Here is a 288,358-nt window from a genome sequence, read left to right as displayed (position 1 = left end):
ACACTCATGGAGACAAACACTATTCAAAGTTTCTGACCTTGCTTTTGCTGTCCCTGTTGTCAAGAATTTTACCTTTATTTTTCTTCTGAGGCTTGCTCCGCTGAACTAGAAGACACTGGAAGTGGTTTGGCCAACACAATGCAAAACATACAACGTCCCCAAGGTCCCCCACATGTTGCTGTAAGGAATTCAGGAATAACTACACTGAGGTTTTTAAAAGTCATTACAGTAGACCATGTTTGTCCCTGGGCATATATGCCATTCATACAAAATATTTCTAATTTAGTGAAAAGGCTTCCTTAAATGTGAAGAGGGCGCCATATTTCAATAATCTGAACCATGATGTCATGGTGCTGCAGTTCTCCTCTCTGGCCACTAGGGTGTCATTTTCTGCTCCAAAGGGGAATTGGCTAGATGAGGCCTCTAGCCTATAATACCTCCCTCCAAGTGTGAATTTATTCTTTCCCGCCTCGCAAGTAATTTTTACTTTTCCAGCTTGGCACATAGAATCTTGCAAGTCTCCCTGGAAGGTGACTCATATTTAAATATGAATGGGGCAGCTGGCTTCTGTTATCTTAAAGGGTTACATTATGTCACTGCACATTTTCAACTGGGGTAAAAACAAACTGTGCTCTTTCCACACATCAATTCCAGTAATATATATATATATTTGTATAAGATCACAGGGACTTATAAAATGTCTGAAATTTTTCCAGCTCCAAAAATTAAGACCAATATACTAGGTTTCTTAAGAATTCAGCAACTACTAAAAATATCCCTTTGTTACCTGCCTTGCAGTTTAGGATTATATCTCTAAAAAAGGATTAATCTCCAAAATATATAAGCAGCTCATGCAACTCAATACCAGAAAAACAAACAACGCAGTCAAAAAGTGGGCAGAAGACCTTAACAGACTGTCTAATAAACACATGAAAAGATGCTTAACATTACTCATTATTAGAGAAATGCAAATCAAAACCACAATGAGGTATTATCTCACTCTGATCAGAATGGCCATCATCAAAAAGTCTACAAACAATAAATGCTGGAGAGCATATGAAGAAAAGGCAACCCTCTTACACTGTTGGTAGAAATATACATTGACATGACAACTATGGACGACAGTATGGAAATTCCTTAAAAATCAGGGAATAAAATTGCCAAATGACCCAACAAACCCACTACTGGGCATATACCCTGAGAAAACCATAATTCAAAGACACATGTACCCAAGTTCACTGCAGCACTATTCACAATAGCTAGGGCATGGAAGCAACCTAGATGTCTACTGGAAGATGAATGAATAAGAAAGTTGTGGTACATAACATACAATGGAATATTACTCAGCTATAGAAAGGAATGCATTTGAGACAGCTCTAATGACGTGGATGAACCTGAAGCCTATTATACAGAGTGAAGTAAGTCAGAAAGAGAAAAACAAATACTGTATATTAATGTGTATATATGGAATCTAATAATATGGTACTTATTTGTACTGCAGCAAAGGACACACAGGCATAAAGAACAAACTTTTGGACATGGGGGCAAGAAGAGGGTAGGACAAATGGAGAGAGTAGCATGGAAACATATACACTACCATATAAAAGAGATAGCCAGTGGGAATTTGCTGAATGACTCAGGGAACTCAAACTGGTGCTCTGAGACAACCTAGAGTGGTGGGATGGGGTGGAAGGTGGGAGGGAGGTTCAAGAAGAAGGGAACATATGTATACCTCTCACTGATTCATGATGATGTATGGCAGAAACCAACACAATATTCTAAAGCAATTATCCTTCAGTTTAAAAATAAATAATTTTTAAAAAATTAAAATGATGATGACAATGATGATATTGACAAGAAGAAAGACAATAAAGGTTAAATTGTGTTGACATTCACCAACCGCTGAGTACTGTGCCAACAGTTTTCCCTATAGTCTTCACTATACTCCAAAGAAAGAGATACTCAAGTGGTTCCCAACTTTCAGATAACAACTTACTGGGAAAAGGTCAGAGCTAGAAAATGGAAGAGGCAGCATTTGAAAATAGCCAGTTTTAACTTCAAAGCGCACACTCTTAACCATTATGATACACATTCAACCTCATGTCTTAGTAAATAATTTTCTAAGGATCTGGTAAGCAAATCTTAAATTTTCCTCAGGATGTATTTCCTCTGTGAACCCTTCCCTTGCCACCCAAGGCTAGGTGAGATGCCCTGAGCTTTCCTAAGTAGCACGTAGCCAAGGCCTTGTAAGACCAGGCAGCACATTCCATTTAAACCACCTGTCACTCCTGTCTCCACAGTGGAGTGAGAGGGTCCTTGTGAACACAAATTTAACCTCTTTTAAGGGCACCCAATACCTGGTAGGCACTAGGTAGGCATCTGACCAAATAATGAACATAGATGCGAAAGATTTCTATCTCCTTTATTATAGAGCAGTCAAGTGGAATTTCAGTCCTTCAGCCCTACATTCCTTTTCTATTTTTCAGATCATCCTCCATGAAACTGACCTCACTGGAAAGTTATCCCCAAACTTGCCTCCTTCTGAAAAATGGTGTCGGAGTGGCATTGGAGTCGGAATACCTAGTTCGAATTCTGGGCCAGTACTCCCCTGATGTAGATACAAGGTTTAACCCCCTTGTGTCTGTTTCCTTAGCTGTGAAAGGGTTCTGTAACAGCACCTAATCCACACTATAGACCTGAGGAGTGGAATAAACATAATACTGCAGTAACTGTGATTAGAATAGTGACTGATACAGAACAAAAACTTAGTAAAAGTGAAGTACAGTAGTAATCACAATAGTATGAGTAATTGTAGGTTAATAGAAGTAGTACATTTTGATTACGTGTGGACTCTAGATTTATTCATCCATTGATTCATTCTTTTTTTCCCCACACATTCCAAAACTCCCTATTAATAGAATTAATAGAAGTAGTATTAGCAGTAGAAGTATTCCCTGAAAAATTGAGCATGAGGAATGAAGGATGAAAGATGAGGACATAACCTCAATTTTTAAAAGCTTATATGTTACTTGGTGCTATCTTTGTAAAGGACATAACTACTGCATCAAAAATAGTACATATATTCTTTAAACATTCCTTCAAACAAGTTACAAAATAACAATGCCTCTGTGCCAACGACTATGCTAAACATTTATGTGTGTTGTGTAACGTAATCTCCATAACAACCTTTCAAGGTAAATTCTGTTAACTTCAGTTACTGATGAGGAAGTAAAGATTCAGAGAGGCACAGTCATCTGCCCAGAGTCACATAGCACCAGGAATATGAGCCTGATTTTTTTCATTTACTTGATGACCTGTCCCTTCCACTAGCGTGCAAGAGCCATGATACAACAGATCACAACTACTCTGTCCCTTATTGTCTTCATAATAGGAATAGGGAATTTTGGAATGGTGGAAAAAAAAAAAAGAATGAATAAATGGATGAATAAATCTAGAGTCTACACTCTTAACCAAAATGCACCTCTTAATTATCTGAGATGAATGACACTTTTGTACAACAAAACATCACCGGCAATGTTAGAAGCTGGCTGAGAAATTCTGTAATAATAATAATAAAACTTACTGAGTACCTACTATATTCGTTGTTCCTATGCTAGGCCTGATAAAAATCTCGCTAATGCTTCCATCAATCAACAAGGTAGATGTTACCTCTGTTTTAGAGATACTTTGTTACCCAGTTATGCAGGACTTGAAGGCAGGTCTTTTCCTGAAGCCTTTTTGCACTTTAGGGTCTCAAATCTGCAATAGGAACAAAGGTAGGTGTGTGTTCTATTCACTCTCAAAGAGTCACATGAGGTTGATGCCAACCAAACCTCAACAATTAACAGAAGCTTCATAACTCCACTGACCACACCCAAGAAGAATCTTCCAGAACACCAGATTACTCTAAGTGACCCATGTGAACTTGGTTCTGTCCTCTCCTGGTATATTTCACTCAGAGTTGAAGGGTTGAAACACTCAAGAGTTATGGACCTTCTGCTGTCTGCTTCCTTCAGGGAACAGGTGTACAGTTTTCAATTCTGACTTCTAAGCACGAGCAGTGACTTTATTCCAACACCTGATGATTAGTTTTAAGTTACTGTAGCTTCATGGCTCTGGCAAATATTACACCAAGCCATGGATTTGTTTATAAATATCAATAAATTCCTGTAAGACCTCTCCATTTCTCTGCTAGTAACCAGTGCTGAAGTGCCTTCCCACTTATGCTAAATGCTCCAAATAATGCCATCTGATGAATACAGATAAGAATCAATAAATCCATTCATTTTCTCAACAAATACTCACTGAGTGTCGACTATACATCATAGGTGGTCATTTCTGTAAAAGCCACAAAAGTGAAAAAGTGAAAGTGAAGTCGCTCAGTCATGTCTGACTCTTTGAGACCCCATGGACTGTAGCCCACCAGGCTCCTCTGTCCATGGGATTCTCCAGGCAAGAATACTGGAGTGGGGTGCCACTTCCTTCTCCAAAAGGCACAAAGGAGGCAACAAAGAAAACTGATGGCAGTAATTGCTATTGCTGTGGGGCTCTCTGTATCTTTCCATGCACAAAGGCAGAATAATGGTCCCCTCAAAATGTCTACTTCCAAATCCTCAGAACCTGTGAATATGTTACCTAACCTGAAAAAGGAAATTCGCAGATGTTAAGGACTCTGATATGGTGGTTGAGCTTGAATTACCTGAATGAGCCCAACCTGGTCACATGAGTCCTTAACAAAGCCCTTTCCTGCTAATGTGACAGGCAGAGGAAGATGTGACCATGGAGGAAGAGTCAGACGGGTGCAACGTGGCTGACTCTGATGAGGGAAGAAGAGGCCATGAACCAAGGAATCCAGGTGGCCTTTAGAAGCTGGAAAGTGAAAGTGAAGTCGCTCAGTCATGTCCGACTCTTTGTTACCCTGTGGACTGTAGCCTACCAGGCTCCTCCATCCATGGGATTCTCCAGGCAAGGATACTGGAGCGGGTTGCCATAGAAGCTGGAAAAGAAGGATACAAATGACCAGCCTCCAGGAAGGAGTACAGCCCTGCCAGAACCTTCATTTTAGCTCAGTGAGACCCAGAAGGGTAATATACTAAATATATATTGTTTGTATGTGGTACTTTGTTACAACAGCAATAGGAAAACAGTACACACAGCTTTCAAAAAGAAACCGTTCTCCCAGGCTTCCAAGTAGTAGGGAAACCAAATTTTTGTTCATGTTTTTCCATAACATCTCACAGAAAAACCCAAATGAATTTTTTGGCCAACCCAATATATCAAGGGTAAATATCAACTTTTACACCTAAAAACTGGAAAGTACAAGAATATAATTAATAATAAAATAAATATTAGTACTGGATACACTTGGTACCAGCTGCAAAAATACCTACTGCACATATCACCCCGCAAATCTGCCAAAATCAATACACAACATTAGTGGATTAAAATGTGCTCCCTCATCAATTGGGGCAGATGGTCATTCCTGATACAACATCAGCAGAACTCCCAACTGCTCACTAAAAAGATCTACAACAATCATTTGATTTTCATTTTTTCACTTCAAATATTTTCATTGGTCACATTCACCTGTAAATCTGTTCTTTCAAAAAAATGTATTTTTCACTAAGATCATTTCATCCACTGGGAGGGGAAAGGAAAAAAGGACTGGAGTTGTGCCAAACAAGAAAAAAAAAATTACTTTTCTTGCCATGGAGTATCATGTTAAAAAGAAACATCTTTTCCCATGAAATGGATGCTAACACAACACAACAGAATGCTAATAAAGCCTTTTCATAATATTTTTCCTAAAGATTACTTTCATTTTAAAAACTGCCTTTTCTATTGCCCCCAAGTGATTCTTAAAAAGATACATCACTTCTGAAAAAGTGTTATTTTTTTCTTTGCATTTCTGGTTAACTTACATATGCTTTTGTGAAGTTATCCTCAATCAAGTGGGAAAAAAAAAAAAAAAAACCAACACTTACCAAAAGAAAAGATCCTTTATAGCTAAAAGGAATACTTAGTATGATTTAAAGAAGCATAATAAAGCCCCACATTTTCTCAAGATAACACACATGCATGGCAGGCCCATATTTGTGCTTAACAACTAGGAAAAAAAGGACTTGTGTTTAATATTTCACCAACAATATATTCATTTTATGTGCATTTAATACATGCAATTTTAAACGCAGGCTTCTAAATATTCACTAGTCACTTCATAATGAAAATTGAGTGCCTCATGCTTTGGGATCTTGGGGGTGGGGTGATGTATAAATTTTTAAGGAAATATGTATCTGCTTTTTCCTCCCTCAAGAAAAAGGAGGGTGGATAAAGAAAGCGTTGATGGTGTCAGGGTGTTGAACGGCTGGTGAGCAGGTGCGTGCTCTTGAAGGGGCCTCTGGTGAATTGGAAGCTTTTAAAAGAGATTGATTCTCTTGCTTAACTAGTTATTTCAAACATGCTTTTAAAGGTATTAATTACTTTGCGGAAAAGAGTCTCCATTTGCTTCTAAATTGTTTCTTTGGGTGATTCTTTGCTGGCAAAAATGTCTGGGGTAGAAGTTAACAATCTGTCACCATAATTTTAAGCATAACATTTATATAATATATTTAAATGTTATGCTTAAAATTATATAAAATATACTTGTGTCATTCAAGTAATATTTAAAATATATTTATAATACATTCAAAACATTTAAAATTTTATAAAATATTTGAAATTATTTGCTTTATATGTACAATTAAGGACTATAAAACAACTACCTGCATTATTCTATACATACATAAATATGTGTAAATATTAGATGTAACATCTTTTAAAAGAACTTCAGTGTTTGTTTTATTCGTGCATGGATGTGTATGTTACAGAATTGTATGAAAACTTCTTAATCTTGTAGAATTTTGTAAATTGTGATCAGACACTAATGAGTGTCTTTACTCCCTTTAATACTGGTCCCCAGTGCTACAAAACTGTTTATTCAGGGATTTTTTTCAGCTTGATCTGCTAAAGGTATTTGAATCTGCATCAAAAAAAGCATCTTTATTTGGCCCCAAATATTTTAAAATACGTTGAAAGTAGCACCACAAGGGTAGATAGTTCTATAATTAGGTCTTTGGGACATTAAGCATAATTCTATACTGCCTCAGGTTTTAGCAGCCTGGGGCATCCAGGTCTGCAAGAAAAATATTTTTGCAGCCCCTCAGGTACATTATATTCTCCAAGTGCAAAAGGAATACTTTCCAGTGACAAGAGGCCATTTTGCCAATTTGCTGTTCAGAACACAGACTAATGAGTCACAGACAGCAGAATAAAGAAATTCAACATTCCTGGCATTAATGAGTTGGGCAAGGATTAGTCATTTTCAATGATCCTTAGTAATACCATAAAGGAAGAAAATAACTCTTAAAAAAAAAAAAAAACCATAGGCTCCTTGATGTTTGAGCAACTTTGACCCAGAATCTGCCAAAATATGTAAAAATATATCCCCTATGCCAAGATGTCTATACCTTTTTCCACATAAACATTTTGAAACCAAAAAAGAAGAGTTAAAAAAAAAAAGTAATCCTATCATTTATGTTCACTCCTCTTAGATTTTTAATAATACTACAGCAAATCACCATCACTCATCCAGAGTTTGAAAAGCTTCACTGCTAATGTGAAATATAGATAAGTGAAATACCGAAGGAAAAAAAAAAACCTACATCAAAAATGCATTTTTCGTTCGCCCAAAATACATTTTAAGACACTGAATGAATATCTAATTGTTAAAACTAACACAAAAGACTGAAGCCTTTCTCTCAATGTTCCCAACAGGATAATGTAGTCTAACAGTTTATAAACACAAGTCGGGAATTAAAATTTACAACTACCCCAGGTCAGAAATGAGACCACTTTATAATTAGAGGAAAAAAAACTACTGGTCCCCAGTGGAGATTAAGAAGGAGATGGTTTCTGAAAATGTACATAAGAGGGACAAAAATAAACAACTTCCACAGTCTGGTGGCACAATTCTGTTCCCTTGTGATGGAAACACAAAAAGGAGTCTCTAACAAGCTCCAAAAATATGTGGATGTGTATTTTAAGGAAAATTTAGCTTTCCAGACAACTAACGTGCTTCTGCTGGAAATAATGAACTAACATAAAAATGATATAAGAGTGTGTGTTAAAAGGACATTTAAGTGAAACAGGTTGAAGAGCTTCATAAATTTACCAAAGATTAAATTAAAGCTGGATGTGTAAGATATAGTGATAAAACAATGTGGGGTGGTTCCTTCTTGAAGCAAGGATGGTTTGGGCTTTCAGGAAGCAGGCTTGCATAATTAATCAGTGGTAGGACCAGCCCAGGCTCCAAAATAGGAGTCCCAGGCAGCCCCTTGCAATACAGATATGCTAAAACTCATTATGTTGGATACGCCTTGTTCTTGACCTAAATGCAATAGAAATTCTTCCTTGGGGTGCATGATATACATGAAAAAGTACAACTTCTTTTTAAAACACCATTAGAATATTTTATTGTGTGTGGACATACACTCCTGTTACTCCTAAATGCTATTCTATCGAGTAGAGTTTATATTCACTGGCAAAGCGAAATCTCCAGGGAAGCCAGAGAGGGGAATGCAATTTCTAGTAATAACAGCTCACAACAGTGAATACTATCCACTTATCCCCACAATTTCCAGCTATTTTGGACTCCTTTCTGAATTAACCTTTCATATCAAAAGGAGCAATTCTGCACACAAGAGACTCCGGTACAATTTCATGCATAATTTATTCACTCAGTTCAACATTAAACGCACAGTCCTTGACTTTGTCAAGGTGGATTCTGTTGGCAGACTTCACAAGCAGCAAAACAGGAGAAATGAGATCTACAACTCAACCTCTTCACCTATTCTGTCTGGTGAGAGATTGGGGGTGGGGGCAGAGGAAAGAGAAAAAGAAGGCAAGATTGCGATACATGTGTTGTCATTCACAGAATCACTTGCAAGCACACTGTATTTTCACATCAGTCATCTCTCAAAGGTATTTCTTTTCTAAAGTCCAGAAAAACTGAAACAAGTTTGAATTCTCTTTCACCGACAAAAGTCTATGGCAATTTGTTATCTTCCTGATGATTCCACCATTCACGGGAAACAATATTTTTATCCTGAGTTGCTTAGTAGGTGCTGTTGGAAGAAATGACTCAAAGCTGTTCTTCAAACAGATCCACACATGCGCTTGAGGTCATATTAAAACGGCTCGTTTTAGAAATTTAAATAACACGACTTTCTGATGAGATCCCAAATCCCCGATTTGCACTCCCAAATTGGTCTTCAAGAACGCAGACATTCATTTTCTCTCTTAAACTACCCATTTGAACCCTCAAATGAGGGATGTGTGCAACCAGTTGTAAAAACCGAACCTTGTCCGGATTAAAACCCACAGACTGCTCTATTTCCCACTCTCACGAATGACAAGCTACAGCTTTTGTTCAAGGTGTAACAGAGGGTTTTCCTCTGTCAATGATTACAGTATTAGGACTTAATACATGCCAGCAACTTCGCTGTCCTTATAGAATTTATTCCAAGGAACATCACCACAGAGATGGTGTTATTAAAATCCACGAGTCACAGATACAGAAACTGAGGCTCAGAGATTTCTGAACAACTAGGCAAACCACCCCCCTTGCAGGCCTCACTTTGACTCGAAAGGCAACTCTGAAACTAAAGGAATAATTCAATTTCACTGATTTCCCCAAATACACTAAGCAAAGTGAACTGCTCCCTAACTTTAGCACTTGCCCTTTAAAACCTGACCTCCCAGCAACCACGGCCCACTTTCCAAACTTGTGGATAATACAAGGCCTAGGAGTATACATGAAGACGCCTTTGGAAATGCCAGAAAATGCTGGAAATTTTCATGCAGGACACTTGGCAAAAGTCTTAAATTCAACTTTCTTAGCCAGCTGCCCCTACAGGCTACTTAGAAGAAGCCCAAAGCATATAAATTGGAGCCTTACCAAAACTGAGCCTTACTTTTATAATTTGCCTTTAAGTTTATTGCGAGACCATGAAAATTAAATACCTCTGGTACCGTCAAAGTAGCTCGCTGAGAGTTTTAGCCGTCTTTCTCGGTTACCATTCAGCAGGCTTTTTTTTAGTGTCTCGAGATAGTTTCTGGATTGGGACCAAATCATTGAAATCTGTGAAAAATCGGAGATGCAGCAGGTTCTCTGTTTATGACCTTTTGCACCCCCCGAGATGTTTCAGGATTTGCAGCCCACGGAAGACGCACCAAAGTGGAGCTGAGAAGGGCCATTTTGCTGTGCATCATTGCCCCGCCTCCCCGCGTCACGAGTGCCATTTGAGATGATTGGCAGGTGGGTGGGACTAGGCGGAGCCACGCCCAGCGTGTTCCGTTTGATTCTAGAGGCCACCAAGCGACAGAGTGAGTAGCTGAGTCCCAGAGATTCCCACGGCTCGTCACCCTTGCTGTGCATCCGCAAGGGAAGGTAATTTCCTTGTACTCAGATCCCTGGAACAGGATCTCAAGCTTCCACGACGACCAAGCCGCAAAGCTTCTAGAATTCGATTTATCAGAAGCCACACAGAGCTTTGTTTCCTGTAGACACTCGGAAGAATGTCTGCTCCTTTGCCCTCCAGCCTGGTGACCTGCGGCTCGTATCTTAATCTTTCTGCACCTCGGTTTCCACATTAGGAAACCAGGGCAATAATACCTACTTTAGAGCATTTGTTGTGAGAATTTAACCTAAAAATGATGTTAAGTTGCTTAGCCCACTGCCTGGCACAAGAGTTCAGTATTCACGGGTGACTTTTAGGTGCTCTGCATGCATGATTTCACTTTTAATTTTAACCTTCACGACACATCTGGGAAGTAGTTATTGTAATATTTGTCATACGGATATTGACTCAGAAGCCAGAAGTTACATGTGTCAATGTTGCTTAGCAGGTAAGTTGGCAGCTGGAACTTGACCATGTGTTAGGTTGGCCAAAAAGGCCATTCAGGTTTTTCATATTGTCTGCCTGGAAAAACCCGTAAGACCTTTTTGGCCAACCCAATATATCTCTTTGATTTCAAGCCCCCAAAAGTTGAAATCACCATACTATGGTGCCATGTTAATAAATATTGCCAAAAGGAGCTTTGCAAGAACTGACAAAGTACTGTGGAAAGATTTATAAAGGGCCATAAATTTAACTAGCAACTAAATAAATGTTATTCACTACTCTTTATTCTTGCATCATTTTTCCAAGCACCCCATAAAAGGGATGTCCAAAAACAGGCTCTCTGAAGGAGACTGGTGCTTCTCCATGATCCTGTTTCTCAACTGGTGCATGTAGCCACCAGCTGCTGAGAAGACCACTGCAAAGGGCTATTTTGTGATCTCTGTAAAAAGAATTACCCTTGGCAGATGAAAGCTACCTCTCTCTCGAGAAAGAGACTTCCAGAAGGTGTTTCAGTCAGGATTCTGCAGAGAAACAGAACATACAGAATGTGTATATGGAAGAAATTCGGGCTTCCCTGGTGGCTCAGACATTTAAGAATCTGCCTGCAATGTGGAAGACCTGAGTTCGATCCCTGGGTTGGGAAGATCCCCTGGAGGAGGACATGGCAACCCACTCCAGGATTCTTGCCTGGAGAATCCTCATAGACAGAGGAGCCTAGCAACATAAAGTCCATGGGGTCGCAAAGAGTCGGACATGACTGACAACTAAGCACACACAGCATGGAAGAAATTCATTATAAGGCATTGACTCATGCTATTATAGAGTTGGCAAGTCCAAATCTGGAGTGTGAGCTGGGAGGCTGGAGACCCTGGAGAGCTGATGGTGCACGTAAAGTCCAAAGGTGGTCTGCAGGAGAATTCGTCTCACTTGAGAGGCCAGTCTTTCCATTGTATTCAAGCCCTCAGCTGACTGAACAAGGACCACGCACTGTGTTATGGATGGCAATCTGCTTTACTCAGAATTCAGGGATTTAAGTATTAGTCTCATCCAAAAACATTCTTGACTGTACAATTAACCATTGCAGGAGGTTATCCAGGCCCTCCACTTTCAGATGGCCAGTGACTGATACAGGATTCAAAGGGTCCAAGCAGGACATTTTATGGACCAGATTGAGGCTTGATTTTACATAAGATTATATTGTTGCTTGGATTTTCCCTTTCTCTATTTAGTTTCCATCTCTCTCTCACAGGCTTGTCATAAGAAGCTGGCCCTCAATAATCAATCACACACAACATAACCAAATCCTTGTCTCAGGCTTTGCTTTTGGGGGAACCATCACAAGACAATCGCTATTAGCCCCTGACTCTCTTCCGAATCACTCCACGCTTTTTTGATTTTACTCGACTCCTCTATTTGTATTTGTCTCACCCATATGTTCTCCTATTATGAATTGTGCTATTCTGACTCCAGCTTTACCTGTCTGACAGATTGCCCCAAACTCACTCTGCTCCTTCACAAAATTTTCATCTGAGTGTCAGGCTCCATGAGTCCAAACTGAAAACCAGTTCTCTAAGGAAATTTAACTTACTTATAAATTTCCATCACAGGTTTTTGGTATTTACTGGAACTGCATTCATAATGAACAGTAGTTACCTGGGCCCTCCTTCTACGGCTGTATTTGAGGTCCAAGATTCCAGAAAGCTTTTTGGCATAAGCTACCTTATGCTAAGGTCTCTAAAAAGTTTTTACACTCCTCTTGTTTGAGGTTAATAGGAAATTACCACAAATAAGAAGCCTACCATATATCCATGATATATTGCCAGTCCATAGAAAATTGTATTCATATTTTAAACTGGCTAACTCATATCCACTGACCTTTTTTTCTCAACTGTAGTAACTCTCAAAACAGAGTGTCAGGTTAATATTATCAAACATCTTAATATGATATTCCAATCCCTCCACAAGTTATTAACTTCACCTGACAAACCATCCTTCCACATCAAGATAGACTCATCTGGGCTGCTACAACAAAAATAACATAGGTTGAATGGCTTAAATATCATTTATTTCTCTTATTTCTTGAGCTGAGAAGTCTAAGATCAAGGCACCAGCAGATTCAGTGTCTGGTGAGGACCAGTTTCTGGTTCACAAGCAGGTATTTTATTATGTTCTTACATGGCAGAAGAGCTAGACAGTTTTCCGGGGTCTCTTTTATAAGGGCACTAATACTATTCACAAGAGCTCCACCCACAGGACCTGATCATCTCCCAAAGACCCTACTTTTAAGCACCATCACATTGGGGCTTTAGTTTTCAACATATTAAGGCATCATCACTACCTGATATAGCAAGCTAAAAAGCTGGATGACAACTTCAGCTTCATCCTCTTTCTGCCTCCCATGGAGTCACCAACTCCCTTGAGCCAAGTGCTCCAACATCCTTCCAATCTGTCCCCTCTTCCTCATTCACTTCTGAGTCTCCCTTGTTCATCCTGTCTCACCTGAACAATTATAAGCATCTCCTGGCTAGTCTCCCTGCCTCCTGCCTCTCACCTCTGATCACTGCAGCCCTGGAGATGATGTTCTCTGAGGTCACTTACAAGACAGTGTTGAATCCCTCTTATGCATCAGAAGGCTTTTGACAAGTGATGCCAACATACCTCTCTAGCCTCTGCCCCTTATCAGATTCGTTAGCTTTCACACTCTGACATTCCACCATTCCCCACACATCCTGTCATCTTCAGGGCCTTCAAGAAACACTCTATGTCCTTGGTGCTTTTAAACCAGATGCTCAAGTTACCAGGAAGGTAACTTGCTTCTCAACCCACACACACCCTCGAACTTCTAACTCACATCCTTCAATTCCCAGGTTAAATGTCATATTATGTTTCATGTGGATTCTTCTAAAGGCAGAGCCTGAATTGAGGACCTGTGTGCAGGTAGTATAGTTGGAAACTAATCACAGAAAGCAGGAGAGCAAAAAGGAAAGAGGAAAGATAGAAGAAACAAAGGAAGGAAAGTAAATAAAGTTGCTTATCAAGGTGGTTGCTAAAGGAAATGTTAGGACCTATTGAAAACCACAATGAAAGCTTCTTAGAATTGTTGCTTCTTCTTAGAATGGGGCATTGATATACTCGCCTTTAGGGGCATTAACTACCTGGGCAGTTCTGCACTCTACTTCCAAGTCCTAAGGCTTCAGGTAGCAAAGCTGAGTGGCACAGCCCACACTTTCAGTATGTGGGAACTCTCCACTGCCTGAGCAGTGGAGTCAGAGGTGGAAAGAAGGTGATGAAAGGCCCTCAGGGAATCTGCTACATTTTTCTTTTTTTTTGGTAAAGCTTTCCCCCACTCCCCCAGATTCAGTTCAGTTCAGTTCAGTCTCTCAGTCATGTCCGACTCTTTGCGACCCATGGACTGCAGCACGCCAGGCTTCCCTGTCCCATCACCTACTACTCTCAGAGCTTACTCAAACTCGTGTCCATTGAGTCAGTGATGCCATCCAACTATCTCATCCTCTGTAGCCACCTTCTCCTCCTGCCCTCAATTTTTCCCAGAATCAGAGTTTACAATGAGTTGACTCTTTGCAGCAGGTAGCCAAAGTATTGGAACTTCAGCTTCAGCATCAGTCCCTCCAATGAATATTCAGGACTGATTGCTTTTAGGATTGACTGGTTTGATCTCCTGGCAGTCCAAAGGACTCTCAAGAGTCTTCTCCAACACCACAGTTCAAAAGCGTCAATTCTTCGGCGCTCAGCTTTCTTTATGGTCCAACACTCACATCCATACATGACTCTTGGAAAAGCCATAGCTTTGACTAGATGGACCTTTGTCAGCAAAGAAATGTCTCTGCTTTTTAATATGCTGTCTAGATTTGTCATAGCTTGATGGGACCACATGACATGATCTTAGCTTTTTGAATGCTGACTTTTAAGCCAGCTTTTTCACTCTCCTCCTTCACTTTCATCAAGAGGCTCTTTAGTTCCTCTTCACTTTCTGCCATAACGGTGGTGTCATCTGCATATCTGAGGTTATTGATATTTCTCCCGGCAATCTTGATTCTAGCTTGTGCTTCATCCAGCCCAGCATTTTATATGATGTACGCTGCATTACTTTGTCAACAAAAGTCTGTCTAGTCAAGGCTATGGTTTTTCCAGCAGTCATATATGGATATGAGAGTTGGACTATAAAGAAGGCTGAGCACCGAAGAATTGATGCTTTTGAACTGTGGTATTGGAGAAGACTCTTGAGAGTCCCTTGGACTGTAAGGAGATCCAACCAGTCCATCCTAAAGGAGATCAGTCCTGGGTGTTCATTGGAAGGACTGATGTTGAAGCTGAAACAACAATACTTTGGCCACCTGACGTGAAGAACTGACTCATTTGAAAAGACCCTGATTCTGGGAAAGATTGAGGGCAGGAGGAGAAGGGGACAACAGAGGATGAGATGGTTGGATGGCATCACCGACTCAACGGACATGGGTTTGGGTAGACTCCGGCAGTTGGTGAAGGACAGGGAGGCCTGGTGTGCTGTGGTTCGTGGGGTCGCAAAGAGTCAGACACGACTGAGTGACTGAACTCTGCATATAAGTTAAATAAGCAGGGTGACAATATACAGCCTTGACATACTCCTTTCCCAATCTGGAACCAGTCCATTGTTCCATGTCTGGTTCTAACTGTTGCTTCTTGACCTGCATACAGATTTCTCAGGAGGCAAGTTAGGTGGTCTGGCATTCCCATTTCTTTAAGACAAAGAGTTATTCCAAAATCCTCTGTGCTTAGTCCTGACTGCAGCGTCTCCAGTTTATTGTGACTGATTACTGCTCACTCTCTTCACTACAGTTACACTGTGGGCTCCCAGATGTTATGTTCTCCTAGTAGAGAAGTTGGTTGGCCCATTCTAGAATTCCTCAAACATTTGTTAAATCAATCAATCACTAAAGCCTCTCCTAAGTCATTCCAGGATCCTAAATGTGTAATTCTGCATATGCTGGACCCAGATAAAAAGATAAGATACCAATTCATTAACAGGAAGTTTAAGATCTATAGCCCTGCTGTCAAAATATAACCAAATACTTTAGACTCAATTAAAAAATGTTATAGAAAAGTTGTTTTCTTCCTGGCTATTGTTATTTTAAAAGAAAGAAGTAAAAGAGACAGAGAGCAAACTCCTCTAGGCTGAAGGAATTTTAAATTTATATATATATATATATATATGCACACACTCTTTAAGTCACCGGTCAATACATCTTTATTATATTTTTAAAATGTTGTTGTTATAAACTCAATCAATAAAAAGTTACCTTTAAAATAATTTTAAGCAAGTGGCTGTATTTTTTCCATTCCAGGCCCATTCAACTTAATTCGAATGATTTTTTTTTTTTTCTGTACACTTCTCCTCCTGTTTGCTTGATGTGCCCTGACATAAATTCAATACAAATATGGGTGGTTGTTCAGAGAGGCAGCCTAGAAATGTTAATTGGCTGATCACAATAACAGTCTCATCCTAATTCTGGGCAGTTCTCATCCCTGAAAGAATCATGCTCCCAAATTCCTATAAATTCAAAATAATATTACAGTGCCTTTGATTGAGTGTGCCAGTTTGCATTATTTTTCCATTTTATAAAACATATGGCTGGGGAAAATGTGCATTGCACCCAAAAATGTGCAACACACAGCTCATAAATAATCTTTTAAGTTGAATTATGATGTTGCTGTTGGCTTTGGGTAAAGTGAGGCTTGCCATTCAATCCCTACTTGCTCAGCACATCCCATGTGCTGGCACTGTGCTGCTGGTTGTATTTATAATTAGGGACACAGAGCCATTCTGCCATGTCAGGCTCCAAAAGTCCACAATGTTTTAATGGTTCATCATCAAGCTCTTTTGGAAAGTCAAGTTGTTTCCACTTAGCAAAGCTAACTGATATCCCACGAATTATGCACACACCTAAAATAAAGAAGTTTTTCTCCCTTCAAAAGTGTTTACCATCTGTTAAACCTGATAGTCACTACAATTTTAACCAAACTCTATACTTAGATTTACATTTCGGTTCTCACCTAGTCTTTTTTTTTTTCTTTTTTGCCCAGAAGTGTTTTACCCTTTCTGCATATATATATATATATATATATGCATTATATATAATATATATATGTATATAGAATACACATACAAAATATATATGTATGTATAAAATATGCATAACATAAAAGGTATAATGTTGGCAATTTTAAGTGTACACTTCAGTGGAATTACATAAATTCCCAGGTTGTGCTAGTGGTAAAGAATCGATTTGTCAATGCAGGAGATGTAAGAGATGTGGGTTCAATCCCTGGGTCAGAAAGATACCCTGGAGAAGGGCATGGCTACCCACTCCAGTATTCATGCCTGGAGAATACCATGGACAGAGGACCCTGGCAGGCTACAGTCCATAGGGTCACAAAGAACTGGATATGACTGAAGCAACTTAGCATACATAAAGTGTCGGGCAGTCATAACCTCTATTTCCAGAACTTTTTCATCATCCCAAACAGAAACTCTGTACCCGTTAAACAATAACTATGCATTCCCCTCTGCCCCGGTCCCTGCTAACCTCTGTTCTACTTTCTGCGTCTCTTGGTTTGCCTATTCCAGGTAACTCAGATAAATGGACTCGTATAGTATTTGTGCTTTTGTGTCTGGCTTATTTTACCGAGCATACTGTTTTCAAGGTTTATCTCTATTACAGCATGTGTCAGAATTTCATTGCTTTTTGTGGCTGAATAATATTGCATGATCCAGCCTATGACTTGATCCTATCTTACATTGTGATGTGGGTAAGGAGACATAAGATTAACTTTAGGACACACCAGCCTCTGGGACTTCCCTGGTGATCCAGTGGCTAACACTCCATGCTCCCAGTAAAGAGGGCCCAGGTTTGATCCCTGGTCAAAGAATTAGATCCCACATGCCGCAATGAAGACCCAGCACCACCAAGTAAATAAATAAATACTTTTAAATTAAAAAATAAAACACACCCAGTTTCAATATCGCTTAATGGTTTGGCTCATAGCCTCAAGAGCCAGATGGTACAAATGCAGGATCTATTATGTTACTTTGAGCAAGCAACTTATATTCTTGAAGGCCAGACTGCCCACCTGTCCAATGGGCTTAAAAATTGTGCCCACCTCAATCCAGTGGGATGAATATGGAAGTGCTCAGACTAGTGGGTGATGATGCCTAATACATTTTAGAGATGATTACTATTACTATTCAAGAAGGCAACTCTCTTCTGTGGGTATTTAGACTTGCATTTCTTTCCCTGGAAAAATATTATATAATCTTATTTTGGCTATGCCTAAAGAATGGAATGATATTAATACTATCTGGAGAGGTTTCATTTCCAAGTACTGAGAAATGATTTGGTCACAATTTTTGCTGTCTTTTGTACAAACAAGTAACACCACATTGACCAAAGGAATGACTTCTACCAAAATATTCCATTAAAAGTTTCATTTTGCCTCCTCAAATTTAGGGTTGCTCCTTTCCCATCTAATGAATAACCAGACAATTTCTGGGCATGGATGTGACACAACTCTGTGGCACACACAGGAATTTGTCACTCACCCACATATCTTTGGCCAGAACAAGAATCTGCCAGCCACAAATTCTGCCAGTTAGTCCCTCCCTCTGGCTGTAATCATGGGAATAACAGTCTTGGGAACATACCCCCTGCTCAAAGTAAACACTGCCCATTCAAAAAGTACAAGACACATCATATCCACAAAGAGAGACAACTTCAGGTGAGGGATACTTCTTTAAAAATTTACTTGAAAAAAAAAAACTTAACTCCCATCAGGGAAAGCATTAAATGGGTTTTAACTAAAAATGCAAAGCCATTTACATTTGCTTTAATATTGCCTAAGTGTCTGCTGCAAAGGCCTTGAAATACCATCTATTTCAATATTACCTCCATGTGAAAATGATTTTTAGATGTCTTCTGTATTCTTTGCTGGGGACTGAAAAGAAATCACTGCATTACCTTGCATTTGCTCTGAGAGTCATTAGCCTTAGACAGCACCATCATTTAAGAAATTTATCATCAGTGCTGTCCTTCGCACGATGTATTAGTGCAATACATTATAAAAGCACCTTACTCTGATGATGTATGGCTCCAAAGATGGCAACATCTGGAGACGAATGGGTCTAAGAATAGATTTGGTCTAAGAGAATAAATGTATAGGTCCACCTTGGTCCTGTTATTCTGAAATAAACCAGTATTTGTTGTTCTCCACCAACCCCTCAAACACTCGTAACAATCTTTACAACTTCCCTGATTTAACAAAGAAACAATTATTAGTGACATTAAATTGATTTTCACGACAAAGAAGGAAGGTTTCTAAATTAGTGGGCTGATACATTGAGGGATAACCTAGCCCACGCGTGATGATAAATTTCAATCATGGCTTTCAGGAAAACTCTAATTTAGTCCACCTCTCGCTCACTTAAATTTTTCAGTAGATTCTCCAAAGGAGAGAGCGGAGATTAACGTCTGATGTCCTCAAGGGTATTAGAGCAAAATTGAGTCACAATTAATTCGTCTATACCAAATTCTGGCTTTCTACATAGCTGATGATACATTTTTTTCCAAAGCTCAATTGTCCCATTTCCATTCTTCAAAGTCCTGAATGCTGTCCTCTCCATTAGTTTGCTTAAATAGGACACAAATATTTTAGCTAACTACTGAAATAAATCATTATGAACGTTCAACCTCAGAGAAAATGATGGCAAATGAAAAGAATTCAATGGCTCAATCCATACCTGCTAGAGTAACATGCAGGGCCACAGACTTCTTTTTTTAAATGGATTCAGAGTTTCCAAAGTGCCCAAAGAAACTTTCCAGCAGTCTGGAAATTGGTCCTATTTGCTCATTTTAAGCACTGTGCCTCCAGGAATCAGTGTTAAAAAGTGATACTTGCATTCATCAATGACTCCTGTCATTCAGCGATACTTCCTTAAATGGAGTTCATCGATCCTCCCTGTGCTAAGAGAAGACAAGACAGAGAGGATAAAGTTCCTTGTATGCACAGTCCCTCCATCATGTCCAATTAGTGTATTTCCTGCAACTATGATGACATGCCAACCAGTTCAGAATATCGGTGTGATGAACTTGGAAGACTCCAGTTTCTTTGACTCCATGATCAGCAACTTGTATCTTAAAAGAGACTTGGAAAAAAAAAAAAAAAAGAGAGACTTGGGGCTCTCCGTGTCTTTCACCCTACCATAAGACTGTTTCATTACCCAACCTTAAAAAGCAAACTATTTCCCTCCCACAGGAAGTTAGGGAGAGAGAAAAAAAACCATAGTCTAGACCTCTTGTCTGTGGTGACCAGGGACTTGATATGTTTTCAATGCTCCCGCAGTCTGTCATCTTTTGTTTCTGCCAAGGCAATACCCTATGTTATTTCTTACAGATTCACCAAACCACCAGGAAATCTTGATTGTGATGGGAAAGAAACAGAGGCAAAAAGAAATACAGACAAGGCAGAGAGACGAGAGAGAGAGTGGCAGAAGGGAAGAAGAAATGAAAAAGAAATGGATAAAAGAAATAAATTGCTGTGCTTCAAATTGGTTTATATTTAATGAGCTAACAACTATCTTAAATCAGAAATCCTATTCTTAGAAGTTAAAAGAGAATCTATTCAATGCCTGGAGAGCAGCACTGAATATCATCTTCCAAAGACATTATTTCCTTTCATGAAAGAGAGAACCTTGGCAAAATAAAATATTTAATTAAGGAACATATCATTATGTCATTGAATAATTTTCCAAGACTATTATATTTCCTCCTTTTTTACTTTGATGAATAACTAAACTTCCACTGTTTGTCATTTGCATTATATTAGTTTGTTCTCCTTTCTGTTTCCTGTTTTCTAAGTTCTTTCTGAGAATATGATTCAAGGTGGCTTTTAGCTTATTAAATACAAAAAAAGAAAGAGAGGGAGAAGGTTCAATATTATCATAAAACTCTGTATTTATTCCAAGATCCTGTTTCTCCAGACTCTTTGAAGCAAGTGTGCCCCAAAACCTTACCACTCCCCCAATCCACAAGTGCTATGAAGTTTAGCTGATTTCATTTAAAATTAACACATCCTCTGAACCTAAATATAGATATTGGTCCATGGTGCCCTCTGTGGGAAGCTCAAGACCTTTATCAGCCCCTTCTTTATCCCTTTCACCAGGAAAGGGACAAGCTCATGACCACAACAAACTTTAGGCCATCTTTCTCACATCCCTTCCCACAACTGATTAAGCAAATCTGAATTGTCAAATACTCTCCAATTTACTGCCTCTCTCACTCCTTTTCCTCTGTATCTTTCTTTCTTTGTCATCAACGTTAACATCCAAGATCTGCATGACATACGGCAAAGCACATGATGTGATTTAATCTCTCATCTCTGGAAAACAAAACACCATGCCACTGGGACCAGCCTAAATGGCAAAGTCCTACATTGAAGTTTGGAGTCAAAGTCCCAGTCAATAAAAGAGCATTCTGACAGTTTTCGATGCCTCTTTGTGTATGTGTGTGTGGGTGTGTGTGGTCAGTCATGTCTGACTGTTTGTAGCCCCATGGACTGTAGCCCACCAGGCTCCTCTGTCCATGGGATTTTCCAGGCAAGAATACTAAGGGGGTTGCCATTTCCTTCTCCAGGGGCTCTTCCCAACCCAGGGATCAAACCCACATCTCCTGTGTCTCCTGCATTGGCAAACAGATTCTTTACCACTGTGCCACCTGGGAAGCCCACATATATATATGTAACATATATCTTCTTAATATATATCATATATCTCTTGGGGACCTTGTGGAGAACAAGAGATTAGGATGAAGTAAAATTCAGCTGGGGGGCAGCAGAGTATAATGACTGAGTGGTCCTCCGGCATCTGAGGCTATACTGCTTTCTGGCTCTGAGCCTTTGGACAAATACCCTATTTTTTTCATTTTACATTTTATTTGGTGGCACATGATAACTTGTGGATAAATATCTATTAATTTTACCATTATTCTTGGGATGCTGGTTTAGTATCATTTTCCAGCGTCTATTCTAATCAGAAGGGATATGTCTGCCTCTTTTTTAATTTAAGGCAAATAGAAGAGGCGGCCTTGAAAAACCAAGAGGATAAATCATGAAAAAATTACAGCAAACTATTGTGCTTTGACCATGGTGTATCAGTGAAAGCTAGGAAGTCATGCACTGGTTCCATTAATCAGATACTTGTTTAATATTAAGCACCTAATACATTTCTTAACTGTGCCAGTCACTGTCAGAATACAAAAGAGGTATGGGACCTGGATTTTTGAGTCAAAGAGCTACAAATCTGGTGGAGGAACCAAGACGGACATAGAATAATGGGATCTGGTATTTTTAGGGACTGAGGCACATATGAGACAAGGGACAGACGTGGGTGACAATAATCAGGAAGCTGACAGAAAAAAGGAATTTGAACCAAGCCTGACTGGGAAGGTCAGACTAACAGAGCCAAAAGGAAAAAGTGTGGGTATCCTAGGAGGAGGCCTCAGTGTGAGTAGAGAAATAGAAACAGACCTGACCACAGTGACAGCTAGAAATGGGGAACAGATCTTGCTTCAAGATTATTGGAAATTACTTGGTAGCTTCCACTGAAATTAATAATGTTCAAGGAGCCAGTTTCAGAAGAGAGATTATGAAATGAGCTGAGATTTTGTAATTCTGATGTCACATAAGATGTTTCAGAGTCTAGTGGAATTTAAGAAGGGTTTGGATTCAATTTCTCCGCCCATTTTCTTAATCCAAGGCAGTCATGGGAAGGTATCAACCCAGTTTTTTCTTCACAAGAGATGTATGCATGCAATCTTTCCTCCATCTCCAGAATAAAAAATAAATAAATAGAAGCCATTTGAAACTGATGGTATCATTATGTTTCAAGATGAGAACGTTAAACCAAATTGAACTTTAATAGTCTTACAAGCCTTTTAGTTGTGCACCAGATCAATCAGCATCTATGAATTCTTTTATGATATTCTTGAGAAACACCCTGGGAAGATGAAATGAAATGGTGAGATGCTCACATCCAAAGGGTCCTTACTTCATCTGGCCAATTAGAATTGCCTTTGGAATTTATGACGCAAGCCAGAGTACTACATAGATTTTGCAATAAGAAATGAAATTAGTCTCATAAATGTTCCCAACTGAAAGGCCAAAAGAACCAGAGGGGGAAAAAAAAAAAGACTATTAGAAATAAACCAGTCGTCTCTCTCTCTTCTAAACTGGTGGTCACAATACAATTCCTTAACAAAATCAAATTATATGTATTTGGGGGTCAGTGGAGGACATCATGGTGTCATTTGAGTCCTCTGAGTCTCTGTAGAGAACCAATTTTGCAGAAACTTTTGTATATTCCAGCCCCAACTCAAGGACAACAGATGATTGGAGGAACAAAATCTTTAAGGTTGGCAAAGACAAAAGGCTCTTCTTGTTAATATATTGCCTCCCAGCAAGCACTACTTCCCAGCAGGTGACATAAGACTCTGTCACTTACCATGATGGCTAAACAGGTTTAGATCTCAAAGTCTTTCTTCTCCTTGATACAGACTTCTTCTTTAAAACTGTTGATGAAGATTTCACAGGTTTCTTTGAAAATAATTATTAAAAAAGAAATGGCTCCCAGGCTTTACCCACGCATAGCAATAAGCCTCAGCTACAAGCAAGTTTTTTAAGTCGAGAATTTTCATTCCAAAACACAGCTTTGTAGAAATACATTAAAAAAAAAAAAACCTTATTAATTGAAGCAGGCAACAGGCCAATTATTCCAATGGCTTAAAAACAATTCTAAAATAATAAAATGTACAATAGTGCTTATTTTTTCCTGTTAATATCACCCCAATCTTATAAAATCTTTGAGGCATTGCACCAGAAGTAACTTGGATCTTTAATAACATTTTTTTTTTTTTGGTTGTGCCACACGGTGTGTGGGATCTTAGTTCCCCAACCAGGGATCAAAGCCAGGACCCCTGCAATGCGAGCACAGAGCCTCCACCACTGGACTGCCAGTGAAGTACCTCTACTGACAATTAATTACAAAAAATCAACGGGGGAGGTTTGAAGAATAAAGAAAATGTCACCAGGTATAGTGTGCATTCATCTGCATTATTTAAATAAGCTATGTTTTCCTTAAAGCTCACTTAGTATTTTGCCACAGATGTTTTCTTCTGTAAGTGGATAAATTTTAGCATTTTCACAGACTAAAATTTTTAAATGTAAGACAGGCAAAAAGGTTACCTACTGAATGGGAGGAGATATTTGTAAATTATATATCAGAGAAGGGGTTAATATAAAAATATCCAAAGAATTCACACAATTCAACATAAAAAAAAAAATACAGGCAGTGGATCTGAATAGATATTTTTCCAAAATACAGATGGCCAACAGGCACATGAAAAGATGCTCAGCACCACTAATCATCAAGGAAGTATAAATCAAACCCACAATGAGATACCACCTCACACCTGCCAGAATGGCAATTACCAAAAAGACAACAAATAAGCAATGTTGATGTGGAGGAAAGGACACCCCTGTGCATAGTTGGTGGGGATATAAGTTGGTGCAGCCACCATCTTTTAAAACAGTATGGAAATTCCTTAAAAAACTGAAAATAGAACTACCATAAGATCCTGCAATTCCCTTCCTGGTTATTTATCTGAAGAAAACAAAAACAGTAATTTGAAAACAGAAACTTGCCTCTATTTCATTGCAGCAGCCTTTACAATAGCCAAGATTTGGACACCACCCAAGTGCCCTCAAAAGATGAATGGATAAAAAGATGTACTATATCTACATTATATATATGTACATATATGAAAGTGAAAGTGTTAGTCACTCAGCTATGTCCAACTTTCTTAGACTCTATAGACTGTAGCCCACCAGGCTCCTCTGTCCATGGAATTCTCCAGGAAAGAATACTCGAGTGGGCAGCCATTCCCTTCTCCAGGGGATCTTCCCAATCTAGGGACTGAACCCCAGTCTCCTTCATTGCATGCAGATTCTTTACAGTCTGAGACACCAGGGAAGCCCGTGTGTGTGTGTGTGTGTGTGTGTGTGTGTGTGTGTGTGTGCGCGCGCATGCATGTTAAGCTGCTTCAGTCTTGTCCAACTCTTTGCAACCCAATGGACCCCATGGACTGTAGCCCACCAGGCTCCTCTGTCCATGGGATCCTCCAGGCAAGGACACTGGAGTGGATTGCCATGCCCTCCTCCAAGGGATCTTCCCAACCCAGGAATCGAACCTGTGACTCCTGTGGCTTTTGCACTGCGGGCAGATTTTTTATCTCTGAGCCACTGGGGAAGCCCCGTATATATGTGTATATTTATATAAGTATACATGTATACAGACATATATAGACACACATACATATGTATACTGGAATATCACTTAACCATAGGCAAAAAGAAATCTTGCCATTTGCAACAACATGGATGCACCTGGAGGATATTATATGCTAAGTGGACTAAGTGAAACATAGGAAGACAAATACTGTATAATTTCAGTTATATGTGGAATCTAAAAAACAAAAGAAATGAATAAACATAACAAGACAGAAACATAGTTATAGATACATAGAATAAACAGGTGGGTGCCAGAGGGAAAGAGAGAGAAAGGAAGAAATAGGTGAAGGAGACCAAGAGGTACAAACTTCCAATTGCAAAATAAATTACTCATGGTATGAAATGTGCAGTGTAGGGATGATAGTCAATAACTACATAATATTTTTTTATGGTGGCATATCGCAACTAGGTTTATCATGGGGATTGTTTTGAAGCGTGTAGAAATTCCAAGTCACTATGTTGTGAAACAGCAATTAACATAGTATTGTAAATCAATTATACCTCAAAAAACAAACGCATAGAAAAACAAATCAGATATGTGGTTATCAGAGGTGGGGGTTGCATGCGGGAAGAACAGAATGAAGGCAGTCAAAAAGTATAGATAATCCAGTTTTAAGGTCAATAAGTACTAGTGATGTAATGTACAACATGATAAATGTAATTAACACTTCTGTATTTTACATATGAAAATTAAGAGTAAATCCTACATTTTGTTGTTTTCACTACAAAATGCTTTTTCCATTTCTTCTATTTTGTGCCTGTATGAGATGATGACGTTCACTCAGCTTATTGAGTCAATCATTCATGATGTAAATCGAATCTTTATGCTGTACACTTTAAACTTAAAACAGTACGGTATATCAATTATACCTCAATAAAACTGAAAGAAAAAACTGAGGTAAATAATTACAAAAAGGCCAAACAGTTCACAAGGCTAAAACACAGACCATATACTAGTTTCTTTCTTGAAAAGCAAACATATTTACCAGAAATAAATGAATATCTAATACCAAAAAATGCACATTCTTAATTGAAAACAAAAACTCATTATACTACTGTAAAAGCAGGAGATGTGCTTTAAGCTGCCTCTCACTGAATAAGATCCCTCATATCCTTCCTTTCCTTTCCACCCTCTCCCCAAACACACACACACCACACATACACACCACATAATTACAAGAAATACTTTCCATGAACCAATGATGTGGTGAAGAAAAAGCTCTCTATAGTCATTTCCCATGAAAAACAAAATGTCCACTTTTAGCTACCTCCTTGAAGCTAAGGCATCAGAACGCCCATGCTGAAATAACAACTATTACATCTCAGAGGGTAGAACACTGCACTCACCATTAACAACTCATTCGTAACTTGGTTCTGCCTCTATGGAACTCAGAAATCTGCATAAGTGTTCTAAATCCCTTCATGGGTAAACAACTATAGGTGTTTACACAACAATGCAAGTTCATATAGTTGCTGGGGAGGTGTTATGAAATGATGTCTGTCAAGAGCTTATGCTGCTTCATGCCTCATGAACTGCAGAAGGGGTTCAATCAGCAGAAAATGCTGCTCTCTGGTGATTGTGATTACTCCCATCAGCTAACGGGAAGGGGCAGGACCCAAGCTGGCTCAGTCAGATACGTAGTTGGAAGGTATGAAGAAATGCATAGATGAAAGTAGTGGAAGATGGGCAGTATGAAAGATCTGGGTCCCTCACTGCAGCGGGGAGGGGAAACCTCTAAGATAAAACCATCTCCTGGTCAAGCTGGTCTGTAGCTAGGCCTGACTGGTGACTCACCTGCCACCCCCACAGATGCCACCATCTCCAGACTGGTGGGCAGGTGTCTTAGTCCATGTGGGCTGCTACAACAGAAATAGCATAGACTGGGCAGCTTATTAGCAGCTGAAATTTATTTGCCACAGTCCTGGGGGTTGTAGAATCCAAGATCAAGGTGCTAGAAGATTCAGTGATGATGAAAACCCACTTACTGGTTCATAGACATCCTTTTAATGGTGTCATCAAATGGCGGAAGGGGCAAGGGTGCTCTCTGAGGTCTCTTTTGTAAAGGCACCAACACCACTCATGAGGGCTCTACCCTTACGATCCAAACACTTCCCAAAGGCCCTGCCTCTTATACCACCATCCTGAGAGTTAGGTTTAAACATAGGCATTTGTGGGACACGAAAACATCAGACTAAGGCAGTGAAGTTAGTAAAAGCAGACCCGTGCAAGTACAGAGCATTTGGATAATTTATTTCTACTCCTTAGACCATTTCCTGGGAAACGTTAGAAGTTGTACTCTTTCACCCAGGGTGCTCACGGGAATAGAAACTCCCCAGACGGATACTTCCTTGATCTTTCAATACATCTTACACAGAGCATTTCATGGAATTAGCAGTCTCCTAAACACTTGGGGAAATGCTTGGCAAAATCCCCAGATGGTTTTACATCTTGGTTTGCTCTTTTTACCTTAGATTATTTAGATTTGGTAATCCAAGTTCATATTATCTACTTAAGAAAGAAATTTAGAAACCCTAGAATCATCCTTAGTCATGCTGGCATGACGTTTAGGATGCAGGGCTCAGGATCTTTAACAAAAGCCACAAGTCCTTGAGAGATACAGAGACATAGACAACTCATACAGAATCACACATTTCTGTGAAAAAGCCTTTTTCTTACACTCCACTGTTGACTCTTGAAGATTAAGGCCATTCGTTACAGTGGGTGTTAGAGAAGATCAGCGGGACTGATTCTGTGTGTAAACGTATGCTCACTGGCACCCTAACTGGCACCATTCCATACCTTGTGGAGAAGGTGGTCACAGGTGGATGCCACCTTGGTATGTTCATTCACCTCAACTCCACAGAACAGAACCGATGTATCCGGATTTGGCTGGAAGGTATGCACTCAGAGAAAGGTCGTGGTTTTGCCCAGACTACAGACTATTATATCAAAGAACAATAAATGTTACATCCTGAGAAATGAGGGAGCATGGTCCTCAGACACAAGCAGTTTCTGCAAAGTCTCCTCATGGTGGACAAAGGTTGACTTTGCCTGCAGAATAAGGATGTGTTTTATCTTCCTTTTAGATCCCTCTGTATCTTGAGGAAGAAGATACTCTAAGACTATAGGAAAGCAGGTTACTGTAGCCTATATAGATTCCCTTTGTACTGTAGATAAAATCCTGGTGCCAGACCCACACAAGGCCCTAAGAGTGGGAAGCCCCCTCTCCCCTTTGGAAATAGGAGATGCTATGGGTCTTAAGAGGGCTTCCCTGGCGGATCCGTTGGTGAAGAATCTGCCTGCAATGCAGAAGACCCATGTTTGATCCCTGGGTGGGGAAGATCCCCTGGAGAAGAAATGGCAACCCACTCCAATACTTCTGCCTGGGAAATCCCATGGACAGAGAAGCCTGAAAGGCTAAAGTCCATAACTGAGCAACTAAACCACCACCACCATGGGTCATAAGCCTGGAGCAAAGCCCGTTTCATTGCCATCAGGGCAGAGATGCCCTTCTTGCAATTAAAGCCAACACAGGGGAAAACAGACTTGCAAGATGTAAAAGTAACATTTCCAGATGATCATGTCAGGATACCTCTGAAATACAGCCCTCTAAAGTTTCAGACTATAGCAACAGTAATGTCTCTTCTGCTTAAGCTAGTTTGAGTTGAATTTCTAAAGCTTCAATAAGAAAGTGACTGAATAATCCACTCCTATTCTTAAAAATTCATGCAAAATTTGCATTCTCCTTCATAATACATCCATGTTTATTTTAAAAGAAAAATATGTTAAATTATTTACCTTTGAGTAGAGCCGACTTTCTCAGAAGATATGCCATGTTTATACAGTGTCTTCTAACCCCCTTGACTCATTGCTGAGGATCCCAGTTTTGGGGTTGCCTGGTTGTGGAACAAGAGTGCAATAGTGCCTTTTTAGTTCTTTCAATCTTAACTATCCTGAAGGCAAAGAAAGGACACGTCAAAGAAGATGAAGAAGAATTACATTCTAGGGAGGCTTAAGCATCGGCTCCTGGCCCTCTCTGCCTGGAATCCCATTGACTTCAATATGGCTAAAGTTTACTGAGCCCTTATTATGTGCCCTATGCTTATATGTATTATCTAAGTTCTCATAAAACTTCAGGCAGTTACCATTATTATCTCTACTTTATGGATGAAAGGGCATTGAGATTCACTCAGATTTAAAAACAATGTACATGATCACAAACTTAACAATAGCGCCATAATCAAAATCGAACAAATCATCACCACCATTATCACCATATATATTATGTTCTAGGCACTGCTCAAATATTTGACGTAAATAACGCATCATTTAGAGACTATTGTCCTTTCATTAAAAATGGAGAGACTAAAGTTAACTGACTGGCTTAAAATGTCATAGTGAGTATATTCCAAAACCAGACAGTCTGCTGCAGTGCCTACAAATTTGTCTAATGTACTACCTTCTTTACTAAGCCTAGATGAAAAGGAGAAACAGGGCTTCTTCCAAAGTAAAATAGTCCCCAGCATCCTCATGCCATCCCACCCACCCATGTAAAAAGCTAGAACTTCTAAGAAGCCAAAGCAATCATGACTTTCCATTGAAAACTAAGAGTGAGAAGCATAAAACTTGCCATTCAAAACCTCACCTGTCCCTAGATGAAACTCAAAGTTACACTTTCTAAACTGTGAGCTGATACCTGTCCTCTGGATGGACTGAGGCACAGTGAGCTCCTCTTGTAGGTAGAGTGGAAAAGTGGCACTTCTTTTCAACTGCAGCTGTAACAAATACCACAAACTCAGTGGCTTTAAAAAAAAAAAACACCTCACATTTATTATCTTATGGTTCTGGAAGTCAGACATTGAAAACGGGTCAGTAGGGACTTCCCTGACAGTCCAGTGGTTAAGACTCTGCCCTTCCACTGCTGGGGCCACAGATTCAATTCCTGGTCAGGGAAGTAAGATCTCTCAAGCCACAAGGCATGGCCAAAAAATAAAAAACTAACTAAAGTTTAAAAATAAAGGGATTTCTCCGATGGTCTGGTGGCTGGGAGTCCGCCTTCCAGTGCAGGAGACGCAGGTTTGATCCTTGGTGGGGGAAGTGGGCCCAGGGGCCACAACTACTGAGCCTGCGCGCTCCGCAGCCCACAGGCCACGAATAGAGAAAAGCATGCAGGCTGCGATGAAAGATGATATATGCCGCAGCTGGGACCTGATGTGGCCAAATAAATAAATATTTTAAAAAACAAAATAAAATGGGTTAGCAGGGTTGTGTTCCTCCTGGAGATGCTAGGGGAGAATCTGTTTCCTTGCTTGGGGCTGCCTGGAGTCCCTAACTCGCCATCCCGTCCTCCATTTTCAGTCAGTGGTGTAGAATCTTCTCATCTCTCCCGCCTCTCTCTTTCACTTATAATGACCCCAGTAACTACAGTGGACCCCTCTGGACAATCCAGGATACCGTCTCAAGGTTCCTAACTTCATCACATTGCAAAGGCCCTTTTGCCACGTCAGGTATCCTCTCCACAGGTTCCAGGGATGCAGAGGCCCACAAATACCGCCTCTAGAAAATAATTCCGACTTCAGGACTTCAGCGTTCAATCTCTCTACTCCAACCCTGGATCTTGGGGTGGAACTAGCCAGCCCTGTTTGCTCAGTCTGGGAGGAATCTAAGACAAAGGGGTGGAGACAGTTCCCACAAAGATCCTTGTCTCTTCTAGGTCAAAGGTCACACTGCCTTTTAACCCAGAGCACTCCCATTTATGGTTGCCAGGATGCAATCACCTGCGGGAATTAATTTCATCTACTTCTTTCAGAATAAGTTTCCACAGGCCTCTCTTCGATAATTGTGTTTAAAAACACAGTACGAACAGTGATTATTTCCTTGTTTAGCTCTGAGATCACTGTGCTTTCCACGCTTCATAATAGTAAGTGATTTATCTGTTCTATAGCTTGCTTTCTTGGATTCCCTCCCAGGTCATGTTGAAATGGGCATTATCAGATTTTCCCAGGCTCTGTTTTCTTTGCTGTTAGAGAAATGGAACTGAAATACCCACAGTTTTCTTTTCAGATACGTCTCAACCAATTGACTTCATTCCTATCATAAAAAAATTAATAAATAAATCTATATTCTTTCAGCTTTGAATACAACTCTGAGATCTTTTCCCTCCCTTGAATTTTGGAGTAAATGAAAGCAGATAGAGGCCAACACAGGCTTTTGTTAAGATTACAGACAAATTATGTACATTATGAATGACCAACAGAAAAATAAAGAATAAAAATTCCCCCTACAAATACATTGGACTGGGGAGAAGAAAAGCCCTAAATTTAAGAATTCCATTGGTCAGACTCTTAACTACAGGTACTTTTAAAACTTTTGGCCAAATGCTTAGGTATTCAAAGGAGATCTAGAATGGAGTCTGCAGGGAGAGCAAAGGAAAAGTGGATTGCTTTTCCCGTAAGAGAATGAGACACTTGTTTGTTTTAATTTTACTTTTTTTAATTCTAGAAAGCAGCTGTACATAAATGAAAATAATGGTCTTTCAACAAACTTTAGAAAAACATGTAATGAGCCAGATTTGGCCTATGGGTCATAGTTTACTAGCCTTGGATCTAGTTCTTGAAGCCAATAAATCCTCCCCCATTCTTGATATGTTTTTTTCATTTTTGCTTGAGCTAAATCAAGTCAGGGTACTGAGTGAAACTCTATTTCAGTAGAACTGGTTTCCTTTGTATTGCAATTAGAAATATTAATGTGAGGTGTCCTCATCATACTGCCAAGGGATCTGAAATACAAAAAAGGTTAAGAACCTCTGAGTAACACTCCAAAGTGTAAAAATGAGTGCTCTGTATATACATTTCTCAGGAACCAACTATTCCTGAGAGAGTATATGTGATGAAATTACAAACAGGTTATTAAAAGTTGGGGAGCTTTAACAGAAAGCATAAGACATGAAAACGAGATCAGTGAGAGTAGCATCCATCCTCTCCTTGGTGCTATGGTGAGATCAGTAGAACAGGATGGGCCCAGGGCCAAGCCCAAGTGGCATTTCTCGTGGTAAAGCATGATTTTATTCTGACCTGAGAGTCAGCTTGGGAGCAGGAGCTCATATGGATTCTGTCAAGCACTGAGTCCTGGGCTTGAATCCCATGCTCCTCTCTAGGTAGCTGGGGGTCCTTGCACTACCTACTTGATCTCTGTGAGTCTCAGTTTCCATCTCTGTCAAACGTCACACAGCTCGTAAGGATAACAAAGGACAAAAATGCAGTGAAAGAAGGGCAGGGACTTCTCTTGCTCTCCTTTTCGCTGTGGGTATTGGTTTCCTAGTGACTACTGAAAACAAGAGGCGGGAGCATTCCACGAATGTGTAGAAGCACACAGCTTCTCATTTCACAATTCAGGTTTTTATTAAGCAAACTGATAAGACTTATATTCTGTAATTGGTATGTGTTCTTCCTTTTGCCTAATGACACTAATCTGTTTTTATCTGAGTCATTTAACCACGTTTCATGATCAGCACAGGCAAGGTTTTAGGGATTTAAATCATTTGTTTGATGTTTTCGCTTTTAGGCATGTTTGATTATTTATTAAAATCGATAAAATCAGCTGTGTCAACTAGTTATTAAAACTATAATTCTTTTATTGGCTAATACCAGGAGGGCTGAAGCAAATGAAAAACTAAAACATTACATGAATTCTTGATTACAAAGCCAAGCTTCTATAGGGGTGGCCTACATACTTTGCATTAACTGCAGCCTGTTTAGAACAAGTCTGTTCTATCTTTAGTCCATAAGGAAAGGACCAAGTGGGTAAGCATATGCGCGACTCATGTTCTAATTTATGCTTTAAAATAAATACAAGTTTGAAAGAAGCAATGTGTTCTGGTCTTTAGAAAAGAAATATGAAATACTTGCCAAGGGAGACTGGTGAATAGTATCCAAAGATGGCTTCCATCAATTCCTGCTCCCCACTTACAGGCACATCATTCCACCCATCAAGAGGTGGATTCTATTTCCCCTCCCCTGAACCTGCACCCTCCCTGTGATCTATTAGACCAGTGGAATATGGTGGAAGTGGCACTTGACCAGCTTTGTTCAAGGTCTTCAAGAGACCTTTAAGAGCCTCCACTTTCAGTGTAGGGAGCCAGATGCCAAGCTCTGAAGATGCTTAGGCCAGAATACTAAATGACGAGACACCACATGGAGAGAGAAAGGACACATGGAGAAACAGAGAGGCAATGCCAGACACGGAAGCAACATCTTCTTGTACCTTTTGGCCCAGCCCACCCCATATGGAACAGAAGAACTGCTCAGATGAGCTCTACCAGAATTCCTGATGCAAATACTGCAAAAGATAATTAATTATGATTGTTTTAAGCCACTAAGTTCTGGGTTGCTCGGTTACCCAAAAATAGATAACTTAAATGAAGGCAGAAGGGAGAAGAGAATGAACACAACTTTTGATCTAAGTGCTCAAAATAAAATATCTAGTTGAATGAGAATCCCAGGAGTTTTTACTTACCTGGGATTATCTCAACCCTTCAAAATTACCTCAAAAGAAAACTCCTCTTATGAAACACTGCTAGGAAGAGAGAGAAATGCCCAAAGTGTCAATACAGTTGAGGAAAAGATGTTGGTCCAGGAGTTGGTCCAGGTCCAGTGGAGTCCAGGTTCACTCCAGATCAGAGTGACTAGCAAGAATGATTAGTAGCATTAATAATGTGCTTGTTCATATAAAGAGTTAATTTATTAGCCATAGGCAGCATTTAGATGAGTTTGTTTCTTTGTGTGTGAAGAAGCAGATAAGTTACCAAAAGCATACCTCATACTTTAACCTCAGTTACGTGAATAATGTAGGCTCTCCTCATGTCAGAGTAGGGAAAAATGCACTTAACCTTGTAAGAAATTAAGTACCTAAGAAAAGAAAGGTAGTAAATATATACAACATATGCAAATTAAAACAGTATAATACCACTATCACCTGTCAAATTGGCAAATTAAAAAAACTTAATTCCCAATGAAGGCAAAATAAAGGCATTTTTATTCTAAAAGACTAAAAGAATTTGTCACAAGCAGATACTCACTAAATAATATATTAAAGAGGGTTCTTTAAGTAGAAGAAAGATCATCCCAGATGAAACAACAAGATGCAGAAAACAGTAAAAAGCAACAAAAACAGTAAATATGTGGAGGTGTCAAAATGGATATTAAAGTCACAAAACAATAACACTCATGTTTCATTTGCTTTTGCAGTATATAAAATTTAAGTGCATGATGTCATATTAGTCAGGAGAGGGTAAATAGCAAAGTGGTTAACATTAAAGTCCTCAGAATATCCATAAAGAGGTTTAAAACCTTTGATAAGTCAAGGATGGGTATAGTAATCATAAAAATAATGAAAGAATATGAGTAAAACTCAAACTCCTGGAGAAAAATAAGAGACATTTAAGAACTCTTTAGTTTAATTCATCCAATATAACACCAAAAAATAAAGGGAAAAGAAGAAAGAACAGGTTGAACAAAATTATAGAAAACATTCTGCAATACATCAACAACTATATTAAATATATACGTACTAAATGCTCCATTTAAATGACAAAGACCACTAAACTGGATAAAAAAAAAAAAACCACACTAAATCCAAGCTGTTTAAAATGTATAAATAAAAAGGGTTGAAAGCAAAGGATTTTAAGGGAAAGAAAATGTTAGGCCATACAAACTAAAACAAAGAAAGTTGTGAAGTAACATAAAATGGATTTTAAGTCAAAAACACTACTAGAGTTGAAGAGGGACAATTTAAATTGTAAATATTTAACTCATTGGGAAAATACAAAAATTTTAAATCTCTGCAACTGATGGGGCTCAGGGCAAGTTGCCTCAAAATATACAAAGGTTGCATACTGATTACTTTGAATTAAATTTACTTAAGAAACAGTTGATACAAGAAGAACCCCCTGACCCTCCTTTGTTCCCCTGAAAGCAAGAAATTCAACTTTCACGGGAAGGTATTGTCCCTATGCTGGGAAGATGGAGGGCATCCTCATTCTCCCGCTGAGATGGAGAATACCAAACCAAGAAAGTGTATAAGCTGATGTTGTTCCTTCATTATTTTGCTATGCCAACCAAAACCCCTTCGTCTTCACAAATACTCGTAAATAGTAAACATGATTCTTGGTCTAAAAAGGGATACAGACAGACTACTTCGGTTTTAGGACCTATACCTATCAGACCATCTCCACTTACAATATTAATTTTTTTTTCTCCTGTTAATATCTCTTAAATAAATTTGCAAACTCCAGGAGATAATGAAGGACAGGGAAGCCTGGTGTGCTGTAGGCCATGGAGTCACAATGAGTCGGACATGACTGAGTGACTGAACAATAACATATAAACTTGATTATTATACCAGCTAAAAGAATCTAGAAGGGTAGGGGAATATTTTTGCTCTCTTTACATATCTAATAACTGAACTTCAAAATATATGAAGCAAAAACTGACAGAATAAGAAGAAGAAATAAATAAACCCATAATTATAGTAGGAAATTTTAACATATTAATATATTTCTCTATTACTCACAGATCAAGTCAACAAAATCAATAAACATGTAGAAGGTTTGAACAGCACAATTACCTAACTCAATTTAAAGAGAGTACAAAAAATACATCCCCGAAACAGAGAAGACATTCTTCTAAGATACACATAAATGTAACCACAATCAATCACGTAATGGTCCTTGAGGCAAGTCCCAGCAAATTTCAAAGGGTTGAAACTATGCAGAATATGTTCTCACACCACTAGCAATTAAATTAGAAATCACAGAAACAAAAAGTTAAGTAGAAAATCTCATATGTTGGGAATTTAAGAAATATATTTAGTGGCCTCCATTTCCAGCTATGATGGAATTACTTGTTGATAACAATTCTCTTTAAAAACACCCCTAATGGGGAGGGAGGTGGGAGGGGGCTTCAGGATGGGGAACACATGTAAATCCACGACTGATTCATGTTAATGTATGGCAAAAACCACTACAATATTGTAAATTAATTAGCCTCCAACTAATAAAAATAGATGAAAAAAATTTAAAAAAAAATAAAAAGCACTGCAGGTGACAGTGATACACACTCAAGTTTGAAACCTACAGGTATTCAATAAAGCAGTAATTCAGAATTCTAAAAAAAAATAAAAATAAAAACAACCTAAAATCTAGGCAAAAAAAAAAAAAAAAAGATGAGTAAATGTAATTCTACCACCATGGGTGAGAAAATTGTAAGTGATTTGGCAGCTGGCTTTTCGTTGTGTTTATATTTATTTTCCAAGTTTCATAAACTCAGCAAGAATAACTTTTTCTATATTCATTAAGAATAACCTTTTCACTTAGCAACCACAGAGAGTTACTACAAATAAAGTATAACTACATTTTTTCCATTATTTATGTTCTCTGTCAGTAGTTACAACAGAACAATTATTTTCACGTAAGGGCCTTAGTTACCATTTTATGCTATTAAAATTGTATATATCCTTTGAACCAACAGTTTCATTTATGGAAATTTACCTTCTAAAGTATATTCATACATCTGTCTAAACACAGGTAAACAAGAACATATATTGTGTATAGATGTATATTCTAAAGTATTTGTTGTTGGGATACTAGAAACAAGGTCCATTAGGGGATTGTCAAATAGTGGTAATAGATGGATATAAACATGGATATGTACATCTTTCAGAAATTAAAGGATGATCTGTATATGCTGATGGACTGTATGCCTTTGATTAAACATCTTTGATTCAAGCAGCAGAAATCAAATCTGGAGTACCCGAGCAAAAACGAAATGAACCAGAACATTATGAGTTGGTCCACAGAATGGCCCAGAGGCTGGAGAGCAGAAGAGGAACTGGCAACCCCAGACCACTCAGCACCTCAGGTATCACTCCATCATCCTCTCTGGGTGCTGGCAGTGGCCTTCAAATGCTTTAATCCTTAAGTCACTCTGGTTGAGATTCACTTTAAAGAGGGAGAGAGCCAGCTTAGGTTGCATACCTCACCCTTGGCTACCAGAAGACAAAGGACTTCATTTACACTCCCACGAGGAGTGTGCAAAAGGAGAAACAGGTGATCCCACAAAATAAGATTAGGAGCTATTTGGAAAGGAGAAAGAATATTGTACACTAAAAAAAATGTGTCTTCTACATAATGTGACAGGTACATGCGTAGTAAGTCACCATTTGTATTTTTTTTTTAATGAGAGTATATATATTACAGATGCATGTATCGAAGGTATTCTTAAAAACAAGCAAACGAACAAAACTAAAACCCCACTAGAAACAGCACAGCATCTGTATCTCCCATTAGGGCCCTCAGTTCCATAAGAATAAAACTGTCTGTCCTCGGCTGTATTTTCAACCACACACCACAAGGCTCACAATAAAAAGTTTCAGAGCAAATACAAGAATGTAGTTCAAAGGAAGAGAAGAGGGGATCTGGGGGGAAGGGGGAGAGAAAGAGAGAGACTGACTTTTCACACATTAATTTTTAAAAATCAAGTGTCTGTAGTCCTCTCACAGAAAAGAGGGTAAAGAGAATTAGTAATTACAATACACACATCTTTTTATTTGAAAATTCCTTACTCTAGGAAGCTTGGGAATTGCTGGAATAGATGGTCAGCCTCACCCACGCTCCCCTGCACCAGCTCACTGTGGACGTGCCCAGTGAGAAAGTCAAGCAGAAAAGGCTGCATTGTCCAATGGAAGCAACCAGCTCCAGCAGGGGAAGCACCCCGCCCCTGCGCCGCACACACTGCAACCCAGTCACTCCCGGGCCTCAGGACAGAAGGACCGTGGAAAGATAAATAGTCAAGGGTTATTTGGTCATCACACTGGGGCTCCAGGTCTCTGGAAGTCTGCACTGATAGCAAAAACATTGCTGAGTGTCTAAATAATTTGAATGATATTAGGAAAGAGACTCTGAAAAGAGGAAAACAATGGCTTGATGACAGCAAGCTGACAGTGGAACAGAATTTTGTGGGCTGAGATGATTGTAGAAGCAAACAATGGTGATATTGTCCTTCTGGTGTTATTGTTGTGCGATGCCGTAATTTATGGATGAAGTGGGATCTCAAACAAAATAAACAGACGTGAATTTGTTAACTAATACAGTAAGCATAGAACATTCTGCTATGTGAGAAGAGAAATGAGAGTGTTTTCTATACCTCTGCTATCTGCTAAACAGAAAACTGTTTATATTTGGCATAAAGTCTTGCTTTCCATTGTTTTTGCTAGCTTTTCAAGAATATCCTTTTTCATTTAATCTTGAAAACAGATATAAAATGTGGGTGAAAAAGGAATACTGTCAATATGTATCACTATACAATTATTTTATAGTTCAACTACTTAAAAAAACAAGTGCATTTTACCAACCAGAGAAAAATCTTCTGTAAAAATGTCAACTAATTTACTCTCTTCTTTGAAAGTGTAATGCCTCTTTAATCACAGATACTAAGGTAGTGTGATAGCAATAACAACAATAACTATTTCTCTGTCACAAGTAGTTTATAATGTTCTGTTGAACAATTTAGTTCAATTACACATAGAAAAGAGGAACCATGTCTCGCTGAACTATAAAAAGTAAGTTTATAGCTCAGTAAGCACTGTTAGTGAAAAATTACTATTATTATTAAAAATTTTTATTATTATTATTATCCATTGTTATTCATGGAATTCTTAGATTAACCTTTAATAAACTGGGCAGGAGACAAATTATGTACCTTACATATCAATGCTGGGAATACTGCCTGACATATGGTAAGGAGCAGATATTTGTTGAATGAGTAAATATTTGATTTTTCTATGAGCAAAGGTATTGTTCTAAGTTGGGGATACATTTGTCAAAGACAAAACTAAGTCTGAGACAAAATTCACAAAGAGTATTTATTCACAAACTTGAAAGGGAACTTACAGGCTGTCACTTTCATTTCAGCAGGGATTCAAGGGTGCTAGAAAGGAGAGGAAGTTACGTTGCACAAGAAAGGAAAATCTAAGACAGCCTCTGATGGACAATGGTTCTATTAATACTAAGATGGGGTTTTCAAAGCCCTGGGTTGGCCACCATTGGGCAAGTAAGCAACATAGGGACACTTGTTAAATAGATGCTAGGAGCAGAGAATTTTCCATGCCAGTAATTTTCTGGTACATAGGTATTCAAAGCAGAATGCTGTTAACAGTCAAAATGATCATGGTGGTCTTGTATGAGAAGCTGCCTACAACCTGGGTCCCCTTTCTCTCACACACACAGAAAAATTTTGTCTCTACATAGGCAAAGCAAAAAACATAAAACTCCTAAAAAATATCTAAAAATAAAATAAGACATCAACTTCAAAATGGAAAATATCACTATCACCCCCAAGTCCTAAATGCAATAAAAGTAACAATAATATCTCTTCAATTGTTCCTGAGAACTCACCTGATAGAAGCAAACTTGCTTTTTTATTCAAACCTTATTCAATCACAGATGCGGCCTCAAAACAAAGATAAACAAATTCTATTTTTTCCTGAAATTTACATCATGTCAGTTAAACATTTTCCTGAAGACAGTAGAGCCTGCTTTCCATAGATGTAATCATGTTTACTGTGCAAAATAACCACCTTAAAAAAAAAAAAAAAAAAAAGCTTGCAAACATTATTTAGAAGTTAACCGCAAGGATTCTCAACCTTTCAATGCCTATGTCTTTATTTATTAATTTATGAAAATGCCATGGGGAGGGCAGTATTAGTGACCATGGGAAATTTTAAGAAATTAAATAGACCTCTGGCTTGGTTCCCAGAAAAAAACAGTCAGTCCCTGCACAGAAAACCAGGCGAAAGATAAAAAAGATCCCATTATATCTATAATACAATCTTCTTATGGCTTTAGTACAAGTTTCTTCTCTGCTAACAGAAGTCCCTGCAGAAGGTTTAAACAATCCCAACAATTTCATTATGTGAGCGTAGCTAAATCCAATAAAGTAAAAAGGCCTACAGAGCCTTCCCATATGCTCAATTCCAGACCTTTTCCTTCTCCGGGAGTCAGAGAACTCACTGGCTGGAAACTGATTCTCTCCCGATTGCCCGGAGCACAAATCTTGCTTTGTTGACATCAACGCGAGCTCTCCTGAGGACACACAAAGAAAAGAAGAAGCTATTAGAATTTCTCGTGACCCTGCTCCGAGCCAAATCCAGCTTGGCTTAAATGAATGAAAATGCTTGTTACGTGGCCCAAGAAGCTACTTTGTCCATTTGAAAATTAATTAGACCGTAGCTAGATGAACAACCGTAAGATGCTTTCACAATGTTCGTAGATGGATGACCTTGGCAGAGTTCCCGATTTTAACAAGTTTACCCTAAAGCAAAAACATGGCCTTTTGGCTGAGCTAGTGCCTACAATTATAATGCTTTCCTGAGTGGTAGCCAAGCGCTCAGCACAATCCCATCAGAAAAGGAAGTTAAGAAGAAAGCAGTTAAAACTTTCACATGCAGTTGTAATAGAAGATGTTCTTGAAGGAAAGTTTTTGTCTCTACGAGCCAATTTAGTTACCCATTTCACAGCTGGACTGGGAGAAACTGTTAAAATCTTGTACAGACCATGATCCACTCTCGATTAAGACTCCTCGAGGGTAGAGGTTCTGTTGCTCCTTGTGGTGCTTTAAGTATAGAGGGACCACAGGGTTGGTAGATGGACTGAAAGAATAGAATACACACCTACAGGTTAATCTGATTTTCAAATGTCGAGTTGAGTGTGTTCCTGAATGGTTATGGATCAGCACTGGGTGTAAGATTCTGAGCCACTCCACTCACAAAGATAGTAACAGTTACTTTATAAAGTAATCTACATTGAGGAAGGTCTTTAATAAATATAAGGTATGACAATATAGAATAGCAAGGAGAGATAAGAAAGCCTTCCTCAGCGATCAATGCAAAAAAATAGAGGAAAACAATAGAAGGGGAAAGACTAGAGATCTCTTCAAGAAAATTAGAGATACCAAGGAAACATTTCATGCAAAGATGGGCACAATAAAGGACAGAAACCGTATGGACCTAACAAAAGCAGAAGATATTAAGAAGGGGTGGCAAGAATACACAGAAGAACTGTACAAAAAAGATCTTCATGACCCAGATAATCACGATGGTGTGATCACTCACCTAGAGCCAGACATCCTGGAATGGGAAGTCAAGTGGGCCTTAGGAAGCATCACTATGAACAAAGCTAGTGGATGTGATGGAATTCCAACTGAGCTATTTCAAATCTTGAAAGATGATGCTGTGAAAGTGCTGTACTCAATATATCAGTAAATTTGGAAAACTCAGCAGTGGCCACAGGACTGGAAAAGGTCAGTTTTCATTCCAATCCCTAAAAAAGGCAATGCCAAAGAATGCTCAAACTACCACACAATTGCACTCATCTCACACACTAGTAAAGTAATGCTTAAAATTCTCCAAGCCAGGCTTCAGCAATACGTGAACCGTGAACTTCCAGATGATCAAGCTGGTTTTAGAAAAGGCAGAAAAACCAGAGATCAAATTGCCAATATCCGCTGGATCATTGAAAAAGCAAGAGATTCCAGAAAAACATCTATTTTTGCTTTATTGATTATGCCAAAGCCTTTGACTGTGTGGATCACAATAAACTGTGGAAAATTCTGAAGGAGATGGGAATACCAGACCACCTGACCTGCCTCTTGAGAAACCTGTATGCAGGTCAGGAAGCAACAGTTAGAACTGGACATGGAACAACAGACTGGTTCCAAATAGGAAGAGGAGTACGTCAAGGCTGTATATTGTCACCCTGCTTATTTAACTTACATGCAGAGTACATCATGAGAAACACTGGGCTGGAAGAAATACAAGCTGGAATCAAGATTGCTGGGAGAAATATCAATAACCTCAGATATGCAGATGACACCACCCTTATGGCAGAAAGTGAAGAAGAACTAAAGAGCCTCTTGATGAAAGTGAAGGAAGAGAGTGAAAAACTTGGCTTAAAACTCAACATTCAGAAAACTAAGATCGTGGCATCTGGTCCCATCACTTCATGGCAAATAGATGGAGAAACAGTGGAAACAGTGGCTGACTTTATTCTTCTGGGCTTCAAAATCACTGCAGATGGTGACTGCAGCCATGAAATTAAAAGACACTTAACCTTGGAAGGAAAGTTATGACCAACCTAGATAGCATATTAAAATGCAGAGACATTACTTTGCCAACAAAGGTCCGTCTCGTCAAGGCTATGGTTTTTCCAGCTGTCATGTATGGATATAAGAGTTGGACTATAAAGAAAGCTGAGCACTGAAGAATTGATGCTTTTGAACTGTGGTGTTGGAGAAGACTTTTGAGAGTCCCTTGGACTGCAAGGAGATCCAACAAGTCCATCCTAAAGGAGATCAGTCCTGGGTGTTCACTGGAAGGACTGATGCTGAAGCTGAAACTCCAATACTTTGGCTACCTGATACAAAGAGCTGACTCATTTGAAAAGACCCTGATACTGGAAAAGATTGAAGGCAGGAGGAGAAAGGGATGACAGAGGATGAGATGGTTGGATGGCATCACTGACTCGATGGACATGAGTTTGGGTAAACTCTAGGAGTTGGTGATGGACAGGGAGGCCTGGCGTGCTGTAGTTCATGGGGTCTCAAAGAGTCGGACACGACTGAGTGACTGAACTGATGAGAATGTAACTGATACTGAACTATCTGCAACGTGGATTTGAGGACAGAGATTATAGGAGGTGGACAAATTGTGTGGAAATAAAATTTCCAACTCTTCACAGGAGGACTATTTACAACAGTCCTGACATGGAAGCAACCTAAATGTCCATCAACAAGATTAGATTAAGAAGATATGATGTATATATACAATGGAATGTTACTTTTCCAATAAAAAGAGTATAATACTGCCAAAACTCTCACAGAATATCCAACAAGTATCTAAAACTGTGGATGGCTTTGAGACTCTATGTTCTGTCTCTTTCTCTTCCATTTAGAGAGCAAGTGACCTACAGGATGACCTTCAAAAGGTTGACTGACCAACAAAGAACCCAGAGAAGACAACACAGAGCCCCCCCAGGATGGCTAAAATGGGTCCTGTAACAAGCACGGAAGAATAAGCAGAAAACCTGATCTGACAAATATGCAAACAGGCCCATCATAGGCAAATCAAAATGTTGAATATAAAAGCACAGATCAGTAGTAATACAAAGAGCAATTTCTATTTGTCCACGATGCTTCATAGTTCTCAAAGCACTGTGAATACCTTATCACAGGTAAATAGGCAGTTTGCTGTTATCATACCCAGACTCCAGACGAACAAACCAATCCTCCAAGAGGTCAGTCAACTTTGCCAGAAGCACAAGGTATAATTATGAATAAGAGCGCATGCTGTGGAGGCGAAGAGACTTGAGCTGGAACCTTGGTTCCCCCTGGTTATTAAGCGTCCTAGAGAACACTAGGACAAGTTGTTAAATCTCACCATACCTCAATTTATTTATTTGTAAAATTGAACCAGCTTACAACAACTAAGCACTGTTCTAACAGTTACATTACAGATACAATAAATATTCTCCGCAAACTCCTGTAAGATAGAAACCCCATTTTACAGTTAAGAAAACTGAGGCAAGTAAAAATTAAGTCACTTGCTTATGATTACACAGCTAGCAAGCTGCAGAAGTGGGAATCACGCCCAGGCACAGCTTCTCATGATGATACACTACTTCTGTATGTCTTCCAAATCTCTCTCATTAGCTGGGTGAAGAGTTAATGGCCTCACGAGACTGCTATGTATGGTGTAGCAAGAGTTCAAAACATGGCAACCATTACTTGCTTTTTTAAAAAGAGCTTCTCTTATATACTGACTGTCTGCCACTATAGAATGGAGGCTGTCTAAGGGCAGAAGTGTCCATTTTGTCCACCATGATGGCCCTAGAATATAGAACAGTGCTTGGCACAAGAGGGGCCTAGAAATTACTTGTCGAGTGAATGAAGAATTGAAGGAATAAGGATCATATTCAGAGGTCTTTGGGGGAGCTGAATACAGAAGGAGTCAGAATAGAACATGAGTTATTTTCTCTGAGCATATTTTCAAAAGTGGGTGCATTGTCAACATCTTTAAAGAAATACCATTAATATAAAAGCTAAGACTGATGAAAAGGCATCTTAGGAAGCAGAGTGCAATACACAATTGAAACTTCAGAGGTCAGATCTTGAGACAGGCAGACAGGAAGGAGAGGGTTGTTTGGGGTACATGCGCACTTGTCACCTGCTGGTGCTGCAAACCCTACTGCCCTCTGCCTCCCCCCAAAAGCCTTGCTGTACCTTCTAGTTCAGCCACCACTCCCCAGAGTTTTGAATCTGGCTGCATCCCTGGACCCACTGAACCAACTGGGGAGCTGAAAGGAACCTAAGCCTCCTGACTCCTATCTCAGTTTTCTATCACCCCTCATGACCTTAAACACCCCCAAAGGATTCCATAAATGGACGAGGATCCAAATGAAAGAACTAGATTGAACTTAGGCAGGAAAGTGAGAGTGTCCTTTAAATGCCAATAGGCACTGCCTTTGGCATAACAAAGGAGTTAAAACATAATTAAGATCTGAAGACCGATTGCAGGAATGTGTATGATTATTTTTATTATTTTTCCTCTTTCTATCTTCGTGATAGGATGTGATCAACCTTGGCCATGCTCCGTTGCTTAGTAGCAGACAGTTAAGAGTTTTAATTATATACTAAAATAAGCTAAAGAACAGAAAACTGCTTTATGTCTAATACGTATATATCAAGAAAGGCATGTGACAGCATCTAAATTGCTTTAGTGCCTGATAAAGAGGGCCTCCGGTAGGGTTGTCATCAAAAGATCACAGACGGAGTAGGAAAGTATTATTAATAAAGCTGCTACTCTATTTATATGTCCTCCATTGTTTGTGATTCCTTGTTAGAAGCTAGAAATGAATTTTTATCTACCACTAATTTCATCAGAGTTTTTTTTTTTTCTTAGTCAGAGGAAAAAAAAAAAAAAACTTTTATCAATTGCACTGCCAACCGTAGTCCTCCAAATAGAATTCTTTTCACTCCTCCGGATCTTCAATTCCCAAAATATTATATCTCACAATAAAAAACTAAAGAATTAGTCCATTCATTCTTTCAATGTTCAACAAAGTTATGTTCCAGCAGCAAACCCCAGAGGCGTTCTTGGCCCTCACAGAGATTTAAGGGAAGGGAAAGATGATAAATAAGTAAAACAATGAAAAGATAATCACAGATTCTAACAAGGGCTATAAAAGAAATAAAGTATATTACTTAGGATTATGTTTAGCTGCAAGTGACAGAAGATTCCAAATCATTTGGCTTTAACCAAGGCTGTGATTCAGCCCAGTATGTATTTAGGTAGTTACAACAATTTTTTAACGTTGGCATCTATTCAGACTGATCAGTGCCTGACTCTCTTTGGTTGGTTCAGATTCATATGCTGGACAAGTAGTATATTTGTTGACTATTGATTATGGTTTAAAGAGTTTTTTCTCTCTCTCATATTAATCAAGGTTCTTCATAATGGGTATGGCAGCTTCATGAATTCAGCAAGGACCCAGATTTTGTTGTTCACTATTGTCAGCACATGGTTTCCAACTCATGGTCTAAGATGACTGCTTGGGTTCCAGCCATTACATCTACATGAAGAACAAAGGTGAAGAGAGAGCCATAACTCCACCACTTGAGGATAACTTAGTGTTTATCCCAATAACCAGAATACAGTTCATGGCTACAAGGGAAGCTGGAATAGGTAGACTTCATTTAGATAGGCAAATGCTCACCTGGAAATTAGGCAGCAATTCTACTGCTAAGAAAACAGGGAGGACTTCCCTGATGGGCTGGCTAGTGGTTAAGAATCCACTTGCCAGTGCTGGGGATGTGGATTTGATCCCCGCTCCTGGAAGATTCTGCAGGCCCTGGGGCAACTAAGCCCATATGCTGAAACTCCCGAGCCTGTGCTCCCTAGACCCCAGGCTCCACCACAAGGGAAGCCACTACAACAAGAGAAGCCTGCGTATTTCACCTAGAGCATAGCCCCCACTTGCTGCAACTAGAGAAAGTCGACAGGCAGCAATGAAGACTCAGTGCAGTCAAAAATAAATTAATTGCAAAAAAGAAAACAGGGAGCACAGATAAAGACAGGTAAGTAGACATCGCGGCGCAGAGTGATGTAACACAGAGTGACTGATACATAGAGTACTGCTTTCAATAGTGAATCAGACAGGGTGGTCAGGAGGCAAGAGCTGAGCTGAAGCCTAGTGCATGCAAGTGACCCTGCCGAGTGCATCAGAGGCAAAGGACTTCAGGCAATGAGAATATCTTATTTCAAAACAGATCAACAGATTTTTACCTCATTTTATAAGTAATATTATGCAAGTATTACGTTTTCCTGAGCTACCTGATAATCCGTTTTCTTCCCTAATTCTTAGGTGTCCAAATCTCAAAGCACGTTACATGACATTTGAGGTTATTGCAACAGACGACTACTGTCAGCTGTAATTCTGAACCTGGGAGGAAGATAGCTGAGAAAATATTTAGCGGCAAAATACTACTTGATACACTATTTAGGGGTGCTTCTACCAGGGTGGGGGTGCGGTAGCCAAGCCAAACAAAATGTGCATCTAGTATGTCTTAGAAACCACCATGAGTGGTGTAAATATCATGTTAGATTCAGACAAAGCCGCTTACAAATTAGGGTATTAAATCACAACTCACATTACAATAACATGATTTGGTTTGGTGTTCACTGGAATAGAACTGATCGTATGGAACTAATGTGATGTTTTGTGCAACTGTCACATTCGTTATGCATTTGTTACGTGATTTTCGTGGGTGCCAGAATGTAATTCATTGGAATAAACAGAAAAGCCTCATGGCATGAAAGCCTAAAGCTATAAAGGGGAATCTGCCTTCCCACCCTATAATTAAGGTGATATCACACCCAGTGCATTTTCTTAATGAATATCTTACACTGACACCAGAGAAAAAAGGAATTGGTGATAACTGTTTATTTCTGTAGATTTCATGTGAACAAAGATCATTATAAAGCCAATGAATTTCATCTAAATTTATCTTCCAATGGCACTTCCCAGGTGGCTCAGTGGTAATGAATTCACCTGCCAACGCAGGAGATGTGGGTTTGATCCCTGGGTTGGGAAGATCCCCTGGAGGAGGAAATGGCAACCCACTCCAGTATTCTTGCCTGGGAAAACCCCATGGACAGAGGAGCCTGGAGGGCCACAGTCCATGGGGTCGCAAAGAGTCAGGCATGACTAAGCGACTAAACAACATCTTCCAATGGCAGGACACCCTACTACAGAAAACAGAGATAGCGTGTATGGAGATGGATATACACGGATATGCGTATTTTAAGACTTCTTCTGGAGTCTGCTGACCCATCCACGGAAGAGGGGAATTGCCACTATTACATGTTTGGAGGAAGAAGCTCTAAGAAAATACTTTTTTCTAAATTGACCAGATTCCCTACACATCTTTATGTATCTATGAACGTTAAGACCTAGTTTATGGGACCAAGAAATCAGCCTGTTCCAAAGCTGTGAGGACGTGAGGCTCATTTTCAAGGGCAAAGACTATGTCCTTTTTTACCTCTGTAACTTCAACACCTGACACAATGTTTGACATAGAGTGATTGCTCAGTAAGGTTTAAATGAATGAACGGTAACTCTCCTTCACAACAATTTTCACATACTCTATAGCTCTTTTAAGCCCTTGCCAACATATCTGACAAAAATCCAATATATAATAAAATTCCAAGACCATGGAAGTTAGAATTGATCATTGAGAAACCAATACCATATGGTATTCCACTGTATACATTCCCCTCCCTCTGGAAACCTATCTCAATTCAAAACAGTAAATGCATACAGTGACCACACAGTACTGCAGTATACACATTTAGGTGTGTGTGTGGGGGGGGAGGGGAAACTTGTTTTTTTTCCCCCCTAAAATTAGACTTCATTGCTAACTGGAGTTTCCCAGCTCTTATTAAGGAGGTGGAAGGATAATCTTTGAAATTGGGGGTTCCATTCCTTTTCTCAAAAGGTTTTGCCTCAGATTCGAGGGACCCTTTAAAAAAAGAGGCATTAGGGTAAGCAAAGCTTCAGGTCCCCCATGCCACTGTCTCTGATCCTTGGCAATGGGCCCAGGTAGGTTACTGACGAGTCTTCCCTCACAGCCTTCTCTGTAAGGTCCTTCCCAACCAGTTGTTTTCTTCATTAATGCCAGGTGTTCCGAGCAGGTGATAATGCTGCCTAAAGGCCCTACTCTACCTAAATGCTCCAGGAGTCCTTCTGTCCTCTACAGAATGGCTTCATCTTTAGGAACTTAGCTGGGAAGACCTTCCTGCCCTCTCTGCTCTCAGATCCCACCAAACTACCTGAGGTTTTTGCCATCTCCCCAGGCTGTCTAAGTTACACTGCACAAGACCTGTTTCTCTGGTGTCCACCAACACCTCTGCCTCCTGACTTTTTCTTTCCCCCTAACTCGGGAATCTTTTGGAGTCCGTTAAAAGAAATTTTTGTCTCCAAGTGTTGTTCCTGTGCTGTGAAGTCTTTCCTATCTCACTATGAAGAGCCTCCTCTGTTTTTTCAATCTTCTGAAGTCACATCCCTCTTCAGGATCCATGAACACAGAATAATCAAGCTTCGTGAAATTGTGGAGACATCAAGGAGGAGGTTATAATACAGAGGCAAAGCTTGGGTTAGTATGACATGAAAACATGATTCTACCCAGTAAGTTCTTTGTGGGGATGTGGAACTGGAGCAAAGGAAGGAAGTGAGAGCCAGGGGATGGGGATGGGCAATAACAGGCAACGCTGTCAGGGCTGTGGAAGCAGCAAGCGAAGGTTAACAAAGATGCCTCAGGGTCCAAATTAAAGGGGTTTAGGACTAGTTAAATCCTAATCCACGAAGACCCAGCAATCGAGGAAGACCTAGAAACCTGTAGCCAGCAGAACTCTGGGAACAAGTGCTTAACGATGAAACAGAGCCAAATTTATAAGAGGAAAGTTTTTTAAAAAAAAGAAAAAAAGACTTTAAATCTTTGACACTTCTCCCATCCATAGGGGGATCCATGTCCCTGCCTCCTCCGAAATCAGAGAGGGCCAGTGATTGCTCTGATCAGTAGAGAAGTGGAAGTAATGCCTTCGGACCTGTGAAGCCAGGTCTTAAAGCCATGCAGCTAGCCGTCTGGGTTTTGTGAAACACCGGCTCTTGGCTTCCTCCCTCTCAGACACCAGCCACCAAGCTAAGTGAAACCCAAGCCACATGGAAAGGCCACGTGTGGGCACTGTGGTCAACAGCCTCAGCCGAGCCAAGGCTTTGAGTCACCCCGGCTTGGGCGCCAAGAAGCCTCTGGAGGAGTCTAGCCCTCAGCTGCTGAGTCACGGCCAGCTGTCGACATCCTCCCAGCTGTGGCCCCAGACATCATGGAGCAGAGATAACACCAACCATGCCAGCTAGGTCCTGTCCAAGTTCCTGACCCGCAGAAGCCATGAGCAAAATAGGATGTCTTTTGTCTTATGCCATGATTTCAAGTGGGTTTCTTATGCAACAAGAGATAAGTAGAAGAGCTGGGAAGCAAACAAGAAAAGCAAGGCAGTGGGGTAGAGCTGCTCATTGCTAGACTGGAAGGTTGGTCCAAGAAAAAAATTAGCCTCTAGTGCACAGTAAGAGCTGACATCTGAATATTAGCCTGTGATAAGTGTCTCTGACATGTATTCATTAATTTAGCCTCACAACTGTCCGAGGTAAGAAATATTATTTATGGACATTTACAGTCAAAGAAAGACAGGTAGAGACATGTTAGATTTCTAGCCCAAGGTTATACGATTGTAAGTGGAGGGCACTGAAATCAAATCCACTGGTGTGGCTTGTGTGGAACTTGTGTGGTCATGCAGAAAACTGCAAACCTATTTGAGAAGATTCTGTTAGCCTTTTTAACAAAAGAAAAAGAACAACTGGTCTTTTCCCTCAAGGAATTATACTTGAAAGATAACAAGAGAAACGAAGTTGGATGTTTTTATATTATTTCAGCTCCAATACTTTGGCCACTTAATGCAAAGGGATAACCCATTGGAAAAGGCCCTGATGCTGGGAAAGATTGAAGGCAAAAAGAGAAGAGGGTAGCAAAGAATGAGATGGTGAGATGGTATCACCAACTCAGACATGAATCCGAGCAAACTCCAGGCGATAGTGAAGAACAGGGAAGCTTGGTGTGCTGCCAGCCCATGGGGTCACCAAGAGTCAGACACAACTTAGTGACTGAACAACAACAACCATTTCAAACACTATTTATGGCTAAATGCAGTTTGGGCTTTATAGATACTAAGATATATTGGCTAATAATAAAATTATTTTATATGGAGAAAAGACAACTATTGTTTAAAAGAAAACACTAGTATAGACACAACTGGAGAGAAAATAACAATAACCATCAAGTGTTGTTAAATGTGGAAATAACTGTTTTTTTTATATTTTCTCTTATTAATCTTCACTCCAGCCCTCTGAGATGGTCTAAAATTATTTGCCTGAGAAGCTATTACATATCCCACACCCTTAAAAAATGATGAGGAAAATGGCATTTTAGGCTTCTTTCCCCACAGTGCATAGCATTTATAGTTTCACTGTATAATTTTCGATTTTTGGCAATGTGTATATAGATAAGTTGTTCTCTTTTCAGGGATTCTTCATCTCAAACTAGATATGATTAAATAAAAAGTTCAGGGGACAACAGAAGAAATAAATACCCAAGGCTGTTACCGAGTCTTGTATAATAATCCCAATGAAGAGATTAAATCTGCCACTAGTTTTCACTAACCAAAGTAAGATACGCCTCCCATGTTTTGGTTTACTTTTCTTTTTTCTTCCTAGTGTTACAAAAGAATAACTAAATCTCATAAGCCTTGTTTAGGAAACACACAAAAATCCTTAGATGGCTTTTAAATTCTAATTCAACTATCCTCATCCAAGCTACAAAGAGAAATTTAAATCTGTTTTTGCTTAGGTAGGGGAAAAAATGCACTGATTTACATTATTTGAGTAGTAGGCCAGTAAAACATAGTGAAAATCCTCAAGTAACGTCGTTAAAGAAAAGGATGAAGAGGAAGAGCAGGGGAAAAAAGGAGAAGGAAGAGGAGAAAACATTGCTTCCTTTCAATAAGCATATAGTATGTTTTCGAGCACAGCCAAGTGATAACACAAGATTTCAGACTACAGACTTTAGAGGAGTCCCTTTCTTTTTCACATACAGTCTGGATATGAGAGGTGCGGGGCTGGAGGACAGCTGTGCTACAGTCGTCGGGCAGCTGTCTCCCCGTTCCAAGCAGCTGTTTCAGCTCTCCCTCTTTTCCAGCCCATAGGAAGTAACACATAGAGGGCTGCTCACATCCTATTATCCAGAATTCAAGGACATGGTCTCACCTAGTTGCAAGGGAGGCTGGAAAGAAAAGGAAGTGAGCAACGTGGCTATAAGCTGAGCTAAAATTCAGAGCATTCTATCATTAAAAGGAAGAAGAGAAAATAGGGACAATTATCTGTCTAAGTCAGAGACCAGAGACTGGAAATTATGGCCCGAATCTGACTTACCACCTGCTTCTGAACAGCCTGTGAGGTGACTGGCCTTTACAAATGAAGATTTACAATCAATTTGATCAACATTTACAATCAATTTAGTCAGTGTTAGGAAACACTAACTCCAAACTCCAACTAAGCCAAAAGTTGTTCCCCTCAAAAGAGAACTCCTTTCTTTTCATGAGTAGATCTGAGCTACAAACACAGTACTCAATTGTTACTATTATACCTTGAGGCTCACCAATGAAACATTTGTGGTAATTCATTTTCTCTCTTTTTATACAAGTAGTGACATTCCTTGATTTTGCCTCTTGACTTGCAAAGTCCACAGTATTAAATATCAAGCCCTTTAAAAAAAAAAATCTTTGTTGACCCCGGTCACCGTCTGAGCTGGACTAAATTTGTGGAATTCCTGCAAAGCACAGGAAGAATGGCTTACCAGCGGCTGAGCAAAACAGAACCCCATGACCCCAAGGAGTCTGGCCTGTGTTTCTAATCATAGCAAAACCTCTTTAACCAGGTCACCAATCCAGGAACTTTTCTATAAGCCAAAGTCCAACGGTGGAGGGGAGGAAAAAAGTTTCTGTAGAGCCCAAATGAAAGCAATGAAGTTCATGCACTGCACACGCAGAGAACACCCAGATCTTCGTATTTCACGTGTGTCTTCCTCATGCAAGACACACATCTGTAAACTGATAATGACTCAAGTGGATTAGCAGCTCACCTGAACCCACTGCGGAGTTTTAGCAGTAAATTTGAAGGGTTGGGGAAGAAAGAAGACAAGGTAAGAACGCTGCTCTCTCAAGGCTTTTCATTTAAAGACTGCAAGCTCCATTCCATCTCTGAAGCCCCAAAGGACACCACTGTATCCCAGCTCAAGGAAGGAATGACCTTAAAGATGGCCTGTGCCATCAAACACAGGTTAACATTACATTCCTTATATTCTGTTTCAAGAGATAGAGATTAATACACTAGAGAAAGTCTACCATCAAAAATGATGAAGATGAACTTTCCTAGTGGTCCAATAGTTAAGAATCTGTCTGCCAATGCAGGAGACAGGGGTTCTATCCCTGGTCCGGGAAGATCCTATGAGATGAAGAGCAACTAAAGCCTGGTGTGCCACAACTACCGAACCTGCACCCTAGGGATGAAACGAAGCCGTGGAGTCCTCGAGCGGCAGCAAAGAGAAGCATGTACACTGAAAGGCAGAGAAGCCCCACCCTTGCCAGGACTAGACAAAGCCCGCACAGCCACCAAGACCTAATGCAACAAAATAATAAATAAATAAAACACTGAAGAGAAATTTTGGCCAATTAGAGAGATTGGTTATCTAGAATCAATTCATAGGGGGCTTTTCTTCTTCCAAGAACTCATGTAAATAAAACATGGTAATGTACTTGTAAGGGCTTCCCAGGTAGCTCAGTTGATAAGGAATCCACCTGCAATGTGGGTGACCTGGGTTCAATCCCTGGATTGGGAGGGCCCCCCTGGAGACGGGAATGACAACCCACTCCAGTATTCTTGCCTGGAGAATTCCATGAACAGAGGAGCCCGGCAGGCTACAGTCCACGGGGTCACAGAGTTGGACACGACGAAGCGATTTAGCACAGCACAGTACCATGTACTTATAAACAGGTATTTCCATAATCCTAGCAAACAGTTGATTTTAACCTATAACTTTTTCCCAACGTTACATTTTTCATTTTAAATAGGCTGTATTTTTATTGACAGTATTATGGCAAGACTTGCCAGTCCTGGCCTACTAGTCACAAATATGATTATTTTATACCTAAGTGACAGGAAACAAGTTCAAATTGATTTAAGGAAGGAAAAAGGAAGGTGACGAGAGGGAGCAGAGAGGAAGGGGGTGAAGGGGAAGAAGGAGAAGAAGAGGGAGAAGAAATGGAAGGAAATGGGTGTTAAGAAAACACAAGCAGAGCTTGCTTTATGTCAAGTGGTCAATACTCTCTTCTCTGAGGAGGTAAATTTTAATCTGAAATGTAAATGATAAGGAGCCAATTGTCGGAAAAGCAAACATTAGATGGTCACAGGCAGAAAGGACATCTGAACAAGGGCCACAGGAGGACCACCTTCCAGCTTGCAGGGCTGCCTGTTTCCACTCGAGAGGGGCCGAGTCCACCTGGCTCAAGGCGGGAAGTATGTGGCCTGCCTATGCCCCACTCCTGCCAACAGTCATTGGTCCAGGAAGATGCCTACTGGCCAAATCAGGCCAAGGAGACTCTGGAAGGACAGAAATGCCTTTTCTAGGCTGGCTGATAAACAAGCAAGGGTGGTTTGGGGCCACTGGTCATTTTGCGATCTCACAGGGAAAGTCTAGTTAAGAATGAAGGCCAGAGAAAAGAGAGCAAAAACAAGAAAGACAGAGAGCCGCTGACTCGGAGGTTTCGTTTGGGCATCTGAAGTCACTACTGCAAGTTTCACTCCTGGAGTTTTTATCAGTAAAACCTCCCTTTCAGTTTAACTCAGTGGAGTTTGGCTTCTGTCGCTTTATGTCAAGTTGTTATGACAACACAATGGGCTTTGGAAATGACAGAAGTAAGAGTCCCTGTGTATTTAGAGGACTGTATACTTCATGAGTCCCCTGGGCATCTTACTGAAAAGCTTGGGTCTTAGGATATCCATCTGGCAGAGGATTATGTGGTGGTGGTTGTTGGGGGTGGGGGCTGGAAAATAATTTATGAAAACCTAGCCATGAATGATGAAGAGGAGGGAGATGCAGATATAGGAATTTAACACCTTCCTTCTCTCCCTTCCCCTCATACTGTGGTTAAGGTAGAAGGAAGAAAAATCCTAAACTGGTACATCTGGGAGTACCAGTAAACAAGAGTTTAGAAAAGGGAGAGCTTGCCCAATCCCCTCCAAAGGTACAGTGATGAGTATCTGTTGTTCTGCCTGCCTAAAGTCCTCTCTGCCGTATTTTTAGAGGAGCATCACCATCTGGAATCTGGGTGAATCTCACCTCCCTTTCTCTTGGTTCACATAGTTTAGGCGCTGACCACTGAATCTACTGGAGTGGACCCAGATGACCCAGAGCTGGCCATCTGGCACGTTCCATCCTTGAGCCATGGCGGTCACGCTCAAGTAGGCCTCTTCAGACCTAATATGGGGACTTGGCCTTAGCAACAGGGAAGAGGTGCTGGCTTTCAACTGGACCTTGGAACTCCCAGAGGAGTGCTCATGGAGAAGATTCACCTGCAGAGAGGAGGGCAGAGTCAAGAAAACTATAGAGGGCCTTCTCTAGCAGTTAAGACACTGTGCTCTCACTGCAGAGGCATGAATTCGATACCTGGTCAGGGCACGAAGATCCTTCACGCCATACTGCACAGCCAAAACACAGAGAACAAAACCAACAAGCACAGAAAACTACAGAGAGGCAGAGAGAGTGCCTTGTTTAAGCCCTTGAACTCTGGCACACAGGAAATTACAATCACCATTTAGACATCTTGGTGATGTGAGCCAATAAATTCCTTTCTCATTGGATAGGAATTCCTCTGTTCATCATTTATCATCAAGCAAAGAATGGAAACTGAACAATATGAGTGAAATAAATTTCCAATCTCATTTGTAAGGAGTGGAAAAGATGTGTTAATGTGTTTTCCTCAGACTTTGTAATACTGGGTATTTCCATTCTAGAACAGTCTTAATAAGTTAACGTAATATACTTCAGGTACTTGATGATTAGCATAGATTTTCTGGGTTAGCCTACAAGCAATTAGTAACTGACATTTTGAAATCTAACCTACAAGATTTGGGGCTTCCCAGGTGGCCCCAGTGGTAAAGAACCTGCCTGCCAATGCAGGAGATGAGATGCAGGTTTGATCCCTGGTTCAGGAAGATCCCCTGGTGGAGGGCATGGCAACCCACTCCAGTATTCTTGTCTGTAGAATCCGTATACAGAGAAGCCTGGTGGGCTATGGTCTACTGGGTCTCAAAGGTCAAACACGACTGAAGTGACTTAGCACACACACACAGGATTTGCCTACATTAAAAAAAGAAATCATTGACAAGACTGGAAATTCTGAATTCTTCCTAACTTCCTTCCACCAAAAAACCAATGAGCAGGACCTAAAGTTATAAACCAATTGCCCTGTGACCAAGACCTCCACCCTCCTTCCCAAATTATCAGGTGTCTCTGTTTAAAGGAGTGAGAAACATGTATTATAAAGGCCTTTAAAAAAAAAAAAAAACACTCATAGAAAGGGTACACTGAATATGAGCATAACCAGAATTTATATATTCACTAAAAATCAAAACACAAATTACTTTTTGAATCCAGGAATAATGATATCTGAATGGCAATAGATTCCTTAACCAGAATTTTATATTTTCATTGGAAATGAAAACCTAAGATAAAATGCTTACTCATGAATAACAATGTTTTAATGACAGCATTTTCATCCTACAGAACAATTAACAAGTGTAAACACACTTACCTTAGGAAAACAGAAGAAATTTACCTTATCAACTCCATAAAATTTCTGCAAAATCTCCAGAATTTTCCAAATGACATTCTTTGGAACTATTAACAAGCATTTTATACACATACACATACACACACACACACAGTCAAAAAGATTAGGAGATGTTACATACTATTTCCAGTCCTGAAAACCCTCATGCACATTTTCATATTTCAGAATGTGAAAAGTCTTGCAGTAGATGACTATTATAATTGGATTAACACGGTATTGCCCAAAGTGAACTTTCAGAAAATTAACTAAAGCATTTTCTTTCCTACCCCCACCTCCAAACCCCTATTCCCCAAAGCAACTTTTGGAACAGCTTGTGGAATGAGTTCCATAAAGCAAAGTTTGGGAAACACTAGTTTACTGGCTTCTATCTACACAGATTTTGCTGTCTGAATAATATGTAAGGAACTTTGAGTGACAATTGCACCCATTTGGTTATAACTTTAGCTGACTCCATAATTAGAAATTTAAAATGCAAATTTTTCAAAAGCAAACTGCCTTTACCATTTAGACATGTTGCTGAGATTTATTTGGATTTGGGTACAGTCATATTACTTTCCAGTGTATCTGGTAGAGGTAATAGGCTCCAAAGATCTATAAATATTGAACACAAATAAGATTAGCCATGTCTAAATTTCATATATAAACAAGTCTGACAATTTTAATATGGTAAATGTACTCTGTATTTGGTGGGAAGGGGGAGGTACGTGGTTCTTGGGAAAACTGGGAATGGAATGGAAGCTTTTTCATTTATATTCTGCACAAGCTGTATATGACAGAGATTCATGTTAGCATGGGTGAGGACATGAAACCATGGCTATTGGGCTTCAGAGGTGGCAGCAGAGAATTAAGACATCATTGCCATCTCTCTCTAAATGTAATGAAAAATCTAACTTTACAACACTCCTCTTAAATGAGCTTTTCTCATGCTACTTGGCTATGCATTAAATCTTGGCATACACAAAAAAATAAAAACACAGTGGTTCTAAAGGTTCATTTATGTTGGCTGGATTAGGAAGATTAACTCCTCAGATGGTGTTCTAAAGAAGTCATCAAATGTAAGTATAATTGAAAATAAAAACCTGAAAAACATTTACATACTGATAGACAAGTGAACAGATAGGATATATACAAGATACCTCTCCTTAGATACATGACACCTGTGTGTATCATAAAGGATTAAAAAAATAATTCTCTAAGGAATACAATAGAGATTCCAGTTTCAGCAAGGTAGAGTTTCTGGAAACAGCATTTCTCACAGCAGAGGCATATGTGCAGAGCAGAAAGGTTTAAGACAAGTTAAATTTTAGGTCATTTGTGCTGAAGATGTTGTTACAATGTAGTAAATTGGATTTATTGCTAGTGCTCTAAAATATTTTAATCCTGGATCCTAGAGACAATAATGTCCTCTTCTCTAAAGTAGCCTGTGGGTTCCGTCACCTTGCCAATTCACACAAACATCAGCCATATACTAAAATACAGCATTTCTCAAAATGTGCATGCTTCTGTTGACACATATGATGATTTTAGGTGACCCGGGAGTATTCTTCTATTTTAATAATGAAAGTGGTTACGATGATAAAATACAAATAGCTATACATATTGAATATTTACCATGTGCTGCCAAGCAAAAATTCTAGCTCAATGATTTGAATACTCTTCACAAGACCACTTTGTGGTAGCTGCTTTTATTATTTCCAATGAACAGAAAGAAAATGGAGGCACAGAGAAGCTAAGTAAATTGCTCAAAATCACACAGCTGGAAACAGGCAAAGATTCAAAATGAGTAAATTTAGCTGAAGTCTATGCTTTGCCATTTCATGGATCAATCTGTTTGCTTTTTAAGTGGGTTTGCTTAATAAAGATTTAAGAAAGGTAAGTCTCTGGGTATGAAGTACAATCATACAAGCTGTAGGCAAATGTCTGATGTTAAGATAACAATTTGGGATGGGGAGGGGCGCGCAGAGCTAGAGACTGAGGATCCTTATAGATTGTGAACTGAGTGTGTACGAACAGGTCAGAAATTTGGGTTAAAGTCTGGGTACAGACTCTCTGAGGTGAAAAGCCCCAACTTTCAACTTACCTGCTCTCATTGTGGTCCAGGAAATTCTCTTGTTCAGATAGGAAATCTTCCTACTTTACGCATTTTTAAAGACATCACACAATCACATGTCTATGGAAAATATAAATGATTCAACTAACTCTGAAAAAGAAAAGGCTCGATTATTGTATATTACAATTTAAGGGGGAAAAAAATTCAAGCTTAAGAAAAAGCTGACAATCAAATTAGAAACATTACGGGAAGTTTCTTGCTCATTTTCTCCAGAGGTTAAACCAGATGATTTTTTTAAAAGGGCAGAAGTTTAAGGTGTAGCTAGGGAATAGAGACATGTTTTGTCTGACACTTTTCAATTCAAATTCAACATTTATCAAGTGATTATTAAGTACTTAAAAAAAAAAAAAAAAAGCCAGCCAGGAGCTGACAACCTGGGTATACTAAGCTTTCATTATCACAAATTTGTATTTTAAAAACCCAATACCTTTTTTGTAAATATGCAAGAGTTTCTCTGACAATTTCTCTCTTTGTAAAGCCACCTTTCACTGAAACATTTAAAATAAGCTCCTATATCTAAATGAATTCATGGCATTTGGAACTTTAAAAACTCCCCAAATTCAGAGTGGGGAAAAAACTGGATAATTACAGTTCATCTGACTGCAAGTCATAAAGTAATCAAAAAGTAGTATCTTAGAGAGTGGTATTTAAAATTAAAAAAAAAGTACTTACCGGCATTTTAAAATTTTTCATGCAATTTGTTATTCATTAAGTCAGAAGAAATTGTGCACTATTTTTTTGATAAGGCAGACAATATTCAAAATTGGCATTAACCAAACACAACTGGCCACCACTATGTGAAAAACCAAATGCTTTAATGAGGCTATCAAGAACAACAGTTCAATTATTTCACTGGATACATTAATATTGATCCATAATATACAGTGCTATGGACCATACAGAAATTATTGCTGCATCCAAGAGCAGGTGACTAGTATTAACATTACAGTACCAAGCGTCCGCAAGAGACAGTCATTTGTCGTTTATTTTTTCAAGAAATAGGGTTTTTTTTTTTTTAATATACTGTTATCAACATCAACTTTCCCCAGTGCATTTTTCAAAAATATTAATAAGTGCATTCCTTTGTGCTTTATTTTATATCTTTTAACTTCCCTATGTATTTTATTTGTTCTTATTGCTTTAATATTTTAAAACAACCAGAAAGAACTCTGTCATCCTATGTATGACCAGGTTGGTTGTATGGTTTTTTGGCAACGTCAGAAGGTTTGGTATTTCCATTGCCATACTCAGAGGCAGGTGTACAAGTTTGGCATTTTGGTTACTCCATACGGAGGCCCAACCCCGAGTCACAACTGTGCACTCAGGGGTGGGGGGAGTGGTGTGGACCGTTCTCCTTGTCACAAACAGTGAGCCCAAACCACCACCTCTTGGCTTAGCTAGTCCCTAAAACATATGCGCACTCTATTTGGCAAAAAAGAAATAAATAAAACCACCCCCGAGGTTGCAGCATTCCCCTGAGCTTGCTCACCTGTTCCCTCCCAGAAACTGTCTGTTAAGAAGGGGATGGAGAAGCAGGCGATGGTGAGCTCGGGAGCTGCGAGTGTCAGGGCAGTGGTGCAACATGCCATGCTGTCTTTCAACAAAGCTTTCTATAAGTTGGCTTAACCCTGGCCAAATTCCCTGGGCCATGGGTGAGTCAACCTTGTTCTATTTTTAAGAACTCTCACGATCAGCTAAGGAAAACTAGCATCATACCATTGCAATCTTTGACTTTTGCACCCAGCTCCCCTCCCCCCATATAAATATGAAGAGAAAAAACAGACAATGCTATGATTGTATCAACGAACACTATGGTACAATTAGCTGTTCATGCAGATTTACATCACTATTCTAGGAAAAGAGCTATACAATTAAGAGGGGTTGAAAGAATGGGAACTAATTTTCCCTACCCCCTTAAGTCATAAAGCTATAAAACTGATAGCATCATCAATGTTTCCAAGGATTCTCATTGCCCAACGTGCATGGGAACTATGCAGTTGATTATTTTCATGTAAGCCATCCATTCACATATCTGACAATCACTCCTTCCCCCTGAACCCTCCAATACCCATCACCAATTCACATTTGACATTTAAACTGTTTTTCTTAAAACAAAAACAGAAACAAAAAAACCCTCCTGAATAAGGTTTCCTGATGAAAGAAGTTGGCACTCTGTCACTAAAATATATTTCATATTAAAAATATCTGAAGGAAAACTGGAAGCTCTTCTATTGTCTACATAGGCACCATGCTACACGTCCCTCTTGATTATAGATACCGTCTTGAAACTTTCTCCTACATTACAGTTCAGTCAGTGCTAGAGACTACTGCTATATTTAAGGCACTTCATTCTGAATGGATATGCTTTATGCCACTTGCTATTCAATCGTAGGCTGCTACTGAGAAATTCCATTCAACAGCCTGCCTCTTAACACCATATGTCATCTGTATAAAACATCTAGGCCTGATAGAATATATGTGACACTACCGTTATTGCATAGGACTATACAAGTAGATAATGCACTGAAACTAACTTTACAACATTGCTGTTTGTTAAAACATTGTTATCAAGTAACAGTAATTGGCCAATACAGTATTTCTCTCTTTAAAAAACATTCAGGTTTGCTGAAATAAACCCCAATTTAAATGACCATAACAGGCATATTAACGCTATGGTTATCATTCTCCAAGAATATTGCTAGTTTTATATCACTAAAAATAAATATGTAAGTTGTTTCTCTTTTGAAAGCCAGTTTTAGCCTATTTATACTACACCTTAAATGTGTGGAAAAACAGTTCTGAGTGAGACTGTAATATACAAAATATTCACAAAGCTCTCTTTAAATGCAAGACCTTGCATAAAAGTTTTCTTTCGTGTGTGTACAAAGAATGCGGAAAACCACTAGTGAGTTGTAAAAATATTGAAAACTTGCCATTTTAAGATGCATTTTCTTACAAATTAATACAAACATAATGAAAATAACAATGATAATAAAGAATCTGTACAAATCAAATGAACAGTAAAACATAATTTAAAAAGAGTAAAGCCAATTAGAAATGTGCCCAGTTTGGTTTTCTTATCAAAAGTGAAATTGAGAAAACAAAACAACTTTCAGTGCTCCTCAATATTTTGCTTTGAGAGGACATTAATGTCCATTTCAAAAGAAAATATATCTCATGAAAAACTGAATCACATTCATTGATGAGCAAAACTGTAACAGAGCACAGAGTGAAGAGGAAGATGAGACTCCATGTTTCAGAGCCTTGGTCTATATCTCCTTTCAATTCAGTTGTACCTAAGGTATTGGTTGTTTTCTAACCAGACAATCCACATGAAAATGGGTGCATTTTTTTTTTCTTTTACAGAATACAGTATTTCTTTAAAGAATTTGCAGTATAAAGACTAAATGATGCTAAAAGGGTACTGTATCTTTAAGGCAGTACCAATGAATCAATACATTTACAAAATGGAAAAAGGTTAGTACCGATTCCTTTTTTCTTCTTTTTTTTCCCCACCCCTCTCCTCTCTGTCTCTCTCTCTCTCTCTCCCTTTTTCTCTCTCTCTTTTTTGGTTGCTTTACATTCTTTCAATCAAACTTTACACTTCATTTCCAAGGAAGCTGCGGGCATACAGATAACAAACCAAGTTTCCCCTGAATAAAAACGGACAGAAATTTTTCTGACGCAAAAATCCTCTTGCTCTGAAAGCTAAAGTCTGGGTGTAGTCAGTTCACAGATACTGTACACTACCGTACAATACTTTGGAGGCATTTGTAGTTGTAAAATAGAATATACAAGTCTGTTTCACAAAATTCTAAAAATAAAATATATCCTGGGCTATTGATAAAGCATGAAAAAAAATTTTTTTTTTCATATTAAAAGAAAATGATCAAGAAAAACCCCTTTCAGGTAAATTATTAAATCTGCTGATCAAGAAAGGAAGCAGTTTGTGAGAAAGCGGAGCGGGGAGAATCTGCTAGCAAGCGTGCTCGGTTTCCTCCATGCTCATACTGCTCCTTCGGCTGCTGGTTTTGGATGCTCCGGGGGACACCGAGGAAAGAAGTGGATCAGTTATGCCAACAGGAGAAAGGGTATCGTCCATGAGGATGTCTTCCAGTTTGGACCCCATTTTCGTGGGGACGCTGTAGGCTTGGCTGCTCTCAGTCCCAGCCCCGAGGCTGTTGTTGAAGCTGATGGTGCCGTCCGTGAGATCCAGGGTGGTTGTGCACGTGAGGTCTGCGTGATGCTGGAGGAGGTCTTGGTTGCAGTTCTCAAGAGCGGGTTCCTGCTTGATGATCCGACTCACCAGATCTGGAGAGCAGAGACCCGTGGATGGGATAAGGGAAAGTCCGTGAGCTCGAGCCTGCATTTCAAGTTCCTAAAAGGAAAACAGAAATCAGACACTTAACAAGGTGAGCACGGGGGATTTTAGAACAGTGACTATTGAACATGATATTGCAAAGATGGTTAGCGGTCACTATGCAGTTGTCCAAACTCAAAGGATATGCATTGCTAACAGTCAACCCTTAGGTCAAGTAGTGATAATGCTATGTCAGTGTAGATTCATCCACTGTTAGAATGTCTCACTCTGGTGGGGGGGTATTAATATCAGGGGAAGCTATATACATGCAGGAGTAGGAGGTATATAGGAACTCTCTACAACTTCAGGTCCATTTTGCTCTGAACCTAAAATTGCCATAAAAAGTAAAGTGTTTTTTAAAAAAATCATATACTTGGAAGACAATAAATTGTTAAACATTTTTTTGCTATTTCAAATTAAGAAGTGTCATATTCTTTTAAAGTACAGAGTATCACTAGTAATATATGAAATGATTTTTAAGGTGGTATATGGATTTTATTATATATTAGGAAGAGACAGTCTCTCATACACGTTAATGGTCACAATGAAGATAAGTCAAAAAATATAAAAACAAAATGTGAGCTGATTAAAGGAAAATATTCAGTAAATAATATAGTCCCACGGTCCCTAAACCGTACAGAGATATCCGTGGGTACTACAATAAACTCCCAGGATATTGAGACTATTTTAAAGTTTCAAGGGAAATGCACCTTGCGGTGAGAATGATCAAACTCAATATAGTTTTATAGGTCCAGTATCAGATTGTGTTACATTATTTCCCTCATGTCATATCAACACAGAGCCAGGTCTCAGATGGTTACCATGACTAAAAAGGAAAACAAGCAAACAGAAAAACCAAGTCCTGCATGAAAAGTCATGTGGGATGGGAAAGGGGGTGACACTGTCCAAAATGACTCCCAGGCTGGAGAAGCCGTGCCCCAACAGCCACACATGTCTCACCGGCAGTAACGTGGTTATTTAAAAATAAAATGAAAATATGATTTTCCTTTCAATTTATACATTTTATCTTCTCAAATGGCTACTAAATTGTTAAGACCTAACAATGGTAGGTCTTTCTTTGGCTTAAGGTGCAATGAAAAGGTTACTCTGATACTAAGGGCACTGGGAACAAATAAAGATTGGATAATAATAGCAAAAGGTATGACAGTTTCATAGGAGTAACTAAAGTCACATCATTTAACCCATCTCATCAAGGCAAAGGGAGTTATTTTGTTTTAACTCCACAAGAAAGCTCTTATGTGTAAGAGGAACAATGTCTTCCTACAACTTTTTCACATCCTTCCTATTACAGACTGAATTGTGTCCCCTCCCAAAAATGACTGGAGAAGAAAATGGCAACCCACTGCAGTATTCCTGCCTGGAAAATCCAATGGACAGAGGAGTCTGGTGGGCTCAGGGGGTCATAGTCCATGAAGTTGAAAAAGAGTCGGACATGACTCAGTGACTAAAAAACAACCCTCAAGTCATACGCTGAAATCCTAACCTCCACTAACTCAGATGTGACAGTATGTGGAAATAGTGTCTTTAAAGAGGTGATTAAGTTAAAATGAGATCTTTAGGGTGGGTCCTCATCTAATATGCATGAGGAGCTGCAAGGACACAGAGACACAAATAGGAAAAGCCTGTCAAACAAGCTCCTTCCTGTCTCCCTTTCTGAGTATCCTTAAGTGAAAGTTGCTCAGTCTGACTCTTTGCGACCAGAATGCTGGAGTGAGTAGCCTTTCCCTTCTCCAGGGGATCTTCCCAACCCAGGAATTGAATCCAGGTCTCCCACATGGCAGGCTGATTCTTTACCAGCTGAGCCACAAGGGAAGCCCAAGATGCAAGAGTATCCTTAGATCCCCCATAAAATGAGCCATATAGACAACAATTGACCCCAAAGAGCATTTTGCTCCTATGTGCCAATGCTATCTTCCTATGTTTCATGATGCAATAAATAGAATATATATCTGAAGCAAGTCACCTTGCATCAGGAGAGAAGGCAAAGGACACAACAAGTCAAACCTCTTAACCTTTGCCCATAAGCCTAGAAACACATGACATGTTCAGCCTATATGAAAGGCTGTCTGATCTGCAAGGGCATCCTCTAGATTCAGTACAAGTGAGAGACAGGAGTCTGAGATGTCACAACAGTATCTGTGTGTTCCTCCACGTGATTTCCAGACACACAAGTGTCCCTGGGCATCATTCTAAAACCATGGGCTGTTTAATAATAAAATTCCAGTCCCAGTGATATTAAGGATTCATGGTCTTTCTTCTATGAACATTTTTGCATGCATCACTTAGGGTGAAAATGAAAGGAATCCCTTAGGCTCAAGCTGAACACATGCACTACTGTAAATCTACACCCACGTGATAAAAGCAGTGCCCCCACACTTGTAGTATGTCTTTAAAAAAAAACGTTGAATGAATAGAGGCACACATCTTATTCTAATCTTTTGTTATTTAATTTAAAATGTTTACCAGCCAATTAAACTTTTACTTAGATTGTTAAATAGTGTGACAAGTCTCATCTAGAAAATTCAGGTTCACTGCATGACAGAGCTTTCCTAATTAATAATGCTTTCCATGATACACAAAAGTCCTAAAGGCTGCTTCACTGGCACTGGAAGAAACCCAAGACATAGACACCATGCAATTTCCAATTCATACTTTTCACAGTATTTGTATTTCACATGAATGGATATATTTGGAACCTAAGTGACTAAACAACCACAATAAAGCATCTGGGCACAACATTTCACCAACCAATCAACATGTAACTTTGTTTTATATGTGTTTCTGTTTAAAGACACCTTGTTTACAATAAAATCATTGATTTGTTAAACCTAGCCTCTTTTTCAGAATAGTTATTATATGCTAATATTTGTATTGAGATGCAGATGGTGACTGCAGCCATGAAATTAAAAGACAAAAAGTAAGAAAAGTAATGATCTTAGAAGAAAAGTAATGACCAACCTAGACAGCATATTGAAAAGCAGAGACATTACTTTGCCAACAATGGTCTGTCTAGTCAAAGCTATGGTTTTTCCAGTAGTCATGTATGAATGTGAGAGTTGGACTATAAAGAAAGATGAGCGCCGAAGAATTGATGCTCTTGAACTGTGGTGTTGGAGAAGACTCTTGAGAGTCCCTTGGACTGCAAGCAGATCCAACCAGTTCATCCCAAAGGAAATCAGTCTTGAATATTCATTGGAAGGACTGATGTTGAAGTTGAAACTCCAGTACTTTGGCCACCTGATGCAAAGAACTGACTCATTGGAAAAGACCCTGATGCTGGGAAAGACTGAAGGCAGAAGGAGAAGGGGATGACAGAGGATGAGATGGTTGGACGGCATCACCGACTCGATGGACATGAGTTTGAGTAAACTCCAGGAATTGGTGATGGACAGGGAGGCCTGGCATGCTGCAGTCCATGGGATCACAAAGAGTCGGACATGACTGAGTAACTGAACTGAAGTGGATGCGTGTATAAAGAAATAACACATTAGTATGAGTTGCTTTTAAAAATGGGTATATATACAAAGTGTAAGAGACTAAAGACCTGTGGCTAATTACTGAAGAGATGGAACATAAAGCAAGCAGCAAAAGTCAAAAAAGGAAAGAGGGTAAGGGGGATTTCCAAATGACACATAACCTCTGTTTCACTACCAAGATTCTAAAATGCTTTCCCGAGAAGAAAACCATCTTTTGCCTCTCTAATCCGGGACTGAGGATCACTGCAGTGAAACGAGAGATGTGACATCTAGAAATGTTGATAGTGTTGTGGGGTATTAACGAGATCAGAGATCATAAGTAATCTGCTGTTAAGTAAATTTAATGTTGGGGTATAAACACCACTAGATAGCATTTAAAGTGCCATATTCTGCATTGCTATTCCACAATTATTTGCACTGGAAACATGAAAAAAAAAAAAGAAAGAAACCATTGATATATGGCAAAACTGGTTACAAGTAGGTCCATCTAGTCAAGAAGAAGATAAAATGTCATTCACCCTTATTGGTTGGTTGTGTTCAAAGTAAGCAAGTAAAGTAAAATCACTCTTGCCAACTCCTTTAATCATAAGCAAAAAGTAAGTTTTTCTTTCTCCCAGACAGTTTGAAAGGAAGTTGCATCTTTATATTTAGCATGAAAAGCCAAGCAACAAAGAACCACCAGGAGCTGATATGAAAGGGGTCCCTCATCTCATGCTTACACTGGTATGTACACTCCCTCAATGGAATGACATAAGAAGCCCATGTATTTTGAAAATCACTTTTCTCCCTTTAAGAGTAAGTTAAAGATACATATGGGAAACTTCATTATCTGGAACAATTTCTGAAATTTATATCCTGATGATAAGATTTTCAAGGTGTCCCGAGGTTCCCTATAAACATGAGCTTTGACCACAGATTGCACCTCCTTCAATACAAAGACACCTTTGTACTTAATAACTACTGTGAGTTGTCATGATTTGCGGTAGTTATAGCTATGGACTAAAATCTGTGCCTCCCCTGCCAAATTCATACGGTGAAACAATTCCCAGTAGGATGGTATTTGGAGATAGGGTTCTGGGAGGTGATTAGGTCACAAGCAGGGGACCTTCACGAATGGGATGAGGCCCTTATAAGAGAGACCCCAGAGAGACCCTGCAACCCTTTGTAGTGTGAAGTTATACCAAGAAGGCAGCTATCTATGAACTAAGAAGCAGGACCTCAATCCCACAATGAAACGGCCAGCATCAGATTTCCCAGCCTCTAGAACTGTGAAAAATAAATGTTTGATGTGTAAACCTCTCTGTCTATGGTGCTTTTTATCACATGAGCATGACTGGTCAAAGACAGTTATGTGCTCCAGAGTTGCTATGAACACTGAATTAGTGAATGCTGAACCACTGCTCCTGGTGAAAACAGAGGATTACTTTCCTGCAAGCATCTGAACATGAGCTCCCCCAGTGGTTCAGCGGTAAAGAATCCGCTTGCCAAAGTTTGATTCCTGGATCCGGAAGATCTGCTGGTGTCGGAAATGGCAACCTACCCCAGTATTGTTGCCTGGGAAATCCCTTAGACAGAGGAGCCTGACAGGCTACAGTCCATAGGGTCGCAAAAAGAGTCAGACGCGACATATCGACTAAACAACTATGATAAAGCATCCAGGCACAACATTCCACCAACTAATCAACATGTAACTTTGTTTTATGTGTCTCTGTTTAAAGACAACTTGTTTACAACACATCACTGACTCATTAATATTAAACCCAAGGCCAACAGGACCACAACTCATGCCTGAATGAAACATATCTCCCTAAAGCACATCACAGCCTTGCTATGCTCAGAGAGTCGAGAAAGGACTTCAGGCCCATGCTCACAGGCCACCTTAAAGAGCGAATCAGCCCAAAACCCCACAAAATGTGAACACCATGACACTGAAAACACAGCAAAAAGGACGCCTGTTTATCGTATGAGCTTAAAGAAGAAGACAGAGCACTGTTCAACCTTAACTCGGAATAAACACAACAGCCAAGTCACATTTGCCACTCTGCCCATCTGTGAATGAGCACGTAAGTGCCACAAGAGTTGATTCTGGGGTTTCAAATAACTTTTTTGCACGGAAGCAAATACACAAATTAGAATCCACAAATAATGAGTACAGACTGTTTGAGGATCACGTTAAGTCAAGTCCCTTACGGCTCATTCTACCCCATCTTCGCCATCTTCAAGTCACCTTCACCCTGCACACTCCTGGTACCTGTATTCTGAGTAACAAGTGCCGGTTGGCGTGTTCCAGCTTCTTCTGTCTGTTTTCAAGCTCTTTGGCACGTTGCTGTTCCCGTTGCAACTTTCGGATATAGTCCACGGATGCTTTTAAAATGGTTCCCTTGTTCCAGCGCATGTCTCTGGAAAGAAAATGGAAGGAAACAGAGAGTTTCAGTGTTGGATGCTCCATGAAAATTCAATATTCAGAGCATTCAGTTTCTCAAGATGAAATAACAATTAGAAGTTGAGAATCACTATCAAGGACTGAGTGCTAGTCATGTGCTGGACACAGTCTACTCCCATCGTCTACCTTATCTTACTTCAACCAGACAGGCGCCTGGCGAAGGAGGACCACTGTGCGTGTGCTCAATCAGAGACGATTCAAATAGCCTTCCGTCCCAGAGCTACGTGAAGGCAGGGTCAGGACTTAAACTTAGGTCTGCTGATGACAAAGTCAATATTCTTAAACACTATATTCAATAGTTATAGCTTTCTAGGATTATAAACAGAGTAATATACAGTTAAAAAAATTCTGTGAGATCCCACTACTTAATTGTATGCATCATAAAAGTGGCATCCTCGGGTTTTATCACGAATATTCATAGGCCGGTTATAAATTCTCTCAGTCTCCATGTCCTCATCAATAAAATGGTGATGCTTTGGTGAGCAGCCCCATAGGCATGTTGCTAGAATCAAAGGAGACGCTGTATGTGAGCATGCTGAGAAAAGTCTAGAATACAGTTCCAACAGTGGAGCAGGCGCTGTGCTAGGATTCAACATCGTAATTACCACAGCTACCTTTAAATAACATTTACTGCCTGACAGGTACTTTTTAAAGTGGTTTTCTGCTCATTTAATCATGACAACCTTAATTGGTAGACACTAATATTATCCCCATTTTATAGACTGGAAAACAAAGGCACAAACAGGTGAAGTAATTTGTTCTAAGTATACAGCTAGGAAATGGTCGAGCCAGGAAGCCTGGAGCATCTGGCGCCAGACTCCATGCCCTAAACCACCTTCCTCTCAAGAGACTGAGTCCTCAAAACAACTAGACTAGACAGAAATAGAATACTTGGGGAGAATTTCCTCCCCAAGTCACACATCTAACAGGTTTTCTAATTCAAACGCAGGCAGCCTGAGCTTGCTGCCTTTTGGTTTTTAAACACTATAGCTCTAATGCATTCCTATATGAGAAAAATGCCATTAAGGTGTAGGTAAGGTGGTGGTTTAGTAGCTAAATCATGTCTGACTTTCACGACCCCTTGGACTGTAGCCTGCCAGGTTCCTCTGTCCATGGAATTTTCTAGGCAAGAATACTAGAGTAGCTTGCCATTTCCTTCTCCAGGTGATATTCCCGACCCAGGGATAGAACCCATCTCCTGCACTATAGGCGGATTCTTACCAACTGAGCTACCCGGGAAGATGTAGGTAAAAGTGAGTTAAAAAACTTACAGCACCTCAGAAAAATCACTAAAATTATAACTACATAGTAATATTTCTATAGTGCTTTAAATTAACCTGAGCTCTTTTATAGAAAATATCCATGATAATAATGACAATGGTAAAACCAAAAATAATTTTATGTATGGAAAACCTCCTATGCCATAAGCTACAGCTGCTAAAAGCAGATTGGAAGTATCAGCTGGGACATGTGAATGGTGGTGGTTTAGTTGCTAAATCATGTCTGACTCTTGCAATCCCATGGACTGTAGCCTGCCAGGCTCTTTGTCCATGCGATTCTCCAGGTGAGAATACTGGAGTGGGTTGCCATTTCCTTCTCCAGAGGATCTTCCCGACCCAGCAATTGAAGCCAGGTATCCTGCATTGCAGGCAGAATCTTTATTGACTGAGCTGTGAGGGACACCCCGTAATCTATAGCTGCTAAAAGATCAGAAGCATCAGCTGGGATATGTGAATGGAGGAACATTAAAACAAGCCACCAAGTAATTGATCCTCACATGGGTTAGATGGAGAACAAAACAGAAGCTCTCCCAAGAGATGCTGAGTTACAGCCCCTGGAGAACCCCCTGGGGTTGATCCCTGGGGTCTGGGCACCAAAAATGGCAACCCAGGGAGGTACCCTGAGATGCTAAGAGTGAGCACAGAGCCAAGCTGCTCAGGGCTACAAGGAAAACAACAGATCTGCCTCAGCAGCCAGAGAGAAATCAAATCATGATGAAAGATGCCTTCACTAGGCCAACAAGGTGAGAAACCCGTAATTAAACATGAAAGCAGATACTCTGGGTTTAAGAGGTGATGATTCTAATCACTTGGGCTTCCCTGGGGGCTCAGATGGTAAAGAATCCGCCTGCAATGCAGGAGATGTGGGTTCGATCCCTGGGTTGGGAAGATCTCCTGGAGGAGGGCATGGCAACCTAATCCAGTATTCTCGCCTGGAGAATCCCTATGGACAGAGGAGCCTGGCGGGCTACAGTCCATGGGGTCACAGAGTCGGAACAACTGAGTGACTAAGCACAGCATTAAAATCACTTACCTTGGGTTTCACTTCCTTGTGAGACCCAATTAATTAATTACGCTTTGGGGTTTTCAATGTTTTTTTTTTTTTTGCAATGAGAGCAATCTTTTTTTTTTTTTTCCACACAGAAGTGTAAACAGATCCCCAATACATAAGTCACTAAAGGCAGAGCTAGTCTAGGGTAGGAGAGGGTGTGGGGCTGAGACTGTGATCAGCTTGACTATGTCTCTGTAGCAGCCCCAAGGTCTGTGCCAGAAAGCTGGCATAGGACAGAACAGATGCAGTCCGCTGTATCTTAAAACAATGCCTACAATTAAAGATTGTTATCAGTTCAGATTATAAACACATAAGTATTCTAATACAATAAAGAAGATATGCAAATAGAGGCTTTCACTGCAGCCCCATAATTTCATAATATGTTGCTAAAGAGATCCATGTGCTGCAGTTTAAAAGAATATGCTAAAAAGTGAAAGCTGATAAAGAACAGGAAAATGGGAATTCAATTTCAACTATCATGCAAGACTGACTATAGGAAATGAAGGTCACAGCCCCTTCGTGGGATGCATTTGTGCTGCAGAACTGAGAATTTGAATGTTTTGAGTTTCAAAACGGCTTTCCTTGAAACCTGGGAAAGCGAAATGTTGATGACGGAGACTTTGCTTGAACATTCATCAAAACCACCTTAGAATGGGCAATGGTTTTATTTTGTCACAAATTCTCTGACAATAATGTGAATAGCAAATTTAATAAGCCTTGCATGAATAATGCTTGATTTCATCTTTACATTTTATTAGGTAGCTAAAAGGTCATATTCAGAGGCTAATTTCATAGAATGCCTGTGGGAGCCATTAAAATGTATACATCTTCAAGCCCTTTACTTCAAATGGGCCAATTTCTAATGGATAAAAATTGTGTATTTGTTGTCCTATTTGCTGACATTGCTGGTAGGAAAATTATCTTTACAACCGTTATCTCTGAAAGAGCGCATTAGAGACTGGAAGCTGAAATCCAAATTAGCTGACTGGTGCTTATAAGATGATTAAAAATTTCTTTTTTTCCCCTTGATTGGTAAAACAAACAAAGGGCATATAATTTGGGGGGAAAAAAAACTGACCTTTTATCTACTGAAGATTGTTAAACTTGAAATCTCCAATATCAGCTCTCAGTGCCTATATTGTATGAGTTTAAAAGCAAATAAATAGCCAACAAATCTTGCTTTATCACCTACTGAAATCTCTGTCCAGTATGAACTGATAAAATAATTTTTTTAGTAGTTCAGTGTTTGTCAGAGATTCTCAGATTTCACGAAGTCACCTTCCCACCTCCAAAGCTGAACAGCTCACGTCCAATAATCTTTTTAAACAACTCAGTTCACTTCTCTTGAGATTTTAGTTTGATGAACCAACCAAAAGAAAGGGGCAAGTGGTATGCATAAATGAAACCAAAGGAAGAAGGGATACTTCTTTAGTTTTATCTGCACACTTTTTGCAACATATGAAAAAACATTAAGGTACGAAAAAATATATGATGCAATTGTACTCACGGATCATTTGACTTGGGAATCAAAGTACCTAGTTCCTTAATGCGGTCATTTATGTTAAATCTTCTTCTTCGTTCAACTTCAAGAAAAGAGCACAGGAAAGGGCTATTAGTAACGGTGCCATATACGCATTTAGCACATCTCATTAAAGGCATGTGTGTATTATCTCTGCTTGGTTGGGACAATGGAAACCTGAATCTGTATTTCCCAGTTACTTTCCTGTTTTTGGTACTGAGGTTAAAGCCTTTTAAAAGATATGCTACCTTGGTACAGAACTGTATCATTTATGAAGCCCTGAGATTATAATTTCTCATTTGACCCTAGTAACCTCTGAAATTGGAGCTACCATCCTCAGTTACAAGTGACAAAACTACCTAGGTGATATCAGAGAGCTGACGAGGACACGGTAAGTGGAGGACAGCCTGACACAGTAAGTGGAGAATAGCCATTACTCGACCCTGATCCTCCAGATCGGGGGCAGCAAGTTTTCTGCAAAGGGCCAGAGAGTGAGCTCTCTGTGGGCCAAACAGCAAAAATAAGCACATAATTAAGTACCTACACAGCAAAAGACAAAACAGATTTCCATAAATTTTGTGTTGACAAAATTCAAAATGTACCAATATTAACTGAATACGATTTTCGACGATGCAAGTTTACTAACAAGAATCACTGGATATTGAAACTTGGATTTTATATAATTTTCACATATCATAAAATAATATTCTTTGGACATTTTAAACCATTTAAAAATGTAAAAAAACATTCTCAGTCTACAGGCCATACAAAAACCCTTCCTCCAGCCCAGGAATACCCAACAGAAACATAATGCAAGTTTCACATGTAGTTTTTAGTTTTCTAGCAGTCTCATTAAATGAGTAAAAAGAAAGAAGTGAAATCTACTTTAATATTTTTATTAAACTCAATATATCAACAACATTATAATATTAACATGTAGACTATATAAAACTTTACAAATTAAATATTTAACATCCTTTTATTTGTACTAACTTTTCAAAATCCAGTGTGCATTTTATACTTGCAGCAAATCACAATTTGAATTAGGCACATTTCAAATGCTCAACAGGCAGACATGTCCACTGGCTACAATAATGAATAAAATAATCCTAGAAATCAAGCATCTTCAACTATACTATGTATCTTAACAGCATTCTTCTTTTATAAACCTAGTTGTATGTTCAAATGAATAATCATCTTCTTGGGGGAAGGGGGGTGAAATAGTAGGCATATGACTTAATAAATGTTTTAAATTTACCTAGTCTGAAAATAAATTCCAAATAACTTAAAGTCTAATAAATTGGGTTAAAGGTATTAATATTTTACTTTGCATATACAAAATCTAATATATATTTATATTTGACTCACTAACATTCTGCATGCTTAATAAATAGTATTGAATAAAAAGTATTCACTACTTTCTCAATACATATTATATTTTTTTTTAGCTGAGTGATTATTTCTATGATTAAATCAGTTATGCATAACACAGTCTTATCATCAGACTTTTATAAAGTAGAAATAGCAAGGGATAATCACTGGCTCTGAAGAAGAAATTTTTGGACCTCTGATCTAGCTAACTTCTTTCAAAACTCTGAAGCATGACATGTTTTCTTTTTCCAAGCATATAATATTCATAAAAAATCAAACATTACTGAAATACATTAAATGAAATAAAAGTCTCTAATCAGCCAGATACCACCACTGTAAAATTTGTTACATATCCTTGGTGATTATTTTTATGTTCTAAGAATAAGCACACATGTGGCCTAGGGGTGCACCCAGGAAACAGATCTTGAGGCTCTCCTTGATCTATATCCACTTCCTGGTAACCTCATTTAGGATTATGGTTTTGAATACCACATACACAATGATGACTATCGTATTTGCAGCCCAAACATCTCCCTGGAACTCTAGACTCATAAGTCTACTAGTAGAGACTTATGAAGGTCATATGGAAGTCCTCCATAGAAAGGTCCAGTGGGCAGCCCTGACACTCCAAACCTCAGCCCCTGATCTTCCTTTTTTCAATAAGCTTCACCCACGGGCTTCCTCACCTCACTGTAACTCCATCTTTCCAGTTGCTTAGGGCAGAAACTTAGAATCAATTCTGTAGCTCTATTTCTCTCACATCCTATATTCAATCCATCATCAAAATCTGCTGGCTCTCTCTCTGAAATACTTTCAGAAGTCATCCACTTCAAATCCCTGCTGCTGCCTGATAGAAACCATCAGTATCTCTCGCCTGGATTATTGCAGTCCTCCCAAGTGGTACCTCTGCTTCACCCAGGCCCTTCATACCCTGCCCCCATCAGTCTATCTACAGTGCATAAGCTGTGAAAACATGAGTCAAAGTTTGTTAATCTCTTGCTGAAAACCCTTCAATTGCTTGCCCTTGACGTGTCCTACAGGATCTGGGAGTTCCCATCCCTCTGAGCTCATTTCTCTTCCTCTCCTCCTCTGATCATGTTTTATTGTGACTCATCTGTGTTCCTCCTATCCTCAGCTTCATGAGCTTCTTGGTCTTCCTCAACCAAATCAGACACACTCCCCACTTTTAGGGCCTCACATTGCTGTTCCCCCTGCCTGGAACACTCTTGCCCCAGATAACTGAATGGCTCTGCCCTCACCCTCTTCCAGTAGTGACTCAAATTTACCTATGAGCCCTCCCTGACTGCCTATTTAGAAGGGACCCACCTCCTCCCGTGCCCATCCCAACACTCCACTCCCCTATCTGCACTCTGCCTCCTCATAGGACTTTCTGACATCTAACATCTACATATTTCATTCATTCATTCATTTAATCATAGAGCTCTCTACCATCTAACATTTGCATGTTTCTATTTATTTATATATGCTTAGTCATTGATGCCTTCCAAGTACCCATAGGAGCCTAGCACACACTAGGCCTCCAACAACTATGAAGCGAATAAAGTATGACATCACTAAAATAGAATTACACGAAAACCCATTCTGCATCTATCTTTTCACACGTACCAGTGCATTGTTGACACCTATTATCATCAACATTTGTATGTACTACATTTTATTTTTAATTCAGTGCCTCCCTCCCAACTATGTTTTTACTATAAGTGATATCAGCTTGAAAAAAATGGCAAAATATGTGAAACTGTGTAAAGAAAAAGTAAGAAATAACTCTTCACACCATCCAACATCTATATGCCTGAGGAAATTGCCAATGATAAGGCTGACTCCTAGATTTTCTTCTACACACACACACACACACACACACACACACACACACACGCATACACAGTGTGTTCCTTCTACATAACGGGATCCTACACACATTACTGTGCTGTTTGCTCTCCTCCCTCAGTAATCCATTGTAGATAGATGAAACAGACCAACACCATTCTTCTTAAGAGCCACAGAGTATCCTTTAATAAGGATGTACCGTAATTTATTTTTTACAAATCCGCTACTGGTAAATATGTAGACTATTTCCAATGTCTCCCTTCTTTTTCAAAGGTCTAACGACTATTTTTGCTAGTGGTCACATGTACTTTTTATTCCCCTCACAGTACTTAGCCTATGCTGAAAACACCATCTGCATGAATCTGTTTGCTCATCCATTCTGTTTGCCTCTGACTCACATGTAAGCTTCTCAGGGTAGGAGACAAATCTGTCTGCCTGGTTCACCTCTGTAGAAAAGTGCCTTATACATAATGGGGCTCAAAAAGTAGCTACGCATGAATAAATGAATGTAATCTTTAGCCCATTTTGGCAGGAACTCTTACAAGACAAATTCCTAGAAGAGGAAAAGCCAATGGGCAAGTGAACCTTGAGTATTAATTTCTAATGGTTCAATGACATCTTAAGACTGCTTTATTGCCCTCAGAGTTGGAGCTGATAATGTTTGCACTTTACAGACAACCCTGAACTTGAGAGTTCAGGTGACGAAGTAAAAGCAGATACTGTTTTTGCCAACATCCAGCTTAGTTTCCCACATTTCAGTTTAGGAGACACTTTAGAGACTGCCTCATTATCTCATTTCTAATGTATTTGAAAATAAGAAATATCTTAGAGTAAAGTTACTTGGAAACCAGAGGAGACTTTAGAAATATTAGTCAAAATCTCTTGGTTAATAGGTGAGGGACGTTTCTTCTAAGTGAAAGGGTACCTGGGAAGAGCAGGATCTATTCAAAGAAAACACACAGACATAACCACCTAAGGACTCAGCAATTCCATTTCCTAGCATTCACCCTGGAAAACTAACTCCGCTGTACACAGAGAGGCATGTCTGCAAATGTTCACTGTGGCATTGTTTATAATAGGGAGAAACTGGAAACAGAACTAACACTTAGCAGTAGGAGGATTACTAAATATCACAAGTCACTTGTGGAACACCATGCAACAATTTTTTTTTAAAGTAGATAGATCTAGATGAGTAATAGCAAAAGGTCTTTAGGACACACTGCTGAGTAAAAAACCAGGCATCAATATGAGGCTGTTTGTGTTAAATCACAAACAAAATCATTCTATTACAATCTCTGCGTGCATAAGGGTGTGTATTCTTAAATACACAGGAAAAGGTTGCAAAAACAAATAACAAATTGAAAAAAAAACCAACAATGATTATTTTTAGGGCTCAGAGAAGAACTGTGAGCTTATCCTATCATTTTTACATGGACAAAGTGTTTATACATAACTTCATCCTTAAAAATCAATTTAGGAAAAAGAGGACAGGGGATCTTAAGATGAGAAATTCACACAGACACAATTTTCTACTTCCAAGTTCAACCCTTTTTTTTTTTTTTTTTTTGCAGCCTCTTGAACTTGTTTATGTAACAAAAATCTTGAATTTTCATAGGTAAAAGCATAAAGATATGATCAAGAGTAAAGTAAGCATGTAAGAAAGTAATTTTAAACATTAGGAGACTTCTATTTTTTCTGTTTTAATGCTTAATTATTAAAAAAGCATTTTTAAATTTTTATTTTACAGTACTGTTAGACTTTTAAAAATCACTTCCTCATAGAAAGTTATACAACAAATGGCAATTCTTCTACAGATAGAAGACCTTTTTTTATTGTTTTTTATTTTTCCCATTTATTTTTATTAGTTGGAGGCTAATTACTTTACAATATTGTAGTGGTTTTGCCATACATTGACATAAATCAGCCATGGATTTAAGAAGACCTTTTTTTAAATAACAATTAAAGTCAGAAATGTGGGAGGCTACCACACCTCACTCAATGACTCTCCTCCAGATGTTTCATTTTTTTCTTTTAAATCTCACTGGAGAAGATGATTCCATAATCCCTTCTCTTAGTTAAGTGCCAGAGTGAGCAACTTATAATTGGGTAGTCGGGGATCAAGATTCCCTCTTACAAAAAAAAGAAAAAAAATCAGTCCTCAGGATACTGAAAACAAGTGTGTGTATGTGTGTGTATATAATTCACTTTAATCTGAGATTAAAATAGGAGGCAAATTATATACTTGGGTCTCTTCAAAAAACAATTTTCTTCCATAAAATATACCTTTAACAGGCAAAATCAATTTCTCTTCAAAATGCCTGGAAACCTTCTGATAGAAGGAGGAACACCAACTCCAATTTAATGAACATAAAACCAACTTACTCAAGTTGTGATTGTCCTTTTTTTGTCTCTCTTTGGCCAATGCTCTCGCTTCAGACTCTGTGGGGAAAATACATGCTGTGCATATGAATGAAGTTATTAGAATTCAGAACCCTTCAAGGAACACAGTGGTGTAAACTAAAAAAACACTTCATTGTCTAAACAAATGGATGTTTATCTGACTTAACTATAAATAAAAACAGAGTTTAAAAATTTTTAACTTTGAATCAAAGACTTCATTTTTTTTTCCAAAAGCAATATATACCCAACAAATGCAAAAACTTAGCTTCTACAAAATGGTAGAAGACCAGTTACAAAGATGTCTGACAGGCTGGAAAGACAGGTATGAACAACAAAAAAATAAATAACCAGAGATTATGAGAAGTTGCTGTCAATAGAGGATTGTCAGCAGTCAAATTTTTTTTTCAGGCAACAGCACTTTTCGGTCTTTCTTTGATCTGTTAACACTGAGACAGAAACTGAGGCAAGAAGCTCCTAAACTGGATCTCTAACTGGTTCACGGAAATGAACTCATTATTTAAGAACTTTGAGCCAGGTTCCATCAGAACCTGTTAGAATGAAATGATTCAATGACTTCTAGGGCAACTATTTACTAGTCTGAGTTTATAAAAACAAAAATAGGCATTTGGGACAGAGGCATTGGGTGACAACTCCATTTGATCTGTTTGCATAGCAACTCTGGTGCGATCTCTGTGATAAGGGATCATTTGCTGCCTTACAGTAAAACGAAACAAAGAAAAACAAATCAAGTTGCTTGACTAATCCTGGGGATTCGGGACTCCTCTGTTACTTTCCTTTCAGAAGTGATATAAAAACATGACACTATCATAATTCAGAATTGTATTTAAAAATAGATATCTTTTTGGCATAATTTATAGCATATTTATTATATTATTATAATGTATAACAGATTATGAGGTCAGATTTGCTGACTCGTAAGCCTATTCTATTTTGTGTATAGCATGCTGCTTCCCGAGCTATCAGTGTTCAGAACCTCATTTCTTTTCCCTTTACTCCTTTTCCTGCCATTTTACCCTTGTCCAGACTGGATCGGTCATTTTATAAGATACCAGTGACTCTAGAGGTACTGTCTGTTATACCTGCTTTTTAAAAAATTTAATAAATGTACACCCTCTTCACCCATTTCTTATATCCTCTTTCCCCCTGCTGCTGTGGTTTCTTTCTGAAGAAATAATCATATACATAATTCAAAACTCCATTTTACACTCAAAAATTTTATGCATGTCACTCTAACCATATTTTATCATTATTTAATACAAGTTTCATTTAGCTATGTTTTCTAAAACTTCATTGTATTATTACTTCCTGGTACGATATCTATGTGTTTGTTGGCTTTTGATGGTTTTTATGTATTTATTACTCATCTTTTTAAAAACCAAATCAATGTCTCTTTTTTTTTAATGTCTTTCTCCTGCCACAATTTTCTGAACTTTTGTTTTTGTTCTTTCAAAGACACGCTTGAATAGAACAGGAATTTTTTTGCACCAAATCTATATTCCATAGTCTCAGTCCATTCACCAAATCCTGTAGGATGCAAGGATCAAATAATAAAAAGGGCTCAGATGAGCTGAAGGCCATAAAATCCAGCAGGGTAGAATGCTAGTTCTAATGCAGTTTCATCGTGTTTTAATGGCCAAATGCCTTCCCTAAAGCGTTGAACAAAAATGGCGAAACAGGTAATTTCACACTTGCCTCAAGAGCAAACGATACCCACTGCTCCATTTGATAAATTATTTCTTCAATCTGAGTGAATCTTTTGCATGTGATAGAGCAAAAGTAACAGGAAGCATCTTAAGAGGTAAGAAATATGGCCTTAGTCTGTCCCAACTGTGGGTCTGAACGTGTGTCAAAGGAAAATTCAGACCAGAGTTCTCAAACTCAAATGCTACTAAGGGCCAGGAAAAATCCAGACTGGGAGCCTGCTGCTGTCACCCCAAAGGGGACAGCGGCCACAGACACAATGACGGTAGTCATGGAGGAAAGGGGGGGGTGGTGCGATTCCCAGCATCTCACGTAATACTGGAAACCAGGATTTCCAAGTATAAATACTCCACACTAAAACACAGCTCAAAGTCTTAGCCAGACCTAAAAACATATGTGTGTGAGTTGGAAATAGTTCTGGAGGTCACGACTTGGATAACTTTGCTGAACAGAATGCGAACCGAAAACCTCCAGTGAGAGGCACGTTTGCTGAGTATTTACCTGTGAGCTCCCTTTTTATGTTGGGAAGGTTGGCTGGGCAGGAGTTACTGATGGTGAGGCCTGGGGGTGGCAGGCCTTGATTTCCATAAAGGTCAATCAAGTTTCCAGAGACAGGTAACTGGAAAGAGAAAAAAAAAACAGTAACGGAAATGAATCATTGAACGATTCCTAAATTAGTCAGCTAAAACCCATATCTTATTCCAGACTGTATTGACATATATACACCATTGATACTAGGTATAAAACAGAAAACTAATGAGAACATCATGCTGACTAGCACACGGAACTCTACTCCACACACTGCGGTGACCTGAACCGAAAGGAAGTCCAAAAGGGAGCGGACAGATGTACATGTGCAGCTGGGTCACTGTGCTCATCACCGGAAACTAACACGGCAGTGTAAAGCAACCACACTCCAAGAAAAACTAATTTTAAAAAAAGAAATGATTTCATTTAAAAAATATTCGTTAATACAGGAAATGAGATGTTTACCATTCCATTCATTCACAGATATATGGTCTCCTTAGGGGTTCCCTTAGAGTCAGGAAAGGAGGCAGAATCTCACACACATCACATCACTATACAACCCATTGGACAGGTTTATCTTGAGCATCGAGACAAAGGATAATGTGGTGAACTCATTATTTATAGCATCAAGTAGCTTATGGTAGATGTTGAGTAAATACTGGCTATTATTATTATAAGTTGTGTTCTATGTGGCATAGCTTTGTAGCCAAGTCCGGTTTTGCATCAAAGTCAACTTTCTTCCTTCCTTTTCTTCCTCTCTCTCTCTACAAAGCAAAGTAGTGAAAAGTGTTTTCTTATTGGAAAAGAAATGGTATCCTTACCATTATACTAAAAAGGTATTTTCCCTGAAACTGAAATCTTTCACAAAGCCACAAGAGGGAGCCCATTGACTTTCATAAAAGAACAAAATGATAACACTTAAAAAAAAAAAAAAAGAAATATTGATTCTTTCCAAACGAGCTTAAGAGTGTTTGTCTCTTGTTCAGAATTTAATATTTTTCAAGCAGTGAATCTGTTTTATCCCAACAATGACTTCCCTTTGTCACGTATGCATTTCCCTGTGACTAGTTCTCTGCTATGAGTTTGATGTACCCAGTTTTATAAACATGAGATCCAAGACACTTCCTTTTCCCACTCCCTGAAATAAAGGTCTAAGTATTAATTGTTGGGAAACAGTTAAGTGATCTCACTACTTCCATGGCAGAAACTTCCCATTTCCAGCTTAACTCGAATAACTTCTGAAACTATTATTACCAGATGAGAGTTTATGTCTTTCAGCTCTTCCTTTACTCAATTATACACTCTGAATTTTTTACTGAGAAAAGTAAATGTAGATAGCATTTAAGTATGATTAAAATACTCAGTAACACAGATGTACCTGGTAGAGGCTATATCACAATATAGCATGTGTCATTCTTTCGAATAACCACTAACATACAGATTAAAAGATACCATGAAATAAAGATGGAATCAAATGTGCTTCCTCCATTGGCACCCACCAGGTATCGTATTCCTGTCATGACTTCTAAAGAAACACTCTATAAGCTAAACCCCTAGCTAGAGAGATGGGGGAAGACTGCAGAGAAGAAGATGTTTTCCAACAGGTTAACGTGACACTTGCTCTAGTATGATTGGGGTTGGGGGCTGTTCCAACAGACAGATCAGCAGAACACATCTCTCTTCTCCACTCAGTCTTCTGTTCCTTTGTGAAGACAGCATCTAAATTATGCGTATGAAATGGATTACACATATCTCACTATACGTACATATGAAAATGTGATAATGTAAAATGCCCTTGAACTGTATTTCAAGGGCCTCGAGTTAAGGAACTGATAAAAAAGTGACCATGATTACTAGCTGTCTTTTCACTTAGTGGTTTTATATGAAACAGGTCATCTTCTCAGGTCAGCCTTGCCTGTGAGTGTTTAGTTTTATTCTTGTCCAACTTAATACAGCAAAGTGAAAGAGGCTCAAATGTCTCAATACAGCACTGCAGAGTCAGAGAGTCAAAAGTTACAAAGCTGGTATGACATCTGGTAAGACTTCGAGATTCCAAAGCTTTAACCTCCTCCTCCTTTGTTGTTGCTCAGTCATGTCTGATTCTTTGAGACCCCATGGACTGCAGCACTTCAGGCTTCCCTGTCTTCCACTGTCTCCTGGAGTTTGCTCAAGTTATCTTCCTATCCTTCTGGAATTTCAGATTTGGGAAGAACTATCGGGTATTAATAAACCAATAATGTGACTTGAGATTCAACGGCACAAGCTAAAAACAATTATTTCCATGGCTTGAAAAATAAAGATCACATGTGCAGACTGTGTGCAAAGCATGCAACTGTGTTGTTAGGATAATTTGTTAGGAATAAATAATAGGCAAGTGATAAATACAACTAACTTTAAAAAAACCTCTAAGTTAGCACTGGATCGATACTGAACAGATATGTTCTATTATAAACTTCTCCAGGATAAGAATATATTTTCTAACCACAATCTAAAGGAAGATATTATGTGTACATATACTTAATAAATGCAGACTCACAAAAAGAGAAAGAGAGGGTGAAAGAATTGAAAACTGGGATGAGACAAAGAAAGACGCAAGGGGACAGGTGGAAACAGGAAGACAGAGACACAAACACAAGACTGGGGGAGAGAGAGAGATGGATGGACAAGTCGGGTGCAAGTGGGGAGAACTCAGAAAGAAATGGATTGAGCAGGGGTTAAAAACTACAGAGAAGACTGTGTGGACGGACAGCAGGGCTGACCAAAAAGAGAGATGAATTAAAATCTCTGGAACAAGACGCCTTATCAGGCAACTCCAGTGAGGTCAAACATCATTACATCCAGTTGAAAAGGCAGCTTATAACCCTCTGGAGAGTTCTTGAAAAGATTTCTCGCTTAGGCAGCTTTTCCAATCTTGCTGGTTAGGAGTGGGCATCATAGAGCCTGCTGGGATATTTTGCTGAGGAAAACTTAATTTTGTGGGTGCCTACTCTGAGCCAGGCACAGAGGTTAAAAGGCACTCTGTGTAACTTATCATGCTGACTTTACAAAAAGGAACATCAAGGTATTACTCTGAGTGCAGGTTTTTGATAGGAGGTTCACATCGCATGTTAATTGTATTATTGGGAGGAGGGCAGGCTCAACCTGCTGATAATAATCAATTAAAAACTGCAATTTTCAATTAATCTCCAAATGAACCTGAGCAAATAAAAACCCTAACTGTGGGTACTCAAATTTGAGTAACTGTGGGTACTCAAATTTACAAATGAACAGTGCAGTCATTTACATCCTGGGCTAAGAAGCCAGTGACTCAGGTTAGAAGCGGCCTGTCTCTGACCCGCCAAATGATATTAAACGCTGTGAGGTGAGATGTCCCTCTCTGAAAAGTAGCAGTCATATCATCCATCTCACAGGGGTTTGTAAAAAGTAAACAAGATAAAGTGGGTGAAACAGGTGGTGCAGTGATCAAGAATATGCCTGTCAATGCAGGAGATGTGAGTTCGATTTCTGGGTCGGGAAGATCCCCTGGAGAAGGGAAAGGCAACCCAATCCAGTATTCTTGCCTGGAGAATTCCATGGACAGGGGAGCCTGGCGGGCTACAGTCCACAGGGGTCACAAAGAGTCGAACATAACTGAAGACGCATGCACAGTGAAACAGAGTACCTGCTTTTAAAGTGACTGATAAACTGTTTCGTTGTTCAGTCACTCAGTTGTATCCAACCCTGTCCACAGGGATTCTCCAGGCAAGAATACTGGAGTGGATTGCCATTCCTTTCTCCAGGGGAACTTTCCGACCCAGGGATCAAACCAGGGTCTCCTGCATTGCTGGCAGCCTCTTTACTCTCTGAGCTACCAGGGAAGTCACAGTTTTTGGGCAGTCAAACTAATTTTCACTTTGATTAACAGAACTATCTGCCATATGAATTGCCAAGCATCTCGTGGATTGCAGTGCAGATCTAAGCACAGAAATGAGGGGATGTGTGCGGCTAAAGTGACCACTCCATATTCCAAATATTTTTCGTTGGGGGTGATTTTGCCCCTTTTTCCCAGGGGACATTTGTCACTGTTTCGAAACATTCTGAGTTGTCACTGTGGGATGGCAAGGTATGAATGGCCTCCAGCAGGGAGAAGCCAGGGATCCTGCTAAACATGCTATAACAGACAAGACAGTCTCCATAACAAAGGATTATCCATCCCAAAAGTCAACAGTACCAAGGTTGAAAGACTGTTCTAAATGATGACTTAGGCTCTTTATGTTAACAGCCGTTACTTATGAAAGCTACTCAAAGGGAGGCTGATTAAAATAATATGGATTTCTAACTAAAAATCAGTCTCCTAGCCATGCAAATTTACGAAAAGACACAGTGGTTCCCTTTATCATTTTGAAAAATTCCCCCATAAACACAGTTAACTTGATTACTAGGTCAAAATAACACTTTTAAAGCTAAGGAAGAAGAAGCTCACCTTCTGTTAACATGAATACATTGTGTCTTTGCGGGGTTTTTATCCAGCACATTAACCTGATGGACAAGATTTCACTTCCAGTGCCCGAGCTATACAATGGACAGATAAAAGACACAGTCCAACTAGGACAAATAAAGAGACGGTAGACACACGTGCGTATGTTCCCTAAACTTTGTCTGAATCAAGTTCTTCAATGTTCTGCTCCACCAAAATGAATATTTTTCCAAGTAAATGATAACTGCAAAATGTTATTATTTTTTTTCTCCCTGGATGGTCCCCTTCTCTGAATATCAATTAAGTACTGTAAGCACAAGTAAACTGGGACTTTTATTCTTTGTTTGCGATGGTACAAGAGGGCCCTTGTGATCTCAGAATAGTTATTTCTAGACTCTAATTCCCTTAGGATAGTTCCCTCTCTAGGATAGTTTCCTCTCAAAGTGTTCCTTCCACTTTATTTTTCAAAGCAGTTAACTTGAAATAGACCATTTCAAAGAATCAACTAAAAGGAAAAAATGCCCAACATAAAGAATATTAAGTTTAAACTCCACTGTGGGGAAAAAATTAAAATGTTAGTAAGTTGCAGTGGTTCTATTATTTAATTCTAACAACTAAAACCCAATTTTATCAAGAATAAGAGCTAGTAACTAACATTTAGTGACGGCATAGGTTCTGTTGTTTTAGATGCTATTATGATCCCCATTTTCCAGCGAAGGAAAGTGAGGCAAAGACAAACAACTCACTCGAGTATGTATTGAATTCAGATGTCTGGCTGAGAGTTTGTGTTCCTAATTTCTGTGTTACAGTGTCTTTCTGCCAGTTGTAAGATGCCGAAATAGTTCATTGTGGGAAAGTTCTGATATGGAGACCACAGAAGAGAAATGGGACTAGGACAAAGTCAGTGACCCCTGAGGGTGCTGCAGGTTATTCTTCTCTTGACTGGGAATTCATTAAAGTCTGCCCTGGGGATTCCTTCTTGTCTGGGAACTCCCCTGAGGCAGTCTCTCTGCTTCTGAATTCTCCTTCTCCATTCACAGTCTGAAGTGGTCTCCTTTTCTAAGCTTGTAAGCCCAGTGAGACCAGGAAGGAGACCTGAGTCATCCGCATCCACAGCACCTCACCCAGCGCTGGTCACGTAGGAGGCATCTAATAAAGGCTACATCAATCTTAAAGCGAGTTCAGGAGCAATCGGACTAGGATATCTATTCCAGGGTAGACTGACCAAGGAGACACGGGTATTCAATCTAAAGGTCATGTCTTCAGAGGGTTGTCACAAGGACAGGTTCTCCACGATGCAAACCGGGATCCACATCCACAGAGAGACTCACTATGAGAAATATTTCCATTATTGAGCATGATATTATTCTAACATAGAACAACTCTAGTTGGCATATTACAGGTGCTGAGTGAATATCACCCAGATAAAATACTATCAAAATTATTTAAACTATAATAAATTATATAGAATAATTTAGACATTGTTGAGTACAAGTTATGTTTCCAATGCTAAATGCTGTACATACTTAAGGGTTTCCCGGGGGGCTAGTGGTAAAGAGTCTGCCTGCCAATGCAAGAGACAGGGGTTCGATCCCTGGATCAGGAAGATCCCCTGGAGAAGGAAACGGCAACCCAATCCTGTATTCTTGCCTGGGAAATCCCATGGACAGAGAAGCCTGGTGGGCTACAGTCTGTGTGGTCACAAAAGAGTTGGAAAGGACTCAATGACTAAACAACAATTCATAATTTAGGAGATGACCATGTCAAGGAGAAACAATGATCAGTTCCATTTTACAAATAGGGAAATGGAGGACTTCAAGAAACTAAGTAATGTGCAAGGTCAGGCTGTAAATGGCAGACTTAGGATTTGAATCCAGGTCTGATAGTAAATCTTCAACTCCCAACCACTGTGTTACATTGCTTCACTTATGAATGTGGATTTGGAAGCTTTCAAGAAACTGAAAGCCTGATATTTTGGAGGGGAATATGAAGGATATACAAGAGAAAATTAAGGCAGTGAGTACTAGGTTAGATCAGATGACATCCGAGGTCCTCATCACTGGGGAAAATTTTTTAAAAAAGAATAATTTAAAAGAATCATGTCAACCTTATAGTTCTCCTGAGTATGCGCAGGTATCCATTTGATGCCACTGGAAAATTATCACCCTTGTCAGCAAAGTTCTTCTGAAATTTGCAATGACTTGGCCATTGCTAATTAGTGCTACAAGGGGACTGCTGAGGCTGCTAAGTCACTTCAGTCGTGTCCGACTCTGTGCGATCCCATGGATGGCAGCCCACCAGGCTCCCCTGTCCCTGGGATTCTCCAGGCAAGAACACTGGAGTGGGTTGCCATTTCCTTCTCTGATGCATGAAAGTGAAAAGTGAAAGTGAAGTTGCTCAGTCATGTCCGACTCCTAGCGACCCCATGGGTATATTTAAAAATTATAAATTCCTGAACGCAAGCTCCTCCAAGGTTTTTGCTCATGTTCATCCTAGGATTCTGACTACTGACAAGCACAGTCTGCCTCACAGGATGCATAAAGCTGAAAGCAAGAAGGATCCACAGAAGCTGACCCAGGGCTCAAAGAGGGTGGGATGAGTTTGGCCTGGAAACATTTGCTAAAAAAAAATTTAGTTCTTTCAAAATGGTGGGGGGGAGTTTAAACGGGTAGTAAATTGACAAAACTAAGCAATCTAGTAAAAACTCAGAGGTTTTGAGGAGAGTCCTTACTCCTCAAGACTTCAAGAAGGTGACTTAAAGGACTGGATCAAGATAGAAAAGAAAACGTAACTATAAAAAAGTGGTTTTCTAGGGATTTTGGTAAAAATAAGTAAAAGCTACCACATTCCCTCGCCAAGGAAATTTATCATTGGAATTTAGTCTTTAAAAAAAATTCTGTGGTTAAAAAAAATATGATCTAAAATTCACCATTTTTAATTATTTTTAAGTGTACAGTTCAATTGTGTTAAGTATATCCACATTGTTGGGCAGTACATCTCTGGAACTTTTTCATCTTGCAAATCTGAATTTCTATAACCACTAACAACTCCCTTTCACCCTCTTACCACCATGGAAGTTAATCTTTTAAAAACCAATTACTACCCTGTTTGGGAAAAGCATCTTAGGAACTTGTGTAGAAATTAGTAATTTTTACAAGATGACTGCTCTCATCTACTGATCCTGGACTTCAACTGCAACATTTCCATCCTCCAACCAATCTTGCTTGCTTCAGACTGGCTCCCACAATCCAAACCAGCTCTGGCCAATCTATCCTGTAACTGTCCTGAACTCACTGGTTTGTATATACTGATAGATTTGGTCGGTTTGTGTCAAGTCTGAAGTCAAGGGGAGATTCTGTCAGCAACCAGAGTCCTCTGCCTAGTCCTGAATGGTAGGTTCTTCCTCAATTCCAGGTCTTGTCTCCTAAGTGTGTAGTTACACCACCCCCTACATTGTCCAACTGGTGAATATATTATGCAGTGTTAAATATATTGCATCCTTAAAGCTGTTTGTCCATTTTATTTTCATTTCAAAAATCTGAACAGAAGGCTAGCATATTCTTGAACTCTTGGTAAAATTTAAATGTTAATAAAAATAGTATACCCCCCCAAAACATACTAATTACTAAAGAATACGACAGTCTCATGGCACTGCTTGTATAGAAAACAGAAAAGGATGAGACTAAGCATTCAAAGATATACCGTGTCCCAGCTCTGACACATCTAAGCTGTCTAACCTAGGGCAACACAAGCTAACCTCTCTTAACCCTAAAACGGAGGGCAATGATAGCATCCCAATATGACTCAAGGAATTCCTGCAAGAACCGAGTAAGACACAAATGGAAGGAGTGAAAGAAAATAAACTCTACAGGCAAGGCTCCAACTGCAGACAGGAATACTTAACAGAGAAGGGCAAATATGACCCCTGCTTAATGAACTAAAATTGGAATAAATTTGCCATTGAAAAGGGGCAAACTGAACGTCACTTAATCACCTGTCAATAGTAAGGGATCTCCTTTAAAAAGTGCATTATGTTTTCAGGCCGACCAGAAAACCACTGTAAATAAAACAGCACACGATATTTCCCCTGGCAGCAGTGTACCAAGTTGGGCATCAGATGTCGAGGGGAGTTAGAAAACCTAGCATGTTATTGAAAGTGAACTTGGACTCTAGGGAATGTAGAGCTTTATTATGGGGTTACTGATAAACTCACGAGAAATTCTGAATTTCTAATGTCTGAGTCATTTATCTGTGATCTTGAGATATTTCTCTGCCTCATGAATTAACTTCTCAATGAATCACTTACAAAGAGAAACTGAAAATTCAGGAACAGGGAAAAAGCACTGGAAATAATATCTCAAGCTTTTCTTTTAGAAAAATAAAAAGATCACCAATACCGTATTTGCCATTTGCAAGGCGGGATCCATCAAGCCCAGGATTTCTTCATTATAACTTGACTCTAGGCTAATGATGTCATCAATTACATCATCCATCTGAGGGAAAAAGGCAATGGAAGAGAGACAGATATAAGCAAAAACTGTGCAAAGCAATTCAAAGAGAGATCCACAGTCTTTCCTAATCTAAAGAAGTAACACTCTTTAGTTAGAGTCTAAGAGATAACTGTCCTCTTCCTCTCCAAAGGAGTACATTATCGAAGACCATTAATGCTAACAGGCAGAGAGGAGGATGATATATGCAACCAGCACATACTGAGTGATTACTAGGTACCAGCCACTGCGCTCGGGGCTTTTTACGGACTAACTCATCTATCCTGACAATAACCCTACCAGAGGAGGTGCTGTTATTACAGCAACTTTTCAGGTGAGATACATGAGAAACAGCTTGCCCAAAGTCACACATCGAAGAAGGGTTAGAGCCACAGTTTGAACTATGCTTTCAACTGTTGTATAAAACTGCCTGCCCTAAACAGGAAAGAGGAACCAGGAAACTTCATCTTGAATGATAGCTGCCTTTTCCTTTTCTCATCTAAATTTATATCCGGTACATTTCCCACACCTTCCTTGGAGTAAAAAAAACCCACGGATGGCTATTCAACCTTTTGTTCCCATAGTGGTGTGCAGGGCACTGTGGCTCCCAGGCCACTGGTTAGCCCTGCACTAATCTTACAATGACTTGTAAACTAAGTCTCTCTTTGTATGCCTGCTAGTGAGCTTGGCACTCCCGGAGGAGAGCACCAGGACGAGGTTATCATTACAGTCGTGGAGCTGACGTTCCCTCTAGATCAATTTTATTTCTGAAGTACCAAAACATCAGTCACGATAATAAACAACAGTGATTACATGTGCATTGCAGCAGTTGCAAAGACAAGTCTGTGAAAACATTTCTTCGTAAACATCTTATGTATTTGATCTACTTGGTGTGTGTGTATTGTGTGTGTATGTGTGTGTGCACACGTGTGTGTGCATGCAAACATCTGCTTGGGTCTTAGTGCTTCACAAGTACACAGTGAAATCTCAGAACTCAGAGGGATGCTCCTGTGTGCCTTTTCGCCATAGTTAAAGAAGACAGGCTTCAACATCATGGGGCTTCTCAGAACCCTGGCTCTCCCGCTTTCTGGTTTGGATCACTGCTCCTAATCTCTAAGAGTCACAGTGTGCCAATCTGTAAAATGGGGTTAATAATACTCATGCCCCTTAATGGATTCTTGTGAGATTTCAGGACAAACCATATGAAGTGCTCACAGTGCCAAGAATACAGCATACATTCAAAAAATGAGTGTCACTGAGCGACTCCAGAGGAGAATAAATGGAGGTCAGTTTTGAGTAGCTGCCAGTACTGTTTCCTTTCCAGGTACACCAACTATACCTTTAAGAGATGACTTTCCAAGTGAACTGGTAAACTGGAAAATGGGCCAGAAGACTTATGAGCAACCTTTCTTTGTAAATGTTTAATCTTTTTTTTTTTTTTTCAGGGAAAGGAAATTAGTGGCTTTGGTGTGAGAGAATTTTTTAAATAATTTGTTCTCTTATGAAAAGAGTCATACATGTTGATAAAAAGCAAAAAAAAAAAAATTCTTCCTCTTATATATCCATGCACACATTTAAAATATACAAATATAATTAATATATGGATGTAAAGAATTTTTTAAATAATTTGTTCTCTTATGAAAAGAGTCATACATGTTGATAAAAAGCAAAAAAAAAAATTCTTCCTCTTATATATCCAACACACATTTAAAATATACAAATATAATTAATATATGGATGCAACATAATTTATATATCCATTAAACAGGATGTCACAGAAGAACTTTTCATTGCTTGGTAAAATATTCATGAATTATCATTAAATGAATAAATAAAGTTTCCAAATATATTTTCCATGAGATTTCATTTTGTAAAACTATATAGATCTCAAAAACATACACACATCTTGGTTTTACAGATATTCTGGCCAAGCTGCTAACCCATAAATTTGTATAACATACTTTGATGATGGTATCTAAATGAAGTACAGCAGTTTACATTTTATTTATTAAAATGTATGTATTTTAAGCACTGTTTAACACCTTACGGCAACTCAGGGGAATATACATTTTAGTATCATTTCCCTAGTAGTTTTCAAATCATGAGACATAATGAAGAAAACAGCACCGCTCATAGCTTTCTCAATTGAAAAAAAAAAAAAAAGATCAATGGGGGGGGGTTGCAAAAATCCAAAGTCATTAGGAAGGTGTGATGAGCCACAAATATAGATCCTCATTACAAAGTGTTATATCCTTGGGCTGCCGAGTCATTCAGTACCTGCATGCACGATGCTCGTGAGTGTGTGTTCATACTTGGGCATTCGCTCTCCGCCCTGTTTTGCTCTTCGAACTTATAAAATCCCTGCAAAAACACAAGCAAAATCAGCCCATGACTTGGATTTGCAAATGACTGTTCAGTGACATATTCACACGAGGTTGATGGCGTAGCAACAAGATGAACTAAGCTCTCCAGTAAAGTGGAATGTGACCAAGAAATGAAATAAGGAAGGAAGAACTTCCATCAAATCAGTTTGACAGATGACAAGCATGGACAGAGAAAAATAAGATGGTTGGTTTGGGCAAAAGGGAGAAGACTTAGTCCCTCTAGAAATTAAAATCAACCAAACTTTAGAAGGGTTACCTCTGAAGTCACGTGAACATTTCAGAGGACAGTCAAACTCCATTAAAATGATGCTCATCATCTCATAATTTGGAAATAACAGGCACTAAGTCACAACTTGCCTTTTAGGTACGCTTCAAATTTTGGTGCCACAATTAGCTTTGAGGTATGTTTGAGTCTTGTCTCCAACCCAGCCTTTATAAAAAAAGTAGCTTTCACCAGCAGCAGCAATTTATTAAGGAAACTGAATTCACCCAGCAAGGAAATCTTTGCTTCTCTGGTAGATTCTCATGTACTATGTTCTTCCAATCCAGCCATGCACACTCTGTGCTTTTTTTTGTTTTTCCTTTCCAGCTCAGGGAGAAATAAAAATAATATTCCAGACATTCACAGCAAGCGGAACTTCTAAACTGCCTGTCCGACACCTTTTCTATTTTTACTGCCCCTTTTCCACCTTCCCTTCTCTCCCTGCATTTTCAATGCTTTGTAAATGGAAAGGCATGGAAGAGAACACTCAGCTAACAAGCGGAAACGGGATAGGAGGCAAAGAGTCCTCGCCTCCGGGTTCTGCTCCGAGGGGGCCAAGTCCCCTGCCCGGAGCCATAACCCAGTAAGCCAGTGACGGGGAGGAGAGGCTGGAGGGTGACAGCTAGCATGGGGAGTCTGGGACAAAGGCCGGTGAAGGTGGCCACGCGGACAGGCTAGAGTCCACAGTCAAGTGCAGGAGGGAGATCCAACAGACAGTCATTCAGTGTAAGAAAAAGGAGAGGGGAGGAGACATGAATTACCTCTTTTTCACAGTTGGAGTTAAGTGTAAGCATGGCCATGGGGCTGTTGGGTGCGCTGCTCCCCGGCACTGGTGGCATGACATGGTCGCCAGGCTGGTTTGGACATGGCAAGCTCAGGACTTGGTTGGCATGTTTATTTGCTAAAGTGGTAGAAAGGTACTGCTTTACCTGCTGCCTTTGGGCTTGCTGTATGTGGTACTTGGTGGGGTTTTCGAGGTGGGTCTGCACCTGAACATAGCCATGGAGGGAAGAGAAGAAAGTGTTGTTATTGGTGAGTTTTGGACAGCTCTTCTTTTCAGGCACAAACATGAGACAGGCCAGTCCACCAACAGAATAGATTATTAAGCCCCTATTAGGTACCAGGCACTGTGCTGGTGGATTTTGCTATTACTGAAGTTTAAAGGCTAACTCTTCGGATTTGGGTTAATACCCTGCCTGGTTTCATTTCCCTGCTAATTAACGGTCCATCTCTTTAAAATCTTGTGCCCTTCTTCTCATGCGTAATAGCTAAAAATCTGCAACTATCTGTAGGGCAATAATTTTCTCAAACACACCTGAAAGAGTTTATTAAGATCAAAACAATAATCCAGAAGAAGGTGTATAACTTATTTCAGTTTTCTTTGGAAAATATAACAGCTTTCTGTTTTGTTTAAAAAAAAAAAAACAAACCTCCTTTAGAAACAACTATAAAACGGTTGTAGAACATAAACAGAAACATTCTGATGATTAAATCAACCAGTTGCTGATTAATTCCTCCCACTTTCATTTGGACATGAGTATTCAACATTTTAATTAAGACCTTAAACTCAACATAAAAAGCAGTTCCACATGAAGTAGTTTCTTTCAAATACAGAAAACACTTCTATAGATGTGTTTGTTTGTTTTTCTTTTTTTTTTTTCCCTTTGGACGTGTTTTTAAAGGCATGCTTATTAAGCCACCCAAATATTTTCACCTTGTTTCTTATAAGACATTAATAGAGAATATGAAGCTTTTAAACAAAATCAATGATACTCAATATAGTCACTTTTTCCCTGAGAAACACAATTTAATCTTACGAGCTATGAATAGGAGTCATGGGGAGAACACAGCCACGCACAAGGGGGAAAAAATCCTACTAATATTTACCCTGTTCACAACTACATTGGATCACTGCTTATGGCATCAAACAATAAACAACATTAAATGGGAAGACACGTACCAACTGAAAACTGTGTGTCTGCAACAGTAACACGAAAAGGTGAAACACTCGATTTATTAAGTACATTTCAGAGGCTGAATATAAGAATAAAGCTCACCTGATAGTGATTATATTCTAGCATTTCCAGCATAACCACGTTTTAGGTGGCCCCAATCCAACGAGAAACAGTAGACTATTCGTTCCCTCTACTCTCTGTAATTCCGATTCGTAGACTGGCATAGAGAAAGCACTACAAACAAGGTGTCCCAAGACACCACCGGAAACTTCATCACAGCAGCCCTGCTTATAATAACCTAAGCTAATTAGTTATGCATGTAAAAAAAAAAGTTCACACAAAGGGCTTTTTTTTTGGAAGCCCTATGAGTTTGCTCTTAAATATTGATATCAACCCCCCCATCCCACCCAGCTTGACGTCATGCTTTTTTTTTCATAAATATAAAAGAACCTTTTTTAAGGGATGAGCTATCAAAGTCAAACTCACTGTCAGATCAAGGCCAATTCACTATTCATCTTTAGTTCCAGTAGTATTAATAGACAATGCTATTTCTCTTTCAGCAATAGGTTAAGAGCTAGATGCCCTCTTTGGAGAACACTGCCTAAAAGCTACACAGAGACTTTTCTAATGGTTGAGTAATTCGGTCCCTTCCAAACACAGAAAGACTGGCATTTATTATGCGGGAGTCCCTGATGAACTTTCGAGTTCAGCAGTCTCACCTTGCATCCAGGTCTCAAGGTGCATCTTATTCTTAGCTGGATAGATAAATAAATTTCCTCCTGATCTTGCATCAGGAAAAGAGGGAGCTATTCTAAATAGAAAAGGAAAAATACATATATCCACAGAGGCACTTTCGGATATATATTTACGTGGAAAATAAGAAATACACATCTCCCCAATTTAGTCCTCAAATTAGGGAGCATAACAATTTTCACTGAAAATCTTTTAATGTAATTCTTGGTGCTAGAGAAGAATAACATTTATCATATACACAACTGGTGTATTTGTATATTGGCTCATTTATTCATTCCATTATTTAATGTTATTATGTGCTAATCCTGTTCCAGGCAAAGAATGAACATTGTGAGCAAGTAGATATAATTGTCAGCTTTATGACACTGGGAGTCTGGGGTGAAGCAAAGGACGAAAAACACAAACAGATATATATTTACAATTGTGATAATGACTGATGGGCACTTGCTGAAATAGTGAGATGCTTTTAAGTACAAGAATTTGAAATTCAATAATTTTGTCCAAATGCCTGGGCTAATAAAGTCCTTTAGTTGACAATCTCAAGTTGTTTCAAATGACTGATCTAACGTGCACAGAAACATTTTAAGTTTCATAAAGGGTCCAGACATGATAATGATGAGGACAATAGACATTACTAAAATAAACATAAAATGAGGGCAATGGGTGTAATGTGCCTATTTCACTATTACACTTAAAAAAGAAACGGCTGCACATTTAAAAATAAATGTTAATTCACTGGCAGATCCTTATTCTTTAAATGAATCAGAATTTCAGGCTTTAGTAAGGAAAAAAGCAACTTGTCGTCTATTCAGCACTGTCAGTAAGGTCTTTACTATAACCAGATTGGGGTGCTCAGAGTGGGTGCTCAGTATTGTTTCCCTTTTACCGTCAGTGTCTTTTTAAGTTAAGAACAGACTGGCTATAAACATTATGGAGAAGACAGAACATCCCCAGACATCACCAATCCAACACCTAAACAGGTAACATAAAGAGGTCATGATCTGTGGGGTTATATACAGACCTCACAAGACTGGTGAGGTCTGTAGCAAATTAGAGCACATGTGCTTCATGTTAAAAAAAAAAAAAAAAAACAGCTGACATAATCTGTAACTGACTGTGGCCCTGTGGGAATACCATTCCAGTTGAGTTACACTTTTTTTTCCATTTTTCAGTTTAGCCTGCAACCTGAACTTGTTTTTTCAATGAAAACTCCCAGATTATGAAAATGACATCTAATTGTTTGATTTTTCATACTGTACAAGACAAATCAAACACACTTGTTGGTTGGACTCAACAGAAATGTGGTCTCTGCTCTATGCTGTCCACAAGGAGACTCCTTCTTTCTATATTCTGGGGCCCAAGAATCCAGGAGCACCGAGGTTCTCAAAAGTTAGTTCTTCTTCTGAAAAATCAGTATCAAATATAGGCCATTTCATTCCTGGTGTTTCTCTGAGAGGCACATCATGCGTGGTGGCACAGTCAGCAGAAGAATTAAGTATTAGAAACCTGGGATCACATTCAGACTTCACACCTTACTACTTATGTGACCTTCTGCACGATATTAACCTTTCCAGGCCTTTGTTACTTCATATGCTCAATAAGGGTGATAACAGAACCTGCCTGCTAGAGGTGTTCTTGGCATTAAATGAAACCACACTTCTACTAGGCTTAGCAATCCATCTCAAACAACAGTTTTCAAATTTTCTTTTTTGCCTTAGGACACTTTTAAACTCTTGAATTTCTTGTGTTTATGTGGGTTATATCTATCTGTATATATCATCTTAGGAATTAAAACAGAAATTTTTAAAACACAAGATAGCTCACTAGCATATAGTCCGCTGGACATGAGAACATTGATACTGTAATACATTATGTAGCCTCTGTTAAACTCTTCTGTATAGAGTTATCCTCGGAATCCACAGGGATGGGTTTTAAGACCTCTGCAGATAGCAAAATCCAAGGATGCTCAAGTCTCTAATATAAAATGGCATAGTATTCTCTTTGAGAGATGAGCATTAAAAAAAAGGAAAATAACATTTTGTTATTATTATAAAAGTAGGTTTGACCTGGTGGAATGGCAGGAGTCTTGGACACCCCCAGGGTTCTCGGATGACACTTTGAGAAGCTCTGATCTACCTATAGCGTTGTAGCCACCCCATCCTAGCCATGCTACTGCCCACTGTTGGTGGTATATAACAAAGCCACTGTGTGTTTTGCTTGCCTCAATTTAAAAACACTAATTACCCTAATTTCTCATAGCATTGCTTTTGTTGTTGTTCAGTCGCTAAGTCATGTCCAACTCTTTGCGACCCCAATGACTACAGCACGCCAGGCCTCCCTGTCCCTCACTATCTCTGAATTTTCCCAAGTTCATGTCCATTGAATCAGTGATGATATCCAACCATCTCATCCTCTGCCACCCTCTTCTCCTTTTGCCTTCCATCTTTGCCAGCATCAGGGTCTTTTCCTATGAGTCGGCTGTTCACACCAGATGGCCAAAGTACTAGAGTTTCAACTTCCATAACATTATTATGAGGCTCTATACTATAGTCTTTTGACTGCTTTATATGGCTACACTGTACATGTGGGATCTTCGTTCCCTGCCCAGGGATCAAATCCTCGACCCCTATTAGAAGCGCAGAGTCTTAACCACTGGACCATCAGGGAAGTCTTTCCTTTCTCTATGTTAAAAGCCATATAAATGTAATGTTCTGTCTTCAACTGTCCTAAACCATAGATTTTTAGTTAGTGATTTTCCTCTCATTCATTTTTAAACAACCAAACAGGGATGCAAATGAAAATACATGTGGCATTAAACATCGGTATGATTTCCTGGTAATTTTTGTAGGTTTTTGTCCTTCAAACCAACTGTATTATGGAATTCAGATGCCAAAACTTGGGTATTGTTGAGAAGTTGAAGTGCAGACCACAAAATAAAGCTGGATTACTCCTCACTCTATGAAAACACCATATTTTATTGACATAACTTATATTTCACATAAGTAAGTATGTGAGCTATCTGGGTCAAGGGCAAAAATCCAATGGCTTTGAAACTTAACTTTTCTGTTATTTCTACTGTCTTTTTCCCTTTTTCCTTCCTTCATTCAGATCCTGAACTGATAGCAAAAGAATGGGAATGAATCACTTTCTAGCTGTCACAGTTCAGTTTCACCACTTCCCAGGTGCCACTGACAGGCTATTTCCCATCGGTTTCATTCTAAAGACACCCTGGAGCACATCAGTGTAAGATGGTGCCTGCAGATACCATCAAATTGGCTGACAAAAGAATTCACCGAAGGAAACAAAAATCCCCATCTGATTGATATCCACTGCCCTTCTATTACCTCTACTATTTGTAGATCAGAATAAAAATAGAATTGAGTGAATATTCCCATAATTCTTTACTTTATAATGGATTTTACTTTTTGAACAAGTCAACAAAGCTTTTAGATTTCTCACTTTGTGCTTAGACAGAGAATGTGTTCTTTTGTTCAGTAAGTAAAAGAAATATTAAAATGGATTGTAATTCAATCAGATGCTATCCACTACCAACCCCAAGGGCTTCCTTGGTTGCTCAGCTGGTAAAGAATCTACCTGCAATGCAGGAAACCCTGGTTCCATTCCTGGGTTGGGAAGATCCCCTGAAGAAGGGATAGGCTACCCACTCCAGTATTCTTGGGCTTCCATGGCAGCTCAGATAGGAAAGAATCCATCTGCAATGAGGGAGACCTGGGTTATATGCCTAGATCGGGAAGATCCCCTGGAGGAGGGCATGGCAACCCACTCTAGTATTCTTGCCCGGAGAATTCCCATGGACAGAGGAGCCTGGCAGGCTACAGTCTAGGGAGTCGTGAAGAGTTGGATACGAGTGAGTGACGAAGCACACGCAACACAGTACCCCCAAAACTGCTATTCTCTTCACACTATTTTTAAAGGACAACGTACAGAGATGGTCACTAATGTAACCATCATCCCTTAGAACACGATGAAACAGAGAACATTCTGAAACAGCTAGCATTCTGAAATGACTCACCCAAAGTCTTGCCCAGGGTCATGTATGAGAGGTGACAAGATTCTTTTCAGTCCCACAATTATAATATTACCATGAATGAAAACAACAGCCCAGAATGCAAGATCTCATTCAACAATGTTTTCACTGCAACCTGGACAAAGTTCTTAACAAAAAAGAAAGACAACAAGCATACAAATCCTGACCTAAGAGAGAAGAATCAAAACCACATGCAGACAAATGCAAATACTAGAAGAGGGTATGGAGAAAAGGAACTCTCCTACACTGTTGGTGGAAATGTAAACTGGTATACACACCACAAAGAACAGCATGGAGGTTTCTCCAACAACAACAACAACAACAAAACCCCTAACAACAGGGTGGCCATAAGATCCAGCAAAATCACTCCTGGGCATATATCCAGGAAAAATGAAAATTCTAATTTAAAGAGATACATGCACCCCAATGTTCATAGTAGCACTGTTTACAATAGTCAAGACACGGAAGCAACCTAAATGTCCATCAACAGATGAAGGGATAAAGAAGATGTTGTATACAGACTCAATGTAATATTACTCAGGCATTCAGTTCAGTTAGTCGCTCAGTTGTGTCCGACTCTTTGCGACCCCATGGACTGCAGCACACCAGGCCTCCCTGTCCATCACCAACTCCCAGAGTTTACCCAAACTCATGTCCATCGAGTCAGTGATGCCATCCAACCATTTCATCCTCTGTCATCTCCTTCTCCTCCTGCCTTCAATCTTTCCCTGCATCAGGGTCTTTTCAAATGAGTCCATTCTTTGCATCAGGTGGCCAAAGTATTGGACTTTCAGCTTCAACATCAGTCCTTCCAATGAACACTCAGAACTGATCTCCTTTAGGATGGACTGGTTGGATCTCCTTGAAGTCCCAGGGACTCTCAAGAGTCTTCTCCAACACCACAGTTCAAAAGCATCAATTCTTCGGCACTCAGTTTTCCTTATAGTCCAACTCTCACATCCATACGTGTCCACTGGAAAAACCACAGCCTTGACTAGACGGACCTTTGTTGACAAAGTAATGTCTCTGCTTTCCATATGCTGTCTAGGTTTGTCATAACTGTCCTACCAAGCAGTAAGCATATTTAATTTCATGGTTGCAGTCACCATCTGCAGTGATTTTGGAGCCCAAAAAATAAAGTCTGCAACTGTTGCCACTGTTTCCCCATCTATTTGCCATGAAGTGATGGGACCAGATGCCATGATCTTAGTTTTTTGAATGCTGAGTTTTAAGCCAATTTTTTCACTCTCTTCTTTCACTTTCATCAAGAGGCTATTTAGTTCTTCTTCACTTTCTGCCATAAGGGTGGTGTCATCTGCATATCTGAGGTTATTGATATTTCTCCCAGCAATCTTGATTCTAGCTTGTGCTTCATCCAGCCCAATGTTTTTCATGATGTACTCTACATATAAGCTAAATAAGCAGGGTGACAATATACAGCCTTAATGTACTCCTTTTCCTATTTCAAACCAGTCTGTTGTTCCATGTCCAGTTCTAACTTTTGCTTCCTGACCTGCATATACAGATTTCTCAAGAGGCAGGTCAGGTGGTCTAGTATTCCCATCTCCTTCAGAATTTTCCACAGTTTGTTGTGATCCACACAGTCAAAGGTTTTTGCATAGTCAATAAAGCAGAAATAGATGTTTTTCTGGAATTCCCTTGCTTTTTCCATGATCCAACGGATGTTGGCAATTTGATCTCTGGTTCCTCTGCCTTTTCTAAATCCAGCTTAAAGATCTGGAAGTTCACGATTCACATATTGCTGAAGCCTGGCTTGGAGAATTTTGAGCATGACTTTACTACCGTGTGAGATGAGTGCAACTGTGCAGTAGTTTGAGCATTCTTTGGCTTTGCCTTTCTTTGGGATTGGAATGAAAACTGACCTTTTCCAGTCCTGTGGCCACTGCTGAGTTTTCCAAATTTGCTGACATGTGAAAGTGCAGCACTTTCACAGCATTAGCTTTCAAGATTTGAAAGAGCTCAACTGGAATTCCATCACCTCCACTCGCTTTGTTCGTAGTGATGCTTCCTAGGGCCCACTTGGCTTCACATTCCAGGATGTTTAGCTCTAGGTGAGTGATCACACCATCATGATTATCTGGGTCATGAAGATCTTTTTTGTACAGTTCTCTGTGTATTCTTGCCACCTCTTCTTAATATCTTCTGCTTCTGTTAGGTCCATACCATTTCTGTCCTTTATTGTGCCCATCTTTGCATGAAATGTTCCCTTAGATTCTCTAATTTTCTTGAAGAGATCTCTAGTCTTTCCCATTCTATTTTTTCCTCTATTTCTTTGCACTGATCACTGAGCCACTCAGGCATTAAAAAGAATAATATAATGCCACAGGCAGCAATAAGGATGGACCTAGAGTTTATCATACTAAGTAAGTTGAGAAAGACAAACACCATATAGTATCAGTTGTATGTGCTAAGTCACTTCAGTCATGCCTGACTCTGTGTGACCCCATGGACTATAGCCTGCTAGGCTCCTCTGTCCACAGGATTCTCCAGGCAAGAACACTGGAGTAGGTTGCCATTTCCTCCTCCAGGGGATCTTCCCAAACCATGGACTGAACCCATGTCTCTTACATTTCTTGCATTGGCAGGTGGGCTCTTTACCACTAGGACCATCTGGGAAGCCCTTATCATTTATATAAGGAATCTTAAAAAAAAAAATGATACAAACGAGCATATTTAAAAGACAGAAAACAGATTCTCAGACATGGGATACAAACTTATGGTCTTCCAAAAAGAAAAGCAAGGGTCGAGGGGATAAATCAGGAGTCTGGGATTACCAGAAACACACAACTATACATGAAATAGATAAACAACAAAGTCCTACTGTATAGCACAGGGAACTATATTCAATACCTTGTAATAACTGGTAATGGAACAGAATTTGAAGAATTTTCAGGTTTTCAGATTTTTCTTTCTTGTATAGCTGAAACTAATACAGCACTGTAAATCAACTACGCTTCAATTTTTTAAAATCATAAGCAAAAAAAAAAAAAAAAGATCAGTACTTAAATAAGTGACTACAGTTGATACAGCCAGGTCCTCTTCCCTATCACAGAGATCTGCCCACCAGCCCAATTAGGCCTGCTCTCTGCTTTAGCATGGCCTAAACACTAAGAATAGATTTTTACAGTTTTAACTGGCTGAAAATCATGAAAAGAAGAATGATATTTCATGATACATGAGAATTTTATGAAATCCAAATTTCAATGTCCATAAATAAAGTTTCCTTGGCACACAGCCCCGTCCATTCGTTGACATGTTGTCCATGGCTGCTCCCACACTATAGCAGCGGACCCACGTGGCTCCTAGCCTAAAATATCTACTATCTGGATTTTTAGAGAAAATGTCAATCCTTGCTCTGTAAGAAAGTTTTACCAATCTAGAATTCAGTTTTCCTACTATGGTGAAGTTTCAGCAAGATTTGAAGAATGAGGTGATTTTTTTCAAAAGAGAAATACAATTTGCATAAATAATTTTATAGTTGTTTTTCCAAATAACTGGACAAAGGAACAGAGGATATGCTTAATTATCCCTATTTTAAAGGCTATAAAACAAAAACAAACTCTAAAAGGAAAAGTGAAAAGGCTCGCCAGGTTTAGAAAACAAACTAAGGGCCCTGTCTCCTGTGCCCAGTAACAAATGACGGAACTCCTTCACTGCTGATCAATTTCCATCAAGGACTTTAAATGAGTAAAGAGACAAACATAAAACTACATCCAGGAGTGTACTCCCATATCCTATGCATGCTAAAATATGCATGCATTTATATTGCATTGTTTTTGGTCTGCACAGTTTAACACCATTTCCTGCCTTACTACTTTGTAGGCTCTCTGAATTCAGACAGATGCGTAGGAAATGTGCACATGAGGAAAGGACAGCAAATCTATTTTTCTAAAACTGATGTTATAATAGAATAAAGTAGACGGTGCTACCAAAAGTTCCTAGCAAGCTTCTTATCCTAAACTAATGACCTATAAAATAGAAGACTTACTATAAACTGCAAAGTGGGCATGCTTGGTATTTAGGACAAACAATATTCAGCAGTCTTTAAAAAAGGTTGGGGGGGAAGTATTACTGTAAGAAAACTCATAGTATATATATTATTTGTTCTCTCTTAAACTAAAATAAACCCAAGGTCTGAGTATTAAAAGAACATCAAGTGTTTATCTCAGCCAAATAGAAATATGAGAGATTAAAGGGTGGCAGCCATTTGCCTGCAGAGTATGAATAATCCCAGGTTAAAAACACCACTTACAGAATCAAATTCCTATAAGAGAAGCAGCAAGACCCAATAAACTTAATCCATTACTCACTTTAAGAGAAAACCATGCATTTACAGGTCCTGCATTCTGAGGACCATATAAATCATTATGCACGGTTATATCATATTAAATATAGCAGGATTTTTTTTTAACACAGAAAACAGAATTAGCATTCATTCAATCAAAACATGTACCTGATGCTGTGCATTTTATATTCACTCCTAGCTCAGGTCAATTTAAAATAAAGCTAAGAAATCACTTGGATGGCTTATAAAGTATTCTTGAAAGCCTCTTCTCACAATTTTTTAAAATCATATGATGACGACTGATTAAATACAGAAGGAACTCTAGACTCTTCAGATGTTCATGGGTTTAACCTCTTATATTGAATTGCTACTATTCAGAGTATACCCAATTGTCCTCTTGCCAAACACAAAAAGAACTAAATATAGGGTTAGGTGTAAGTCTTCATGTCTAAATAAATTATTTAGGATCTTGTTAAGTGCTGTGTGATTCTGTAGGTCTGGGGTAGGGCTCAGGATCCTGCATTTCTAATAAGCTCCCAGGGGAAGTCTCCCCTGCTGGTCCATAAACCACACTACATCCTGAAGGCAAGGCTTTAATACATTTTCCCCTCAGCTTCTGCTCCTATCAAAAGTTATATCCTCACCATTCACTCACCAAATACTGTCTACCAGCCAGACGCCAGGCAACTGTCTTCATCAGACACAGGCTGTCCAGAGGCAAGCCTCACCCAGGAGGTGACATTTAAGTACAGGTCTATAGTTGGGGAAAGAGAATGAGCTAGGAGATGGGTGGAAAGAGCAACCCAGCAAAGTACAAAAGCCCTCAGGTATGAACAAGCCTCTCGTGTTCAGGGAAGAGTAAAGAGGCTCTTTACACACACTTTCCTTGGCTGCTTCTCGACAGGGTTTGACACGTGCCTGGGTTTTCTCCTGCTGCCTCTTCCATCATTTCTTCCCAGTGGCCTCTTCTAGTTTTCTCCTTTTCTGTCCTTCTTACATGTCAGAGCACCCTAAGGTTCAGAGCTTGACTTCCTCTCTCTGCAAGCACAGCCCTGGTGATGAGCCAGGCTCCTGGATTTCAATGCCTGGTTTAGATGCCCTGAACTCCACAGTCACCTCCACCGGCCTACTCCACTGGGAGGACTGCAGACACCCTCCCCTCCCAATCAGCTCCGGCCATGCTCTTCTCCATCTTAGCAGATGGCAAGCCCATTCTTCCATTATGTTGAAATGTACAAAATTAAAATAAATAGAAACCTTCATCTGGGTCAGCCTAGATGCTCATTTCCAAAACTGTGCTCATCTTTATCATCTTCAATTCATTTCTTTCCTTCACACCCTACATCCAATCCATCTAGAGGCACTGTTTTCTTTTCAGGATATATCCCGAATGTAACTAATTTTCATCATCTTTACTGTTACCACTTGATCCAGGCCATCATCATTTCACATTTGGGTGACTGAAAAGCCTCTTGACTCTTCCACCTATTATGTGCTCTCTTGAAGCCTATGTTCAATATACTGTGTGATCCTTGTAAAACATGTCAGATCATACCACTCCTGGGCTCAAAAAACCCCTCTCCAATGACTCCCTATTTACCTCTGAAGGAAAACAAACTCCTTACAATGGCCTACAAGTCCCTAAACCAGAGCTGTCCAGGGGCTTGTTAGACATGCTCATTCTTGGGCTCCACACCAGAACTGATGCATTAGAATCTCTGAGTGAGGATCAGAAATTGATGTTTTAACAAGCTCTCCAGGTAGATTCTTATCCACAACAAAGTTTGAAGACTCCAGCCCACTGTGCCCACCTCCCCCTCCGTCATGGGGTCATCTCTGTCTGATCTTATCTCCCATAACCATCCTAAGAACTTAGAAACTCCAAACCCCTCCCTGCCAGTGATCTCCACCCACGGCTATCCTGTTCTCTGTGTCTAGAACATGGCCCAGCACATAGTAGGACCTCAGCAAATATGTAGAGAATCGATGATTGAGTGGAGGCAGTGGGGCTGAAATGCATGAAAGAGGGGAGAGACTAGAAAACTAAGGACAAGGGCATCAGACTTTACGGCCTTAGAGAGGTTGGAAGTTAGGGTCCTGACAGATTCTGGAAATGTCCTGAGGGAATGGAGAAGTGGTAGACTGACTCTCTTCTTGACTAATTCAGAAAACCCTGGAGGAAATATCTCCAAGCCAGGCAGATGATTCACAGTGCACCTCCCTAATCTGAGTTACAAAACTTCCTTTTCTCTGAGGGCAGACCCAAAGACTGCCAACTCTTCTAGCTCTTATTCATGATGCTTAGGGCCCTGAGGGTCTAACACACATGGCCAGCAGCCTGGACACTTGTCTCTATCTCTAGCTTCCCTCATAGCTCAGTCAGTAAAGAACCTGCCTGCAATGCAGGAGACCCCAGTTCAATTCCTGGGTCAGGAAGATCCACTGAAGTAGGGATAGGTTACCCACTCCAGTATTCTTGGGCTTCCCTTGTGGCTCAGCTGGTGAAGAATCTGTCTGCAATGCGGGAGACCTGGGTTCAATCCCTGGGTTGGGAAGATCCCTTGCAGAAGGGAAAGGTTACCCACTGCAGTATTCTGGCCTGGAGAATTGCATGGACGGTATAGTCCATGGGGTCGGAAAGAGTCGGACACAACTGAGCGACTTTCACTCCACTGTAGACCTCTTGATAAGCCACAGTTAAAGCAGAAGTCCTCAAGCTGGTGGCGCATAGGCACAGTCCACAGGTATGGCTTAATGGCCTATAGAGTATTTAATTAAAAATTGGGAGTTTTCATAGTAAAATTTGGATGTCTGGTTTCTCTGAATACAAAGCAAGACCGAGCAACCATGAACAACCACACAGTGGGCCAGCAGGGGGCAGAGTTGAGAAGCAGGTGCCTTCCTTTGATGTGACTCTGGCTCTTCATTTTGCACATTCTTCTTGTTGTTCAGTCACTAAGTTGTGTCCACCTCTTTGTGGCCTCATGGACTGCAGCACACCAGGCTTCCCTGTCCTTCACTATCTCCCAGAGCTTGTTCAAACGCATGTCCACTGAGTCGACAATGCCACCCCACTATTTCATTCTCTGTCACCCCCTTCTCCTGCCTTCAATCCTATGCCCAGCATCAGGGTCTTTTTAATGAGTCAGCTCTTCACATCAAGTGGACCAAGTATTGGAGCTTCAGCATCAGTCCTTCCAGTGAACATTCAGGGTTGATTTCCTTTAGGATGGACTGGTTTGATCTCCTTGCTGTCTAAGGGACTCTCAAGTGTCTTCTCCAGTACCACAGTTCGAAGGCATCAATTCTTCAGCACTCAGCCTTTTTTATGGTCCAACTCTCACATCCCATACATGACTACTGGAAAAACCACAGGTCTGCCTATACGTACATTTGTCAGCAAAGTGATGTCTCTGCTTTTTAATATGCTATCTAGGTTTGTAATAGCTTTTTTTCCAAGGAGCAAGCGTCTTTTAATTCTGTGGTTGCAGTCACTGTCTGCAGTGATTTTGGAGTTCAAGAAAATAAAATCTGCCACTGCTTCCACTTTCTTCTCATCTATTTTCCATGAAGTGATGGGACCAGATGCCAAGATCTTCGTTTTTTGAATGTTGAGTTTTAAGCCAGATTTTTCACTCTCCTCTTTCATTTTCATGAAGAGACTCTTTAGTTCTTCCTTGTTTTCTGCCATTATAACCTCTGCATATCTGAGGTTTCTGGTATTTCTCCCGGCAATGTTGATTCCAGTTTGTGATTCATCCAACCCAGCATTTTGCATGATGTACTCTGCATATAAGTTAAATAAGTAGGGTGACAATATACAGCCTTTACATGCTCTTTTCCCAATTTGGAACCAGTCTGTTGTTCTATGTCCAGCTCTAACTGTTGCTTCTTGACCTGCATACAGGTTTCTCAGGAGGCAGGTAAGGCGGTCTGGTATTCCCACATCTTTAACAATTTTCCACAGTTTGCTGTGATCCATTCAGTCAAAGGCTTTCAACTATTCAGTGACACACAAGTAGATGTTTTTCTGGAATTCCATTGCTTTTTCTATAGTCCAACATATGTTGGCAATTTTATCTCCGGTTATCACTCATTCTGATACTTAAAATGGCTCTGATTTACTCATTAATCTGCTTGACTCCTGAAGGCATTTAAATTGGCAAACTGCCTTAGCCTTTCACATTCCATATTCCAGGAGGTAGTTCCAAATCCGATGAAACGATGGTAGCATAAGTGGGACTAGAATACACTAAATGAACAATCTCATATGACACAGGTGAGAAAATAAATTGATACTAAGTTTTAAAAAGTACACAATCATCTAGCAATTCACACTTCACACAACTTCTCTAAGGTAATCATCAGATATAAGGGCAAAGATTTAAGAATACAGAGGTCCAGCAGAGCATTACCTAAAAAAGAAGAGGGCAAATTACTACCTTAGGACCCAGTGCCTATTTTTGTAAATAAAGTTTTAGTGGGACATAGTCACACTCATTAATTTACATATAGTCTACAACTGTTTTCAAGCTATCACAATACTAGACTGGAGTTGGGTAATAGACCTTACATCCTCCAAAGCATACGGTATTTACTACCCGGCCCTTTATAGAAAGTATGCCAACCACTAATCTCTAATAACAAAATATTGGAAATTAATATCAATACAAAGCAATGCATTCAAGTAATTATGAGGGAGCTACATGAGTTCAAGGTTCCTCAACCTCAGCACTATTGACCCTACGGCCAAGTATTTCTTTGTTGTGGGGCTGTGTGTGTATTGCAGGATATTTAGCAACATCCTTGGCCTCTGCCCAGTGTATGCCAATGGAACCATTTCCTCAACACTGGTTGTAACATCCAAAAATGTCTCCAGACATTGTAAATGTCCTTAGGGTGAGGCAGGGAATTGCCCTCAAACAGATGGACACAATATAGACAGTGAAATGTGTATTTTATAAAACTATTTAATGAGAGGAGAAGTTTATAAGTAGGAACACAAAACAAGTTAGAATCACTACATACTCTGTGACCCTAAATTGAATTTAAAATGCTTTTCACACATATGCGCACACACACACACAAACCAGTTAAAATCATTCAGCAAAAATCTTCATCATGACTATCTCAGGATGATTAAAGTATAGATGACTGTTATCTTATTGGTTCTTTTAAATATTTTCTCTAATGTCACAAAGAGTCAGACATGACTTTGCAACTGAACAACAACAATAATGTATATGATACTAATTTTGTAATTAAGAAAAAAAAATCTATAAATTCCACAAAAATTAAAGCCTGTGGATCTGGACAAATAAAAATATATTCAGGCAGAATTTCTCTACTAAAAATTTTGAAAACCAGTAATAAACTCATGAAGGCATTATATAATGATGAAATCTGCCTCACTTCAATTTTTTTTCTTTAAATACTAGATTAGACTAAAAAGACCCTGCTACTTTTGAACTTTATGGTCTAACAATCAAGCCCAGACTGTTTGAGTTTGTACAATGTCTGACACATTTTTACGGTTTTGTAAAGGGCTGCAATTACGTGATTCCGTGGTGTTCTTACAATAAGAGCTCATTGTAAGGACTGGCCAGCTGCCCCCACCCCAATGGGAGTTGTGAGTGCAACATTCCACGTGCTATAACTTTTTTTTATGCCCCAGTTTAGCACTGCCTCCAAATCGCAGACGCCTTTTTGTTTCAGCATTTCTCCCCCCAAATGCCCCTATTGTTTGCCGTTTATCGGGTATTAGAGATCATTATGGCACAAGCAGCAAAACTTTTTCAGAAGGACAGACACTCTTTAAGAAACTGGCAGTGGTCAAGTTTGACAGAGATGAAAACATTGCCCTGGGCCTAAGCAAAAGGTCAGTCAGAAATGAGGGCTGAATGCTGCTGGTTTGAAGGTCAAGTCCACACGAGCTGAAAGCTGGCAAAAAGCAGCCGCCTCATAATAACACGGACTTTAGGGCCTAGATCATGAGACCAAGGAGGTCCTCCTGGTTTTTGAGGAAATGCACTGTCTCGGGCAATTCCCAAGACTCCTTGTACACATTATGTGATAAGCGAATTCCAGCCTGGAATGAACAACTTCAACAATTAATAGCAGCAGCTCACAAGTACTTTCTGACTGAGGGTTTTATGTGCAGGTGCATTGTAACTACCCCACCGAACAACCTAGCCATTTGTTCAACCAGCATTTACGGAGGCTCAGAGGATAAAGCAGCCACTAAGGCAGAACTCCTGACCCCACAAAAGCCATACTGAAGCTGGGGAAGCAGAAACAGACACGCTGGCATCAACAAAGAAAGAAGAACTTCATACAGCAACACAAGTGCAAAGCAGAAAAGATAAAGTAAGCCCCTGGGAGAAGAGAAGGCTACTCTGCAGTGGGCACATCCCAGCTGAAACGCAAATGATGGGAAGGAGCCAGGTATGTTGAGAATCAGAGGCGCTTAAACCCTGAGCCGGAAGCAGCTTGGCATCTTGGAAGAATGAGAATAACATCAATAAACAAGACCGAAGGCAGTGGCCAGGTCAGCGCATGAACTGAGAGAGGTGGTCGGGGCCATATATTATAGAGCTTTGTAGGCCTCAGAAAGGAATTTGATTATTTTTCTCTGCTGCTTATAAGAAGGTTTGGGCAGATTTCAAGCACAGAAGTGACAAGACTTGATGAATATTTGTAAAATATCACCCATCCGGTTACATGGATATAAAGGAACAGTGAACACAGGAGGAATATTTAGGGGGCTCCTATACCTACAGAGCCTCTTGATGAAAGTGAAAGAGGAGAGTGAAAAAGTTGGCTTAAAACTCAACATTCAGAAAACTAAGATCATGGCATCTGGTCCCATCACTTCATGGGAAATAGATGGGGAAACAATGGAAACAGTAAGAGACTTTATTTTCCTGGGCTCCAAAATCACTGCAGATGGTAACTGCAGCCATGAAATTAAAAGAAGCTTGTTCCTTGAAGGAAAGTTATGACCAACCTAGACAGCATATTAAAAAGCTAAGACATTACTTTGCCAACAAAGGTCTGTCTAGTCAAAGCTATGGTTTTTCTAGTAGTCATGTATGGATGTGAGAGCTGGACTATAAAGGAAGCTGAGTGCCAAAGAATTGATGCTTTTGAACTGTGGTGTTGGAGAAGACTCTTGAGAGTCCCTTGGACTGCAAAGAGATCCAACCAGTCCATCCTAAAGAAAATCAGTCCTGAATATTCATTGGAAGGACTAATGCTGAAGCTGAAACTCCAGTATTTTGGCCACCTGATGCGAAGAACAGACTCACTTGAAAAGACCCTGATACTGGGAAAGATTGAAGGCAGGAGGAGTAGGGGATGACAGAGGATGAGATGGTTGGATGGCATCACCGACTCAATGGACATGAGTTTGAGTAAGCTCCGGGAGTTGGTGATGGACAGGGAAGCCTGGTGCACTGCAGTCCATGGGGTCGCAAAGAATCGGATACAATTGAGCAACTGAACTGAATACCTACAACAATAAATAGCCACATGTCGGGCTTCCCAGGTGCCTCAGTGGTAAAGAATCTGCCTGCCAATGCAGCAGACATAGGTTCAATCCCTGGGTTGGGAAGAGCCCCTGGAGAAGGAAATGGCAACCCACTCCAGTATTCTTGTGTGGGAAATCCAACAGATGGAGGAGTCTGGCAGGCTACCGTCCATGGGGTCGCAAAAGAGGTGGACGCGACTTAATGAATTAACTACAACAGTAGCTACCTGTATGAAAGTTGATGATGCCTTGGATTCACTTACTAGGATATAGTTGGATATGAGATATATGAGCTACTAGCTCTTGTCTCAAGCTGCTTTTTGGCTTCTATCAAATCTAAGAATAAAGAACTTTCTTACACAATGCTAAGAAAGGTCTCATACCAACACCAAAAGTAATTATACATGGTGTACATGGTTGCAGAATACCCCATGTACATGTTTGGAACACACAAGCTAATGTATGGCCAACTGTCAGAGTGCAATGGAGAAAGGCAGCCTTGTCTTCTATCTGGCTACAATCTCAGAGAGATTCAACCTCAAATCCTAAGCAAGTTGCTTAAATGCTGTGAACCTCAGTTTTTCTATCTATAAAATGGGTTCACAAATACTACCTATCTAGTAGTTGATCATTTTGTTGATTAGTTGAAGTGGTAAAATGCATGAAAAGTGCTTAGCATGAAGTAAATGCTCAATAAATTAATAACACCCTCCATTATTATCAGTTCTGGATTTTTTGTCTTCACATTCAAGTAAATCAGTGTTAGATCATTTAACTCATCTGTCTCAAAAAAAAGAAAGAAAGAAAGAAAAAGCCATCCTGAAGGAGAAGTGAAGTGTTCGTCACTCAGTTATGTCCAACTTTCTGCGACCCCATGGACTGTAGCCCACCAGGCTCCTCTGTCCGTGGGATTCTCCAGGCAAGAATACTGGAGAGGGTTGCCATTCCCTTCTCCAGCTGGAGAGGGAAAAAGGAGACAGCAGCTCAGCCTCTTTCACATAGCCTTTTATCATTTTCTGACTCAAATATCACTGATGGATGCCAAAGGTAAGATTAAAAGAGAAGAAACAAGAATCTGGGGGCATTGGACATTTGCTGACTGGTGTATCATACAGGAGGCTCTGTGAAATCTTTTTTCCTCTCCCACTTCCAAATGAGTTAGCTCAAGTACTCATTCTTAATTGGGGCCTCAGGGAAAGTGGAAACCCCTAAACATTGTATGAAAACTTTTGGCTATGATTTTTCTAGAAGAGGTCTAACAATAAAACATATAAAGATGAAATTACATATATAATTTGCAGGTAAGAAGGAGATATATACAGAAAACAAGATGACCCATTAGTTGCAAAACTGTTGAAGCTAAGTGATGAGTAATACAAGGGGTTCATTATATTAGTCTCTGCTTTTATTCAAGTTTGAATCAATCTATCTGCATTCATACAGCACAAAGAAATTGACATACTTGATATATCATTTGTATTCATTTTCTATAAAAAGAAAAGTCCTATGGTAGCCTATTTACTAAGCAAGCACTTGGTCAATGTATTGATCAATCTGGTATACCACAAGCTTAAATGTCTACGTTTTTGCTTGCCAGTCTTGATCTCTGCCTGAAGCTTTCTTCGAAGGGAGCTGACTCCACATTCAATGACCAGGTCACGGATACAGCACTAACCACGTCATTCCTCTGTAGTGTTGTTATCCTGAGCACCTCTGAGAGAAACATTTTGTTAACAGAACAAGCTGGATCTGCCTGGGTAGTATTCTCACTGATAAAATCAGGAGTATGTATTTCAGCCAAAAATGAAATATTTTAAAATCAACTTGCATGTGTGCTCAGTTGTGTCTGCCTCTTTCTGACCCTGTGGACTGCAGTCTGCCAGGTTCCTCTGTCCATGAGATTTTCCAGGCCAGAATACTGGAATGGGTTGCCATTTCCTCCTCCAGGGGATCTTCTCTTAACTTGTGCAGAGGGAACAAAGCTCAAACCAGACCCTTTTTAGTCAAACTTAGGACTACTTCTTTCAAACCAAATGGCCAATGGTCTACATTTATGTCATAGAAAAAATAAAAATAAAAATAAAAAAGTCAACTGAAACTTGGGCTATAAAGATATTTAGGAGGAGCTGTATTTTCCTCATTTAGAAAAAGTTCATTTGCTAAAAGAAAAGATTTATCACACTCTACAATGCAAACTCTCAGAGGGATTTAAAATTTACTGCAAAACCATAAAAATGTATAAAGATAGGACATATCTATACAAAACCAATAATGTAACCGAGATAGCCCAATGTAAATTTCTTTGGGTGACAAAATAATGGATAAAATGTATAAGGAGGAAAGGGACAAAATACTTCTTTCAAGAACAGAAATGGGAATTTTGAAAAGAGGAAAGGAATATGAGAATACACTGGGGTTTCTCAGAACAAAGAAAAACTATTAAAAAGTGAAAATGAAGTAATTATTGAGCACTCATACGTGGTGGTTTGGTCACTAAGTTGTATCTGAATCTTGCGGCCCCAAGGACCTTGTCCATGGGATTTCCCAGGCAAGAATACCGGAGTGGGTTGCCATTTCCTTCTCCAGGGGATCTTTCTGACCCAAGGATCGAACCTACGTCTCCTACATTGCAGGTGGAACTGAGCCACCAAGGAAGCCCTATATATCACATATATACCAGGGAGCAGTCATATACCAGATAATTTTCCTAAATTTTTTCAACAGATTTTCTTATTTAATCTTCACTACAACCCTAGGTGATAAGGCTGTTATTATTCCCGTTTTAGGGATAACAGCTACCCACTCCAGTATTCTGGCCTGGAGAATTCCATGGACTGTATAGTCCATGGGGTCACAAAGAGTCGGACACAACTGAGTAACTTTCAGTTCACTTAGAGTTGAGAAATCTGAGGCTGACTCCTGACCACTACACTAAATACTACTATGTGATGAGGTATCTGCAGAATCTATATTTCAGCATAGTAGCACTGATTATGAAACTGTAGTATGTGAAACTGTGGCTTTGTAGTATGCTTTTCTCTTGGAAACTTGATTTCACACTTTCATTATAAATAAGCCTCTCTTTAACATACGATGATTGTCTGTGTGGACACTAGGATTCCTAAGTGAACAGAATGAAGACTGAATTTTACAACATAGAGTCAAAGGGAAAATTTCTTATGGGAAAGCTGCCTCGGTACTTGGAATAATTTAAGGGTTGATGCTTCTTCCTTTCTTTCTTCCTTTTCTGGTGGGAGGTGGGGGGATGTGTGTGGGAACGGGGGAAGGAGGGGTTGGCAGGCAAACAGAATCTTTCAGACTCAAAAGGAATTTTTGTTAATCCAAAGCATCTGTATCATGGGATTTTTAAAGGAAAGGTTAAAACAGTGTACTGTATAGTGACTGATGTCTTTTATAAGAAAGAAAATGAGCCACTGTTAACACTGAAATGCCAGTTGCCATATACCTAATTATAAACCAGTATCAGGAAAAAAAAAAAAAAAAGTTTGGCAAGAGAAGTGTACAGATTACTCTTTGGTTAAATGGCCCAATGCACTATCTGGTTTGGGGGAAAAAAAAAAAGTCAAAGGCAATGGGTTAGTCAGTTCCCCAAAGTCTGTGTCTTACATGTAGTAGAGAGAAAGAGGAATCTACCCCAATGTGAAAGCAGCCCCCTCTTCCCTCTCCTCAGCTTACAAACGGAGCGTTAGGGTGGGGACAGAGGAAAAGGAAACTCACACAAATGTACACATTTTTAGATGGTCCAACCCTTTATAACAGTGGTTTTCAACCAGAGGCGATTTTTCCTTTCGAGGAACATTTGGGAATGTCTGGAGACATTCTCAGCTGTCACAGCTGGACAGGGGGGTGGCTGCTACTGGCATCTAACAGGTAGAGACCAGGGATGATGCTAACATGCCGCAGCGCACACAACAGCCCTTCACAACAGAGAATGACCCGGCCCCAACCCCGACATTGGAGAAGCCCTATGCTAACAGATGCTGTGTCGATTCACCACCCCAAACCTCTTTGAGGGTAGATTTCAGGGGAAAAAAAGGCAATAAAACCAGTCAAGCCAAAGGAATAGCATAGATATGGCATAAGCAACTGATGTGCTTTCTTCTTTTATCTGAATTTCAAGCATGCATGGGTATTAAGTCGCTTTAGTTGTGTGCAACTCTGTGATCCTATAGACTATACCCCGCCAGGCTTCTCTGTCCATGGGGATTCTCCAGGCAAGAATACTGGAGTGGGTTGCCATGCCCTTCTCCAGGGGATCTTCCCAACCCAGGGATCAAACCCGTTTCCTATGTCTCCTGACTTGGCAGGCAGGTTCTTTACCACTGTGCCATCTGGGAAGTCCATCTGAGTTTCACAGTCAACAGTTATTTTCTGTCTGGTCATAACATGTAAAGGACACTTTTCAGTTAAATGGAAGGAGGAAGAAATGTTATCATCTCTGTGAAGACCTTAGTTCAAAATTCGAGACTTGAGCTCTAGACAGTAACGGAGTGGGGTGGGGAGGGAGAGGTAAAATGAGAACTATCAATATCACACAGTAATGATCAACTATGCCCAAAAACTACACAGAATGAAGATAAACATTTGTAATGATTCAAAAAGCATACCAGGACCTTGCTTAGGCATCTCTGAGTGCACTGGCAACTGTGAGTGCCTTGGCAATATCACTTAAAAGTCTTTTCCAGACAGCCGTCAGATTGGGAGAAAATAATAGCAAATGAAGAAACAGACAAAGGATTAATCTCAAAAATATACAAGCAACTCCTGCAGCTCAATTCCAGAAAAATAAATGACCCAATCAAAAAATGGGCCAAAGAACTAAACAGACATTTCTCCAAAGAAGACATACAGATGGCTAACAAACACATGAAAAGATGCTCAACATCACTCATTATATTAGAGAAATGCAAAATCAAAACCACAATGAGGTACCGTTACACACCAGTCAGGATGGCTGCTATCCAAAAGTCTACAAGCAATAAATGCTGGAGAGGGTGTGGAGAAAAGGGAACCCTCTTACACTGTTGGTGGGAATGCAAACTAGTACAGCCGCTATGGAAACAGTGTGGAGATTCCTTAAAAACTGGAAATAGAACTGCCATATGACCCAGCAATCCCACTTCTGGGCATACACACTGAAGAAACCAGATCTGAAAGAGACACGTGCACCCCAATGTTCATCGCAGCACTGTTTATAATAGCCAGGACATGGAAGCAACCTAGATGCCCATCAGCAGATGAATGGATAAGGAAGCTGTGGTACATATACACCATGGAATATTACTCAGCCATTAAAAAGAATTCATTTGAATCAGTCCTAATGAGATGGATGAAACTGGAGCCCCTTATACAGAGTGAAGTAAGCCAGAAAGATAAAGAACATTACAGCATACTAACACATATATATGGAATTTAGAAAGGTGATAACGATAACCCTATATGCAAAACAGAAAAAGAGACACAGAAATACAGAACAGACTTTTGAACTCTGTGGGAGAAGGTGAGGGTGGGATGTTTCAAAAGAACAGCATGTATACTATCTATGGTGAAACAGATCACCAGCCCAGGTGGGATGCATGAGACAAGTGCTCGGGCCTGGTGCACTGGGAAGACCCAGAGGAATCGGGTGGAGAGGGAGGTGGGAGGGGGGATCGGGATGGGGAATAAGTGTAAATCTATGGCTGATTCATATCAATGTATGACAAAACCCACTGAAATGTTGTGAAGTAATTAGCCTCCAACTAATAAAAAAATTAAAAAAAAAAAAAAAGTCTTTTCCATCTGATAAATGCTAAAGGAACACTACTGCACTTGCAAACAAAGCCAGAGTCCATCAGTTGTTAGTTTTTACAATGTTTCACACAAGCCCTCCTTACCCTCCTAAACAACAATAACGAGGAAAAATAGTTTTCGTTTATTCACTTCCTATATACTTAAAAAGGAATTATTTTTCAATGTATTTTTAACAACCTCTGGGGATTCCCTGAAGTCCAGTAGTTAGGATGCCATGTTTTTACTGCCAAGGACCCAGGTTTGATGTCTGGTCAGGGCACTAAGATCCCACAAGCTGCATGGTGTGGCCAAAAAACAATATGTGTGTATATAAATAAAATAACTTTAAAATATATTAATTTATAATTTTTATATGACACATAGATTTTTATTTTCTAAATGCTTTTAAAAGGTCAAAATAGAAGTGACACAAACACTGGTATCTTTCAGAGCTAAATAATATGAGAGAATGAGGCTGAATATGCTATTCCTACTTTGATGTATCTTAGACATTTTCCTTCAAAAAGAGTCATAAAAAGAGAAAAAAGTTTAAACAGCTTTTAGACATTTAAACACACACACAAATGCTGCCCTGGGTGTTTATTAGAAAAATTAATTCTAATGATTTTCAATTTCGGTCTTAAAGATTTCAGCTCTAGTTTTATTTTGCTATCTGCCTCCTCATCCTCTACATTTAAAGGAAAAAAAAAATTCTGTAAAATACTCAGAAGGATAAACAAACAAAAGGCTAAACTGGAAGAAATTGCACTCATTAAACTATCATCTCCAAAATCTTTTGTCTCAAATGATGCCTGCAACACATAAATGTGGCTCTAAATGACCATAAATGGACTCTTAGCAAAATAAGTGATCTCAACTGCCAAACTGAAGATGCCTTATATTGTCTGTTTTATCTAATTAGCACTCTAGAAAATTCTTGCATTGTGATGCCTGCATTTGGGTGTTGTCTCCTCTCCCTTTAGCACTGAAATGTGTAATGATGCAGTTATATTAATAACTTTACCAATGAATATGTTTGCAGAGTTATCATTCGATATACAATGATGAGAGAGAGAGAGAAGGAAGGAGGGAGGGGAGGACAGAGGGAAGGAAGAGGGACATGTTTTCTCGAAAAAATAGAAATGATTAAGGAAAAGCATGTCACGAAAGGCCAGATAGTGCAATATTTTTTATTGGGTTTCCTTTAGATCTGTGTGTGTTTGTAACTGTGTGTGCTTAGTCGCTCAGTCATGTCCAACTCTTTCGTGACACCACAGGCTGGGGCCCGCCAGGCTCCTCTGCCTATAGGATTTCCCAGGCAAAAGTCCTGGAGTGGGTTGCCATTGCCTCCCCTAGGGCATCTTCCTGACCCAGGGATCGAACCAGCGTCTCCTGCAGCTCCTGCAATGACCCGTGGATTCTTCACCACTGAGCTACCTTGGAAGCCTTTACAATACGATTCTTTACTTAACAACAAGCCATGCAGTGTTTCACATTCAAAATGGGAGAGGGTAGGAGACTGAGTTTTAACACAATTTTTACCCTCTCGGCTTCAAGAAAATTACAGAAGAAAATTTACTTCTGTGAAGCATCTCTTCTATATAAGGAATAGGCTCAGGACTTCATAGACGAGAACCTCATTTGATGCTCACAGCAACGTAAGTGCTTTCACTGGGCTGGTCTGCAGATGAGGGAATGGAGAAGAAAGGTGAAATAACTAGTCTAATATCACTCACCTGCTCTCACACAGCCAGAGATCTAAACCCAAGTTTGCTGGGTTCCAAACCAACCAAAATAAGCAGGATATATCAAGGGTTCACTTCTCAGGAGTCATCAGTGCCCTGCTACAAGTGACATGGAAAATACACTTGTTTAAAGACCTCCAAGACTGTCACCACAAGAAGGGATGTATCAGAGAAAAACCACTGAGGGGACTGTATTGAATTTACTACTGCCCTCAAGACTAGGGAGGAAACAAATATTTTATCACTTTTATTATTAAAAAATGTAACGTACATGTTTTGAGAAAATTTAAAACATAAAGATGAGAAAAGGGAAGCAGAAAAAAAACCCCACAGAAGTAATTCCATACAGAGAGATAAATCCTGACAGCATTATAACATTTATCTTCCTACTGATCAAAGTAGAATTTTAATGTGGTCACAGTCAATGTCAGTAGGACTGGAACAAATGCTATCTTGGTCAAAAAGACCAAGGCTCCATCTTCCCTAAAGATTTCTCCCTGGGCTCTTAACCCCTAAATCCAATATCCAGATGTAAAAGCTTTAGATATGAACATATTCACCTTATTATTTTTCACAATAATGAAAATGTATCAGTGATCTCCAACATGAGAAGAACACAAAGTATATTCATTTTTATTATTATGCAATTATTTAAAGTGATACATAAGGGATGTATACAGCAACACAAAAACACACAATATTAAAAACAAAATGCATATGTAAAAGTATAAAACCTATAATTGTACTGACACAAAACCTTGATTTCTTTAAAAAACTAAGAAAATTACATTTCACAATACTTACTATATATGAATAATGGAACATGATATTTTCATCTTCTCTACCTTTCAAACTTTCTGGTATGATTATTAAAACAGTTAGCCAAGTTCTTTTGGCTGCAGAGGCAGCCTTCTACTAGAGAAGTGAGGAATCATAATTCTTCTCTGGCCTCTCCTGCAGCTAGGGAGTGAACACGTGACTTAGGATCCCCCAGTCAGATGTACTTGCAGAGGACTCAGGTGCTACAGATAGGTAAGTAGTAGTCCTTAGTGGGGATGGTCGTGGTGGGGGAAGACTGGGTTCCTGGCGCCCCAGGGGCAACAAGGCAGGCTTCGGTGGCTGTGATGCAGACCAGTTCCATGCTGTGGTTTGAGGTACCGCTTCAGCTTCACGGCTCCGAGTCTGGTTCTCTTATCTACCTAACAACTCTGCAGGAATCCCAACGTGCTGTCAACACATTTCTTTTAAAATTAACCAATGTTGCTTAATGTCACTAGCTATTAAAAACTCTAATACAGAGCTACAGTTTGACTCTTTTTATAAATACATATGTGTAGATATGCTATAAATACACATAATGAATACAGAAATAGGTACATCTGTATACAGGTATATTTATTTACATATATATAAAGGGGAACATTCACTCGTTAATGTTTAAGTATTAGGAACTTCTCATAGAAACAAGAACTATATGATATGACTCATTTTTATTATGCCTGGCTGTGATGTACACTTCTTGCGTTCAAAGGAATACAAGCTGTGGTTTTAGAAAAGAATTCTACAGTATGGAAAAACCACAATTGAATGCATTCCCGAATAACTTCTTCCTGATGGAACCAAGTGAAATGAGCTGCTAACATTTCTCCCTGGGCTGCATACTGTAATTAAATGTAACCTGTGGAAGCAGGTAGTAAGTATCTCTATCCAAATTCATAGAGAAAAAAAAAAGAGCAACTGATGATGTTCAGCAGCCACGCTTGGATTTATGTGTTCACAGCATTTGACCCGTGGAATACAAGCATGGTTTGGAATATAAGGAAAGACACTTATTTTACGATGTTCCTGTTCCATTAGAATCTACTAAACTAGGCTTTACATCTTCTATGCGGGGTATAACACATTGCTCATAGCAGGTATCCAATAAAACTGCAAATACTGAATGGATAATGAACTATCCTGAACTGCTCATAATTTTTACAGGTTAAGGCCTCTGTTGTTGTTCAGCTGCTCTCATGTCCAACTCTTCGTGACGCCATAGACTGTGGAGCTCATCAGGCTCCTCTATTCATGGATTTGTCCAGGCAAGAATACTGGAGTTGGGTCACCATTTCCTTCTCCAGGGGATCTGCCTAACCCAGGGACTGAAACTGTGTTTCCCACTTGGCAGGCAGATTCTTTACCATTGAGTCGCCAGGGAAGCCTTTAGCCCCCAGGGAAGCCTTTAGCCCCCTAGAGGAAGACAACCTCAGGGTTCCTCTTAGTCTCTTATTGAAACAACCAGTCAACTATTACAGTCCACCCATGCAAAAACATCCAGCCTTTAGCAATCACCCTCGCTCATTTATTTACTCATCAGACACTGCACAGTGATGGCAGTAACTCAATGCTCCCGTGGGGCCAGGAAGTGTCACTACTGCCACCTCACAAGTGGACAAAGCACCCCTAAGTCAGAGGAATTGATCATTTCTACACAGACAACAAATACAGAAAAGAGTGTCAAGGTCATCTACTGGAGGGTGTTCAATGTGTGGCCCAGTTTATGTATCTTCTTCTGAAAAGGCAAAATCTGACTTTGAAAACAAAATGGTTCAATTCTGGCAGCAAGTATTGATGAGTATGAACTGTGTGTGCGTGTGGTGTCCGTCTGTCTAATAAAGGAGCAGGAGGGAGGGTAACCACAACGGAAACAAACGGAGAAGGTCATGATGACAATTTCTCCCAAAAATAAGTATTTCGTTAATTCACATTTCAAAAGGAGGACGAGTTCTGTCGTTTAAAGTGCCCAAATCCACCGTGTCACAGTCAATAAAAAGTGCAATATCAAATCTATATTGCATCCATGAAAGCCGGTTACAGCCTCCTCGTCGTCCCGGGCACAGAAAGGCTGAACAGGCAGCTGCACCAAGGCAATTCAAGGGCCTGGATTCCATCACGCCATTAGCACGTTTGTTAGGATGATATAAAGTCACCGGCTCAGTTTACACGCCAGTGACACTCGCGGAACTGCCGGCTCTACCCTCCTGTCCAATGAGCTGTGCTATTGTTTATATCCAAGAAGTGTTGGCTACATTATCATAAACGAGACGCAGTTCATCACCACACCTTTTGCTCAAGTACCTCAAGGGCTGAGAACTGAGTCACCTTCATGCAGACTCAACCATGTCACTGCTCCAATACCTCGGCTTTTCTGTGGAACCTTAGAAAAACCTCACGCTGCAAATGCAGGGCAAATTAGAGCTCTCGAAGGAGAATTCATCTCCTCAAGAAAAACAATGGCATAAAATCTGAAAGCAACACACTTCTGATATTCGGGCAGAAATGTCACTCAAACACCGACAACACTAGTATGTTGCTCATAAAACAATGATAAAACAAGCAAAACAATGATAAAACAAGCTCAGTAAAAACCTGAAAACAATAAAGACAAACAGAACCCACCATTAACATTTACTAAACACTTTATTTGCTTGCATAGGCATTATCTCATATCTCATATTGTATATCTCATATCTCCTTATTATTATTATTGCTTGACGGCATTTATTAACTACAGTGATAAAGCACACTCAGTTTTATCTCTCTAAGGATTCCCATCACATATTTTCCATTTTGCCAATGGGACAACACATCCAGGACATGGGAAAGGCAGAATTCCATGCAATCTGATACCAGTGCTTTTTGCTCACATATTCCCGAAACATCTCCTACACCAAGGCAGAGTTAGGAGCTGTGACTTGTAGAAGGAAATGGAGTTTCTGAATTCCAACTCTAGTCAATGGAAAGGACCACTGTGTCTCAATCAATGGCAGTTCAACAACACCACTCCATTAACCATTGATTCCCCCCCCCAAAAAAAAAGTTAAGAAAGAAGCTCCCAGAGATAAGGCTGCTGCTTGATGTAGTTAATGAATGAGCTGTCTTCAGAGAAGAGGACCCCATCTGCCTCGTCATCCATGAGTGGTTCACGGTCAGAAGCAAATCTCAGGTCACAGAAGGGAGTAACTACAATCAATAGGCTAACAGACCAATCACACTCATGACTTTGAATTCTCGGACCCAGTATTCTAAATCAGACTTTGCTTGTCATCAGAAACTATGAGGGAATTTTTTTAAAAATAAAGATTGAAGGGGTACTTCCAAAGTCTAGGCCTAAATATAGCTATATTTATTTTTAAAAGCTTACCAAGTTATCTCAATGATTAGCTAGCTTGGAAATCACTACTCTCAACCACAAACTAGATCCACTTCCTAGGGAAAACTGTTCTTACAATACACATTCAATTTTCATCTCTATGGCTTCAAAATAATTGAAACTAAAACCGAGAAAATGTGGTCAACTTAAAAGGAAATCAAATTTGTAAACTCTTTGAAGACTCAGAGATCATAACTTATAATCTCTACAAACAAAATTAGAAATGATGAAACTTCATAGAAAATACCATTATTGCATTATTTTAATTATTCTGTACTTTTTTTTTATTCTGTACTTTTGTAAAACAAAAAAGTAATTTTAAAATTCAAAAACAAATCCATTTAGATTGAGTTTTTTTTTACCTGAAAACATAAAGTACATATTAAAATGTTACAGACACAATTCCAGCTAAATATGATGAACTGCCAATAAACAACTCCAAAGGCAAGATCTTTAAAGGCAAAGACTTGAATGTGTTGCCATTTTGGTGTTCCAGAGGTTATAAGTGTAACAAAGACTGCACAGTAATTAAAAGTAGTATTTTTGTTAGAAGATCAAACCAGTGTGTACTATATTAAAAAAAAAAAGCCTCAGGCTGGTTTTCAAAGGGGTCTATTTTATACCAGAATAACCTATGAGCTATCTGTTTCACCCTTCATTTAGAGGAAAATATAAATCATCCTCACAAGCCCATGGACAGCTAGATCACTCAAACACAAAAGTCAAGAAGTAAAGATTGAGTCATGGATTAAACTGCAGTTTCTTTCAGTAAATATTTATTGAGTTCATGGTATGACCCAGTACTATTTTATATGCTGAAGCCCCAGCAATAAGCCAAGATCCATGTCCTCATGCAAAACTGAACTTTAAGAATAAACATATTAAGTATGAAAAGATCATGAACTTATATAAATGGAAAGATGAGGATGCATAAGAAAGAACCCATCAATGGAGAAACAAAAGAAAAAATAAGAAAAAGGAACAACCACACAACATATTTCTCCCTCACAGATATTATGACTCTGCTGTAGAAGGTTTCAATTTCACCAGTGGCCACCTATCCACTTTCATTTTCACCAACCATGGGCAACAAACTACCAGTCAAGGCCCTTCTCCACTGCCAGCTGGACTGGGGACACATCTCAATTTCCAATACAAACAGTTCCAAAGCAACCAGCATTCCTACTGCTTGCCCCTACCTTGCCAGACTGGGCCAGAGCTCCATTTCCTTCTATTAGGGTCGGCCCTGGTGGCTCCAACGGTAAAGAATCTGCCTGAAATGCGGGAGGACCCAGGTTCAATCCCTGGATCGGGAATATTCCCCAGAGAAGGGAATGGCAACCCACTCCAGTATTCTTGCCAGGAGATTTCTGTGGACAGAGGCTACAGTCCATGGGGTCACAAAGAGTCCGACACGACTGAGCAATTAACCCTTTCATACTTCATGTAGGCACATGTAGGCACAGAGGGGCCAACTCCAAATCTGTGATGCTTGCATTTCTAAGGCTGACTCACACTGGGATAAATAGTCAGCTAACTGCCTACAGCAGATGAGTTTTTTTTTTTTTTTAATTTAATTTTTATTGAAGTATAGTTGATTTACAATATTCCATTAGTTTCAGAAGATGTACAGCAAAGTGAATCTGTTATACATACACATATACCCATTCTTTTTTTAGATTCTTTTTCCCACATAGGCCATTACAGAATACTGAGAAGAGTTTCCTGCGCAATACAGCAGGTCCCTGTTGGTTATCTATTTTATAGGCTAGAAAGCCAACTCAAAATACACTGTGTTTCGAAAACTCAAAGTGCCATCCAGGCTTTTCTGTAACTCTCCAAATGAGACAGGTGGTGACAAGCAAATGCTTGTTTTCACAGTTTAGTTAGTTCATCTCATTACAACTTATAAAGAAGTATGAAGCAACTCACAACAGGACCAAGTGTCCTAACAAACACGTGATTAGACCATGAGCCATTGGCAGAAAAATAATTAAGTGATAGCTAACCTCCATGGGCTCATGCACTATTCACTCCAAGTGCACTCTGACAAAGCCATTCATAAAGATATCTGAATCATGCAGGTTGGGAGAAGGATGGAGGATGAACCAGAGTCGAGGCAAGGGCATAATGGCTAAAAAATTGGGTTTGTCAATAGAAAACTGTGCTCAAATCCATGAAATTTATCTCAACTTTGGCAAAATGGAGACTGTAAAAACTGTTATAAAAATCATAATTTAAAAAAAGAGCCAGGATACTTGCATTATTAATAACACACTATTTTTAATAACACACTATTTAATATTTAATAACACACTATTTTTCTAAAGAAAAATGCTAAAATTAAAGTTAAATATTACTAATTTTAACACAGAGGCAAAATCTTCCTGAAGATATAATGGATTTTTAAAAAATCACTTTGATTCTCATAGCAGCATTATTTACAACTGCCAAGATATGTAAGCAACTTAAGTGTCCATCAAAAGCTGAATCAATAAGGAGGGTGTGGACACACACACACACACACACACACACACACACTCGAATAGTACTCAGCCATAAAAAAGAATGAAAGCTTGCAAACTGCAGCAACATGGATGACTTGGAGGGCACTGTGCTTACTGAAATAAGGCAGACAGAGAAAGGCAAATACTGTGTGCTATCACTTACACGTGGAATAAAAAAATACAACAAATTAGTGAATATGACAAAAAAGATGCAAACTCACAGACAAACTAGTAGTTAACAGTCAGAGGAGGGGAGGCAAGAGCAGGGAAGAGCAGTGGGAGGTGTAAGACACTGGGGGTAATATAGGCTCAAGCATGTATTGTACAACGTGGGGGATGTAGCCAATACTTTGCAATAACTGTAAACAGAGTGGAAACTTTAAAAATTGTATTAAAAAGAACAACAAAAAAAGACTGATCACAAGTTGTTTTTTTTTTTTTAATTACTTTGGTTCCTATTACTGCTAATTTGGTTAAAGAGCTATTTCTTTTATCCAGCTGATCTAAGAATATAATGCTTGAAATTACAATCAAAACCCAAGTCATAGATATAAAGTTACACTGTAACAACTTCACCCAAAGATCTCAATGTACTTCACACATATCTCATTCCATCCTCACAAGTTTCTTTTTGTTTTGTTTTTCCTTTTAATTGAGACAACTTTTCTGGGGAGATGTGCAAAACGGGACTTCTAGTGCCTAACATATTTTAAATCCACTTTTCCTATGTAGGTATTACTTTCCCAGGCAAATTCTTCTAATTTCAGTAGTAACAAATGTAGGACTCCCAGAAAGGGCTATCTCTAAAGTAGACACTGTATAATCCCTTTTTACTCTGTCTATCACATTTTCCCTTAGGGAGCATTGCCCTTCATCCTTTATATGCTTTAATTATGTTACTTTTGTTCTTAAAGTATCTAGTCAAATATTTCCCAACTATTCAGAACGTAGCTTCCTATTATTATATTCACCTAAGCTGCTTCTTCCTTAATGAAGAAAGAGCTGGCCGAATGCTTCCATCCACCCTTTTTTATCCTCTTCTATCAGTTTTTGTCAACTTTAGCCCAAAAACAAGGTCACTGGTTTACCAAGTGTCAGCCAGTGGCGCCTCATGAGTCAACCAGGATAAGCACAGAGAACAAAGCTGTGGGAGGTGTTTGGATAAACAGCACCAGGAAGGATGAAAAGAAATTCAGAAAAAGAAGGCACCACCTGTATTATGCAAAACTAGTTAAGGAGGAACTCTTGGGGAAAAAAGAGAGAAAGAGGGTTTAGAAACAGGAGAAGATAGGACAAGCAAGACAGGAAGCATCACAGTTTTTACTTTTGTGGAGAAAGGCTATCTATTATTGATGCAAAAAATAACACAGGTGCAACAGGGCTGGGCAAAGTGAGCCTTAACTGAGATCAGAGGAAGGGGTCGCCCACTTACTGTGATCTGAAAGGTGGCAGAGAAAGCCCCCACCACTGCCCGCCAGGAACTTCTCTGAAAATCCATCATTCCTCCTCTCCCCCAATGCCAGCAAAAGTCAAGTCCTGTTAACACACAGACCTCTTGGAGGAAATTATGTTAAGTTACTCTCCACAAGCCTTTCTTGATTCATCAGGTCTAAAAACAGAAGTACAGAAGTGGGCAAATCTCTGAAAACACATGTCTGCTTTGAGGTCATGTCCCCAGTCGGATCCCAAGGAGGGACACCACCCAGAGGAAACTCCAGGCTAAATAAAGCCAGTGGCCCTTAAAGTCATTTCTGTCAGAAGTCGCCTGCATTTTTACCTTCTTTTTGCCTACAATTGGCTGATCCAGAAATCCAGGCCTCCTGAACTGACACAGTCAACAAAGGCATTCTTCTCTTCAGGTGAATTTTCTCCAAGTGATTCCAAGAGAAACTCTGATGCTGTCCTGCCAACGCAGCAGGGGTTGTAGAAGAGCCGGTGTTTGCCTGAAGAGCTTTGGTGCACACTCATAGGATGGACTGACCCCTGACCCCCACCCCAAGACGAGACCCCCTCTAAAGATTACCTGCCCATGATAGCTCAGAAGGAATAACAGGATTACGTTCTCTCGACCAACAGGAGACAACACTTCCTAAAACTTAAGTCTGCTGACCCTGGCCAACACCCTTCCATGGCTTCTCACTGCTCCTGGGCTAAAGACATGAATCCTAAAGACGGCCGGTAAGGCCCTGGTGGCTCTGCCTGCCGTTTAGCCTTGGACTGCACAATGCCCAGCCTCACTCTCTGCCCACAACCACCCAGACTTACTTTCTTATTTCCTGGAGCTGCCAAGCCCTCTGGAACCACAGAGCCCGGCCATAAGCTTCCCTTGACATCCTGAAATGTTACCTCCCCACGAGACCTCACAGAGTTGACACCTACGCTTCTTTCAGCTCCAGGATCACTTTCAGGGAATTCTTCCCTGCACAAACTCTTCCCCGCTGTTTGGCTGTATATTCTCACAGAACCTTCTTTCTTTCCTTCACACTTGAGTTTTAAATTGTCCATTTGTTTTTTGGGAGTGGTGCTTGGAGAACTGTGTGACTAAGTCTATTTCCACAACTTTACAGTAAGGCTTCTTCAAGTTGCCCCAAAGACTCACAATGGCTCCTGGCCAACCAAGTTACATGCCTAAATGTTTTAATAGCAAAGAAGGAGTGGGTGTCTTGGGAAAGGGATCAGCCAACCATGGGAGCAAAGAGAAAAGGGTCTGAACAAGGGAGGGAGGAGAACAAGCACTATGTCTGGTTTTCATCAACACTGGATCCCTACTACATAGATGCTCAGTAACTATTTGGTCAGTAATTGAATGGATATATACTCATTTCCCTTTCTTCTCTGTTCATCCTACAAATGACAGCTCCATCTTTCCTCCTCCACTGCTCTCAGCCTATTTCTTTCAAAGGTCACAGCTGACCTTCCAGTGGAACAATCCAATAGACATGTTTCAATCCTTCACTTCTTGGACACTTGAAGACTTGCCCAAGTGTCTACAACTGATCAGCTGTTCTTCCAACTCAAAACTATTTTGTGACATTAGGTTCTCCAAGTTTTGCTCCTAGGTTTTACATCTCTTCATAGGTTCTCCGTACCTTGTCCTTCTCTAGTTGTGTGTTCCAGAGTTCTTTTCAAGCTGCACCTCTCTTCTCACAACACTCTCTCCAGTGAGCTCATAACTCTCTCAGGATAAAAGTACTAGACTATAGACTACTACATATATATGTGTGTGTGTATACACACACACTACTGAGTCTCAAAAGTCTCAAGTTCAGACTTGGCTCTAGAAGTAAAGGGATACGTGTATCCAGATCACAAGAACTTTGCCCATCTCTTCACTCTCACCCCCAGCACAGCTATCCTTGTCTATGTTCTTTGTTGGCTCTCTGCTGCCACGGGGCCTTTGCACAAGCAGCTCCTTCTGTCAAACTGAACAATCTATTCACTCTTCAGACCACAGACCAGGTGAAGACAGGAAAACTTTCTCTGACTCTTTACACCAAATCTTCCCAGCTCCTGTAGCACCATGGCCTTCTCTTATGTGGTACCTGGTCAACGCTGCATCATTTCTGTGATGTGATTTACCTTTGCTAGTTTTTTCATTCATTTATTCATTCATTCAATAAGAGTTGTTTAATGAGGTTTTACTACATACTGAATATAATGTAAAATGCTCAGTTTAGTTCAGCTGCTGAGTCGTGTTGGACTATTTGCAATCCCATGGACTGTAGCACGTCAGGCTTCCCTGTTCATCACCAACTCCCAGAGCTTGCTCAAACTCATGTCCATCAGGCCTGTGATGCCATCCAACCATCTCATCCTCTGTCCTCCCCGTCTCCTCCTGTCTTCAATCTTTCCCAGCATCAGGGTCTTTCCCAATGCTCAGAGGTGAACAAAAGAGATAAGATCTCAACTCTAGGTTATTTGAATCCTAAGTCTACCACTTAACCATGCACAGAGAATAGCAGTCAGCAAACTTTTTCTCCAAAGACCCAGACAGTAAGTATTTTAGCTTAGAGTATATTTAGCTTAAGTATATTTAGCTTAGTAAGTATTAGAGCTTAGCCATGAATTCTCTGTTGCACTACTTGACCTTCCATTGTAGAGTGAAAGCAGTCGTGGACCGTATGAAAACAAACGAGCCTGGCTGCATTCGAGGAAGACTTTACAGAACTGGCAGTAGGCAGAACCTGTCCGGTGGACTTCCTGTAAAGCAGTCCCCTGGTTTAGGCCAATTTCTTAATCTCTGCTCAGCTTCCTTGTATGTAAAATGGATATAACACTAGGTGTTCTTCCTTCTCCTTTTTCTCTAGTAAGTTTCCAGTCCCTTTATCCTTTAATTTTTTTTAAACTAATGCTTTCTTCCTATGTTTCCAAAGACTTCTAGAGTCAATGCTTTCATGATTGATTCCCCCAATTATTGCAATAGCCTCCCCACTCCAATCATACTCCTCTAAAACTGATCAATCTCCCACCTCCACCAGTGCCCAGAGATAACCACCTGATATACATCCCTTCCCTTCTCTAAAATGAAAATAAGTGAAGAAACACAGGAAAACAAACACCAACGCATGTCATCAGTGCCTACCCAAGACCCGCTACACTGGATCCAACCGCCTCAGGCCTTTTATCACGTGGCCCTTGCTCACCCAAACCAGCTTCGCTTCCCAAAGCCCTCTCAGTCTCATCTTTCACTATCTTTCATGTCACTGCTTCGCCCCAGAATCCAGAAGGTATACTGTGGGTTCATGCCTCTCCTCACGCCAGGCTCCCTTGTCCTAAGTCCTTCTGGAATGACCCTACTTGTTCTTCAAGGTTGCCCTCAGCACAAACCTCTCCAAGGATTGTCTCCTCACCTTCTGAGGCAGGACTGCAGTCCCTCTGTGTGCCCACGGCACCTCCCCAAGGGCAGCCTGACAGGCTTCATCCCTGGAAAAAGGGAATACTGCAGCGTTCGAAGGCTTGGAGGGCACCAGCTCATATCTGTGCAGAGTTCTTGCCTACTTGTCCTTCAAGACTCTGTGCAAAGGCAATCACCTCAGGAGCTGTGTTGTGTACTTCACATACATTAATTCATTACATGATCACAACTCTGACGTTGATTCAGGTGTTCCTGCTCTAACTCCATCTATAAGTCCTGGAAAAATGTCACGTTCTGCAGAATCACACGCTATGAATAACATGGCATATAGGAGAAGAGAAAATGAGGGGCAACTCCTCGAAACCTCTGGACCTTTGTAACCAGAGCATGCGTAACGACAATCAGTTAACTGTAATTCCACACTAGCTGGTTAAATTTCTACTGGTGGTTGCAGCCAGCTTCACAGACAGTTTTCAACCTTGAGCCTTTGGCTTCCCTCCCTTCAAAAAGGTAGATCTTGGATGGTAAGTGCTTCTAATGTAGATCATCTCTTCAAAAATGAAAATCTGATCCTGGCTACAGCCTTTGTTGTGAGTGCATTTAGATAATACAGAGAGAGATGTCTCTACGGTCTGGACTCAAATCTTTTGCAGAGAATGGAGAACCATGGAAAAGCAAGCAGTTTCTGAAGCCTAAATGCTCCTAAAACTGCAGGAACGGCAGATGCTTTGTACTGAACAGATACCTGGCTTATTGTAAAGTCTTCATCGACAGCTAAGGCTTTCTCTTTAAACATCATAAAGCTTACCCTGGACTGCTTCAAACATTTACATGCTGTGGAAAAGGAACAAAAGGAATTTCATGTTACAGCAGCGTGAGTTCTTTATCTGCCAAAAAGATGGGAGCTATTCACATTAAAAAAACATACTGCAACAAAATAGGACACACTGACACTATGCCCATATTCTAGATGAGGAAACTAAGGTTTAGACTAGAGACTAAATTACCTGCCCCAAATTAACACAGCTTAATGACAAAGCTGGGGATTCAAAGGCAAGCGTGTAATTCCAGATTTGTGCATTTAAGGAAAGAGAGAAGGAAGGAAGGGACAGTGGGAGGGAGGGAGGAAGGGAAGCGGAGACAGGGAGGGAGATTAACATCTACAAAGTTATCCTCCAAGGGCGGGGAAAGAAAAGACTGAAAAAACGCAAAGCTATTGAGAGAAAAACAGTCAATTCTTTCTTTATCGCAAGAGAATTAAAATGAGTATTAGTATATAAACTAAAAGAAAAAATAACCAAATAAATATATGTATACAGAAGTGAATCACACGCTCCTGCCCTGGTGCTCACTCATCAATCATGGACACCTTCAGCCTCAATTCATTTCTGCTTAAAGTAGAACTCAAAGCTATAGGACATTCTGTAACCACAAATTATGTCAGAAATGGCTTTTTGTGCTACAGATTTTGGAAACCTAAGAATTAAATATTTAACATGGATTTTAAGATGTTTGTATAAAAAACTCGTGGCAGTTTGGTCAACTTCCTCACCATCTATTTCTAATAAGTCTATGCTCAGAGTCTCTGCTTAAAAGGCCTTCAGGAAAAGTCTCAAAGATGCAAGAAGTGATATCCAGGATTATCATCACCATCATACTCAAAACACACAAAGACAAAAATAATAAAACAACAAAGTAACAACAAAAGAGGTTTGCCAAGTGACTTTTTGCCACCCTCAGGGAGAAAAACAACTGCGAAACTCTAAGCAAAAAGACACTGGAGGGTCTTTATTATGACAACTGTTCTGGGTATCTATTATTTAAAACAATCCTAATGTTTCTTTCTTTAAAGGACTTTTTTAAGTCATCCTTTGTGATCTTCATCTTAATGTGAATGAAACTGCAGTCATCTGTAGGCGGTCACCTCTTGAGGAAAAAGTAGAGACAGTTCACTGGATGTCAGTAAGGCTCAGACTAGCTAGTCAGATGGGGAGACTGGGGCCCAGAAAGCAACTTCTCCAAGGTCATACTATGGATCCACACCTGGGCATGGATACTATTCACGGATGTTTGATTTCAGGCCTGAAGTGTCGACTGTTAAGGAGTCAATGTTGTAAGATAGGTTGAAGGGAATATCTTTTCTTCTTATCTCAAGATAGTACGTATCATAGAAATAAGATAAATGGTTTAAAAACAAAAATAAAGGTCAGCAAGCAGTTAGTAGTAAGTACAGAATACTCAAGGTGACATGCTTCAGAAAGGTAAGAAACAAAAAAGATTAAAATTATATATGTTATAAGCAATAGGTACTGGGACAGCAAGATCTTAGACTAGGGGGAAAAACAGGCAGATCATGTAAAGAAGCAGCCAGGTAATCCCAGAGCATATGAATCAAAGCACTTACAGACTATATAAAAATACTTATGCAATCTGGTGAGTGATGAAAACTTTCTGAACACAGATAATGATTCGCTTCAGTTGACTGGCTCTACAAAGTGGGCCCTGGGGCTCGGAGATGAGAGGCTGTGATTAAATGTATTTTGAATCTCTAATTGCCTAAAAATAACAATGCTTATAAAAGTGAACAGCTAATAAAATTGTATATGATCACTTATTTTTAACCAGAGTTCCAGATCCAAAACTGATGACTTCTCAACCTATAAGCTGAAGCTTAATTTCAGAATCACAGCCTTTGATACCTATTAATATTTCTTCAAAATTTAGCCTCACTTTTAACCACTTTTCCCAGAATTTTCTACAGGTAGGGATTTAACTGTTGCCTAACTTGGCTATCAATCATCAAATCAAATTCTAAGAATTTTAAGTAATGGGTAAAATCTGGGGAGAATTTAAAAACTGTGGTCAAGCATCACACTGCCCTCCTTTAAAAAAAAAAATCACTGTTAAGGGAACCTGCATAATCAGGTGATTTTTAAGAACAAAAATTCCTTGCTGCTAAAATGTAACTCAATAATCATTGGTCAAAAGAAACTTTATATACCCCATCTATGTCTAGAGAAATTAATTCCAGATCAACTTCCCTCATTTTTTGCTAAAACATTAAAGTTTTGAGCATTTCTCAAGAACCCATTGGTGGTTCAGTCACCAGGGACTTAGTGTGTGACTGTGGTGGAAATGCTGATGGCAGTGATCAGAATTAATAAGTACTGTGCTGGACACAGTGCTAAGTGCTTTGCAAGCATCATGTCACTTACTTCTCACAGTAACCCTATGAGGTAGGGACTTTTATTATCCTTTTCATGCAGACAAGGGCACTGTGGTTCAGAAAGGATTTGGGCGCTGCCCATCTCACTTCAGGGCTGAAGCCTTTAAACATGTAGACAGCAACCAGAGGGCAGATGTGGCATACAATCAACACCTTGAGGCAAGCGTCCTTTGAATGAATTTTAACTGAAAAATGGAAACCCTAACAGAAAAGTAAAGCAGGTATGGGAAACAAGGTTCATGATCAGTGCAGAAGCTTCCAAGAGGTATCTTTAGGATACTTCTGATTTCTTCCTCTTAAGAGAAGGGAGGTAAGAAGATAATCCATGTCTTTAGGTGGAAGACAAGGGCACTGCATGGCTTCTATGTGAGCTATGCTTCTTCTAAGGCTGGACTTCGGTCCATGTGCTGGGTGTGCAAATCAAGGACTCCAGCATTAGAAAGAGTTGGTCTAAAGAATTTCACAATTTGTATGGAAATACAAAAAACCTCGAATAGCCAAAATAATCTTGAGAAAGAAGAATGGAACTGGAGGAATCAACCTGCCTGACTTCAGACTCTATTACAAAGCCACAGTCATCAAGACAGTATGGTACTGGCACAAAGACAGAAATATAGATCAATGGAACAGAATAGAAAGCCCAGAGATAAATCCACGAACCTATGGACACCTTATCTTTGACAAAGGAGGCAAGGATATACAATGGAAAAAAGACAACCTCTTTAACAAGTGGTGCTGGGAAAACTGGTCAACCACTTGTAAAAGAATGAAACTAGAACACTTTCTAACACCATACACAAAAATAAACTCAAAATGGATTAAAGATCTAAATGTAAGACCAGAAACTATAAAACTCCTAGAGGAGAACATAGGCAAAACACTCTCCGACATAAATCACAGCAGATCCTCTATGATCCACCTCCCAGAATATTGGAAATAAAAGCAAAAATAAACAAATGGGACCTAATGAAACTTAAAAGCTTTTGCACAACAAAGGAAACTATAAGTAAGGTGAAAAGACAGCCCTCAGATTGGGAGAAAATAATAGCAAATGAAGAAACAGACAAGGATTAATCTCAAAAATATACAAGCAACTCCTGCAGCTCAATTCCAGAAAAATAAATGACCCAATCAAAAAATGGGCCAAAGAACTAAACAGACATTTCTCCAAAGAAGACATACAGATGGCTAACAAACACATGAAAAGATGCTCAACATCACTCTTATCAGAGAAATGCAAATCAAAACCACAATGAGGTACCATTACACGCCAGTCAGGATGGCTGCTATCCAAAAGTCTACAAGCAATAAATGCTGGAGAGGGTGTGGAGAAAAGGGAACCCTCTTACACTGTTGGTGGGAATGCAAACTAGTACAGCCGCTATGGAGAACAGTGTGGAGATTTCTTAAAAAACTGGAAATAGAACTGCCATATGACCCAGCAATCCCACTTCTGGGCATACACACTGAGGAAACCAGATCTGAAAGAGACACGTGCACCCCAATGTTCATCGCAGCACTGTTTATAATAGCCAGGACATGGAAGCAACCTAGATGCCCATCAGCAGATGAATGGATAAGGAAGCTGTGGTACATATACACCATGTAATATTACTCAGCCATTAAAAAGAATTCATTTGAACCAGTCCTAATGAGATGGATGAAGCTGGAGCCCATTATACAGAGTGAAGTAAGCCAGAAAGATAAAGAACATTACAGCATACTAAAACATATATATGGAATTTAGAAAGGTGATAACGATAACCCTATATGCAAAACAGAAAAAGAGAAACAGAAATACAGAAACAGAACTTTTTGAACTTTTGTTGGGAGAATTGTGAGGGTGGGAAATATTTCAAAAGAACGCATTATACTATCTAATGGTGAAACAGATCACCAAAGCCCAGGTGGATGCATGAGACAAGTGCTCGGCCTGGTGCACTGGGAAGACCCAGAAGAATCGGGTGGAGAGGGAGGTGGGAGGGGGGATCGGGATGGGGAATACATGTAAATCCATGGCTGATTCATATCAATGTATGACAAAACCCACTGGAAAAAAATAAAAAGAAAAAGAAAAAAAAAAAAAGAAAGAGTTGGTCTTTCCGGTGGAGCTTCCAAAAATGAAGGTTTGTTTTATTCAAACCCAGGGGGCAAGCTGGCTTCATGCACTGGATATACTGCCTTCCAGCAGAACACTAATACTGAAAAAAGAAAAAGAAGAGGAAAACACTTTCTGTTGATGTCAATGGTCCAGTGTAAAAGGCCAAGTGAAGACTATGGCCATGTCAGTAAAGACCTTTGATGTCAGAGACTGACCATGAAGGGCCTGCTGCTTGTGAAATGATAGATGTTAGGGTCCCTGGGACTCTGAAAAGAGCATTCTGTGTTACCATTAACTACATTCAATTTGAAAAAGAGGAAAGTAGATTCCAAAGTAGAGCTGAAGTGACACTTGAGAGTTTAAGAAAGTTTCCTAAAAAGAAGTAGCTCTTAACATTTTTTTTAAAGTCAAATACTTCCAGGCCCTGCTTGATTAGGAGTTGTGCTTTCCGTTTTTGCTGATCAAGAAAATGTGTAAAAATAAAGAATAAAATGAAATATATAGCCTTGGTATCAATTTCTACTTTGTTCATTGCGGTGGCATCAATGTTTATTTGAAAAAGAGATGTCTAGGTAAGTGAGATAGATAGTTTATTTATAAATGTTTGTGGACAAATGGATTCATTCATGACTCAGAGTTCCTACAAAGTCACAATGGCTTCTATAGCTTAAAGTGGGCACCACTGTATAATTTTAGTTTCTTATTATTGTTTTATCCCCAATTCATCGCCCCACGATTTTGCATGATTAATCTAGTTTTATCAACTTTGTGAAAATATCTGCAAATAATGGGATGTACCCCATGTACAAAAGACTCTACAGAGAGCTACTGGATGTTTTGCAACTTCCGCTGATCAACTTTACCGGAGAGAAACATTTCCTTTGCTTGTCTTCCTCTTCCCCTCTCTCCTCAAATGAAGTGCCTACCAATTTTACCACTGTTGGAGATTTTCCATAACTCTTTATATGTTTACTTTAAGTCTAAGAGGCTGACTTTATTTGCATTAGCATTTCTCAATTTTTCTTATGTTTCTTACATATTAACTTCCAGGTTTCTATAGCAGTGCTTCTCAAACATGAGTCTGCATTAGAATTTTCCAGAGGGCTGGCTAAAATAAGTTAATGGGCTCTGTCCTCTGGCTCAATGGGTTTGGAGTGAACTCAGGGAATCTGCGTTTCTAAAGAGCTCCCACATAATGCAGGGGATCCAGATTCCAGACTACATTTTGAGACCCACTGAGCTACAGAAAACTTTGCCAGAAACACCTTTTAAAGTTAAGTTCTATACACCTTAGATTCATGTAAAGCTGAATGAGAATTTTACATCAAAATTAAATGTCCTCCCAGAATGTCCTAACTCTCCTATCTGTGAGATATTAGGGGTCCTAAGTGTCAGTAAAAATCAGCACGACATCCCATACTCTTAACATTGTATTATGAATTCTATCAGTGTTTTGTAATTAATGAACTGGAAAAATTCTTTGGGTATATGATATTAATATAAATTTGGAAAGCTACTGAGAAAATTGAAATCAACATTACAGTGGCATGCATGTTTGTTAACATATTATTTTAAGATAATTATAATATTAAGATAATAATAATAATAAGTAATAAATAAATAAGTAATAAACATTGAGAAAATATGTTAACTCCAAACTCAGGAAATCATAACTTCTGACAACAGAAAGATTTTTCTTTCTGGAACTCATTGCATGGTTAATATTTTTACTTCTTTGATTTTCTCACTTATGCAACTGAACAAAAATGCAACTTGACAGGCTCTTAGTTTTTATATGAAGAACACATTAAATCTTTCCAACAGAGTTTACTAATTCCAGTATAATCAACTCATTATTTGCATTAAGAATGACAAAGTATCTAAAAAAATACAAATTATCATTTCAGATGTGGGTTTTTTTTCTGGTTTAATAAATGGTCAGAAACTAGTATCAAAACAGAAATCCTGGGTGCCTGGTAAATAAGAAAAGGAGGAAAAACCGTTTCATGGGATTATCAGCTATGCAGAAAATTCCTAAAAATATACTGCAGGTTAACTGAGAAAAGAGACATCCTTAGCAACATTAACAAAAGTAAAAATCACGTATAAAACTCCTTTAAAAAAAAAAAGTAGGTTTCAATATCCTACTTGTTCATTCAGCTACTATGTAATATATATTTAAAGAAGAACTAGGATTAATTGATGTCCTTTTCCTTCAATGTCTCTTTTTGGATCACGAACATTGATGAGATGTTTATATGTTCCTGAGGCTTTAGTCAGCTTGAACACACTGCACAGGTCCTATTTAAGTGTGATGTGTGTAGGTTTGAGAAGAAACTGGATTGAGAGTGTGAGTAAGATGTGTGACCAACAAGTTAAGAGTTGTCACGGCTCAGGCCTGAATGGAAGGTGGTTGGCAGAGATGGATCCAAATGCCGTATTTCCAAGCGTGACTCCACTGTGCCCTCCTGGGAAAGGGTATTCTGACAGGAAATATCAACCACATCTGAGATATATCAGCTAACCTGGGCTCCAAAGGGTTGTGAGAATTAAAATGATGACTAAAAATGGTTTGATCTTTTTTGGTGGGGAGGAAGGCAGTGGGAAAGCAATAGTGTTGCATAGGTATAATGGCAGCAAATAAAGATGGCAACTTGGAGTTGGGAGTAATAATTACTATACCAATATTATTCATTATTAAACAACAACACAGCAGAATCCTTGACTGAGCATTTTCCATCTACCCAGCCTGGTGCTAAATGCTTTAGATCTGTACCAATACAGAGGCCACAGCCATATGGGCTACTGAGCACTGGAAATGTGGCCAGTGTGACGAGGATTTTAAAGATTCTTTAAAATTTAAAGAATTTCAAAAATTTTTAAATTCTTTAAGAATTTCATTTTAACTTAAAGATTTATATTTACCTTAGTTATTGGAAATCAGTGAGTGGACAGGAATCTAGCTTTTCAACTGTAAATCTCATAAAATCAAAACTGATGGAGTAATTCAATGAAAATTTAGCATCTGAATGGCAATGTTTCTATAGGTGTAAAATACACACTTGATTTTGAAGACTCAGTATGAAGACTTAATATGGAAAAAAAAAAAGTGCGAATGCAAAAATCTTGGTAATTCTTATATTGATTATATGTTGAAATGATAACATTTTGGATATACTAAATTAAATAATACACAGGATTAAAACTGATGGCATCACTTTCTTTTTACTGTGGGCTACAGCTCACTGGATCGCAGCGTCAGACATGACTTAGTGACTAAACAACAATAACTAGAAAATTTAAATTTACACATGCAGCTCACATTCTATTGGATAATGCTGCTTTAGGTGAATTATCTCATTTAACCCTCACATAAATTCTCCAGGTCAGACACTATTACTTCTCTTTCACAGATATGGACACTGAGACACAGAAAGAACAGGAAATGTGTCTAAGGTCACCCAGTTAAGTGTTACAGACTATTTTATCTGCTTCAGATGCTCCAATTTTGAGTCATCTAATCTAATCCCAGATTTTTCAACAAGGATGCTGATTATAGTCACATCTCAAAGCATAATGAAGTACATCAACTGGCATTAAGGGGAATCTGGCATCCAGAGAATACTTGAGTGCAGTGTTTGGATACCAAGGTTACAAGGCTGAAGTCATAAGGTTCTGTACTTCTCATAAATTCAATCTTTTAAGATTAACCTGGCTGTCATAAGTATCACCAAACACTTAACAATGCAGGAGGACCAAAGGCCATCATGACAGCCTGTCTTACCAGACGAAGGATTCAAATTAAATTCCATCAAATCACACTGAGTCAATATACTCTGACAAGCACCTCACATCCAAAACCCCTAAGAGCCTGGAATTTTTTTTTTCTAATTTGCACCCCCCTTTTCTTCACCAAGAGACAAAAGAAAGCCCAAGAAAATGCTGAATGGGGTAAAAGAAAATGCAACAAAGTTAATAGGGGACTTCAGAATTTGTAAAAACACAAAAAACAAGAGGGCGCATTTCCATCGCTGCACAATATTGCTTTTGTTAAGAGCCAAGTCTCAGTCTTGAAACGTGTTGGTAATAAATCAGCAGGCATTATTTTAAATCAACTGGTTTTATGAAATAAGCCAAGAGTTGAAAGAGGCAGGACTAATTACCAACATTCCTTGATGAATTACTTAGCGGCGTGTGCTAAGTCAATGTGCGTCTATGTCTTGATCCCCAATTTTATCCCGTACTTATTTCCCAGGAGGTAAAAAGAACATGTGGCTAATTAAAGCACCGATCTCCACAGCCAGAAGTACTCAAGGTAAGATTCCTTTCGGGGAAAAAAAAAAAAAGAAAAGGTTCTTTGCTGGTACTTATTAATCTAATTTTTACTACTTCACTAGAAAAACAGACCTAATCTTGTCACCTTTAGGCAGTCTGAACTACCATGCAGTGTTCTGAAAAAAATGTTACATATTTGTAATTTAGCCAATAAGAATTTCTTAAGCCTTTCCTAACCAGCAGGAATGTCTCTGGTTTGTCGCTTCTAATTAAGTCTCAACAAAATATCTAGCTCCTAAATTTTAATTATACAAAACTCCGGGCCAACAGGGGAGATTATGACAAAGTTATGCCTGGTGTATGGTAGTAGAAATCTGAAGTTTGCTTTTCATGTTGGGCCTCTTAACTTTTTAAAATTATTCACAAACTGGTGATTCAAATCTTTTTATTAACTTTTAATTTTCGGGATCCTCACACCTTGCTATTTTTCCTTTAGGGAAGACCATGTAACAGGGAGTTACGCAATGTGCACATGTCTAGTAAATTCACCTAACAGAAGAACTGGGCTGCTCAAAAGACTTATAGGCCAAGAAAACTTCCCTAAGACTCCTAATAAAATGCATTAAGAGAAGCCCACTTAATTATATTAAGAATGTATGCATATACCCTCCTGGTTAAAAAATAAATAAAGCCTTTGACCACCAGTATCTCCAATTCCAAAAACTCATTCCAGATGTAACAAGTAAGAATAATTTGGTATAGAACAATCTAGGTCCTTTTCTAGAATATTGTCTAGTTTTTAAAACAGTGATTACAACTCTTTTTCTAGGACCATTCTCTACTTTAATAACCTATTTTATCTGCTTCATATGCTCCAATTTTAATTCATCTCATTTTTGCAAAACTATAAATTAATAGGAAAAAAACTTTATAAACAGGGTCTGAAAGACTAGTGTATTGTTGGGAGTTAAATTTTCCTTAAAGTTTAGGCTGATGCTCAAAGAAGTCAATAACAAGAGACATATTCAGGGCAAGAGCCAAGACACTAGTACTGATTGCAGCTCTAAAATTGTGCAAAACCACCTACTAATTTACATATTTTTAAACACTGATCCCATTCCCTTATTTTAGTAGGGCAATGTTAAAATTAGATTTTGCTTACACATATCCACAATCTCTATTATTCAAGAACATACCTATAGAAGATGGTCTTTCAAATCTAAGTCCCTTTTTTAATTGTTAGGATTACGTAGGTAACATTTGTGAAGAAGATTCATGACCTTAACATACAGTAATATAAAATTTATGACAGCTAACATTATTCACTTGAAAGCAAAGAGAAAAACAACCAGAACTGAAGTTCCAGTTTTAAGTGCTAAAATACAACAGAAGTAATAATACTGCAATGAGGCAGGGGAAGAAAAATTGTAAATGCAACCATAATCCCAGGAGAAAATTAATATTAAAACACATGTATTGACTCTACCAAAGTGAGTATTTCAAAAATCCTTTACAACAATGTAAATATATTATTAACACACACAGAACTATGAAAGATATGAATTAGGCCAATAAGATAAGCCTGGCCAACAGGATTTTTTAGAATGCAAATCATCTTGAGTTTTGATTTCTGGATGTTGTTATAGAACATCTCAATATTCTGACCAATAATGATGACTATAATGAAACTATAAATTACCACAGTGGTCAACGTGGCTAGGCAGTATTTTTCTGTAGTCCAGGTCTTCCATCTGGCATGTAGTGGCAATTCAGAGGTTCACTTTAATTACCCCATATGGATGTCCCCTTACTAATTTCAAATGCTTAAGATCATGTGTCCTTCCATTAAGCCTGTGAGACTCCTCTGTAGTTCTATTCGACCTCCCACTTGGCTCTAACATAGTCCATTACTGGTGATTTTTTGAAATGTTTAGAGATTGTTCTTGAACTCCATAGGAAACAGACAGGAAGCAAGGCATGTGGTTATACGTAGATAAGGGAGGCTGATAAGTAGATAAGGTGGGCTTCCCTGGTGCACGGTGGTAAAGAATATGCCGCCAATGCAGGAGACTCAAGAGACACGGGTTTAATCCCTGGGTCAGGAAGATCCCCTGGAGGAGGGCATGGCAACCCACTCCGGTGTTCTTGCCTGGAGAATCCCATGGACAGAGGAGCCTGATGGGCTACAGTTCACCAGGGGTTGCAAAGAGTCAGGCACGACTGAGCACACACGCATGCAACGTAGGCTGAGGAGTCTAACTGTGTGACTTCAGTGACAATCTCTTTTTGCATCAGTTTCCCCATGGGGAAGATTGGGCTTATCCTACTTATCCCACGGGGCTGCTACAGAGACATGTAAGATAATGGATATAAGGGATTCAGCTTACCATCTAATACAGCCAATAATTAATGTCCGTGCGGTCACTGCTCGTCCTCCTCGAAGTTGCTTTAGGCATACCACAGTTACACCAGTTAATTCCTATATTTGCTGAAGGTACCAGGCTACCATGTCAGTTGAGAAGTTAAACATTGCTACTTCTGCCTCCTAAACTTTTTCAGGTCATTCACTCTAGAAGAGGAACAACCACCAATGATGAAGAAATTAGTGCCATGAAATCCAACTGAGTTCAAATCCTGACTATACCACTTGCTTCATCCAATTCCAATGAGCTGTTTGACCCCTTCGCCTCAGTCTCCACATCTGTGAAATGGGGACACTAGTAACGACTGCCTGATGCTGGACATGCCAACCATGACTGTGAGTCTAACAGTTCTCTGGGAGACACAGACTATCTGGAAGGCAGGTGGTACAGCCATAAGAGCCTAAGTGTTTTCGAAACAGAACATAAAGAGGGGAGTTAAGAAAGATGCCGAACAGGAACTCAGCACAGAAACAGGAATGTTTCTCAAATCCTTTTTGTTTTTTCATCACCACCCCCTTAAGCAGCCATTTTAGACATTCTTGTTCCCCCTAATTATCTCTCCTCTAATCCCCAACCAAGGAAACTGTAACAGGTACATATATCTGCTTATGTACTATGCCCTTTTAGAGCAGCAGTCCCCAATCTTTTTGGCACCAGGGACCAGTTTTGTGAAAGATGATTTTCCATGAATGGGAAGGTGAAGAAGGGGAAGGTTTCAGGATGATTCACACACATTACATTTAATATGCACTTTATTTCCATTATTATTATGCCAACTCCACCTCAGATCACCAGTCATTAGATCCCAGAAGTTGGGGACTCCTGCTTTAGAGGATCACAAACCATTATAACATCTTATATTTTTTGCCTTCCAAGAGCCAATTTTTGCTCCCCTGGGAGACAATATCAGCCCAGTTAAGAATGCATGTGCTACATGTCGCATCATATTGAAAAGAAATTCCCACTCAAAGGTAGATTTAAAAAAAAAAAGACCCACTCCAATTTTCAGTTCTCACTCCAAGGCCCTAGACCTTAGCACTGTCCTTAAGTGCTACCTGGACCTCCAGTTTTAGGATTATGAGAACTGTGTAAATTAGAAGAGATTGCACCTCTCAGTATGGCTTCTTTTATCAGCAGAAAAAGAGGGGCTGAGCCGCTGCCCTTCATGTAAACCCACAAGGTGACTTCAGTGATGGCAAAGTAGCCCACTGAGATAAATCCCTGACCCGAGAGAGAAGGTGACCCTCCTCCCAAACCTGCATGGCTCAGATGTCCACTGCGCACGGCGGACCCGACCCACACCCTGAGATCACACCTCCCAGATTCTATGGTACCCCGCAGCCACAGAAAAATGGCTGTGTGCTCATAGTGGAAGAAATCACTTCCATCTTGTGTACCAATATTACCAAATGAGGGGCTTTTCAGGTGGTGCTAGTGGTGAAGAATCTACCTGCCAATGCAGAAGACATAAGAGACATGGGTTCAATCCCTAGGTTGGGAAGATTCCCTGGAGGAGGCCATGGCAACCCACTCCAGTATTCTTCCCTGGAGAATCCCATTGACAGAGTAGCTTGGTCGGCTACAGTCCACAGGGTCACAAAGAGTTGGACACGACTGAAGCGACTTAGCATATACACAAGCATGCACGTTACCAAATGAATATGGAATTACAGCTGATATTTCAGTGTTTCCAGAAAAGTAGAATTAATTCATAGGCTTAGCTATATCAAGGCTGACTACTTTGTTTTACATAGTTGCTCCCCACAGGGCTGCTTTTGCAAGTGGGCCAGGCCCAAAAATCTAAGCAGAGATGATTTTCTTTCAGCCAGGATTCACTGCTCCTTCCTAGTTACTAAAAGCAGCGGAGGCAGAAAAGATGTCTGACATTAATCAATGCACATTTACTAAGATGGGTGCCCTACTTAGCCTGGGTTAAGTTAGATTTAGATTTCCCCAATGTAAGGCAACTTTATGGAGAACTTTCTTGTGCCAGCCCGTAGATTACTAACTCCTTACCTACGGTGGTATGGTATGCATCACATTTGCATGGGAAGCAAATGGGTTGCCAGTCACTGCCAAGACAAACGAGCACACATATCACCAGAATGATCTAAGTGTTTCCAGTACACAGGGTAAGAAGTCCCTATTCTGCCTAAGGAACAGAAAGTTGTTTGTTTTTTTTTTTTTTCCCTTTATTTTTTATTAGTTGGAGGCTAATTACTTTACAATATTGTAGTGGTTTTTGCCATACATTGACATGAATCAGCCATGGATTTACATGTGTTTCCCATCCTGAACCCCCCGTCCACCTCCCTCCCCATCCCATCCCTCTGGGTCATCCCAGTGCACCAGCCCTGAGCACTTGTCTCATGCATTCAACCTGGACTGGCGATCTGTTTCACACTTGATAATATACATGTTTCAATGCTATTCTCTCAGATCATCCCACCCTCGCCTTCTCCCATAGAGTCCAAAAGTCTAGGAACAGGAAGTTTAAAGCAATATTCTCAAAAGTACAGACAAGATATTTCTCTTTCAGAAAGAAAAGAAACAATTTGTCTCACTTCACTTGAAAAGGTGAACAAATAAAGACAGGGTTTACATCTACCTGATCAAAACTGCCAAATACATTTCTTCAGACCTCGCTCCCACAGAAGGGAACTGTAGGCGGGAAAGCAGCAGAAGTCAGAAAGGCTGAGCCCTGGACTGTTAGCAGCTAGTGTCCTGCTGGATCCCCCTCTACACTGTTTAGGCCAGTTCTCAGTTAACAAGGACTGTCTATAATTTTTTTATTTATTTTATTGGAGTATAGATGATTTACAATGTTGTATTAGTCTCTTGTGTACAGCAAAGTGAATCAGTTATACATATACATATATCCCACTCCAGTGTTCTTGCCTGGAAAATTCCATGGACAAAGGAGCTTGGTGGGCTACAGTCCATAGGGTTGCAAAGAGTCGGACATGAGTGAGCACACACACACATACATATATCCACTCTTTTTTAGATTCTTTTTCCATATAGGTCAGTACAGAATACCGAGTGGAGTTCCAACAAAAATGAGTTTTAAAGGGAAAGAAAATTACCTTATGTGTGACATGGAACACAAAGTGATAACGATCCAGAGATTCAAAGGCTCTGTAGGGAAAGGAAGTCTGTAGGAGGATGAAAAGATGTTTGTGAAACCTGGAAACAGAATCCCTTTGTCCCCGAGAGAAGATGTGGCCTTGTAGACATGGTGTTTGATCCAAAAACAAAAGGACACCAAAGTTCATAAACAGTCCTGAAATTGAAACTCACAGAATGTTCATGTAAGTCACACTGACCGGTAACAAAAATATATGCTGGCCCATGGACTATGGGATTAGAAGAATTCTCAGGTTTCCTTTCTTATGTGGTCAGCACCTCTAGCAAGATTCCCTAACTAAGGGGATAAAAGGCAAGCCGAAACTGAGACACACTGCATCTCTTCCCGCTTCTTTTGGTCAATATGAAGCTAATAAGGTTCTATGTTCCTGCCCAAATAAATCCGGAAGAAAGTCAAATGCATAATGGGGCCTGGGAGCCATTCCTTCTTCTAATATAACCTACCAACTCACTCATAACTCCACACACCTTCTTCAAGTTTCTGTATTATACCTAAAGAATAAGCCACACCTTGACAATTCAACACCAAGCAGCAGATTTCATAAATTACAGAGAAAGACCAGCAATTCAGCCAGCCACCCTTTCCTCCATTAGTGAAATTTCCTGGAATATAGATTGTCGGACAGGGTAACAAGAAAGCAGAACACCCATCCATCCTGGGTTGCTAGAATCACTATCTAAATGAGATGCCATACCGTAAATCAACGACCAAAAAAATACCAATGTGAATTCAGTTCACAAGATAGAGGGCCCTGGCAAAAATGTGTTTTAATACCTGATGAATAGCAAGCATCACTTCTCATTCTGCAGTAATCTAATTCCTTGGGTTATCTGAGATGATTTGGAAAAAAAGAAAAAAAAATCTAAAAATAAATTTCTTGAAATTATTTAAAAGAAGATATCCTGAAGTTACCAAAAATATCTATTTTTTTCCATTCAAATTCATATAATCTTTCTCCTAAGGAGAACAGAAAACTTCAATATACAATTTATTCCCAAGAGAATACCTTGGCTTTAAATTTTTTAAGTCCAAGGAGAAAAAAAAAAAAAAAAGAAGGAAGGGAGGCAGAGAGGGAAATCCTTGAAAATTCCCTATACATTTCTAAATAGATAAATGTTTTCAAATTATAAACTCTTGTTTTCAACTATACACTGTCAGAGTCCATGCAGGGGGAGCAATTCTGCTGAACCTGCCAGTTCAAGATCAGAGCAATCAGGTATTTTCATAATCAGTCCGAGTTAGAGAGATGAGACAGGGAAAATGCATGCTTGATGGATGTGCGGATGAAGACGCAGAGGTTGGTATGTGATGCTTCCTCAGCCATGAGACTGTGTCCACAAGGCCAATCCCAGTTCCTCTGTTTGTGTCTAAAAGGATCCAGGTCAGATTTCAGATCTCAGGTTTGCTTGTCAATAAAACTACCTGTGGCAGAAACTACTTCCATTAATGGTTTTTAATGATATACTTTGTTAATTCACAGTGAGAAATACAGAGTGCGTATTTTCACTACTGTGAAATATATATTATGCACTTCAGATACTGGTTAATTTATGACAAAGAAACATCCTTAAATTACAATACCCAATTGAATAGGGCTGTTCTTAAGAAACCTAGAGGATATATCCAATATGTGAATACATACAACAATAAAATTAACCACTCCATGACATCTAAAATAAAAACCAATAATAGGAATAAAAATCACAAATTAATTAAATCAATGTAGAAACCAGAGGCTAATCCTGCAAAGTTTCATGAATTTACGGACAGAATGACAACCATATGAGAAATAAGTAATGCAAATTTCCATTCCCTATGACTTCCAAACACTAGTCCTAAATTTACTAGAAACGGTCGACAATTTAAAACATGCTTTATAAACCTTCATATTTTAAGTATAATTCTGCAAAAGAAAGGGGATTAACCAGAAAATACTAATTGAGCTTTTCAAAATTATTCAACGCACCAACAGCAAAAATGTTCGTAACCGGAGTTTGTGTGTGTGATTTTTCTATCAAGCTCTTGTAAACCAGTGAGAGACGGGAAAGATTTACCCAGGATTCTCTGGCACACGCTAGAGAATGTCTAACTGCACACATCTACCTCCACTGAGAAGCAGGTATGTTCTGTCCTAGCAACTTAAATCTTTAAAAATTAAATGATGAATTTACTAAGACTATACTATTAGAAAAAATATCTATTCAATATCATCTGCGTCATTATGCATGTTAGTACACTCACTGTTCTGCCTTGAAAATGTATATTCATAGAAATGTGGGTCAAGATTAAGCAAATTAACTGCTTTTCTATTAACCATTTACTTCATAATATATGCTTATGATTTAAAAACTATAAAAGAGAAAAGAAAAAAATAACCATCTTTCTCTCACTTACCTTTCAGTAATAAATGATTCATATGTCCATCCACAAAACTTTCAAAAATATGCAAACTATTTTTATAAAGTACTAAGTATTTAAGTATTTGAAGTAATCATATATATGATACTCTCCTTTAAAATGTAATTTGAATCTCTTAGAATGCCACCTTATATGGAATCATGTTTCTGCTTGGTCCTCCACATAAAGACACTATACACAAAATCTGTCTAAACAGCTACCAAACCTATCCACATTGCTATGCCCTATACCTCTTAATATACTTTGCTACTTTATATAACTGAAGTATAAAAATGCACAAGTTAGAGTAAACTAAATCTGTATGAAATATACATTTACCATTTGTTGATTTTTATTTAGATTAAGTCTCTGGGTTCTAACAATATATTTGTGTTTTAACTTTGGACATATTTCTAGCATAACTAAATAGGGCGATAGAGTTAGGGCCAGTGTTACCAGGACATAGTAACATATAAGGAAAAATGGTTATGTTATTAAACCAGTTAGTATAGATTTCAATTTTAATCATATCACAATTACATATTTTAAGTAATAAAAACTTTTTTAAATGATGTCCATTTTTAAAATGAAATGGAAATAATGTTTCAACATACTTGGGTAATTTCTCTTTCATCGGATATAATCGCCTTAATAGGAATATAGATTTCAACTAATATACTTTAATATAATAACATTACCTTTGATTTAGACATAAACCACTACTAACACAAATCTGTGTCATCTCTTCTAAAATCTATTCTTCAGCTTAAAAAAATAGACTACTAAAGTAAATAAAACAGACATTTCTCTATAACTTATTATTACTTAATTCATATAACTTTAAATAATCTAAGATATAGCTAAAAAAAATTATGATTCTTGTGAACAGCAGACAACTTAAATCTTAAATAAACCTTAGGTCTGTAAAAACCCACTGGTTGCAAATTTTCACCCAAGCAGAACAGAAAGTTTAATGTACAATCTACTTCCAAGAGAAAAACTTGCCTTTACTTGGAAGGTGGGGTACATAAAATATACATTAGGTGTGGCAATATTCAGAACTTCAGTCATAATAGAGTAAAATTTTCTGCTAAACCATTTCAATCATTTTTATCCAAACAGAATTTTAATATCAGTTTCTCTATGACACAGTTTCAGTACTCCATCACTAATTTCAAGAGTCTTTGCAAATAATAAAACAACTGGATTAAAATTTGTTTTTAAAGAATCTCTTTCCTTCTTTCTGGTAGAGATCATAGATTGCTTCCCAATTATCACACAGCATCCCATTTGCTTTCACAGTAAACTTGAAATAGTGAAAGATGTCCTTTCTGAGCATAGGAATGATTGCAAAGACTAAAAATGAATCACCGGCGGGTAAAGGTCACTTTGTTTAATGAACAGTAACACTCGGGACTCTTCAGGATGGATCAATTAGGTAATGGGATTTTAAAAATTAAGAAGTAAGGAAGTCCTCTTACTTTTCTTTTAACTTCACTTGCATCAGTCACATTTAAGAGTTGGAATGTTTAAAGAAGGAGTACCTCCCAATCTGATTGCAGGACCCATGTGTGAGATGGAATTCTATTCTTAGACTTGTTACAATTTTCCCTAGTAATTAGGAAGCTATATGTCCTGGATAGAATGATGCTAACAAGCTCCTGCAGTTTCTACTCTAGCAAGAAATCAAAGGGACCCAAAACAGACAACTCACTTCAGCTAAAGGATTATGCAGTCTGGTTATTAAAGCTAAGCTCTTCTACCATTTTCTATCTGAAGAGACTTTCTAAAAGAGTCAGATTCTACAGCCAAGATTATTTACTCAAGAAAAAAGAAAACTCAAGAATGGCCATGGAATGTATTTAGGGGGAAAAAATATATATATACAAGTTATTAGAAGAGGTTCATTTCAGATAACTTGTACATTTTTAAACTTTCCCAAAGAAAGATGGGAAGATATCATTATAAAAACCATCTATAACCTCCTGGTAATTTCTCACGGGACATCAACACTCTTCCCCCATTTAGAGAGGGTTACTATTACATTTACAGTTAGTTGGAATCTTTCTTTGGAAATACAAAGCCATGTAGGAATCAACGGAGCTGACATTTACAAATATGTTTCAGATGGGTCAATATAACCAAATAAACATGATGAGACAAATACAACACCTAGAAAATGGAAAATGTTGAAGAAGAAGAAGGCTTGGCCCAACCAACAAGAGCGACACTCACGTACCTTAAGGACTTCCATCGGCACCTGGGTGGCAGAGGGGAGGGTGGTGGGCACGCTGACGTTTATGGCTGGAGTCTGACTCACAGGCACTCTCTGTTGCATGAACTGGGCCGCCTGCAGCTTCTGCTGCTGCTCCCTGCGTTCCTGCTCCTGCATCTGCTCACGCATGAGCTGCTGGCGTAGCAAGATGCGTGACGTCATGCTGGAGGAGCTTATCGGAGGCTTGGAGGCCCCAGGATGCTCCTCGGAACTGCTGTGGGAAACAGAAAAACACACGTTAAGTTCCTAATGAGAACTTTCATTTGCATTTTGGGGTATCCTAAATTGCACCAAAACTATGAAATGAGCCTGTGCAAAATATAATCAGATCGCAGAGTAGTATTCCACCTAATTGAAAATCAAGAGCTGACAGGATTTAAGTTATCAGTAGTTGAATTAAAATAAGTCGGCTTGATTGCATCTAGGCATTTTTATCATACAGCTTATTTTTTTTTTTGACATTTTATATCGCCTACTACTCATCACCACCAAATATAGTGCTGCCATATGAAGTGCCAAGAAGCAAGGCATCTTAATGGTACCCGGAGTTTCACATTTAAAAATAATTTGCTTGATTTCCTTTTATAGTCGAATCTAGCCAAATAACTACTCCTGTATATTATCTAAATTCCTTGAAGATATCTAAACTGTTAACTAACACACAATAGTTCAAAGGAAAGGTGAACTCTGTCATGGGGAAATTTTTCTACGATACAAGAAGTGAAAGTCATTAAAGAAGCCTTTGGACCAGCATCTTAACACTGAACTCAACCTCAGTCTTTAAGAAAGAGGGCAGAAGACAAGTTAGTTTGACAACTCCATTCTTCTTTGCCTGGTTTTCTTTGTACAGTCTTTTCTTCTGATTCTTCTTGGCAAGTCCTGTCTAACGCATATTCTATGAGTTCCCTATGAGGCCTGCCTCTAATGGTGCTGGTGCTTACTCTACCCAAAATCATTTAAGAAGCTTAAATACTTGTCACAAGTCAAGAAGAAAGGACTTCTTGATTTTCCTAAATATAGATTTCTATTGTTTATCTTGCTAGCTCTATGACATCAATAAGTAGATAAACCTCTCTGCCTTAGTTACCATGTCTGAAAAAGAGGAATAACAATATTTTAACTTATTTACTCATTTTTCAAAACGGGAGATGCTTTTTAAATGTCTTTGCACCATTTATACTCGAAAGCCCTACCTCTTAGGAATTTTGTGAGGATTAAACAAAATAATGAATGAAATAATGCACATAAATCCCTTAATATAATGAGTGCTATGCAGTACTGCCTCAATAAATGTTTGTTGTTGCAATTACTATTATCTAGAAATTTTCATTGTTTCTAGTAATATCATTTTCTTTAAAAAAAAAAACAGTTTAGGGCAAAGAATATAAAACCTTATTTAGCGCCTGGAAACAGAAAGAAGAGTAATATTTAGGAAATATTTATATTCACATCAAAGTTATTCTTCCAGAGAAGTATCTGTACCTTTAAGCTTCTTTCCTTGAATATAAATCCCAATATCATCCTTATCTTCTAACAAAGGCAAAATAAAGTCTTTAAATTACTGACCAACCTCATAAACTCCTTAAAGCTAAAAATCTTCAAATTCTTCAGGTTAAAAAAAGAAAGTACTAGAGAATAAAGAAATGTTTGCATTTCACCTTCGCAGAGTTCCAGAAAACTATATAATAAAAATTATACTAGCATTTAACTCATTACTCAGCACAGAAACCTGGTTCAATAGCCTATGAAAAGTTCATATAAAATAATGCTGTTAATATATAGTCATAAAAAATGGTATAAAGATATATTTATGGTTGTGAATTAAAACTATGTAATATAGTAAACTTAGGAAATCCTGCTATTAGAAAGGTATGATTAAACTTAAAAAAATGTTTACTACAAGAAAAAGTACAAAGATAATGCTACCCTGAGCCACTGTGGGAATATAATACCACAATCCTCTAAGAAAACGACAATATTATCAACTGATTCAGAAATTTCACTGATGGATAACTTTCCTAGGAAAACAATTCAAAACATGGAAAACCTGACATTACAAAGCTGTTGACAAATTTCACAGTATTCTGTCCCCTAACATGGGCATGATTATGTAAATTATGAGGGGAGGCGTGGGTTAAATAATACAAACTTTCAGTTACAAGATGAGTAAGTTCTGAGGATCTAAAGCACAGCATGGTATCTATAATTAACAATACTGCATCGTACGCTTGAAATTTCTGAGAGAGCAGATCTTAAGTGTTCTCATCACACACAAAAATATGTAAGTAACCATGTGAGGTGCTTAATGTGTTTCACAATGAATACATGTGAAAAATCATCCCACTGTACACCTTAAATAATTTTGCTAATTATACCTCAATAAAGTTGAGGAAATAAATAAAACCATTCAAAAGATTTAAGCATAAAACAGGTTAAAAAAAAAAAAAAAAGTAAATTATGGACTTCCCTGGTGGTCCAGTGGTTAAGATTCTGCATTCCCAATGCAGGGTACACAAGTTTGATCCTTGGCTGGGGAACTAAGATCTCCCATGCCACGTAGTGCAGCCAAACAACAAAAAAAGTAAATTATGATACATATAGATGTGATAATGTACCTTTTTTAAAAAATTGCTCAGCACACAGCAAAGTGCAGAATCCATGTCCTAAGACAAATTAAAAAGTAGAATCAAAAGTGGATGTCCATTCTAACCTAGAATAAGTACAGTATATGGATGTACACAAATACACACAAGACCAGCAAAAGGATGAGAGCTGCCGAAGTGGCAGGGGGATTATAGGTGAATTTCTTACTCTTTACTTTTCCCCCTATAAACTATAACATCACCATATTTTTTTCAGTGGCAGGATATATGCCACTAATTTGAAAACATGAGGAACATGAATTAACTTATAAGCATGAAGAAGTGACTTGAGTGATCAAAGTCACCGTTTGGCTGGAAGAGACTAGATCCATCCTAGACAGCATTTTGACAAATAGGATAGGGAAGTGCTGACTTGTATCCAGCACACTGGTTCTCTTGGAAGTCTTCAGCATCCCAGAAGACTTAGACCCTCTTTCCTTTATAGTTTCCTACAGATACACAAAGACTGAACAATGCTAATACCCAGTTTATTACTTTCATATCATGCATTCATCTACACCATAAAAATACCCCATCATTCCTCAAAAACACTCCATTCACCTGCTCAGGTTCTGCTAAAAGAGCACCGAAAGAAAATGCATTTTCCCACTTCTGAGTATGAGTTCAGAGCTCAAATATACCTTCCTAAACTCAGAAAAGAAGGCTATTTAAAAATAAATAAATAAATAGATGGTCTTGCTATTCAAAGCCTGTCAGGTTAAAACATTCCCAGAGAGACTGATCCTTTTGATAAAAACAGGAGCAAACCTTTGTGCCTTGGCAAATGCAGCTGTGGAAAAATCGCACTAATTAGCTGCTCAAGACAAGCCATTGGCTGTGATACCGGGGGAAAAAAATCCTTTCAATTAACAGTAAAGCATTCTTGAGACATCTTAAGTTAAAATTACTAGTCATCAACCTCTAAGGCTCAGACTTTAAAGTCAACAACAGTATCATTTAAAACATTTACTGAAATATTCTATTAGGAAAAAAATTACATATTTATATGGTAGACCCATATAAATAAATTAAACCCCCACACAAAAAAATCTAGCAAGGCTCAGCTAATTGATATTTGAATAAGTCTTCTCAAAAAAAAAAGGAAAAAGAGTCACTTCACTGCACACGTACCCTACTGGATATTTCCATGTTAAAGATGATTCTCAGATTCTCAGCTTTCCTCGATCTGTTAAACATCACTTCCTCTTAGAAATAATTGAATCTGCAATTATCACCCTTTCGACAAAAACAAAGATACCTACACATCAAAATGTTAGCAGGTCACATAAGCAAGTTTTAAACTCAAAGTCGAGTTTTATGTGAGAACATTACAGGTGGCCAAGAGCTTATTTTTAAAATGAGGACCTGATGCTTCAACTACTAACAATAAGCAGAGTTGTCTCAATGTATTTAGTTTTAAAAGCTGACCAAACTCATCCAGGGCCCAGGAACCTCAATGTGCATTAGGTGATTCTAATTTCATCAGTCTGATTCCTTTTAATCAGATTATGTAAAGGTCATTTATTCAACAAATAGCTATTGAGGGTTTCCCCTGTGCCAGGTGCTGGGAATACCTGGTTTCTAATCTCAGTGAGTTTAAAAGGCAGGGCCGTGTAATTTTTTTTAAGATGCCTTAAAATTAAGTCAATTATCTAGACTATTGGACTCTTATCTAGTTCCATGTGGGAAGGTGTACATCTCACCACAGGAAGTCACCCTTTGAAAGCCAACTGAAAGGGAGGCAAATGCCTTAACTGGCACTTACCCACATCACTAAGACCAGGCAACTTCCTGAAAACTGGGAATTGCTCAGTGGTGACTCAAGGAGTATGGCCATCAATTGGACACAACTTCTAGTTCAGTCACTGCTGACCAATCTGATCTTTAACGAGCCACTCAACCTCTCTGAACCTCTCCAAAACCCACCTCCTAAACGTACAACAATGACTGAGTGAGCGAATGCCAGCTAAGTGACAGTGTAACACACCAGGGATATGGGCACTTAGATAAGTAGCCAAAACATGACCTGAGTTCCTAACTTGATGGCTGAATTTACATTTTTAACCTTCAAAGCCTGACCCTTCTCTGTGATGGTAGAGATATGTGGACATGTGCTCTGTGAATCATTGGTATATTCCTAAATTCAAAGAGTTAATTCCTCTGCCTTCATCAGCGACTTAAATATATCAGAAATCTCATGAAATCCAGTATCTCACCATCGAAACAACACTTGCCTGACCAATCCTCACCTTTCATGGTGATGCCAATACCCCTCCACCAGACCTTAGGAATCAGTCTTTGGTCTCCATATACAATCGTCCAAGACACGAATCCGGTTGTCAGCTGCAACTTAGCCTCTAGGCTCAAGGAGCTGATGCACTTTCCCCTGCCTTTCCTCTCATCAATTCCTCAGGTAGAATACAGTCCTGGCCTTTACTAACCTGTGACCATGGCCAAGTCAGTCAATCTCTCTGAGCTCTGGTTTTCTTTATTTATAGATTGTTTAATACATTTGCCTCTTGGCATCATAAGGAGGATTAAAATTTGTAATAGAGGTAAAAAGCTTAGCAGAATAACCAAAACACAATTCGGATAAACTGGAAAAGAGTTAAAAAAGTAGTAGTCAGAAAACATGAAACCATGAACAAGCTACTTCTTTTTTATGCAAGAAAGTGAATTTTTATAAGCCTGTATGCAAGCGTGGACCATAGAATATCTGCTTTTTAAGGTTTAGGCAATCCTTTTTTGATTCGGAGAATTTGACAAAGTTTGAAGAGGTGGAGAGAAGATAATCTATCCTGAAGTTCACTCACAAGGTATAAAGTAAAACTCCTAGTATTTTTCTCCAGGAAAAAGGAATCTTCATTATAATCAATCAGTTGATAGAGCTCAAAGCTTATCATCTGCCTGCACTGGATACAATGTAATTACGTCCAAGAAAGCACAATGGCTGATGTTCACATAGACAGTGAAGACACAGGAGGGCATGATAATTAACCTCAAGCACAGGTAAGAAAGCTATGTCAGAGATAGCTTAACCTACTAGGGTTTCCAAATGCAGAAGGCTGACTGATGCAGGATCAGCTGAGGAACCTGCCTGAAGTCAAAATGCCCAGGCTCCATCCCAAGAAATTCTGACTTCAGGTTAGGTAAAGCTCAGGAATCAGTATGTCTACAAAAACTATGCTGCTGATTCTGATGCCAGGTTTGGAAACTAGGACACCCAAGATCATTCATTTGTTTGGTAGGAGTGTCGGGACATGAACCTATATCTTTGATTCTTAGACCAGAACACTTTCTTCCATGTCTGAGGAAATGCACATTCCATTCCCGGCCTCTGATAACTCCGACAAGAGCTCTGAAGAGTCCTTCTGATGCTGAACCCAACATGCTGAATGGAATGAAATGCGAAGGACCACCCACTCCTGCCAAATGGGCTATAAAACCAACAAGACAAAAAATCTGTCCAGATACTGCCAGTGGATCATTACGGTTACAACATAACTATTCTATCATAAGGAAAACTACATAAGAACTTACAGGCCGAATCTATAAAACTGCTGTTCTGTCAGCAAAAAGAGATTTTTAAGAGTCTTTAGAAAGTAAGTCCAAGTGCATAAATTACCAAAATAAGAGTAAGTAAATAGATATATCTTTTTAAATGGCAGTCTGGATATCTAACATTTTAATATTTATTTATTTAATTTATTTGGCTCTACTGGCTCTTTAGTTGTGGCACGTGGGATTTACTTCCCTGACCAGGGACCAAACCTGGGCCCCTGCACCAGAAGTACAGAGTCCTAGCCACTAGACCAACCAGGAAAGTCCTGGTATTTAACGTTGTCAAAGGATCAGTTATTTCCATTATCTTAACCTTTCCATTCTTTCCAAAGTCATTGCTCTGTAAGTATAAAGATGACTTTTGATGAAAAGTATAAAGATGACTTTTGATGTATGGTAGAAGCAAGTACCAATAAGAATTATATATACATAAGAAATATATGGTGTATCTGATATATGATATATATGATAAACATATATCTCACTTAAAATAACTGAGAGTATAACTCATGTAAATGTGAAAGTACCAGACTTCACACTTTGGCTTCAAAAGTGGAAATCTTGTGGACTTCAGCCATCACCAAACTTGGTTGCAGCGGTCAAGGAAAAAAAAAAAAGAAAACATGCCAAACGTCCAGCTTTTCTTGGTAACGCTATCAGCTCTGACAATAAATGCTACAGGTTTCTGGCACAGAGGAAATAAAAAGGCTTGAGAAGTGCAGCTTGTCTTTCTCCTCTTCTTTCCTTCAACAAATATCTGAAGGTCTTCCAAGGGCCCTGTTCTGCTAGACATGAGACCGGCTTGGTGTCCAGAGTGGACCGCATGCCCATCCTCTGGAGTTCTTTACTCTTTGTTGTACATAAGGAGGAAAGTGTTCTAAAAAAGCAAGAATCGCCAAGTTAAAAATATGCAAGTTAAAAATCCAACATCGTCACTTTTCAACACCTGGAATCCAATTAGTTTGGAAAAATCATAGTCTCTCTGTATCTATTCAGGATTAATACTCTTTAAGCTGGACCTTCGACAGGCACCAGGAAGAGTATCTTCAATAACTGATGATATCAAAATCAAAAAGAGGCATAATAAGACTTATCAATTGGTATTTTTCAAAGAAACATAATAAGACACCTAATATATCAATACTTTTCAAAAGAGGGTACAAAAAAAGATACCCTGGAGTATAGGAAGAAAAGATTGAAATTTATATAAAATTTACACATCATTTTTATTTTCTATTTTTATACATGTTGTATATTATAATATCGGGCTTCCCTGGTGGCTCAGACGATAAAGAATCTGCCCAGGTTCGATCCCTGGTCAGAAGATCCCCTGGAGAAGGGAAAGGCTACTCACTCCAGTATTCTTGCCTGGAGAATCTCATGGACAGAGGAGCCTGGCAGGCTATAGTCCGTGGGGTTGCAAAGAGTCAGACTCAACTAAGCAACAAGCACACACACATTAAAATATAGCATCAGTATAGTGACACATGTATGAAATTTATAAGTTAAAATAAAACATGTTGAGAGAGCCAGCTTGAAAAACCTTACTTTAGGAGATATGACCCAAAATGTTTGAGACCTCTATAATATTAGCCCAGTGTTCTTCCAGGCAATATTTACCATCAGGTTTTTTAAAATTTGATTATATGCACCCCACCCAAATAGATTTTCTTACTTCTATACACTCCAACCAAGGAGTATCTGTTACTGAAAGCCATTTTCAAACAAGGAGATGAGGGCGCCATTCCCTTCTTTTCAGGCCACGACTGCCCTCCATCTCCCACAGATGCCACCATGGCTTTCCACACTCTTCACTCTCAATTCCTTTCTGAGAAATTATTTCTGGCAGCCTACTATCAAAAGGTCACAAGGCAGATAAAGTAGACGGCCCCACACTCAAGCTTCCTATCTTTCCTATCAAGCTGCGTTTCACTAGATCACATTCTAGAATTCCTGTTTACAATGTCCAACCGTGGAACCTCATTCACATCTAGATGCCATATTTTAAAAGACTCTGAAAAATCCATTCCTTACAAGGTATAAGCAATTGATATGGCATAACAATATATCCCACTGCTGGTGGGCTGCCGTCTATGGGGTCGCACAGAGTCGGACACGACTGAAGTGACTTAGCGGCAGCAGAGCAATTTAAAAGGAACAAACTTTTATCCAAAACTATCGTTGGTAAAGAATCTGTCTGCAATGCAGGAGACCCACTTTCTATCCCTAGGTTGGGAAGATTCCCTGGGGAAGGAAACACAACCCACCCCAGTACTCTTGCCTGGAAAATTACATGGACAGGGAAGAGCCTGGAGGGCTATGGTCCATGGAGTCCCAAGAGTCAGACACAACTTAGTGACAAAACCATCACACCACCATGACAATCTAATGAGAGAATTCAGGCATGAGTGTAAAGTAATTGGAAGGATCTTTTTAAAGACTGAAAAGCCTTCTATCTCTACTTGAACCATCGCCCCAGTCACAGGTGTGCTCTGTCCACGTGTCAAGATAGCATCACAACAGGTGAGAGAAGATTCTGAAGCCTTAGACTGCCATCACCTAGCAATTACTACATGTCTACAATTACTACATGTATAGGACATATCCTGGATGTGAGAGTTGGACTGTGAAGAAAGCTGAGCACCAAAGAATCAATGCTTTTGAACTGTGGTGTTGGAGAAGACTCTTGAGAGTCCCTTGGACTGCAAGGAAATCCAACCAGTCCATCCTAAAGCAGATCAGTCCTGGGTGTTCATTGGAAGGACTGGTGCTGAGGCTGAAACTCCAATACTTTGGCCACCTCATGCGAAGAGCTGACTCATTGGAAAAGACCCTGATCTGAGAGGGATTGGGGGCAGGAGAAGAAGGGGATGACAGAGGAGGAGATGGCTGGATGGCATCACCAACTCGATGGACATGTGTTTGAGTAAACTCCGGGAGTTTGTGATGGACAAGAAGGCCTGGCGTGCTGCAATTCATGGGGTCGCAAAGAGTTGGACACAAATGAGTGACTGAACTGAACTGAACTGACTGAGGACATACCAACCAAGATGCAAAGTTTGCAAAACTGTGTGGAAATCAAGACAGAAGTACCAATTATGATCTCAGGAGCAGTGAGTACATGCACTTGTCATGGTCTAAAAGCCAGCCTTACAAATAGTGGTAATGATTTACGGTGATCACATGTTACTTATGCCTGCTCACCATACTGTCTCATTTCTTTGAGAAAGTACCCTAATTCCACCCTGAAAAACCAGCCCCCTCACATTCCATTCATGAGGCAGGTTAAGGTGGTGCTACTAACTCCAGACCTAGAAACACAACATGGGTTTGATCAATCAACATATGCATCGAATGGGCCTGTAATCTAAAATGATCCAATAAGAGGCAGCCCAATGCCTTTGACTAGAACTACTGGGATAAAAGACCTCTAATTATACTAAGGTTTGAAAAGATGGTAGGATATAAATCTGGAACTTCCTGGACCTATGTGGAAAGAAAGGCAAACTAGAGGAAACAGTGATGTGAACTGAAAGAAGGAACAGAGGCCTAGAAAGAAGGAAGAATGTAGAAGAAGCCAGCAAGTGGATGACACAAAGCATCTGGATCAAACCATCCCTGAAGCCTTATAACCCTGGACTCCGGATATATTGATTTACAAGCGACTCTCAATCTCCATGTCTGTTTAATCCAGTAGGATGCGCTCTGTTAAACCACAGTACATTTTTGTGTCATTTTAGAAAATATCAGTTATTTGTTAAAAAAAAAAAAAATCAATGCTTTGGCCTAAGAGCTACAACTCAAACAATCTAGCTATCCATTCTATCTTGCCCTTGTTTTGGCTGGCACACTGCCACTCACATTTCCCACCTTTTCATGGGGTAGACTGGCTTCATGCCTAAGTTTTGCTAGTGAGACTTCAGCAGAAAGATCACGTGGTTTGTTCAAAAATTCTTCCTAAAGAGATACTCATTTTGCCATCATGTCTCTTAGAATTTAGTTGCAATGGCTGCAGCCACGTTGAACCATGAAGATGAGACCCAGACTTAAGGATAGAGCTGGAACGTTCCTAGCCCCTCATGACCAGATAGAGCTAGCTCTATGAGGGCAGAGATTTCTACGCTTTATTCACCAGCACCTAAATTCCCCAGCACCTAAAAGAATATTTAGCACATAGTGAGATGAAATAAATATCTACCTAAAGAGTAAATCTGGTATCTCTATCCTAACAAATAACCCACCTCCTAAAATCAGGTAACACTAGAACCTTAACGCTGGAAGACCTTTAGTAAAACCACTGCTCGAGTCATCCAGTGACAGAGAACAGTCTTTTCCCAAAAATCTCAGTTCTAGAGACCAATTGTATTAGTTTAATTATAAGACAAAGTTTTCCCCCATATTTTAAGGTTTCTCAAGTCAGAATAGGTCATATTATATATATACACATACATATATTTAGTAGAGCTTTCTTCTTCCCTAAATAGTCATCTTATAATCAATAGTAAATCGGATATAAGGAAACCCATTTGCTAGACAAATACTGTGACACTGGATTACTCATAGCCACTCAAAAGCACAAAGGAGTTATAGTTTGGATAATTCAGAAATCTGAGCATTGGAGAAATACAATTAAAAGGCCACAGGAAGAGACATCAATTCAGTCAGTATCTGAAATGAAAATCCATAGAATGGAACAGAGAAAAACAGAAGCCACATACCCAGAATACCTCTGTTGAAATTCCAGCTCTATCGTTTCTCAGTGATAAGACGTGGCCAGGATCTTTCACCTGCCCAAACCTGAATTTTGTCATCTACAAAATGGAGGTAGGAGAAAAGTACTTTTGTCAAAGAGCAAGTATGAGAACCGAATATGCTAATACAAGTAAGATTCTTAGAACAGTGGTCAGCACACCCTGCAGAAAGTAAGTAAATGTTAGGCAATGGATTCTTCTGCGCTGTGCTGGGCTTCAATTCCCAAACTGGTACTCTCTGAGCTTTCTAATAATTTGAAACTATTGAAAACTGACAACTTATTTTCTAGGAACCCAAATTCTTACAACGCTGCCTTCTACTATAATGTCTCTTTGCTTTCTAGAGGCAAATACAAAGGAAACAATTAATTCACAGAGTGTACCCTCCCCAAAAGAAGAGGCAAGAAGAAGTTAATGAGCAGCTCAGTGAACAAGTTTTGTCGAAGATATGAGCTAAGAATTTCATTCTGAGAGTTTATAAGGGAAGCATGATCCTATGGCCAGTATTTTAGTCAACCAGAAAAAAGCCAAAATCAATTAAGCAAAAGTAGTTGAAATTAAGCATTACTTTGGATATAAATTCAAGGATGACATCACTACTATCCTAAAGCTAAATGGCATGTTTTATCCATTTGTAACATCTACTAATTTGCTTAAAAATAATATTTCAAAAATTACTAGGTTATGGAGGACATTCTTGTGTGATATGAACCACAGAGAACTAACTAGTATCTGATTTACAAAGGATAAAATTGTAACATTTCTAACCTGATGACATTTTAAATACAGAATTATGTATATACTCTATTCATAAAATGTTCTATCATTTTAGAGAGATGAGTAATTAAACTGTTTTAATGACACATACAATTTAAAAAATCTGTAAAAGCAAACCATACAGCAAAAATAGAACAAGACACTAGAAAACAATTTAAATAATTATAAAGTCTTTTAAAGATGTATCCACTGAACATTAGGAATTTTACCACAATTACATTTACAGGAATTTTATTTTTTAAGAATCAAATTCTAAAAATAGTTCTGCTACTTTTAGTATTTTTCCATTATTCTTGCCTTCTTTAAACACACCTTCACAAGCTGCTGAACATAATGCTTTTCTGACTTAATCAGAACCTCTCTCATGACCCAGGAACGTTCAGTAAATAATTATTAAGCTCCAGAGGTTGCTTTTGCTTAAGTTGATTTGCTTGAATGCCTATTCACTTAGGGACATGGCTTTTAGTATTGTTTTCAAATCTTATCACCTAACATTGAAAGTAAATATTGAAGGAAATGGGGGGGGGGGGGGGAGCTGTGATCCATTTAGCATTTCTCCATCTTAGCATTTCTTTGAAAGTACCAATTTCAAACTCGTTCTACATTTCTATGCCAGATAGATGATTCTGATGTTTGGATGTTTTCTTTTCCTCTCAAAGAGAAAAAAAAAAAAAATCAATATAAAGAAATGCAAATGAAATGTTTCTTAATGCAAGTATACTACTCCACAGTGTGGGCGAGAGGGGAGAGGAGAAAGCAAAAAATCCAAAGTGTCTGCAAGGGGACAATTCTGACCAATGTCACTGAGCACACTCATTTTCCTGAAGAAAACCCTTTTTTAGTCATCGCAAAGCCTGGCTTCAGACTACCTTAGTAATCATAAATCAAGCTCTGTTATCACTCAGATTTTTCCAGCAGTCATTTTTGGGGCATGATTTATTTAAGACCAACATTCCATTTCAAATGAGAAAGCAAGAGCTAATGCACTAGCATTCCAGTCCACCCCCCCCACAAATTAGTTGTTATCCTTGTCCCAGTCACCTACCAGAGGTTACAGCTGAAGCCGATTAAAGCCACATCACAGAGCAACAGTCCCAGAATTTTTAACTCCCGATAAAACCTTCCCTTTCTCTGTCCTCCCCTTAAAAACAAAAAATAAAAAAACAAAACTCCTGCCAAGTGGTCCCAGGATTATTTCCAGAATAAAACTTCACTTACAGATAAAAGCTTTCAAAGGAACAAGGCATGAACATCTGAACTCTAAGCGCCTCCATCTTTTTTCCTTTAAGGTGTTCTGCAAGCCCTTGGCGAAGAGTGAAAGTCAAAGTTAGTTCTGGCGCTGGCTGTGTCACTAGGGGTGGCTCCTGATAAGGCCCTGGAAACTCCAATCCAAACACAGCTCCTGCTACAACGGTGCCCAGTGTCTGTCTGCAATAGCAGACCTGTTTAATCCAGTACCTACTGTACCTGCAGGACAAAAAACTGCTGCCTCACCCTGCAACAGGGGCTTCACGAGGACCAAGGCACCACCAGAAACCCAAGCCAGCAGCCAGGCGACACCTGGGATGCTCACTTAGCCCTCTTGAGCACTGGTACGGGTACTGGTGGGGGCTTGCAGGGACTGCGTGTTATTAGAGAACTTGAAGGCAGAGGTAATGTTACATCCCGGCGAATTTCTAACACGGAAAAGAGCCACAGAATCCAGGAGGGCTGTGGGACAGCTCATGTCCCGTCTCCACTGGGGAGACCTCTGGTATCAGCTCATCACACAGCTCTAGCTGCTTTGCATCTGTGCAAAAGCATTTTTGCAACTGGAGGCTGATCACTGAACATGCTTTCCTGCTGACAGGCTCGAGATCTGTGCAGCATTCCTTACCCTCAGACCCCAAGAATATAAGGAGTGCTATCCCTTGCTCAAGTCTTGGTGGAAATCAGACACAAGCTGCTTCTTACCGTGGGCAGTATCTTTTAGGACACCTTTAGCCCATACCTCTGCATATTCTTAAATTGTCACCCAATTAAACTCTGAACTCACTGCAAAAATAACAGATACTCTCAAAAGACACTTTAAAATTCTGAAATGACAGTGTCAATAATATCAAATATTGATGTAGCTCCTACAGACTTAGCACATCAAAGATGTCATTCAGATTTATGAAAATGTCTGTTCCTCCCTACACACAATTCAAAGGTCAGAATAAAGACATCTGATATGGACTAGCTGTGTACCCTGGGCAAGTTACTTCACTTCTCTGTGCCTGAGACTGTCTTCAAAGTAAACGGCTGGAAAACAGTGCAATCTCTATAAGCCATACTCAAACTTGAATTTCATGTGATGAAGTGATCTTTCTTTGGTTTCCCCTTAATAATGGGAAATATCCAGCCAGAAGTCTCAGACAAGCTATTCCTGGCCCTTTGTATTCTTTGTTCATTTTTCATTTTTTTCTTTTGTTGAATAAATATTTATGGAACACCTACTATGTCCCAGGCACTTTGCAAAGTCTTGGAGCTTCAAGTCTAATGGGATACATCTTAAATAATCACCCAAGTATTTAATGTAACATGATAAATGTGACAAGGAACTGGGAAAGCTTAATATGTAAGGGTCAGGAAAGGCTTCCCTTAAGCAGGGACCTCTGGGCTTCGATGTGAGTTGGGGGGTAGCAGTTATGGGTTATGGGTATGAAGGGGGCGATGGGAGAAGAGTCTTCTAAACAGCAGTAAAACATGTGCAAGAATCCTGAAGTGAGGAGTTAGAAGGAAGCTCTACTGTGGCTGGAGGTCAGACAGCAAGAGGAATCACGGGTATCCATGAGACTGAAGCAGTGGCTACGATCAGACCATCAGGACCTGGGAGACCAGGGAAGAGTCACTGATCTTCTTCCAAGATGAACAGGAAACCATTGAGAGGTTGTAAGCAGGCTCAGATTTGTGTTTTTAAGAAGGTCCCTCTGGCTGCCGTATTGAGAACCACCCAGAGGAGCAACAAGATTAGCGACTGCCATAGTCCTAGTCAGAGGTGACGATACTTCATGGAGGTGAGGGGAGGCGATGTGGGGAAAATGGACAAGAGTGGAGAGAAGTGGATGAAAGCAGGTAGATTACTCGTAATGCTAAAGACCAATACGTAGAAGAAATGTGGGTGGGGTGGGGAAACCAGATCCCTGATGAAAATAATTGTGCTCGTTATTAACAAGTTATTGAGGACTTTCTACATACTGGGTATTGTACTGAGTTCTAGCATTAACAGATGACTAAGATGCTACACTATTCCCCTTACTAACCTACTCCACACCTTGCTTTTCCTGCCTCTGGCACAGTAGAGCATATAAATCAAAAACACAAGTTCTGGTGTCAACTTATTCAGATTCAAATCCCACCACTTACTAATCTGTGACCTTGTGCAAATTTACCAAACTTCCCATGCCCCAGTTTCTTCACCCGAGAAAGGGGAAATGATAAACGGCTATCCCATAGGTTACTGTTAAAACTGAAGGAAATAATATGTGAATATATGTCATGTGTATGGTACAGTCTAAGGAAGCAAGCTGTACCCTTGCTCTCTGCCCTCCAGCCACAGTGGAACTTCCTTCTTCGACACATTAAGCTCTCAACTAAAAAAGTAGCTCTTACGATTATGATTATGGTTTAAACCGTCTATTCTGGATGCACACTGACTAACCTACAGAACCAATGGAAATTCAACAGAGTGGAGGGAAAAAGTAGAGAAACTTGAAGATCAAAAAAAACAGAGAGGTTAGGAAATTACCATATCAGAACCTTTAAGTGATGATTTTTTTTTTTTTAAAGACCAAGCTGGACTATCTCCCACCTTGGACACTATTTGAAGGCTGAATTAAGTTACACGGTTCCCGGTAAGTTTTAGAAATGAAACCCTGATTTATTACATGCTTACACACAGGGAAAATTTGTACCCTCCGCAGGCTCTCAAATGTTGATCATGAAACCAATGGAATCAATTCCAGCCATTCCAACAGGGACAGCGCGCGGTGCCAAATTCTCCCCTGGCAGGTTCTGCCAATGACATCGCCTGATATTTTGTCCTGGACAATCTACCAACCCAAGGAGGCTATCCATTGACTGTTTACATAGTTTTTAAGTAAAATTACTTTCAAGGGGCATGTGTTCAATTTATTCATGGTACCTTCAGAAATACCTATGTCACGCGAATGTTCTTGGGGAATCTCCCTGAGCATAGCAATGAAATACCCACCAGCAAATGGAATAAAGCTTGACAGACACCTCTGATAGAAGCTATAAAATTCATGAAACATTACATACATTTCCATAATCCTGTCCCTCAAGTAGTCACACAATCATTTAACAAATGCCTTCTTAGTGGCAAGAGCCAGGTCTGTTCGGTTTACTGTTGTATCCCTAGAACCTAGCAGAATATACAGTCCACAACTGATGTTCAATAAATACATTGACAATGAATTAATCTATAATGTGTAAGCAACTCTCTTGTTCATAATTGTACTATTCAGACATATATCCTAAGTGCATATACACATATAAATGTATATGTAAGCATACACACAGACACATAAATGCATATATACACGCAAACCCTAAAATTTAAATACAAAATATGAACTGGTAGAGACAAAGGAAAAATAATACTTTTAACATGAAACACTGAGTGTAGAATAAAAATATCACCTGTACTCCAATATAATTCAAATCTTAACTGCTATTCCTTGCCCTAAATTCCAGCAAATCAACTAGAGTCATCAGAATTCTTACTGACCTTTTCCAAAGACAACTGTAACAAAAATGGAACTTAAAACTATCAAACATCCAAGTGACAGCCATTTTTTTTTAAACTAACTTTGGGCCTCAATCTTTTTGGAAGGAAAAACTCAATCACTATGTTGAACGAGTTAGAGAAGAGATAAGAGGTTTTACTTGTTATCCTGTCCAAAACTCAGCTGAAGAAAAGTAGAACCACTCTTTTAACACAGTTAGAATCCTTCTTATTTTATTTGGATATCAAATGTTTTATTTCCCCCAAAGCACATCATTGTCTTACATCTTTCCTTCTGACAGCTATAGCTTTCTTCAATAAACTACTTCTCATCATCCTAACAATAATTAACAGCTGAAGACGTAATACGTGCCAACCACTATACTGACTCATGAACTACCTGCTACATACAATTTAGGAAGCATCTACCCATAATGTTTCATTATGATACCAGCCAATGGTTCACCAACCTGCATTTCTATCAGAAAGACCTAGGGACCATTCTCCCCCCACCATCCCTTTAAAATCAACTCAGAAGCATTAAAAAATACAAATGTCAAGGATCTTCCCCCAAATAAATGACTGAATGGGACTTTCCAAAGCATTGTTTCAAATTCCAATCTTTTAAAAAGATTCTCATAAAAGACTAATATGAAGTCAGGCCTGGGAACCACTACTATATACCATATTTCAACATACATAATTATATATAATATGTTCTATGAAAATTATCTCTGCAAGAGTGACAGGAAAATATCCAGGATTCTCAAGTTCCCTTTATCTGTTGAAATAAGAAGTGTTTACTTGTATAGTCTGATGTTGTAGCCGCTTGGAATTATTATACAATTGATATGCTTTGAATGTTAAGTGAAAGTCTTATTATGAGGTAATTAACAAGTATCGTGAAAGTGGCTGCAAAACTCAAAAACTTCTATCCAGAGTAACAAACACATCTGGCTCTTTCCCCACATGCCATCGTGCTCACATTTTGGAAAGTCAGATGTCACCAAAAGGCCCTTAGACTCAAACATTCACTGATGTGCCCAGCATTTGAGAGATGTTTCTCAGTGCTGTGGGGAAGATAAAGAAGACGTGAGAGCTTCTGCTTCTCTGGGGCTCACCCCAGGGAAACTCCAAACTCACGCACACAGGCCCATGGTTAAGAGTGAGGAGTGGGGGACAGACAGAATGGCAGTTCCTCTCCACCTTTCAGATGCGGTCTCATGGGTTTTGTGCTTCTTCCCCAGGGAGGGCTTCCTCCCCCAGCCCATCCTACCTAAAGAAGGAACATCCACTTCTGCTTCTTACTCTCTCAGCAAATGCTTCTTTTTTTGTAGCACTTAATCCAACTCCTAATCATCTGTTTTGTTTGTTTGTTTGTCTTTTATCCTGGAGGGCAAGGTCCTTCATGTGTATTGCATTCTCGGTGCCTGGCATATAATAACTGCTCAAAAAACTTTTCTTCAGTGAACGATGGATGAATGGATGAGTGGAAGGAAAGATGAACAGATGGAGGAGTGACAACATAAAAAAATATCAGGTAAGGAAGGAGCTATGAAATATAATTTTGATGACAGCATTTAATTAATTAGGAAGTCAACAGGCAGTAGTGGGGCTCAAGATTGTAAATTTTTCATTTGGAAGCTTTCAGTTGCTGAACACAACTCATTTTCATGGGTAAAGTACGAGGATACAAAGCTAAAGGAACTGGCAACCCAGTAGTTCTAATTTGAAAATACTCACAGCAGGACTGAAGGAAATTTTTAATGACTATGTAGCTGCAGAAATAAGTGTTCAGTACCACTCAATCACATTTATCTCTTTCATTCTGTTTTTTTTTTTTTTTCCTACTACCAAGAACATAATCTCCCTATAACAATGATGGGACAGCATCTTCTGGAAGACTGCTCATTGTACCCAGCTCACAAAGAAGCCCTTTAAGGGTGAAAAGGAAAATGCAGACAAGACCAAGATGACCCCAGGTAAATTTAATCTAGGATCCTGTTGACATTACCAAAGAACTCTTTAGATTTAGAGGAAAAAAATAATGCTTTTTAAAACTATTTAGAAAACTCTGTCCTGAGAATACAAATATAATCTACAAAAAGAGGCATTTCAAATGCTGGCTGAAGTAAATTTTTAAGCAATTAATGAAGGGAGAAATATATGAAATAATAGTTGGTCTTTCATAAATAATCAATACAAGAGATTAGTTCCTTACCTTGAACTCTCCGATATTATCTGTTAGACTTCACTTCAAAAGAAATACTTGCTCTCCATTAAAGGCGATTCAGAGACTGTTTCTTTGCTATCTATCAATGGCAGTGGGGTATTTGCAATAAGCAGAACATAATCCACAAAAAAAGCCAAGTTCACGAGGCAACACAAACTTGAGGAAGGAAACATGGATGGAGATTATGCTGCTTTGATGGCATTTTCTCAAAAAAGAAATTTAGTAAAAATGCAATTACTTTCCTTATCAAGGTAAATAAATAGAAAAAGATAAGGCTGTTGCCATGGAGGCAGGGGTGCAAAGTTATTCACACTAAGACTTTATAATAAGTCAAATCTTCCACTTCAGGACTTTAAAATCACAATGTTTTCCTCTCAATTCAGTGGTGAATTCCTAACTTATTTAAAAATGAAAATACAGATTTCTCTTTCACTGTAGTAACTTTTTTCTTTAATTAAGTAATTAAACTGAATATCAAAGAATCACATAGAGTCTCTGCTATCCTAATGGTGTTGAGGATGGAAACAGGAGGGTGCAACCCTGTGGTCATCATGAAAGACATCAGTTTCATTCTTCTTCCAAGAGTCAAGATATTAAAATATTTTAAAACAACACAAATTCAGCTATGACAAGTGGCCTCCACACACCCCCTGTGCTGAGGTCCTGGCTACTAAGGCAGGTGAGTCCACCCTTCCCCAGATTCTCACTCGGCATCAACAACTGAAAGAACCACCTGATCCTTTATGGCTCAAGGGGAACTGGAAAAGCGATGAAGATGGAGAAGAGACAGGCACTTTGCAAATTAGCCTTTCTGTTCCATTCACGCAGGTTTCATACTTGTATTATAAAAACTGAACTCAAGATAGAGATAGATTTTCTCATGGACAATTACAACACTGTGGTGGAAGGCGGTATGAAAGTGCACCAGGCGTGATAAATCTCATCTGTACAACGTGTGGTAAGAATCCAGGGCAGGGGCGTTAGCCTGTGAGGGGTCCACTATTTCATAAATAAGTGAATAGTTGTTTAAGTCTCTCTTACTAACGATATAAACTTGGCATCATCTTTCAGCTGGAGACAGCATTGTGTGGTGGTGTACTGTAGACACACACATACCCCAGGCACTGTGTTCACCTCGTAGCTTTACCCTGGGCAACTCACTTCGTTTCTGAGTCTTGAAATCTGCATCTGTAAAATGGAGATCTCTATTACATCACCTATTTAGTAGGGTATGTGACTAAATGAAGTAAGGTATGAAAAGTACCTAGCCAGTGCCTGCAAAAAAATCACACTCAATCAATATTATGCAAGGGAAAAGGACATTTTCAGAATACTAGGGCATGAGAAGTGAGTCCGTGGAGCCTCAAAGAACATCAACTTGTAGGACAAATCAAAGTTATTATTAAGAGACAAAAGTGAAAGGGCGCCCCTGGCGGTTCAGTGGTAGAGAATCTGCCTGCCAATGTAGGAGACACAGGTTCGATCCCTAGACTGGGAAGATCCCACATGCCATGAAGCCAACTAAGCTTGTACCCCACAACTACTGAGGCTGTGCTCTAGAGGCCAGGAGCTGCGACTACTGAGCCCATCTGCCCTAGGGCCCGATCTCCACAACAAGATAAGTCACCACAACGAGAAGCCTGCACACTGCAACAAAGAATAGCCCCTCTCTTCACAACTAGAGAAAAGTCCGTGCAGCAACAAAGACCCAGCGAAGCCAAACGTAAATAAATCATTTATTAAAAAGAGACAAAAGTGAAAATGTTTTTGAAACATGGTATTTGAAGATGATGTGCAGATTGAAAACACATGTAAGCTCAGAAAAGGTCCAGAGATATTTGTGGATAACATATTCATTCATAATGAAAAACTAAAAACTAAGATGCTGATGGGGATCTGAAACTTATTCTGACAGTGTACAGTTATTGATGCCTTTTAATAGTTGTCTTAGCTACAGACAAAACTGCTAGCCCAGGAAACCTTCAGTTCTGACAATGTGGCAAATACTTTTTTAATTTGTATTTTAACTTTATAAACATATTCGTAAGTCAGGAAGGAAATAACATACCTAAATAAGCAAAATATAACAAATCAAACTTCTGTATCCAAAAGAAAGATCTCCATAGGTTAAATTTATGTCAACATTCAAAATTTCCCAAACTTCCAAAGCATCTCAATACTTACCCTTACACTAATGACATCCTGTTTCAGTTATGCTGAACAAATAGGATTTGAAATGGGAAAAATAATATTTGCACAGGAATCCTTCCTGTTTGTTGATTAAATCTAATCAATCACAATAAACTCGATACGCAACAACAATCTGCATCTAATTTACACTCTAAGGAGTCTTGCCTATAATCAAAGAGTATATTTATGTTGATAGTAAAATGTTAAAATAACCAATATTTTAAATTAATAGCCTGTGTAATTTCAAGTAATACTGCTATGTAGTAATACAAAGGAAAAAAGACATCTTTGCTTGACAAAATTAAGTTATATGTCCTTAAAAAAAAATAGTGCCTATCAGAACTATCTAATTCTCGCTTTGACATTTACCATGTACTTATTACCTGCCAGGTATTACAGATGAGGCCGGTGAAGGAGATTCAGAGAATCACCACCACTTTCAATCAAGCTTATTAATAAGCTCCTCATATCAAGTAACACTGGTTTATTTTTAAAAGATAAGGATATAACATTGTAAAGCAATTATACGCCAATAATAAAATTTTTTAAATTTCAGAACAAAGGAAAAACATGCATATGGGCAAAATCATGAATAAAAGTTAGAAAAATCAAAAAATTCTTATTAAAATTCATTCATTCAACAAATCTTTACTGAGCACCTACTTGTCCCAAGCACTACTGAATAGGCTTGAGATACATTAGTGATACACCATGGTCCTTAGATTATGAAGTCAGAAATGTTTTGGAGTAATTCTGAATGCTCAAATCTTTTACTAATTTAAATAGGTAATTTGGAAATTGCATGAATTTACCATCTTAAAGCACCATCCACAATGACATTTCCATTAACAAAAACATTTGCTTTCTAATACTAGATCAAGGATCAGTGCATTTTCATTTCCTAGTGTGCCAGGCAGAAAATTTGAAAAATCTGAAAAAATCATGAGATCATATCTCTGCCTCTTTTTTAAAAAAAGAGAGAGGGGAAGAGAGAAGGTAGAGAATTCATCATATCATCACACTGATAACTGTACCTTTTATTTGCATCTCTTACGTCATGTTTATTTAAATGAAGAAACAGAGGGAAATGGAGTAAGATCAGTAACTTGCTCAGAATCAAGAGGTTGATGAACTGCAGATTCAGGGTCTGAAAACTCCAGAGCCCACATGCTTCTCACTATGCTTCTCTGCTCTAAGTTTCTGTGAGCCACTCAACAATCACAAAAGCAAACTAATTCTAAAATTAGAACCTTGCAACCTGGAGTTGCCTCTTTAGTTGCCTGTTCCCTACACCCTACACTGGTGTCTGAATTCCAAGTTCATTCTGTTTAGTTCCCTCTTCATTCTTTAGCCAGGAACAATTCCAGACCCAATGAAGGAACCCAATAACTAGTTGTCAATGGGTTAAATGAATAATGAATTGACCATGGTGCATTTTCTGATCACTTCCGACTATGATCTACCTTTAAAAAAAACACAAGCAGGAAATGAAGAAGGCTTCCCTGAATATTTACACCAAGCGTGAGTTAAAATAATAGCATTCACTAGAAACAGAAAAGAAACACACACTGCTTGTCCTCAATTAACTTAAACTAGTTGGGAAAGAAAGTGAGAAAATATGAATATCAGTACAATTTCTTCTTGTTAATAGGAGAAGTATAGAAGTGTTCAGAAAAGAAAGAATTATTGAAGAAGGGTTTTGAGGGGGAGACAAGCTTTGGACTTTGGGGGAGCATGACAAACTCCTCTGGAAAAGATGGCAAATTGTGAGCAAAGTTTCTCAACGTGTGGGATACAGGATGATCTCAAATGGAGACACAAAGACTCCACATTAAATGACCATGGAATTACCCAGAGAGAAAGGCCCTTTCAAATTTCTTTTCATCCCACGAAAAGTGTCTGTTTGACGCTAACATGTCTTCAATCTTGCAATACTTGCCCTTTTTAACAAAAACAGTTCAGATTTCAGACTCAGGCCCTTCTTGACAACACATCCAGTAAGGATCTAACTGTTTTCTTCCAATTTCATTATATTTATTTTACACATGCATCCATCTGTCATTGCCATTTATTACGGCATTTCCTTTCAATATGTATTTTTAATTTATTTAAGCCATCATATGGAATGTGGGGGCAAAGGTCATGAAGTTAGGATGAGTATGGCTCAAATTTGGGAACCCTGATTAAGAGAAATGAAGAATGTGCCAGAACCCTTCCGTGGAAACCAGATCAAACACAGCCCACAAATAGTGGCTACTCTATTGCAGTGAGAAGCAAACAGCTACAAAGAATTCCAGTCTGATAAAGAAAATCATGTAGGGCTCTGAAATCACAGTACATGGGCCTGGCCCTCATCGCTTCCTAACTGTGGAAAAAGAACATAACTGACAGATAGGATTCCATACAGGAAAACCAGGGGCCAGGCCAAGGAGGACTGAGAATATTACAATGGAAGTGGACAAGCCACAATTGTTGATAGTGCCTGTAAACAAGACCTCCATCCAGAAAAAGAAAAGGCAAGGCTATTAGAACAAAATGTCAGGCATGCTGGATGTTGATGCTTCGATATATTACGACCTCTCCTCTTCACACTGTGAAGGTCACTTTTGCCTGCATTATCTCCTGGGGCACAAATATAGCTTATAGTCCATCTTTGTTTTAGTTTAACTTTTTAATCTAATTTCATCATGAAGTACCAAAGGAGATCCCCAGAATGGAGTTGTTGGTTTTATTTTTTTTTCCCCCCTCTAGCTGTATAATACTTTCATACACTAGATGGAGCCAACTTTATAATGCTTTGGGATTCACACACATGTTTGTGCTGGACATGAAAAAATATTGACGCACGCATATGGAATCTAGAAAGATGGTATTGATGAGCATACTTGTGGGGCAGCAATGGAAATGCAGACATAGAGAATGGACTTGTGGACACAGTGGGGGAAGGAGACGGTGGGACGAATTGACTGTAGCATGGAAGCACATATATTATCATATGTAAAATAGATAGCGAGTGGGAATTTGCTGTGTGACAGAAGGCGCTCCCCCCAGTGTTCTGTGACAACCTAGAGGGGTGGGACGGGCAGGGAGGGGGCAAGGAGGTTCAGGAGGGAGGGGACACATGTACACCTGTGGCTGAGTCATGTCGATGTATGGCAGAAACCAACACAATATTGTGAAGTCACTATCCTCCAATTAAACAAAATTTAAAAAAAAGAAGGCATGGAAGAACCATGTACCACCTAAATATATTTAAAATTTTGAAGATCAAAGTTTTAAAGATCAAAAGGTCCCATGATTTTACCACTCTGCCTATCTCCTGTAACTCTTAAGCCCAAACTAATATCAAACTATTAACAAAGCTGTAAAACTATGTCCGCAATATGATCATCTTATAGTTCACCCGCACTTTTAATTTTGGTTTACTAACAAGTATTTATTATAGTTTTTTAAACTGATTTCCAAAAAAAAAAAATTTGTTTTTTTCTTTGCTTTGGGAGAAATGGAAGCAATTTATAAATGCAGTAAGCATGACTCATCAGACCCATAAAGTCAACCTCTAAGATAGCAGGGGTAAGAGCTGGGGGCGGCGAGTAGACAGATACTACTTCTAGGCTGTCACAGTCCCTGGGCACAGAGAAAGCACCCGTGGGCGGGAGGTCGAACGGCCAAGGCACTTGTAAGAGGAAATGGCTGATCTCCAGGACCAGGGAAGGTCCCCTGCCAACTGACTAGAATATTCCTCTATCGAACCTGGAGCCAGGATGGGGCCACAGGCAAGTAAGAGGAAGGTTACAGTGATGATCCTCACCCGTCAGTCATGGAAATAACTCAATGCCTTTGCACTGAATCCTAATCCTTTAAAATCGTGGCTCTCCAACGAGACCTTTTTGTCCCCAGGGGACATCTGACAATGTCTGGAGACACTTTCGGTAGTCACAAATGGGGGCCCAGGGACTTCCTTGGTGGTCCAGTGGTTAGGACATTGCCTTCCAAGTGCAGGGGGGCAGGGGTTCCATGCTTAGTTGGGAGTTAAGATCCCACATGTCTCCTGGCCAAAAAAACTAAAACATAAACAATACTGTAACAAATTCAATAAAGATTTTTTGAAAACTAGGGTGCCGGGTGCTATTAGCATCTAGCACGTAGAGACCAGGGATGCTATTAAACACCTTACAGGGTCCCACACAGCCCCCATGATGGAGACAATCCAGCCCTCAATGTTCAATAGTGCCGAGGCCGAGGAACTATTTTAAAGTAAGCAGCTCTGCCAGACGGGAGACAAAGGAGCTCCAACTCGTAAACGTTAAATAAATACACCAAAATTTCAGGGTGTTTACCAGACAGCTTTTAAAGCCAGTAGGGCAGAGTACACTGACACAGTGGACTTACACTTCAGACACTCCTTGGGCAGCCCGTCTGGGGTCAGAACGCCACCCAACCCCAGTCCCCCGAAAACCACCTACTGTTCTATTCCCAAAGTTTTGTCTTTTCCAGAGTGCCAAATAAATGGGACCATTTAAAACATAGACTTTTGAGTCTGACTTCTTCCCCTTAACAAGTATATTTGAGTTCAGTCCATGCTGGGGCAGGTACTGGTATCTATTTGCACGTTAATATTCCACTATATGGATGAACCATGGCTTACGTGTCCTTTAACTGGTGAAAGGACATTTGGGCCGTCTCCAGTTTTTGGTGATTGTGAATAAAGTTACCATACTTTTTAAGACTTTTTTTTTATAGAGTACTTGCAAATAACTCACTGAAGGTCATACAGTTACCAGAGATGTAAAGAAAAGGTATACATTCAAAAAAAAAAAGAAACTATGGGAAGATAGGAGTCAAGAATTTTTCCCCTCATGTCAATGCACCCAGCTCACAATACATTTTCTGTAAATAGATTTCACAAACTACTTTCTCTATATTTAGTGACCATTAATGGGCCAACTAAAGCACTTTTCTAAAGGCTGCTTTTTGCCACCATGACCCTATGGCCACACTACTATAAATAACACGTATGCCGTGATCTGTATACAGGTACTCATCGGTGCTATGCGTAGACTAATGACTATGCCCTGCTGGTCTCTGCCTTTCATCTGACCTACTGGACTTACCTGAGACGCACAGAGGGGACAGTAAGTGACAGGTCTGGCACTCGGGGGTTCCAGGAACATGCAAGGAAAAAGGCTACTGCAACAATTATGCAGAAGGGTGGCTACAGCTGCACTTTTTTCTGTTGATTTAAACACAAAGAAGCATATGTCCAAATCCTCGGGGGGCAGAGTGCCCACATCACAAATTTCCATTAGCTGGCACTTCATGAACCTAAGACACTACACAGCCAGGGTTGAGGCCAGGGTGAAAGGAAATGCCCAAGAGCAACATTTCAGGGAGGTCTCTGAGCTGAACCTGTCACCTTGACTAGAGAAAGCATGCTGGTTTTAAGCTCTGAAAACTCAGTGTCACGATAAATATTTTTGTAATATCACCATGACAGTAACTACAAAAATCAAGAGAAACTCATCCTCTAGCCCACTTCAAAAGTGCTTCAGTTATAATAGTAATAGCAGCTAATTATAGGTAGTATGCAAAGTACCCTTATGCTAAGCATTTTACACACCACACCTTGAGGTATTCCTCAATAACAACCCTCTAACAGCAACACGATTATAATGTCCCTTTTACCAATGAGAAGAGCAAGGTTTAGAGGGGACTGTATCACTGGCTAGACTGTTTGCAGAGGAAAAATTCAATCCAAGGCACAGTCTGACTCTAGGTCCTCTGTTCTTAACCTCCAGGCCATACCCCCCTGGTCCTACTTTTAGAGACATTCATTTATCCAGGTACTTGGGGGAAAAAAAAGTATCATTATAGCCATCCAAAGAAATAAATACAAATAAGATATGCTCCTCCCCTCTAGGTGCTCATTACTTGGAGGAGGACAGATAATCCTATAAATAGTATCTTAAACTTTTTGGTCAAATACTTCTCAGAGACTCATATGAAAACTATGGACTGTCTCAAGAAAAAACATTCACATAGGCACAGACACAAAACTGAACGCTGGGGGTCTAGGAATCCCTGGAATACTTAAGTAGCTGACTACTAGCTGCAAAGTGTTTTGATTAAGAGAGGAACAAAATATTATATGAGAACTCAGAGAAGAAAGCTCAGGATATGGAAGTCCAGAAGATAAAGAATTCACTAGGAAAGGAAGGATGGAAGGGGGACTTCAGTGAAGAGGTGCATACATCAGAAGGCTGGTGGCAGAAAAAAGACCTAAAAAGGAAAGAGGAAGAAAGCAAGGAAATAAGTAGCAGATTGCTAAAATATTCCAGGTAAGAGTTTCCTATTTCTAGGAAGGATGTGGTGAGAATGAGCTACCCGACCAGGCTCTGGGGTCAGAAAGAACTGGGTTCACATCTGAGAGAGAGGGAGAGAGGGAGGGAGAGACAGAGAGGGAGAGAGAGTGAGTGTGTGTGTGTGTGTGTGTGTGCGCGCGCGCGCAAGCGCGCGCACAATGGAATACTACTCAGCCATAAAAAAGAGATGAAATCTTGCCATTATCAACAACATGGATGGATCTTGAGGATATTATGCTAAATAAAATAAGACAAATGGAAAAAGACAAATACCATAAGATTTCACTCACGTGTGAAATTTTTTCTAACATGAACAAACCAAATCAAACAAAGGTATACATACAGAGAACAGAGTAGTGTTTATGAGAGAAAAATGGGGTACAGGGGGAGGCACAATGGGTAAAGGGGCCAACAGTATAGTGACAGATGGAAACTAAACATTTGGTGGTGAGCACACTGCAGTGTATACAGAAGCTGAAATACAACACTGTATATATGAAAGTTATGGTATAGACTAGTAAAAATATACAAATACAGGTGGACCTCAGCAATACTATGGGTTCAGTTTCAAACAACCGCAATTAGGCAAATATCACAATAAAGCAAGCTACCTGAATTTTCTGGTTTCCCAGTGCATACCAAAGTTATGTTTACACTATGCTAGTCTATTAAGTGTGCAATAGTATTATATCTAAAAATATATATACAAACCTCAATTTAAAATTTTTTTTTTGTTAAACAATGCTAGCCACCACCTGAACCTTCAGTGAGTCATAATCTTTTGGCAATAGTAACATCAAAGATCACCATAATGAGCATAAAAATAGTGAAAAGGTTCAAATATTGCAAGAAATATCAAGTGTGACATAGACACAAAGTGAGAAAATGCTACTGGGAAAATAGTGCTGATAGACTTCTGTGATGAAGGGTTGCTGCAAGCCTTCAGTTTATTAAAAAAAAATACATATATATATATATATATGTATCTGCAAAGTGCAATAAATAGAAGTACAAGAAAACAAAGTCTGCCTATCAAGTCCCCTGCAATGAGAAAGAAAGAAAGAGGGAGGGAGGGGGAAAGGGAGGGAAGGAGAGAGGGAAGGAGGAAGAGGAGAGAGAGGAAGGAAGGAAAGAACTGAGTCAAAATCAAGGTCTGCCCTCTCTCATTAGCTGTACAGCCAGGGGATAATCGAACCCCTCCAAGCCTCAGTTTTTTTGTCTGTAAAATGGAGACAAGAAGCGCCCCAGCCTCACAGGTGTTGTAAGACAATCCAGGGAACAATGCGCCTTGTGTACTTGACACAATGAACATGGGTGAGCATTCAATACAGTGTAGCCTTTATTATTACCAGCATCATCACTGCCATTTTCACCCTGGCCTGATGCAAACATAGACTCCCACAGAGAACTCCTCCAAAAAAGTGTCAGAAATGAACTCCCTGATTCATGTTTGGGACAATCTGCTACATTCTTAAGACACATGAAGCACTGCAGAAGAATTTCTACCCAAATAAAGCCCCAGTGCAAAAAGTCACTGGTAAAACACTGTCCGTATAAACTCCTTATACACTTATACTCAATTACTCATTCTCATTAATCACATAAATATGTGAGAAGCACACTACAGAGTAGGGGGAAAACAAATTATGACAACTGTTGGGATAAATGGGGGGAGGGGGTTGTTTTGGTTTTTAATATCACCAGTGTTAGCTTTTTTCTTAGGTGAGAACAGAGATTATTACAGCTACACACAGACATTACATACTATTGTCAATACTATCATGTCCATAACAAGAATATGAAGACATAAATTCTTGCAAAGCCTTTCTGCACAGTTCACCGGTATCACCATTCCTGGCATGGCATTACTGTATAGAAAAGGAAAATGGTACAAAAAATTATACCCTACTCTTCCTAATCAATGTGTTTTCAGTAATATTTTATTTTAGATTCTTCACACATAGAGGAGCTAACGTAAAAGCAATACACTGGAACCCATCCATGAATGCTCGAGGAACTGTGTGGAGAGTATTTTGTTTTGATTCCTCAGCCATGGTAATAGACAGAACATTTATTAAACCCTTGCACTTAAAAATGTTCCACAGCCAGCCAATATTTGCCAGAATGATATTGCCATACAGTCAGCACTGGAAAAATAAAGTCATGAGAAAACACAACCATTCTCCTCTTCCCCAGAAAGCTGGCCAGGATATCTGCTTCCCCTTGCCATCAAGGCTGACACCTGCTACAAAAATCACAACGTTCCCCTCACTTGAAAGCACACGTGCACAGGAAATCAAAACAGAGGGGTTTCAGTGGTCCTTCCCAAACTCAACAGATGGTTAGAAACTCACCAAGCTTCCTTCCACCTTTAAATTTGTTCTCCTTCAAAAGCACAGTAATAAATCATCTCACACCATTGAAAATGGAAATAAGCAGTAGAAAACCTAACTGTCCTAGAATAATACTAAAGTAGAAGAGTTTGCTCAAGAATTGGGGACAGAAGGGAGGAATCGAGGCTGACAAGAGGACAGTGTTGCTAGCACATCATTAAATATGAATGTGATAGCGAGAGCTGATAGGCTATGAAGCAAGAGGAATGTAACCGTCACACTTAGAAATTGCCCACATCTTAGTGGAATAAAACAAGGATTCATGTTAGGAAGGGGTTTCTACATGGCTTTCAGAAAACCTGATCAATCTTCCAGAAACTGCATGAACGCAGTCTCTGAGGCATACACAAACTAGACAAGTGCATGTTACAAAGCAGACCCTTCTCTCCATCTGAAACCTGTCAGATATGAAGCTTCTAATAGCATTAAAAGTCATCAGTTACTGATGCCAATATAGTGGAACTGAATTCTTTTCTACCTTTGTTTCTGTATCTGCTAGCTATTCTTCCCTATAAGCGACACAGTCCGTGAGGAAGTACACAAGCCCTGGACTCACACTACTTGTATCTGCCACTAGCTCTAAGCCTCCATTTCCCAACTGCAAATGAAGAATGTAAGTAAATGAGCTGAAGCAAGTAAGACATTAATGCTCAGTCTGATCCTGACACTGCTGTGGGTCTTTCTCAGGAAGAAAGCAGGCAGAATGCAGTGTGACTCCAACATTGCTTTATCAAAGAAGTGAAAATGTATGCCGGCTTTGATTTTATTCACTCTTTAACAAATGTTCATTAAGGTCCTACTATAAGCCCACAGGGACTCTGCTAGGAGTCAGAACATACCAATGAATAGTAACAGATGCAACAAACAAAGACACAGTTCAGGCCCCTTTCCTCCGTCATATATATTCCTCCGTGGTACTCTGTAGATGCAGCTTGCTGAGCATAAAAAGTGTGGAGTCACCATTAAAGAGAAACTCTCAGCACATATGCTTCAGAGCTGCTCATGTTCATTGTCATTAATATGTAAGCCTGCGACATACACTTAGCTAAGACTATGCTTTTGAGATCCTTCAAATCCTTCTATAATGACTATGTGTCCATCTGTTAACTGCATATATATTTACTCAACAGTTACCAAGAGTCAAAGACCAGACCTGACCTTGGGGAGAGACTAATGAGGAAGCCACGGTCCTTCTTAAATGTGGAAACTTGCATTTTAATGTGATTTTTTCTATTGAAGTGTAGCTGATGTACAATACTGGTATTAGTTTCAGGTGTACGGCATAGCAATTCATTGTGTGTGTGTGTAAGGATGAGATTCCATTTCTGCGTATATTTCCTGTGCTATGCAGTAAATCCTTGTTGCTTATTTATTTTACATACAGTAGTCTGTGTCTGTGAACCTCATATAGAGTCTTGCATTTTAGAGATGAGTGCACAGATGTGGTCCAGAGGGTAAATGCAACTGACCCTAATTCATACCATTAGGAAGCGCAGCACTGAAGCAAAAACCATGCCTAACACCAAACGCAGGTGTGCTCCTCCTCAGGGACCTTACTCTCACTGCTATCCCCAGGGTCTACAAGGTCTTTCCCAGACAGCCATATGGCTCACTCCTCAGCGAGTGAACTCACCTCTTGATTCAAAAGGGAGCTCAGAATCCAGCTCTAGCCTATGAGCCCCAAATGAAACAGGAACTCTTCCTGGCTTTCTTCTTCACAGCACTTACCACCACCCCTAACAGGACATAAACTCCAGTAGGTATGTATCTGCGCCCCTTTCATTCACTGCTCTATGCCTAGCATAGGAACATCACCTGGCACACAGTAGGTGCTCAATAAATGCGTTGGGTGCACAAACACAGCGATCTTTTGAACTACACTTTTAGGCACACCCATACCATTCCTGCTGAGGAAGTCGGCAATTCTGAGACTGGGGAGAAGACAGACAGTGGTCAAAAGTCAATTCACGAAACATGAATGCCACGGAAAGAGCTGAGTGGCTTGGGAAGGTGACTACCGCAGCAGGAAAACAGGCCACAGTGTGGTTTATGCTAACAGCTGACGAGTTAGGGCGTGGACAAGGCCTTAAGCAACAACAGTCACATACAGAGAAATGGAGGGACACGGGGCACATGGCATTCATCATCAGAGTCACCCAGACAAGAGGGAGTGGGACGGTGTGGTGAACTAGACATAAATCCATGCAGGCTGAATGTTGGCCCATATGTTTGGGTCTCCAGATTTTTCAAAGGAATATGTAAACACTAAAGAGAGTACAAAAATTAATTTTGATCGGTCCACAATTGTTTTCAACACTATGCAAGCTACACTAACATCTAACAGCCAGATTGAGAACAGGACGTCCCCAGACTAGCAAAGACTACTGACTTCTCTGACCCTGTCCCCGGAAGTCACAGCAGTGCCCCATGCAGGGCGCTGAATGGCACCTTCTCAGGGTCTTTGCACTTGGCAGATAAACTCTAAGAAGGTCCATGGTGGCCTAATCTTCCCTCTCAGAACTGCATGAACAAATATTCCGACTTACCTAACTTTTCAGTTCTTTTTTAAAAAAATTTTATACTGAAGTTAAGATGATTAACAGTGCTGTGTTAGTTTCAGGTGTACGGGAACGTGATTCAGTTTTACATGACCTGTATCTATTCTTCTCCAAAATGTTTTCCCATTTAGGTGATTATAGAATATTGAGTAGAGTTCTCTGTGCTACCAGTAGGTCCTTGTTGCTTATCTCTTTTAAACATAGCAGTGTGTACACGTCAATCCCGAACTCCCAATCTATCCCCCCAACACTTCTCCCTGGTAACCATAAGTTTGTTCTCTGGGCCTATGAACCTGCTTCTATTTTGGAATTTTGGGAATCTTAAAAAATGATACAAATGAACTTATTTACAAAACACAAAATTTTCAGTTCTTAATGCACGATGATGGGAAGCCAATGCATCTTAGGTACAAAACAATGCTTTCTCAGAGTCACCGTGCACAGTTACCAAAGCGAAACAAAACCCTATCAAGGAACTGCAGAGCTCTGAATGGTACTAGAATCAAGGAAATTCTAAAATAGGTCAGAAAAGAGCTGAAATTGTTTTAAATTCTTACCAGGCAAAAAATAAAAATAAGATGATCGGAGGGGAAAAGGCTACTTTTCTTTATTTATACCTTGTTTTTTTCCCCCTCAAAAACTCAAGGCACCTTACATAAAAGCACACAACCCCCCAAGATGAAACAACAGAAAACTAATGTGCGTGGGTGAAGAAAACAAGATGAAAGAAAATTCAAAAAAAAAAAAAATTAAATGACCCTAGGAATAACATTAGTTCACAAAAAGCAAATAGGAGCCTGCATATTTTCTAAAGGTAAGTCACAAACTGTTTTCTAAGCCACTAGGCACTGAGTCCAAGGTCTACACAGGCCGGGCAGTTAAAGTAAGGAGGTAAAACAAAGGTAAGAGTGCTTGCTCTGTTGTAAGGGAAATGGCATTACTTTATTGGATCCCATGGTTGCCATGGAGACACGTGATCCCAGCACTGCTAGATCTGATTTTTCAGTAAATGCTGGAAATCCAAACACACTTGCGAGAAATCTCATTTTCCAGCATTGGCAAACTAGTTTTTCTTTTGATTTGAAAAAAAAAAAAAAAGTATGGGTTAAAGAAAACATGCCTGTGGCCATAAAGAGGAAGAAGACATGATCAGTTACATGACTAACTGTATCCAAAGGACAAAAACCCTAAGTTGAAGAAGTACAGTCATTTGTGGTATAAAAACCAGAGAGACACTTCTTCCAAGAATCTTCATAAAGAAGACACTGGAATATCCATCCACAAAAGAAGCACCCCATACAACCAGGATTCATGGGTTGTATCTCATGATGACCTTCCAGGGGGGTTAAGAGTTTAATACTGTCATGTAATAAAACTAACTGCTGAGGTTGAGGGGGAAATCAGGGCAGGACAGATTCTCAGGTTTAGAGATTCTGCTAGTCTAGATTATTTCAGGTATAGGTATTACAGTAGATTGCCCTTACCTACTTTTTAACCAATGAATCCTACTGACAAATATACAACTCTCTTGCTTTTCTTTAACGTTATTTGACAAATCAAAGTAAAAGCTACCTTGCGAAATGGCTTTTTTAACGACACTGCCCTCCTTCCTCATTGTTTCAGAGGATTCATAGTAACAGATGAACCTCTATCCTTCAGACAGTAATCCATAAATATTGGTTTTTCACAAAAGCAATCTGAGAAGCATTGAGTAGCATCATGTACAAAGTTAGATTTCCTGATGAGGACCTGGAATGAGGTGCCTATTAAGTTCAAGGTCATTTGCTTTACCAGACAGTCTATCTAGTAGTAGGACTGAACTTTGTGAATGTTGAAGAACCTGCCAGTCACGAGCCAAGGAAAGGTACAAAGGGAGAACCAAATGTTCCCACAAAAAAAATAATTAAAAAAAAAAAAAATTGTCCTGTATCTCTTCCAGGTCACGAACAAAAGGACACACAATCTCTAGGCCACACAGTGATGGTCCCTGGAATCGCTGGGGTGCTAAAAGGGCAGTTGGGTTCCAAAGTAGGCTCTTGACATGCCTAGAACTAGTGCAACTTGATTTTATCTATTTCATATAGAGCTAGTTCTGTTCCGAAGCTCATTTTGAAAATGCAAATCTGCTCAAACATGACCGATACATTCAAGGGCAATTTGAGCGTAACCCACATGAACTTGGTTTGGTCACCAAGGAACAGTAACTGAACACAGAAAGCCACACCCCACTGAATCAAGCAGTGCAGAAAGACACAAGATGTACATACTGCAAACATCTGCCTGCTACTTCAGTTTACCATGTGTATTACAGACCACAACCACCCAGTACTTTGCTACAACTTCCCACCCCATTTCAGACAAGCCTACTTACACCACTTCCCCAGAGTATACAAGCTGCAACCTTTCCCGCAACTCCCTTCACAAAAAAATACTAGGTCTTTTCAAGGCAAAGCTTGAAAAGTTGTGTTGTATTTGCATACTGCTTAACCATTTAGCAAGTGTAAAACTCTTTTTTTTCTATGGTTCCTATCTTTCCTTTATGTTCTTCATGAAGTTTTTGAGTGTTGTGCACCTATAGACTACAGGGGCCCCCATAGACTCTGTACTATCTATTGTATGATTTCCCATTATCTAGTGGTTTTTGTTTGTTTAAGTCTTTTTTAGAAATGTGTATGTTTTGTTAAAGCAGACGATACTGGGATACTAAATGTTATTCGAGAAAAAAAAAATGATTTCACTAGAATATAAGTTTTCCTCGAAGCTGTCATGTTGCCCAACTCCAGGGAACACCACTGACATCTGATGTGTATCATTTCCATTATAAATTAACTCAGCATTTAACAAATTATTATGTAAGGCCTAATATGTGCCATGAAAGCACTACATTTCAAAGGATGCATGTGGTCACTTTGGAAAAATACATGAAAGCAAAAAACTGTAAAAAATAAAAATCATCATCAAAATATGTAAGCATTTTGATATTCTTCCTTTCAGTCTTTTCTCTTTGCACATATAAACACCACTATCCTTGCCACATGCACTATTTTGCCTGGCCTGTTTATCTTAACTAGGCTTTAAAACTGGCCTGCCACTTCTTAACTAAATATGCTTACATTTCTTTAAAAAAAAAAAAAAGTGTTACCAAATTGACTCAATCATTTAACATTAACCGAGTATGCACTATCTGCTGAGCAACGTGTTACATGCAAATTAGAATATTCAATAGACTGGGCTTAGCCACCCAAAGACTTTCTTAAAGTTTCCAAATCTGGCACAGTTGCAACATTTCTTGCCCTTAAGATTAATTACTATTTTTGTTCTAGTTCTAAGATTGGTTAAAAATATAAATTATATAAATAGCACATTTGGAAAAGAAAATGGACTTGTATTATCAGCCGCTTGCAAATTATAGCTTCAAGAATTGCATTCTGCCCTTGTATCTGTCACCTTTTCAAATATTGTACCACCAGAATTAATGATACAAAACAAAGCTGTATTTGAATATTTCTAAGTAGTAAATACACACATTAAAACGTCATGAAGACTGCCTACTAATTTTCCCTCTTTGTTTCTTCCAGGAAGGTTATTTTAAGATTTTGCGCATGTGTGATGATGGATTTAAGAGTTGAGTAAATTATGAGGAAGATAAAGATAGATACAGATACACCTAAATATGTGTGTGTGTATCAAAGACTGGGCTCAAATGTGTGTGTGTGTGTGTGTGTGTGTGTGTGTGTGTGTATATTTTCTTGAGTTTTCTTTCCCACAAACTGTGAAATATATATGTCATTCTATATATTTAAGTTAAACTCGCTAACAAGCAACTAGGTGTAGAAAGCTGTTTGGGGTTGCATCTTATCTTGTCAGTTGATGAGATGCTGAGAAAGACTAAGAAATGAGGGCAACAAGGACAAAAATCAAGAGAGGTGAGATAATCCAGACACATAATGTGCTCTGAAATCACTAACTGATTTTACTCCTCTCTATAAAACATTTTAAATATATATTTTTAAATTAACTACTTAGTTAAACCACTATTCAGGTTCCACACCAGGGGAGGGAGGGAACATTGGCAAAGGTCACAGGGTTACATCTTCATAGGCCATTCAGGTGCCAGCCTTCACCACACTTTATGCTTCTCGGTCTCTCTCACTGAGAAAAGACCAATGTCTTATTATGATAGCCATTTCCAGGTGGTAGTGAGCTAAGGCTCTAGTTAAGATTCCTATTCCTTTTAAAGTACCTGTGTGTGTGTGTGTGACATGATGGATTAAATATTGCAGCTTGCCCCCAGGCTTTTCTCAAACGTCATACCAATTCACCTTGAGTACTCATAGAAGCAGTCCTGGAAAGTTTGCAAAGGGACAAACGTGAATCCATAACTTTTCCACCAAAGCACGTTTCAGCTGAAGAGCCACATCCTTGGAAGCCCTGGAAGGAAGGCCTAGGAGAATGGTCTGAGTTCACCGTCAGCAAGGGAGAGGTCTCCGGGCAGCCTCACATTTTATCTCACATTCTATTCTCTAATATCCCCTTGCTTTTATCAGCAGGAAACAGTTCTTACATTACTGACTAGTTGAATTACTGAGGCTTTTGTGCCTGTATCCCAAATATTCAAGAACTACAGATGCTGTGAACAAGATGGGCCATATTAACCTCCAACCCCATGCAGACCTGGGCACTAGGTTTCAGACTTCCACTAAGAACATAAATGCTTTGATTTTTTTTAAAGCTCTAATGTGCATGTTTAAAAAAAAAAAATCAACTCCAACCCCCTTACTCCTTTTTATCTATCAGTGTTTCTGGAGGAAGGATTATATTTAGAGCAGATCAATTTTCCCCATCATGGGTACTAAACATTAACGGACAGAAATCTTGAGGCACATCCCCTTCTAAGCCCAAAGAGATGTCTCTGCCACTCGGAAAAGCTCTCAGCCCCCAAAATGCCCCAGCGCTCACATCACAGTGACCTCCTCCAGCCTGGAGAGGAAGGGACATGGCAATATAGCCACAAGCATGCCGGGCAGAGACGCAACTGGGCTCCTCCAGCCCCTCCAGCCCAGACTCGTCGGTACCCTCTTCCATATAGAGAGCTACTCAGACCCCATCATTCACCAGAGTGTCCTACAAAGATACAAAAAAAGATAAAGTCCTTAACTGTGCTAGATACCGGAAGGAAAAAAAAAAAAAGAAAGCAGCCACAAAATGAAAACTGCCTTTTTAAAGTAGCTATGGTTAAACATAAAAAAAAAGGAAAAATCACATGCTTTTGCTCCCCATACTATAGCTAATGAAAAGGGGCATTTAACATCCAGTGGAAAAAGCAACGTTTTATAATTTCACCAGCAACTACTACAAAGCTCATTTGTAAGAGCTTGGTGAATCCTTACTTCTTCTAACCTCGAGAACCAAAGCTTCTCTGAGGTCAGAATCCAGGGACTTATTCTAATGTTGAACGTTCTCCTGAGTCCCTTTAAAAGAGAAAAAAAAAGGGAAAAATTAACTTCACATTGACTGATGCATGACATTGTTTTAATCCAAAAAAAATGTGCAAGTCGAAACCATTATAACATGTCATAAAGCATCAGTAATAGCCACTCAGCAAGAACTAAACCATTTTTAAGGTCATAAACAGGCACATACAGCATGCTACACTAATTTATTAGAAACATCCTCTTGAAAAGAAAGGGTCACTGAGGGCTCTGGTTCAATCACACTGCTCTCCACACGCCAGCCGCAGAACTTACATATGACCTTTGCAATTCCCCTTGCAAATCCTCTCAGCACTCAAGACATTTCACTTTAAAAACTAGGGGGAGGTGAGGTAAAGCCATAAAAATCAGTAGCAGGAACACCAGAATATGCTGGAATAAGATAAATGTCTTTCTCACAGAAAGAAACGCAGGCACTGTTAACAAACGCAATCCAGCGCAAAAGGCAACGAGTCAGCTCTCCTTGACCACGTATATTTTAAACTCAGAAAAGCAAAATCAGACTTACCCTGGGAAGCCATCCTATAGGCTGACTCAGTAAAGTAGCCTGTCGACAAGCCAAAAACAGCTACAAACCAGGGCTCCAAAAACTCACTGGGTCTAATCCTCTCATCCACCTCCTGACCCCTGCCAGTACGTATGCATCTGGCTTTTGTTGAAGCCACTTCTGCAAACGTACAGAGGATGAGTAATCGTTCAGACTTCGTAAAACATGCCAAACCCATCACTAATAACAGCAGTACTCATCACATTTTTGAGTGCCTTGATTTTATTTTTTTAAGCAAAATTAGTGTTTTTGCTGATGTAAATTCTCTGTCACTAGACCATGCACACATTATCCAAAAGGCAATAGGCTGCATGGTGTGTGCATAACGTTTTCTGGGTCCCTGTCAGCAGGGAGAAATGCTGAACTAATCTGTAAAGGCATAGCCTGTTTGATAAACTGTCTTTTAACATGAATTAATACCACTACTTTCCTAAATGAAACCTCTACCCAATTATACTCTTTCACTGAAAAAGGCAATCACTTTATTGTAATAATTAGAAATACTAAAGAAGAAGATACTCAAGCATAAATTCATCTTTCACTGGCATCCCCATCCAATCCCTTCTCTCTTAGAGATAATCACTATTAGCAATATTCAATGTATCGTTTCAGAAATTTCTATACACACAGTACACATCTGTATACACACACACACACACATTCTTCAGAATAACTCCTGGGGACTAATGAGTCTTGGATGTCAGAATTTTCTAGATTTTGTAACATATTAAAGTATATACAGAGTGTGATATCCCTAGAGAGACCAGGGCAACAGCTCATAATCAAATGTACTAATATTTCTGCCAGAAAACATGAATATTCAATTAAGTGAGATAATAAAGACTATAAATAGCCTCATGTCATTTCAGGTCAGGTAATTCTTCTAAATGAGATTTTAAAAAATCATTCAATACTCAGAAACTTTTGAATTTTGGAACTGTGGATAAAGGATTTCAGCACTATAGGTTTTCTTCCAGTTACTTACCAAGTTTTGAAAACTCTTTTTTATAAAAAAAAAAAAAAAGGCTCATGATAAGAAATGTTTAAGATGTATCTGAATAAAATTAAAGTCACATGTAAAAATCCCACCACACAGAGAACTGAGCTTTAACTCACTCATATACTGAGTGCCTCCTAGGAGTACAGACTCAATACTCTTAGCAACTGAACAACAACAATAACACACTAAAAAATTAAGGCAAACACAAACCCTGTTTTCTTTTTAAAAGTTTTTGCTGGAGTATAGTTGGTTTACCATGTTGTGTTACTTTCAGGCATGTAGCAAAGTAAATCAGTTATACATATATTCACTCTTTTTCACATTCTTTTCCCATATAGGCCATTACAGATTATTAAGTAGAGTTCCCTGTGCCACACAGTAGGTTGTTAGTTATCTGTTTTTATATATATAGTGTGTATATGTCAGTTCCCATCTCCCAATTTATCCCCCAATCCTCACCTCTTGGTAACCATAGGTCTGTTCCCTATATTCGTTCTCCTACTTCTGTTTTGTAAGTAAGTTCCATTTGTACCTGGGTTTTCTTTTAAGATTCTACATATAAGCGATATCATGTAATATTTGTCTTTCTCTGTCTGACTTACTTCACTCAGTATGATAATCTCTAGGTCCTTCCATGCTGCTGTAAATGGCATTATTTTGTTCTTTTATTGCTGAGTAATATTCCATTGTATACATGGACCACATCTTCTTTATCCAATCCTTTGTTGATGGACATTTAGCTTGCTTCCATGTCCTGGTTATTGTAAACAGTGCTGCAGCGAACACTGGGGTGCATGTATCTTTTTAAATTATGGTTTTCTCTAGGTATATGCCTAGGAATAGGATTTCTGGCTCATGTGGTAGCTCTATTTTTTGCTTTTTAAGGCACCTCCTTACTGTTCTCCATAGTGGCTACTATCAATTTACAATCCTGCCAACAGTGTAGAAGGGTTCCCTTTTATTATTTTTTTTTAAATAATAATATATACCTTGAAAAAACTTTCCTAAAAAAGATAGGAACTCTTTCATTTGCTCATTCAGTGACTCAAACATTTATCTGAGCTTCTATTATATGTCACAAACTGTGCTAAATACCAAGCACTTTGGCAGCCAAATGTAGCATATAAAACTACCAGACATCAGATTAAATCTGAGTTTCAAATAAACTAGACATATTTCAGTATAGCATGTCCCACATTTGTGACATACATTTTTACAGATACAGTTTTTAAGTATTTGAGATATACTCATGCTTTTTAAATGTTCCATATTTGGACAGATTTATATTAAAGTATTACTCATTTTGACCTGAAACTCAAATTTCACTGGATATATTTCATGTGCATGAAAGAGGCAGAGTCCTTGCCATCATGAACCCTCAGTTCAGTTAGGAGTGGAGGAAGGCAGGTGGACAGGTAATAAATAGGCAATCAACTACACACAGAGTGTAAATAGAAAAAAAGGGCTATGGAGGTGATAAGCTGAGCAATTAAGATGGAAATGGCTTCCCTGGTGGCTCAGTGGTAAAGATTCTGCCTGCTAAGGCAAGGGATGCGGGTTTGATCTCCAGGTCGGGAAGATTTCCTGGAGAAGGAAATGGCCACCCAGGCCAGTACTGCTGCCTAAGGAATCCCACGGACAGAGGATCCTGGCGGGCTACAGTCTATGGGGTCGTAAAAGACTCAGACATGACTTAGCAACTAAAGATCAACAACAAGGTGGAAATAAAGAAGAACCTGTATTTAAATATAGAGTTATTAAGGAAAGGCTTGTCTAGGAAGCAAACTCTGAGGAAAGAGCGTGCTGAAGGAAATAACCTCATCGTAGAGTTTGCATAAGACCATGCCCAGCAGATGCTCAATAAATGCTCCTTTATTCCTTGGCAGTGTCAGAACTTCATCTCTGGACTCATCCTTGTCTGGCCCTATGCCATGAGATTGAGATAGTTAGAAAAGGTAAATACTGACGGGGCTTCCCTGGTGGCTCAGACGCCACCAGGATCTGGCACAATGCGGGAGACCTGAGTCCAATCCCTGGGTCAGGAAGATTCCGTGGAGAAGGAAATGGCAACCCACGCCAGTATTCTTGCTTAAAGAAACCCCGTGGACAGAGGAGCCTGGCGGTCTACAGTCCATGGGTTCACAGAGAATCAGACCACTGAGCCAATAACACTTTCACTTTCACACACAGGTTGACCACCAACGGTTTCCTTCTTCAGAAAGTCTGGCAGCCACCATCTGTCTGCAACCTCATGAGAGGTCCAGAGCCAGAACATCCCAGGACAGCCCCCTTGAAGGCCTGACCCACAGAAACCATGGCAGATAATGAGATGATAGTTATTATTTTCAACCACTATGTTTTACTATGATTTGTTATGCAGCAATAGGAACCAAGTGTTGGCAAGAATGGGGGCCACTCAGAATTCTCAGCCCCTGCTGGTAGAAATGTAAGTTGGGGCAACTGCTCTGGGAGGGTGCAGGTGGTACCTAAGAAAGCAGACTTACATACACCCAGAGCACCACGCCCTCTCCCGCTCCCACTGTCGCTGCTACACTTTGGGTTCTCACCATTTCCCACAATATAGCCCCTTCCGCCCTTCTCTGCTGGGTTTGCAACATCCCCACCACCAATTATATACACAGCCCCCAGACTGATCTTCCTAAAGCTCACCTTTCACCATGCCAGTCTGCAGCTACAAAAGTCTTCCATATATAAACTTAATAAACATTTGCTGGTTGATTACTTGTAAGAATCTAATCTGGGGAGTTTTACTAACTTGGCATTGAGGATGAAAACACAGAATGCAAATAACCCAGGCATTCAGAGTTTACAGGCAGCTCCTTGAAATGCCCTCCAAAAGAAAAAAAGAAAAAGAAACCACTGCCAGAAATTCCAACTGTTGTGAAATACATATGTGGAAATACATCTCAAGGACCTATTACTTACTATCCATTCAAATAGAATGTCACCAAAAAAAGATTGAGTACTGTTATCATGCTGACAACCAAGATCAGATTTGCATAGCGAAGAATAAATTTCTAACCTGAAAGCTCTTCCATCACATGGAAAGTGTAGACAAACAGTGTATAGAAAATGAAGAGGAAGAAAAAGAGAAAAAGGAAGAGAAGGGAGGACAACCTTTAACCTTCTCCAGAACGTTCTGTTAATGCTCTGCTCTTTGATGACTGTCTGGGACTGCATCATTAGTGGTGGTAACAATGGGAGGGAAAAACATAATAATTTTAACAACTGTCATTTACTCTGTGCCTGCCACGTGCAGACATTATGCTGAGCCATAATATACTTATACTGTTATCAGAATTAATGCAATCAACATTTATGCCAGACACAGCGCTTTCCATTTTGCGAGCATCATCTTATTTCATCCTCACCGCAGTCTTACGAGGTCAGATATTATTATTACTCCCATTGTACAGATGAAGAAACTGAGGGAGGGAGACTGCCGGCCTCCCCAGCTTGTCCAAGGTCTTAGCCGTGAACACCGGGAGGGTCCAGCACAAAGTGAGATTCAACAAGCGGTGAAAATCAGTGAGAAAAACAGGAAACTGCCTCATGGGAATAACTGACATGTGGAAAGAAAAGTAAAATATGGAAAACACTGAAAGTCAATTTATGGCAACATAAGAACTGAGATTCATGAAACCACAACCAACAGGACTGAAATACACATAGAGCAACATGAGGAATCTCAGCTAAACTGGCAGAATTGAAACTCCATGTTGTACACTTTGAAAGGAAGAATCAGATCCCATATTTATTCATCAGATTATTCAGTGTATATCAAATATACACTGAACATATACTATGTGTTAGATCCGGTTTGAATCACCGGGGATACAACAGTGAAAGAAAGAAAGAAAGGGAAGTTGCTCAGTCATGTCTGACTCTTTGGGACCCCATGAACTGCGTGGATGTGAGAGTTGGACTATAAAGAAAGCTGAGCACCAAAGAATTGATGCTTTTGAACTATAGTGTTGGAGAAGACTCTTGAGAGTCCCTTGGACTGCAAGGAGATCCAAACAGTCCATCTAGAGGAGATCAGTCCAAGGTGTTCATTGGAAGGACTGATGCTGAAGCTGAACCTCCAATACTTTGGCCACCTCATGCGAAGAGCTGACTCATTTGATAAGACCCTGATGCTGCCAAAGATTGAGGGCAGGAGGAGAAGGGGACCACAGAAGATGAGATGGTTGGATGGCGCCACCAACTCAATGGACATGAGTATGGGTAAAATCCAGGAGTTGGTAATTGACAGGGAGTCCCGGCATGCTGCAGTTCATGGGGTCGCAAAGAGTCGGACACGACTGAGCGACTGAACTGAACTGAACTGCACTGCAGCCTACCAGGCTCCTCCGTCCATGGGATTTTCCAGGCAAGAGTACTAGAGTGGGTTGCTGTTTCCTTCTCCAGGGGATCTTCCCGACCCAGGTATCAAACCCAGGTCTCCTGCATTGTAGACAGATGTTTTACCATCTGGGCCACCAGGGAAGTCACCATACAACAGTGAACAAGGAGACAAAAGTTTCTACTTCTGTGCAACATTGGGGTGAGAAAGGGCATATGGACAATAAAGTTAGTAAATAACTAAGTCATCTAAGATATCAAAGACTGAAACATCTGTTAAAGACAGCAACTGCCAGGATAAAAATAAAGCACTAAGGACCAAGATAGGGACAGGAGAGGGATGTTATTTTGAACACAGTAGTCAGGGTGAGCCCAGAGTGTTAACAATGGGGCAAAAGCTTAAAGGAGGAGAGGAGATGAGCTCTGTGGATGGCTGGACGTCAAGCATCCCAGGTGGGGCCAGGCCTGGCACACTGGAGCCACCGTGAGGAGGCAGGTCTAGCCACTGCAGGAAAAGACCAAGGGAGAAAAGAAGAGACACAACCAGATGAAATAACAGGATCCAAACTGCAAAAGGCTCTTGGCCACTGGATATCCATGCCTCTTCAGCTTTGAGGGTCATGAATTACTTGTATAAGCTGAAGAAAGCTAGAAGACCTCATCCAAAAAATGCACATACCCTAAATGCACTGTCCTAATTTCAGAAAGCTGACATCTCTGTCTTGGACTCCCAGGATCTGAACAAAATCCTAAAGGAGATCATAGTTCCTCCAGCTGAAACAAAGAGACAGCTTGGAACAAACTCTATATTTAATGACATCCCAAAGGCGGACAGCATTTCAGGACAATGGACACCAAGGTTCCTCCAGGCTCTGAGGCTTCGCTTGTCCCATTATCCTCACCAATTTGGGGAGGTCATGCTCAAGCACCAAGAGCCCTGAGGGAAGCCAACTACATGTGTCCCCTGGGGACTTTCTGTTAGTCACAGGGTTCAAACACAAAACTACATCAACAGTGACCTTAATATCCATAGAGTAGAGGAATGCATGCAGTCATAGCCCAAGGGGAACTGGGTGCACTTGGACAATCAACCGCCCTGCAGTTCATACGTGTGTGTGTGTACACAAAGGTGTACACATATATTTATATATCCCAATTCTTTTCATATAAGCTAGACGAGAACAGAAATTGTTTTTTGTTTTGTTCCATTTTGTTTTGTTACTGATGAATTCCCACTGCTTAGAACACTGTCTGGTCCACAGTTAAATGCTCAATAAATAAAGAATGGCTGAATGAATGATTAAATTCTTTGGACTTATTTGCAAATAATTTGATGCTCCATGATGCAAATAATTTGATGCTCTATGATGCATCTCTTGATGCAACAAGAGCATAGTATTCCATGTCCTAAATCATGCCTATGTAAGAAAATATACAATGGAGAAAAGACAATCTAACAAGCGGTGCTGGGGAAACTGGTCAATCACCTGCAAAAGAATGAAACCAGAACACTTCATAAACTCAAACTGGATTAAAGATCTAAATGTAAGACCAGAAACTATAAAACTCCTAGAGGAAAACATAGGCAAAACACTCTCTGACATAAATCACAGCAAGATCCTCTATGACCCACCTCCTAGAGTAATGGAAATAAAAGCAAAAATAAACAACTGGGACCTAGGTAAACTTAGCTTTTGCACAGCAAAGGAAACTATAAGCAAGGTGAAAAGACAGCCTTCAGAACGGGAGAAAATAATAGCAAATGAAGCAACTGACAAAGGATTAATCTCAAAAATTTACAAGCAGCTCATGAAGCTCAATACCAGAAAAAACAAACGACCCAATCAAAAAGTGGGAAAAAGACATAGACAGACATTTCTCCAAAGAAGACATACAGATGGCTAACAAACATATGAAAAGATGCTCAACATCACTCATTACCACAGAAATGCAAACCACAATGAGGTACCATCTCAACGCTGCTCAGAATGGCTGCTATCAAAAAGTCTACAAACAATAAATGCTGGAGAGGGTGTGGAGAAAAGGGAACCCTCTTACACTGTTGGTGGGAATGCAAACTAGTACAGTCACTATGGAGAACAGCATGGAGATTCCTTAAAAAACTGGAAACAGAACCGCCATATGACCCAGCAATCCCACTCCTGGGCATACACACCGATGAAACCAGAATTGAAAGAGACATGTGTACCCCAATGTTCATCGCAGCACTGTTTACAACAGCTAGGACATGGAAGCAACCTAGATGTACACTGAAAGACGAATGGATAAGAAAGTTGTGCTACATACACAATGGAATATTACTCAGCTATTAAAAAGGATACATTTGAATCAATTCTAATGAGGTGGATGAAATTGGAGCCTATTATACAGAGTGAAGTAAGTCAGAAACAAAAACACCAATACAGTATATTAACGCATATATATGGAATTTAGAAAGACAGTAATGACGACCCTGTATGCGAGACAGCAAAAGAGACACAGGTATAAAGAACAGACTTTTGGACTCTGTGGGAGAAGGTAAGGGTGGGATGATACGAGAGAATAGCACTGAAACATGTATATTACCATATGTAAAATAAATGACCAGTCCAAGTTCGATGCATGAAACAGGGTACTCAAAGCCGGTGTGCTGGGACAACCCTGAGGGATGGGATGGGGAGGAAGGTGGGAGAGGGGGTTCAGGATGGGGGACACATGTACACCCGTGGCTGATTCATGTCAATGTATGGCAAAAACCACCACAATATTGTAAAGTAATCAGCCTCCAATTAAAATTAATTCAGTAATTAAATTTAAAAAGATTAGAAATTATACCACCTTTCTGCCTTTGTCATGGAGGTTTCTCACCAATGCTTCTCAAACCATTTGCAATTTGTGGTTTGAATCAATTTGTTTTTTTTTTTTTTTAATTTCAAATCCAACACAGACCAATACTTTTGTAAACTATAATAAAAATGAATTCTAAGACAAATGAAAAACAAAACACACACACAAATATGCAAGCCCAAATCTGTATTAGAATCAAGAGACCTAAAATCACTCTCTCCAATTGCTATAAAGGTTTTTGAACACTCAGTACCTGTTCATATCACATCTCACTGATGACTGACATGCAGTTCATGAACCACTCTAATCCATGGATCATACTTGCAGTAGCAAGACTCAGATCACAAAACACACAGATAGACATACATGTATGTTGGAGATTTCAGTATTCAATTCAGATGCTAATAATGCATTTGCTTTTCAGCTGACAGAGAAAAATAGTGTTCTGCTTCTTAATACATTTCTGTCAGATACTTATTTCAACTATCTAGGAATAAAATTAACAAGTCCATGATGCTCATAATATCAAACTCCAAGAATACATTAAAACACTGACGACACCTCACTTAAAATTATCCCAAGATATAAGCACAAAAATTAGAAACAGATTGTTCATTTTATAATAGATCCTACATTATGTAGAATGATTATAATGAGATGTGTTTTGTGTATTTAAATAAGATGCTGATTTTATATTAATCCATTTATAAAATATGGTCTTTATATATTTATCATCTATATTTATATCTGCAGCTTTACAGAAACATATTTATTGTGCAAACTAGTATAAAGAGGCTTTTAAAATGCTACTAAAATGATACACAAAACATTTGGCCAAAAAAACACTGGGCCACAAATGTTTTCCTTTACCTATTCTAAGCTTGTTAGCATTTCCTACTTGAAAATTATCATATATACATACAATCTAAATAAAATAGGATTAAGTATAATTTATAAACAAAACTGATGTATGACACGCCTAAGAAGTAAAGAGGCTGTCCTTTTCTGTTTTCATTAAAATAGCTTAAGATTGATGAGGGATACTAGCCAATCCTCTTAAATTATCCTTTGTCTAAAAATACACCATTTGAAACTATATAAACATAATCCTGAAATGTCTAGCCATTCACAAAGCTTCCTTAAGTCAGGATGAGTTAATGATCTTCACCAAAGTCCAACTAAACACTGGATTAGTGCATTCCAGAGGAAAGCTTACTTGAGACTAAACGCGAAGTTAGTACTCACTAACGTAGCAGCCAGGTAAGTAGACGCTACCTTTGGGCCAATTATAAATGAGGGCGAAAGCAATCCTGATGGTGCTCCTAACAGGAATTTTCTAGAGGTGGGATTCAAGACAGTTGCCTTCACGTTCTCCAGAGCTTCTGTCATACCATCTGGCAGGAGGAGTAAATGGTTATTGAATTACAGAAGGAAACTGTTGATTCCTCATTTCTTACAGGTCACTGAGGCTCAGGCATACAAACTTCTTATTGCAAGAATTTTGCATCTTTGGGCAAAGCAAAAAAAAAAAAAAGAAGCAAATGTTATTCTAATGGTGAGCCTCCATGGCAAAAACTGAGATGATAACTCAAGAATGAAATCTGCTGAAAACTTTTCTTCAATCCCTGCCCTTATACCTGGATTATAACAGGCAGATAATGAGTATAGCATGGAGAAAGGAAGAGAGAAGATAAAAAAAAGATGCAAACAAACAAGTTTGAAAAACATGAAAACATGATGCACAAGCAACAGAATGCAGATAGTGAATTATGTTGATGCTTTGTTACAATTTAAAAATGTTAACTTGAAAAATACTAACAACTTCTATTCTTTGAGAGCTTATTATATATCAAGCACTGTGCAGGGCATCCATCATTTCACACAATTTTTTCCAAAATCCTGCAACACTAGTCATGATGCTCCTTACAAATAAGCAGACAGGCTTAAGGATGTAAATAACTTGACTAGGATCAAAGTTAGTATGTTTGTCTGATTTCAAGCTTTTGCCCTAAACCTCAAACTTCTCTATCTTCTAATGTCAAAACATTAAAAAATAATAATGAAGACAAATGTTCATACTTGTAAACGCCCCAAACTAAAAAACTCCCCAAATGCCCATCAACAGGAGAATGGGTAAATCTCAAAAAAAAAAAAAATGTATTTGAAGGAATACCATATAATCATGAAAAAAAGCAACTATTACTATCCACAGTAACAAAGACGAATTTCTCAAACATATTCATGATGAATAAATGCCAGACACAGGCAAGTGCCTAAATATGACTAAATCCATTTCCATAAAGCACAAAACTGGAAAAATTAATCTATGCAGTTAGGAATCAGGGTGGTGGCTACTGTAGGGTGGGGTGATGACTAAAGAGTACAGGAAGGGAGCATCTGGGGTGCAGATATCATCTGATTCATTGATCTGAGAACTCCAGTTCTATACACTTAAAATAAGTATGCTTTTCTCTACATACATTACACTTCAATAAAATATTTTTTATCAAAAGAAGATGCATCTACTTAAGGCATTTTCTACTTTACTCTTTTAATGTATTTAGACTCAAATATTCTTTAATAAAGCACATACTATATTTTCCCATGCTTTAGATATCTTAAGTACAAATATAAGAAAATAAACCATTTGAAGAACAATATAATACCATCTATAGCAACATGAATGAAGCTAGAGATTATCATATTAAGTGAAGTAAATTAGATAAAGACAAATTTCACATATCACTCAGATATAGAATTTAAAAATAAATGCTACAAATGAATTTATTTACAAAAAAGAAATAGACTCACAGACATAGAAAACAAACTGATGGTTACCAGAGGGAATAGAGGAGGGAGAAGAGAAGATAGATCTGGAATGTGGGATTAACATATACACACTACTATATATATGAAACAGATGAACAACAAGGACTTACTATATAGCACAGGGAACTATATTCAATATTTTACTAACCCATTAGTGGAAAGTAACCTGAATGTATATGTGTATATATATATATATATAAATAACTGCATCACTTTGCAGTACACTTGAACACAACATTGTAAATTAACTGTATGTACTTCAATTATAAAGTAATTATAAAAACAGAAAAATCATTAGAGATTTGAAAGTAAATAGATTGGAGTTGGGGGAAAACAACTGACTAGAAGTTAAAAAAAAATCTGTCTTGGTGTATTCTCCTGCTGTCTAAGTGCACACTCTTGAGAGGAAGGTATTTAACCTCACCTGTGGTCAGCTTCCTCATCCAAAAATGGAAGAAATCAGACCCAATAATCCTCAATGCACCTCATTCTAGTCCCTTTTTTTTTTTCCTGAGCGCTACTCTTGCTTGTATCACACTGATGCAGCACTCACACAGAAAACGGGAACTGCTTGCGACCCTATCACATGATACAAGGGTAGAAGGAAGTGGACTTGACACATACATTTAATCAACCTCTGATTATCCATGTAGATATTGCAGCTCTGCAGACAATCCCCAGGAACTGAATTAAACCACTCACCACTGGGCCCCACAGCAGCCTGTTCACGTATCCTGAAGCTCCCACACAAAGCAGAATGGTCAACAGGTCCAACAAAGCCGTGTGTGGATTTTTAACTCTAGGATCAACAGCACCCTACAGTCCACAGGGTCGCAAAGAGTTGGACGCGACTGCGCACGCATGCACGCACGCACACACACGGGCACCACCAGCCTCCACTTTTACCACAGATAATTGCAGATTTTCAGCTTTTCCTAAGATTTGGTCATTCGATCAGAAGAACACCAAGAAATTAACAATAGTTTATAACACTCAGATTTCATGCTCCTTTGTACAAATTTCTTAGACTCTCCTACCTACCTGCTTCGTGCAGTGCAAGAATGAAACCTAATTCTGATGGTGGACCACTGTATTAGTTAGGATCCAATCAGGAGACAGAAACCAGAGAAATCTGAATGAAGAAAGGAATTATTAACTATCACAGAGAATTAGCTAATAAGAAGCAAACTCTAATATAGGAATGGCAGACATAAGGAGCCGCCATGATCCTTAGGGCTCAAGGTCCTCCTCCCCAGGGCTGAGACCCAGGAGCTCTCTGCATGGGAGGGAATTCACTGTGGTCCTACACGTACAGAACTTACTGGACTCCACCCTCTGGAGTGCCTGGGAAGGCTATTCACAGAGAGGTGGCCCACCAGAGACACTCTGGTGAGCAGACACCTGCTACAGAAAGGAAAACTCCTTCCCCTTGCAACATCTCTCCAGGGCCCTCTCCTGACAAAGCTTAACATCATGCCAACGGGCAAAAGAAAAACATCTGCAGGGTCCAGATCCATTTTCATACAGCAGGCAGTAAAGGGTGAAAGTGGGTCTGAGAGACAATAAACTGATAACTAGAACACATCCTATAGCAAGCAATTGCAGTAAGTGCTAATAACCCAACACTCTCCATGCAAGCCACAGATGCTAACTTCATCCTATAAGAACTGCCCTGGCTGAAGGTGACAAAACTGATCTGGAGGAAGGAAAATTCTTTGTCAAGAGGCAAAAAAATCCGACAACAACAGCAGGATAACAGAATTACTTCCACATCAGGTGCAGAGTTCTTGTCTCCTGGGATACATCTAAACTGTCTTTTTTTTATTTTATTTTATTTTTTTACTGTACACTGAGCTTGTCTCAAATCATTTTTTAAATAGTCCTTAGCCTGGCACAGTTTTGATAATACCAGTCTTCTGACAAATGATGACAGACTCTGAATATCAAATCACTCACTGAGCCATAAATAATGTTGCTCATATTTTTGACCTTTGCTTAGCCATTCACACGAACGTGGTAACTGTTCTGTAATACGATAATTTCAGGCCTGTGTTTGTATGTCACTCATGGCCTTTTGTCCAAGCTCTGGTCATTTTGCCAACCAAAATGCAAAGCTGGAGTATATCTTTGGAACCAGAAAAAAAAATCATACTCATATCCTCAGAGCACAGGATGATCAGATAGTGTCACGAATGATTCCAACAACAGGAAAGATTCAAAATAAAGGATATGAGCAAACACTGGCCAATAACTCACTTTGGTACAGATCACAACATGCAGGCTTTTGAGAGAACATCAGATCTGGAGAAAGACCCTGATGCTAACAGAAATAGAATAATCATAATCCATATTTCCAGAAGAGCAGAGAAAAAAGCATGTAAGACTAAGGTTCAAAACAGAACTGTATGGAGCATACAAGCAACTAACCTTAAGTAGGAGGGTACAGAAAAGCTGACTGAAAAAGCAGAATGAAAATAAATACTCCCTGTGAACATCAACCTAATTTAGGACTCAATAAGCCTGAGCTGAATAATTAATTTCAATTGGGGCAAAAAGAGACTTTGGAAAGAAATAAAACAGACTAGCAAGGAAATCACAGGGACAAGCAAACAATGTTTTATGTTGGTGGGTGGGTGGGTGGGGGGTGAATTCAAAATCTGGGAAATAACTTAGTCACCATTTTGCAGCACAGTCTGGGGAAGGAAGAACTGAGGCTGAGACGCATAGAAGCTGCTCTGTTGCTCTCTACCTCACTTAGCTGTTTTCTCTTCCTGGGACTCAGTTATCCAGTTTCTTACTTCCATTCGATTGTGGTTAGGTTTGGTCTTTTTTTCTCCACAGGAAGGTAAGCTCTGTGAAGGCAGAAATGTCTCTCTTTTTTTAAACTTTATTTCCCCAGTATCTAGGACAGTGCTAGGAATGGAACTCAAGAAGTATCTGCTCGGTGAACTGACAAAACCCAAGAAAGGAATTTCTATATTGGGTTTTGATTGATTTCATATATATATATATATAATTTGATTGATTATATATCCAGTATCAAGTGTTACACAGCAAACACATTCTGAACCAAGGGTCAATAGTAATTTTAGGCTTCGTGTTGCATGTTTTCTTGTTTTGTTTTACCTTAAGTGGTTGAGAACAAGTATTCATTGTAAAAATCATTCTTAGTTCCATAGCTAATACAAACACACACACGCGATCAAAGCAAGCTGGCTTGTACTTCTGCTTTCATGGATAGATTTTTTTTTTCTTTCCTATTCTAAATAGAGAATTCAGGAGCTAATATTAGTCTTGCTGCTACCTATTTACAGTTTTTTTCTAATTTTTTCAATCTAATTTGATCCTGTTGAAGGAAAACAATAAATTCAAGGGCCTGAAACAATAAAATGCAAAGTGAACAAGTTCAGGACAGCAAGAGAGAAGCCACCTTGAATCCAAGTGTATGGTTCCTGCCACCTCTCCTTGTTTCCCATACATCCTACCCACTAGATTTTAAGTTTCAGCAACCTCATTAATTTGTCAAGCTTTATGACTCAAGCTTAGGGGGTGGGGGAGAGGGCAGTGACCCATGAAACAAAGACTTCAATGTCTCCAGAAGCTGAGAAAATCCCAGCATTGTCAGGGCAGATACTATTTATAATCCAGTTAAAGTGTACGCTCCTAAATGCATTTTCTACGGCGAATATCCGACCCACACTTCTGAATTCCTGGCTTCCTCAATGGTGAAGAAGGCAAGCAGCTCAAAGTCTGAGGACTGAGAAGGGGGAAAAGTGAACTCCTTGCTCTTACTATTTTATAACATGCAGCATCATGTGACAGAATCAAAAGGTTCCTGTTCTTGACTCACCTTTGACAAGAAAGTGCCTCATTGCTACGAGCTTTGCACTTAAGTCACTGGAAACATGTGGGGTTGGAAAATATCCTACAACACACACTTTAGGAGAGAAAAAAAGTTATGGAAAAGTCCATTTAACTTTTTTCCAGAAAAACGCACCCACACAGGAATAGATGCCAAGCAACCTTACTGAATGTGTGTATGTGTGGCCCATCATTGTGCACATACGCTACGTTAACACTTTTCTCTACGGCACAAGAGTAGGGCTCTTCGGGAAAGGAGGTATCTTGCCCCGCTGCTGTCCAAGGGGCCGGAGGCTAGGCAGCCCGGCGTTGCTGCAGGGCTCGGTAGTGATTGATGACGGTGGACTCTGCAAGCCCTGCACATTACCTCCACTCCACTCATGGATCCCAACCAAATTAATTTTCTCCTGTGCCAATTCCATCACATCCCTTGGGTTTACAAAGAAGTTTTTACCAGGCCATCAGAACCCAAAAGGGAATGAACATTTTCGTCCTGGCAGGAACTTAAAATAGAGCTTAAAAATAAAACAATGGAAATGAATTTTTAGCTCTGCAAAGCTCTTAGTCTCTAGAAATTTCTTGTACAACTGAAAAAAAAAAATCCTACTCCTGCTCTTACTGCTCCATTTAAACTGCAAGTTATGAAGAAACTAATGGAGAAAGTCTGAGGTTTTCATTCCAGATCCGAACTGACATATCAAACTAAACAGTCATGTCAAAGTATAAGTGGAACCAAGTTTCATCTACATCCCTGGTTAAGAGTTTAGCCCAAAGAGCACTGCCAAACAGAAATATAAAGTGAGCCACATATGTAAATTAAAATTTTCTAGTCACCATATTAAAAAAAAAAAAATGAAGCAGATGAAATTAATTTTATCTTATTTCACCTAGTGTGGCCCAAAGAGTATTTCAACATCAATCAAATCAATCAAATCAAAAATAAAAATAAAAAAAATACTGTGATGTTTTTATGTTTTTGTTTACAAAAACAGGTGTGAATTTTATACTCTCAGAGCATCTCAGCTTGAAATAGTCACATGTCAAGTGCTTAAGAGTCATGTGCGGCCTGGGCTACCATATTGGACAACAGAGCTCTATAGGCTTCTCCTATGTTTCATTAAACTCACTCTTCCAATCCAGAAAGTTCTAATTGCAACAACAAAGCTATCATTGGCAGGAGAAGATATTCTGAGCAGTGTTTCAACTTCTTGGACAAGTTCACACCTGGCCTTCACTCTCCGACACGTCCACACTTGGGGCCATCTGTTACAATGGAATGATGCCCACGAGAAAAGAGGTTACCAGCTTCTAGAACCAGACATGCAATCACAGCAAGAAGATTCTCCTAGCTTAAGCAAGTTCCAAATCCTGAACTTCTGAACTTCATTTTTCCCAGGTGCTGCATCTGGACATTTAGCAGGACTTAAATTAGTACCATTTTTGAGATACTGTCTTTGAAAGAGAGGAGAGAAAAAAAAAAAGGACTGAATTTTTTTTAGGATGGGCCTTTGAAGAAAAAGGTTAAAGGAAACACAAGCTAACATTGGAAGAGGCACTGTGCCCTTCACATGCCATTTTTAAAAAAAAAAAACACATCGAGGCTTAAAAAGTCTCTTCGGTATGAACTGTTTATTCCCATCATACCTTCAACAGAACAACTATAGTCACGTTTCTGAGAACACTGCAGTCTTCTGATGTACATACGTATGTATCTATTTCTTCTTGAAGGTGAATCCTACTGAAATTTTAATCTATTAATATCACAGGATTAGAAACACAAAGCTGATGAATGCTGATTTTCATTTGAAACACTCACTCTTCTTTGATTTTTTTTTCCCAAACCATGTGCTAGTTGTTAGAAAATTTAAAAATCAATTTTTAAAAGAAAATTAACCTATTTTAATGCCCACAGATTCTAATATTACTTCTCTGACTTTAAAATATACCTTTGACTCCAAATGCTCTTAATATTTTATGAAAATAGTCATAAAATATTCACAAATACTTTATTAAAATGCAGTATTTTCCATTAAAGAACTTAAATATCTAGTGAGAATATGAAAGCCAAAAGCTCAAACTGTACTTCATTGATGTATTCATTCAACAAATATTTATTTAGTGGCTATGTTACACCAGACACTACACACATACTACAGAAGTGCTGGAAAAGGAAAACAAACACGGTCTCTCCTTCAGTTCGGTTCAGTTCAGTCGCTCAGTTGTGTCCGACTCTTTGCGACTCCATGAATCGCAGCACGCCAGGTCTCCCTGTCCATCACCAACTCCCAGAGGGTTAGTGGAGCTTAAAATCTAAGCTGGAAGATAAATAAGTAAGTAATAACAGTAAGAATGTGAGCATTAATATTGGGGAATTACAAAAAGCAGACAGATAAGGAGAAAGAGAAAGATGGAAGGAAGGAGGGAGGCAAGAAATTAAAGATGATAGACAGATAGAGAGACAGATAGATGTGTGTGCATGCTCAATCGCTAAGTCGTGTCTGACTCTTTGCAACCTCACAGACTGTAACCCACCAGGCTCCTCTGTCCATGGGATTCTCCAGGCAAGAATACTGGAGTGGGTTGCCACACCCTCTTCCAGGGGCTCTTCCCGACCCAGGGATCAAACCTGCATCTCCTGAGTCTCCTGAATTGCAGGCACATTCTTTACCATTGAGCCATCAGGGAAACCCAAATGGATAGATACATAGGTACATACACACATACATACATAAAGGCAGGACTACTGAAGCAAAGACCTGAGGGATGTATAAGGGAGTCAGCCAAAAAAAACTGAGAGAAACAGAGAGGGAGTTACAGATGAAGGGGGAAATTAAGTGGAAACACCTAGAATGAAAGCCAGGGAATGAACAAGAAATCTAAGAGGTAAAAGAACAAAAACAAAAAAAAAAAAAAAGAAGAAGAAGAAAACAAGCAAAGTATGGCTGGATGGCAAAAAAAAAAAAAAAAAGTAGATGATGTTTACGAGAAGCAAAGGGAGTTGGATGGAGAAGGGAATGGCAACCCACTCCAATATTCTTGCCTGGAGAATTCCATGGACAGAGAAGTCTGGCAGGCTACAGTCCATGGGGTTGCAAAGAGTCAGACACGACTGAACCACACAGGCACGCATGGAGTTGGGGGGCTTCATACATCCCTTTAATTTGTACAGACTATGTCCCAGCAGTGAGACACCAACTTGGAGTCTGAAGATTCGAACAGCTCAGAGGAGAGGAGAATAGATGGAGCGCATGGACTGGCCCAGGACTGAGTCCCTGCACTCCGATACCCAAAATTCACACTGAGGGAGACCTACCTAACAAATTTTATCCTAACAATAACTATCACAAATAAATATATACAGATGGAGCAATATTTCTGACCTTAAAGCTTAACCTTATATTCTGCAATTGTCCCGGAGTAAGATGAAATCTAATTTAGTAATCATATTCCTGGAAACATTCCCCAAAGTCTTGATATAACATGAACTAAGACACTGAAGCAGAGTTTTAGTTCCAACTTGAGCATTGTTGTTATTATATAAACAAATATAATATAATAATGTTTTTATCTTAAAAACAATTAAGATAAATATCCAACAAAGAATGCAACACATTCCAGTGTAAGCACCATTCAGATCTTTAGATGTTGTTCCAATATCTGACTCAATTCTTGTCAGAAACAAAGTATCAGGGATTCAATTCAAGGCTTTTTGTACCCCTGCCTGTTCTCCCTCACATCCATTTCTCTGCTTAGAAAGGAACTGCTTTCTTGAAATTGCTGTTTCTTTTCAGCTTTTTCATGCACACACACACACACACACACACACACACACACACACACTCGCTCGCTCGCTCTCTCTCACACACACACACAAACCCACATTCATTATAAATACATGATAATGTTCTGCCCATATTTTAAAACTTGACCTAAGTGAGACCTATCTTACCCATCATACTGCACTGTGTGTGTTTAATTGAAGTAGTTTTTTAAACAAGCACATCAAGATTATGTGAAGGGGTAAGACAGGTTTTTAAAATTATGAATCATATCAGCTGTACGAAATGAAGACAAATATAATAAACACACCTCATCACACAGCCTAAGAAATAAAACATTAAAGATATAATCAGGTTAAAAAAAGATATAATCAGGTTAATTTTCAAAGGTATTTTGCAGAGTCTTCAGGAGCTTTGCATCCCTAAAGGCTATATGAGTAGTTTCAGAACAAGCATCAACTCAAATGACTACCACACCTAGAAATCATTAGTGCATTTTTCTGTAACTTCTCTGACAGTTCTGCAAGCAGAGGGATGGAAAACGTCCATGTTCTCCTTGATCATATCACACTTCAAGGACAATTAACTGCCACAAGAAACTCAGTACCTTGACTTTCTAACCTAATAGCATTTTCTTCCCATGTAATACCCTCACTTAATGGCACAAATACAGCCAAATACCACTACCATCACTATCATCATCATCGTAGAATGAGCTTTAACATGTGTCAGGAGCTATACTAGGCATTTTACTTGCACTATCAAAAATAATGCTCATAAAACCCTGTGACTTAGATATGACTATGTCTATTTTGCAGATAAGGCAACCAAGTCAGAGAGATGTTAACAAGTTGCCAAAGATCAAAAGATAGTAAAAGCTGGAGACTAAATTTGACAGCTCCATCAACTCCTGATCTTAACTATTACATAAACATTACATTAGAAAAAAAGTCCATTTTCAATCATGCAGAGGAACATTATCTACATTATCTCTCCCATTGTAATTAACTAGAAAATTAGACAAAATATATGAAACAACAGTTTTCAGTCATTAAACAACAGGCAATTTGGGACTGTGACCCCTGAAGGAAGAGAAACAAATGAGATGAGCAATATAACCACCTAAGAAATCTGCCTAGAAGTACTTTCCAGACTGTGAGACAGAGAGGGGCAGCCGAGGTAGAGCAGAGCCTCAATGAGCTGAGAAGGAAAGGTTGGAATTTGGGGAGAATGAGGTGGGTAGAATAGGGAGGACAGAGTAAAAGAAAGGAAGGAGCTATGCAAGAATAATAATTATAATAAATCTAGAAAATGTCCTTATAGGTCTCCTCGAGTCTTTGGTTAAATAGCAATGCAGAGAGTCAAACTCTTGTCAGGCTGAGCGAAGACTAGCTACCAAAGTATGACTACAAGGAAAAAAACATCTACTGGGAAGCTATAAGCAAAACAGCTTTCAGAGCTCACAAAGAACTGGGAAACAATCAAGATCCAACCTGCCCGAGTGGAAAAATTTCATTCAACACCTGCTTTATTCAGTAGAGACTCTGTTCTGGAGAGTAAACAGGGCCTACAGGAAGACTACGCAAGATCCACTCTCACAAAAAACAAAAACATCAAAAGAATCAAGCTGATCCCTGAGTAAATTAAGGTGACAAAATCCAGAGATACAAAAGTGTAATACTCCCAATGGCTATCATCAAATAAAATATGACTAGACCTGTGGGCAGGAGAGACTTAACGCAGCAGGCCTGGGTTGCTCAAACCCTGCACATTTCAAAGGCAGGTCTGTCTGCTGGATTGACTTTCGCTGGCTTCTAGGAGATAACCTCTGAGCCCTCAGCATGGTATGCTTAATAAGAGTGTTTTTTGTATGTCATGAGAAATGCTGGGCTGGATGAAGCATAAGCTGGAATCAAGACTGCCAGGAGAAATATCAATAACCTCAGATATGCAGATGACACCACCCTTATGGCAGAAAGTGAAGAACTAAAGAGCCTCTTGATGAAAGTGAAAGAGGAGAATGAAAAAGTTGGCTTAAAGCTCAACATTCAGAAAACTAAGATCATGGCATCCAGTCCCATCACTTCATGGCAGAAAGATGGGGAAATAATGGAAACAGTGAGAGACTTTATTTTGGGGGGCTCCAAAATCGCTACAGATGGTGACTGCAGCCATGAAATTAAAAGATGTTTACTCCTTGGAAGAAAAGTTATGACCAACCTAGAAGCATATTAAAAAGCTGAGACATTACTTTGCCAACAAAAGTCCGTCTAGGCTATGGTTTTTCCAGTAGTCATGTATGGATGTGAGAGTTGGACAGTGAAGAAAGCTAAGTGCCGAAGAATTGATGTTTGTGAACTGTGGTGTTAGAGAAGACTCTTGAGAATCCCTTGGACTGCAAGAAGATCCAACCAATCCATCCTAAAGATCAGTCCTGGGTATTCATTGGAAGGACTGATGTTGAAGCTGAAACTCCAATACTTTGGCCACCTGATGCGAAGAACTGACTCATTTGAAAAAAACCCTGATCCTGGGAAAGACTGAAGGCAGGAGGAGAAGAGGATGATAGAGGATGAGATGGTTGGATGGCATCACTGACTCAGTGAACATGAGTCTGAGTAAACTCCAGGAGTTAGTGATGGACACGGAGGCCTAGCATGCTGCAGTCCATGGGGTCGCAAAGAGTCAGACACGACTGAGGGACTGGACTGAATTGAACTGAACTGTATGTCTGAGGTCTTGAGCCACACTGTCTTGAGATGATCATCTCTCTCTGTATGCCTGAGGCCATGGGCTATGCTATACAGTTTACCAGGAAACTTTACCCTAGAAGAGGTTTCCTAACTTTTGTTACCTTTTCAAACTTTTTTTCCTAACTTGTGTGATTTAGGGTGAATACTTGTTTTTGCTGGGGTGAGGGGAGGTGGAGCTTTGGGGAGAGTAGGGTAAAGTCAGAGCAACTAAGACCAGTCACAGGGGCACAACATGACCCCCCAAAAAAGTAAAGGACACCAAGGCTCAGGTAAATATCTTCAGTTGGCAACACTTTGTATGTATTATTACACACTGTTGCTGGAAAATTAACTGAATCCCAATATGACTCTGCTGGGAAGGGACACCTGCAAGGATTGCACTTGTTTCCACAAGAACCAGTAAGTTAACAGCTGGTACATTTGGATATAAAGATACCAACATTTTAGACTACAGAGAAAAGGGAAAAGACTTACTGAATAAATCAATAAATCAATACTTAAGTTATACTTTATAAAACATACCATAAGGCTAGATACTGTGAAAGCATCACATTGGGAAGATGATCAGAAGTCTACGGAGAATTGATTCTTTGAAATCAGCAAGCTGCCCTGTTAAGCAATGATCTGACAAATGGTAGGTAGCTTTTTTTCTGGTTTATAGGAGCCAATCATATACTATTTAACCCGTGGACAGAAGGTTAAATGAAATAATACTCAATCACAATGTTGATAAGCATCTAATATCTTCCAGCAGCACTTAAATACTTAATAGACCTCCATCAAGTTACAGTAGTTAATGCCTCCTTAAAAAAGAACAAGTCAGCAATCCTCTTCCAGTGCCCTATTACAGAATTTTATCTATGATCCTTAAGTATTTTCACTTTTTGCTCGTAACACTAACCAAAAAACAAGGCACCCTCTGAAAATAACTGATTTTCCATTACACTTCTTTCTATAAACTCTAATCAACTTGTCAGAAAGTCTTTAAAAAGAAGTTGTGCATACTCCATTCATACTTCACTGGACATAATAAACTTAATACCTCTTAAATAAATTTTAAATACTTGGCAGTGAGATAACTCCATAAAAGCTGCTGATGACTCAAGAAACTTGTGGTTCAGTGTCAGATCCAGGAGCAGCAGTTGGGGATCTTCCTTTTCTGCTAAAGCAACAGAAAACAATTTGGAATGCAAGGAAGAATGGCACAGGGGAAAAAAATCTATCAAAAATCATGATGCTTTTGTTTCTGACATACACTGAATTTATAAGTGGCTCCAAGAAAGAAATGATATTCATGCCCAAATATATTAGGAAATGTAACAGTACTTCCAGAAGGGAAAAATTATCCCACTAAGTGTAAATAAGTATATAAAGGACAGGAAAGACTTTGTACACCTTCTACCTACTACCAACTCAATTATCCTTTTATTTTACTTTATCTTTCTTAATTACCCAACTGTGTCAATGAAAAGTTATCTTCTAGAGTAATGAGGAAGGATGGGAAAATCCTGTCTGTGCCAGGCTAAGTATGTTCACTGCAGGGCCAATTTCCCTCAGTCATGAACTCTGGACAGCCTTCCGATTCCAATCATAAACTTTCCCACTGTCTGGCAAGCCCACTGAGTGGGAGACAACAAAATGATTTTAGGATGTGCCAACTGAGGATAAGAAGGAAACCAACAAGCTAAATCCTTAGCACGCATGACCCAATCCTTGCTCCTCACAGAACCCAAAGAAAAACAGTAACTTGATCATCAACTCATAATACACAGAATTGTTACCCATATTCGCTACAGAACTTAATGAAAAAAAAAAAGAACTGTACCTAAAAATGTGTATCAAAAAACCCTATCAGACAATTTAGGCAACAAAAATCTAGAAGTTCTAAGAATGAAATAATAACCAGCAAAAGAAAAATTAAGCTGTGAAAATTAAAAATTGACAGAAGGGAAGAAATAGTTTGCATGTGTGCGTGCTTGGTCACTTCAGTTGTGTCCGACTCTTTGCAATCCTATGGACTGTAGCCTGCCAGGCTCCTCTGTCCGTGGGATTCTCCAGTGCATTGCCATGCCCACTGGAGACACATATCTCCATGGAATGGGTTGGCATGCCCTCCTCTAGGGGATCTTCCTTACTCAGGGATTGAACCCCTGTCTCTTATGTCTCTTGCATTGGCAGGTGGGTTCTTTACCACTACCGCCACATGGGAAGCCCAAGAAACAGTCTATTGAGAATTAAATCAAATACCAAAAAGTTTGGTCCTTCAGGCATATTTTATAACTCAGCCTATCTTCTGTACTATCTCTTGCCTCTGAGAGCAAACATCTCAAAACTTGCTAGCCCCTCACTGACATGCCCCTTTACCTTTTCAAAGCATTTCTGTAAGTGTAATCTAACTTTCATTACACCATGCCTATGAGACTGCACCATTCCCATTTTAGACCAACCCGCTAGTGTCAAGCACCTTGGATAAGGTCACCAAGCTATTTTGGGACAGAGCTCGAACTTATTCGAACTTACTATCCTCATTCTTTCCACAATATTGCACTATTTTGCTTCTTCTCCTTATCCCATTTCTATTTTTATCCTTGCCCCATTTGTTTCTCCAAAGTTTCTACTAACCTAATGTTCTACTAGAAGCATATGGGGTTGCCAGGGACAGAAACCCACTGAGGGGAGTGCAAGGAAGGAGAAAGAATAAGGACACAACAGGCCACATCACAGATGCCTGAGGACAGGAATTTTACAGCTAGGTCCCTGGGGACCGGAACTGGGATGAGGTCAAAGACAAAGTTCTCCTGGCCGTGTCTTTTGTGAGTCGTCTCACTGCATTCTCAGGACATCTGTGCCTCGCCCCACACACCGACCCCACTCAGTCTCACTTTACACAGTCAGCCTCCGTCCACACACGGCCCAAAGTAATCACCAAGCTCCCCTTCCCCTTCCTCATCTTTCCATGATGCAGACTGTAATAACATTCGTATCTTTACTCAAACTCTCTCAAGAGTGAGTTAGCTGTCTCTTCATCAGATGATGGCCCGGCCGACTTTGGTTGGGTGTCCACCACCGGTTTGATTAGCTATGGGAAAGGGAAAGAACAATATGGCAGGCCAGGAATCCATTCTAGTAACAGGTAATTCACAGACTGGGGCATTAACGTAGTACATTATAACAAGAGTCGAATGCTAGTATGGATATTTAACCAAATTCCTCATTTTAAAGATGAGAATATGGAGGTCTGCATGGTAAAGTGACTCATCTAAGGCCACAGAGATGCACCGTGGCAGTCATGCCTACAGTCCACATATCTGATTCTTTGAAGCCACATATTTTACTCTGAAACCTATCATCAAAACTGGTCAATCCATAGTTAATGACAGAGCTGTCACTCACATCAAGCTAAATAACCTGATAAGTCAATAGCAAATCTATCATTAACCACAATGTATAAATACTCATGAAATACACCTACCTTTAAAGCAGTACACCTCAGCCACAGCTGCCCCTTAAAATCGTCTGAGGAGTTTCTTAAGAAATGCCAGTCCCCATGTCCCGCCCTAAACCAATTATATCAGAATCGCTGAGGGCCACCTCCTGACACTGGTTCTGTAGCTTCTAAAAAGCTCCCCAGGTCATTCTAATATGCAGAGTTCAGAATCACTGCTTTACAATCTTAAAATTAATGTGCAAGTATATCCATAGAAATTCTTCAACATCTCTAATCCAAATTCAAAATCAGACAAATAGTAATTTAACAACACACTTTAGATCACAAGTTTTAGACAAAATTTGGATATCAACAATTAGTTACCATGTAGTACTCAACTATATTCTTAACAAATATAAAGTAGATTATAAGCTCCATCGCCATCCTCTGTCATATCCCATACAGCACTTTACATTCTTGATGCTTAACAAATGTTTGTTGATCATACAAATAAACGAATGATCTTATTTTATCTCTCACAGTGGCCCTCGAAGGTGGGCATTCTTATTTCCTTGTCACGAATGAGGATTTTTAAGCTGAGAAAGACCCTAATACAGTGACACATGTGCTCCACTTATCATACAGAAAATGCCGAAATCACATGTCTTTTCAGAGAATTAATCAAAACTGACCTTTTGATCAAAGATCAAAATTGTTATTTCATACAGATGGCCAATGGGCATGTTAGAAAATGCAAACAAAACTATAATGAGGTATCACTTCGAAATGGTCAGAATGACCATGATTAAAAACCTACAAATAATAAATGTGTTCACCATAAAAAGAATGAAATAATGCCATTTGCAACAACGTGGATGGACCTAGAGATTATCAAAATAAGTGAACGAGAAAGCAAATACCATGTTATATCACTTAAATGTGGAATTAAAATATGATACAAATGAACTTATGAATAAAGCAGAAACAAACTCACAGATATAGAAACTAAACTTATGGTTACCAAGAGGAAAGAAGGTGGGGAAGTATAATCAGGAGTTGGGGATTAGCAGATACAAATCACTATATATAAAATAGATAAACAACAAGGACATGATGTATAGTACAGAGAACTATATTCAAAATCCTATAATACCATAATGGAAAAGAATATGAAAAATGATATATATATATATATATATGTATAACTGAACCACTTTGCTATACACCAGAAACTAATACAACATTGTAAATCAATTATATTTCAATAATTCTTTTTTAAAAACTGATATGTTAAAAAAGTCATTTTGAATACTAGCTCTATTATTTAATTTCAAAATCTGAGCATACTGCCACCAAATAAATCTTTAGACTGTCCAAATTCACACTGGGCAGTAATCTAGGAACTCCACTTACGGCAAACACAGTTTAAACGAAAGCCACGCATCTAACTAAAGTTTTAAAAATTGAATAGAAAAAATTAACCATGTTTAATCTAAAACATGACTCAAAGCTTAGTAAAAGAATAAGTTGGTGAGCAGTAGTCAATAATTTAGTAGTCACCTAAGTTATTCCTAAACACTGGTCGTTTTCAGTATCAAATCCTGCAAGAAGTTATCAAAATCTGGACTAAGCTTTTGAAAAACAACATCCAATTCTCCTGGCTAGCCAACACCAGGCTCAGGATGAAGGACCAAAGGTAAATGACGCTGTTTAATATACTCAGCTCTAAAAATAAAAGAAAACCAAAAAGGAGGTGAGAGTAGAAGAAAAGGAAAATTTCTAACATATTTCTTCATCTCTAATCATTTGGTCAAACGAATGAATGATGCTATTTATCTCTCATAGTGGCCCTTTTAAGCAAAAAAAAAAAAACTAATAGAAACTGGATCTCTTGCATAAGATGGAGTAAAATCTCATAATTTGCTGATTAAAGAGCTAAAAGCTAAAGAAGAGAAACCCATGCAAGAACCTGTGCTACTTCTTAACTAACTGGAACAATATTTTGAGGAAAATATTCAAGATACCATCTTAAAAATTTCAGAATGTTTCTTATATTAATATTACTGCTGATTTTGACAGTACAGTAAGATTTTGAATCTGAACTAAGATTTTGCGAGATGGCCCCAGAAACTGGCTTGGTTCTGCTGTTGCTAAAAAAATATGCCCACATGTCAGCAATAAAGGCAGAATGAATGAGACATAATCCAGAGTGTACAGAAGAGCAAACTGCTACTAACAACTACTATTTCGTCATCAGGCAAATACATAAATAATGCCTTGAGCCTGGTGTCATGCCACGTGCAAAAGCAAAAGTCTTCTTCTACCCACAACATTATGTTCTACAGAGAAAGATATACTTAGTTCCCTAGTGTTTATACACATTCACGTGACCCTGTGGGGTTTTATTTTTTAATTCATAAGCTCTGTTATATCACACTTTAAGATGAGCAACAGCCTTATAAAAGAACCACGTGATAAACCAGTTGGGTCCAGTGTCTGTCTAAGAGGCACCCTGATCATAGATGAAGCATCTGGGCATCCTTACCTTAACCCCTTCAATGCACCAGGGTATTATTTAGAAAATTATTGTTCTAGTACCCTAAATGATACCTTAGCCATGCTGCCCTACAGGCTAATTGAAGAAAGATCAAGATAAGAAGTCAATGACACAGCAATACTGGCTGGAATCATTCTATAGCTCAACTCTTGCATAAGAATGTAAGGAACTGTACTCTCCCCCACACACTACAGAGTACGCTGATGATGCCAAATAGTTAAGATATTTTCTGAGTCTCTGACTTCTCAGGAACTATCTCCAGTCACTTCTCAGAAGTCAGTGAAGCTAGCTCTTTCTGTTCTGTGGTTTCTGCTCAGTGCTGCTGATTTTAATTTATAAAACAGGCTGAGTGGATACAAGAGAACTGCATATCATCACAGGTGGAAAACAAAACAATTCCAACCTTCAGCCCCCATAAGACTCTGTTTCCAAGTCCTTTTGAGTTTTGCTCCTAAATACCTCTCAGATTCACTTTGAAGTCCCCATTATCTCTCAGCTGGACTAACACAGAAACTATCTCACCACTGTCCCCAGATTTTCCTCTTGCCCCCAGCCTTGCTTTACCCAGCAATCCTGCTCAATCTCTTCTTCACACTGCAGCCCAAAGGATCTTTTCAAAATCCAAACCTGATCATAAGATCCTTCTACCGACTTGACCCCCACCCCCATTTTAAATTCTATAACAGCTTTCCATTCTGGTTGGGGTAAAGATCTAAATCCTTCCAGGGCAGTCAAGGCCCCACGCAGTGTGGCTTCTACCAAGCTTCCTAGCTTCATCCTGCACGTGCTCTACACGGAGGTGCATGATTGCATCACTCCGGTCTTACTGTTCCTGGAACACACCACACTACCCTCCCACCCTAAAGCTTTTTGTACATGCTTTTTCCTTCTGAAATAGTCTACCAGAACGCAGCATAAAATTTACCTCTTTAGGAAGGCCTTCGCTAACCCCATGACCAGGTCAAATTCCCTTACTCCATGGCCTTCTATAATTTTTTCACAACTATAAATTGGTACTTAACATCTGATTATTGGATTAACTTTCATCTTCTTCATTGATTACCAGCCGCATGAGGACAGAGACCATGCCTGTGTCAACTAAGGTAACCCATTAGTCCAAATGTTCGTGGAACAGTCCCAGTTCATACTTGCTGCTGTAGAATAATTACTAAGTGTACCACCTTTGCCTTATAAAAAACCCTATTATACTAAAACTTATATGGTTGTCTCAGTTATGATCATCACTGAATCCCCGGTAACTACTGCTACAACAGCTATATAAAGTAATCAATAAATACTGATGAACTACTAATGAGTATAAAATCTAACGTAATCTTGAGATATACTCATATCAAGAAAAAAAAGATCTACCAAGTAGCTTTCCAACATACCAAACTGCTAAACAGAGACAACTATCAAAGTTATGCATGCATACTAAGTCGCTTCAGTCGAGGCCGACTCTGTGCGACCCTATGGACCACAGCCCTCCAAGCTCCTCTGTTCACAGGATTCTCTAGCCAAGTCTTAATAGCCTTTGGCACTGAGAATATTTTTCTAGTTACTAAACACACAATACTTCAGATCAACTCTAGAGAAGCACCATTGTGTCCATTTTATTCCAAAATGGGTCACTGGAAGATCAACTGCTTTGATGAGGTCCGCACCTCAAAGGCTGTATAAATAACACTTTGACCCAAATAAAGGTATCAAAGTGGTTTTTCTACCACAGAACTGCAGTAAAAAAAAAAAAAATGTTCTGCCTTAATTATTGCACTTAGTAAACGAAGGTGTTGCCTGTATATGTGTCACTGTAGGCAATCAAGACTCCTCACATTCAACCATAGTGAGGAAGAAATTAAATTACATCTCCATGTATTAATTGGCTTTAACCAATATAAAAGGCCTTTGTTGAACAACCATCTTTGACAAGGGAAATGTAGAACTAAGCATAGGGCATGTAAATATCTGCTTTGGGCACTAGCCAGCATTTGATCATTAGATCCATCAAAGCAGTAATAGTTTAGGTGTGAACTATCTCCTGACGATAGCTCTGAATTCCCCACTAATCAGACTAAAAGAAGTAAGAGATCCACAGACTGCCAAAGGCAATAAAATAACATCCAAGCATTCCTCAGGTCTGAGGTGTGTTATGTCATCCCTAACACAGCTCCAGAGAGCTACAGTGCACCACAGGAATTTTATATAAAAGAGAAGTCAGGCAATAAGACCACCAATCAACACACTGGGGGAAATCATATATGTTAAGAGAGAGAATCTGGCCCAGCTAGAAATAATTTTGGGAGAAGCTTCCTCAAGAAAAGGCAGGCCACTTCATTAGTTTTTCTTTACATTGAAAATTCTGAACAATCCGTGTGGCCAAGATAAGAATCTTCAACAGAGAACAAGACAGGGATGAATTTGTAAAACCCTCTTCAAAAGGAAGCAGGACATCAGAATTTCCTTGCATTACTCATTTTACTGGCTTGTATTTTTTTTCCTGCCTTAATTACGCATGGAACCAATCTAACAATAATTGTGGTTTTAATTACAAGTCCATAGGCTCACAGAATTTTAAGAGTTCCATCTTCAAACTCTCAGACGTTTGTTATTTATACAAAGCGTCAGAGAGAAAAGCCTGAATTTTCTGCATATGGGTTCAAGGACCTATGTATAAAGGTCCATCAAGTCTTATTGTTACATGCACAAATTTATAGCAAACTAAATATATTTTTCTAAGATAGAATCTTTAGCTTTAAATTATAAACTGGCTCTTGACCCTCAGTGTTAAGAACATTTTACTATCAAATGAATTCAACATTAAAAAAAAGAAAAAGCCTCTCAGTTAAAAATATAAAATCTAAATCCCTCAGTTTATGAAAAAATGTTTAGTACCACAAACAGATAATCTACACCCAAAATTTGCTTCTGCAAGGTAGCTTTTCACATAACTAGCTTATATGACATGAACTCATTCATTTGGAGGGACTCACTGTACAGTGAATAAAATTAACATTCTTCTTGCCAGCATAGCATGTACTGTCAAGTGGAAGAGATGAAAATACACAAGCTAATAAGTAAATGATGAAAATACATGATCGCAGATATTCTTAATCACTTTGAAAGAAACCATCAGGAAGCTGTGATTTAGTACAGCATCAGGGAGTCAGGGAAAGGCCTCATTCTTTTTCCCTTCACCCCAGAAAAAGAGAAGACATTTGTAAATCATCATTGTTCATGGGGACTACAGAGAGCTTCTTGTTCTTAGTTGAAGTGCCTTTAAAATACCAAATCAGATCTTCAAAAATTATAGGTAAAATCATGAATATTTGTTAAAATATTACTTTAAAATTCTAGTTTTTAAACAAGAACAACAACAAAAAAGATCCCAAATGGGGAAGAAATCCAGACGATGTTACACGTGTGGCAACAGAATGAATGATTTTTCTAGTTTGAACTGGTGAGCTAAGAAGGCAAAAGGAAATTATCAGATCAGAAAAAGGTATAAGATAAAATTATGTCATTTTATAGACTCAGTTTCTTGTTAGCTTAAATGAAACAAGCTTGAAAAGTCAGAGAGTGATTCTGGTAACATCTGTCTCTACAATACACCCAGAAACTGGCAAGCTTTAATTGAAAACTAGATTTAGAATCACCAGGAGCACACACGCACTACAGCTGTGAGGCCCCCGTGTATACCCTACTGCGCGTTCCCTGTTCTAATAAGTAGAACAAAGTTGCTTCACAAGTTTTCAAATTCAAGGAATAAGATTTCCACGGTGAAGTCTTAGGATGACACCATGCCGCCCCTCCACGAGACAGCCAACACCCCAGGGTCTTCCTTGGATTCAGAATTTCCTCCCCAAGGATGGTCTCTGCGCCCAGGGCCCCTCTGAGAACCTTCAGGGGCTCTAGAAAAGCAGAAGAAAAAGAATTTGCAAGGAGACACATTATACGGCATTATACCAAATGAAAAACCTTGCCCTCATAGGCTACAAGTGCAAACCACATTTTGAAACGATCAGCTCTTAACTACACATGTGTATATAAACTTTTCAAAATTCCAGGTAAAAAATATACACAAAAATATCAAATGCTAATGTGTATTTTTTTATAAAGAGATTTAAACATTAAAAAAAAAAACACATGAGACTTGCATGAGACAAGTGCTCGGGCCTGGTGCACTGGGAAGACCCAGAGGAATCGGGTGGAGAGGGAGGTGGGAGGGGGGATCGGGATGGGGAATACATGTAAATCTATGGCTGATTCATATCAATGTATGACAAAACCCACTGAAAAAATAAATAAATAAATAAAGGGGAAAAAAATAAAAAAATTAAAAAATTTAAAAAAAACACAGCAACAACAACTTCTTCAATGTTAGACAATGGAAGAACCACAGAAGGAAAAAAAAAAGGTAAGTGGTAAATAATGGGGCAAGGTCTGAGGGGACTCAGAATAAAAACGGGGGTGGGGGTGGGAGGCTCAATCCCAAAAGTGTGCAGAGAGTTCAGAGAGATTAACTGTTGACATGAGGGGCAGGGGGAACAAACTAAACTGGCAAAAACTGATCAAGAAGCAAAATAAAATACCAGAGTCATGACAAATGGTAATGTATTTTCAGAACTTCAGAAAGATCGTAAAGTTGGCCATCTCATAGTGAAGAATTAAGCCGTTCAGCGCGTGTACTTTTAAACTGTTGAAACAGCTTGGACTACACAGGAGTGACCAATGAAACTGCTCCATGGTGCTGACTCAGTCCTTCCTTCTGGATGGGACAGGGTACATCTGCCTCACAGACTCTTTCTTCTATATAAATTAGAACAGAAACAAACCAAAAAAAAAAAAAAAAAAATTAGCCTAGCTCATCCATGATAAATATACACTGCTAAGAAGGGACTTCCCAGTATTCAGAAACTGTCTGCCTCTTCATCGCTATGGGAAAATTTGTGGTTACTTTGAAAAAAAAAAAAGAGCTATTCGGTCAATGAAATTCTTAATAATGCAAGCAGTAATTCTTGCTTTTTCATGGGCTAAAAGTACAAACTGTTAAGACTCAAGGTTTGCTTGTTTGTTTTATTGAGACTTTCAATGGCTAAGTCAAAGATCTCTCTTGGTAAACGTCACATTGTACTTGAAAATATATGGGTTATTTTCAAATATCTTTTGATACTGATTTCTAACATAATGCCACAGTAATGAGAGAACAGATTCTGTATGATTTCAATAACTTTAGACCATGACACTTCTGCACCTTGCTTTATTTCCCTGGGTATGTTTCAGTGTCTCCTCGTTTATAGTCTACGGGAACTTGAACAGAATTTGTGCCCTGCTGTTGTGAAAAAACTGTATAAATCTTAATTATGTTGAACTGATTCATAGTACTTTTCAGGTCTACTATATCCTTCTACTTTTCTATTCATTATATTGATTTTTGAGAGCCTGATATTGAAACTGAAAAAAAATCTTAATTTACCTACTAAAAACAGTATGTAATATATAGTAGAACTATGTGTAACTTTGCTCTGTATTTTCCAAGTCTCCTGTAAATGTATTACTATACTTTTATAATCTAAAAAAAAAGAAAAACAAGAATCAAGGCTTTTGATATATCTCTTTGAGAGTGTGTGTGTACACATGTGTACATTCGTTTTCTGTCATTAAAGAATTTCTATCAGAATACAGGCATTTTTTAAAAGACACATTTGTTTTATTCCAGTCTCTTTTTACAAGTCAGGCAGGTTTTTTTTTTTTGAGAGAAATTAGGTGTTTTATGATACTTCCCACAAAGCCCAGCAAACTCTCTCATACTCAAATAATTATTAAGAGTAAACCACAAGGCTCAGTCGATATCCAAGAAAGATTCTTCCTTCCCCAAGTAAAAACCTCAATTCAAAATTTGTCTGAAACACAGACCAATACATCTTCTGTTTCTAAAAAGATCTTTACTGGTAGTAAGAATGATAAAACTGCAGTTTCTTTCTACAGGCTATATAAAGATTTATGGAAAGGTCACCCTGGTGGCTCAGCTGGTAAAGAATCTGCCTCCAGTGCAGGAGACCCACGTTCGATACCTGGGTCAGGAAGATCCCCTGGAGAAGGGAATGGCAACCCAGTCCAGTATTCCTGCCTGGGGAATTCCATGGACAGAGGAGCCTGGAGGGCTACAGTCCATGGGGTCACAAAGAGTCAGACATGACTGAGCAACTAACACACACACAACAGAAGACACACTTCTTTGAGCATAAGTACCAGGACCTAACACAGTTCCTAGCAAGAAGATACCATGGATACATGCATTTATTTGAGCAACCCATGAACAAACAAATAGATCAATGTAAGGGTTCAAGTGAGACAAATTCAGAAACTGGATTTTCTTATACTGAACCTTTTTTTTCCCCCACTTCTTACACTACATTTCAGAAATGTCCTCTTCCATTTCCAAGCTGTCTGGCTAGAGGAATAGAACTTGCATGAGAATACAGCCCACGGAGTCGGGGCTCAGTAAGTGTGTGGAGAATTAATGTCTGACACATGAATTAAAACATGCCTGGCCAATCAATACATGAATGAATGAACACTGAAAGAATAAACAGATGGTGGTCCCCTCCCACAACACCTCACTTTCTCTGGACTTGGTTTGTCACCGTCTCAGGAAGCTGTATTTGAGTCTCAAGCCATTACCCCATCTTAAAGGGACTTGTCAAAGCTCACTTTATTTCACTCCCTGTATTCTCATGAAGAAATGAAAGTTCCAGGGGAAAATAGAAACATATGGTTGAGAAAAGTTGGTTCAAATCCTACTCCTCTTCCTAAAAGGTCCGTGACTCTTGGCCAGGGTCTCTTCATCTTGGCACTATGGACATTTTGGGCTGCATAGCTCTTTGTCACAGAGGCTGCCCTGTGTGGTGTAGAATGTTCTGCAGCCTCTACTCACCAGATGTCAACATCACGCTGCACCCCAGTTGTGACTACCAAGGTCGCATCTCTGGATGTTGTCAAAAATCATCCCCAGGTGAGAACCACTGTTGTAGGCAAATTTCGTGATTAGTTAAGCCTCATTTTTCTCATTTGATAATGTGTGTTGGTTGGACTTCCCTGGTGGCGCAGTGGATAAGAATCTGCCTACCAATGCGGTAGACATGGGTTCAATCCCTGGCCTGGGAAGATTCCACATGCCATGGAGCCACAAAGCCCATGTGCCACAACTACTGAGCCCACACTCTAGAGTCTTCGAGCCTCAACTACTGACCCTGCGTGCTGCAACTACTGAAGCTTGCATGCCTCAAGCCTGTGCTCCAACAAGAGAAGCCTGAACATGGCAACTAGAGAGTAGCCTCTGCTCACTGCAACTAGAAAAAACCATGCAAAGCAATGAAGATTTTACAGAGCCAAAAATAAATCCATCAATATTTTTTAAAGTGTGTATAATACCACTTTTCTTAAGTAATGGTTGTAATAATTAAATGTCAAATAACTATAATTACAAAAAATCTGACAACAAGAAGACTATAAATATTATTAAAGGGCCCATTATGTGTCAGGAACCAAATAGAGGGAGTCATTTAAATTAATCCCCTTCAATCCTCGCAACACCCATATGGACTGTGGACACTCATTTTCACCATAATCACACAAATGAAAGTTGTCACATTCAAGAAACAAACTGAAGCTATTTGACTCCCCAAACCCAGGCTCTCACCTACCATACTCTGCAATCAATCTCCAGACACAGCGTGTCATTCAGTAGGCCATTAACAAGTATTTGTATGCTTCCAGTGTTTTCCTAATTTTCTTTCCCCAGAATAATCAGAGTTCGGTGTGTTTCCCTACTGCATGAAATCTGGAAATGATGTCTTAAAATCCTGTGTCAATTATATCTCCCATATCAATTATATCATAGTTGCCTCTTCCATCCTCAAAATTACTGAGTTTCTCCTGCCTGATATATGATGCAAACACTTTGTGCATGTAGTATCTACTGGCATCAATGCTCTGTACTCAGCTGTAAGTTCCGAAAGATCAGAGATTGGTTTCCACACATAAAAGAAGTCTCATTACATGTTTGTGGGTGGTGGTGTTGATCTTATACTAGAGAATAACAAAAATATATTTCTATTGATTTGACACTGTCAAGGTTTACAATGAAAAGCCATACAGAGAACCTGGGAAAGGGTTAAGATAGCTGAACTTCAACTGAAATTGAGCAATTTTATTTTTTCAAATGCTAAATTACATCTAATGAATGGAAGGAAAAAGAATCTATAATTGTTTGAGCTGCTTAATGCTGGGCCCTTGGCCACGATGCTTCCATTTGAAACAACAGAAAAAAAAATCGGTTTGGCTAATATTAGCACAACTTTTTCTACGGGACTTAAAAGATCTTAGATTAGTCTGTAAATGAAAAATCACCATAGTAAGAGCATATGAAGAATAAGAATTCAAAGTTTAAAAAAAAATTATACAAAGAAACCAAACCAGAAGGCACACACATTTTTATTACCAAATTTCTTCTTTTGACTTTTCTGTATAATGATAGGTTTCTATAATTTATACATGAGAATATTTACTTGAGGCTTACTTTAGTAGAAAAAATCCTGATTTGTAGGCCCTAACTGCTATTTTCCAGGTCAGTTACCTTCTCTAAGCATGTTGTTTCCCAATTATAAAGTAGTATTTCAAATACTATTCAAGATTCCCTCAGTCCTAGCAAAGGTTCATTTCAAAATCTAATCCTAATAAAAATGACAAGAACAATAACCATTTTTTTAAACAAAAGAAACAGTGATGGGGGTCAGGGGAATGATCAAGTCCCACCAGAAACTACCATTTAAAAAGTCAGACATTCACTCAGTCGTGTCCAACTCTTTGCAATCCCATCAACTGTAGCCCACCAAGTTCCTCTGTCCATGGAATTCTTCAGACAAGAATACTGGAGTGGGTAGCCATTCCCTTTTCCAGGGGATCTTCCCAGCTCAGGCATCCGACCCAGGTCTCCTGCATAGTAGGCAGACTCTTCATCATCTGAGCCACCAGGGAAGTCCAAAGACCCCTCCACACACCCTAAAATGACTGCGATTAAAAAAAAAAAAAAACTGCAAATAAGAAGCATTGGCAAGAATATGGAAAAACTGGAAACTGGAGACTTAGTACATTGCTAGTGGGAATGTAAAATGGTACAGTTGCTGTGGAAAACAGTCTAAAAGCTCGTCAAAGGGTTTAACACAGACTTACAATATGACACAGCAATTCCACTCCTAAGTAACTACCTGAGAAAAATAAAAATAAATTCCAACACAAAAATTTATACACAAATGCTCAGAGCCTCATTACTTATAACAGCTAAAAAGTGGGAGCCACTCAAATGTCCATCAACTGGAGAATAAAAAAACAATATGTGGAACAGTCCTATGATGGAGTATTACTTGGCCACAGAAAGGAATGAAGTACTGACACATGCTTACAACAAAGATGAATCTTGACAACTTCATGCTAAGTGAAAGAAACCGGATACAAGAGGCCATACATTGCCTAATGTCATTGATATGAAACATCCAGTAAGCAAATCCATAGAAAGTAGATTAATGGTTGCCAGGGCACAGGGGAAAGGAAAGTTGGAATTAACTGCTGAAAGGTACAGGGCTTCTTTGGGAGATAATGGAAATGTTCTGGAATTAGATAATGGTAACTGGTGCACAAGTTGTCAAACTAAAAACCACTGAAGTGTATACTTTAAAATAGTGAACTTGATCTTCTGTGAATTATATGTTAATTTAACCTAACGCTAGAAAAAAAGGTTGGAGACCAAAAAAGAAAAACACTCAAAGATAAGCAATTAGTTCTTCATCCCCTGCAACCACCCAATACCTGACAGTGGTCTCAGCAGAGCTTTCTGCCCTGAAAAATCGCTCTGTCATTAGTGACATGAACAGCTGAAATGAGAAGTCAGTGGTGAATCTTTAAACATTAGAAATGGGTATGGGGAGCCGAGGGAGGGGATTTAAATCCATTTCAGAGTAGAGAAATACATACACACACACAAAAAGTGCACTTTTGACAGAAGAAATACTAAGATAGGGAAAGAAACTGACAAAGAGGAGGAAGAGTTTATCGTACGAAGGGAAAACGACAGCAAGTCTACACTGCCATTGTCTCTGTGCTCATTTCTGGTGTATCGGTTTGTCTGTGTAAATAAAGTGATATGGCATCCTAAGCGGGGGGGAAAAAAGAGAATCCTACAAATCAGACTCAAAAAACAAGACCAAAGGCATAAACCAGAAAAATAAGAACTATAGCAGAGGAAATACATGCACAATTTTCTATCAAGTCACTTCTCAGTTATTTCCTCTTTCCAATCCTCCACAGCTATTTCCTGCTAAGCTTCTTCCTTCCTCTCTGCATTTCTTCATTTGCACAGTTTTTCCTCCCCGCACAAACACACTGCTCTTCCTCGGTGGCGCGCCAGACCATGAACTAACCTGAATTCCCCAGGGGTGAACCTCACACCCCACGACCGCCTCTACTTCCTCAAATATTGCCCAGTTATTTTCTATTCCCATCTCAGTCATGCATCCAGTCATCCACTCCCTCCCACAACAGATGCGTTATGAAGGGGAACTAAACCAAGAGCCAGTGGTGATCCCAATCTGACAGTATCTCTACTGTCTCAGAACCTAGAGTTGGGGATGATGGTGGGAGATGGTGCTCACTTCATCAAAGTGAGCACAAAAAAATGTAACATAAGTGACTTCAAGAATTAAGTACAAGGACCTATGAAGGTATTTAATAAGGGGACGAGGAGGGAAGTAAAGAAGTATAAGGGAATGGGAAAAGAGGAGAGGACTATTTCAAGAAGGAAAAAACAGCATATGCAAGGGCCCTGTGCAAGGAAGTGTAAAACATGTGGAAAGAAAGAAATGAAGTCTATGGAGGCCAAAGCACAGACAGATCCATTGCAAAGCAATGCGGGCAAATTGAGGTGGGAGGGGAAGGGCAAGGCCAGATCATGATGGAGGGTCTTCATCCCAGCATCAGGAGAAAGGTTAAAGGGCTATGACAGCAACCCAGGGAGAGATAACAGTAGCTAGGCTATAGAAATGGCAGCAGAAATTCTGCGATGTATACATATTGTCAAATAATCATAAAAATGATAATAACAACGATAGTGACAATGGCAGCCATCATTTGGTAAATGGTTATGACATGGCAAGACCTGTGCTATATACTATAAATACTTGGTCTTTTTTCTTCACAACTCTGAATGGTAAATGTTAGTATTCCTATTTTACAACTGAGGAAGCAGACTCAGAGGGAGTTCACTGACCTGGATGAGATTCCATGCCTCTGATATGTGATACAAGAGAAACTGAATAAATCTGCCTGGCCTCCACTAACACAACACAGTTTACTTACCATAAAAATAATGTAAAAAGATCCATTATTAAGGAGCCAGAAACAGGGCTAGCATGTTGAAAAGCAGTTGGGTTTTTAATCTTTTCAATAATTGTGTCATATGGGCAGCAGCATCACCACTTTACACATGGGGAAACTGAGGCGGGGCAGGTCAGCTGTGGGCATAAACGAGACCCATTAACAGCTTCCAGCTCAGTAAGCCACAGAAGTGGGATCTGAATGCAAAGAAGACAGCAAAGTTTAAGCAGGTCTTTCAATCAAGATAGAGATTGATTAAAAACTAAAACTGTGAGTCATCACTGTATCTATAATCTGTTTAAAGGCCTCTGGAAAATCTAGAGTGCACGTTGTTTCAGAAATTTACACTTGTATTTTTATTGTAATCTCTGACCCACAGCACTGGGAGTCCCAGATTTGTATCACTACATATGTCACCACACCCCTGACAGCTCATAAAGATAACCTTGGTTATAGATGAAAAAATACTGAATATTTCCACCAAGATAGGCAGAAGAAATGATCTTGACAATTAAGTCAAATGTGGAATTATATTATTTTTCACTATTTGTATACTGAAAGTAAAGAGTCTGCCTGCAATGCAGGAGACCCCGGTTTGATTCCTGGGTCAGGATGATCTGCTGGTGAAGGGATAGGCTACCTACTTCAGTATTCTTGGGCTTCCCTTGTGGCTCAGCTGGCAAAGAATCCACCTGCAATGCAGGGGACCTGGGCTCGATCCCTGGGTTGGGAAGATCCCCTGGAGAAGGGAAAGGCTATCCACTCCAGTATTCTGGCCTAGAGAATTCCATGGACTGTATAGTCCATGGAGTCACAAAGAGTCAGACACAACTACGTGACTTTCACTTACACTGAAAGTATCAGCATTTCAAAATCAAACTGAAAATAAATGTCACTTATAGCCAAACAGAACAATGTCAGATCATGAGAATTTAAGAAAACAGAAAAGTGTGAGAGAGGATCCCTGAATTCCCAATTATTCAACTATCATGAACTGTATCCCTTCAAATACAGAAATCTCCAACAGGATTGTTTTTCCCTCCCACTGAGTCCAACAAAATTGAATACCCTTCCTGTTTAGCCAAAAGAATCCTTTTTTTCCTATATTCACTCCCCCAAATTATTTAATGAATGATTCTTAGTATAATAGTAGATGCTATAACAAATGTTCATTTATGTGATTTGTAGATATCACCACCCAGACAACAAGCACCTCTGTGAACATGAAGAATGTGAGAGCATAGGTTAAAAAAAAAAAATCCGTGGGCACAAAGATTGGCATTTTATCTTTCCCTGGGTCACCCTAACCTTCAGCTGCTGTGACAGATCTAATCCAGTTTTCATTCGAATGGCACTAAATTGCTTTGACAAAAGCCAAATAAAAGAGGTATGCATTATCCTTTGGGCCAAAATACAGTGCAAATTGCTGCATACTGCAATTAAAAATAATTTCTAAACTTAGAGCAGAAGACTTTCTCTTTGCTAATGCATCTAGTGTTTATCAGAGATAGAAAAACCTACAGTAAAAAATCTCCTAAAAAGTGGCTATTTTTTCCTGCAAGCTTTATCGTCTAAATGTGGTCTTGGTGCTTCTGCTTTAATAGTGTAACCCCCAAGCATCACTTGTTGGTGGCATTTGCCGAAGTATTTTTAAATGTTTAGTTTGTTGTCAAGGCAACAGAGGCAGACTAAGTAACAAGTCAGTCTGTCCCAGGACTTGTTTCACAACCATCCCAAAGAGATGTTGCTTGTCAGCTTCACAAACTACAGTGAATCCAAAGGACATTAAAGGTTTTACTACCTGGAAAATCATTTCAAAAGATTCCTCAAGGCACTGAAAGAAAAAAAATCCTGTCAGATCATATCTCCTTTTTCCACTGAAAAGAACAACTGCCATACTCTTCAAAGGAATACCAACTAAATTCAACCTTTGAAAATAACAACAGATAATTAAAATTATTTCATAAACAAAGGTGATGAAATTTATGTGATTTATGATGTAAGGAATCCCTGTTCTATATAATATGGTATGGTATGCATATGAGCAAAAATAAAGAGAAATCACACCACCAAAGAAGACATACAGATGGCCAAAAGCACTGGAAAAGATGCTCAACACCACTAGTTATTAGAGAAACGCAAATCAAAACCACAATGAGGTATCACCTCACACTGGTCAGAATGGCCATCACCAGAAAGTCTACAATGACTGCTGAAGAGGGTGTAGAGAAAAGGGACTCCTCCTACACTGTTGGTGGGAATACAAATTGATAAGCCACTATGGAGAACAGTATGAAAGTGCCTTAAAAAAACTAAAAATACAGTTACTATTTGATCTAGCAATTTCACTCCTGGGCATATACTGGGGAAAAAAAAAAACAAAACATAATTCAAAAAGATACATGCACCCTGATGTTTATTGCAGTATTACTTTCAATATCCAAAATATGGGAGCAAGGTAAAATGTCTATCAACACAGGAATGGATAAAGAAGATGTGGTACATATATACAATGGAATATTAGTCATAAAAAGAATGAAATTATGCCACTTACAGCAACATGGATAGACCTAGAGACTGCCATACAGAGTGAAGTAAATCAGAAAGAGAAAAACAAATGCCATATAATATTATTTATATGTGGAATCTAGACAAATGTTACAAGTGAACTTATCTGCAAAGCAGAAACAGAGTCAAGATGTAGAGAACAAACTTTTGGTTACCAAGTGATGGTGGAGGAGAAGAATTGGGAGACTAGGATTGACATATATACACTACTATGTATAAAATACATAACTCATAAAGAGCTACTGTATAGCAGAGAACACTACTCAATGATCTGTGGTGATCTAAGTGGGAAGGAAATCTTAAAAAAAAAAAGAGTAGATATATGTATACCTATAAGTGATTCACTTTGCTGTAGAAAGTGAATTAACACAACAGAAATTAACACAGAAATTAACACAACACTGTAAAGTAACTACTAATTCCAATAAAAACAAATAAGAAAAATAAAAAGCCCTATAACTTCCCTCTTCAAATATCACACAGGGTAAAGCTTCTTAAAAAAAAAAAAATATATATATATATATATGCAGTTAAAATAAGCAATGCTATTTGCTTAGTGGAGGGTAAGGAGGAATCTGTAAACTGAATTAATCAACAGGGGATTTATATGAAGAATGATAAAACCATACTATGAAATATACCAGACTGAAAAGAATGATTTTTAGGTCAATGTACTGATTTGGAGAGAGAGCCACAAAGTAGCATCTGGTGAATAAAGTTACAGCACACAACATGAGTCCATTTCTGTGAAAATTCAAACCACTGGGACTTCCCTGTTGGTACGGTAGATAAGAATCCCACTGCCAATGGAGGGGACATCAGTTCAGATCCCTGGTCTGGGAAGATCCCATGTGCCCGGAGCTAAGTCCCTATGCCACAACTACTGAACCCATCTAGGGTCCTTACCCTGCAGCTACTCAAGCCCACGCGCCTGGAGCCTGCGCTCTGCAAAAGAGTAACCTGCACACCACAGCAAGAGGAGCCCCTGCTCGCCGCAACCAGAGAAAGCTTGCACAAAGTCCCAAAGACCTAGCGCAGCCAAAAATAAATAGATTAAGTAATTTCTAAAAATTCAAACAAACTTTTCTGTCTATGGACCTTGTTTGCATGAGCAAGGAAATGATTGATGATACACAACAAATTATTAATATTATTTCTCTGGCAGGGCTGGATTCGAGATGGTGAGGAAGAAAATTAACATGTTTTTCTTTACGCTATTATTCCTTTGGAATTTAAAATATACATATATACAGAAAATTGAACTGAGGAATGGAGGGAGGGAGAGAAGGATCAAAGAAAGGGAGGAGGAAGAGAAAAGAGGGGAAGGAAAAGAACGAGAGAACAGCTCTACAACGTAGCTGACGGCAAAACTTGAATCTGTTGTTCCTGTTTTTAACCAGTGAGTGCTGCTGTTGACCAATTTAATGGATAAAAGCAGCCAAATCAAATTTGGGAAAGGAGCTCCAAAAGTCTGTCACTTTGTTTACTTTCGGGTCCCTTCCGGGAGCAAAGCAGTTTGGTTTAACTGGCTTGTTCTGTTTGATTTCTCTGATTTGCTGCTCGGCGTGAAAAATTCTGCACCAGAGAGTGATGGGATCAACTACAGTCATATCTCATTTCAGTAACAGAGACACCCACTTCTCTAGATGACAGCCTCACTTCTGGCAAGCGGAGATAAGGATTCAGAGTCCCAGGGCACAGCAACTTAATTACCTTAATTCTCATTATCAGAAAGTTCTCCGAATACCTCCTCTCTACTGGTACTGGAGACTAAGGCTCCTCCACTGCTGCTATTATTCAACACAAGAAAATGAATTTTTCAAGTTCTAGGACACAAACCAAACAGACCTAGCATGAAACATACAGGCATTTCTAATAATGCTCCCTGCATACACACTCACACAGACACACACAAATGTTATGCAGGGGGTAGCTTTGAAAATTTTGGCAACTGCTGCCTCTCCAGTCTCCTTACAATGGACACCACTAGCCCTATCTTAAAAGAGTAAATAATTCGATTTAAAAGATACAAGATTTTTAAAATTGGGTCAGTCTGAACTTTCCAATAACCAAAATTTTTACACTTTGCACAAGTAACTACTTTTAACTTCATATGAAAAGGCAGGCCCTTGGGTCTCTAGATTTCTTTCTATAGACATTTCCTTACTGATGGCACATGATCAGAAAAAAATATGATTTGTTTTTGCTTGCAAAAAATGATTTATGACCATACTATTGATAGTAATCCAGCACTAGTAAAATGAACTAAGGAACACGTACTTTTCTAAGTTATGACATTCAACGAACCACCACACTATTAAGAAGAAAAACAACTTGGAGAACTTTTCAGGGGTCAGGGAGCTTCTTTCCACCCTGAGCTGAATCACAGTGGTGAGGGCGGATTTCACAATACCCCCAGGGTCTGTAAACACTGGCGCCAATCATAGCATTTGCCCTGATTAGCAAACTGGCTTCAGACCCATCAAAAACTTTCACATTTGAAATTTAACACATCTATATTTAGAACATGACTGGTAGGACATTTGCTGCAAGCAAAACAGCTAAAGGAAAAAGAAAAAAAAAAAAAGCACTGAGTCCATATTGTTCTTAGAGAAAGACAAGAGATCAGAACTCTCAGACCTAAAACAGAAGAGGCTATTTAGTAATAATGGCAGACCCTAATTAGTGCAGGGCTAGCAGAGCATCCACAGTACAATATCAGTAGTAATAGGGCATTAGGGATTAAGAAGTTTAATTTAAAACCCACAAAGGGACCAGGAAGTTAGTATATGAACAGTTGACCCTTGAACAACATGGGTTTGAACTGCGTGTGTCCACTTGAACTTTTTTTCAATAGTAAATACTAGAATACTACACTATACGCGGTTGAATGAATCTGCAGGTGCAGAGGGGCAATTTTACGTTATATATGGATTTTCCATAGCGTGGGCTCTCCTAACCTCTGGACTGTTCAAGGATCAACTGTACATGAGCCCTTGGACTTGATATAAGGGGAAAAAAGGGAATGAGGAAAAAATGTAGTCTGTTTCATGTCCTATCTATAAAGAGGTTGGCTGCTCCTTAGTTCCAGTCATCTGTTGACTAGACAAGGCCCAATGTACAGATTTTCCAGTTTTCCAACAGAAGCTTAGAAGCAGAGATTTTAACGTGAAATTTCCTAATTCTTTAAAATGCTGACCACTGATTCACATTTTATCCAAAAAAAAAGATTATGAGTCCATATGAATATACCCGTGATCCATATTCAGCCTGTAGGCTCAGGGTTTATAACTTTAAGATGTTCAAATAACTCAATTAAGTACTTAAGTCAGTACCAGAAGACAAATACAATTTTTTTCAATTCTGATTAAAACACACATCATAAAATTTACCATCTTTTAAGTGTTCAGTTCAACAGTGTTAATTACATTCACATTACTATGCAACCAATCTCCAAAGCTTTTTCATTTTGCCAAACTGAAACTTAATACCCACTAAAAAACTCCCTTTTTCCTCCAGCCCCTGGTTACCACCCTTCTACTTTCTGTTTCCAGGAATTTGACTATTTTAGATATCTCATATAAGTGAATATATAACAGAATTCCTTCATTTTTAAGGTTAAATAATCTTCCATTCTATGTATATACCAAACTTTGTTTATCCATTCATCCATTAATAGACACGTGAGTTGTTTCTACCACTTGGCTATTGTGAATAGTGCTATGCACATGGGTGTGAAAATCTCTCTTTAAGACCTTGCTTTCAATTATTTTGGATATATACCAGAAGTGGAACTGCTGAATCATATGGTAGTTCTATTTTTAATTTTTTGAGGAACCACCACACTGTTTTCCACAGTATTTGCACCATCTCACGACCCCCTCTAACAGTGTACACGGTTTCTAATTTTTTCACATCCTCACCAACACTCACTATTTTCTGAGCTTTTTTTTTTTAAGGGGGGGGTGGCTGGTTGGTTGCTGTTGTTTTTAATAATAGTCATCCTAATAGGTGAGAGGTGATATCTCATTGTGGCTTTTATTTGCATTTCTCTTAATGACTAATGATGTTAAACAACTGTTCCCATACTTGTTGGTCATTTGTATGTCATCTTTAGAGAAATCTCTATTCAAGTCCTTCACATATTTTTTAATTGGGTTGATTATTTTTGTTGTTAAGACATTCCTTATATATTCTGGATTAACCTCTACTAGATATATGATTTGCTGATATTTTCTATAATTCCACAGTTTCTCTTTTCAATCTGTTCATTATGCCTTTGATGCATAAAAGGTTTTAGGTTTGATGCAGTCCCACTAGTCTATCATTCCTTTCCTTGTCTGTCCTTTTGGTGTCATATTCAAGAAATCATTGTGTAGTTCAATGTCATAAAGATTCTCCTCCATATTTTGCTTTAGGACTTTTATAGTGCTGTATCTTATATTTAGAACTTAAATTTTGAGTTAATTTTTGCATATGGCAAAATAAAACTTAATGTTTTGTATATGGACATCTCCCAACACAACTGGTTAAAGACACTGTCCTTTCCCCATTTTGTAATCTTGGCACCCCTGTTAAAGATCATCTGACCATAAATGTTTGTTTCTGAGCTCTTTATTCTATTCCACTGGTCTATCTGTGTGTCTTAATGCCATTACCATGCTGTTTAAATTACTGTAGCTTTGTAGCAGGCTTTGATATCAGGAAGTGTGAGTCCTCCAACTTTGTTCTTTTTCAAAATTGCTTTGGCTATCAAGGAAAATGCACACTTTTTATTAAAGACTCGTTGATCATGGTTTTCCAAGATCCATGCTAGGAAATGCTCTTTTTCAATCCTTCACCACTACTAGACTATAGAAGCACTAACTGCAGAAAGATTTAAACACATAATGCAACTTTGCCAAAATTCCAAATTAACATTGGACGTAATATCCTGGCTTTGAAAATAGTGGAGGGAATAGTGATCAAGAGAACAGGACTCAGAGTCAAAAGATCTATATTTTAGCTCCACGATTTCCTCTCTATGTGACCTTGTACATATTATTTAATCTCAGTTTCCCCAACTATAAAATGCAAGTAATGATAGCATCTCCCAGGGCTACTGAGATGAACAAACAGAACGCTACAGATAAAGCACTTACACAGTACTTCCCTGTCACACAGTTGGCACTCCGTACACTTCGGCTACTACCATCAATCTTGGAATTCACGCCTCTCAATATTAATCATTTTATTTTTAACGGTGGCATAATTTTTATGAAATAAAATGTAATGTCAGGCATCTAGGAGACCAATGTGGAAACAAATATCCTTTATTTAGTAAACCTTGAAGTTCAATGTCAAAAGCAAGGAGCAGTCACGCTGAGATCAATAGGAAGAAGAGAGTAATAAAGCTAGGGTCATTTATACTGCCTTAATGAAACCTCAGATTCACTCACCCAAAACGCATTTGGTATTAAAAACCACTAGCAGACAGAGACTCAATTTAATGCTTTACAAATTAAAAACCAAAACACCACACCATTCAACAAGCTAAAAAGAAGAGAATCCCTCAATTTGATCTGTTGTAGCCTGTACTACTAAGAAAGAGACAGCTTGAAACTAAATCCCTTGTAAGTTAAATCTTGACCTAGCTCTTTTATTCATTAACTGGCCAGTTTCACATGTAACTGCTAACATGGGTGAATAAGAGAAAACTGTCCGGTAAACTGTGTCATGAGTCTCAAAGTTTAACCCTGCATCCATTCTCACTTACTGTGGAAACATCTGATTTTCCATGCCTCCTGTGCAAAGTTCCATGCCACCTCAGAATGGAGGAGTGGAGCATGGCACAATAGTCTATACCCATCAGTCTAAACCCATTCCTTCATCAGAGGCATTGGCTAATGCATGGGAACATGATCTAAGTTTGGGTAATAAGAAAGGTTTGATCTTCTTTCTTGCTATTCAGAAACAGCCTCCAGAAACACGCCTAATCTCTCAATCTCTCTCGTCTCTGGATGTGGAGGGAATAAATTGCCTCAGGAATATCTGGCAGACATCTGGACATGAAGTAGAACCAAAAATAGACTAAAGGGAATTAGTAGCCTCAGGAATATCTGGTAGACAGACATCTGGACATGAGATAGAACCAAAAAAAGACTAAAGGTGACATGTCACCATGAAGGCACAGTGAATGCACAGAAATCAAGCCCATGATACTAACACCAGGCCTCTGGGTTAAAACCATCCTCAAGTTAAACCAACCCTAAAAGGACCTGTACTCTCCACCTTAAGGAACCAGTAAATCTCCTTTCTTGCTTGAGTTGGATTTTGTCATTTACAGCTAAATGGATTTTTACCTGGTACACTGATAAAAATGGATTTTTACTAGTACAACCATACAGCAAAAACAAAACTTTTAAAAAAGCATACACTACCAAGGATGTGTGCCCAGACATATGCATTTGGGTCTCTGGCCTCAGATATTTGGACCTCAGAAGGACAAAGTCAGTCACACAAACATAAGGCTCCCAGAGTCTTATGGGGAACTCAACATCAACATTGCTCCTGTTGTGACCAATCATCTCTGTACTAGGCTGTAAGACCCTGAAGGTTTGACTCTGGGGAGCAATAAACATTCTGTAGATCTATCTTCTTCCCTCCCTCCACCTGAGTAAATTAAACTAGTTAATCTTTCCTGCTAGCACACACATTTATTTTTCAAAGTTAACCAAAATGAAGGAAGTCTGGATATTTGATATGACATCATGAAGACCTTGGACTTCAATAGCGTCTTTCTTTAAAGCAGCTCAAAGAGTTCTGTGGTCATTTACTGTCAAGATTCCCATAAAGTAGACAGAAGCAGGTATCCATGCCCCCTGGGGGAAGCAAGACGGAGCCCTGATGAAGGCCACCAAACACTGGGCAGTTAAGAGAATAAAGCCACATTCTCAGGGAATCTGCTCTGTTTTGAAAATAAATCATGTCTCAAAACTGCACTGGGGAGGAAGCAAAGTCAGAATAAAATGATTCTCTTGGTCGTCATTTCCCCAAGTGCACACACGAAGGTATTTTCCCTTCACTCCTCCTGCCCCTCGACAAAGGCAGATGAATTCTGTAGTGAAGTGACTCCGAGAAACACTGGACACAGATTAACAAGTGTGTTGACTACTGGACACTTCAGAGCCTTTAATACGCTGATGCACGTTATGATGCTTGAGAAGGTTAAACAGGTAAACAGAAATACACACAAGAACTAAGACTGGGGCCTGGCAATATATTCACGCTCAGCAGATGTCACCAGAAGAGGCACTAGGAGGAGGAGTCCAGCGCCTGAGGCCAGACTGCTTCGGTTAGGCTCCCACCTCTGCCACACAATAGCAGGATGACCTTTCTCCATCAGTAAAATTGGGATCAAAATAATACCTTATAGTACTGGTACAACAAGTGCTTAAAGTGCACACAGGAGGCATTTAGTGTCAGGCGCTCTTGGTGGTTTGGTTGTTAGAAGGTAGTTTACTAAATTTACTTGACCACAGAACTGTTTCTTTTTTTTTTACATAAAGCGTCCCTTAGCATTATTACCTGCTGACCTCTGCACTCTAATCTTAAATTATATTTAATGTCCCTCCTGCTCCTCTAAGGAGATACAAATCTCCCTGGATGTGTCTACCTGTCTACCTCTTTCTCTCTTACCCAACCCTCCCCCTGACAAGATTCCTTTTATCCCTTGAGAATTCAGTAAACGGACACGGTCTCAGGCTGAAGGTCACACTCAGTTTTCGAAGGCTGGACTTTCTCTCTCACTTAAAACCTGAACTCGTGAAAAATAAGGAGAGGGAGTCATCGGTCCCTGGATTACTCGGTAAAAAAATTGCTAAGTAAAAACTGACTACGATGTGATTTAAGAGGGGGTGGGGAAGCCAGCAACAATGTGCACTTCAGTCCGAAAGAATGTAGTGTGGTTGTTAAATGGACACATGTGGCCACCCAAGAGATCAGAGTTCAAGTTCCACTTCTGCTTCTTACTAGCCTGGCTTTGAGACGATTATCTGTAAAATGGAGGTGAAAGATGGAGCTCAGTTCATGGGACTACTGCCAATTTAAATGCTATCATGCATGGAAGGCACTTACAGTGGCGGGCAAGGTGGGAGCATCAGTGAATGCTCAACCAGCTACTGCTACTAAATTGTTGCTGCTGCCAGAGCTGTTATTTCAGGACACCAGTGCCCCAGCACACCGTGACTCACTGCCATTGAGTCCTCGTGAGAAACGCTCAAACCCCTCACAGGACAACCCAAATTATAGTCAGGGCCACGTCCATCAGCCCAGCTCTGCTACCAAGGGTTCTCTGCCAGCACAAAGCTTTCATGAAAGAGACACAGCAGGGAGATAAGAGATTTGACCATTGGTTGCGGGGGGGGGGGGGGGGGGGGGGGCGGAATCCAACCACAGCACTTGGACAAAAAATACCAGGCTGTCACTTGTATTAACCAGTCCAAACAAACAAAAAACAAACAGTGAGGTGCTAAAGCCTACAGTCCAGGCCAGTCTCTCCCAGGCTGGAATTACAAGATGCTCGAGATTAACCTGAGGGTCTCCAAGAGGAAACAGACCTTGAATCGGACACTTCAGAAGGAATCACCACACAGCTTCTCTACTTTATAACACTTAGGTGATGATTTTCCTTTTATAATAAAGAGGAATATTATAGAAGAATCTGCTTCTAACATCATGGTCTGGATTAGACAGTGGAAAATCCACTGTCTGGATACCTTTAGAAGCATCCATCTGAGTCACCTGGAAAATTCCTACTCTCTTGGAATCCAACAAGTTATTTACTATGGATTAAAGTGGAGACAATCTTGCTTGTTCAACTTCGCAACAAAGAGATTTCTCTAATACTGGAGAGGAAGGGAGGGAATTCACCTGTCAGGAATACTTTTGGTTAAAAACGTCCTATTACTAATAATCCATTAAAACCTCTAGTTTTATGACTCTTTCGTATACTTAGAGGCCTAAGTTCTTGACACCATACACTGAGAGAGTCGCGACTGCCTATTCTGAGATCCCAGAAAATCCTCAAAAGGATTTCTCAGAGAATTCTGATTCCTTACACTCACCCCAAAAAGTAGCCTTTAGAAACTTGGGTTTTCCAGGTGGCTCTAGTAGTAAAGAACTGCTGGCTGATGCAAGAGACTTAAGAGACACGGGTTCCATCCCTGGGTCAGGAAGATTCCCTTGAGAGGGAAATGGCAACCCACTCCAGTAATCTTGCCTGGAGAATCCCATGTACAGAGGAGCCTGGTGGGCTACAGTCCATGGGACTGCACAGAGTCAGACACAACTGAAGCGACTTAGCATGCACGCACACATGCACTAAACTCTGGGATTTATAAAAAGGATGCGTCATAAGTTGCTGAAACCATTGATGACAATACCCCCTATCAAAGAAAGCTATGGTTCATCCTGAGAAAAGAACAAACAGCATGCTGTTCCTTCCTGGAGATTTACTGTGGAGAATAGTGGGCATTTAAAAAAAACAAACGCTCTTCCCCAACGGCTCCTTTATACAGACCACAAAAGGAAAGATGGAATTGTGATATTGCTAAAATAAACACAAGACTCTTATGAGCAAAAAGTACACCATTAGAATAGCTCTTGAAATAGTTTTAATATATTTGATGGAGGGGAGGAAGACAAAAGACAGACAAGAGGAAAATGAACCAGGACAGAGAAAATTTAAATTTAATCTTTATTCTCCTGTTAATACATTTCACATCATGGATCTCAAAGGATGGTGTGGTGAAGAATCACAAAGGAGCCGAACAAAATGCAGTCTCCTGGAAATCCAGAAAGTGAGGCTGGAGTACCAGAATCAGTGAGGCTGCAGTACCAGGACCAGTGAGGCTGGAGTACCAGGGCCCAGGAATTCATATTTTGACTGTGCCCCCAGAAATTTTGACGCAGGTGATCCTGGGACTACACTGGGCGAAACACTGCTTTTAGACACATGGGGTGAAACATATTCTGGATTATTCAAGACAGCCTTTATCAGAACCTTGCAGATAAGTATAATAAGTTATCCCACAGACCCTGGCAAATAATTCAACTAGATTTGGGAAATATTCAATTCTTACGGTCTGAAAGCAACATTAGCTGACATGCCGTTTAAACAAAGGCTCTATGTGGATACGTGTGTATGTATATGTGTGTGTGAATACATATATACATATGTGTTTCTATGTAAACAGGTGACTAGGTATACTGTAATCAAATAAAGCACCTCATCTTTCTTTCCTACCTGCCTGACTTGAACTATTAGTCAAGGATAACAGGGATTTAAAAAAAAAAAAAGATGACTATCATACTGTCTGCAATTTAATACTGTACAGATGGGCAAGAGAGATGAGAAGCATTGAAGCAAAATATAATTTTTGGCACTGGAACTTGCCAAAAACCATCAGGGGCTTCCCAGGTGACTCAGTGGTACAGAATCTGCCTGCCAGTGCAGAAGACATGGGTTCAATCCCTGGGTTGGAAATATCCCCTGGAGAAGGAAATAGCAACCCACTCCCGTATTTTTGCCCGGGAAATCCCATGGACAGAGGAGCCTGGTGGGCTACAGTCCATGAGGTTGCAAAAGAGTTGGACAGAGCTTAACAACTAAACAACAATAACAAACCATCAGAGGATACCAAGTCTCTGCTTCCAAACCAGCACTGTTCTCACACTTGGAGGAAAGAACCCATCTATTTACATGCATGGATTTAACTGGACTATCACTCTGACAGAGAAAGAGAATTTTAGTTGCTACCTGGAAAAGAAGGAAGAAAGCAAAAATGTGTTTTTCGAGAGAACTGGTCTCCACTCTCACCCTATAGCACATTATACTGAAAGCAGCATAAATGAGATAAGAATAAATTTCCTTATCAATACTAGGGAATTCTCTAGTGATGTTTAGGGCTCTATTCTCACCAATGTCAAGGAAATGAATTAACTTTTGTGTTCTCTTAAGGATCTCTTAAAACACATAGCTAAAATATAATCCCTTTTACCATTTGTAATTTCAATTCATTCAAATTGAAAATTCCTAGATTTACTGAAGTAAATAGAAATAAAACCTATGGAAGGCCCGGTGGTACTCTGAAAAAGGTCAAGAATCCTGAGACAAATAAACATAGGTGGAGAATATTTCATTAGGATGATCTAGAAAAAAGAAAAGGCCCATGATAAAACAGGCTTTAAATGGTGAACTGTTACACGCAAACATTCCTCTAAAAATACAGGGCGCACCCTCTGCAATGTTGCTTGGATTTGGAAATCAGACAGAACCGGATTGAAATCTCGGCTTGTCACTTAATTAGCTATGTGACTATGGGCATGTCACACAACCAAACCTGATCTCAGCGTCCTCACCTGTTAACTGAAAGAATAACAGTAACTATCTAATAGAGTTGTTGTGAAGATAAAATTAGATAACACATGCAGTTCTTAGCACATAATAAGCATTCAATAAATGTTAGCTTATTATTATTCTATTATAAGGGTCAGGCATGTAGGCGTGAGGGTAATTTGACCTTCGCATCCACTGATTGACAGGGATGATTAAAAAAAACAAAAAAAGTTTAAGAGCTTATGATGCTCCCTGTCAAGGACCCAAACAAGTAATTCAAAGTGGCTCATGTATTATTAAAAGCCAGCTTCACAAACACCTCTCTTAATTACTGAGGTTCTTCCAGGGCAAGCCCTCCATATAAGGGCCACTTGGGCGAAGCAGTACACAATGCCTGGAGCTGCCATTCCCAAATCGCAATTGGAAAATATCCCTTATACTGGTTGAACTGCGTGCCCCTCAAAGTTTTATGTTGAAGTCCCAACACCTCAAATGTGACCTTGTTTGGAAATAGTGTCACTGCAGATACCATTAGTTACGATGAAGAGAGACGGGAGTAGAATGGGTCCCTAATCCAATATGACTGGTGTCCTTACACAATGGGGGAAATGTGAACAGAGAGAAGCCAGGTGAAGACTGCAATTATGTCACCACAAGCTAAGGAACCACCAGAAGACAGGAGGGGGGCCGGGAACAGATCCCTCGCTGGAGCTTTCGGAGACAGCACAGCCCTGCTGACACCTCAACTCCAGATTTCCAGCCTCCAGAACTGAGACAACACATTTCTCTGGTTCAAGCCACTCAGTCCATGGTACTGTGTTTCGGCAGATCTCACAAAGGCATAAACCCTATGAAGTCGGACAATGTGGCAGCCTTGTCTAGAGTCCACCAACTGCCTCCCAGAGATCTTGATCCCCAAATCCCCAGCATAACAAATGGGGCTAATATCTGTTTCAAAGGAACTTAAATGCCCATCACTTGCACGGGTAATCTATTCTGCATGCTTCAGAAACAGCGTCCAGTAAAAAAGGAGACAACCTGTCAAAACGCTCAGCCACATAGACCATCCCCACGACGCTGGTGTCCCTGGAATTCAGGAAGTCTGCATGGCAGAATGTTCAGCCTAACATCAGCCAAGACCGGGTGCTGTGGCCAAAAGGTATACTGCCTGCTTGGGAGCAGAGGGTGTTCAGACACAAAGCTTCCACCTTTTCGGATTTGTCTAAGCAGGGCTTCTAAAACTTTTATGGGTGTCAAAATCGAATGAGAATTTGATTACAGTCAATGGTTCTCTTCTAGGAAAACATACTTTAATGCAACATTTGCACACATGTTCAAGGGGCTACAAAGGGCCAGCCTGGTGCGCATGTACACAGTCCATTGGGCCTGGGCTTAGTTTCATGATCTGCTGTCACCATCTTAAAAATCTTACTTTTTAAACAAGGGGTCTCACATTTTCATTTTGTACTAGGTCCTGCAAATCGTATACTTGCTTCTAGGAATACTCACAAGTACTCAGAAGTGTCATAATAATGGACAGCTGTCCCTACTGGGGGACAGTAAAGACTTGGGATTCTTATTCAACAGCCTTTATTTGAGAGCCTCCTTCCTGAAAGGATACATGATCAGGAAATCAACATGAATTAATAAACTGGTAGCATATCTGAAAAGCACACACTCAACCAAAACCAGAATCAGTCTGTCTCATCATTTAGCAGTAGTAGTATTTTTAAGGCGCTAGAAAGCAAACAACTACAAATGAGTTATGTTTCCAAAGTATGTCATACTGAAAATTAAATTTATCCAGAATCACCGATACCATAAAAGAAACTTAGTATCAGGAAATTCTCAAAATCTTCAGAGGAATAGGGGCTGGTAAGCAGTGGAATGTGCCCTGATTTGCCAACTTATCTTGATCAACACACTCACCAGTATCTGGGTATAGAGACTTCAGCTATAGGTGGTCTCTAAAAACTGTAGTCAGTGAACAAACAGGCCTGAGTATTCATGCTCTTGTGTAGTTGCCTCCCACAAAAAACCTGAGCTGGCCTGAGACTTGCATTAACTAAGAAAAAGAGTGATGCTTTGGCAATTCTGGACCTAATTTTGGTGAGACTGTTAGCTTCCTTTCAATTCTGGAACGTTTACTCTGAAGATCTTCTGAGTCACCATGTACGAAATCCAGTTACCCTGCTAGAGAGACCACAGGGAAAGACTACCAGAGGCCCTGAAACTATAGGCAGAAAGACAAAACCCAATTGTATCAGGGCCCAAGACAGATCACCAGATTTCTCCAGCCCTGACCATCATGTGCCTAAAACTATACAGTACTTCTATGAGGGACCCCAAGCAAGACCAGCAGAAGAATTGCCCAGGTAAGCCCAGTCAACCCTTAGAAGTGTGAGAGATAATAAAACAGCCATAGTTTTAAACTACTACATTTGTATAGTCAAATCTATGGTCTTTTCAGTAGTCATGTACGGATGTGAGAGTTGGACCATAAAGAAGGTTGAGCACCAAAGAATTGATGCTTTTGGACTGTGGTGTTGGAGAAGACTCTTGAAAGCCCCTTTGACTGCAAGGAGATCAAACTAGTCAATCTTAAAGGAAATAAACCCTGAATAGTCACTGGAAGGACTGATGCTAAAGCTGAAGCTCCAATAGTTTGGCCACCTGATGCGAGGAGCCAACTCACTGGAAAAGACTCTGATGCTAAAAAAGACTGAGAGGAGGAGGAGGCAGCAGAAGATGAGATGGTTGAGCATCGTTGACTCAATGGACATGAGTTTGAGCAAACTCTGGGAGATAGTGGAGGACAGGAAAGCCTGGCATGCTACAGTCCATGGGGTCCCAAAGAGTCAGACACAACTGAAAAACTAACACACAGGGTGATTTGTTAACACAACAGTGGATAACTGAAATAAACCCTAGACATTCCTGACATAAGCTCTAAATGTCCCACCAACAAAAGAGAGGCTAGGAACTGGCAATAATGAAGTCAATCAAGCCCACAGGTGAATGCTAATTGTTTTGCTTTGTTTTTTAAGTTGCACTGGGTAACATTTAAAAATTGGGAGATCTCACATAAAAAATCTAGATTTCTAGCTTCTGAGAAACCAGAATTATCGATCACAATGGGCCTACATTCCCATATGGTCATAACCAGCAGAAGGAGAGTGGCGGTTACCCGCTCTGCAAAGCGTTCACTGTCCTGTCCCAAGCAACACAGCTTCACCAGCCCACCTCCCCTCAGTCACATTGCCTGGTCTCTTGTCAGCTCATCTTTTAACCCGATGTTTAGTAGAGAGACTGGTACACAATTAGTCCTCAATACCTACTTGCTGAGTAATTACACAAGGCATCAAATGCTCTTATCATCCCCATATGACTGCCAAATCCTATTATTACTACTTCAGGTATCCCTTCCCATCCAATCCTATCACCATGGTCTTCATGTCCTCTTTTAGATCATTAACCTCCAAAGGATCTCCTAGTCTCCACGTTGTACCTCCAATCTATTCCAGTCCATCCCTACTATGATCACCCATTTAAAACACAGATTCGGGCATATTGTGGACTCTTCTCAAAAGTCTCCAGTGGATTTCTGCCTGTGATGTTGTACTGGATGGTACCACTGGGGAAAACTGGGCAAGTACTCAGGATCTCTGGGCATTATTTCTTAAAACCACACATTTTAGGAATCTACCACGATCTCAAGACATTTAATTTTTAAAATCTATGGACATTTTAAATGCACAGATTCATTGACCCACAATATCCACTTCTATCAAAACTAAATTTGTATGAATTTTTCAAGTGTCTGTGGTTGCTCCCCATCACCTAGAAAGCAAAGTCCAAACTCAGCCAGACTTCCAGGGCTCTTCTCAATTTGTCCATCACTGAAAACAGTAAGTCTCTGAAATATTCAAACACACCCTGCATGCCACATCCATGTGCTCAGCCTGGGGCCATCCTCTACCATCCTGTAATCCCTCTGCATTCTCCTATTAAATACATGGGCTTCCAGTCCTCTCCTCCAAAAGGCCTTCTTAAAGTCTCCCAGCAGTCTCCCAGTTTCCTTATCCTACTCCCCACTAGATATTACTTGCATCTTCAGGGTACCCAGCCATCCTTGTTGGAGGTGTTTTTTCTATAGTTTTGGGGTAGGGACCATAAAACTATCTCCTGCTCTCATCCCAAATTTCATAGCATCTTATCAGTTCAGAGAGGTTAAATTCTATTCTCAAGATCACATGGCATAGTGGTACGCATGAGAGGCCTTTTTCCAAAATCTCTGCACCTTCTGCCCTACCTCAGGGACAGAAAAGTTCTTTATTCTCAGAACCACTCTGAGCTAAAGCAGTCACTAGGAGAATTCTGCATATATTAGATGGGGAAACTCTCCTGAGTTAAACTGGAAGAGCATAGAGGACAAATATTTGCATCTTACGATACCCTGAATAACCTTACCTTCAAAAAGAATGAACAAACATTTCCTCTCTCTAGTTTTAAACACAGAATAATTATATCCTTCACAGATACAAAAGTCACAGTAAAGGGGATGACATTTTCCATCACACACTCCCTGCTTTCACATATAATGCATATCAGCAAGTGAATGCCAAATGGAATTTTCCTCATTGGCTCTAATCCTAAAGGGGTCCGCTGAGAGAGACCTTATATAAGGAAGATATGGAATAAATCTGAGAATAAAAGTCTTCCACAGGTTGAGAATTTTAATCAGATAAGGAAAAGGTATGTTTATTGTGTTTTAAAGACAGTTCAGAGTTATATGTGTTTGAAGGTAACAAACAAAAATATAGTTAAAGCTGAAACACACTTTATAATGTACATGTTAATAGGAAATGGTGGGCTTCCCTGCGTGTGTCTGTGTACATATTTGACTAGGTATACTGTAGTTAAATAAAGCATCTCATCTTTCCTACCTGACCAACATAAAACTGTTTAGTCAAAAATAAGCAGGATTTTTAAAATGATGACTCTATCATACTGTCTGCAATTTAATACTGTACAGATGGGCAAGAAAGAAAAGAAGCATCCAAACAAAATATAATTTCTGGCACTTGAACTTGCCCATAAACCACCAGGTGCTTCCCAGGTGGCTGAGTGGTAAAGAATCCGCCTGCCAATGCAGGAGACCCCGGTTTGATCCCGGGTTGGGAAGATCCCCTGGAGGAGGAAATGGCAACCCACTCCAGTATTCTTGCCTGGACAATCTCATAGACAGAGGAGCCTGGTGGGGTACAGTCCATAGGGTCACAGGAGTAGGACATAACTGAGCACTGTGGCATTCATTCTGAATGCCCAGAGGAGGAGCAGCCACAAGATGAAAAGCAACAGAAGAAAAGCCAAGATAAATCACTACAAGGGTGGTTCTGACATCACAGAACCACTAAAAGAATGGCAGGGGTCACAGAGCCCTGGGTTTCTTGTATGGGAGACATAATGGATCCCCGTCTGTTTAGGTGACTGTTAGCTGGCTATTGCATTTCATGCATGTAAATGTAAACCGGTCTGAAATACAGACTCTACCCCTAGAATCATGCCTGTCTCAGTGCTCTCTCAAGTGTCAGCTCTTCTATCTCATACCCCATGTACAAAGAAGAATATCCACTCTCCCCAAACTCTTTCTCTTCTAAGAGCTTCATCGCTATAAACAGCACTAGTGCTCTACCCACCTGCCCATGTGAGAAATCTAAAAGCCATCTTTTCCTCCTCACTCTCTCCACTTTATGTCCAACTGATCACCCAGAGCTGTGCTTCTTCATCCCCAGTGTGTCTCAGCTCCAACCATCTCTACAACCACCATGCTAGTCCAGGACCGCATCATCTCCAATGTACACGGCTCCTCCTTGGCTTTCCTTGTCACCACCTTCTGCAATCCATTCTCTACGGCCCTGCCACAGAGCCTTTTCAGAAACACACACAGGATCCTTTGACTCCTATTTAAAACTTTCCCAAGCCTCCTCACTGGCCATTGAATAAAGACCACCCTCCTAATTTTGGCTTAAAAGATCCTCCATTGACACTGAACTCAAATTACCTTTCTCTCCAGGTTGCATCCTTCAAACCAACCCACACTCTCAGCAGATATTCGCACACATCTGGAGGAAGGTCTCCCACATATTTCTGATTGAATAGCTTTACTCATCCTTCCAGAATCTAGGAATTCTATTAGCACCTCCATACTTTGACTTGAGAGTATCTACAACCTAGGTACAACCATTTGCATTTCTCCTCACAGCTGATTGCTCAGTGCAAGTTCTCACCTTCCATTGAAACACCAGGCACTCCCAGGTCAAACATAAGACAACACCCTGCTTTTCTCAAATCCCATTTATAGTTCTGGATTACAAATGATGTTGTTGCTTCCTTACCTTTTATTTCTTTTTTAAAAAAGGAAGTTGAACTTAAAGATATATTGCAAAACGACACAAAGATGTAAATATGGATACTGTGGACACAGTGACCCAGATGACTAAAGTGAAAAATGTTACCAGCACTGGAACCAGTACTTAATGACTTCCAGTGATGTGTGTTATAATGTATGATTATCAGCCCTAAATAATATTTAACAACAGAAATTCAAACAATGTCAAAACTTTATGAACACAATGCCAGTTAGGATATGAAATAGACACAGACTTGATTTAAACATGGATTAAGAGATGGCTTTTTGTTTTTTTATTATGGAAATTTTAGTTCCTGACGTTTCCTGTGACTCATTTTCCATGAATATAAAACTGTCCACCTAACACTGACCCTGACTAACTTTGACCTTTGGTGACCCAGAAAATTGTAAACACATGATTATGAGGCTTTTACTGAGTATTTTCAATATGCTGAAATAGCTCCATTTATATAAATAAATCAACAAGAGACCTCAACATCATTTTCCACATATTAATCATGTTGATTTCCATAGAGGGTTTGTGGAATTCATTTTAGAATATACATTCTATATATAAGACAGAGACATACTAGCCATAACACTTTTTAGTGGAAATAATCAAGTGACAGTGATGACAATGATAACAAAAATCTTTGCTGTACCTCTTATTTACTGAGGTCCTTTTTGCCTTTGCCTTTCCCATGAGGTCCTTTCACCTTTGCCCATGGTCCTTTTCGCCTTTGCCTTTCACTTCTCTTCTTTTCATAGCTATTTGTAAGGCCTCCTCAGACAACCATTTTGCCTTTTTTTTTTTTCCAGAAAAACATCTAATTCTGCTTTACTGACTATGCCAAAGCCTTTGACTATGTTCAGTTCAGTTCAGTCAGCTCAGTCGTGTCCAACTCTTTGCGACCTCATGAACCACAGCACACCAGGCCTCCCTGTCCATTACTAACTGCCGGAGTCCACCCAAACCCATGTCCATTGAGTCGGTGATGCCATCCACCATCTCATCCTCTGTCGTCCCCTTCTCCTCCTGCCCTCAATCTTTCCCAGCATTAGGGTCTTTTCAAACAAGTCAGCTCTTCGCATCAGGTGGCCAAAGAATTGGAGTTTCAGCTTCAACATCAGTCCTTCCAATGAACACCCAGGGCTGATCTCCTTTAGGATGGACTGGTTGGATCTCCTTGAAGTCCAAGGGACTCTCAAGAGTGACTATGTGGATCACAACAAACTGTGGAAAATTTTTAAAGAGATGGGAATACCAGACCACTTGACCTGCCTCCTGAGAAATCTGTATGCAGGTCAGGAAGCAACAGTTAGAACTGGACACGGAACAACAGACTGGTTCCAAATCAGGAAAGGAGTACATCAAGGCTGTATATTGTCACTCTCATTATTAGACTTATAAGCAGAGTACATCATGAGAAACGCTGGGCTGGAGGAAGCACAAGCTGGAATCAAGATTGCTAGAAGCATCAATAACCTCAGATATGCAGATGACACCACCCTTATGGCAGAAAGTGAAGAACTAAAGAGCCTCTTGATGAAAGTGAAGGAAGAGAGTGAAAAACTTGCCTCAAAACTCAACATTCAGAAAACTAAGATCATGGCATCTGGTCCCATCACTTCATGGCAAATAGATGGGGAAACAATGGAAACTGTGAGAGACTTTCTTTTTGAGAGGCTCCAAAATCACTGCAGATGGTGACTGCAGCCATGAAATTAAAAGATGCTTACTCCTTGGAAGAAAAGTTATGACCAACTTAGATAGCATATTAAAAAGCTGAGACATTACCTTGCCAAAAAGGTCTGTCTAGTCAAAGCTATGGTTTTTCCAGTGGTCATGTATGGATGTGAGAGTTGAACTATAAATATAAAGAAAGCTGAGTGGTGAAGAATTGATGCTTTTGAACTGTGGTATTGGAAGAGACTCTTGAGAGCCCCTTGGACTGTAAGGAGATCCAACCAATCAATCCTAAAGGAGATCAGTCCTGAATATTCATTGGAAGGACTGATGCTGAAGCTGAAACTCCAATACTTTGGCCACCTGATGCAAAGAGCTGACTCATCTGAAAAGACCCTGATGCTGGGAAAGATTGAAGGCGGGAGGAGAAGCGGAGAACTGAGGATGAGATGATTGGATGGCAACACCAACTCAATGGACATGAGTTTGAGTAAACTCCAGGAGTTGGTGATGGACAGAGAGGCCTGGCATGCTGCGGTTCATGGGGTCACAAAGAGTCAGACGAGACTGAGCGACTGAACTGAACTGAACTCCCATTGTCCAGGCCCTATGCTAAGCACTACACATATACATTATCTCACTGATCTCTAACAAAACTTGGCACTGCAATTAGAATTATCCCCATACTACAAACAAAGAGGAAACAGAGGCTCAGAGAAATTAGTAATTTCTTCATAGTCGCATATCTGGTACATGATGGAACCTTACAAACCCAGACTATCCGTCAGCAGAAGCCAGATTTCTTGATCACAAATGCAAACATCCACATAGCATTTATCGTGTACCAGGAGCTGACAAACAGTTCATCTTCACAACAACCTGAAATAGCAGGTATTATTATATTCTCATTCTTCGTATGAGGAAATTCCAGCATGGAAATGTCAAGTTACTAGGTCAAAATGATCCAGGGGATAAGCTGCAGAGATTCAGGATTCACACCCAGGCCAGGACCTCCAGGGTATAAACCTTTAGACCACCACCATGTCCGCTGTACTATCCCCCAAGCAATGACATCCTCAGGGCATTTACCACGTGCTAGGCATTGTGAAACTTTCCATACATGATCTCATGAAATCCTCAAATAATTCTGAAGTAAGTGGCATTTTTATCCCCACTTTTCAGATGGAGGTTCTGTGGCTCAGAGAAATCAGTTGTCCAGGGTCACGGAGCCAAGTGCCACATTGGAGAATACAAACGGCAGCGGCTGGGTTTCGCTCCCCACCTCCCCAGTTCCTTTCCTGAGGCATGAGTGGCTGGGAAATAGTATGCATCAGACTTTCCGCCTCTGTAAAACTATTCAGTTCGTATGGTCTAGGGTGTGACTATTCATAGATACCTTTGAGCTAATCTACCGGGAGCCTGTGCAACCACAGTGCATACTTCAGAACAATGCATGCTTTCTCTATAAATTAAACACACCAACCTAGCTTGGGAAAAGACCATCTTTTCGATATGAACATTAGGAATAACTTGGTTTTAAAAACAGAGACAGTCTCCTGTTGTTGCCTTTCTTTTTTGTACACAGTATGAAACTTTACTTCTTCTACAGAAAGTACCTCTTGCTGTTCCATTCCTATCCACTTAAAAGTTCCATCATTTAAACCCAAACAAATCTCTCCAAAAATACATTATGAATCTTATTAAGAAAAAGCAATTGTTTCATTATTCATTTCTAATAAAAAAGAAAGGAGCAGTATCTAAAAAAAAATTAAACCTCATTTCTGGAAACAGAATTAAGTAATAAAAAATGCAACTACAGCAAAATAAACTGATAAATCATGGCCTAACATGTCAGGCCCACACCAATTAAAGAAAGCTGATTTGTGTGTGTCACTCGGTTTTTGGTTTTTGCAGAGACAACTTTAATAAAATTCCACAAGGCCACAAAGTCATCTGGAGATAAAAATCACATCCTCAGCATCCTCAATAATATACAAAGTCAATAACAGTTGTTACCCTTAGCCAGGATAGGCACAGACATTTAATATGAATAGACAAGAGAAAATGCAGAGTCTGCCTTTTAATCATTCTTTCATTTATGGACTCATCTAATCAACAAATATTTATACAATGTCTATTCATGGGCTAATCTCTGGGAACACAATGATGAACAAAACAGCCACACTCACTAACTTCATGGAGTGGGAAGACAAGACATTGAAGACATGGATGAATATAGTATCATTATGTAAGTAATTGAGTATGTAAGTAACTAGTATGAAGGAAAAGATCAGGAAGCCATAAAAGAATAACACAACAAGCTAATTCAGATGAGGGGGCAAGGAGGTGGCTTGCTTTAAAGCAACCTTTAAATTGAGACTGAACAATGGAGCAGACAGTAGGCAAAAGAGTGCTCACAAAGTGTCCAAGATGGCAGAAAGAATGTGTGCAAAGACATAAGGTAGAAAAGATGAAAAGGAAGCAGTGCCGTGGAGTCAAGACCTCCTGGCTCTAGTTCCAGCTCAGCCACTAACCTGGCGAAGTCATTTCACCCTTCTGGGCCTCGGTCGCTCCAACAGCGTTCACCAGCACAGTCGATGGCCTCCTCAGCACCACCAGAGGGACAGCTTAGGTGCTAAAGAGAGGGCCTCATTCTTCTCAGAGTCCTGGCACTGGTAACTACGGTAACTCCCATTGGCAGAAGCACCTCCAGCAACCCACTCCCGAAGACACACAAGGAGACTCGATGGAAGGACGCCTCTGGCCAAGCAGCAGCCCTGCTACCTCCTGGGAAGCTGTGTCCAGAATCCTCAACCTGGAAACTTACGATATCCCTAGACTGCCCAAGACAAGGCCAGTTAATAGAACACGAGGAATACACTGTGTCAGCGGGTAAAAATGCCTGGGGCTCCAACTGACTCTTGACAAAGAGTTCAAATGGGACGCCTGAGATAAGCCAAGGCTGGAGCAATACTTCCTCACAAGGGAGACAGAGCAACTGACCAGCCGTGCACCTCACAGGGGCACCTGTCTATGTGGGATGCTAAAACATCAAAAGAAGTGGAAGAGATATTCTGGTGGAAAGGAGGAGGTTGAGATGCCCAAAGGACATTCTCCAGTCATAAAGATGGTTCCTACACTGCCTCCTAAAGAGAGTTAATTGTAAGACCTTGAAACTCTAAACAGTATGATGCAAGTTTGGGGCAGAGCCAAGTTGCTTGGCACTGTAGATGAGAGGCTGCCGGCCTCTGGCACCTCCCACCTTGCATGGCACAAAGTCTAACTGGATGGTGCAAACAAAGAATACTAGGGTGAAAGTTCACCTGATAAGTCTGCTGAGGACTCCCACGGGCCTCAGGCTGACCATGACTTCCTGCCCTCTTTCATGAACATTGCCTTGCACGGTACTTTCTTAACCAGACCTGTCTTCTCCTCCTCAACTCAGTGAGCACAGAAACTGTCTCTTGTTAGTCACTCAACCTCAATCAATAGGTCACTGTAACAGTGAGGTATTAATAAATCAGCTCTATGCTGTGTAACCAAAAACTAGTATTAAGGCTATATGATAAAGCATTATAACCTGTGTTAATCCAGGCTAAGAAGTCTGCAAGCCATCTTTAACATCAATAAATAAAACTACTTCATAGTCTGCAAGGTTTTCAGTGTGAGATATTTATAGAAAAATTACAAACAATTGAATAAAGTATAGCGTGAGACTTCATACATCTGAGGTCCTGCTCTGCATATACACAGAAATGTAATCAGCCACAAATAGGAAATACTCAAACACATTAACATGATGGGGAGGGGGAGAAAATCAATGAATGCAGAGAAGCTATATCAAACCACCCTGGAAGGTCATTTGCAATTATCTACTCCACCAGGCTTGTTTTCCTAAGGAGGGAAAAAAAAAAAAACTTGAAGATCAGAATGCTGAACGAAAATGCCCCTACCTGGTGACAAAACCACGGCTTAAATGATCTCCGAGTTCTTAGATCATTGTTTTCCCTAGCACACTGGGCTGCCACTTGAATTAAATCATATCATGTTACTCCTCCAGCTGGAAATCGGCAAAGGCTCGCCATTTTTCATGAGTAAGTGGCAAAGTGTGTACAAACGTCTACAGGGTCTTCCTCCATTTGGATCCCATTTCTTCTCGTGCCATTTCTACCACCTACCCTTTTGCTCAGCCGGTTTCAGCCAAGCTGAGGGTCATGCTGTCCTTGAATCAGGCACCCTCTTGCCCAGGGCCTATGTCCTAATCCTTCCCTCTGTCTGCTGAGCTTTCCCCCTAGATACTGGCATGATCCACTCTCTCATTGCCTTCAGATCTTTCCTCCAATGCCGTTCCTCAGTGAGGCCTTTCCTTGCCCATACAATGTTAAATTACAAGTCACCCCAAAACCACCCATGCTGTATCTTCTCTACAGCATGCATTGTCATTTAACATTTGTCTTTTATTTACTTATGTATTTGTTTCTACAGCTCTCCCCTCCCTGACATGTAAGCTCCTTGAATACAAGGATTTTCCACAATTTGGCTCACTGCTCTGTTCTTCAAACCTAGATGAGTGCCTAGGTAAAAACCTCATAAACATATGTTGAGTAACTGGTTATATGGATTGATGGATGGAGTTCAAAAGAGGCTCAAATTCAGAGAATTCAAGAGCTGTGAAATGCCTCACAGGGTCTGGCAGCCCCTGGGAAACAGCCTGGGGCCTGGGTGTCATCTACCATCACTATGTGCCCACTCCAGAGCTGGCATCCGCTGATACTGCGGGTGAAGGATGGTAAACGAGCAAAGTGACACGAAGCCTTGTCAAAGCAAGCCCCTGTGAGGCTGCATGACTGCTGGTTAGAAAGGCAACCAACAAGCCAGCATTTTCATCAGCAACGAGACGTTCTCACATGGACAGATGCTGAAATCACCTCTGAATTGCTTCCCTGTGCCCCTCAGCTTAAGTAGAAGGGGATGGTTTGCTCAGACTGGACCTCCCAAAAAAGAGACCCAGATTTCAAACACTTTCTGGCATGAACTAACATTTGCCATGAAGCCTGAATGGCTGGCACAGCTGAACCTCCATGCATCATTCTAAATATAAAACATCAAGCTTCAATTATAACTTAATGACAGATATATAAAGGAAGATACTAAGAACAGCCAAAAACAAGGCAATAGGAATCAAGGCGAGATATTAAAACTGCATAGTATTTGGCCCACTCATCAAGAAAGGAGCAACAATGACAACATTCAGACAGACCCAAGCGAACATAAGCATTTTATGGTCTTTCATGTTTAAGACTCTAATAAAGGTTTGCATCCAGGTTATATTTTATCCACTAGAACCTGCAACAGCAAAAACATCCACCAAGAACTACCTGTCTGAACTTGAAAGAAACAGGCTAATCCTAATTCACAAACATGAAATCCCAGGGGTCACTAAACACCTTGCTAATTTCTAGAGAGCCCAACAAATAGATAAACTGAAAACTAAAGTTTTCCATCCCCAGCCTCACTGGGCCCTCCTGTGCGCTGGACAAGCTACCCAATCCAGTGCTTTTCATGATAGGCCTTTTTATGATCTGTTTACCAATGTGAATTCCCTGGTACACTCTAATTAATTTCCTGGAGAATCAGGGGTGATCTCTATAATCACCAAATGAGGGACAGCCATTTTTTCATAGCATTAATTTCACACAGAATCATTTCAGAGAAAGAAAAAAGAAAAATTGTGAGAAAAGAACTGTTGAAAAATATTCTAGCATTTACTGAAATGGTTACTCTTACTTTCCAGTTCCCCATATTTCCATAGTTAAATCTAAGATGGGGATAGCTCTTAAACCCACAAAAGCTGAAGCAGGTGTGTGTTTATTACATGCCATCTGTAGAAACCTCCCCACTTGCTAATGGTGCACTGCTGGAGAACCATTTGGGACCATTCAAAACCATTAGGGCTATTAATTCTGACTATGGCCAAGTCTAGTAAACAAATGTCATCCCAACAGGAAATGAGTTAAGCTGGACTTCAAAGTCACATAAGCAAATATTCCCGCAAGTCAGAGTGCCTCACAAAAAGCTTCTCATTGAATTCTTCTGCTGTTGGTTTTGCCCAATTGAAACCAGAGATATCACTGGAAATGTTCATGTCAGGAAATACCCACATTTAACTGGAGTGACTTGCAGTGCGTTTGAAGTGACTCACAGGAGTCGCTAAGCACTGCCCGGGTCTCTCAGGCCACCTCACTCATAGCAACAGCAGGTGCACAAAAAATATTTAGGAAACCCACATGGAATGTGTCCAGCTCCTCCTACATGAAGTCAAGTTCCTGATCTGGAAATTCTAGACCATAAACAGTCTCACAAAAGAGAAGAGGTCACAGCCAGTGGCGGTGCTATGTATATTTTTGTCAGGTCTAAATAACACATTCTATTCAAAACGCGGCTGCCTTCATGCTAAGACTCCACCTAGAACACTTCATTTCCCAAATGAAATCATTCTCATCTTTGAAAAGTTCTCTCCAGTATGACCCTCCAAGAAGCCCTTCTTAATACAGTAGGATCCATTCCTACTCCATTTGCTTTTCAGATTTAATCACTACTTACATTCAACCATCTGAGATCTGGCTTTACTAGCCGAGACCCTGGCTTTATTTATTCTGTCTTGTGTCATAATGGTTACTGCTCCACTTAACACTAAGGATCTGGGGGAACAGAACTTTTCAATTCCTCTCTACCCCTATGCAGTTGCTTTACATACAAGAGAGACTATAAATAAATGCTGGTTGAATGGAAAGTTATCTTAGTCTTGGATTTAATTTTCTCAACATCTCCAACTAGTCTAATAGCTTAAGAACCAAACCTACTTAAAAATTAACTTCAGTTTTAAGTATAATGAAATCACTCTAAGTTATTAACCCAACCACTCCATGTGTTTGTTTTTCTACTTTGGAAAAGCAGGCCAGCCATTGGGTACGCTCATCCCTAGACAGGCAACTCTAAGACTAATGAGGTAATTTCCTTCAATGATGAGATCTTCAGGATTCTCTGGAATTCACACCTCCCCATTAATGTGTCATGATTAAGACCCAGTTCCCTCTGGGGACAAATTACACTTCAGAATTTTCAAGCAACTCCTCACTACATACTACTCAGGAGTCACCACAATGTCAGTGTGACGGTCCCACTACTCTTAAAGAATTAGGAGGAGATGATTTACTACAGACAGGAAATGTCCCATCAAATTTGTATAACTAGTTCTAAACTCATGTTCCAAGTGAGTAAACTCACTATGTTTGCATAAGCATTCATATACTTTTCAGTGAATTAAAAAAAAAAAAAGATGAGAGAATAAAAGGGGTATTACCCCAAAACTAGGGTTGCGAGATCTCACAAATAAAAATATAGAATGCCCAGTTAAATGTCACTTTAGTGATCAAAGAATAATTTTTTAGTATAAGCATCCCATGAAATATTGGGGGAATGTTTATATTAAAAATTATTCTTTGTGCAAAATTCAAATTTACCTGGACATCCAGTATTTTATCTGGCAATCCTACTCCAAACTCAGAAACTGTATTTTTTTTTTTAATTTAAAAAAAAGAAAGAGAGAGAGAGAAAGAAAGAAGAAATCACAGAGCAGTGAATGTGTTTGGTGATGGCTTAATTTTCAGGAAGAATACAGTCAGTCATCAAATAGCATTACAGAACATTTCAGAACGCTCGAGATAATGATGCAGGAAAAATAGCAAGTAAGTTATACTGAGTACTATGTGCTGGGTACTATGCCAAATCCTTATCTCATTTAATTCTTACTTCATCCTCAAGAGGTAGTAACTAGTACTATCATTACTATAAATGAAAGCCAGATACAAGGTAAACAAATTGCCCAGTGTCACAGACTAGCAGATATAGAGTCAAATACAGACATGTTTAACGAAAGGTCTTACCTGCTCAACAGCTGCCACATTTTACAGGTGAAGAAACCAAGAATCTCAGCATTTTGCCCAAACTCACATAGCTGCTCATCAGTGCGGCTGGGATTTGAACCTCGGAGAGTCTGTATCCAGAGTCTTAGTCCTAACAAAACACAACCTCTCCAAGTCATGCAAAATGGAGAAAGTCCCTTTGCCACTTAAAACCAGTTACAATTACCACTGTCGTGTCAGAATGCTTCATCTTCAAAGAACAGAGAGTGCTTAAACCTAGAATGGCCTCCTCGGAATTCTTATCAGACCCATCCCAGCTGAATTTTGACTCCTTATAATCTAGACGTTATCCTGAGTTAGATGGAGAATGTGGAGAAGAGTTCTAATTGGAGAAGAATTTGTTGTTACTGTCGTTTCTGTACCAAAACATTTCTTTTAAAGAAGCCACTTATCTGATGTCAACTAGTCCTGCTGCCTAGAGGCAAATTCTTCCTCCTGTACATGAATCCCAAACACAGGCTATAACCTGGAACACAGACATGAAGCAGCCTCCAGAGCCAGCTTCAAGATCCAATTATGTGTGGAAAGATCACAAGAGCAAAGACTTTTCTGCTTGGATCTGTAACTAAACAAACAGGATTACTGCATGTAAAACATCAGAGTTCAGAAAATATCAGAAAGTATCCAGAACTTTACCTGTAGCAAACATACTATGGGAACTCTCATATTCCTTATTTGAAGTGTTTGTCTACCTCTGGAATGAAGACAGATGTCTTTAATCAGAGAAAGAGAGACAGAGTGTGTGTGTGTGTGTGTGCGTGTGTGTGTGTGTAAGCATGTGCAATACAAGGTATATATAATACAATGCTTATATATCAAGGTATATATAATACAATGCTTATCTAACTTTACCCTCAAAAGTTCCTAGAGGGAGCAGAAAACATGTTGGTCAGAATATGAGTTGGCTTCAGGAAAAGGAGGGGGTGTCTATGGAAAGAATTGACACATAGAATTTTTCTCATTTAACTTATAAATACATAATAATCTATAACCATCTGAATAGTAGACTGTGTCTTCCGTGAGAATATAGACTTTTTAAGGGCAGACACCATGTCTACTTTATCTGCTATTGTGTTTCCCAGATGTATGATACAAAACAGGCACCCAGTGATGTGATGGATAAATGAATGAATGAGCAATCACAGTTGCCACCAGTAAACAGTGTACTCACAAATCTTACTTTCGCCCTCATTGCCCTTAAAATCTGTGACCAAGGTATGTATCCTCTCACAATCACGACCTTGCTTCAGAGCTAAATGGTGCGTGTGCATCACCATCTCTCACAAAGGCTACTAAGCTGGAACCATCCTAACTGGCCTCCGTGACACCAGACCTTGGCCATCCTCCAGCCTATTCTTCAGCTGGCAGCCCCAGTGCTCTCCGTCTGCTTAAATCCAGCCATGCTCCCTGGTGCTCCAGCCACACTCAAAAGTTTACGACGTCCTAAAGGCAAACACTGGGCTGTACTTCCAAGTGTCCTGTCTAGAAGGCTCTCCTCTCATTTGCTCAGCCGTCGTCTTTCGATAACAAACTCAAACTTCCTTTCTTCTATGAGATTTCACTTTTCCCTTCTCCCCTCAGAGGAACTGACCCCTCCATCTTTTGTCCCTAAAGCTATAATTACAGACCTAACATCACATTCACCTTGATGAGTTACAAGAAGGCAGAGCCCATGTGTTACAGACTGGCCATTTTAACCCTAGCACAGTGCCTGGAAGGCGATCAGTACTAAACAAACCCTTCCTCAATGGATAAATGGGTTGTGGAAAACAAAAGTGGAAAACTCTGTTGAGCTAATCATTTCTTGATCTCTTATTCCACTGGAGGAATATTGTTCAGGCTCATTCATTAAGTTCTATATTTATCTGCTAAATCTACCAGAACAATTATTGAAAGGAGGGACAATGGTGTGTGCTACTGTTGTTTCCATCGTTCAAGTGAACACCTGCTGACCAAGAAACTTCATAGAATGTTGCCAACTTGTACTTGGGACTGAGGTATCAAAAACAAAAGAACCCCTAATCAAGGAACTGTAGTAAGGGACCTCAGACAGAAGATACTTCTGAGAGAGCAAATAAGTTTTGCCTCTAGTGTCCACGGTAAGACATGGAAGCCCAGAGCAATGAATTCAGAAGGGCCCAAGGCTCCTTCTAGGTTCATGGAACAAAGACAGGTGACTATAAACAACATCTACTGAGGTGCAGTTGGGGGAAGGAATCAACAGAGCACCACACAGCCACCATTGTCCAGTTTTTATCCTTCATTAAACATAAGAGGAGACTCTGTGTGTGCGTGTGTGTGTGTGTGTGTGTGTGGTCACTCTGTTGTGTCTGATTCTTTGCAAACCCCATGGACTGTAGCCCACCAGGCTCCTCTGTCCATGGGATTTCCCAGGTAAGAATACTGGAGTGGGTTGCCATTTCCTATTCCAGGGGATCTTCTTGACTCAGGGATCAAACCCACGTCTCGTGTGTCTCCTGCACCAGCAGGCAGAATATTTGCCACGACTCCTCATGAATGGTTAGCTGAGGGTCATATGATTAATGAATGGCACAGCTGGGCCTGGAACCAGGCCTCCCAATACGTGCATTCAGTCAATATTTATTGAGTGACTGTTAGGTTCTGCATGGTGCCATCTGCTGAGATAAAATGATGAACAAAAATATTCACAGTCATCAACCTAGTGAAATTCAGTTTCCTCGACGCCTAATCTGTGACTCCTCCTGCCACCTCATAATGTTTTCAACTTCCACCTCCCCACTACAAAACTCCCATTTTATTATATGTAGTGACACAAACCTGATAAATATCAAAACTCTTTTTAAAAAAAAAAACATAACTCCAGGTACTTTCCGGACAGTCCAAGTGTTTAAGACTCCACACTTTCAATGCAGGAGGTGCAGGTTCGATCCCGGTTGGGGACTTAAGATCCCACAGGCTGTGCAGTGGGATTAAGATCCCATATGCCATGTACCAAAAAAAAGACAAAAACAAAAACCTAATTCCAAATATTTCACCCATATTTTAACTATTCTTTGTTTCTCTTTATTCTGTTTATCCAAACTTTTAAAAACTCATATTTAACCAAAAACCCCACAGTGATATTTGAAATATTTTTCAGATAGCTATATCATTCCCAAATCTTATCATCAAAGAACTTATCACAATGTTAGAAGGAAGTGTTAGTTAAGCTTACAGAGACCCTATAATTCACGTTTTCCAGAGGTTAAACAATTATCTTAATAGTCAGGAACTCAGACCAGTGCATAATAGTTCTTACAGTAAGGGAGTTCTATTTTTAAACCTAATCCAAATCTTACCACTAAAAGTTAAACTAAATCCACTGTATCTTCAGACACAACAAAAAAAACCAGTCACCATCTTACATCAGATAGTGGAGTGAATGTGTTTTGGGTCTGCAATTTCTCAGTTTAATCTTTTTCTCTTTAAAAATGAGAAAAAATAATTAGTGGGAAAGTTAAGCAGGAAAAATGAGGGCTCTGAAATCTTAAATAATTCAGCCAAAAAAAATTTTTTTTTCTTCAAAGAAAGTAATTGACCCAAAAAGAAGTATTATCTACCTATAATTTTCACTAAGGAGTTTCCATTTTGACTCTGAAGGAAACACATGATTTTTCAAATTCATGGTTTGCAAAATCCCAAGGCTCCAAGGAACACATATTTCCATAGAGTAAAAAGACACATTTGGGTCTTATTATAAAAAGGACATCAGAAAACAAAACTAATACTATGAACAAACAAATCTTAGCTAAAACTCATTGAAATAATCCAAACGGTTTCCATTCCAGGGAAAATCGTAAGTCAGCAGTTTGCATGCGGCTGCCTTTTCTAAATACACAAAATAAGCAAAAACACCACCAGAGGAAAGTGCAAATGCTGAACCCTTTCTATTTCTGTTTCCATGGACTGCAATTCGATCAATATTGCCGCCTGCAGAGCTCCAGCACCATTCACGCATACATCCAGGTGGCCTCCGAAGTCCCAGCCCAAAGACTCCTAGACAAGGTTCAGGGAGCCCTCAATCAAGACATTCTGGACTCCAGGTTCCAAATGCTAGAATAGGTACTGCAAAGCCAGAAAAATTCGTCTTTGAAGGTAGTGAGCAACCAAGAACTCTCACCAAGAACATTCAGATTCTAAATAAGAAAACAATGGGGACAGAGGCAGGCATTCCTTAAAGGACAAAAGACTCTGGAGGGGAAAAAAAAAAAATCAATGAATCACAACCCTTCACCTAGTACCATTAACAGTCTGTAGCTGGCGAAGGACTGTTGAGTAAAAATATTCTATATAAGGAAACTTAAGGGAAGTATTCACAACCCTTTACCCAGGATAGAAGACAACTTGATGTGCAAAATCCTAAGTGGGGAAAGTCTATCTGAGATTAAGAAAGAGTACATGAGGTAGGTAGCATCCTAAAAATCAAACTATTTTTGAAAAATAACATCAACAAAAAAGTGCTGTTTTAACATCAAGGCAGAGAACTTACTTCCAAATCCCCATCCTCCTACAGAGCTTGAAAGGACAATAATTAGTCAAGAAAATAGCAAAATGAGGAAGTGGTATTCGCTTACAATTTCTGTTAATCCCCACCAGCTGTAATTTAAGAAATTCAGTGACATCAGCATTTATAATGGATCCAGCAAAAATGACAGAACTACGGATGGAGAATCATATGAGAGGGGGGGAAAGAAACTTGGGGGCAACTGGAAAACACATCTGAAGATGTGGAAAATTAATTCACTTTGCAGTGAATCACTTCAACAGCTTCAAACACCATCACTGCCAAAAATAACAGAAAAAGTGGAAAAGGAAGCATATGCACTCCAAATCTAATCAAACGATCCAGTGGAATATCTGAAAAAAAAAAGTCACTGAAACAAGTGAAGTAAACATTTCTAAAAACAAACAGAAAGCCATCTAACTATTCATGAGTGACAAGAACCAAAGATTCAACATTATGCAAAGACTGTCACTTTTCAAAAAAACATTCATGAAGGACATGAACTTGTAAAAACTAAGTCACTTTGGTTATTATTTACATTACCTTCTTTGAAGACTGACAAGGAGTCAATTCCATGGTCGCCTTTTCCCCAGAGAGAGAAAACAGCTTCTGAGAAAACCATCCCAGTATTTTCCCGGTGTCCCATCTGATTCACAGATGGACCCGGAACAGGTCTGAACTCCCCACACAAATGCCAACCAAGAGATTTTACTGAGGCCGGAGTCAGAGGGAGAAGAAAACCACACCAATCTCTACTGACCCAACAACCTACAGAAGAGCTGAAAAGACTCACCAGGGCGGCCTCAGCCCTTTGGCTGAACATTGAGTCTGCCGAACTGTCGCAAAAAGGAGATGATTACGGAGATGCGACTGTAGCTGCTTGGCCACACGCTTACATGCACCCTCTCTCAACACTAAGAAGACTAAATGAGAGATGAAGTGATAATTAATAGGATCGTTGGCAGCAGGAGCCAACTTCTTGAACAAACCAGTAATTGCTGCCTACTTAAAATGACAGGGAATCCGGCCAGCAAGGAGGGAGGTGCTAACAATGGGAATCGTAAAAGGTAAAAAAAAAAAAAGACTTTACATCAACAGGTTGCTTGGCTCCCATTCAAAACAACCTCCTTATCTACACATTCAGTTAATAATGATAGCAAATAAATTGAGAATCACATATAGGAGGACTAGAGATCAATAATCCTTCCAGCAATATTACCAGAGATGTGAGATTTCCCTTCCACACACTCTCCAACACCCAAAATATCATATATTGATCTTGAAGACAACTATTGACTTGTAAATGATATCACACTGGAGATGAACATTTTTCCCATAAGCACTATCTATAGTTGACTCAGACATCCTTTGAGGATAGCCAGTCTGTTGAGAAACTTCTAACAGCAGCCACAGACATAGTTTATGCTCTCTATTTTGAAATTAAAACAAGGTCTTGGATGTAACCTCTCTAGGAAAGAAAAGGTATTTAGCTTTGAAGTTTTTTTTACCAGAATGACTGGACATTTCTGGCAAGGTAAAGGACAGGTAGCACACAGTGTCTCCAATTTAAACCACTCAACCCCAAATAAGAGAGTGCTGATAACCAAACACTCAACTAAACAATGTTCCCTGTTTAGTTCAGAGAAAACCAGCACCCACTCAACACTCTCCAGCAAGAAACAGACAGATATAACTCTAACATCTTCTGATGCCCAGAGACATGAAGAGACAAGGATTCCATCTTCTGCCATGAAGAGATGTCTACAGAGATAAATCAGGGCAGCAGGCAAATAGTTTCATAATGACTAATGTTGACCAAAACTCTTCATAAAATCAACTCAACAAGGAAAGACCTACCTAGCTCATTTGCTCAGGAAAACCCTGGCTCTCTGATGGTGTTGCAAAGGATGACCTGACACTCTACAGAAAACAGATCATTGCGAGAATAAGGGCTTCCTGACAAGACACAGCCCAGAAGTCCTTATTGATAACATCTCTTGGAAAACTCCAACACTTTTTATGGCAGTTAAAGATACATATGAGGTACTAAATCAGGAACAGAAGCACTGAAAACTCAAATGGCTTTCATTTTTCTTAGTATAAATGAGAATTAAGTGCTTTTTGTTTTAATTGTTGGCCTTTCTCCTCTCCCATTAATAAAAAAGTAAAAATGCCTTTACATTCATCCTGAGAAATCTCTAACCCATTGCTGCTGGAATCCACTGCGTATATGGTTCATCGTTAAAGCCATCAATTAGAATTTTTATAACTTCTTCCTCTCTATTAGATCATTATATCCTTTTATTGAAAATATTTAACTCAATACTTTGCAATGACTAATGTTCTCAACACCCACATGTCAAGGCAGAAGTTATGTTCATTACACAATATTATGATGTTTCAAGACCTTTGGCATTCAAAGATAAACAGTCCAGAACATAATAGACTGGTTACAACTTCATAAAGACATACAGGAAAAGCAATTAAGTCAAGTTAGAGGGGGAAAGGAGAGAGACAAATAGAAAATACCAAGATGTTAGGAACTACATGTGTTCAGTGGGAGACCACAAGGATGGGTATGTAGACAAGACTTTTTGCCGTCACCAACTAAGGTCATTCAAAGAAGATCTTTAGTGGGGAATGATGAAAATTTACAACTCACACACCACACCCTTGTGAATGAATGAGTACACACCATCCCATCTTTTGCTACCTTTCTTGAAGCCTTCACAGCCTACCTCCTTTCAATCATCAGAAACAGCTTTGAAAACAAAAGACAAGGCAGCCAAGCATTCTGCGAGCACCTTTAATAGACAGATCTATTTATCTTGGATTAAGATGTTCAACCACACCCAGAGTCTCTCTTTACTTCATCAGACACCTAGTCCTGTTTCTCTTCCAAAATCAACATGAGTTGTTGCTCCTGATCTCTTCCTATCCAGCCTCCCCTTCCATGCCTCAATATACACAGTAACCACTGAGGCAGGGTGAGCAGAGCTGACCTACTGGAAAAGACACTGATGTTGGGAAAGATTGACGGCAGGAGGAGAAGGGGACAACAGACAGTTGGATGGCATCACCAGTACAATGGACATGAGTTTGACCAGACTCTGGGAGATAGTGAAGGATAGGGAAACCTGGCATGCTGCAGTCTGTAGGGTCGCAAAGAGTCAGGCAGGACTTCGCCACTGAACAACAACTACTGTAGCAGGGCAGATAAGAGGGGAAGCTTTGAAGTCAAACAGTCCTCCAGTTTAAGTCTTGGTTCGGCCCTTATTTGAATGACTTTAGGCAAGTGACTTACAATGACCAAGCCTACGTTTATCTATAAAATGGGATCCTACCTACCTCATGGGGCTTCCCTGGTAGCTCAGACAGTAAAGCATCTGCCTGCAATGCAGGAGACCTGGGTTTGATCCCTGGGTTGGGAAGATCCCCTGGAGAAGGGAATGGCAACTCACTCCAATATTCTTGCCTGGAGAACACCATGGACAGAGGAGCCTGGCGGGCTACAGTCCATGGGGTCACAAAGAGTGAGACATGACTGAGCACCTAAACACACATACACTTAACCTCACAGAATTAAATTATACAAAGCATTTGAAATGGAGCTAGTAGATGTCTCAATCAATTTGTAAATAATCTAGATATGAGCTGTTCATTACTGCTAGTTTGGCTTCTTACTTTTCTAATACATGAAAAAAAAAAAAAAATTACATAGGTAACTTCCTTATCCCAGGACTGAGACAGACAGACAAAGGGAGACACACACACACAAACTATTAATAAGGAAGCCATGCTTTTTATAATACACAAGGGTACATTATAAAAAATGCAAAAGGTACAGATGGAATGCAGAAAAAGATGGCAAAGGTCAATACTTTAACTCCATTGTTCTACAGTTTTCATTACTTTAATCCCAGTGGGTTTCAGTCTCCAAAATGCAGATGAGATTAAAGCAATAACACAAACACAGTCTGCAGTAAGGACTTTGAAAATGCTAGGTGCTACTGCCATTATTGTTTTTGTTTGTGTTTCTTTGTTGTTATTAAACTGTATGATCTATCTGCTGTGCCACTCGAAACTACGGGACCTACTGAAAACAATTCTTTTCTTCCCCCCTTCTTAAAAGAATTCCAAGCATTCTCAACAAGCACTCAATTAATGTTTACAATAATGACTGTGCTTATAATTAAAATATGCTAATTTTCAATACACTATCTTCTAGGCCATGAGTAAACTGAGCTTGGTTACTTCAAAAACTGCCTGCAGAATTTCTAAGCCATCTTATTATTGCCTTCTGCTGGATTCTGTAGCAGTGGTCCCCACGATTGTTCTGTACTCTTTTCCCTGGTCCATATTCTCACTTTCCATCTTCTAAAGAACAACAGAAATTATATCAAAATAAACAGCTACATATCTGAACAGTCCCACCCAACTTTAAAGATCTGGAAGTGATAAACCATTTTTATTGTAAATAAACTCATAAAAAGAGAAGATCAGGTGCCTGGAAAAGTTTCATTATTGTGGCTTCAAGTTTAGTCCACAACAATTTCAGAGCAGACAGTGTTTAAAAATATTCTCCCCAGTGAGCATGCTTTTTAGATCAGAGAAAGAACCACTAGAAAACAGTCTCTAATACAATCACTCCTCATCATTCATGGATTCCCTACTTGAAAATTTACCGACTCACTAAAAGTTATCTGTAACCCTAAAATTAATATTTGCAGCATTTTTACAGTTATTTGTGGACAGAGAAGTGAGAAATCTGAGTCACCCACACATGCATTTCCAACTGAGGTCAAACAAGGCTGCTCTGCCTCCCGTTTCAGTTTTCACAAGTGTCTTGGGGTGGGGGTGGGGGTTCATTCAGCACTACACTATTTGCATTCTTATGTTTTCTGTTGGTAACTTTACTGACAACCCCCAAGTCTGGTGGTGGTTTAGTTGTGTCCAACTCTTGTGACACCATAAGACTGTAGCCCACCAGGTTCCTCTGTCCTGGGACTTTTCCAGGCAGGAACACTGGACGGGGTTGCCATTTCCTACTCCAGGGGATCTTCCCAACCCAGGGATTGAACCCCGGTCTCCCACACTGCAGGCAGATTCTTTACCGTCTGAACCACCAAGGAAGCCCCTGCTAGTGCTGAGGTGTCCTCTAGTGGTGCTAAGCGTGAGAAGACTGTGAGGTATCTTATGGAAAAAGCACAGGAGTCAGATAATCTCGTTTCAGACATGACTCTTAGTCCTTAGTTCAATGCTGTGGTTTAATCACTAAGTCATGTCCGACTCTTGCAACCCCACGGACCGTAGCGTGTCAGACTCCTCTGTTAATGAATCAATCTTTTTTTTTTTTTTTTTTTTTGGGCTATGCTCTGGAGTGGATTGCCATTCCCTTCTCCAGGGGATCTTGCTGACCGAGGGATCAAACCTGGATCTCCTATATTGGAGGTGGATTCTTTACTGTCTGAGCCACCAGGGAAATCCATTTATACTGGTCGTTCTTTATTCAAGAAATTTTTATTGGACTTTCACTATCCTGTAGGTGCCCAGGGAATTTACAAGTTACATGTTTCCTGGGGCCTTTGTCATGTGACGACTGACAGAAAGAAAATAAATATTTGCTATCAACATATTTATAGGTAGAAGATGCTTGATTTCTTAAAATACACCTTCTTTTTTAAATAAGGGCTTCAAACAAGGTGACAGCTATAGGCTGTCTTCAATGAAATCAGTTTAAAATATGTTTCTCACTTACACTATACATGATTTCTTACATTATCTATGATCTCACTTATATGCGGAACCTTAAAAAAAAGGCGGGGGGTGGCTTACAGATACAGAAAACAGAATGGTGATTGCCAGACACAGGGGCTGCGGGGGTGGGCAAAAAGAGTGAAGGTAGTCAAAGGGAAAAATTCCAGTTGTAAGATAAGTAAGTCATGGAATGGAATGTACAGCATGGTGACTATAGTTAATAACACTGTATTATAATAAGCAACAAGGATATACTGCATAGCACAGGGAATTATAGCCATTATCTTATAATAACTTTTAATGGAGTATAACCTGCAAAAATAATAAATCATAATGCTGTATACTCAAAACTAATTTAATATTGTAAATCAACTATACTTCAATTTTTTTAATTTTTAAATAAAAATCAGAAAAAAAAAACAAAAAAATGCTGTATTGTATATTTAAAAGTTGCTAAGAGAATAAATCTTTAAAAAGTTCTCATCACAAGAAAAAAATTTTTAGAAAAGAATTTTTTGTAACTACGTATGATGATGCATATTAACTAGATTTCTTGTGGTGGTCATTTTCCAATATATACAATTATCGAATCATTACATTGTGTACCTGAAACTAATATAATGTTATAAGTCAATTACACCTCAATCAGAAAATAATATTTATACTGACTACATTTTGACTTGGTAATATTTGGATATATTGGATTAAATAACATCTTGTGTGTGTGTGTTCTCAGTTGCTCAGTCATGTCCAACTCCTTGCAACCCCATCAACTGTAGCCCACCAGGCTTCTCTGTCCATGGGACTTTTCCAGGCAAGAATACTGGAGTGGGTTTCCATTTCCTTCTCCAGGGGCTCTTCCCGACCCAGGGATCAAACCTGCATCTGTTCCATCTCCTGCAGTGGCAGGCAGATTCTTTACACTGAGCCACCTGAGAAGCCCCAAATAACATACTACTTTCCTTTAATAAACATGTCACTTAAGCATATTTCTTTCACAGGGTAACTGAATCCAAATGCACTCTTTTCTTCCCCCTAGGAAGAGATCCTCTGGCCCAGGATGATCTGCTGTGGCTTCCGTGTTAGCCCTGGGCAGCCACCCATGTGCCAAAAGCAACAGCAGTTTAAGGTTGACCCTCTTTGTTCACCATCATCTCCAGAATCCACAGTGGATTCCATAAATATTTACTGAGTATCATTTTACCTCATGGGAAAGGAAAATTTGCCCAAGGATCTTCCAAATCATTCCCAAACCATGACTCTAAGAAAATAGAGGAAGAGTTAGATCTGTTCACGTCCATCTGTTGAGACGCCCAAGACATAAATGTACTCTGAAAACTCCCCAAACTGCCTTGCCCATTTCCTCTTCCCTTTAGTTATGCATGTTTTCATTTTCCACTCCAGCCTACACAGCCGATTCATCCTGTTCACTCACTAAAACGAGGAGCTCAGAAACCCATCAGGCTGGGCAGTTTCTGGCCATCCTTCTCAGGCTTCATCCTGTCCTATGCTCAGGAATTCCCCAAACACACAGCATCTCACCCTCAAGTATCCAACTCACCACCTCTTTCACTTCTGTGGGGGTGTGGGGGTGGATGTGGGGGTGGATTTCAACTACATGGAAAGAGAGAAACTGTCCTTTTCCCTGTTTCTTTATAAAATTCAGGAAAGGAACTGTTGAGCAGAGAAACCAAATTTCAAATAGTTCAGACAATACCACAAAAAGACTGCAAATACCCTGAAAAATGCTGCCTTGAGAATTCCATATGTGTTTGTATGAATATATGTCTGGTTTCTGGTAGGAAATGTCTCCCACTGACTGGGAATCAAACTAGTTCCCATTCCTCTGCCCACAACAGCTGATAGCTGGGCTAAGGGGTCCAGAAGACTGCTGGCTGATGACCAAAGGCAAGTCTAGGTTTGGAAACTCACTGCAAGAATCCCAAACACGTGAAAACTGGCTGTTCGTGCTTAAGGAACAGCGACAAAACCATGGTAGTGTCAGCAGCACCTGGGCAGATGAACCACTTTGTTTCCTACGTAAACGCCTAAATTCTAATGGCAATGACGCCGGTAGCAGCACTTGGGCGGAGCAGGAGGCAGAGAGCAACAGTAACACAGGTTACAGCAGCAGGTCCACTGCACCATTACTACAGATAAGTACTCTCATGACCTCACCAAACCAAACCTACCCAGCCAGCCAATGAAGCCAGGACCCTTGTTACCCAGGTAACAAGTCTAAGCTGTAACTGATGAAGGCATCCACTTACGTCGACGAGATAATGGGGATTTTCCTCCTGAGAAAGATGGAGGTTCTTCAAACTAATCTCCCTTTCTGCCTCCCAGGGGTTGGTTTAGCCACAAGTTTTGGGGAGAAACACTGTGAGGCTCAAGCCAAGCATGTCATTGGACCGTGGTGATTGTTCCACAATGTATACACAGACCAAAGTATCATGCTCTACACCTGAAATACATAAAATTCTTATTTGTCAATCATACTGCAATAAAGCTGGAAAAAAGAAAAAAAAGCAAGCTATCATGTTGGTGTGGATATTTAGTCGCTAAAATAGCTATGCGGTGCTACTAGAACAGAAAAAATTCTAGAAGAGTGAAAGATACAGATTTTGAAATTTGAGAACATGAGATATTATGGCTTTTACTGGATAAAGGTAACTGTATAACAAGGCTGTCTTGTAAAATGTGAAAAGATAAAGCAGGAACTCACTACAGGCCAGGTCAAAATGCGACAGTTAGGACTGACAGACGCCTGTGTGGACACAGCCGTGGAGTTCAGCTGCTGTCCTACACGGTGTTGTGAAACCTAAGTTAGTGTACCTCATTATTTATTCTTCCACCTCGCTAGTCTATCATTATGATGAAAGGAAACATGTTGATAAAGGCAAAGATTGTTCTGGCAACAAAAGTAATGCTTTACCTGTAAATAGCACAGGCTATCTTTAAATACCTCCCTGTTAGGCATCCCAGAGTTCACCACTGTTCATCCTGCATCTACACCCAAAGTTCCTCATGCTAAGCCCCAGTGGCTCAGACTGGAAAGAATCTGCCTGCAATGCAGGAGACCAGGGTTTGACCCCTGGGTCAGGAAGATCCCCTGGAGTAGGAAACGGCTGCAACTCCAGTATTCTCGCCTAGAGAATCCCATGGACAGAGGAGTCTGGCAGGCTAAAGTCCATGGGGTCGCAAAGACATGGACATGACAGAGAGACTAACATTTTTAATTTTTCACTTTTGAGAATCACTGGGTTAGTAGATTCAGAAGCCCAGAGTCAAGCCAACCAAAGGCTCCTATGAGCAGAAAGCGGCAGAAGAACCCTACAGAAGAATCTGGCTAGAGTTGGCCTGGGTTGGAATGATGGTTCTGGATCATCTGACCAAGGGATAATCTGGCCCTACTCCCCTTCTGTTCTGTGAACCCTCTTGTCTTCCTGCTCATTGTCTTTGAGTCATTTTCTCTTAGTGCAGTGTCTCAAACTAAAAATTCAAGTCAAAAATTCGTTTCATTTCACCCTGCTGGGGCTGTGGGCAAAGACACAGTGAGAGCCTGGTTACTGAGCACAGACTTTGGGCTGGGGAATTAAGTCAAGTATTTCTTTGTAATTCACTCAATTATCCTACAACTTAGATCATGCTATTATCCACTCACCCCACATAGTCCTCTGTTGAAATAGAGGCAAAAGGAATAACTTGCCCAAAGAGAAAAAATCTAATAGCTGGTCAAACTGAAATTTAAGTTAAAAATCCTTCTTACTCTGAAGATTGAACCCAGAACTCTAGACTTCTTTGAGTGTTTACCACTCTTAACCAGTTTACAATAAGAAGAGATTCTTTGCCAAAAAAGCATCAGGGCTTTTTTTGTCTGGAGAAGGTCAGCGTGCAGCAAAAGAAAAAACAAAAGAATCAAAATGCTTGGGTTTAAGTGGATTAAAAATAAGAAGAGGCTGAATTTCTTGGTAAGTAAGAAGTCCAGATCTACCCTATAGGCCCTGCTTGTCTGACATAACACTGGCCTTGCTATATCCTCTCTTCTAGAGGGAAGGATGGCCTGGTGAGATTCAGAAGGAAGGGGACAATCTGTTATGTCGGGACACCCTAACATGCGACCAAACAGAGGCTGGCTGGTCACAGTCACCCCGCCCCTCTGTTTTGGAAGCTCCCACACTCTACAAACTGTCTGGAATTCATTAAGACAGGAAAACAGGCTGACAGTCGTATTTCAAATTTTATTCAGCAGAAGTTCTGTGGAAAACAATTTGGTCATGCGGGCACAGTCAAAACCACCGTCACTCTGTTTCCCAACCAAATCATTCAGTCAAGTGACTGCAGTGTGCCTCAAACTTCACACTTTGCAAATCTCCGATAAACTACAGCCCTCTGAGACCTGGGTGAGGGCTCCTTATGGTCGTATAGCCAGGTTAACTCCAAGTCACTCAGAGCTCACATCTGGACAACCTAGCACCCTACCAGGTTTCACTAAGGTACATCTGATCACTAACATTCTAGAGGGAATTTTCCTTTTTTCTTTTTTTTAAAATCAGTATGTGATTATTATCAATGACCCTCTCTAGCCTGACCATAACAAGCAACACCCTATTTCTTTTTTTACAAAATATATTCCAATCCAGGGTATTTTTCCTTATGTGGAGACACAGGACTTATAGTAAAAGCATTAGGGAAGTGTGTATGAATCAGCAAATCCTGGGGGACTTACTGAAAGACACAGACTGCTGGGACTCCCCAGCCACAGTTTCTGATTCAGAAGGTCGTGGGTAGGGGCTGTGAATATGCATTTCGAACAAGTTACTAAGGGACACTGAATCTGCTGGTCTGGAGGCCACATTTTGAAAATGACTGCACTAAGGTGATAGTGGTAGTGGTGGATGTACTGCTGTTGTTTGGAAATGGGGTGGTGATTGTAATCAGTGAACTGGAAATAGGAAGCAATGCAAAGAGGTGGGGTTCAGACAATGGATCAGCTCAGGCGGCCCCCATTCGACTGGCAGAAAATTCAAATTAACCACGTTTAATCAGAAAAAGAAGATATAAAAGAACAGAAAAGACCAAGGATAAACCTAAGCAAAGACAGACATAACTCGATTCAGAAGCCAAAACCCTACTACTAGGACCATGGTGATGATGGCTAGCTATCCACCAAAAGTGGGTTCTCCTTTCTAAGTTAGAGGTTTTGCTGCTCAGCTGGGGTCTCTCTTTCCCAGTTCCCACCCCGGCATCCAGACCTAGATATGAAAATGGAACTTGCCAGAGAATCTGAGCAGAAGTGATGCCTGTCACTTTGGGATTTAAGTTATGCCTTCTCCTCTTCCTTTCCACCACCAGGCACAAAGGATGCCAGGGTTCTAGGCAATGAGAGAACCAGAAGATGGAAGGAGCCTGGATTCTTGATTTGTCACATGGAGGAAAGCTGTCTGCCTACCAGGAACTACGACTTATATGATTATCATCTGCCACTTTGTTATAGCAACCAACATTAACCCAAAAGAAGGACTTAGTTTCTCTCTGCCTCCAAGTTAGGGCTTCATTCTAAAACACAACAACCTTCCCAAGTTGAAGATCAATGGAAATAAAAGGAGACTCTCAGTGAGCACCCAAGCAAATCCTGGGATTCATTACGTTAGTCTACATGTAACTCCCTGAAACCAATCCCTGTGATACAGAAGACTGGCCGAGCCTATATCAATTTCTCCACCCCAAAGCCATGAAACTCAAGCATGCAGGCTAAGCGTGTGGGAAGGGGCTGTTACAAGAATTTGGAAAAGTGACTATGGGCAGGCAAAATAAAAGTGTCCACTAGGGGAAACACATGAGGACAAGGGAGCTGGCTACCAGTGAAATCTGATTAGAAAGATGACAGGTGTATGAAACGAAGAGTGAGAAAGAGGGATACCTCAGCCAGCAGAGTGACATGTATATCACTGACTCCAGAAACAAATACCAGTTAATTGTTCTTGCCATTCAGCCCCTTGCCATTAAAGCGTGCATTTTAGCGACTGCCATACTGTGATCAAGCGAATGGCATCAAATTCTCTCTCATTCACTTCTGAATCAACAGTGATATAAAGCATCCACACGCTATCAATATCGACAGAGTTGCATTTCATGACCCCGTCATTTAGCATTTATATCTCTAGCTTTCATCTAGATAAGATGTGATTAGTGTTTATCTACCTAAACACCAGTGGGTAAATGACCATGCCAAGGTGATACAAACTGTCCCCTCCATCACAAGCCAGGGGCCAGTTTCTCTCACAGGTTACTCTCTAAGCACGCTTCTTTGGAGCAAATGGGCAAACTTTTATTTGGAATGTCACCAGGAATTGAGCCAGCTGTTTATATTTTTAGAGACTCTTTTACATAAGCTATTGTAAACTCTACCTTGAAAAATGAACAGACTTTTCAAGAATGCATAGTTGGTGTCATCGTTTTCCCTTGAAAGGAAATGACCCTAACTGGCCAATACTATTTTAATGTTTATTCACAGTCATTATGCTTATTCACAGTCATTCTCTGCCCCCAAGTATTATAAATTGGTTGCAAAGGGTTCTATTGGCTGAGATGCCAATTTTCTCAAGTTACGCAGTTATGCAGGTTTAGTAGTACCACAGCAAACTGACCCTGAAATAATACCGTTTCATTTTTTGCTAAAAGATTTCAAACGCAAAAAAAAAAAAAAACAGAAGTATACTCAGTGGTCTTGACAGAGAAAGGATTGTTACAATATTGGAGTGCCTGTGAATACCACCTCCAAGTGTTTGGGACAGGTTCAGGCAAGAGGAACAAGGTGGCCACATCTCACTGAGGTGCTCAGGTGGACTTTATAGGCACTGTGCTAGGTTCCAAGTTAAACAGGAAAGTCATCCTTATGTTTTCTGTGTGCTTTTCCCTTCATCAAGTTTCCAATCTCCAGTTATAAAAATAAAATGTATGTTTTGAAAAGCATGCTTTTTTTAGAACCAGTTAATATTTAGGAACATATCACAGTAAAGGTACCAAAGTAAGTACAGCATTCCTGTCTATTTTATCCTGATCTGACATACAACCTCAACCACTGGGCTCAATAACTTTTCTCTGCCTCAAATCTTCTTCCCATGGAAGCAAGTTAAGCTTCCCAGGAAGAAAACCCATCCTACAAAAGCTACACATGGTCCCATCAGTGAGGACGACCACCCTTCCCATCGGCTCTTGACCTTGCGGGAAAGTAGGGGAATGTGTGTGAATGTGTCAGCAAGTTCTCCCACTCAGGGGTGGGGGTGGCAAGGGCGCAGGCCACAGAAGCCTTCCTGAAATTGCTCAATAGCCCAAAATTGTCTTATAGAAAGACACGATTCTACCAGTGCCTTCCCTAAAACTTCATCTCACCACGTTTGGATTTAAAATATTTGCTCCCACGCAACCCAGGACCCTTTTCCCGTGGACACTTGATTCAAAGAACACAGCTACTGAAATCTGAATGCTTTGAAGATTTCTTTCGTAAAAGGGGGAATTAAAACATGCCATAGCCTATGGATGTCAACTCTCATGGAAGCTGGAAGTGGCGCGTGGGAGGAGAGGCTTCTTCTTTTACTTTCTGCACGAACACTGACATTTTCACATCAGTGTAGACAGGAAGCGTGTGACCCAGGGGCTGAACACAGCCCTGGGAGTCAGGAGTTCCACGCGGGTCATCTGTTTGTGGTGTGAGCGTGTCTTTGCTGAAATCGATCTCAGGCTTTACTCTTTAATCCCAGGTGACCTGGCCCTCTCCTTTGCATCAAAGATGCAGCCAAAAACTGTTCCTAAACTAAACGTAAGGGAAGTATGGCCAGACCAGAATGATCTCAAGGCAACAGAAGTGAAACGAGCAAGAGGACAATTCAAGTCAGACGATCCTGGAAGAAAGTAAGGGCAATAAAAAATAACAAGACCCATCTCCACATTTAGTCCAGGGGTAGATTTGCAAAGACAAGCATAAATCTCTGACTCCCTGGACATTAGGAAAACATTTAAGACTAAGTTATAGATACTTATTTATGGTGAAGACTAATGCCTGCATGTCTTTCTCCACTGTTCATATATTACCTTAAAATTACCTCGAACCAGTCCTATATGTCTTCCTAAGCACCTGTAAGGACAAGCCTATGGTTAGCTCTTTTCACGTATTACCTTTCATCTTCATAGCGGCCTTGCAAGGTAGTTATCACTCCATCTTACAGAGGACGGAACTCAGACTCAGGTTGGCGAGCTTGTCCAAAGTCACACAGCTAGCGAATGGCAGCACCAAGATCTGCACTTTTAACTCAGACATTTGGTGCCTCAAAAATCACTTCCTCTATGAGGTCATTTCTAAAGACCCATCCAATAAAGCACCTTCTTTCCCAGGCACTCTCTATCAATAATATTCTATTTCGTTTTCCTAGCATGAAAATTTGTCTTCTTCATCTATTTGCTTCATTATCAGCTATACCCCCCACCTCCAAGATGAGAGCACCATGCTAGCAGGGACCTAGTCTGTCTGATTCTACTTTTGATTCCCTACACCAGCTAAGAGCTGTCACACGATAAACAATAAATACGTGTTGTAAGGAAGGAGAGAAATGAGGTAGGTACAGAAAAGAAAAAACAAACAAATCCACGTCCCTCTGACCCCAAAGTTATACTGCCTTTGCTGAAAGTGACTGAGTGACATTTTAGAAATGACCTGGGGAGGACAACAAGGGCTCATGACTTTGGGGTATCATTTATTTCCTGGTGGGTCTTTCTCTCACCATTGCCTCCACTTCCTGAAGCACTGCATTCCTCTGGAGCCTGCCCTGGTTCAACCTCTGTGCAAATACTCCAAAGGTGTATGTCTTTAACCTTCACAGCATGCATCAAAGGCCACAGGAAGGAAGACGCAGCAAAGAAAGGTAGCCATGTTTAAGACCAGACCTAGAGACACAAGGAGCCTGGTCCTCCTCCCCAGTCCTTAGGAATAGAAATAGGATGTGGGTGTTTCAACAGAGATCCCAGATCTGCCCGCTGCTCCTCTCGCCCTCAGCTGGCTCAGGAAAGATGCAGCCTTCATGGCTTGCTGTAATTCCTAGCCCTCAAGTACACAGTGTTCACCAGACTCACAAAAACCTCCTTATAAACTCCACATTTGTCTTTACAATATGAAAAGCTTGCGGCAACCTCACTGACTATCTCTGACCCGCCTCCCTGACTGTTTTCTCCAAATAATGCATATTTGGAGATGAGTCAAACATATTTTTATAATTTACTCTGATGAGACAGACCTAACAGCAAAGTACATTTTATACTTAAAACACATACACAAAACAAATGAAACTCTTGCTTACCGTCCTTGAAAAATGACAAAAAAAAAAATTTAGCCAAAATTTTCTATTATTTATCCTAATACTGCCAGTTCTGAAACAAAGCAGTTGGAAGGGGAAATTTAGTAACTTTGATTTGTCCCAAGATACATTTTTTTACACTGAGGTCCTATTCCTGACAGTAAGCACATGTGACCTGTTCTAAAAAAAGGATATTTTCCACTTCTTGCACAACTGGAGCAGATATAAACATCAGCCTGTGCAAACGGCACTGCAGAACTCAAAGGGAATTAAACACACACACACATACACACACTTAAATAATTCTATAAATAGCAGTACTCGGGAAAAGGAAATCTCCAATAACACACAAAACCAACACTTAGAATCCCACTTTAATCAAGTTTTCCATCTAATCATACCACACAAGCAATTTGCATAATAAGATCTGAACATCTGCCAGGTTAATGTATTTCAATCTTGTCTATTTTGCTTCAGATACATAATTCTGCACTTGCGTTAGTGTTGTGATGAGGAGGGGGGAAATTGCAATCATGGTAAAATAGGAGAGAAGGAATTGATATTACTAGCATCTGCTAGGCACGCTACAAAGCACATTTACACATGTTATCTCAATTTTAAAACTTCCACCAACCCTAAGAGGACACTTCTATAGATTCCACTTCACAGGTAAAGCAATTGAGAGTCCAGGAGGCTGAGTCGAGCTGTGAACACAGACACACCAATTAAGTGGCAGAGTCACGGGCACTGTGCTTAATTAAGCATGGCTACTTCTGAACCTGTCTATGTGCATCCAGTCTCTGCCACCCCAGGTGCCCACAGAGCATGAGGAAAAGCTGGGACTCTGGTTAGAAGTATAAAGGCAGGAATGTATCTGGGGGAGCAGTGGTTAAGACCCCATGCTTCCAATGCAGAGGGTGCAAGTTTAATCCCTGATCGGGGAGCTAAGATGGAAGCAATATTATAACAAATTCAATTGAGACTTTAAAAATGGTTCATAAAAAAAAAAAAGATTATGCCTTCCAAGGCATGTAACATTTTATTTAATGTTATAAAGAACTATGCTTTGACTATTGCTTGACATCCAATGCCAAAATCAAATACCCTTATTTACTGACAAAACTCCACCCCAGTTTCCCTTCCTCTATTACGTTCCCATGGCTCAAGCCCCTGGTTATCACACTCCGTCCTGTATGCTTGGCTGGATCTGTGTGTTCCCTTCCCTCCCGCTACACAGGCGAGTTTTGGAGAAGGCACAGCACAGTCAGGCCCGGTGCCTTTCACAGGGCAGCCCAGACTAGCGCACTGGAGCCCAGGACCAGAGCCAGAAACAGGCCCATCTAATCGTGATGCCTTAGCTTCCTTCTTTGTAAAGTGACAACAGTAAAAAAAAAAAGAACCCAAGGTTGAAGTGAGACTTAACTGAGTTAACAGAAGTAAAATACCAGAATCATTCCTGGCATGTAGTAAGCACTGCATGTTACTTGTTTTTAAAATTATAATCCACAACATTATTGTTCTTATGTATTATCATCATATCAAGCAGGGTGTGCAAGTTAACACATGTAAAACCACTCAGGACGGGGCTGGCATACAGTGTGACCTCAGTAAATGTTAATGGTATTCATTGGAATGAATTTGCAGGTATTCAATAGATATGTGTAGAATATGAATTTGTATGTATGCGACGATGCCACAGATGTTTTGTTTTTGTTTTTTTAAACCAGCATAAAGAAACTGTTAAGGACTGCATCAAAGTTATAAAACACAAAAGATTTATCTGCAGCACCTCATTAGGGGGGAAAGCAAAAAGATTTTACTAAACTTGGGATAATTTTATTGCATAACAACGCTGGCCTTAGAGAAGAAAGCCAGAGTCAACCAAATGCAAACACATTCTGGAAGGTCAGGACTCACTGCTAAGTAATAGAGAAATAACAAGAACATCTGCTAACATTTACTGAGCACTAAATATGGGCCCAGCATCATGCTAATACTTTTCCATAGTCAATGTCACAATTAATGTCCTTAAGACCCTTAGGAGGCAGGCCCCTCAGTTGCCAGATGAAGAAACTGAGGTTAGAGGTCACCCAGCCTCCCCAAGGTCACTCAGCTTGTTAGGGACAGACAGAAATGACAGAACAATCCTCTTAAATCTCCATGTAAAGTAACTCTCTGCAGATTAGATAGAAAGAAAAATCAAGAAAACATTCTGAAAACAATAAAAGATGGACAGTTCAGCCTTGCCAAGAATGAACAATCATTCATCTCATTTTATAAATGAAAGGGTATTTTTAATAGGAAGATCTGGGTGCATGCAAGGTCACTTCAGTCGTGTCCGACTCTTTGTGACCCTATGAACTGTAGCCCCCCAGGCTCCTCTGTCCATGGGCTTCTCCAGGGAAGAATACCAGAGTGGATTGCTATGCCCTCCTCCAGGGGATCTTCCTGACCCTGGGATTGAATCTCTTATGTCTCCTGCCTTGGCAGGCAAGTTCTTTACTAATAGTGCCACTTGGGAAACCAAGGAAAAATCTCAGAATAAATCCAAGAAATGGTGGTGGCTTTACATGGAAATCCATGCATGTGAGCGTGAGTTTGACACAACCATCTTTTCTTTCTCATCTAAATACAAATCTGCAACAATTTCACACACCTCTCTCTGAATCAGCATCTGGGAACCATTGCTCTATCTCATCCTGCCAATATAAACCTAATACTCACTTTCATTCCCATTTCTAATTTGTGGGAAGTTAAAGCACCATTATCTAAACCATTATTAAAACTTTGAGAAGAGGAGAAACTGGAATTAGATTAAATCAATTCTAAAGTCTGTCCAGGAAAAGGGCATTAGCAGCTACAAAGCCAGAGAATTTAGCAACGAGTAAACTTTGGCCACCTCATGCGAAGAGTTGACTCACTGGAAAAGACCCTGATGCTGGGAGGGATTGGGGGCAGGAGGAGAAGGGGACAACAGAGGATAAGATGGCTGGATGGCATCACCGACTCGATGGACATGAGTTTGAGTAAACTCTAGGAGTTGGTGATGGACAGGGAGGCCTGGCATGCTGCGATTCATGGGGTCGCAAAGAGTCGGACACGACTGAGTGACTGAACTGAATTGAACTGAAACGAAACAAAAGAACCATGAACCTGAAAGATGCTAACATATTTTTTAAAAAATTTTTTCAGGACCTAAAGCCCTACAGAGAGTCCCTTCCCTGAGAAGGACCCATTCAATAGTTCCACATCTGACCCTGACCTGACTGTGCTCATGTGTGATATCTGGGTTCACCCTCTCATATTTGGCACCTTTCCTCTGCCACCCACCATTCGCGGCTCATTTCCAGGAGAATACACCAAGGTTTCAAAAACCTTTAGGGAGGAACCAAACTACAAACATTTCTTCAGGAGACCCCTTTCTCTTGTGTGTGTGTCTCTCTATGACACAGCTTCTCCAGTCATTGTGACCAAAGCGGGGTTCCATCACCTAAATCCACTGGCTTCACATTCCTAAAGTCTAGGAGGTCTGGGTTAGGAATGAAACTGTCTTTCCTCATCAAACACTTGCACGTCTAAGCCCAGTCCAAATGAAGAATATATAAACTCCTCTTTGGAGACAGCGTGGTGGATACCTATTTTAAAAGGAAGGCAGCCTTGAATGCAAAAACCAGAATCAAACGGCCCATCTGGAATCGAATACAAAGAGAGAAAACAACACATAGTCAAACAACAAAACACTATTGTGCCAGGCATTGTTCTAGGCCTGTTAATCTGCAACAGGGGTGAGTCTATGTCCCATGGACATTTGGTGGCATCTGGACATATTTTTGGATGTCACAACTTGAGGAGGGATGCTATGGCCTTGAGCAGGTAGAAGCCTGGGATGCTATTAAACATCCTGCAATGCCCAAGACTGCCCCCACAGCAAAGATCTATCCAGTCCAAAGAGTCAACAGCACTGACGATGAAGAAACTCTGTTCTAGGTTCTGGAGGCACCACAGTAAACCAGGAAGACCCAGAAATCCCTGTCCCCTTGGACCGTGCAATCTAGTACAGAGAAACACAGCATACCTGGAACCCATTAGAAAATGACAGACTGGGTCACAATGTAAGTACTGCAGAAAAAGTGAGCAGGGGAATGGACATTGAGAGTTTAGAGGGAGAGCCACAGCACAGAGCGTGTTCAAGGCAGGGATGACATTTAAGGGAAGACACGAAGTCGGCTGGGGAGGGAATGAACGCTACTGCTCTCCGGACAAAGACAGAAAGTGCACTTGCTGGCCCCAGCAAGTGCAGCTTACAAAGGGCCAGAGGTGGAGAGGCCTGGAGTGTTCCAGGAATGGTGCGGAGGCTGGCTGTCGCAGAGAAAGCCAGGAGAGCAGCAAGAGACACACACACAGTCAGCGCTGACAGGGAGCCCGCCCATAAAGCGGTCTGCCTTGGACCACGTTAAGGGTCTCGAGTTTTACTGATACCAGGGAGGGTTCTGAAGCGAGAACATGATGTGATACATTTACCATGAGGTTTCTCAACCTCAGCAGTAACAATCTGGGGACAGATGATTCTTCATTGTGAGACTGTCCTCAGCACTGGAGAATGTTCAGCAGCATTTCCACTCTCTACTTACTAGAGGCCAGTAGTAACTCTCATCCACTGTAGCAACCAAAAATGTCTCCAGACATTGCTAATGACCCCTGAGTGGGGCAAGCCACCATTCAGGTTGAAAACCAGTTTTAACATAGACATTGTGGCTCCTGTGTTGAAAAACCCACTGAGAGGCAGCAAGGACAAAGGCAGAAGACTGGGTAAGAGATAATTAGACAGCGAGGCCAGGTGGCAGTCTGAACCAAAGTGGGAGCGGAGGAGTTGGTGACAAGTAGGCAGATGCTAGGGGCATCCCTGGTGGCTCAGAGGGTAAAGAATCTGGCTGTAATGCAGGAGACCCACGTTCAATCCCTGGGTTGGGAAGAGTGAAAAATTTTCACTCAATTATTAAACAATAGCTTTACAGTCTAGAGAATAAAGAAATCAATAGCCTAGTAAATTGGGCTTCCCAGGTGGTGCTAGTGGTAAAGAACCTAACTGCCCAATGCAGGAGATGTTAAGAGACCGGGGTTCAATTCCTGGGTTGGGAAGATCCCCTGGAGAAGGGAATGGCAATCCACTCCAGTATTCTTGTCTGGAGAATCCCAGGGATAGAGGAGCCTGGCAGGCTACAGTCTATGGGGTCGCAAAGAGTTGGACACAACTCAGCAATTAACAGTTTTCTTTCTCAGGAGGATTCTAGACATAACTTCAACTCCAAAAGACAATCCAGAAAATACAACTGATAGACAAGCCAGTTGCAGCCATATTCCCCTTCTGATTTCAACTTTTTCCAACCAAGATTATAAGAAGGGAGGTGCCCAGGCAAAGACTTAAGACAAAAAGCCACGAGGAGGAGGCCCTGAACATGCAGCCCTTGTAAAGTCACACAACAGATGTCGATGACAATACATCAGACAACTGTGGAGAACTGTACTATAGGGAAATTCTGCCAACCCCATATATTTATTCACAGATTTTATTTCACTGGTTTATTTCAAAGAGCATGTGTCTGCTCCACAGACAAGTTTTACAACTTTTTTAATTTAGCCTTCCTCTGTGCACCGGTTCCATCCTGCACCTGTTTCCAGCTTCAACGTGTGAAACCAGCGCTTCCCACGTCCCCGAAATTTTCCTTACACGTGCAAGCTAGCTCCTGAGGATGCTCAACCCTTGCAAGTCTTTTTTTTTTTTTTTTTTTGCCAACTCTGAAAAAGAACAGGCCCCAAATCCTCCAACGTGAGTTTCATGGCATTCATCTGGGTTTTTCCAGATGGTATTTTCCTCACTCTCTCAAATTTATTTAATGTTATGTATCAGCTACCATCAAAAATGTTCCAAACAGTCCGGTTAATTCATTTCTTTCAGGACTACACACACACACACACACACACACACACACACACACTCTCCCTCCCTCATTCTGGCCATGTAAGCATTTGCTTATAGAAGCAAAAGCAGAGACTGCTCGGTAAAACACTGGTCCCTTCAGCCGAATACAGATAAAGCCCCAATGAGCATAACCAACAATACCCTTTACACACTATTACTCCACACCCCCAACCCCCAACACACACAATCTAGGCTCACACACAAAACAGCCATTATGAAGAGAAACCACCAACTAAAGGCTGGTTTTAGGCAACTAACTGCATAGGAGGTTTCCTTCCAATCTCCGTGAAGCAGCTGCCAAGAGGCTGCTTCAGCCACCCAGTCAGTCGGTGTGCTCCTGGCAGATTTTCTTCCCCAAAGTGGATTCAGAGCCTGACACAGCCCTGAAGGAAACGAACCTAACTGCACAAGTACCAGTCCCCGGTGCCCCAGCAGCTATGATCACACCCCTTCACTCCGGATTCAGTCCTTCCTTCACCACGATTTCAGGACCCTCTCCCCTTCTGCCAGCCAGGCCCCTTCGCCCAGACACTACGGACGGTGAGGGACGGGCAGGGAGGTTTGAGAAGGATGCAGAAGCACCGCTGAAGCGTCCAGTTACAGCCTAATGCTACCTCACAACTGAGGGGTGGAACCCTCACCGCCTCAACGGACCACCTCTCTTTTAGTAAACACTGGAAATGTCCTGAGTGGCCGCAGGACAAAGAGGAATGAAGACACCCAACCTGCTCCAAGGGCCAAGCGGGAGTGGACGCAGCCTAAGAAGCGGGCACCAGGGCTGGTGCGACGCCAGACCAGCAGGTGTCTTCACTCTCCTCCCGAACAGTTTTAGAAGCGCCCAGAGAATTAAAGACGCGTCGCGGCCCAACAGCGGTCACTCGCCAAATCTCCGTCTCAAAGTTTTTTGCCCCTCCAGGGAAGGCCTGCATTTGAATGGGACCCCAAAGCCCGGGAGTTCCACCTGGCCGAGGAGACACGCCCCCCCACCTCGCACCCCGCCCCTCCCGCACCGGGGAGCCGGGCCGGGAAGGTCAGGGGCGGGGCTCGGGAAACCTCACCTGGAGGCGGCCCGAGGTCGGTTTTCCCAGAGGGGCCCGACTCCTAAGCGGCCGACAACACAGGAGCGAATTGCTTCCCTCTAACACCGCGCTCGACCCACCGCAAGCTCTCCCTCTCCCAAGTTCTCAGCCCGCTGGGACTTTCAGAAAAGGGGTCCACTCGAAACTCAACCCAGACCGCGTCCCGGCCCGGCGCTCCTTCTCCCCCACCTCCGCGTCGGGGCACTCCCCAGCCCCCACCCGCTCTCCGCTGCTGGTATCGCCCACCGAGGGGTCCCCTCGGCTGTCCGGCGCTGCCCGCCGCGCCCCCAAAATGCGCTCGGGCGGAGACCCTCATTGGTGCACCCGGCCGGCCGGCACGGCCCCCAACTATGGGGGTCGGTTCGCCCTCTGGCCCGGGGCAAGGGCACGGGGTCCTTGTCCCAGAGTCCGGGCCAGCCGCTGCCCTCGCCTCAGAGTGGGAGGCAACGGGTCCTCCAGGTGCGGGCCGCGCCTCCCTCCAGCTGTCACCACTCACCTGCTCTTCAAAGGTTGACTTTTGAGTTCGTAATAGGTTTTGGGCTCTTCGTGAAACTCCTCCCCGACTTCGAAATCCGGCACGATCCCCGATTCCGACTGCATGGCTCCAGCTTCCCGTCCTCGCACTGCTCCAAAGTGAGAACCGAGCCCGGGGGCGGAGGGGAGGTGGCGAGGCCTGGGTCCCCCGAGCGGTGCGCCCCCAAGCCGTGCAGAGCTCAGCCCGCTGGCCCGCGCGCGGCCGCCCGCCCCGGCGCCCGGAGTTTACACTCGAACCGGGACGGGAGGGGCTGCTGCCCGGCGCCGTCTGGGATCTGTAGTCACAGCCGGGCCGAGTATACCCGACTTGCCAAGAGAGCCGCTCGCCAAAAAACTACAATTCCCAGAAGGCTAAGCGAGGGCAGAGGCAACGTGGTAGACACCGCTAGTCCAACTCCTGTTTGGATTCATTGTCAATGTCAGCAGCTCCTCTCCCTTCTCTCTCTCCACTAGATTCAAGGGTACAGACTTGACCATTTAATATTAATAAGAATGGACTCAGCTTTGTTCTCCTACCATCACTCCTCCTCCAAGCTCACACATTCGCGAGGGCACGCCAAGTCCTTATTAAAAAAAAAAAAAAATAGTAAAGGGTTTTGGCACTAGAAAGTTTCAGCCTTCAAGTCTCTCTTAAATAGACTTTAAATCAGGCTACATGTATTAGAGCGCTGCTGCGACAAATCAACCTGTCCTCGATTTGGAACTGCGTGGAGGAACTTTCCTTCACTCTGTAAGTAAAATAGTACTGTGGAAACTGTTCTTGTGCGTCCCTTTCCTGTAACTAACTCAGTCAGTGCTTTTACAATACTCTTCAACCAGCTGAATAACTCTCCCCTTTATCCAATTAGCCACTTCTAATCCAAAGCGGCACTTGAAAGGTGCAGTTAATTTTAAAAGGCACAAAGTTACAAAACAGCGTCGTCACTGCCTGCTTTTAATTTCTCAGTTGGCTGGGACTTCAAATGAAATCGCCCTAACTTTACAGGAGTGAAGTTGTGGGGCACATAAAATGTACAAGTGTCAACTCCCCCCACCCCCACCACAGCTTCCCGGCACTCACTTAGGTAACAGATTAACAGACACTGTTATGGCTCATTTGAACTTCCAGTCTTTCCCTCTGATTAGTTCCAGTAGGGTATTTTTCTTTCTTTTAAAAGTGTTTGGAGGTACCAGGGAGGAAGTAGAGAGTTAGAGGGTGGCTTTTAAAGTTCTAAGACCCACAGTTGAAATCCTGAGTCCTTCTCTAAAGTGCTGTGTAATCGTGAGCTTGTCACTTGATTCCTAGAAGCCTTAATTTCTTCATCTATAAAAAAGGAGATTGCAAAATCTGTTTTTTGAAGATGTTTCGAAGTCAAATGCAAGAGAATGATCTGTAATCTATAAAAATGCTGCTCAATGGTCATTGTTTTATTTGTCAGATCTTGAAGATATTCCTTAGACTAACACTTCATCTGTGAGTTTGTCCTTTCAAAAGTAATAAATGATCATCCTGCGAGAAAATTCTAAGGAGGCTAGACTAATGACCAGTACCTCCCAGGAGTTGGCTGTTTGCTAGTTTGCCTTGGATGAAACATCACATTAGGTCTATACCAGTAAAATATTACAGAACCTGAACACTCCTGTGGAAAATAGGCTTTTTGTGCTCGTGAAATAGGATCCCAGATTCCATGATAGATACTACTGGAAATTAGACATTAAAAGTAAAAAAAAAAAAAAAGTTATTCTCTGCCAGAAAGAAGAGGAAACGTAAAACGTGCAAGAAACAATGAGACTAGACTTGTAGTCTTATCTTGTTTCTCAACTATAGGTGACTGGCTCAAATGGTAAAGAATCTGCCTGCAATGCAGGAGACCCAAGTTTGATCCCCGGGGTTGAGAAGATTCCCTGGAGAAGGGAATAGCAATCCACTCCAGTATTCTTTCCTGGAAAATCCCATGGACAGAGAAGCCTGGCAAGTTACAGTCCGTGGGGTCTCAAAGAGTTGAACATGACTGAGCAACTAACATTACTACTACTCGGAGGGGGTGAATATCATGATAACATGGGGGTGTTACAGGAATTTAAGGGGTATGGGCTAGAGACTCTTTATGTCTTGCACAATGACAAACTTTCTTATCCAAATATCATCCATACCTGTATTGAGAAACACTGGAATCTTCTTAATCTTTTGGTTCACTGGAAACCTTTTAATATGAGGAAAGTCACTGACCTGCTCCACAGAAAATGTGGATGAAAACAAGATTCTTGTGCCTAATTTTAGTCCATTGACCTTCAAAGGCTATCAAGGACTTCGGGTTCAGTTCAGCTCAATTCAATCGCTCAGTTATTTCCGACTCTTTGCAACCCCGTGAACTGCAGCACGCCAGGCTTCCCTGTCCATCACCAACTCCCGGAGCTTGCTCAAGCTCATGTCCATTGAGTCAGTGATGCCATCCAACCATCTCATCCTCTGTCATCCCCTTCTGCTCCCACCTTCAATCTTTCCCAGCATCAGGGTCTTTCTAGTGAGTCAGTTCTTCGCATCAGGTGGCCAAAGTACTGGAGTTTCAGCTTCAGCATCAGTTCTTCTAATGAATATTCAGGACTGATTTCCTTTAGGATAGACTGGTTGGATCTCCTTGCAGTCCAAGGGACTCTCAAGAGTCTTCTCCAGCACCATAGCTCAAAAGCATCAATTCTTCGGTGCTCAGCTTTCTTTATAGTTCAACTCTCACATCCATACATGACTACTGGAAAAACATAGTTTTGACTAGACGGACCTTTGTTGGCAAAGTAATGTCTCTACTTTTTAGTTTTCTATCTAGGTTGATCATAGCTTTTCTTCTGAGGAGCAAGGGTCTTTTTGAATTATAACGAAATAGTCCATTTTGTCATTATATCCCATAGTGACCTGCTAGACCTAAGGGATCAAACCCAAAAGGGAATAAACTGTCAGGAAAGCTAAGACACCTGAACTTAGCTCCAACTAAGTAAGCTTGCCCTGAGGTACACACAGATAGCTGCTATTTTTTTCTCCTTCACCTTTTCTTCTGATCTCATCCTACTCGGTCCAGGAAAACAACTCTTTTCATCACCTATGGTCGGGTTATTGATGACAGTGCCATCTGCTACCCTGTAGGAGAAGCTATGAGACTGGTCCTGACCCATCAGGGGGGCCATTTTCCTAGCCATGGTGATTCCTTGAGGGATGGACACAGTGTCCTACTGTGACTAGAAGTCCTCCTTGAGACTCTGCTTCTGGGGTATCTTGGGAAGACTGTCTGATTCTTGGAAGCACAGTGCTGGAGGGAAGGAAACCTAGAGCTTATTACTTATGGCCACAGAGAAATGGCCATTTTTGATCAGCAGTGAAGCTGATAAAAAATGAGAGAAAATGAGACAAGATCAACAAAAGGAAGCAGAAACAAGCCAACTTGAGAAAAGAAAAGAACAGTAACATTGTTTCAGCTCTCCATTCCAACCATATCTGAAGTCAGATATCCTTGGACTTTTCATATGTATGAACCAAGTTTTTTATTTTTGCTGTAACTGTTAAAAATGTTCAAAGTAAAAATGCACTGGTTATGAACATGGTATTCTGTTAGGTACCCAGACTACAAGAACGTATCTGACGTCCTTCCTGCCCTCAAGAGGCTCAAAGTTCAGGAGTTGAGTCAGGGCTTGTAGCACAATGAGAAGCCACACCCAAGGTGGCAAACGTTAGGCAGCAGATAACTGGTGTGTGATTTATGTTTTATATTCATTTATCTCAACAGCTATTTGTGAAGCACCTACTCTGTGCCAGCCACATTATGTGCTAGCTATAGGGGAAACGGCAGTGATGAGCCACCTATATCCCCTGTACTCAGAATAGGGTGCCTGTCTTTTTAGAAATAGGAGTGAAAATGATTTCATGGATAAAGTGACAGGTAAATCCTACAAATGTCTGAAAAAGAAGCAACCACTGAGAGCAAAAAAAGAGATGATTCTTGGAGGAGAAGTGACTAAGCTACAAAAGAAAGAAAGAAGGAGGGGAAGGAAAGTAGGAGAAAAGAAAAGGAGGAGAGAGAGAAGGAAGGAAGAGAAAGAAAAAAAGGAAGGGAGAGAATAAGAGAAAGAAACCTATGTATAAACTATGAAAACTACCACCAATTCCCAGGGGGAAAAAAAAGAGAGAAACATGTTAATAACACCACAAGGATTCAGAAGTTGAGAAATCTACAAGACATTGAGAAATCTTCAAAAAAACAAACAGCATGAAATAAAGGGGAAGGAGGAACTGCTATAGATTTTTAAATATTTAA

At 39.8% G+C, this 288,358-nt stretch overlaps 1 protein-coding gene and 1 long non-coding RNA gene across 6 annotated transcripts; both read right to left on the bottom strand.

Annotated features, from left to right (window-relative positions):
• Positions 1–18,662: 18,662 nt before the first annotated feature.
• Positions 18,663–30,911, bottom strand: LOC122425055. Its single transcript, XR_006264670.1, has 4 exons — positions 30,787–30,911; positions 30,029–30,107; positions 29,131–29,285; positions 18,663–19,954 (listed from the first exon to the last, which is right to left on the bottom strand). It is a non-coding gene; the product is annotated as an uncharacterized LOC122425055 (long non-coding RNA).
• Positions 30,912–59,358: 28,447 nt separating this feature from the next.
• MITF (melanocyte inducing transcription factor) lies at positions 59,359–284,293 on the bottom strand. 5 transcript variants are annotated; one of them, XM_043441848.1, is made up of 10 exons: positions 284,038–284,293; positions 149,667–149,916; positions 92,934–93,161; positions 91,804–91,887; positions 89,437–89,532; positions 80,557–80,674; positions 78,316–78,372; positions 72,703–72,778; positions 68,673–68,820; positions 59,359–62,942 (listed from the first exon to the last, which is right to left on the bottom strand). In XM_043441848.1, exons 1-10 carry the CDS (start codon positions 284,139–284,141, stop codon positions 62,541–62,543), a joined length of 1,563 nt encoding a protein of 520 aa, XP_043297783.1. In that variant the 5' UTR covers positions 284,142–284,293; the 3' UTR covers positions 59,359–62,540. The 5 variants fall into 5 exon arrangements, with proteins under 5 accessions (XP_043297783.1, XP_043297788.1, XP_043297785.1 ...); XM_043441853.1 differs by having other exon boundaries at positions 93,102–93,161; XM_043441850.1 differs by having other exon boundaries at positions 149,667–149,913.
• Between the last annotated feature and the right edge of the window lie 4,065 nt (positions 284,294–288,358).

This window comes from Cervus canadensis, chromosome 22 (genome assembly GCF_019320065.1).
Source record: "Cervus canadensis isolate Bull #8, Minnesota chromosome 22, ASM1932006v1, whole genome shotgun sequence".
NCBI lineage: Eukaryota > Metazoa > Chordata > Mammalia > Artiodactyla > Cervidae > Cervus > Cervus canadensis.
The sequence above is the reverse complement of the archived record's forward strand: the minus strand, read 5'-3'. Positions and strand labels throughout refer to the sequence as shown.

Coding starts and splice junctions, on each gene's coding strand:
- MITF (XM_043441848.1), bottom strand. CDS start 284,141: ATGCAGTCGGAATCGGGGATCGTGCCGGATTTCGAAGTCGGGGAGGAG. Junction 149,917..284,037: donor AGTCAACCTTTGAAGAGCAG/GTGAGTGGTGAC, acceptor TGTTTCCCACAG/CAGTTCCGAGGAGCATCCTG. Junction 68,821..72,702: donor ATTCCCAAGTCAAATGATCC/GTGAGTACAATT, acceptor TTTTCTTTCCAG/AGACATGCGCTGGAACAAGG.